The sequence below is a fragment of the Gorilla gorilla genome, chromosome 4 (genome assembly GCF_029281585.2).
Source record: "Gorilla gorilla gorilla isolate KB3781 chromosome 4, NHGRI_mGorGor1-v2.1_pri, whole genome shotgun sequence".
Lineage (NCBI taxonomy): Eukaryota > Metazoa > Chordata > Mammalia > Primates > Hominidae > Gorilla > Gorilla gorilla.
The window spans coordinates 17,097,852-17,332,038 of NC_073228.2; the positions used below are offsets into that span (position 1 = coordinate 17,097,852).

General features: G+C 52.1%; 8 protein-coding genes and 1 non-coding gene across 57 annotated transcripts in view; 5 read left to right on the plus strand and 4 right to left on the minus strand.

Annotated features, from left to right (window-relative positions):
- The window catches only part of FADS6 (fatty acid desaturase 6), a 21,890-nt gene extending 19,657 nt beyond the window's left edge, over positions 1-2,233 (plus strand). Inside the window, exon 7 of the mRNA XM_019026193.4 lies at positions 1-2,233. This exon is cut by the window's left edge and continues 1,474 nt beyond it. The gene's annotated coding sequence lies outside the window, so the exon portion shown is untranslated.
- A 1,691-nt stretch (positions 2,234-3,924) lies between these two features.
- Positions 3,925-14,502, plus strand: FDXR (ferredoxin reductase). 6 transcript variants are annotated; one of them, XM_004040944.4, is made up of 13 exons: positions 3,988-4,150; positions 4,698-4,816; positions 4,907-4,978; positions 10,126-10,218; positions 10,434-10,556; positions 10,758-10,871; positions 11,182-11,283; positions 12,068-12,175; positions 12,435-12,519; positions 12,652-12,851; positions 12,932-13,103; positions 13,753-13,923; positions 14,052-14,502. In XM_004040944.4, exons 1-13 carry the CDS (start codon positions 4,072-4,074, stop codon positions 14,180-14,182), a joined length of 1,569 nt encoding a protein of 522 aa, XP_004040992.1. In that variant the 5' UTR covers positions 3,988-4,071; the 3' UTR covers positions 14,183-14,502. The 6 variants fall into 6 exon arrangements, with proteins under 6 accessions (XP_004040989.1, XP_018883172.1, XP_055244995.1 ...); XM_004040941.4 differs by lacking the exon at positions 4,698-4,816 and having other exon boundaries at positions 3,925-4,150; positions 4,881-4,978; XM_019027627.3 differs by lacking the exon at positions 4,698-4,816 and having other exon boundaries at positions 3,975-4,150; positions 4,881-4,978; positions 10,123-10,218.
- A 118-nt stretch (positions 14,503-14,620) lies between these two features.
- Positions 14,621-34,848, plus strand: GRIN2C (glutamate ionotropic receptor NMDA type subunit 2C). 7 transcript variants are annotated; one of them, XM_055389006.2, is made up of 13 exons: positions 14,621-15,569; positions 21,867-22,280; positions 24,367-24,965; positions 25,287-25,401; positions 26,210-26,421; positions 26,606-26,771; positions 27,044-27,197; positions 29,008-29,133; positions 29,451-29,680; positions 30,067-30,227; positions 30,708-30,919; positions 32,333-32,565; positions 33,291-34,848. In XM_055389006.2, the coding sequence occupies exons 2-13, from the start codon at positions 21,882-21,884 to the stop codon at positions 34,434-34,436; spliced, it is 3,753 nt and encodes a 1,250-aa protein (XP_055244981.2). In that variant the 5' UTR covers positions 14,621-15,569; positions 21,867-21,881; the 3' UTR covers positions 34,437-34,848. The 7 variants fall into 7 exon arrangements, with proteins under 7 accessions (XP_055244981.2, XP_055244978.2, XP_055244980.2 ...); XM_055389003.2 differs by lacking the exon at positions 14,621-15,569 and having other exon boundaries at positions 18,385-22,280; XM_055389005.2 differs by lacking the exon at positions 14,621-15,569 and having other exon boundaries at positions 18,385-22,280; positions 30,732-30,919.
- A 2,272-nt stretch (positions 34,849-37,120) lies between these two features.
- Positions 37,121-100,234, minus strand: TMEM104 (transmembrane protein 104). Of its 2 annotated transcripts, none has more exons than XM_004040940.5 (10): positions 100,105-100,234; positions 99,282-99,393; positions 91,082-91,203; positions 88,132-88,213; positions 86,709-86,805; positions 85,962-86,042; positions 81,920-82,019; positions 81,399-81,507; positions 57,096-57,189; positions 37,121-40,973 (listed from the first exon to the last, which is right to left on the minus strand). In XM_004040940.5, exons 2-10 carry the CDS (start codon positions 99,324-99,326, stop codon positions 40,213-40,215), a joined length of 1,491 nt encoding a protein of 496 aa, XP_004040988.1. In that variant the 5' UTR covers positions 99,327-99,393; positions 100,105-100,234; the 3' UTR covers positions 37,121-40,212. The 2 variants fall into 2 exon arrangements, with proteins under 2 accessions (XP_004040988.1, XP_055244996.1); XM_055389021.2 differs by having other exon boundaries at positions 81,399-81,504; positions 100,105-100,195.
- A 60-nt stretch (positions 100,235-100,294) lies between these two features.
- On the plus strand, positions 100,295-106,168 carry NAT9 (N-acetyltransferase 9). 33 transcript variants are annotated; one of them, XM_004040936.4, is made up of 7 exons: positions 100,302-100,415; positions 100,975-101,060; positions 103,019-103,128; positions 103,662-103,805; positions 104,427-104,486; positions 104,651-104,745; positions 104,847-106,168. In XM_004040936.4, exons 2-7 carry the CDS (start codon positions 100,984-100,986, stop codon positions 104,979-104,981), a joined length of 621 nt encoding a protein of 206 aa, XP_004040984.1. In that variant the 5' UTR covers positions 100,302-100,415; positions 100,975-100,983; the 3' UTR covers positions 104,982-106,168. The 33 variants fall into 33 exon arrangements, with proteins under 33 accessions (XP_055245012.1, XP_004040984.1, XP_018883079.1 ...); XM_019027534.3 differs by having other exon boundaries at positions 100,309-100,411; positions 100,830-101,060; positions 103,016-103,128; positions 104,666-104,745; XM_019027538.3 differs by having other exon boundaries at positions 100,313-100,415; positions 104,654-104,745.
- A 1,174-nt stretch (positions 106,169-107,342) lies between these two features.
- On the minus strand, positions 107,343-128,289 carry NHERF1 (NHERF family PDZ scaffold protein 1). The gene is made up of 6 exons (XM_055389022.2): positions 127,444-128,289; positions 114,544-114,705; positions 113,182-113,335; positions 109,728-109,768; positions 108,460-108,549; positions 107,343-108,228 (listed from the first exon to the last, which is right to left on the minus strand). Exons 1-6 carry the CDS (start codon positions 127,882-127,884, stop codon positions 108,040-108,042), a joined length of 1,077 nt encoding a protein of 358 aa, XP_055244997.2. The 5' UTR covers positions 127,885-128,289; the 3' UTR covers positions 107,343-108,039.
- Positions 128,041-128,108, minus strand: MIR3615 (microRNA mir-3615). Its single transcript, NR_106494.1, has one exon. It is a non-coding gene; the product is annotated as a microRNA mir-3615 (primary transcript).
- A 1,111-nt stretch (positions 128,290-129,400) lies between the features above and the next one.
- On the minus strand, positions 129,401-201,268 carry RAB37 (RAB37, member RAS oncogene family). Of its 4 annotated transcripts, none has more exons than XM_055389025.2 (9): positions 200,360-201,268; positions 143,475-143,585; positions 134,457-134,498; positions 133,555-133,621; positions 133,410-133,462; positions 132,372-132,437; positions 131,803-131,859; positions 131,648-131,724; positions 129,401-131,431 (listed from the first exon to the last, which is right to left on the minus strand). In XM_055389025.2, the coding sequence occupies exons 1-9, from the start codon at positions 200,429-200,431 to the stop codon at positions 131,326-131,328; spliced, it is 651 nt and encodes a 216-aa protein (XP_055245000.1). In that variant the 5' UTR covers positions 200,432-201,268; the 3' UTR covers positions 129,401-131,325. The 4 variants fall into 4 exon arrangements, with proteins under 4 accessions (XP_055245000.1, XP_063562186.1, XP_055244999.1 ...); XM_063706116.1 differs by lacking the exons at positions 143,475-143,585; positions 200,360-201,268 and adding exons at positions 135,877-135,987; positions 139,631-139,937; XM_055389024.2 differs by lacking the exons at positions 143,475-143,585; positions 200,360-201,268 and adding exons at positions 135,877-135,987; positions 139,383-139,532.
- On the plus strand, positions 166,240-178,271 carry CD300LF (CD300 molecule like family member f). 2 transcript variants are annotated; one of them, XM_004040934.5, is made up of 6 exons: positions 166,240-167,524; positions 168,881-168,989; positions 173,506-173,618; positions 175,759-175,781; positions 176,117-176,251; positions 176,726-178,271. In XM_004040934.5, exons 1-6 carry the CDS (start codon positions 167,167-167,169, stop codon positions 176,879-176,881), a joined length of 894 nt encoding a protein of 297 aa, XP_004040982.4. In that variant the 5' UTR covers positions 166,240-167,166; the 3' UTR covers positions 176,882-178,271. The 2 variants fall into 2 exon arrangements, with proteins under 2 accessions (XP_004040982.4, XP_004040981.2); XM_004040933.5 differs by having other exon boundaries at positions 168,926-168,989.
- Positions 201,269-234,187: the final 32,919 nt, after the last annotated feature.

Here is a 234,187-nt window from a genome sequence, read left to right on the forward strand (position 1 = left end):
GAGGCCAAGGTGCTGGGGGACACCACCGAGATTCAGCCTACAGTGGGTAGTATTGAGAGAGGGCTGGGAGCTGCCCGGGCTGGGAGCTACCCCAGCTGGGGGCTGGACTGGGAGGGTGCTAGAAAGTGCCCAGCTGGAGGCTGAGGGAGAGACAGAGAAGGAGGCCAGACCCATTAGTTGAAAACAGGGTCTCTCACCTTGGCACTATTGACTTTTTTTTTTTATGGAGATGGAGTCTCGCTCTGTCGCCCAGGCTGGAGTGCAGTGGCATGATCTCAGCTCACTGCAACTTCTGCCTCCCAGGTTCAAGCGATTCTCCTGCTTCAGCCTCCCGAGTAGCTGGGACTACAGGCGCCTGCCACCATGCCTGGCTAATTTTTTGTATTTTAGTAGAGACGGAGTTTCACCATGTTGCCCAAGCTGGTCTCGAACTCCTGAGCCCAGGCAATCCACCCACCTTGGCCTCCCAAAGTGCTAGGATTACAGGTGTGAGCCACCATGCCCAGTCACTACTGACATTTTATCTGGCCAGTTCTGTGTTGGGGGCTGTCCTGTGCATTGTTGGATGTTTAGCAGCGTCACTGGCTTGTACCTACTAGATGCTGGGAGCTCAAGTTGTGACAATCAAAAATGTCTCCAGACATTGCCGAGTTGACCCAGTTGAGAACATGCAAGTCATTCTATGAGCGTGTAATTGCCTTGTTTTTCAGTGAAGGCCTTGGATAGGGTGAAAGGCCTCCTGACCCTGCTGATAGGGAGACAAACTGCCAGCAAATGGGAGCCTGGGGGATGGGCAGAGGGGTGTGGCTACAGGCACAGGCATTCCCTGAGCCTTGTTCCGTTGGAGAGCCCCTCTGTGGTGTGGCCTCAGGCAGCTGCACAGAGGCCACTGGTTCTTTTATGTGCACTCCCCATTCATCTCCACCACACCTTCCTTTACCAAAGACCGCAGTTCCTTTAGATACCCTTTTCCATAGCTACAGACTCTCGCTAGTTCTGAAACAGCTCCCTCCAGGCTTGCGGTGGTAGTGGTTTCCAGCTGTTGCTAGCCTGGGGTGCTTCTCCATTCCCTTCACCCTGCTCACACCTCTGTATACAAACTCCTTCATTAAACTGTCCTCAATCACGCCTTTTGAGTGTGCCATCTGTTTCTTGCTAGAAGGCTGATTGATAAGAGTGGAGTTTTGGATCCAGGCAGCCCTCTTGGCACGAGGCAGGCTTGGCAGCTCCCCAGCCACTGCTTTGCTATATGTTATTGCTGCTCCTTGGAAATGCATTAGCAGCTTAGAAATGGCCTTGAGGTCTAGGGGTGTAATTAATCAAACTGCTAATTCTCCATTTGAGAAATGCAGTGGCAGAAAAGGCCCCAGTTGCACAGTCCTGGCTCATGATTAAAACCATCCAAATACATAACCAATGACTCATTGTTATTAATCTGGACCTGACTGGGGTATGGGCAGCAGCTGAAGGCACTGGTGCCAGATCTGGCTGTATCATGGGTATCATGGGAACAAGTCACTCGATTGCTTTGAGGCTCCATTTTCTGTTTCACTTAGGATGTGGGCTGGGAATTTCTGAGGCCTGAGAGGTGAGGGAGATGACAGGAGTGAATGAAGTATATTCAGATCTCTGCAGAGACCTAAGATCTAATCTATAGAGACATATGGGAGGTCATAATACATATGGATGATGATAATAATAGCTAATGTTTATCTAGCATTTATGGAAGTTGTCTTGACCTCATCATCTGATTTTAATGTCTACAACAAATTGCCACTATTCATATTTCCCCCAAATGTTACAGACAGTGAAAAAAAGTCCTGGAGAGATTAAATTTCTCAATGTCATATAGCTAGTAAGTGGAGGAAGAGGGATTCAGACCCAATGTTGTCTGACTCTAGAATCCATCCTCCACCACCAGATATACTGCCTCTAGATGGGGAGCCCTACAGAGCTTTTTCGATTGTATGAACTTCCATTATGTGCTAGCCAGTGTGTGAAGCCCTGGGGATATAAGAGCTGAGACTGGGTCCCCATCCTCATGGAGCTTATAGTGTAGTGCAGGGGTGGTCAAACTCTGTAAAGGACCAGACAGTAAATATCTGGGGCTTTGCGAACCATATGATCTCTGTTACAACTACTCAATTGTGCCATCAAAGCACAAATATAGCCATAGACAATATGTAAAGAAGTAAGCATGGATGTCTTCCAATAAAGTTTTATTCAAACCGAAGTCTGAATTTCATGTAATTTTTACGTGTCACAAAATGTTATTTTTTACCATTAAAAATGTAAAAACAAGCTGGGTGCGGTGGCTCACTCCTGTAATCCTGGCACTTTGGAAGGCCGAGGTGGGAGGATCGCTTTGAGTTCAGGAGTTCGAGACCAGCCTGGGTGACATGGCAAAACCCCATCTCCACAAAAAATGCAAAAATGAACCGGGCGTGGTGGCAGGCACCTGTGGTCCCAGCTACTCCGGAGGCTGAGGCCTGAGGCTCGCTTAAGCCAAGCCAGGAAGCAGAGGTTGCAGTGAGCCGAGATGGCACCACTGCACTCCAGCCTGGGTGACAGAGCAGGACCCTGTCTCAAAACACAAAATCAAAATCAAAAACAAAAACCCCAAAACCTCCAAAAAAACAAAAACAGTAAAAGCCATTCTTGTTGGTCATCCAAAACATGCTGGTGGACAGTATTTGGCCTGCAAGCTATAGTTTGCCTACTCCTGGTCTAGTGGGACAGGCATAAAACACAGTGACCTATTAGAAAGCAGAACAGCATTTACTTACCAGTGGGAGGGAGGGGAAGTGACCAGTAAGGGCACAGAGGACTCCTGGGATACTGGCCATGTTTTATTTCTTGATCTGGGTGGTGGTTATATGGTTACACCTTGTGATATATTGTCAAGTTGTACACTCATGATTTGTGCACTTTTCTGTATGTTATTATTGAATTTAAAATCTCATTAAAAACAACAACCAGTGTAGTAAGTCATGATGGGATAAGGTCAGATGCTGTGGAATGAGAGGCCTTTAACTCCTTGGAACTTGGGAGGGGACGGGTCAGAGAAAAGTCTTCTCCAAGGAAGTAATATTTGACAAGAGGGCCCATGGGGAAAAGGAAGAGGGGTTAGGCTTATTGGGTCAGCTGTGACTACGGATCCTGTCCTTATTTTTAAAAACATTTTGATCATAGACTTTTTGCATTACTTTTGACCTTTTAAAACGTTGCAGTATTATATTTATCTTGATTACTGAGTGTTTTGGAGCCCCCTTAAATTCTGAAGCCGAGGGGAGTACCTCAACTCTGGTCCCGGCTCGGCTGCACGGGGGTCGGACGCTCTGTCCTTAGTACCATACGTAAGCCACTGCCCCGCCCCGCTTTTCTTCACCTAGGTAATGGGAAAGGACGTGAGGTGGGACGAGCTTTCCAGGGTTTAATATTCTCCCTGGCCCGGCAAAGACGGGGATTTGAGGGGTTACATCGGCACAACACCCGGGGTCGAAGAAGGAGGCTGCTGGGATCCAGGCAGGAGCTCCCTTGCCCCAGACTTCCGCACTCTTGTTATTTCCCAACGGCGGGAAGGCTCGCTTGGAGGCGGACTCGTGATTGGCTGGGACGAAGTCACGTGGGAGGATTCGCTATCAATGGCAAGGGCGTCTGCGTCATCAGCGACCGACGAGAGCCTCCGAGAGGGGCGCGGCTAAGTAAAATAAGCTCCTTTCTAAGTGGCTGTTTCCTTGGGGAGGGACTGAAACAGCGATGGGGATTCGCTCTCTTCCAACTCTATGCTTCCGGGATTTGGAGGGAAGGTGAGGCTTGGGGAGAAATGTATTAAATCGCGTATACCCCGGATGCTCCGAGGGGCGGGGCTTCGACGGTGGGGCGTAGTTAAGGGCGGGTCTCTCTTTTGGGGGCGGGATTCTCTCGGGAGTCGGGGTGGAGCCGCAAGGCTCCGTTTTCCCGGAGCGCGGGGGGCGGGGCCTCGCTTGTGGGCGGGCCCGGGCAGGAGCGGGCTTGCCCTGCGGAGCAGTAGCCAGGAACAGATCCACTTGCAGGTTGCTGTTCCTAGCCATGGCTTCGCGCTGCTGGCGCTGGTGGGGCTGGTCGGCGTGGCCTCGGACCCGGCTGCCTCCCGCCGGGAGCACCCCGAGTAGGAGCAGGGCGCCTTTGGGGCTGGATGGGAGCGCGGGGAGGCCTGCGAGCGCTGAGTAGGGGTCGGAGCAGAGCTGGGGCAGGGCTGGAGAAGGGTGAGACTGAAGGGGTGTCTTCCTGCTGGCGAGATCCCGGTGGTGTACGGGGGTGGGCGATCTGTGCGTGAGATGTGAGGCTTCTAGGGTTAGAGACGGAGGTCAACAAAGGTGAAAAGGAGAGACTTTGAGATCCACAGGTGTGAGACGGGGTGAATGGAGGATGATACGGAGGTCTGTGGGGCGAGAGGGAAGTCTGAGTCGAAACAGGGATCTGTAGGAATAAGACGGGTCTATATGGGCAATATAGCGTTTTGTGGAGAGAGAGAGGGGTTAGAGGAGGGACACCGTGGGGAGACCCACGGGGGCGAGATTGGGATGATATGGAGGCCGTTGGAAGGATGTGGGATTCTAGCCGATTGGATAGGAAATGAAGTGTTGTTGGGCAGGCCATTGGCAGTGGTGTAGTAGGTTCATGGGTGAGATGTGAGGCTCTGGATGAACCCACAGCCTTTGGGGGTTCAGATGAAGTAAGAGACCCTGCAAATGCCAAAGCCTTGAGGAACAAGAGAAGGAGGATGCAGGTGAGGGTGAAGCTTGGGAAGTTCCAGCTTCTGTTGGATATTCAGGTTGGTTTGGGACTGGGGAGAGAAGTTAATTTTGACCTTTTCCCTCTCCTCTGCCTGGCCCCAGGCTTCCGCCACCATTTCTCCACGCAGGAGAAGACCCCCCAGATCTGTGTGGTGGGCAGTGGCCCAGCTGGCTTCTACACGGCCCAACACCTGCTAAAGGTAAGCCACTTACTCATAGTCCATCATTCACCTGCTGCTCCAGTCCTAAGGGCAAGCCTCACCTGCTTTGGGTTTTAAGAGCACTCCTGGATGCCTTATGTTGGGAAGGGGCTCCCAGCCATCTGGCCTGGACACTTCCCACTTGCTTCCTCACCTACACCTGAGGCTCCCCTCCCCTCCCGTCCTCAGTGTGACAGGGTTATAAAACGCACATTGGTGGTGAGTGGTCAGTGGCAGGTGGTCAGCTTTGCCTCCCTGGCCAAGCACTCCAGGGGGCTTATGTAGACCTGCAAAATGACTTTGTCCTCCTTCATCTTCCCTCCTCTCTCCTCTATCTTCACTCTGTCCCAAACATCCTACATCTCGAGGCTACCCACCTCCTCCGCTTTCTGTAACTTTACCTGCCTTGCCATGCCCTCCTCACCCATAGCTCCAGTCCTCCGTGCCATTCTGTTCTTTCAGCCTGCCCTCTGCCCCTCCCCCTTCCCCTGTGAAGGCCAGGATATCAAGGCTTTCAGTGTCCGCCTCAGCAGGAAGGGCCCCAAAGCCAAGGCTACAGGTTATACTTGAGACTCCACATCAGACTTTGGGACAGAGTAGAGAGGGGATACCCAGGTTAACTGAGACATGAGACAGTTGCCTAGCTTTGGAGAGGCTTGGAGTGTCCGTGGAGAGACAAGAGAAAGGATGAATATCTTAATTATACACACACACACAGATGCTTGAAATGTAGGGTGACCAACTGGCGTGGACTGCCCAGGACAAGGGGCTTCAGCACTAAGCTGGAAGTTCTTGGGAAACTGGGATGAGTTGATCACTCTGCTGAAAAGTGACCCATGCATGCTTCCCAGGCAACACAGGTGAAAGAGCTAATTACAATAATGTGGGCAGCGTGAGCCGAGGCAGGTGGGGTCAATCAGAAACTGTTTCCTGGGCCGGAAGCCCAGGTGGCTCATGTCTGTAATCCCAGCACTTTGGGAGGCCAAGGCAGGTGGATCACTTGAAGTCAGGAGTTTGAGACCAGCCTGGCCAACGTGGTGAAACCCCATCTCTACTAAAAATACAAAAATTAGCCACGTGTGGTGGCACAGGTCTGTAGTCCCAGGTACTTGGGAGGCTGAGTCGGGAGGATCGCTTGAACCCAGGAGGTGGAGGTAGCACTGAGCCAAGATCAAATCACTGTACTCCAGCCTGGGCGACAGAGTGAGACCCTGTCTCAAAAAAAAAAAAAAAAAGAGAGAGAGTGCATTTGAGCTGCCTTGAAGCAGACCAAGGGCTTTGGTGAGGGCCTCCCACATGTGGGGAGTCATCGTGGAATGCAAGGCCTTGGGCACGCTGCCATGTGGGAGGGAGGACAGCCTGGGCTCTGGGATGGAGATCAGGGAGCACATGGGGGCTGGAGAGGCCCTGAAGGGCTTTGTATAAGGGAAAGTTGTTTTTTTAGCTGAGCCTGACATTTTGGAAGGGGGGAGAGTAAGCCTTCCAGGCAGTGTTCTTTTTTTTTTTTTTTTGAGATGGAGTCTGGCTCTGTCGCCCAGGCTGGAGTGCAGTGGCACAATCTCAGCTCACTTCAACCTCCATCTCCCAAGTTCAAGCGATTCTCCTGCCTCAGCCTCCTGAGTAACTGGGATTACAGGCGCACTCCACCACATGCAGCTAATTTTTGTATTTTTGGTTGAGACAGGGTTTCACCATGTTGATCAGGATGGTTTTGAACTCCTGACCTCAAGTGATCTGCCCACCTCGGCCTCCCAAAGTGCTGGGATTACAGGCGTGAGCCCCCGCGCCCAGCCAGGCAGTGTTCTTAGCACGACTGTATTCAGCTGGCAGACACGTGCACATGCTTTCCTTGTGGAATGGGATGGGGAGGGGCTCAGGCCAGGTAAAATCCTTGTTCTGATCCTTGGGCTGATCTTTGCCCACAGGGAGCTCCAAGCTGCTGGCTGTGCTCCTAAGACAGGACCACATGCAGCACGTTTGGGACAGTGGCCCTTAGCTTGAGTCAGGCACTGAGCACAGCATCTCGTAGCATCCTCATGACAACCTGCAAAGCAGGTGTCGTGCCTCTTGCTTCACAGATAAGGATGCTAGGGCTGAGTGAGGTTGTCCAAGCTTCCACCGTGGAGCAGGGATGGCACTGGGATCTGAGCGAAGGCAGCTCCATGTGAGGCCATCCATGTTAATCCATTCAGTAATCATTTACTGGACGTAACATGTTCTGGGCGCAGGCTTTACTGGGAACTTGGGGGTGAACAGGACAGACGTGGTCCCTGTGCTCGAGGACCTGACATTTGAATGTGGAGGGGACAGGTGGATAATTTACAAGGTATTTTAGGGCTCTGACGGCTATAAGCACAGAGACTGGGGTGCGGGGAGGGGGTCCATGCCCAGTCTGGAGGGAGAGGTGTCCCAATTGCAGTCTGAAGGACAGTAGATGTCAGGTTGGGGGACAATAGCAGGAGTGTCCCAGGCACAGAGAACTGCGTGAACAAAGAGGAAGAGAATGGCTCTCTGGGGAAAGGGCAAGTTCTGGAAGGTGCCTGTGTGCAGTAAGGCGTGAGGAGGTGAGAGCCGAGGCTGAGAGGTAGGTAGGACCCAGATCCTGGGGGGCTTGGAAGCCATTGACCAGGCTCTGGAGGCAGGTTTCGCTGGGAGGTGTCCACAGCTGCCTCCTCTTCCCCCATCAGAGTCTCCCGGGGCATCTTATCAAAATGCACATTCCTGGGCCTAACTTGGACCTAATCAAACTCTGTGGCTGGGCCCAAGAGTCAGCAATGTTAAACACCCCAAAGGATTCTTGTGCCCACAGCTGTAGATGGTTGGCTTCACTGGAGAGTTTTCGGGCTGCTGTTTTCCTTCAGGATGCCCCCTCTGCCTGCAGCGTAGGTCCAGGCAGGGCTGGTGGCCAGAGAGCAGTGGGGAGCTGCTGGGGTTGTAGTGAGGAAGAGGACTGGGAGGATGGGGGATTGATGGGATCAGGTGGGGGGTCAGGGAGGAGCCCCAGGTTCCAGCTTGAGCTCTGAGTGGATGGGGTCGAGGGAACAGGAGCAGAAGGGGGGAGCGGTTTGGGGCAACGGGACTTGGCTTGAAACTGGATGGATTTGAGATGTCTGGGGTGGGACATCCAGGGGTCTCAGGTTTGGAGCTTGGGGAGATGTCTGGGCAGGAGAGAGAGAGTAGAAAGTCATCAGCAAGTTCAGGGGAATTTGGGGTCGCAGGAGGGGGTGGGTTAAATCCCAAGGGAGGAGGGAGGGGGGCCAATCGGAAGAACCTCAGAGAATGTCCTTGTTAGCAGGGAGCAGCTAGAGGGACAGGAGGGAGGGAAGGAGGGAGGGAAGGAAGGAAGGAGGAAACCTGGAAGATGAGGTCAGCCACGAGAGATAAGGGGTAAGAACATCCGGCAGACTTAGCGTTCCGGAGGTGGCCCTGGAGAGGACATCGTGACCCAGAGTGAAGGATCTGTCGCAGGAAAGAATGGAAGATAAGGACAGAGAGGTCGGTTGGGTGAGGTGTTGACCTCTAGGCCGAGCAGTTTGAACTTTATGCTGTGGCACTGGGCCCCAGCGAAGATTTTTGAGCAAGGCAGTGACATACAACAACAGAATAGTAATGATAGCTCCCTCCTTGATTGAACACTCAGAGTAGGTTGCACCCCGGGCTGCCTGATTACTCATTTAACCTTGAGCAGGACACTACAGGGCTCTTCTTTAGGACAGAGAGAAACTTTCCCCAGTGCACAGAGCCAGCTACTGCTGGAGGTGGGACTGGCATCCAAGGCTACCTGTTTGACTCCAAGCCCAGAGCGCTCTGTGGGTACAACATCGTGGGGCTTGAGGGAGGTGGTTTGGGTAGCCCCCTGTGGCTGGCCTGGGATGGAGAGAGACAGGAGGTGGGGGAGGGTGGACTTGGGTGCAGGCAGGGGAGTAGAGGGGAAGGGGGGATTTGGGCAAAGGCGAAGAGGTGGGTGGGAGCCTTTGTTGGGGGTAGGGAGACTGATGGGCAGGGGCTTCTTTGCCTTGAGTCCCAGTGAAGCTGGAGGTGTCATGGCGGGGACCGAAGATAGGATGGGGGACTGGGCGTGTCAGCCGTGGGACCCCTGACTGCTTTACTGCTAACCGGCCTGTGGCCCAGAGTCTCACCATCCTGACCTGGTGCTTTCCAGCAGCCATGAGAGGGAGCTGTCATCCATCCTAGTGTGCAGAGGGGGAGACTGAGACCTCGGGAGGCCCTGGGACTTGCTGGGATCATGTGGCTGGTTGGTGGCAGAGCCATACCAGACTTGCCTGCTGGACCCCCGACCCTGTGCCTTTCACACGGCCTCTCAAGGTGCCCTGGGAAGGCGGTCATGCAGAACCACTGCCTGAGACTGTCTTTCTAAGAGTGGGAGCAGGCCCATTTCCACCTCTCTTTCCCGTGAATTCCCAGCCGTGCCCCCTCCCTGTCCTGCTGCTCCCCTTTCCCCACAGCATGGTCCTGGGCACTAGAGCTAAGGCACCTGTGAATTCAGAGGGTGGCCCTCAGGTCCTCAGACTGGCTGGGACCCTTCCCAAGTGTCGAAGGGTTGGAGGCCAGGGCTGTGGGTTGCGCTTGACCTGAGAAGATAAAGAAGCCGCCCTGATATAATTCCAGTCGGGGGAAGCCACGGCCTCGTCAGCTGGCCACATTTCTCCCCATCTCCGAGGGCCGGCCGTCTTCTTCTTCTTCTTCTTTTTTTTTTGAGACAGAGTCTTGTTCTGTCACCCAGGCTGGAGTGCAATGGCGCGATCTTGGCTCACTGCAACCTCTGCCTCCTGGGTTCAAGCGGTTCTCCTGCCTCAGCCTCCCAAGTAGCTGGGATTACAGGTGCCTACCACCACGCTCAGCTAATTTTTGTATTTTTAGTAGAGACAGGGTTTTACCATGTTGGTCAGGCTGGTCTCGAACTCCTGACCTCAGGTTATCCACCTGCCTCAGCCTCCCAAAGTGCTGGGCTGACAGGCGCGAGCCACCCAAGGAGTGAGTGCTCTTTTTCCTTGCAGAGGGTGGAAGCCTTGTGTTCTCAGCCCAGGGTCCTGAACTCTCCTGCTCTGTCTGGGGAAGGGGAGGACCTAGGGGCGTCCCAGCCTCTCTCTCTCGGCCCCACCAGCTGCCACCCTGTTCCCCAGCAGCACCCCCAGGCCCACGTGGACATCTACGAGAAACAGCCCGTGCCCTTTGGCCTGGTGCGCTTTGGCGTGGCGCCTGATCACCCCGAGGTGAAGGTGGGTGTCTCTGGGCCTGGAGGCTGGGGTTTGGAGACTTTGGTCAAGATGAGGAGGGCAGGGAGGCTCCCTGGCTGGATGACAGGACTTCATGCCGTCTGTGCCGATGCCACCCAGCTTCCCTCCTGGGGACACAGAGTGGTGAGGGTGGTGCAGACGTGGTCCCTGGAGCTGCCTTACTCTCTAACCCCTCCCATTCCCGGGGGACCTGGCAGAATGTCATCAACACATTTACCCAGACGGCCCACTCTGGCCGCTGTGCCTTCTGGGGCAACGTGGAGGTGGGCAGGGACGTGACGGTGCCGGAGCTGCGGGAGGCCTACCACGCCGTGGTGCTGGTGAGTGCAGCAAGGCCCTGGCTCGGGGAGGCAGGGGCTGCAGAAGGGGGCTGGTGGCTCGGGGTGGAAGGCAGCAGGGGTGAGGCCAGGATGCAAGCTGCTGAGAAGCTGGAAGGAGGCCGCTGGGAGCCTGGGGGGCTGCCCGGCCTATCAGTGCTGGTGCTGAAGGCTGTGGGTCTCGGGCCTGCCATCTTTCATCAGAGCTACGGGGCAGAGGACCATCGGGCCCTGGAAATTCCTGGTGAGGAGCTGCCAGGTGTGTGCTCCGCACGGGCCTTCGTGGGCTGGTACAACGGGCTTCCTGAGAACCAGGAGGTGAGTATGGGGAGCACGCCCGCTGCCTCTTCCTCCCCGCCCCTCAGCCCTTGGATGCCAGACTTGGGGGAAGAGGGAGCTGCCATCCAGTGGCGAGATGTGACATTGTGCTGACTGAGGCGGGAGGCCAGCTGTGGAGGGCCTCGGGGGAGAGCTGGGTCCAGGTGGGGGAGGAGGGACCAGAGTTGTGGACTTTCCCGGTGTGGGGAAGCCCCAGGGCACAGTGGGGACCAGGCATGAGGCACCTGCAGACTGAGATGAGCTGAGTGGAGCAAGGCCGGGGGACCCTATCAAGACCTTTCCCCTCCAGCTGGAACCAGACCTGAGCTGTGACACAGCCGTGATTCTGGGGCAGGGGAACGTGGCTCTGGACGTGGCCCGCATCCTACTGACCCCACCTGAGCACCTGGAGGTGAGTGGTAGGTCGGGGTTGGCGGGGGTGGAGGTGGGGTCACCCTGAGGAGAGAGTGCCCTTGTCTGCAGGGTTCAGGCCTTACCTCTCCAAGCTGGGCTCAGTGCCTCTGTTTCCCCGTGGTGCCCAGTCAGAGGCCCTCTGAAGGGCAGTGCCATGAGCTTCCTCTTCTACCATTTTCCCTTCACTTTCTGCACTCCAGCTAAGTGGCGTTTTTCTCTTACTCTTCAGTAAGCCACATCCCCTGCTTGGATCATCCCCACTCACCTCCCACCAGTTAACAGTTAAAGTTCATCTTTGAGATCTTGGCTCGGTTGTCCTTTCCTCCAGGACTTCCCTGAATTGGTCCACTCCCCCATCGTGCCTCCTCCCATAGACCCGTCTACTTCTGTTTCACCGCATATCATCGCCACGGCAATTTTACACACATTGATGAGTATTTGATGAGTATTTCTCTCCCCAGCAGATCACAAGCTCTGAGAGGGCCTGCTCCTTGTCTCTTTTCCTCACCATTGACCACCCCTGCCCTTCCAAGCTCTTTGCATGGGGGTGAGCACATGGTAGAGGCCCACTAAATACTTGTTGAATGAAAGTGTGGGCCTGGTGTGCTATTGGAGCCATTTGCAGAGTTGGCAGCAATGCTCCATCTGGCCACCAGGGGGGAGCAGTGGCGCAATTTTGGGCCGCCAGCCTTCTCCTGGCCCATGGTGGGGACATGACCAAATGGAGAGTCCCCTTTCCTGGGTCAGTGTCTGATGACTCCAAGGCCCTCCTTTTGTGCCAGAGAACGGACATCACAAAGGCAGCCCTGGGTGTACTGAGGCAGAGTCGAGTGAAGACAGTGTGGCTAGTGGGCCGGCGTGGACCCCTGCAAGTGGCCTTCACCATTAAGGTGCTGGGGCCAGAGTGGGAGGAGCCAGGGTTCCAGGTGGAGGGGGCCTCTCCTTAAGGGGCTGGGGTGGGGCAGAGCCCCTGGGAGTAGCTGCTGCCTGGGATGGAAGAAGGGGAGCAGTCAGGGCCCCGGGGGCCCTGTGCCTTTGGGGAGGAGGCAGGTGGTGGTCTCTCCTGCCTGGGCTGGACCCTGGGGTGGGCTCAGGTGGACTGTGTTCTGGGCCTGACCTCCTCCCCCATTCCCTGCTCCCACCTTCAAGGAGCTTCGGGAGATGATTCAGTTACCGGGAGCCCGGCCCATTTTGGATCCTGTGGATTTCTTGGGTCTCCAGGACAAGATCAAGGGTGAGGGGCCCTGGCCTGGCCCCCCAGCTACTAGGGAGAGGGTGGCCTAGGTCAGAGAGGGATTGGGGAAGGGCGTGCAGGGAGAGGGCCGGGGCCCAGGGACAGCCTGGAGACATTCTACGTTGCTGACAGAGGTCCCCCGCCCGAGGAAGCGGCTGACGGAACTGCTGCTTCGAACGGCCACAGAGAAGCCAGGGCTGGAGGAAGCTGCCCGCCAGGCATCGGCCTCCCGTGCCTGGGGCCTCCGCTTTTTCCGAAGCCCCCAGCAGGTGCTGCCCTCACCAGATGGGCGGCGGGCAGCAGGTGTCCGCCTAGCAGTCACTAGACTGGAGGTGAGTCTCATGTTTCCCAAAGACACCCCCTTCCCAGGACTCTGCCACCGGCCTGGTGTTGCCCACACTCTCCCCAACAGGGTGTCGATGAGGCCACCCGTGCAGTGCCCACGGGAGACATGGAAGACCTCCCTTGTGGGCTGGTGCTCAGCAGCATTGGGTATAAGAGCCGCCCTGTCGACCCAAGCGTGCCCTTTGACTCCAAGCTTGGGGTCATCCCCAATGTGGAGGGCCGGGTTATGGATGTGCCAGGTGAGAGGGTGTGAGGAGGCTGGATGCTGAATTATGGTGAGAGGCCGAGAAGCTGGTATCTCCTGGGGCCACGCGTTCATTCATCTAGCAACATGCACTGAGAAGCTTCTGCAGGGCAGGCCCTCTCTAGGACCCAGTGCCGCCCTCCTCTTGGCCCTGAGAGAAGTTCCAGTCTGGCTAGGACATATGGGACATATGTCAGGTCATTAAGTCATTCAACAAACGTTTACTGAGGTCTTTTCTGGGTTAGGCCCTGTGCTTAGTGCTGGGATTGGAGATTAATAAGGCAGCCTGTGTCCTCAGGGAGCTTCCAGTTTTACTAAGTGCCCACATACCTATCTAGTGATTAATTCGCTTGGTAAACATTTACCAAGGGCCTACTGAAACTGCAGGGGAGCAAGCCTCAGCTCCTAAGCTTAGGGATCCCCTCGTCTACAGGGAAACTGAGGTGTAAGGGGGTCGGCCTGGTAAAAACAGGGAGAGAAGAATCCAGGGCAGTGGACCAGCGGCCACAGCAGGCTCAGCCGACAGTCTGCCAAGAGGTGTGGGGTGTCTGTGTGCATGCACCTGGGTGTAGATTGTGGGCACAGGATGGCCAGGGTGGTATCCAGCCACCTCCCTCCCTTTCCCTTTTGTTACCCCCTCTCAGGCCTCTACTGTAGCGGCTGGGTGAAGAGAGGACCTACAGGTGTCATAGCCACAACCATGACTGACAGCTTCCTCACTGGCCAGATGCTGCTGCAGGACCTGAAGGCTGGGTTGCTCCCCTCTGGCCCCAGGCCTGGCTACGCAGCCATCCAGGCCCTGCTCAGCAGCCGAGGTCTGGGCCCCGATGCTGAGGTCCTGGGAGGTGGGGTGGGTGGTCCTTCTCTGGGCCTCACTCTTTGGGAGGGGGCTGTTCTGGGAGGGGCGAAGGAGGAGGTGTTGACAATCTCTCCTCTGCTTCAGGGGTCCGGCCAGTCTCTTTCTCAGAGTGGGAGAAGCTGGATGCCGAGGAGGTGGCCCGGGGCCAGGGCACGGGGAAGCCCAGGGAGAAGCTGGTGGATCCTCAGGAGATGCTGCGCCTCCTGGGCCACTGAGCCCAGCCCCAGCCCCGGCCCCCAGCAGGGAAGGGATGAGTGTTGGGAGGGGAAGGGCTGGGTCCGTCTGAGTGGGACTTTGCACCTCTGCTGATCCCGGCCGGCCCTGGCTTGGAGGCTTGGCTGCTCTTCCAGCGTCTCTCCTCCCTCCTGGGGAAGGTCGCCCTTGCGCGCAAGGTTTTAGCTTTCAGCAACTGAGGTAACCTTAGGGACAGGTGGAGGTGTGGGCCGATCTAACCCCTTACCCATCTCTCTACTGCTGGACTGTGGAGGGTCACCAGGTTGGGAACATGCTGGAAATAAAACAGCTGCAACCAAGAGCCATGGTTGATGGGGGACTTTTTTTTGGAAGGGTTGGGGTCGGGGGTCACCTTCTGGCCGTAGCTCCCCTACCATCACCAGGTGGCGCTGCAGAGACGGCTCCCTGCTCAGGGGCCTCATTGGGGGCTTGATGGGGCTCGGCAGCCAGGCCTGGCATAGCCACCCTTCCTTTCTCCGCTCGGCCCTGCTGTGGCTGCGGGTTGCCTGTCTTCTGTCCACACTAGGGCTGCCCGGGACCGGGACCGCCCCTCCCTGGGGAGCCCTCAGTACAATCAAAACAGAAAAGCAATGGGAGCGGGGGACTGAGAAGCAGCTTGTCCCCTGTACCTCTGGGTGCCCCAGGCGAGTCTAGCCTGGGGCCCATTCTTTGGCTCTCAAAGCCTTCCTGCTTCCGTTTCCAGTCAGACACACTGGCCTTTAAAAATAGTGCCTCAGTCTCCCTAGGGCTTTGCAGTGTCCAGAGAGTGGTCACTCCCTTTTATGGCAGCCCTCAAGATGCTGCCTCGCTGTATAAGCTGAGGGGTCCTCGAAATTGGCCCAAGGTCACACACTCGTGAGCTGCGGGCTCAAACCCAGGCTCCTGGCAGGCTGGTGTTTCCTCCGAGGCGCACTTGCCCCGAGTGTCAGGTCTGGGGACGCGGTTCCAGAGAGGGGAGAGGGGCCCCGGCCTGCGGCGGGAGGGGCCTCGAGGGGCAGCGGGCCGGGCCGAGGCGGAGGCGGCGGGCCCCGGCGGGGCGGGCCCTCGCGGGCGGCGGTGAGAGCTCCCGCACAGTCGGCTGCGAGCTCTGGGAGCAGGAGGCGCGGTGCGCAGCCCAGCCCGGGACGGAGCCGGGAGCCGGGCGCCGGGCGCCGTGCGAGCCTCGGGAGGGTCGCGGGGCGCGGGGGCGGGTCGGGGCCAGCGGACCAGGCCGCGCCACCCGCCCCCGCCCCGCCGCGCCCGGGCTCCGGCGCCCGCGGAGCTGAGACTGAGCGCGCCAGCGCTCCGGGGCCGAGGCTCTGGGACAGACAACGCGAGGGAGGCGGCCGGCGCGGGCTCTCGTCGTGGGCGCAGCGCCCCTTCTCCTCGGTAAGTGGCGAGCGGCGGGCGAGGGGCGCCAACTTCGCCGCCAACTTGGGGCTGGGTTCCCGCGGCGCGCGAGCAAGGACGGCGGAGACAGAGGCGGGACACCCGGGGGGTTGGACCCACGTAGGACTCTCGGGGCTCAAGGAGGGGGCGGCTGGAGGACCCGGACCCTCAAGAACCTGGCCTTGGGTTTTGACCCGGGCGGCCGGAGAGAAGGCGAAGAAGAGGCCGAGCAGACAGGCGCGCGGCGGACGCGAGAGAAGGACGCGGGCGAAGCGTCCAAGACGTTCGTCCCCAGGGTCGCCGAGCCCTCCTCCTCCTTCGCTTGGCGCGGCAGCATCGCGGGACCAGGGGAGTCTGGGCTGCCGCGGACCCAAACTGTTGCTGCTGGAAGCCGCCGGGGCGGAGAGCGGGGAACAGGGCCGGGAGCGGGGGCCGGGGCTGGGATCCACCAGAGCGAGGGGTTGGAAAGGAGTCGAGAAGGCGAAAGGGGGCTGTGCGGCTCCCCAGCCCAGTGCCCCGGTTTCCCCAGGTCTGCTGGGCACCTGCTGCGCACTCGCCTCGGCGCCCAGACCCCTTCCCCTGCCGCGAGTCCCGCTTCTTCCCCTTCCAGCTCTGCCCCATCTCCTCTGCCCCAGCCTAGCTCTCTCCTTCCTGCGACCTGGGAGAATCGGAGTGGGCTTCCAGAGTAGTGGCATCTTGCAGATGCTGGCCCGTGCCCGGCTCCCGGGCTTCCAGAGCGCAAAGGGAAGGGTAGGCAGAGAGGGCACTGGGCGAGCAAGACCAGGCGCTGGGCCCTGGCTGCGCACCAGCCGCCTGCGCCGGTCTCTGGGGGCTTCGCCCAGGATCCCCGACGGCGGGGAGGGGAAGCCCCGAGCCTCCTGTTTCCTGCCTACGCGGGCAGGGCGGGGACACGCGGAGCAAAGGCACCCGGCAACCTGAACCCCCAGGTGCGTCCCGCGACCCTGCAAGGAGCTGCTGGGTGAGCAAGACGGGAATTCCCGCCAGGCCCTGATGCCCACCCCATTCGTCCACTCGGTTTCCCAGCCCTGGTCGTCCAAGGGGACTTCTGGCTCGGTCCCCCAGCCCTCGGATGGTGGCGTTATCTTAGTTCAGTCCCTGACCCCGGGCCACAGGAAAATCGAGGAAAGACACTTATTTGGGGAGGGTACCATTCCGCTGGCTGTATTTCAGAGCCCGTCCAGGTCTTGGCGGTGCTAGTGACTTTGAGCCTGTTTCTAAACTCCCGAAGAATAAGAGCGTGCCAGGGGCAGGTAGGCAGGTCCGTGACACCTGGGTTCGCCCAGGGCCCCCGGGCGGGCCTGGGCTGGTACTGGGGCCGCCTGCCAGGCTGGCTTGGTCCCCCCACTGCGGGACTCGGGGTCACGACCCAGCTTGGGGGAGTGGGGGTGGGGGCCCCGGAGCCGCGGACGCCGGCGGGGGGCAGCGTGGGGCGGGGGGCGCCGGGTGCGTGGTGCTCAGCTTGGCCGCCAGGAGGCGTGGCGCGGGTCCCCGCCTGGAGCCGCCGCCGCCGCCGCCGCATCGCGAGTGTCCTTGAGCCGCGGGTGACGGTGGCTCTCGCTGCTCGCGCCCCCTCCTCCCGCGGGGGGAGCCTGATGCCACGTTCCCTATGAATTATTTATCGCCGGCCTAAAAATACCCCGAACTTCACAGCCCGAGTGTAAGAGATTCCTGCGGAGGGGAGGGGGCGGGGCGTCCCGGTGGCCAGGGGGAGTCCGGGCGGGGTCCGCGGAGACGGGGTCGTAGCCTTGGAGGAGCAAGAACTCCGTGCCCCCAGCAGTGGGGCAAGCTAGAACGGCGATCCTCTCCCCTGGCGCCTGGGTTCGGGTTTTGGCTGGGCAAAAGGGAGGGAGGGAAACCCGACGGCAAAGGAGGGGCGGCTCACCGGAAGGGCAGGGGGTCCGGGGGTTCTGCTGGTGGATGGGGAGGACTCCTGCGACCGAGTTTCCTAGCCTGGGAGAGGGAGAGCCATCGGTATCTCAGATGTGAGCGGGTGTGAGTGTGGGAGTGTGCATGTGTGTGTAGGTCCGTGCCAGGGGTTCTGGCTGAGCTGTGAGGACCCGGGAAGAAGGCCCCCAGCCTGGGAAGGTGCTCAGACCCTTCCAGATGCTGCTGTGTCCTGCAGGACTGACCACTGCCATCCTCTCTGGGGCTCTTTGGGGATCTCTGTGTTTGTCAAACATTAGTTTAAGGGCTGTTTGTGGAAGGGGTGAGACCCTGAGTGGGTGGGTGGGCAGAGGTCTCTGAGACAATGTGTCTGCCCTCAAGGAGCCCGCAGTCCAGTGTGGGGCAGGGTGTTCATGAGTGCACACACACCTGCCGCAGGGCAGAATGGAGGGGTGGAGGGGACCACTGCACGGAGCTCCCCACCCACGAGGGGAAGCCAGGGCAGGGGGAAGAAGGGCAGGTGCCCCAGCCTGGCCGCAGTCCCTGTGCCTGGAGCCTGAGGCATCAAGGCAGGTGCCTGTGGGAGAGGGATTTCAGCTGGGCCCTGAAGGAGAGTAGACTTCTTTTGGGATGAGGACATTCCAGCCTGGGGGATGCTGGAACGAGGCCTGGAGATGAGGGCAGAATGGGGCTGTTTGGCCAGCAGACTGGCAGAGCTGTGGGTTCCAGGGATGGGAGGACGGTTGGTTGCGGTCAGGGTGCAGAGGGCTCTGTCTATGGGGCTAAGCTGTCTGGACTTCATTTGTGGGCACCAGGGTGTAGCTGTCCTGTGTGAGGAGGGAGCAGTGGCTGGAGGAAGGCTTCAGCGGTGCAGTGGGGCTGGAGGGGTGGGTAGGTGGGAGGTGGGGAGGGGGAGGCAAGGGAGGAGATTGTGGCGGGGGAAAGCGGAGTTTGTCCCTCCTACCTCTGTAGGGTGGCTGGGTTAGACGGGGTGATGAGACAGACTTCGGAAGCTCCTTAAGTCTGCCCCTTGCTATTTGGAGCCCAGGGACTTACCTAGTTTTGGCCCCTGGCTCTGGAGGTATTCTGGGATCCCTCCCCCATTTTAGGCCCCTTGATTAGAGGTACAACCTGCCTCAACTCCCCCACCCCCCGACCCCCAACCCAGGAGGACACCTTCCATTTGGAGAGAGTCTCTGGTGTCCCCAGCCCATGAGGATGCCTTCCTATTGGAGAGAGTGGGAATGAGAAGACTTTCAGCTATTACCAGACCCTTATTCCTTCATGTGAATGAGCTCTAGGTCCTTGGCTAAGAAGAGGTCTTGACTGGGGAGGGTGGAAGCTTGAGGGGAGTAGGGAGTTGGAAAGAGAAATACATTTAGAAAAAGGAGGTTGGAGATGCTAATGGCAGACTGCTTATGCTGCCCCTTTGCAGTTGAGGGAGAGCCTGGGCCCTTCATCCAGGGTCACACTGTCCAAAGAAATAAAATGGGAGCCACAAGTGCAATTTAAAATTTTCTGGTAACCACATTAAAACAAATAGAAGCAGGTGATATTAATTTTAATAGTATATTTTCTTTGACTAAACATACCCCAAATGTTATTATTTCAACATGTAATCAAGATACAAATGTTTATGAGATTTTTTACATTCTTTTTCCCTGTTGTCTTCAACGTGCAGTGTGGCATGAAATTTTACACTGATAGCAAACTCCGTTTGGGTGAGAGATGTTTCTGGTACCCAGTAGTCGTGTATGACTAGCGGCTCCTATACTGGGCAGCACAGATCTAGAGCTCATTACTGGGAGGCAAGGGTGGTAGGAGGTTTGGGGCTCCCCAGAGGGCAAGGAACCTCTACGACCTGGAGGTGTGGGCAGAGGTGAGCAGACAGAGGCCGTGCAAGGGGAGCGACAAGCATATCAGTGTCCTTTGTGGTCTGACATCCCTGATTGGTGGTGGCAGCTGAGGCATGGCATGGCATGGCTAGGATCGATCCCTTGCCAGACTCAAACATGTCTCTGGGCTGTCAGTTCTGTCACTTCTGTGTCACTGTACTAGGGAACCGTACACATGGGAAGATTTCAAGGGCGCCACCATGAGAGCAATATTCCCTTCCTTGCCAAAACTCTTGTCTTCTTGGCCTGAAATTCTACCACCTGGCACTTTAGCTTAAGGCTCTGACTGTGGTTAAACTACGTCTCTCTTGGGAATGAGAACCCTTTCAGCTATGATCAGTCCCTTATACCTTCCTGTGAATGAGCTCTAGATGCTTAGCTAAGAGAAGGTCTTGAGGGGGAGGCTGGGGAGTTTGAGGGAAGTAGGGAGAGAAGGTTGGAAAGAGAAATATATTTAGAAAAAAGGAGGTTGGAGGTGCTAACAGCAGCATGCTCATTCTGCAGATTTGACTCTAAGTTCCTGGAGGGCAGGGATCATGTCTCACCCATAGGGACATTCCACCATCCAGTGCCTGCTGCAGGGAAGGGGCTCAGCACACACGGGCCAATTGATGTTTCTACACTAAAGTCAGTCTAGTGGGTTCCCTGGAGGGATCCTTTCAGTGCCACCCTGGGGAGAAGAGGAACTTTCCTGAATGTTCCTGGTAGCCTCTTGCAATTCCCCACTCTCTGGATTCCTTAGAGAGAACTAGAGATACAAGAAGGCCCATATGTCTGTAAGACATTAGGCTTTGGATTAAAAAAAAAAGAGAGAGATGGCTGGGCGTGGTGGCTCACGCCTGTAATCCCAGCACTTTGGGAGGCCGAGGTGGGCAGATCATGAGGTCAGGAGATTGAGACCATCCTGGCTAACACGGTGAAACCCTATCTGTACTAAAAAATACAAAAAATTAGCTGGGCATGGTGGTGGGCGCCTGTAGTCCCAGCTACTTGGGAGGCCGAGGCAGGAGGATGGCATGAACCCGGGAGGTGGAGCTTGCAGTGAGCCAAGATCGCACCACTGCACTCCAGTCTGGGTGACAGAGCAAGACTCTGTCTCCAAAAAAAAAAAAAAAAAAAAAAAAAGAGAAATTTGGTGGCAGGCAAAAGGAAGGCCCTGTGAGAAAGCTGGAGCCTGCCCAGCAGTTGTCTCGGGCCCCATCCCTGAAGGGCATCTGTCTTTCGGAGGCGTGGTTTCTGGCAACTGCTTGATTTTCATGAGCATTTCTGTAGCAGAGATGTGCAGATCCTGGGGGAGGCGGGAGGGCTGGAGTGGCAGGCTCACCCTGTCCACCCTTTAGCTCTTCCCTGCTCAGAAGTTTTGCTGGGGATGTGATGAAGATGGGAGAGATGGCAGTGCCGTGGCCGATGGCCAGCTGGGAGGGAGAGTGACATCCGTGGGCACCACTCCACTCAGGCTTTGTGTTACCCTCACTGCTGTGGCTCTTGGTCCCAATCCAAAATAATGACATTTAGCAAGGATATGTGTCAGGCCCCTGGGTTGGGTTCAAAAGATCCTGCATGCCAGTGATGGCCCGAGAGGCCAGCTCACCAGCTCATGTGTAACAAGACCAAACCCCAGCTCACCAGCTTGGGTTTTCGGGTACCCCTGAGCTCTGAACAAGTCAGTGCTGTTGCACCCTGCTGCGGAAGAGCTGCTACTAGCTGAGGCCACAGAAGGAAGGGCTGTAGTGACGTCCAGTGCCCAGGAGGAGGGGGCTCTGTGCCAGGCAGAGCCATGCAGAGGAGGGCCCTCGGGGCTGGCCCCATGGCAAGCAGGGCACGCTGACCAGTAGCACAGGCCCTGGTGAGAGACAGATGGAAGATCTGGTTTAGACTGTGGGGAGGACTGGCGGGTGGGAGTGGGGGTGGGGGTTGGGGGTGATGCAAGAGCTGTCTTCCTTCACCTGGCTGGGGGCCTGTCACCTGCGGGATAAGGTCACTAATCCCAGCAAATAGCCTGTTAGCTCATCTAAGTCCTCACACTGCTGTGATTATTTCAGGCAAGAAAACATGGCTCAGAGAGGCTAAGTGACTTCCCTAAGATCACACAGCCAGTTAGTGGCAGAACTGGGACATGAACTCAGATCTGTCTGACTCAAATCCATGCACTTGAACCCCAGACTAGCATTTTCAGTATGCCTTCCTAGGGCAGAACCCACTGGCTGAGTTTTGGAAGGCATCAGTAGACTGGAGGGCTGGGTCCCGGTCATGGCTCCTGTTCTTCCCTGGCCCTTGCTCTTCTGGGATGCCCTTGGGATGCTCAACTAACCTCTGTCTCTTTCTCTTTGTCCGTGTCTGTCTGTCTCCTTCTCTCTCTGCCTCTCTTCGGGGAGGGAGGTTTTCCTCTCTTCTCTTTCATCTTCTGTATGTGTGTCCCTCTGTCCCTCCTGTCTGTCCATCTGCCTCTCTCCAAACCTCTGTCTCCCTCCCTGTGCTTGTTCTGGTCTCTCCGCAGGACCCTCCGGTGGACATGGGTGGGGCCCTGGGGCCGGCCCTGTTGCTCACCTTGCTCTTCGGTGCCTGGGCAGGGCCGGGTCCAGGGCAGGGCGAGCAGGGCATGATGGTGGCCGTGGTGTTTGGCAGCTCGGGGCCGCCCCAGGCCCAGGTCCGTGCCCGCCTCACCCCCCAGAGCTTCCTGGACCTACCCCTGGAGATCCAGCCGCTCACAGTTGGGGTCAACAACACCAACCCCAGCAGCCTCCTCACCCAGATCTGCGGCCTCCTGGGTGCTGCCCGCGTCCACGGCATTGTCTTTGAGGACAACGTGGGCACTGAGGCGGTGGCCCAGATCCTTGACTTCATCTCCTCCCAGACCCATGTGCCCATCCTCAGCATCAGCGGAGGCTCTGCTGTGGTCCTCACCCCCAAGGTGCATGTCCAAACTCATGTCCCCTCGTGCCTCAGGCCTGGAGCCAGGCTGGGGTGGGGGGTGCTTTGGTTCTGGGGAGCTGGGATTAGACGGGACGGGCAGGGAGGTGGGGGCTGAGGGCGTGATGTGGGTGATGGAGGGATGGTTATGGGAATGACATCCCATGTTCTAGAGGAGAGATATTCTGGGCTGCCCTCACATTGTGTCTGGATGAGGGGTGGGCAGGGTGCAGGCCCACCTCTGGCTATGGGGCTCAGGCCCCAGCCCTCCTCCTCTCTGCTTCCCTCAGCTTCCTAGGTCAGGGTGAAGACCCAGAGGGCCAGCCGGGCATGGAGGTGGTGCCATGCCCTCTGGGCAGTGGTAGTTGACCTGTAGGGTGAGCACTCCAGGGAACCCTGGGAGCCCTGGGGGAGGCAGAAACGGCCCTGCCCTTGCAGGGCTAGGGGGAGAACGTTCCAAACACACATTCATCAGCAGTTACAGCTGGGACAAGCGTTCTGAAGGAAAGACACAGGATGCTGTGAGGGAGCTCACTCATGGCTCATGCATAGGGTGTTGGCCAGGGAAAGTCTCTGGAGAAATGATGTCTAGGCTGAGGGCCTAAGGGCGAGCCGGTGGGGAGGAGGAGAGGCCCAGGCAGAGAAGCAGGTGGGATGAAGGTCCCAAGGCGAGGAAGGAGCTCAGAGCTTTGGAGGAATAGAGGGAAAAGCCTGGAGAAGGAGGCGGGGGCCTGGCCACCTGGGAAGACATTTGGGCTTTTCCCTAAGCAAGTGAGCAGCCAGGGCAGCGCAAGCCGGCTGTGACAGTGGCCGTGGTCTGTCCCTGCCTTAGCCCTGTGAGCTTCCTGGCCCTGCCCCTGGTGATCTAGCCACTCAGGGAAGAGTGGAGGGGAGTTGAGGGAAGAGACTGATCTGATTGGCCTTTGTTTCATTAATTTTTATATGAAGAATTTTGAGTATACATTAAAAAGTACAAGGAAGACTCATATATCCCCCATTCGCCCTGGCCATCCACCCCAGCCTCACCAGCACCCCCTTCCCCTTCTTCTGTGTTAATTTGAATCAAAGCCCAGGCATCCTCTTATTCCATCCATAAATATTTCAGTATGTATCCCTGGCAGATAAGGGCTTAAGAAAGTAAAACCACCATACATTATCACGTCTAAAAAATAATAAAAACTCCTTCAAATATCCAGGCAGTGTTCAAATTTCCCCATTGTCTCATAACTGTCATAAGTGTTTATTTTGCAGCCTGTTTGCTCGAATCAAGAGCCAAATCAGGTCCACACGTGCCGGTTGGTCGGTGTGGCTTCTGAGTTTCTCTCAACCTCTGGGCCCCTCCTCTGTCTGTCTCTCTTTTTTCCTTGCAATTTGTTTATTGAAGAAACTGCGTTGCTTGGCCTCTGAATTTTCCCTTATTTGCTTTTTTGAAAGATTGGGACAGTGGCAGCAGTGAGACCAGTTACGAGGGGACTGCGCTGGCCCCGGTGCCAGCCGGCAGTGCCTTGGGTTTTTGTGGTGGCAGAGGGGTGGAGAGGAGGAGCTTTCCCACCCTCAGGGCTTCAACCAGGATGGTGTTTCCCCGTCCTCTTGGGGCCCCGGCATAAGATCTCAGGACATTGGCTCTCAACCCTCATCGTGCTCTTAGGAAATACAGACGCCTGGCTTTGCACCTCTGGAATTCAGATTCAGTTGGTCTGGGGCAGCGCTTCTCAGTCGAGCGGGCTCAAGGATCGGCTGAAGAGCTTGTGAGAATACAGATGCCAGGCGCCATACCCAGCGACTCCGATCCAGTCGGTGTGGGGTGCGACCTGAGAATCTGCATTTCTGACAAACTCCCCAGTGGTGCTGATGCTGCGGGTCTGCGGGCCAGCGTGGTGGGCTGGGGGCCGGGCATGACCATGCTAATAGGCAGCGGGGAACCACATTGGGGCGGGAGGGAGGCGCAGGCCAGAGGGCTCCCGGAATGCGGAGCATCCGCCGGCGCAAGGGCGCCTGGGAGCTGATGGAGGGGCCGAGGTCGGGGAAGGGGCGCGAGGAGGGGCTCGGCCCTCCCCGCCCCGGCTCAGGCCCCGCCCCGCCCCCAGGAGCCGGGCTCCGCCTTCCTGCAGCTGGGCGTGTCCCTGGAGCAGCAGCTGCAGGTGCTGTTCAAGGTGCTGGAAGAGTACGACTGGAGCGCCTTCGCCGTCATCACCAGCCTGCACCCGGGCCACGCGCTCTTCCTGGAGGGCGTGCGCGCCGTCGCCGACGCCAGCCACGTGAGTTGGCGGCTGCTGGACGTGGTCACGCTGGAGCTGGGCCCGGGAGGGCCGCGCGCGCGCACCCAGCGCCTGCTGCGCCAGCTCGACGCGCCCGTGTTTGTGGCCTACTGCTCGCGCGAGGAGGCCGAGGTGCTCTTCGCCGAGGCGGCGCAGGCCGGCCTGGTGGGGCCCGGCCACGTGTGGCTGGTGCCCAACCTGGCGCTGGGCAGCACCGATACGCCCCCCGCCACCTTCCCCGTGGGCCTCATCAGCGTCGTCACCGAGAGCTGGCGCCTCAGCCTGCGCCAGAAGGTCCGCGACGGCGTGGCCATTCTGGCCCTGGGCGCCCACAGCTACTGGCGCCAGCATGGAACCCTGCCAGCCCCGGCCGGGGACTGCCGTGTTCACCCTGGGCCCGTCAGCCCTGCCCGGGAGGCCTTCTACAGGTGGGCACCTGCCCGGGGCACAGGGGTAGGGAGGTGGGGAGCGCTTCGGGGGAGCTGGGTGGCAGTGAGCTTGGGCTGGCCAGCCACACCTCCCACTAGCTGCGTGCCTGGGGCCACATTACCCCACCTGTCTGGGCCTTAGTGTCCTCATCTGAACAAACAGCAGGTGTCAGGGTGTGGCAAGGATCGTGGGGCCAATATAGGGAAGCACTTTGAACAATAAACACAATCAATGCCACCTGCTGTCGGTGGCGGTGGTGAGGCAGAGGCAGGGGGTGCCTGGTCCTTGGCAGGGCTGCAGGCATCTCTCCCCTCTGGCAGGCACCTACTGAATGTCACCTGGGAGGGCCGAGACTTCTCCTTCAGCCCTGGTGGGTACCTGGTCCAGCCCACCATGGTGGTGATCGCCCTCAACCGGCACCGCCTCTGGGAGATGGTGAGAAGGGGGTGAGCCCAGGGGCCCTCAGTGTCCTCCTATTTTGTCCCCGCCTCCTCTTGTGCCCACAGCTGAGCAGAGAGTCCCTCTGTCCCTTATCCAACCCCTCATCTTCCAGGTCTCAGCTGAAACAAACATCTCCTCCACTGGGAAGCCTCCAGGTGCCCCGGGGTGGGTGAGGTGCCCTGCTCTGGGCTCCCATAACACCCCAGCTTCCCTCTACTATAGAACATTTCAAGTGCTCCTATCTCCTGGTCCTGCCCCTGCAGGAGTAACCCATGACCATGCTGGCCAGACAGGCTTGTAAACAATATGCAGAGACCAGTGCTTGAGTAGACGTGTGCAAAAGATTGTGGGATTGGAGATGAGGAACAGGAATTAGTTCTGCCTTCAAAGGAGGAAACTGGGAAAGAGGTCACAGAAGATGGGATATTTGAGCTGGGCTGTGGAGGTTTGAGTAGGAGCCCACCAGGAAGAGGTGCTAGCCTGGAAGAGACAGAGGGGCAGAAGAGTTTGGAGCATGAAGGGCCTTGAGTGCTCAGCTAAGGACGTTCTGTCAAAGTCAGGGGGACCAGTACAGTGAGCGAGACAGGGTCAGGTCTGGGCTTTAGGAAGATGCTGTGGGTCAGTGTGGAGCTGTATGAACACAGGGACCCGAGGCTGGGGGAGGCTGTCGGGAGCAGCCCTACTCTGACCTGCCCCAGCATCCCTAGGTGAGAGAGGGAGATTCTTGGCCCTGGCAGGCTCCACCTAGAGGGTGGGGGCTGTAGGGCTGGAGGCCCCAGGCTGAGGCTGTCACCCTCCACAGGTGGGGCGCTGGGAGCATAGCGTCCTATACATGAAGTACCCCGTGTGGCCTCGCTACAGTGCCTCTCTGCAGCCTGTGGTGGACAGTCGGCACCTGACGGTGGCCACGCTGGAAGAGCGGCCCTTTGTCATCGTGGAGAGCCCTGACCCTGGCACAGGAGGCTGTGTCCCCAACACCGTGCCCTGCCGCAGGCAGAGCAACCACACCTTCAGGTCTGCGGAGGGCCCTGGGAGGCTAGTGTGAGCTGGGTGCTGCCGTGTGATGGTCAGGTGTGGTGTATGTCTCATGCTTGGGTGTGGGGCAGGGGTCCACGTGCCAGGCTGGAGGAGTGGCTGGGGCGGGGCTGGGCCACGACATACTCTGACTCCCGGTGGTCTCATGGCGGCATGGCTGCAGCAGCGGGGACGTGGCCCCCTACACCAAGCTCTGCTGTAAGGGATTCTGCATCGACATCCTCAAGAAGCTGGCCAGGGTGGTCAAATTCTCCTACGACCTGTACCTGGTGACCAACGGCAAGCATGGCAAGCGGGTGCGCGGCGTATGGAACGGCATGATTGGGGAGGTAGGCCCCACCCCACTCCCTCCTCACCTGCCCTGCCTGCCCACCTGCTACCCAGGCCCTATGTGGCTCTCAGATGCCCTCTAGAGGGGGGCATGGGCTGTCACCAGTGATGACTCCTGGGGTGGTCAGTACTGAAAGCTGAGCTCTGAGGGCCCCAGAGGGAATGATTGACTTAGCTGGTGGGTGCTAGAAGGGGTGTCCGGAGGTGCCTGTGCAGCGTGTCCACCCCACGGGAGCCCCTTTTTCAAACCTCCATGGCATCCGGCCCCCAGGTGTACTACAAGCGGGCAGACATGGCCATCGGCTCCCTCACCATCAATGAGGAACGCTCCGAGATCGTAGACTTCTCTGTGCCCTTTGTGGAGACGGGCATCAGTGTGATGGTGGCTCGCAGCAATGGCACCGTTTCCCCCTCGGCCTTCTTGGGTGAGGCCCAGGGTGGGCAGAGACGGCTCCGGGGGCAGAGGGGCCCACGAGGAGGGTGTGTACAGCTTGGGTGGAGATGGGGAGTTGGGTGGGCTCTCAGAGGCCAAGCACGGCAGCCTTGGGTCTTGGAGGTTGGCTGGAGGTAAGTGGAAAGGAGACAGGAGAAGTGAAGTCAGTGTTCGGTTCTAGGTATGGCTGCCAGGTGAGGGTGGGGTTGGGGGTGTGGGATGGGTCGTGGTGCCACTGTGAGTGGCAGGAAAATCCAGCAGGCAGGCTCGCCTCAGGATGGACCATGGCCCAGGACTGTGGAACAAGTGGGGGAGGCCCGTGGGGAGTTGAGGAGCGAGTGTAGTGTGCGAAGAGGTGTGTTGCTTCCTGGGTGAGGAGTCTGGCATTGGTTGGGCAGCCAGGTCCCATGCTGGGTGCTGGGGCTACAGCGTAGTCTTTGCCTTCCCAAAGTTCCCTGTCAGAGGCCACGTGGGACATGAAGTGTGAGGTGGCAGAGAGCTGTGAGGACAGGTGAGGGGCAGGGGAAGAGCTGAGGCTGGCCAGACAGGAGTGGAAACCCCGGCTCTGCCCTGTCCTGCTGTGTGGCCTTGGGCAAGTCACAGAACCTCTCTGAGCAGGCTCCTCAGCCACGGAAGAGAGGAAAAAAAAACCACTTCATAGCATAGCAAGTGCTCATGGCAGAATTGATTTCCCTCCCTCCCTCCCTCTCTCCTTCCCACTCTTCCTTTCTTCTTTCTTTTTGTTTTTTGAGACAGGGTCTTCCTCTGTCACCCAGGCTGGACTGCAGTGGTGCCATCTTGGCTCACTACAGCCTGGAAACTCCTGGGCTCAAGTGGTCCTCCCACCTCAGCCTCCTGAGTAGCTGGGACCACAGGTGCATGCCGCCACACCTGGCTAATTTTTGTATTTTGTGTAGAGACAGGTTTTCACTATGTTGCCCAGGCTGGTCTCCAAACTCCTGGACTCAAGCAGTCCACCTGCCTCAGCCGCCCAAAATGCTGGGATTACAGGTGTGAGCTACTGCACCTGGCCAATAGTAGTGATTTCTTTTCTTTCCTTTTTTTTGAGAATGAGTCTTGCTCTGTCATCCAAGCTGGAGTGCAGTGGTGCACTCTCAGCTCACTGCAACTGCCGCCTCCTGGGTTCAAGTGATTCTCTTGCCTCAGCCTCCTGAGTAGCTGGGACTACAGGCATGTGTCACCATGCCTGGCTAATTTTTGTATTTTTAGTAGAGACAGGGTTTCGCCATGTTGGCCAGGCTGGTCTCGAACTCCTGATCTCAGGTGATCCGCCCGTCTCGTCCTCCCAAAGTGCTGGGATTACAGGCGAGAGCCACCAAGCCCAGCCAGCAGTAGTGATTTCTTACTCTAGGAGACAGAAACAGTCTTTTCTGAGGCCTGGGGTGGATGTCTCCAGTTCCCTGGGCGTGGGTTTCCATCTTGGTAGGATGAGGAGTAAGACTTGGCCTCAGGGGCTCTGATTCCAGGCGGAACCACCAGATCATCCACGTGGGGCCAGGCAGGGGTTGTGAAGTCAAAGGAACGTTTCTTGGGGTGGGTGACTTGTACCTGTCCCAGGGAAGTGGGGGGCGGGGGGAGACCAAGGATGCTGGAGAGCCTGACCTCTTTTGGGGGCCTCTCCTGGGGCTCTGCTGCTCTGAGTCAGGGGCCCCCTTGGCTGGGTCCGCAGAGCTGGTGGGCCCCTACTTTGATCACGTGGACCTACCTGTCTCCACCCAGTGCTTCTGGGCCGGGGGCAGGGAACATGCCGAGGCCTCTGAGCTGCCTCCCTCTGTCCCCAGAGCCATATAGCCCTGCGGTGTGGGTGATGATGTTTGTCATGTGCCTCACTGTGGTGGCCATCACCGTCTTCATGTTCGAGTACTTCAGCCCCGTCAGCTACAACCAGAACCTCACCAGAGGCAAGAGTAAGCCTTGCCTGGGCCCGGCAGGAGGGGTGGGCCTGGGCACCCTGAGGGCTGGGCTCAGGGGCAACGGGTCCTTCAGAGAATACCTTTGGGAGGTCCCTTGCCTTTGGATGGCACATGCTGGGGGCCAGTCAGATGACACACACACACACAAACACACACACACGTGAGCTCACTTCACCTGGCGAGGGAATGGCCAGGACACGTCCCCCCCAAGGCCAGGCTGAGACCGGAGCTGTGCAGTCGGGTGGGCTGAGCCCTGAGCCCTTTCATGGTGGGCAGGAGGAGCTCCAGCATCCCCCACCTCTTGCCCCCAGAGTCCGGGGGCCCATCTTTCACTATCGGCAAGTCCGTGTGGCTGCTCTGGGCGCTGGTCTTCAACAACTCGGTGCCCATCGAGAACCCGCGGGGCACCACCAGCAAGATCATGGTTCTGGTCTGGGCCTTCTTTGCTGTCATCTTCCTCGCCAGCTACACGGCCAACCTGGCCGCCTTCATGATCCAAGAGCAATACATCGACACTGTGTCGGGCCTCAGTGACAAGAAGGTTGTGGGGCCATGGCTGGTGGGGGTGGGGGGACACTGAGGGTGGGGACAGGCCGTGAGTGGGCAGACCCTGGACAGTCAGAGTCTGGGGAATTTGACCTGGAGGCTGGGGCAGGAAGAAGCTTCAGGGCCTGCTGAGAAGGGGTTGGGGGCTGGGGCAAGAGATGGCTCAGGGCCACCGGCTGAGAGGCCTTGGGTAAGTCTCTCCCTGTCTTGGGCCTCAGAGTCTCCATTTGGAAAACACAGGAGTGGCCTGGACAGCCTTTAAGACCTTCTGCTCTGACTATGCAAGTCCACACTGGGGCTGGGCTCCGGGGTGGGTTTGGGGCTTTGGTGCCTGGAAGGCTGGAGGAAGGGTTGTGACTGGCTGCTGCCCTCCGCCTGCAGTTTCAGCGGCCTCAAGATCAGTACCCACCTTTCCGCTTCGGCACGGTGCCCAACGGCAGCACGGAGCGGAACATCCGCAGTAACTACCGCGACATGCACACCCACATGGTCAAGTTCAACCAGCGCTCGGTGGAGGACGCGCTCACCAGCCTCAAGATGGGGTGGGTCCCCAGCCCTGCACCCGCTGTCTCCATCCGTGTGTCTCCCCAGTGACCAGCCTTAGCTCTCAGTGTGGGGACAGTGGGACTGGGCTGTCCTGCAGGACTCCTGGGGGGTGGAGGGAGGAGGTCTTGGGGCAGAGTGGAGCTTGAGGCAAAAATGGAAGGCCACCATGTGTCTCAGAACACAGCTGTGGTGCCGATCAAAGTTCAGCCTCAGCCTGAGGTGGTGGTTGGGACCTTCTCTGAGTCTTAGGAGCATGGAGAGGGTGGGCAGAAAGGGTGGTGTGTCTTCTGGGAACAGACAGTCCCCTGGCCACTCTGCGGAGGAGGGTGGGAGGGGTCCTCACCCCATCCAGGACCCAAGAGAACCAGACAAGTCTGCCCATTGGTCCCTTCCGGGGGTGCCCAGCAGGCTCATGTGGTTTAGACCCCTGTCACGCCCCAGTTTCGGTGTCCCCTCCCCTCCCATATGGTCCCTAGCTCTGAGGCTCAGCCTGTTCCCAGGAAGCTGGATGCCTTCATCTATGATGCTGCTGTCCTCAACTACATGGCAGGCAAGGACGAGGGCTGCAAGCTGGTCACCATTGGGTCTGGCAAGGTCTTTGCTACCACTGGTTACGGCATCGCCATGCAGAAGGACTCCCACTGGAAGCGGGCCATAGACCTGGCGCTCTTGCAGTTCCTGGGGGACGGTGGGTACTGCCACTGCTGGGATGCCCAGGGTGGGCTGTGGAGCCCAAGGTTGTCAGCATTTCCACCACCACTCAAGTTCCCAAGGCCTGTGAGCAGGCAGAGGTCTCTGGGGGGTGAGAGGTTGGGGCAGCTGAGGTGGGCAGGTACTAGGAGCAACTGGAGAGAGACTTGAGGAAGGGATAGGTGTGCAGGGCGGGAGCAGGAACTGGGCTAGAGAGTCCCTGAAGGGCAGGAAGACAGGAAGGGGCTCAGGCCTCATGGTGGGGGTGGGGATGGGTGGAGTGGCTGAACTCCTTTCTTCTTCCCTAAGACCCCTCCCAAGATCTCTCCCAGATGAGCACCTCCTTTGCTCAGTATAGTATCTCCATGGCCATCTTGAGATTACGGATCTGCCCAGTCCCACATGTGTGAGTGGTCCAGCCCAGCCTGCCCCCAAACCCAGAGAGAGCTTTGTGTTTAGAGGAGTTCCATTCTTGTTAGATAAGACACGGTCCAGACTGGGTGTGGTGGCTCATGGCTATAACCCCAGCACTTTGGGAGGCTGAGGCAGGAGGATCCCTTGAGTCCAGGAGTTTGAGGCTGCAGTGAGCCATGATTGTGCCACTGCACTCCAGCCTGGGCGACAGAATGAGACCCTGTCTCAAAAAAAAAAAAAAAAATCTGATTTCTCAAACCATATAATAATGAGAGGGGCCAGGTGAGGTGGCTCATGCCTGTAATCCCAGCACTTTGGGAGGCCAAGGTGTGAGGATTGCTTAAGTCTAGGAGATCGGGATCAGCTTGGACAACATGGGGACACCCTATCTCTACAAAAGATACAAAAATTAGCCAGGTGTGGTGGTGTGCCTGTAGTCCCAGCTACTCAGGGGGCTGAGGTGGAAGGATCGCTTGAACCTAGGAGATCCAGGCTGCAGTGAGCCATGATCACACCACTGCACTCCAGCCTGGGTGACAGAGCACGACTGTCTCAATATAATAATAATAACAATAATAATAATAAGAGCAATCACAATGTGTGTCTCTTAGGAGCCTAGGCCTTTTGTCTCTGTGTGCCCAGTTCCATGAGTGGCATGTAGATGGTTAATAAGTATATGAAGAGGAGTGAATGAATGAATGCTAACATTTACCCAATAACAAGCCTTTACTGGGGGTGCACAGGGGGAGGACCCAAAGGCCAGCATTGCCCACCCCAGCCTCCACCCTGCTTTCCTATTTCCTTGCTCACTGACCCTCCACTCCCCGCCCCACCATCCTGCTCCAGCCAGGCTGGATCCCCATGTGGTCTGCTTGAGGAAGAAGTGGGTGGCGCCCTGCCCCAGATCCCTTCTTACTCCAGGCTTGTGGTGAGCTTTGTGAGGGGGTTGCTTATAGGGGGGTTTCCTGAGCCAGATGTGTACACCCCCCAACTCCAGGAGAGACACAGAAACTGGAGACAGTGTGGCTCTCAGGGATCTGCCAGAATGACAAGAACGAGGTGATGAGCAGCAAGCTGGACATCGACAACATGGCAGGCGTCTTCTACATGCTGCTGGTGGCCATGGGGCTGGCCCTGCTGGTCTTCGCCTGGGAGCACCTGGTCTACTGGAAGCTGCGCCACTCGGTGCCCAACTCATCCCAGTTGGACTTCCTGCTGGCTTTCAGCAGGGTGGGTGCCCACCCCTCCCCACACAGGCCAAAGTTTTAAGGGCACCTACCCAGATAAGTCCGGGCTGGCCATGGCCCATTTCCAGAGGTAAAACCAAGGTTCTGGCCCGGCTCATGGCTCACACCTGTAATCTCAACACTTTGAGAGGCTTAGGCCAGTGGATCCCTGGAGTCCAGAAGTTCGAGACCAGCCTGGGCAACATGGCGAAACCCCATCTCTATAAAAGAATTAGCTGGGCGTGGTGGTGCGCGCCTGCAGTCCCAGCTACTCAGGAGGCTGAATTGGGAGGACCGCTTGAGCCAAGAAGGCAGAGGTTGCAGTGAGCTGAGATGGAACCACTGCACTCCAGCCTGGGCGGCAGAGTGAGATCCTGTTTCTAAAAAAAAAAAAAAAAAAAAAAAAGCCAACGTCCTGAGAAGTGGCATGGGTCACCAGGGTGGCAGGGTTGAAGAGGGTCAGAGCCCTCCCCCAACAGGTGTGCCCAGGTTGGAACCTTCATGTGCCAGGTGCTAGCTAGAGTGATTAGGAGAATGAGTCAACCTGGGCACTCAGACCACTCATTCATCTGCAAAGCACAGTGCCTGGCACATGGGAGATGCTTCACAGTTAGCTACTTCCTGAGACTTAGAGAAGACTGATGATGCCTTGGGACCAGGCAGGGACAATCGTGGCGGGTCCCTGAGCGGAGGGCGCTGCTTACGGCCTGTCGTCTCCCTACTGCCCAGGGCATCTACAGCTGCTTCAGCGGGGTGCAGAGCCTCGCCAGCCCACCGCGGCAGGCCAGCCCGGACCTCACGGCCAGCTCGGCCCAGGCCAGCGTGCTCAAGATGCTGCAGGCAGCCCGCGACATGGTGACCACGGCGGGCGTGAGCAGCTCCCTGGACCGCGCCACTCGCACCATCGAGAATTGGGGTGGCGGCCGCCGTGCGCCCCCACCGCCCCCCTGCCCGACCCCGCGGTCTGGCCCCAGCCCATGCCTGCCCACCCCCGACCCGCCCCCAGAGCCGAGCCCCACGGGCTGGGGACCGCCAGACGGGGGTCGCGCGGCGCTTGTGCGCAGGGCTCCGCAGCCCCCGGGCCGCCCCCCGACGCCGGGGCCGCCCCTGTCCGACGTCTCCCGAGTGTCGCGCCGCCCAGCCTGGGAGGCGCGGTGGCCGGTGCGGACCGGGCACTGCGGGAGGCACCTTTCGGTCTCCGAGCGGCGCGCACTCCCAGAGCGGCCCCTGTCGCCCGCGCGCTGTCACTACAGCTCCTTTCCTCGAGCCGACCGATCCGGCCGCCCCTTCCTCCCGCTCTTCCCGGAGCCCCCGGAGCTGGAGGACCTGCCGCTGCTCGGTCCGGAGCAGCTGGCCCGGCGGGAGGCCCTGCTGCACGCGGCCTGGGCCCGGGGCTCGCGCCCGCGTCACGCTTCCCTGCCCAGCTCGGTGGCCGAGGCCTTCGCTCGGCCCAGCTCGCTGCCCGCTGGGTGCACCGGCCCCGCCTGTGCCCGCCCCGACGGCCACTCGGCCTGCAGGCGCTTGGCGCAGGCGCAGTCGATGTGCTTGCCGATCTACCGGGAGGCCTGCCAGGAAGGCGAGCAGGCAGGGGCCCCCGCCTGGCAGCACAAACAGCACGTCTGCCTGCACGCCCACGCCCACCTGCCATTTTGCTGGGGGGCTGTCTGTCCTCACCTTCCACCTTGTGCCAGCCACGGCTCCTGGCTCTCTGGGGCCTGGGGGCCTCTGGGGCACAGGGGCAGGACTCTGGGGCTGGGCACGGGCTACAGAGACAGTGGGGGACTGGACGAGATCAGCAGGGTAGCCTGTGGGACGCAAGGCTTCCCGGGACCCTGCACCTGGAGACGGATCTCCAGTCTGGAGTCAGAAGTGTGAGTTATCAGCCACTCAGGCTCCGAGCCAGCTGGATTCTCTGCCTGCCACTGTCAGGGTTAAGTGGCAGGCAGGATTGGGCTTTTCTGGCTTCTACCATGAAATCCTGGCCATGGGACCCCAGTGACAGATGATGTCTTCCATGGTCATCAGTGACCTCAGTAGCATCAAATCATGGTGAGGGCTGGGCTTTTGCTGTCCTCTTATCACGCAGAGTTCTGCCAGGAGGGTGTGCTGTGGGGGTCAGACTCCTGAGGCTCTCCCTGCCCTGGGGCTAGCCAGTTACTGGTCATGGCTGCTGTGGGCATGGAGGCTGGAACTTGTGGTTGAGGCAGGGCCATCCCGATCCTTGCTCTACCTGGCTAGAGTTTCTTCTCATCAGAGCACTGGGACATTAAACCAACCTTTTACAACACACTGGTCCTGGCTGCTTCATTCTGCATTCTGGAAGGGGCACAGCACAGGCCATAGACAACAGGGCATCATGAGAGTATCCCAGGTGGGGTGTTTGCCTAAAGCAGGTAGGCAGGTCCCTCTCGGGGAGGCGGAGCCTTGGGAGTGTCTGGGAGGGATGTGGGAAGGAGGTGAGGCTGAGAGGGGGCTCTGGGCAGCAGAAGCCACTTGGTATTCAGGGCCAGCTCCCACCCATCCTGGCACTGGATGTAACACGTGTGCTCAGCACGGGGGCTCTGGTGATGATGGATGGCGTTCATCCCTCAGTCTCCTTGAAAAGGGAGGCTTGTGCCAGGGGTAGTGGCTGTCCTGTCCTGCCCTGCCAGGGACGCCCTGGGGAGCCTGACAGTGCCATGGTGGCAGAGGCAGAGAAAGGTGTGGAGCTTGTAGGCTTGCTAAACCCTGGCTGGCCGCGTTCTCTCCGTGGCTGACACACAAGGCTCGGAACTGACTGGGCTCTGGAATCCTGGGGCAGGTGGCTGCCAGGGTCAGGCACAGCTTGGCCTCGCTGGTGCCAGGACTCCTGTGGTGGGAGAATCTGCCTGCGGTCTCATCCTCTCCTCCCTCTGGGGCTTCTAGCCCACTTCCTTTTTCTATCACACATCTTTGCCTCTGGCCCATCTGAAAAGATGGCTTTTGCTTACCATTTTCAATGTTTTCACATCTGCAATTACACTTATCCCCCCTACAACGACTGTGGAGCAAGCAGGCATTCCTTCTTCTATCCGTTCCACAAACAGTGAGCACTATTGATTCTGTCAGACCCTTTTCTAATGGCTGAAGATGTAAAGGCCAAGCCCTGGCTGTCCTGACAAGTTGGGTGGAGGCAGGCCAGAGGCTAATTCCACGTGACAGAGAGGAAGCTGCGAGGGGTGGTGCTGGCTGTCTCTGCCAGTGCCCTCCCCCATAGCTCCTTGCTGGTTCCCAGGAAGCCAGGCTGCCTCTTTAGTCTCTGAAGACCCCACTGTTTGGGTTGGGGCCATGAGAACTGGACTTTTTTTGGGTTAGTTTTAGGGGTGAAGGCAGCTGAAAAGGTAGGGGGAGATACACCTCCATTCTTGGTAGGAGAGTACCCCAAGAGTGGGTGGCCCTGTCCATACAATTTCACGCTCTCTACCCTATGGGTTTTTATGGGCTGGATCCAGGTTCAGGACAGCAGGCTGGGAGTGTGTCTAGGTGAGTGCTGGAGGCCAGCACTCTGGAAGGGAGCTTGACCTTGGTTGCAGCCACTAGTAGTGAGAGAGTTAACTGTTGGCCACCAGCCCCTGGAACCGAGCCCCTCCTCCTCCCAGAGTCAGGGTCTGCCTTTGGCCCTGGGAGGAAGGCTGTGGCAGGTGAGGCATTCTGGAGGAGCTGTGAGGACAGGGCTGCTCTGCTCTCTGCCCAAGATCATTAATAACCAAGAACTGGAAAGATCATTAAGAGCTGAGCCTCCAATGTAAAGCCGAGCCTGCTGCTGGCTCTGAGGAGGGCCACTCCTGCTCCTGGGCTGGACACTGGCTGCCTTGTTCCTTCTCTAGGCATATATTTGTGTGTGTGTGTGTGTGTGGGGGGGGGGGGGGGCAGGAGGATATGAGTCCTGGGGGACAGGTAGCAGGAAGGCTGCATCCTGAGTTCAGAACTAGCTTGGCCTGGCTTCCTGCACCACCAAGGGAAGGGAAGAAAGCGTGGCAGGGGAGAGGAGAGAGAAGTAAGGCTATAGATGTGAAAGCATCATAAACAAGGGCCTGGCGACCCACATGCTCAAATACCGTTGTTTTTCTTTGGGTGAGGTACAGAAAGAGGGAGGCCCTTGTGGCTGGCCTCAGAGCAGGAAAATCTTACTAACTGGGGTCCCTTCTGTTGCTGCTGTAGCTGTTTTTCCTTGTGTCTAGCTGAGCGGCTTGTGGTCCAAGCCAGCTTTCTGCAGGGAGCCAGGTGTGTGGGGGAGGAGGGCAGAGCTTGCAAAAGGGCAGGCTGATGTCTTCAGCCAGGACCCTCCAGCCTAGCCTGTCCTGCTCTTTGAAAGGGGAGGACTGTCCTCAAGTTTCCTAAGGGACTGGGGAAACAGAGACCACCCCTATCCCCAAAGCCCTCTAGACTCCAGAGAATTCAGACCAATTTTCTGTTTCTGAATTGCAACCCGGCGACAACTCATTAGGAGGCTATGAAACCAGGTAGGTGTCTGGAGTCCTAATGAGTCAGGGGTCCCTGGCTACAAGTAGTTATGGCTGGTGAGTGATGTGGAAAACAGGTGTCACTGAATAGCTTTATTGAGCATTTTGGGCTGGGCCCTAAGCTCAGCACTTTAATCCCCACAACTGGCCAGTGACATAGCTACTGTTACCCCACTTTACAAATGAGGAAGGACAGGTCACGGAGGCTCGCTGCCTCAAATGGCAGGCCCGGCTGCCTGGTCCCAATGCAGAAAGTACCCAATGCCATGCCTGGCACATAATGACCCTCAGCGGAGGTTACCCCTCCAGCCTGCAATCAACACCATTGGCCCCAGGTGGAAGGGATCCCAAGCTCTCTCCAGCTTTCCAGTGGCCCTTAACCATGGGTCACCCTTGTTTGGGAATCTGCCCCCAGACAGGATGCTTCCACTTCCCCCAGGCCTGGCACTGCCAGCCACTGCCCCTCTGCAGTGGCTTTCCAGGAGCGGGGCAGCAGCCCCTGTCCTCCCCACCACTCTGACTCTGGCCTTTGCCTGTTGCCGAGGCTGCTCCCTGCCCCGTAGTGAGGACAGCTATGTGGCTAGGGGCCCGTCATGGTGCCACTGCCCACCTCCACCACCCAGCAGTGCTTCCCAGTCTATCACCTGCCATCCACCCCATCTATAAGCTGGCAGCTGCTGCTCTAGCCTCAGGTGAGGAACAGCCAGGAGCTGCTGGCATGAGGCTCTGGGGCTCAGGTGGGTCTGGTGCTTCTGTGGGGAGGGAGGCAAAGAAAGTTTACTCCCACCTTGACCTGGCCTGCACCGGGGGCATCTGGGGCCATGCAGGTGGCAGATGTTGGGTAGAGGCTGTTGAGTTTAAGCTTTCCTCCACAACGACACCTGCTCCTGGGCCAGGCTGGGCTGGCATCCTCTTCTGCTCTTCCCACCACTGACCCCGGGGGCCCATCTGCAAAATGGAAACCACAAGCTGAACTTGCCTACTTTGCCAAGTTGATGATGGCTGCAGTGAAACATGCCTGATGCACGTGGAGAGCCAGCATCACCTGGGGCTCTCTTGCTGTTGGGGTTCTCTGCCCCTGGCCCCAAGCCCACTGGCCATCAGCGGCAGAAGCCTGGCATCGATGGAGAGGAAGGTGACCTCATCTGACTTACAGCAGGACACTGAGGAGCAAAGCAGCTAGACAACGGCAGTGGTGAGGGTCCCCACTTGGCATCAGCGATGTGGTCACTGCTGGCCAGTTCCCTCCAGGGCTGGGGCTGCCCCAGCTCAGAGGTGGCAGGGAACACGGCCACCGACTCCATGGCTGGGCGGTTCCAGACTGTCACATAAATCAACCTGGGCTTTATGAAGCTAATGAATTTGTGTCCAAGATTTGGTGTGGAGCCTCGGGTGGCAGGATGATTTAATCAGCTTTGTCTTTAAGCAAGAGGGAATGTAATTGGAGAAGGGTAGTTCCAGATGTTTTGAGTTTTCAGCCACAGTGGGGCAGCCAGGTCTTCCTTGCTCTTGGCCTGACCACTGCAGGCCCCTGCTCTACCCAACCTGAGAGGCCTCCTGGGAGGAAGTCGCAATGATAGATGGAGAAGGGGCATTTGTTTTTCCCGTGGATGGAAAGTGACACGTGGGGACAAGCTATGAGAAACACTGAGGTGCGACGGCAGAGAGAAAGCGGGCTGAGGCCAATTACATCACACAGGGACTCTCCCAGGCTTCAGCTGCCAGGGCAGAGGTGGCGCAGCCTGTGGGCTCCCCGAGTTCCCTGCAAATCCCACCCCTGACCCTGAGACCACCTTGGGCCCCGGGAGACCCTACATCGTCGCTCTGTCAGAGGTCTGAAGACGCTGAGATACAGGGGAGGGGCTGAGCAAGGCACTGAACTCAAAAGAGGGAGGGGTGGGGCCTGAGACCCACCCCAGAGAGGCAGCTCCAGGCCAGGGGCTCTGGGCTCCAGGACAGGTGGGGCCAGGCCCAGGGCTGGGGGCAAGCCAGTGAGGGTCAGGGGGACCCCCAGGTCCTGAAGCAGTAGAAGGCACGTTGAAAATGCAGAGTTCATTCGAGTCACCTGTGTTTCCCAGGAGGCCAGCCCAGCAAGTGCGTGCATGGCTGTGTGGGAGGTGGCTGGGGACCTGGCCTCCTTCCATGGGAATGGAAGTGGGGGCCCCATCCAACCCCACATTGCCCAAGGGATATAGCGTGAACACTGAGCACCCACGCTCAGCCCCTAAGGGAGCCGCTTTTAGTGTTGGAGTGGGAGCACGGGCAGCCTGACCATTGTCAGGGTGGGAACCTCAGAGCCCTCCCACTGCCATGTCACTGCCAAGCCGCTGAGGTGCCAGGTGGGGATGGCTTCCCTCTAGTAGGACCACCTGCACTGCAGGAGGCCCTGAGGGCTCCAGTGGGGCAGCGAGGGCAGCAGACGGTCCCTTTCAGGGACAAGCTCCAGACTTTAGGCCCAGCTGGCAGGCGGCTGTGTCCCTGTAGAAGGGATGCTCCATCCAGCCTGCTACTCCGGAGCTCGCGCCCACAGCGAGGGCCCTCGCAGCTCTATCTGGGGACTCTGGTACCAGTTAGCACTTCTTGTTCTTGTCATGGGGCCAGCCAGGCCCTCTCTGAGGTGGCACCTACCGCCTCCCAGGCCTGGTGGGAGGGTGGGCCCTGCCGTCACAGGCAGACCTGGCTAGGATGCTTCCAGCCTGGGATTCGCCTCTGAAGAGGCAGCAGCTGCTAGTGGAGGTTTCTTAGACAAGGACGCAGGATGGGGCAGGAGAGGGGAGGGGCATGGGTCTGGGACAAATGATGGCAGTGCCAGCACTGCATCTCCCACTGTGCAGGGAGTAGCCCGCCCTGGAAGTGGGGTGGGGGGTGAAGCGTGTTGGAAGATGTGGGAGAGGTGTGATTCCAGTAATGAGTCTTAGAACTTGGGAGCAGCCACGTGTCACCCAGGCAGAAGGACCTGGTGGGAGAGCTGCCCGGGGGAGTGAGGACAGGTGCAGACTGGGTGGAAGGCGGGGTGGGGAGAACACCCCCAGCTGGACAGGGGGTTTCCCCTGGAGCCACAGTCCTACCTGCCCCGTGAAGACCTGGGAGCAACTAAATCTGGGCTCTGCGGGCGAGGGGCGGGGCTAGGGCCCCTATGCCTCCCGTCACTAGACCTGCCTGTCCTGCCATCAGAGCTTGGTCTCGCTGAGGACGATATTGGCCGTGACGAAAATGAAGCAGGAGAAAGCCCAGAGCAGCACGAAGCCCACCCAGAAGGTGTGGCGGAAAGGGGACCTGTGCTTGTTGCTGACCCCACAGCCAAAGGCCAGCTGGGTGTCCCTGCGGCAGTGGTACACCAGGAAGGCGGGGATGACGTACTGGATGCCGGTGCCCGCGTAGGCCCCTGTGATGCCCACCAGGGACTCCAGGTCGTGGGTGCAGAAGGCCACCAGCACAGGCGGCACCAGGGTGATGGTGGGAAACACGACGCGGTCCACCACCCACGGGTACGTGCCGCCCTCGCGGTGGAAGAGTGTCTTCCAGTTGTTGCGCAGGGTCACGGCAATGATGGGGAAGTTGGTGCTGATGGTGAAGACGGGGAAGAGGCCCAGGAAAAAGCGCACAGCGGCCAGGCCCACGACGTCACAGCGCGCGAAGTTGAGGGTGTACATGTCCATGAGGCTGTCGCCGCGGAAGCAGAAGATGGCGGTGAAGGAGAGGAGGCCGTAGAAGGCCAGGATCAGCACGTAGTCCAGGAACACCAGCCTTGTGAGGTGGCGCTTGGAGGAGACGGGGGTAATGAGGGATGGCAGAGAGTGCTGGCACATGAAGGAGTAGACGCACACCCCAAACAGGTTCCGGACCCCCGAGAAGTCAGCCAGGGGCGGGTGCCCCTCCCCTTGTCCGTGCCCGATGCGGACCAGGGCCAGCACAATCATGACGGCGAAAGCTGGGAAACGAGAGAGAGGAGTCACCCGGTGGGGACAGGCACGGCCCTACCTTGAGTTTCTGGTCTGGGGGGCGCCTTTGCGGGGACTAGAGCCCCGTGAGAAAGAGCCATGAAATGCACGTTCACACAGCCCTGTTCTTGGGTGGCTCAACAGTGGCTGCTCATCAGAGGAAGGTCCCGCATCCCTCTCTGTCCTGTTCTCTCCTCTCCCTGCTGAGCAGGGGGCCTGAGTATGTGGGGACAGGGCTGCAGTGGGGCCAGTGGCAGGGTGGTCCAGCTTTGCAGAGGTAGCAACTCTGTCTTCTTAGAGGAGGGCCAGTCCTGGGCAGGCACTGCCTGGCTCCCTCATCAGACCCCCAGGGCTCTCAGGGGCTCTGCCAGCTTCCTGGCAGGGAGCAGGCTGGGTCAGGACACAGGGTCACCCTCTCTCCCTTGGTTTAAGGAATGTGAGGCTGGAGAGCTGGGGGGTAGACGAAGAAGGGCATGGAGTGTTTGGGAGGAGGTGTCCTCCTGGGCCGAGGGCAACTGCTAGACACAGCTGAGGCCGACAGGCAGGAGTGCTGGGAGCCCTGGGCAGACAGGTGAGTGCCTAGGGGCCGAGGGCAGGCAGGAAGTTGCCAGTGGTCATGCCAGGGCAGAAATAGCATCAAGGACCAAGGCTGCGGACTGCCGAGTCCTGAGCTGCTGACACCGAGGCTGGAGGTAGGTGGCATGTGGCTCTGTTTTCCTGGGCCTGGCAGCACAGCTAGGGGACAGGGGACCCTCTGTGGAAGTGGAAGGGGGCCTGTGGCCCCATCTGTTCAGAGCAAACAGCTTGCATTGCTGATGGAGACCAGGCTGGCTTCACTTCACAGCCCTTTACGGTGACCCTGCTTCTGGGCTGCCACTGGAGACAGGCTCACAGCACGCCCTCCAGGCTGAGTTCCCCAGAGGCAGCCTGCGCACCGCAGGGACAAGGGGCTGTGTTCCCAGTGCTCTGAGGAGATGGCACTCTTAGATCTTTCTGTGTCTCCCGCTTCTGCTCTCCGGGCTACCCAGAACCGCGGTTAGCTACTCACACACGGAGACCACTGGTGTCCGTGTCTGTTCTGAAGCTGACCAAGCCCTGCTCTCTCTGTTCAGAACATATCTGACAGCCTCTCTAGCCTGTGCCCTCACCCCTCAGGTGAAGCCCACGGGGACACGTGACATTTCTTGGTGAGCAGCACAGGCAAGTGTGAAGGGGCAGTGGCCAAAGAGGCCAGCTCACAGCTCGGTGGCTCCTGTCTGGGGCCCCCCGCAGAGCCCCAGGGCTCTTTTGCAGGTGGGAGGCTGGGTATCCTATGGTCCCCTTTGGGCCAGGCCCACTCCCTGACTCCTGGAAGGAAGAGGTGGTTCTGATGGGACCCACAGGAAACCAGGCAATGTCTTCCCACAATGACACTGGGAGTGAGATGGAATCTTCATCTATTACTTTTAATCAGAACTGCCTGACACTGTCGGGGACAGGAGGGGAGGAGGGGAGCGTGGAAACTGGCCTGAGAAAATTGCCAGTAAAGAAGATGATTTGTTTCTGCCTCTCACCGCCCGCTCCAGTCCCCGCCACTCCTGACTCTGAGGGCCTGGGGACTCCTCCTCCCCCGACATCACAAATCGTCCCAACCCTGGTCAGTCAAGCAGAAGCGGCGGCCTAGTTCCTCCTTCCAGTCTCAGCCCAGGGAGCTGCCTCCAGCTTCACCCACTGGGGGTGGATGGCACAGGACACCTGTGGGACAGCCCAGGACCCTGAGCAATCTGCTCGCCCCAGAGATTTCTGCGGGTGGGTAGAGGGGGGTGTGCACAGCAGTGCCTACGTGAGAGATCCACCCCACAGGACTTGTGTCAGGGCAGGATGTGCAGGAGGGGTACCGGGGAGAGAGCAGACAGGCTGGAGGCAGAGTCCCTGTGAGCCAGAAAGGGCTACAGAGCAGAGCTGAGCAGGATGGGGTGGGGGTACAGAGGCCAGACTGGGCCCGGGGCACCTGGTGATTTGTTATTCAGGAGGTTGCTGCAGACTGTTCTGCCACCATAAGTGGGGCACAAGGGTCAGGGCAATGGGGGCAGCTGCTGTAGGGCAAGATTCAAATCCTGCACTGCCACTGCCATCTCGAGGTACCACCTTGAGACCTGGCACTTGGCCCTGCCCAAGGCTGGCACGAACTTAGAAAAAGGCAAGTGGAGAATTCCTCTAGCTGTCTGTCACTCGGCCCTGGGCCCTGGGCCCTGTGTCTGGTGAGCAAGCAGGCAAGAAGGCAGGAAGAGGTCAGCTGTCTGGACATGAGCATCCCTGCCACTGCTCTCTCCTGCCCTGGACACAGCTCGTGCTTCTCTGCTCCTCTAACTCCCCAGCCTCACATCTCCAAAGAAAGGCAGCTAGCTCTCCTTACAGCCCTGACTGTGGGATTTCCTCATGGTAAATAAACCAATTTATAAAGTAGGTTTCCAAAGAAATGAGACGGCTGTACACACACACACATATACCCCTGAAACATACACCTTCTAACTGGCGTCCTCCAGAGCAGCTGTCTTGGGAAGAGGCACCTTTGACACCAACAATGATGTGGAACAACTTCTAGAACCTTCAGCTAGAACAAAGCCATGGCGGCTGGGCACAGTGGCTCACGCCTGTAATCCCAGCACCTTGGGAGGCCGAGGCAGGTAGATCACCTGAGGTCAGGAGTTTGAGACCAGCCTGGCCAACATGGTGAAACCCTGTCTCTACTAAAAATTAGCTGAGCTTGGTGGCGCGCACCTGCAATCCCAGCTACTCGGGAGGCTGAGGCAGGAGAATCACTTGAACCTGGGAGGCAGAGGTTGCAGTGAGCTGAGATTGTGCCACTGCACTCCAGCCTGGGCAACAGGACAAGACTCCACCATCAAAACAAACAAACAAACAAGCCACAGATATGGGTGATTAAAAAAGGATTTCATGATCTTCTAGCCATAATTAGTTTCACCTCATAATGCCACTACCTAGATTACCTAGATTAGTCACCCATTTCATTCTTTTGATTGTCTTAAACAAGTCTATTTGCAAAAACCAAGTCTACCTTCGTGGGCTGGATGTTTGCTGCTGCCTAGGAGTCAGAAGCAGATGCTAGAAGCTCTTGGGAGGTGATTCCAGAGTGTTAGAAAGTGGGATAAACACCTGATGGGGCAGGCGCAGCTGCAGGGCCGTGTGGGCTTTCGTGAACTCCCCTTGGTCACACCCTGCACTGCTGTCAAAAGCTCACCCAGCTGTGTGGCAGCTCGGCTGCATGGAGATGCCACCAGCTCTGGGGCTGAGCAGACCGAGTGTGCACCCAGCAGAGGTGGGTCATTCACCCATGAATCCTGACCTGCACTCAGGGCGCTCACACACCAGGAGGGGGAGAGGCCGCCATGGTGAGGAGCATATCCGGGAAGGGCAGGTGGTTCTAGAAGAGCCACGCCCCCAAAACAGGGGTGAGGACCAGCTTCCCAGTGGAAATGGCCCCAGTCGAGGCAGAAGGTGAACCCAGCTACCTGGGGAGGGGGCAGGGCCCTCCGGTTCGGCACCACCGTGAGGATATGAAGGCAGGTGCTGGGATCTGTCCCCTGGGAGTGGAGAGTGAAGGGAACTGTTCCAGCCTGGTCTCCAAACCAGCAAATTCAAAAGAAACTAGCACCATCTAGAAGCTCGTTTCCCTGGGAGATGGAGGAAAGGGAGGGAAGGGAGAAAAGGAAGGAAAGGAGGAAGGAAGGGAGGAAGGGAGGGACAGAGGGGAGGTCAGGGCCCTGACCTTGCAGAGTCCTGGGACCATGGCCCGAGGCTTAACCCCCACTGCCCACCTGGCGAGGCTCCTGTGGCCCCACCCCTTTGTCTGGCCCCTCCCTGCCTCCCCTGGCTGCGGGAGGAACAGAGTTCAACAGCCATCTCCTAGATTGATCGCCACATCCCTGGGAGACAGCTGCTCCAAAAACTCATTAGGTCTGATCATAAATCAAGATGAAACGAGGATGACAGGTTATGGAGACCCTGCCAGGATGCGTGATAGGGAGCAGGGCTCCAAGAGCCACACCAACGCCCGGGGCTCAGCCACAGCTGCCAAGACAGCCTGCGCCCACCTCGTGGAGGCTGCGTGGGAGGCCAGACGGGTGTGGAGGCAGGACAGAGCAGAAAGTGCTCCCCAGACATGCCAAGGACCAGACACCCAGGACTTCACAGTCAGATGTGCAGGGGGGTCGGCCCCCACCAGGGCCTGCAGTTCCCCAAGAGCCTATCACAGGCAGTGCCCAGAACATCCGCATCCACATCCACCCACAATTCCACACTGGGAGTCCTGCTCTGAGTGGTGGAGAGCAGCAGTGAGAAGCTGGGAGGAGGTAGAGGGGAGGACAGAGGAGGAGGCTGACACAGGTCACACGAGCGGCTGCTGGGCCTCGGAAGGCTCAGCTACAAAATGACAAGGGGAGGCAGAAGACTTCTCTCTTAATATTTGAGTAAAAGCCAATGCAAAAGCCACCGCATTTGTCTTGTGTCACCCATGGGCCCAACTGGACTGTTCATTCCTTCATTCAACAACAATGGACTGAGTTTCCCCTGGGTGCTGGGCACTATGCTGGCCATCTGGGGACAGCACACTGAGACAGGGGTCCTGTCCTTCTGGAGCCCAGAGTCCAGGGTACCAGAGTCCAGGTGGAAGGTACAGGGGACAAATTATAACTAAAGAACGGGCTGGTTATCAGGCACACTTGCTGTGGGGTACATGATGAGATCCCCGTCACGGGAGGCGGCCAAGCCTGAGGGTAGGAGGCCACGTGCTGGGGGTCCCAGAGGGGAAGCAGGTGTCAGACGGGATGTGGAGGACCTTTCGGAGCCGTTCCGACCCTATAGGTCTGTGGCTGCTGTGACTCCTCACGGTTTAGGAGGAGCAGCTCAATGCGGGGTAGAGACGAGGAGGGGGCCCCCGAGGACACCCATAGGCAGAGCCTCATTGAGGCCCCGCGAGGTCGCCTGCCAAGGCTGCTGGCTGCTCACAGGCTCATCCTGATAGTGGATCTCAGCTACACACGCAGGCCTCGCCACACTGATTCACCTGGGCCACAGCCACTCCCCTCCCTCGCACACTGACACCTGGGGAGGGAGTGAGGAAGACAGAGCGAAGGCACAGGAAGTCATTGTCTTGGAGCTGAGATAAAACAGGCACGAGTCCTGAGCTGCCAGAGGCCAGTCAGAGAAGGCGCCTGCCTTCCCTTTCTGAGGAGGCTAGAAGTAAAATTTACACAAGGACTGAGCTGCCAGGAGGCACATCCAGTGTACGGGCATCTGGACAAGCCAAGGTTCTTGTTAATATCGGCTTTGCCGCAACCTCAAGCGTGGCGGTCAGGGAGCAATTTCACATCAAGATACGTTATTATAACATCCGAGTCCTCAGGCTCCTAAAGCAGTCAGAAGAGAAGTGAAGAGAAGCAGCCTTTCCCCAGACAGCCTCAGCCTGGCAAGAGCCAGATAAGAAGTCCCTGCAGGCACTGCCTCCACATCTGTCCTCACGGCCTCTCTCCTTGGCAGGGAGGAGGACAGGTGAGCCCACCCACTCTGAACACCTGCCAAACGGCAAAGGTGGCGCTGGTTTATAAGGGGATGAAAGTCAACATCTCTCCCTCCCTTCCAGAATATCCCTGCCCTCCTGGAACCTCACTCGGGGGCCTGGGGAAAGAAGGGGGCCTTATTGGAGGGATGAAGCCGTGACTGGGCCAAGCCCTTGTAGCAGCTGAAGGTGACTTGTTCTTGGGGCCAGATGGGGATGAGTAGGTGTCTGGAGTTGGGGCCTAGGGCCCTGATGCTCATGTTCGGGGAGTCCTACCAGCACCCCCAGCTCACCTCTCTTGGGTCTCTCTGGGCAGGGACAGAAAGATCAGAGTGGTCAGTAGCCAGCCCCTTCCTTCCAGTGCTGAACACACACCTCTGGGCATCAACATAAGGGCTGGCTGAGCTGCAGGTACGGAGAGGGACGAGCTCCTTCCAGGTCCTCCCAGGTCCTCCCAGGCAGCGCTGCCTTGGTCTCTGAGCCATGTGAGGCCTGGGCAGGACTCCGCCTTCCTTACAGAATGCTGGGGTCTGTGTGGGGCTGGAGAGAGTTGGGTGACCTTCCCAGGCACCACTGGAGTTGGGGCACAGGGGCCAGAGCTCTCCAGGCCTGGGCGGGGAGGGGTGGAGCAGAAAGAGCCATCCCAGGAGCCCCCACCTCCGCTCTGGGGGCACACATGAAGCTTTCCCCATGAGCATGCGATGCTGAGGCACTGAGTCCGTCTTGGTGGCTTTCCTGTTTTCCTTATCCCCATGACTGGCTCTGGAATTAAGCAACGGCTACTTCTGGGCAGCCTGAATGCCGCCCACGCTCTCCCTGAAGGTGGCAACAAACCCACTGGGCTCTGACGGAGAAGCACCGAGAAGCATCTAGAGCCATGCTGACCACCAGGGCCACACGAGGCCGAGGCTCCTGAGCACTGGAACATGGCTGGCTCAAACTGAAGTGTGCTCAGGTGTAAAACACACTGGATTTCAAAGACTTGGTGTGTGGCCCAGCACTGAGGTGGGCGGATTACTTGAGCCCAGGAGTTTGAGAAAAGCCTGGCCAAAATGGCAAAACCCCGTCCTTACTAAAAATACATAAATTAGCTGGACATGGTGGCGGGCGCCTGTAGTCCCAGCTACTAGGGAGGCTGAGGCAGGAGAATTGCTTGAACCCAGGAGGCAGAAGTTGCAGTGAGCTGAGATCGCGCCACTGCACTCCAGCCTGGGTGACAGAGCGAGACTCTGTCTCAAAAAAGAAAAAAAAGACTTAGCGTGGAAAAGGAACGTAAAGTATCCCACTTGTCATTTTTTTTCATGATTACATGTTGAAAGATATTTTTGATATGTTAAGTATTTTATCAAAATGAACTGAATTTCAAGATGTCGCTACTAAAAATTAAAAACTTCCCCAGGTGGCTGGCATTGTATTTCTATGGGTGTCTCAGTGGGGTTTCCTGTGCTGGGGGTCTATGGGCTGTGTGGATGTGTGCATACCTGGGAAGCACCTGAGATGCTAAGGATTTGAAAGATTTCCCCCTCCTGCCACCAACCTCGGTCCAGGACTCCTCTCTCTAACCCTGTCATCTGCCCTGATTTGCATGGGGACGCTGAAGACCTAGGGTGGAGCTGGTGAGACGCTGCACCAATCCTTCTCGAAAAGCCCAAGGACAAATGGGCTCTGAGTACCCCCGGGCTGTGACCCCCAGGGCAGCCTGATCTGGTGAGGGAGGCACTGGCTGGGTCTGGGGTGCTATGGAACTGGCCTGTGGTCCTGGGCCACCATCAGAGGGACATCTCCATAAGGATGTGAGCTGGAACAGAGGCTCTCGGGAGCCATAGAGGGCCCTGCCCAATGGTCCCTGCCCAGAAGCCCCCTCCCCCAGCCCGCTCATCCCCTTCTACAGGGCCTGGAAGGGATGAGGAGTATGAGGACACGCATCCACTAGGGCCAGACCGCACGCGGCACACTCCTCCTCCCTAATCCCTTTGGGTGTCCGAGTTGTGCACACACACTCAGAGCCATGACCGTGAGGGCCAAGGGTGAAGGGTCTTCCTCCAGGCATGGGCCCCCAGGCCTTTTCCACACGCCAGTGCTGAGCTGTGCCTTGGCAGGGCTGCTTCCTGGAGAGCTGCTCCCACAACTCTCTGACCTCTGAACCTGGCTCCAGATGTCCCTGAGGTCAGGGCGCCCCAAGCCCCATGCCATTCCCTGCTCCCCATGTGTGGCTCTGGCTCTGACACTGTGAGGTGGAGGCCATCCGTCACGGTGGCTGTCTGGGAGCGGCACTCTCTTTTCCCAGCAGAGAAGCAACATGCCAGGGCTAATGATAACAAATGGCCGGCAGTGTGCCCATCACCAGCTCAGGCACCGGCACTCCGGGCGGGGAACAGGACTAGGGGAGGACTTGGCGCCAGCTCCCTCCTTCACCACCACTTAGCCCTCGGAAGGTGCCGGGCTGCAGGGCTCTCTTGGCTTTAGCTGGGCCATCAGAAGGGGTGGGTGGGTAACACCAGCCTGAGCAGAGAACCACTGGAGACCAGCCTCTTGGCCCTAAAACAGGGGGAGGTGATTGGGCATTTGTTCCTTAAATAATGGGACTGACCTCGGCAGAAGGAGACCCACATTTGCAGGCTGGAGGTGGAAGAGCCCAAGGATCCTGCAGCCTAGAGGTGTGAGCGACACTAGGACACAGTCCTGGCTTGGAAACGGCCAAGTTACACTGGGCACAGCTCCTGAATCTGCCACTTAACTGTGTAATCTTGGGGCAAACTGTTTCATCACCTTTAAAAACGCAGATGTGGCCGGGCACGGTGGTTCATGCCTGTAATCCCACCACTTTGGGAGGCCGAGGCGGGTGGATCACTTGAGGTCAGGAGTTCGAGACCAGCCTGGCCAACATGGAGAAAACCCATCTCTACTAAAAATACAAAAATTAGCTGGGCGTGGTGGCCCATGCTTGTAATCCCAGCTACTCAGAAAGCTGAGGCAGGAGAATCACTTGAGCCTAGGAGGTGGAGGTTGGAGTGAGCCGAGATTGTGCTGCTGCACTCCAGTGTGGGCGACAGAGTGAGACTCTGTCTAAAAAAAAAAAAAAAAAAAAGGAGATGACTGTAGGGACGCTGAAGGGTTGGAGTGAGACAGGGCAGTGCCGTGCTCGTAAAACCTGGCTCACAGCAATCGCTCAGGAAGCTGCACATGCCTTCTATCATTGCAGAAACCCATTGCCCCTGCTGAAAGCCCAGTTCCCAGGCAAGCAGGAAAAACTGTGTCAGTGCTGAGTTCTCATCTAGCTCCCCTTGTGCTCCAAAGAGGGGGACTGGATGATACTAGTGACCCCGCCTTCCTGGCCAGGTCAAGCTGCTGTCAGAACAGTTCCCAGGAACACCTTATCACTGGCCTCAGCTAACCTTTGGGGCTCTGGGGGTCAGGGATAGGGAGGAGGGCAAGGAGGACCCCAACAGGCTGCTCACCCCTGCTCTGCCAACCAGAGCGACCCTCAGTTCCTCCTCTTACGCCCCTGCCTACCCCCACCACCGCCAGCATCTTTTAAGGCCCCTCAAGGCCAGGCAATCCCCACTACCCCACCTCTGGGGCCTCCAGGTGTATGCCCTCTCTGGGAGGGGCTAAAGGAGACAGGGTCTTTGGAGCCTGAGCTGGCCCATCCTTCCTGGGGTGGCACCTGCCTGCACTTGGGCTGTGGTGTGGGTGAGGGCTCTGCCTGGGAGGAGCTCCCTTTGGGCACTACAGGAGGCCCCCACAGGGATGTGCCAGGCACCAAAAGCATCTTGGCCCTGGGTCTGGTTTTCCTTTCAGACCTGTAGGGCATCCAGCATATGCCAGCTTTGCCTAGCAACTCACCCACCATGCACTTGGGTTTCTGCTGAAAGGAGGGAATCTAAAGCCAACTGATCTTCCCATGTGGGCCAGCTCCTGTGCTTTCTGGAGGATTCTAGCTTCGTTCACTCCTCACCCCGGGAGAAGAGGAGAACGCTGAAACAACCAGCTTTATAGGATGAGGTTCTATCCTGTGGCTAAATTATTTAGCCCAAAGGACTGAGAGCAGAGTCCCCCTCTCCCCAGGGTGGCAGGAGGCGGCAGCAGCCTGGTGAAGGGCAAGTGTCTGAGCCTCTGGAGCAATCAAGCCTTCCGTCAGAAATCACAGGCTCTGGCCTTTCATCCTTCCACTTCCCCACACCCTCGGAGCCTGGCAGGTGGCGCCTGGGAGGGCAGGGTCTCAATTTTTCATTCTTAAGTTGTCAGAGCAAGCTCAGTGTGCAATCATTGGGAAGGCAGGGCCTCTGGCTGCTGGCTGACTAATCTCCTTCCTGGAGATTGGAAACATAAAATTTCAGGCGCTGTCACCTTTCCTGCAGGCTGCTCAGCCCTTTCCTCTCCAGCAGCCAGCTAGATGCAGAGAGAGACGGGAAGGAGAGAGTGAGGAAGATGAAAGGTGGTACCGAGCAAGGATGGGTGGCCCCTCCTGGGTCTGAACGTAACTCTGGAGCTCCAGGGTTGCTGTGGGCCATGGCAGCCCTGCAGATGTATATGATGGCCTGACTTGCTGCAAGGTTAAGACTCACCCTCCCACGTGAAGCCCAGTTCTGCACAGAGGCCATGACCATCACCATCGTCGGGCCAGACTCGACCCACGACCACGAGTGATCTGGGACTTAGTTTCCTTGCCTTGTCAGTGCCCAGACAGCTGGGCCACCGACCTCCTGGGCACTGCAGGAGTCTTTGTCTGGTAGCTGGAGCTGCCCATCTCGGCCGTACACAGATCAGAGCTGATAACAAAGGCTGCTAGAGGAGAGGTACGGCCGCAAGGGCAACACCCTTTGCTCGGGCCAAGTGAACTCTCAGGTCAGTCCTGACTGATGCTAAGGAAGGGAGTCATTTGGCGGCACATGGCTGGCTGTTCGCCAGCAAGCGTTCATTACCTGTCCACTTTACCTTAAAACAGAAACACTGGGTTCCTCTCCTATAAATGGGCCTCTGTGCATTTGCAAAAAGAACTTCTAGAAAACCAAGAATAAAATTAAGACCAAAATGAAACATATACAAAAGGTTTTTCAAGATTCCCTCCACTGGGAGTGTAACCAGTCATGACTGGACGCGGAACAGCCCAGGAGAGCCCTGGACAGTGGCCTAGTCGGAGGGTGGGCAGGGCTGCCGCAGAGACCTGGGCCGTGCAGGGCTGCTGACAGCAGGGTGGCGTGGTGCTGGCACATGAGGCTGTCTGGATGGACGCACAGGGGGCATTTTGGGGGGTCCTTCTGGGACCTCTGAGAGGCACTAGTTGAGTGGTTGTGGAGGAATTCCAGCACCAGGCTGGCAGCAGTGGGCACCAGATGGCCCAGACACGAGACCCCTGGCTGCCGGTGGTGACGGATCAGCGCAGTCCCACTGGGAGGCTGTCTGCAGGGATCAGTCATGGGTTTGGAGACAGGTAAACACCAGAAAGCCTCATGTCCCCAGGTGATGGCTTCCTCTTAGGGGTCTCACCTGCCACCACCACCACGTCCCACCTCTCCCTGTCGGCTTGGAAAACAAATCTGGGGCAGTTGCTGAGGGAGGTGGAGAGAGTGGGGCCGAGAACTTCATGAGGCAGGTTCAAGTTCATCCACAAACGCCTGAAGAGGACGGTGTCTGACCCACTTTGAGGCGAACACAGATGCAAAAAGAGCGTGTGCAGCGTCTGCTCCGCATACACAATCAGAGGGAAGGGAACCCTGTGGTCCTCGGCAGCCCAGGCCCGAGGAGGGCTGTGGCACTCCAGAGCAGCCTTTGTTAAAAAGAATCCGGATTTTAATAACCCCAAATGGGGCACCCCGCACCGAGCCAGCTGTTCATGGGAGGCGTCTGCAGGCATCTGTCGGTGAAAGTTGGTAATGGGACTGAAGTAATGAAGCTGCCATTACTTCAGCCCGAGAGCTCCCTGCGGCGGGGCGGGGGCAGCCTCCTGCCATCGGCTTAGGTGCTCAGATTTGGGATCTGAAGTCCCTGCGCTGGGCCCGTGAGCACAAAGAACATCCTCTGTGCTGCGTCTCCCCTCAGCATCCCTGGTCTACCCGTGGCTGGCAGAGGCTAGAGCCCCTGCCCCTCTGTGAGATGAGCCAGCCTTTCATTCTCCCAGCTCAGAGCTTCCTCAAAGTGGGTAGGAGTAGATGCTGGGGGCGGCGGAGCAGAGAGGGCTCCTCTCCAGGCACCACAGCTGGGATGTGGCAACAGAGAGGCTGCCCAGAGCAAACCTGGGTGCTCCTAGATCTCACCGTGACACCAGTGTGGACACCCAGGGCCTGCTCTCTTGAGGTAGCTGAGGTCATGTCCCCAGTCTCATGGCCAGCCCCCAGAGAGGCTCATCTTGAGGCCACTCTTGGGATGTGGCAGCTGACCAAGATGATGCTGAAGACAGTCATGCTCACTGTGGCTCCCCTCTGCACACTGCGCAGGTGCTGTGCTAACAACACGGTCCCATTCAAGGCCTCGCTGCCACTGCACAGACAAGGAACTTGGCGGAGAAGCCTCGATCCATCTGTGCACCTTGGGAGTAAACGCCGCCTGTCCCACACGGGGGGAACAAGGCAAGGAGGTCCGGCGTGACCTCCAGTAGGTGCGCCACCTGGCACAGAGCAGCCACCGGAGACCTGATTGCTCAGGAATCTGCGGTGGCCACCTGGGGGTGAGCCAGCCATGTCTGCCAGGGCCTGAACAACAGCCTCACTGCTGGGGACAGCACACCAAGACCTTCCTTCCCCATGTGGATTCAGAGGTATCTGCCACCCAGGCATCCCACACTGACCAGCCCAGTCTCCCCAGAACTTATTTGGGGAGCACAAGAAATGAACAGACACTGTCACATGTCATCCATGCTTTGAGTTTTCCTGGACAAGTGGCTATTTACAAAGGCCATTTAACCCTTTCAGTGCCATTCTGGCAGAACGATGGGGCTTCCGAGGCTACTAAAGGGAAGGAGGGCAGAGCAGAGGCCCTCGGAGGAGCTGGCCCGAAGGCTCCTCAGCACAGCTCCAGGGCCTGCAGTCTCCTCCAGCCTCATTTCAACAGATGGCAGAACTAATTCCTAATTAAGCCCAAGAAAGTTTCCGGCTCAGCACATTTATTTATGATTTTCCGGTCCCTTTGGTGCTTATTCTTCCCCTTTGTCTTCCTGGAACCCAAGCCAGCTTATTTCCAACCCCGAGCTCCCCACTTGGTTATTGGGAAAGCATGGCCTCATCTGGGGAGAGGGGAGAGGAAGGGGTGCGGTGGGAGTGTGGGAAGGAGGGTGGGGTGTGTGGGACTCGGTCACACAGCTGCTTTTAAGACAGAATGAAAAGGGAGTTTGTGGCGAACTGACAACTTGGCACAGACTTGAGAGGACAAATAGGCTTTTGAGGTCACTGCCTTTAGGGTGGTTCTCGAAAAACTGCCTGGGGTGAGCTTGGCCCAGAGGCGAGAAACCCTCGTGGGGTCCCTCCCCCAAAAGGGGCTGCCAGTTTTGTTTTGTTTGGTGGCTCCAGGGGGACCTCCATCCCCTTCGTCCCCTCCTGAGCCACGCTGCTGCCCGGGGCTGGGAGGGGGACACACCTTCCGCCAGCACTGGGAAGAAAAATACCCCGCTGGTTCCAGTGCTGGCTGCTGGGGAATGGAACCCTAGACCCAGCTGCGCTTCAGAGTTTACTTAACTGGGTAATTTTTCTTCTGGCGAGAGGGCTGTGCCACAGAAAGGTTGGCTTTTTAATCCCAGAGGTCTGAGTCTCTCATGGAGAAAAAATCACTGCCTTTGCTGTCGCCCCCAGCAGCACTCTGGAGAAAAGGTTCGCCTGAGAGGCTCCCGACATTTGATTATCTCTTGGATCAAAAGGAAAAGAGGCAGATGACTTGCTAAGACAACAACGTCACCACCAAAAAAACAAGTGCTGTCGACCTTCCCAAGCTGGTCTCCACCTCCGGCTCCTGATGCTGCCAAAAGCCTCTCTCGAGGCCACTGTCACCTGCTCCGCAGCACTGCAGGGCCCCGGGAGCCTCAGGGTGGGAGACCTGGGGGTGGGAAGGGGGTGGGAAGGGGCTGGGGGAAACAGGAGTTGATTTTCTAAAGCCAAGTCTATGGTGAGCCTGACTCTGGGGAAGTAGGGTCTCCAACAGCAGAATGGCAAGGGGCCCGGGCTGTCCCCAGACGCCTTCCAGGACCCCGGGGCCCTGCTGGCCACAGAATTTGGCTTCTCCTCCGACTGATGCAGGGATACAGCTGGTCTCCTGCTCTGAGACAATCGCTCTTTATTTGCCCTCAGCCTCCTCTTCTCCTTTTTACAATCTTCTCCCTTTCAACAAATGTATTGCTCCCCAGACACGGGGAGGAATCTGTCACCCTAAACAAGTGCAGGGGTCTTCGGAAGCCATTAACTGTCACTATCCTGGGTGTCATCCCCATGCCGGCTAAAGCAGGAACGTCCCCTCCACCTCTCCCCAGCCTGTTCCTGTCCTCCTGGATGAGGGGAAGGGACGGGAATCAGCTCAGCTTTCTCCATGCCAGCGCCCACGGGGCCCTTTCCCCCTCCCCAGTGCTGAGGGGCGGGTCAAGTGCAGCCAGTCCCACACAGGGTAGGGGCCAGACTCTGGGGCTACAGATGTGGCTGCAGGGAGCCACAGGAGCTGGAGCACCAGACTTAGGCCAGGAAGGCAAGGAGGGAGAACGGTTCTCTCCAAATCCTGCTTCACTGAGAAAACTCCTTCTTCTGAGATCACCAGGTCTTACCCACTCGGCCTTACCCAGAGCTCTCAAATACTTCATATAAGCAGAGGAATAGGAAGGGTGGACGGCTGAGCCCTGGTGTTTCTGATCCCTGCTGACTCCGACTTCTGGACACAATCCCTCCTGGCACCCAGGGAGGCTCCATTCTAAATCCATCCCTTGGAGCTGGTGGGATCCCCAGGTTCTAAGTAACAATTCCCATCTTCCCCCAGGTAGTCATGTTAATTTAACCTGGGGCTTTGGAACTTGTGAGTGCAATTTGGGAACGGCACTCACTGGTGAGTACGTGACCACACAGACTGAATGGGGCAGATGCAGACTTCCGCCCTGTCCAGGGATGGACAGGTGTCCTCCCGCTCCCTCGTGTCAGCTTGATGCCCAAGGACGGGCTCGGCCCAGATGATGTGCCCCTGTGGGGACCTCACAACTCATCTCCATCCTGCTCTCATCTCCTTGCAAGGACAAACCAAGAGGGCAAAGAAGTTACAGGCTGGTGAGCATGGCTCAAGGCAAGGAAAAACTTTCCAGAACTGACATACAACCCCTCAGAGTGGAGTGGGAGCCTCATCCAGTCGTGAGCTCTGGGCCCCGGAGGCCACCCTGTCCCCTGTGCTGTACAGCCTGCTCCCAGAGGGGCGAGGTGGGGCTACCTGACTGCTGTGGCCCCTTCCAACTAAAGATGCCAAGAATGCCGTGTACGGAGGCTCCTTAGACTGACATCTCATAATCCCCCGAGTCTGGGGAACCAGGGGAATTGCAGATGTCAAGCTGCTGGAAGTCATTTAGATCAGAAAGTGTCCTCGGCGACCATGACCCGCTGCTGAGTCCTGGCATGGAATCAGGATCAGCGTGCACCCCCAGAGTCTGGATGAGGGTAGAATGGGCGAGCACAGGGGGAAAGAGGGCTGGGGAAGGTGGTCAGGAAGGAGGAGCCCCAGCCTTGGCTCCTCTAGAGCCAAGTGCCTCTGTGCTGAGGCAGGCAAGCTCCTGGAGCCTGGACACACCCACTCTGTCCAGGCCCCTCTCTCAGAACAGCAACAGCCTTCTTAGTTTTTAGATTGAGCAGAAGAGGGGTCCAACGGACGCCCAAAGCCGTGCTGGCCACAGAGGGCCCCACCTGCTCCTGTCCTCCGTCCAGGTGGATCGGCAGCTGGCCCTTTCCCTGAGTTGGCTGGCAGGATGGTGTGGCGGAAGTAGACCAGCCCCCAACCACCAACCTGTTTGGGGGAACAGACCCCCAGACCGCAGCTGAGGACAATGGCACTCATGCTCAGCACAGTGTCCGTTGGTTAGAAGATGCTGTGGAGGGAGTGTCTTTTCATGCCCTGGTGGCCAGAGACCCAGAGGCAGAGAGTGGCTGCTGCCATGGCCCACTGGCTTTTATGGTTATGCCACATAGCACACTCATGAGAACGCAGAGCCGCGCCGCTCTCGTGCCCTGCAGGGCACAGCCCAACCCAGGCCTTTGGGAGCCCCCCTGCCAGCCTCTAGGTCAGTGGGCACCCAGGATGGTTGTATGAGAAAGAAGCTGGTCCTAGAATGAACAATCCTGGGCTCTAGCCCCAGCTCCATCCACACTGTGTGACCTCGAAACAATCGTCTTGTTTTGGTGTTAAATTTCCCCAGCAGTAACAGGCAAACTGAGCATCTGCCCCCTCCTTATCCTTTGGAAAGGTGGGAGGACCAGACAGGCCTGAGTCAATGGAAACCACCACCACACTCCAGCTACGGCTGGGGCCCCTGCATGGCCTCTCACGAAAGGAGAGGGACGGGACGAGAGGAGAAAGCGCAGAGACTCGAGCTGTTTCTCAGACTCACCGATCCATCTCATCAGAGAGGTCAGGATCTGCAGGTACTTGGTCTTCTGGACGTCAAAGAAGGTGAACGGTCCGAGGAGGAGAGTGAAGATCGCCTGGGGGATGGAAACAAGAGTGAGGAGGGTGCAGGCCGCACCAGCAGACCGTCTGCACACGGAAGACGCTGCTGCTCACATGGCCTCCGCCCATAGCTAAGGCCGGGCCTGACTTGGGCACACCTGGACCGGCAGAGGCTCCCTGGGGTCACCTTGGGTAAGTGCCAGTGCCAGGGGTGGAACAAGAGCTCCAGAGCCATGCTTCCCTGCTGCTGCTCACATGTACTGTTCCGACAATGCTGAGCCTCCTAGGCAAGGCCCAGGTGTCGTTCCAGGGACCCTATGCATCCTGCTCTCTTCAGCAAACACAGATTGAAGATCCATGATGTGCCCACCCTCGAACTGCCCATGAGCATGGGCTAGAGACGTAATGGCAAAAAGGATCCAAAAGAAGCACCAGCCATGTCTCTGACTCTTAGTTTACTGCGAAGAAAGGACACAGTGCGGAGGGGCCCCAGGAGCCCTGACGAAGCCTCGCAGGAGAGGACACCTCTTCTGACGGGCTTGGAGAGGAGTGATCGGGATGTGCATGGGCCACGTTTTTGGCTTCGAGAGGAGAAGTCTGGAGAACGAGAGCCCCTGGCTTCCAGGGCAGGCCCCTCGGAAGTACCCGGGATGACCAAGGAAAGGAGCTGCATCTAGGAAAACCAGGGCAAAGAAGTTCTGGGCTGAGGATGGGACCCAGGCAGAGAAGCGGGTGCTGGTCAGCATGGGTCCTCTCATTTCTCTTTGGAGAACAGGGGAAAGTGTTGACTCAAAAAACAAAAGTCAAACTCTGTCTCAGAAAACTGGTCTGTGGGAAATGGGAACCTTCTTTGCAAAGGAAAATGGGGGTAAATGTGACAGAGCAGAGACTGGAGTGTGGGGAAGGTTAGGATTTCCATGCCAAATTGGTTGCTCAGGGAGTAGAGGAATTAAGAGCTGCTCATTGCAGTTAAGATGATGGTACCATTTCCAATCTGCCACTCGGAAGCAGTGTGAGGCATCAGACCTTATTAACATTTACACAGTGCCATTTTATCACGTTAATGCTAATGACACTCACCAGAGATGCGGCAGGCGGCTTGGAAGCCTGAACGAATGTGGGGAGCGGGCCCACTTGGGGAGTCAGGCTCTGGCCTCTCATCTGGGTGAATCCATCACAGCTGCTCAGCCCTCGGCCAGCCCCTGTGACTGACAGGTAGGAGCCCCGCAGAAGGAGGGGCTGAGCCTGTCCCGCCCCCCGCCCCCCACCTCTGGCCATAAGGAGGGCAGGATTTGGGAGAAGCTGTGACCTCTTATCCAAGTCCATTATCACTGTAAGGATGAGTGACGCGGAGGACTGAAGTGCCGCTTAAGGAAAGGCTCTAATTAGCTGGGCTAGAGAAGGCGACCTGGCAGCCACCAGGCATGGAGGGCTTTGGAAAGAGAAGCTTTCTGCTGGGGGCCTCAGAACTGGCCCTGCTTCTACTCAGGAGAGGGGAAAGAAGTCTTTCTTTCTATCAGGCTTGGGGGATGGGGCAGGGCAGGGGAAGGCAGACGAAAGGGCTCTCCTCACAAAAGCAGTGGACAGCCTCCGCCGTCCCCTCAGCCCAGGGAGAGGAGCTGGGGACACGGTAGCGCATGCAGAACGTTGACTCTGGCGGAGCAGGTCTGTACGCAGCACCATCAGTAAGTCATTTAGGAAAATTACCACTTCAGGGAAACTTTCCACTGATGAATTTCTCTTTTGAAGGATGAAGAGGGAGATGTCAGGTAGAAGAATGCATGAACACAGAGCCACCTGCCACAAATGTTTCCAAGTAACTGTGGTCTGCTGGAAACTGGACTCCTGGTGTGCCCGGGTGTTTGGGTAGTTCGCCTCTGACTTCCCACTGAAATTATGGTCCTCCAGCTGTGGGGGCTGGAGATCTTGGGGGTGGCTTATGTGGGAGGTCAGGTCTCATCTCAGAAACCTAAAGACTGGTTTTTAGAAGGTTTTACACCATAAAAATAGACGGACAGCAGAACCACCCCCAAGGGCAGGCAGGGAATGCTCCTGCAGGCTGCCTGGGTCCTGTCCTCCAGGGGCCCTGTCCATCTCTGTTCCTGTCCTCGGCAGATGCTTGTCAAGATCCTAGGACACAGAAGGCTCCATTCTGTAAAACCCTGTATGGATGAATCCCAGCCCGCTGACAGCATCCCTCTATTTAATCAGATGTACCTCTGAAAGGTATTGTAAGTGGTATGTGTGAGGTGCCACTTGAGTGACCAGGAATATGAATCTAGAGGAGTCGAAACGAGGGTTCATATCCGCTTAGTGTTCTCAGACCCAGTTCTGGGGACAGCAGGTCTGTCCTCAGCATGGGAACTGGCAATGAAGGACTCTTCTGGAAGATCTGGCCAATGGCTGCAACGTCCATAGATGGATGATGGTTGGAATGTGGCTTCTTTTTCATTTCATGCTCAGGAGTACAGACCGACCATAACGCTTGGGAAGGCTCAGGGCCCACTTAGTCACAGCAAACACGCACAGACTGCCAAACAGCAGCCCTTCCATAGGACTGCGAGCTCACGCATCAGAGAGCGCCCAGATGAAGACACAGACTGCGAGCTGGGGCTAATTAAGGAACAGGTGTCTTCTGCAAATTAGTTAGAGCCAGAACTCAGCAACTGCAGGAGCAGGCATCCGGAGTGACAAAGGATGAGGACAGAGGCAGTGGCATGCGCTGCCACGCCACGGTGTGGCCGCTGAGGTCTTGGGGAGGGAGGGGGGTGGGAGAAGGAACAGCCCCTGTCTCCAGATGGTCTAGCAAGGGCAGTGTCCATCTCTGAATGCTCAACAGCCAAGCATGGCACTTTGTGTTTTCTTTCCTTTTTAAAAAAAGGAGAGATAAAAAGCCAAAAGAGACAGCCTACTCTCTTGGGTCTTCCAGTCTAGCCCATATGACATTATAAATTAGCTGGCTCCTGAGCAATTTTCCAACCCCCAAATGCCATTGATCAGTTCAAACTCAGTCTCTGCTCAAGGACTCTTGTAGCTCAACTCATTACAGGAGGCAGAGACACGAGTCGCTGCAGCCAAGCACATTTCTAAAAAAAAGAAAAAAGAAAAAAGAAAACTCTGATTTCTAATAAAATCTTCAAACTGTTCATGGGGAATAAAGTCCGGGACGGACCCAGGAGGGTACGAATGGGTCTGTTCAGATCCTCTTTCTTTTTGGGTCAGTGAGTTTAGATGACACCAGGGGCCCCACAGCAGCCTTGCTGAAGTCTTGATGGAGACAAGGAGGCTAACATTCCCAGGGCACTGCAGGCAATGCTCAGCCACAGCTCTTTTAGAACGTTCTGCAGTCTACGGCTCAACAGGGCTGCCTGTCCTCCTGTGTCCCTTACATGCACTGCCCACCTCCAGTTGCCCAGGCTCCAGACTTCCAGCAATCTCTGACTCCTTCCTTGCTCTCTACATTAGGTTCCTGGGGCTGCTATCACAGATGACCACAAACTGGGGGGCTTCAAACCACAGATGTGTGTTCTCTCCCAGGCCAGAAGTGCCCTCTTGCAAAGCAAGGCTCCCAATAGCACCCCCAACAGGACAGAGCCCAGTCCTACACATGCATTAAGGATGGGGCTGACAGGGAGGAGCCGTTTCTCTAGATGCCACCAGAAATGAGATTTAAGCACAGTAGGGAGTAAAGAGAGTGCCTAATCTCAAGCCCAGCCTTCTGTCCTCTGGACAGGAAGGAAATCTACTCTTCAGAATCAGTGACTCAAAGATGTGGGGAAGGGACCCTGCAGCCTCACGGGGGCCTGTTGTGGGCTGTGCCTGGAGATTTCCTGGACAGGACGTGGCTTTGCTGAGGACCCGGAAGTACTGACACTTGTGCCTGTTAGAGCAGCCTGGCATCTGGGTACCAAAGGCTCAGTCACTAACTGGAGCCTCCACTTTCCTCTTGGAGTGGTTTGGAACAGACTGAAGAGTCAGCTGCCCAGCCATGGAATGGGAGAAACAAATGCTGTGCTACTTCCGAGAATGGATCTTTAAACCAAGAACGCTCAACTCACGCCTGCCGAGGCTGAGCCGTGTCCACCACCTGCCTCCCCGCTCTCCAGTTCTAACCCTACAGCACATGGCACTTACAGAAGAAAGGCTCCGACTCAGCGTGCTTCTGTGTCATATGCAAAAGGAGCCCAGGACTGGCAATGTGTTATGTCCTTTAACCACACCACGGAGCGTGTGAGTGAGGGCGTCAACATCAGAGCACAAAAGTAAAGCGGGTAGATACTTATCTCCCCATCCCCAAATTTCTCTGCACATTTAGCTGGTCAGAGAAACAAAATGAAATTTTAAACTTGGTGCCAATTTCAAATTAAATACCCTGTTTAACACCTTGTACAGTCTCCGGGTCTCACCCTCTGCCTGCAGATCTGGCATAGCCAATCCCAAGGCCGCATCGTCCCAGCCACTGGTCCTTTGATCCGCCCTGCCCTGTGCTATCAAAACTGCCCTGTGATAACATCACTGCCCAAGCTGCAGCCCCTCCACACTCTGCCACGCGCTAACACACACGGTTTCATTTCATGCTCATGGCCCGCTGCAAGGTCACTGGTGCAGGTGACGATGCCCTCATCTTACTGATGAGGAAACTGGGGGGCTGGAGAGGTTCAGTGACACAGCCAGAAAGCAGCAGAGGGAGAAGGTCCCCCTCTCTGACACCCCGTCCCCAAATTTTCAACCTCATGCCTTCACCCTCCTGCTGGCAAAGAATCTTCCCCTGTGACCTTCTGAGCCCTGCTCAAGTGCCAATCTCCTCTGCAAGTTATTTTAATCCTCCCTGGGGACTCTTGACTGAATTACCAACACACAGTTGATACCACCTGACTTCATTCCAGTAGGCTCTGAACCGCTGCTTTCTCTTGGGTTGATTTTGTGTCCCCGGCAGAGTGTAACCCCCTTGAGGGCAAGGACTGCATCCTTGTTTGTCGCAGCACCTAGGAAGGCTCTCAAACGTGGGATGCTCACAAAAGCTTTGTAGGATGCACTGCATTTGGTGGGGGGAGTGCCTGCTAGAGTGGGTGAAGGGGCAGCCCCAGTCTTGCCAACCTGCCTTGTACACGTTTTCCATGCCTCCTGTGGGGGGCAGTGTCTGACTTGGCAAAGCCAGCAGCATGTGGGCAAGAGTCACCTGCTCTGCCTGAAAACAGCACATAGTCAGGGGATAACTCTTCCCAACGCAGCTGAGGAATTGACATGTTATGATTTTAGGAAACACACATCAAATCAAAACAGCATGGCTCTGAGTTTACCCACTGGCTTCAGGGAGAATGATATTCATCCCTCCATGAAGAAGAGAGTGCACCCGGGAAGAGCCTGGGGTGCCCGACTCCCCACTATCACCAGCATCTCCAAGATCCCCACAGGAAGGGGGCCTGGGGTGCCCGGCTCCCCACCATCACCAGCATCTCCAAGATCCCCACAGGAAGGGGGCCTGGGGTGCCCGGCTCCCCACCATCACCAGCATCTCCAAGATCCCCACAGGAAGGGGGCCTGGGGTGCCTGGCTCCCCAGCATCTCCAAGATCCCCACAGGAAGGGGGCCTGGGATGCCCGGCTTCCCGCCATCACCAGCATCTCCAAGGTCCCCACAAAGAAGGGGATCAGACCCTGGTGAACTGTGACCACTCTCAGTCTGCTTGGCTCCCAGAGGGGTGGTGTCTTAGAAGACATCTTCACCTAAAGTGAAGAAGCTCAAGGTCTTGAAAGGAGTGATCCTTTTCATCCCTACTTTCTGGAGACAGTGGAGTCAGTGTCCCTAATAGTCACCCACCGCCACCCACCAAAATGCTTACAAGACAAAACTAAAAACCCAAGTGCTGCTGGTCGTCATCCTTCCTCTGGCTGGAAGGAGATGGAGCGGACTGCAGCTTCCAACTGGAACTAAGACTTTGATGAAATTCAACAACACTCATAGTTCCATCTCAGTTCCCTCAAAAAAGGGGAAGGAAGACAGAGGGGCTACTTCCCTGGTAGAAAGGGGAGACAGGAGGCCGGGCATGGTGGCTCACACCTGTAATCCCAGCACTTTGGGAGGCCAAGGCGGGCAGATCACCTGAGGTCAGGAGTTCAAGACTAGCCTGGCCAACATGGCAAAACCCCGTCTCTACTAAAAATACAAAAATTAGCCAGGCGTGGTGGCAGGTGCCTGTAATCCCAGCTACTCAGGAGGCCGAGGCAGGAGAATGGCTTGAACGGGGGAGGCAGAGGTTGTAGTGAGGTTGTGGTAAGCTGAGATCGCGCCATTGCATTCCAGCCTGGGTGACAGAGCGAGACCCTGTCTCAAAAAAACAAAACAAAACAAAACAAAAAACCCACAAGAAAGGGAAGACAGGAGAATAAGGAGCTGAAGTGAGGGCTGCAACAAAGGACAAGTCCTAAGAACTTTCTGTGCAACTCCACGCCAAAACTAACCCATGGGACAAAGAGTGACACACAATTACCCTTTGCACCAAGTGACAGAGAAAACACCTGGAAGGGCAGCTGTCAGCTGACTGGTGATGCCCAGGGGAGGGTCCCTCCCAGCCCTGCCTCCTGACTGAGACTTGAAAAGCGGGCAGTGTCCCATGGAGACAAATGCCAGTGGCCGAAGCGGCCAGCAGTGACCAGGGAAGCACACAGGCGACGCTTTTGTTCTCATCCTGGAGTGGCAAGAAGGCTTGGAACTGAAGTGGGGCGGGGCAGGGGAGTGACACTGTGACCCGCTGGCTCCCATGAACACTACTGAGGCAGTGGACTGGTTGGTTACTATGCGGGCAGTTCTCTAAGTGTGTGCTTATTTCTTTCCCTCTAAAAATATGAAGCTTTTTTGGTTTTGGCTTCCACGCTGTAGTGAGATGGAGTTTCTAGAGCCAAGAATTCAGGCACCAGCAGCCTTCTCTTCACTCCAGCTGTCAGCTCCCAGAGTTTCAGCACGGGAGGCCAGCAGGTCCACCCGGAGCCTTCTCACTCCAGGGCTGGGGGCTGATGGGGATTTCTCTGTTAAGGTAGCAGGGGTGACAGAGGCACTTCTCGTACAGCAGCAAGCCTTGAAAGGTTGAATAGGGCTACCTTAAACGCACAGAGACCTGTGGGAGCTGACCACGGAGCACTCGGGCTTGGAGTGAGGAGGGTGCAGTGGGGCTCATCTGGGCGGAGGCGGAGAGCACAAATCGCACAGCTGAGCTCCCTGATCCTGGAGGTTATTTCAAGCGATAAAAGAAAGGATCCCCCAGACTCCAGGGCTGCTCTTGGTGGGCACAAGGGGTTAAGAGTTAATTGGGGTTAATGGCAACTCAGCATGAACCCGTACCTAAATGCGAAGTGAACTTTCAACACGTCCTTGAAGTGTAGTGAAGAAACGTTCAAGGATTCTATTTTTATTTCTCAAGTGGCTGTGAACGTTTTGGTTTGGAAGTTTTTATTTTCTCAACTTGAATTACAGTATCTGGGGATTCACCCACACGAAGGTGAGTTCTGAGGCAGTGTGGGTCAGCTGAAGGACCACAGGCTTCAGGGTCACGTGGCTAGGGCAGGATTTGCATCCTGATGTCCCTTCTAACTGCGAGAGCTTTCAAGTTCCTGAACCCCTCAAAGCATGCTGCGTGTGCACAGAAGACACTCAACAGACATGAGCGTGGCTTCCTGACCCCCTGTGTCAGCACACACAAAGTCATCACTCCTGTCTGAACATCTCGGTGGGGGAATGCAGCACTCCTGAAGCCAAGCAAGGAGCTCCATCCAAAGAATGTTAAGTCAATGCTATTTTTTTTTTTTTGAGGCACTGACACCCAGGCTGGAGTGCAGTGGTGCGATCATAGCTCACTGCAGCCCCGAACTCCTAGGCTCAAGCGATCTGCCCGCCTAAGCCTCCTGAGTAGCTAGGACTACAGATGCATGCCATCACATTCTGCTAATTATTATTATTATTATTTTTTTGCAGAGATGGGGGTCTCACTATATTGTCCAGGCTGGTCTCAAACTCCTGGCCTCAAGTGATCCTCCTGCCTTGGCCTCCCAAAGTGCTAGGATTACAGGCGTGAGCCACCATGCCTAGCCCCAATACTATTCTTTTCTTTTTTCTTTTTTTGAGATAGTCTCACTCTGCTGCCTAGGCTAAAGTGCAGTGGTGTGATCTTGGCTCGCGGCAACCTCCACCTCCCAGGCTCAAGTGATTGTCCTGCCTCAGCCTCCCAGGTAGCTGGGGCTACAGGCATATGCCACCATGCTTTGCTAATTTTTGTATTTTTAGTAGAGATGAGATTTCACCATGTTGGCCAGGCTGGTCATGAACTCCTGACCTCAAGTGATCCGCCTGCCTTGGCCTCCCAAAATGCTGGAATTACAGGCCTGAGCCACCATGCCTGGCCCCCAATACTATTCTACTATTCTTATTTGACTTCCATGAGGTCCACCCAAGTTCAACTATGGTCCAAATGCATTTTTTTGTTTGTTTTTTTTGGTTTCCTCAGACAAGGTCTTGCTCTGTTGCCCAGGCTGGAGTGCAGTAGTGTGATCATGACTCACTGCAGCCTTGACCTCCTAGGCTCAAGCAATCCTCCCACCTCAGTCTCTTGAATAGCTGAGACTACAGGCGTGTGCCACCATGCCTGGCTAATTTTTGTATTTTTTGTAGAGACAGGGTCTTACCATATTGCCCAGGCTGGTTTCAAACTCCTGAGCTCAAGCAATCTGCCTTCCTTGGCCTCCTAAAGTTCCAGGATTCCAGGCGTAAGCCACGGTGCCCAGCCCCAGTACTATTCTTATTTGACTTCCATGACCTCCACTCAAGTTCAGCTACAGTACAAATGCTCTTTAAGACAGTCCAAGTTCTTCCCGACCAAACACAAAGGATCATTCACCATGCGGAAGACGTCTGCCAGAGAAAGAGAGCAGGAGCCGTGTCAGAAACCATGTCGGCAGCCTGTGTGCACCAAATCCCATGAACTACTGTCACAGCTTATTTGCCAAAACTCTGTGATGAGAGGCACCATGCCATCTAGAGGAGGTCGTCTGAATTCTGCGGATGATTGCACTTTCACAAGGAACTATATAAGGATGAGCTTCCTAAAATGTTCTCGACAGGGCAGAGGGTGAGCAGCGCCCCTCCTGAAGACCAGCCCAGGAATGGGCTGACCCAGAGACTGGGAGGGGATGGGATTTGTGCCAGGACAGGCTGTCGGGTTCTAGACACCAACGCAAGCATGACAGACAGTGCCGATCTTGCCCCCACCAATTCTCAAATACTGTGTACCTGGTGCAGAGTGAGTGATGAGGACAGGCGGAGGCTGGCTGCCTCCCTCAGTGCACGTCCCTCTCTGCAGCAGTGATTAGTGTTAGCCGAACACCTGCCATAACACACTTTTTGAAGAAGTTACCATGGCCCATTGTCCTTGGCTCCCCCGATCTTCCCAAACCCCTCAACTAGAAGGTCCTTGGGAGATGCCTACTGAATAGACTCCAAGTTTGAAAGATTCAGGTGATGACCGAAGACAGAACTGATGGTTGATGCCTAGATGACTCTAAAGAAGTGGGTGCCCCTTGTGCATTAGAGGCCAGCTCTATGCACCTTGTCACTAGGTCACCATGATCTTCAGTAAAAAACCATGGCTGCTCACGCCAAGCTGGCAGCCTCGTTCTGAATGCGTGAGTGGAGAGACGGAAGATCTACAGCTCTTCTCAAAGACGGGAGGACACTGAGCCTCCAGGCAGAGGCAATCATGAGCCAAAAGTGAAGGTCCCAGCAGCGTGTTCCAAAGCGGCCACCAAGCTAGAAAGCAGAGGAAAGAAACCAAATCCTCGCAGCAGGAGCTCAGCAACCAGGGGCTGGTCAGGAGGAAAGACCCGTCCCTCCGCCCAGCTAGCAGAGATAAAGATGAACTCTGGGCACATTCTCGGTACAGGTACAGACTGGCCAACAGTGGGGCACCTGCGCTACCTCTGCTCAGATACTTGTGAAAATGTTATTTGACTCTGATGCTGGGGAACCTGGAAGAATGATTTCAGGGAGAAAGAAACCAGGGGAAAGGTGGATGGATCCTCTCTTTTATGCAACGTTGCCCCCTTGGACCTGGGGGGCCAGGGCTCTCAAGCAGCCCTGGTCCACCGCCTGCCTGAGCTATTGCAGGTCCAGAACACCACCTCCCAGGATGCAATGTTAGCCTGTGGCTGGGAAAGAGGTGGCATGAAGGGGCTGCGTGAGAGCTTCCCGCACAGAACCGAAGCAGCACCCGCTCCAGGAGTCTGGCCATCCCATGGCAGCTGTGACGCAGGCTGCATGGGACGAGAGCTGCCTGGACTCCCCTGTGTGGGCTCCGAGAAAGACTGGGAGAGCTGGACAGCACGGGAGGGACAGTCCAGAGCCACTGTGGCACCGCTCACGACTCCTGAGGAGCCTGGGGGAGGCTGCTCTGAGGCTCAGCCCTGTCAGTGAGGAGACAACCAGAGGCGTCTGGAAGGCAGTTCTTGGGTTTGCTGTTACTCCCCAAACACTGGCTGAAGGGCTGTCTTTGAATGTTTGACAGCCGAAAACCTCCCCAGGTCCCTTCCTCAAACCTCTGCTCCCCCCTTTTCAAGGCAAGTGGAAACAGAGCCAAGAAAAACCCACATAACTTCCTTTTCTGAACCACCTCCTCTGAACACCCCGTACCCCTACGTAAATGACATGCTCAATTTCTTAGTTAGGGACCTGAGGTTTGTAACCTATCTTTACCGGAGCTCTGGGAGGCAACAAAATGAGCATCTTCTCCCTAACCCCTTGATGGTGAAAAAGGAACATCAGAAACTTCCTATCAGGCAGAGTGCGGCTCATAGGAGCCCGTGCATGGGAGGCACTGGGGGAAGGTGCCACCTGGGAGGGAGCCTAGTGCCATGACCCACTGGGGGCTCCTGCAGCACCGGATGGGCAGCCTGGCTCTGACCTGCCAGAAAACTGTCCATGCACTGTGGCCGCTGCAGGAGGGAGCCTGTGTTTGCCCAGAACACATGCTGTGGCCCCCAGGCAGCGAACTCCACCCACCTTTGGAACCAGGATGAGTCCACACACCTGGTAATACCCCGCCTGTTGTCTCCAAGCTTCTAGCTGGGAGCTGGTATTAAGCTCACACTGAGGGGATGCTGGTGGCAAGAGCTCAGCCCCTGAACATGACACCCTTCTCTACCTGGAGCCCTTCCCAAGCTCTCCAAGCTTCCTGAGACACCTGAGACTGATGTCTGTCATTCCAGAGAAGGCTCTGCCCTGGGGCAGGGAAGGCGAGGCTCAGAACCAGCAAGTGGACTGGCACTGCCAGGCATGACCAGAGTGCCCAGGCAGGATGGCATCTTCCGAGGAGAGCTCCTCCCTGTAGACACCTGCACCTTGGTGACTGTCTCCACTTGGTAGAAAACAGGGTGAGAGGGATTCATTTGTCCCAAACCTCACACTGCTTAGATGTGGCAGGGATTCGAAACAGGTCATCTTCAGTCAAAGCCCAGTCCCTCTTTAGAGCACTCCACTGTCTCCTTTGCTTACACCCTGATGGAAAGGCTGTCTCCTCTGCCATCCACTCTGTGGCCCCCTCAAGGCTGGCGCCTTCAGAGCAGGACTGGGCTGGCCCAGTGGCCTTGGCCTGGCCTCTCATTGGAGGACAAGCTGCCTGCCTGTGTGGGCTCTTTCTCGGCTGAAAAGCCAGATGGTACCCGATGGTGGGCAGAGTTCCAAGTATTTGATGCCAGAGCTGCAACCCTTGTGGTTTAGGGGGAAGGGGAAGATAAATACTGTGGAAAACCCACACAGTCATTTGCCTAATGATTATGAGCCATCAGGGTTTATAGAGGACAGCCCGGCTCTTCACAAGCCTGACGGGGGACCACGGAATCTAGCACCTGCACATCCAGGTGAAAAGACCATGGGTTCTGACCTTGACCTAGGAGAGCTTTACGGATGTTACGTGAGGAGCTGGGGTGGGGCAGAGGGCATGTGTGCGCAAAGTTGTGGGACGTGAGGAACAGACCTGTCTGTGGAGCTGGCGCCTACTCTAATCCGTCACTGTCCGAATTTCAGATGCAAATTGGTGGTGCTGGAGAAAGAGACGGGTGACGAGCTGTCTGTGACTTCACGGCAGTGGACGGATTCCAGCTGCTCCCTTCTACTTCTGCCCCCCAAAGACAGAAGTGCTCTGGCACTTGCGGAGGGGAAGCTTGTCCTGGCAGCGAGGACCAGAGGATGACCCGCCCACTGGGAAAGGAGGGGCTGGCTGTGCATGGAGTCTGTCTCGAAGAAGCAGCAGCCACTAGCTGTGGTGGGCTCTGGCCATCAGCAGGCTAAGGCCCAGGGTTGTGTGCCAAAGCCCCGCCACAGGCCCAGCAGTGGCGTCCCCCTGTAAGCAGTTTCCCTCATTGCAACCTTCAGGGAGCAACCATGCTGCGATGGGCCATGCTGGCTCTAGACGGAAAGGTGAACGAGACGCAGCCCGTGCCCTGGAGGAGCTCACAATGAGGTCAAGGAACGGAATAATCATAAAAGCCCAATTAATGCCATGGCAGGGGGTGGGGGAAGAGGGGTCCTGAGCTCAGTGTGGACTAGGGGAACGCTCCTCTGACTCCAAAGCAAGGCACAGGCACGTGGTGGGCCAGGCTGTGACAGCACTCGACGTCTGGGGATGACACTGGCAGGGGGGGTGGGGGGGTGTCTGGGGGAGAGAGAAGGCTCCAGGAGACTGGGGCAGACCATGCCACGTGAGGGAGTTTAGACTTTGCTTTCTGGAGAGGAGCTTCTGTGGGGTTTTAAGCAGGGAGATGGCAATCAGACTGCCCTAAAATCAGGGTTGACACAGAAAACCTTCATGACCCTGGGGTAGTTCTGCTGTGAGGCGCTGGGTCTGCACACCAGGGAGGGGGCTGTGACAGGCTGTCCCTCGTCATGGAGCCCTGGGGCGGGACACTCCTAACATGATGAGGTTTTTAAAAGGGACTTTGATCCTTTGAACTAGGAGTATAGACAGGGGTAGGGGGAGATCAGGGAATTTCATTCCCATCCTATCGGGACAGAGGAGGGAAAAGGCCATCCTAGGCCCTCCCAGGGAACCTGATGGGAGACAGAGCGAGGGATGCCCACTTTCTAGGGCAGGCTCTAGAGAAGCCTTTCTTCCCCACGACAGGAAGAAAATGGGGACTGTGAGGAAAGGCAGGGCTCTTCTAGAGGGTTTGGCAGCTCTGAAGAGCATGATAACCTCTCTTCCCGGCTCTCCTCGGCCGAGTTAACAGACGCAAGGACCAAAACTCCTCTGGGCACTACAGGCGTGGCTTACTGGCTCTCATGTTTTAGTTTTTGAGATCTCTCTACAAAAACAGCTCTTTTAGTATTTATGCTGGATGTCAAGGAGGAGGGAGGGGATGGGTGCACGGCATTATTCTCCCCGATGGCTGTGCCTGGAGAGGCTGGGTCTGGGTTAGCCTGGGTCACAGTATACCACTATCTTATACCAGTGAAAAGGCTGGGGCATGTCTTGCTTGGCCACATAACTGCTGGGGGCTGGGCTACCACTGTTGGGGCCAGGCTAGGGGTCAACTTGATCCTCACAGGTCCTAAGAACAAGAGAGCGTGAGAGGAACAGGTGGGCTGTGCCGCAAGTGACAGAGGATGGGGGACCCTCTGAGCCATCAATCTACCCCCTCAGCTCCCTTGGGAAAAAACACCCACACCTCCAACCACCTGATTCTGCCAGGAATTGAACTGCTCGGAACATTCACTGGTGGCGATGTGTGTGCCCATGGGCCTCGGAACCCATAAGGCCGCTTGCGTCTCCAGTAACCAGCTGGCATCTGATGGCTTTTGGTGCCCAGAGTCTTGCTGTCAATCCCCCGCCCTGCCCTGGGAACAGGAGGAGGCAGTGCCGTTGCCCTCTGTTGCCCGGAGCTTGTGCGTCACTCAAGGAGAGGTGCCAGGTGATCACTTGAGATGCTCTCGGCATCTTCCCTTCCTCGGTCCATGCTCTCGGCGCAGGAAGAGCAATGGCAGTGGGAACGCTCCAGCAGGAGCTGGAGGAAGCAAGGGAGGGAAGGAAGTCAGGTGCCCAGAACACGGGTGCCCTGCAGAGAGGGCTGCACAGGCCCAGCTGGCTCCACCCCTTTTCTGCTGACGTCTGGCCTTGAAATAGACCGGGAACTGAGTAACCTTGGAGGCGGGACGGAGGGGAGATGGCATATCAAGCTGGCTGATTAATGAGCTCTGTTGAAGCAGGTTTGAGAAGTGACATCAGCAAACCCCCAGCTTCCTCCCTAGTCGGGGGTCAGAGTGAGATGTCCTCTCCGGGGAGCTGGCACGCTGTGGGGTCTAGAGCCCCCAACCAGCAGCTTCAGAGGAAGCTACAGGGGAAGCCTAGAGCACCACCCGCTAGGGACATGGGAGGTACCTGTCAGCCGCAAGTGACAAAGCAGCCTCCAGCCAGTGGGCACGCACAGCCCCTCTTCTCTCTGGCAGTGCCTTAGGTGTGGACTCCGGGATGTGGCAGCACCTGTGGGTGGCCCAGCCCCTCTCCTTTCCCTGCAAGAGGCAGGCACGGGAAGCCCTTGACAGCTGCCTCCACCATGGTGCTGTGGGAAGCAGTTCCTGAAGGAAGACCAGAGTGGGCCTCTCCCCGGGAGACCTTTTACTACCTCGAGAGGTCTGCGCCAGCAGGATTTCTCAAAGGGAAAAGCACACAGAATTCTCCTCAGAACTGGTTGAAAATGCAGATTTCTGGGCCCTGTGGCCTTCGAATATACTGCATCAGGCCTGGTACAGGACCCAAGCATCTACATTTTTATTAAGAGCCCGAAGGCATTCTTGTGCCAGTGGTCAGGCAACCAGATCTTGAGAAACACTTTCCTGATCCAGGGGAAGGGGACCAGCTGAGAAGTGTTCCCAGAGACTGTTCACCTGCCTCTCAGGTGAAGCACAGCCTCCCTGCAGTAGTGTGGGAGCAGGCGCCAGAACTGCTTGGACATCACAGACCGCAGGGGCCTCCCGGCCTCAGCCAGTGCCCAACACCCAATACCAGTCCCTGCATTCTCTTCCCATCAAGGTGTTCAGAAAATGTCTCAATCCATGGTTGAAGGAAGTTCTTGCCATTGCCAAACTACGCATGCCCTGCGGTGGCTCAAGACCCTTCTAGAGTCACACTCACATGGGGTATCTGCTGCCACACCCCCAGCGCCTCCTTTTGTGCCTGAGGCTTATGAAAATGTTCCTTGGTCCACTGTCAGCGAATCCACAAGACATCCGGGCTTATGCTAATTCATCCGATATCATCATTAATGTGCACCCTAATCGTTCAGCTCTGTGTAAGGGCCGTCATAGCCGAGTCCCTCGCACCTCTGCTGGCTGTAAACCCTCTGGGGTTCTGTGGCTCCTCTCCTCAGGGCCAGGGTGCACTGCACAGCGCACACTCAGCTATTTCTTCTCTGCACACAGGTGCTGCTTTTGAGCCAGTGTGCAGGGCCAGCACCGCTGGCTGGGACACTGGCCACACGGAGGATCACGGCTATTACTTTTGAGTGAGTGCTTTATTTAATTAAACAATTACTGCTAGGGCCCTGGTGCGCTATTTAGAAAGACATCAGGCTCTGCTTATGATACACACCCTGTAACAGAGCAAGCATCATTCAGGGAATAGCACAGCCTCACAAAACTTGGCAGGGCCACCACAAATATCTACAGGATAAAAGGAGCAGCCAGACACGGAGCAGAAGACAAACAGTTTGGCATGTACAGTTTTCATTTTAGTTAGCACAAAATATTGAAGAACATTCCATGTTACTCTCAAACTACTGGGAGGTTGCTAGATTCCACAGACTATGGAGTTTTTTGACACGTTTATTTTGTGAAATGAAGAAAAAAATACAAAATAAAAAACGTGGCAGGGAGAGATCTGAAATCAACAACTGGGATGTACTCTTAACAGATATAATAAAAACTATTTTTAGTTCTTTGCCCAAAAATGGGAGTTCTGGAAGCAGCCGGGTGCACAGTGTGGGATGGACTGGGCTGTTGAGCTTTGGGAGTCTGCCCGGGGCTCAGCTTCTTGAGGGGAATGACTGGAAATGCATGTGCACGCACAGGTCAGTGGCCAGGATCAGCCCAGGTGGCTTGGGAAGTGAGGCACACCGGGTTTTTATCCCTGACTGCACCACTCACAAACAAGGAGGGCTTAAGCCTCGGGCTCAGGGTCTGACTGGGATCAGGATGAGACCTGCAAAGAAACAGTCCTGAAAAAGCTCAGCGCAGAAGGTCCCCAGCAGGGATGGATACTCCCCCACTGAGCCCTACCTGGAAGCTTCCCAACCAAATTGGCCTGTGCACAGGTGTGGGGCTCGGGTATATACTTATCAAGCTCCGGAGCTCTCCCAGCTCAGGGATGTGGATGGGGAGAGGGGAAGGGGAATCGCTGGTTACTGCTTTCAGGTGGGCTGCCTATGATGTCCACCCCAAGCCCTGTCTGCCTGTTTCTCCAGCAACATCAACCGGGCTTTGGGGTTCTGCACCTTTGCATATGAATACACGGATATCTCCCTTTACAAAGAGAAGGGCTCCCGAAGTTCTTTTATAAATGCTTAATTTTCACAGAAAACATTTTAAATACACTAGGGAAACTGAGTACTTAAGAGAAATCTGAAGCAAATCCTTCTGTAAAGTAAGCAATCACTTTGTAACAAGTGACTACCCTCCCAATTTATTTCATACCTTGGGATTTTCATATAATGGGGTTCCTAGGAGTTAAGAATGCTGGGTGCGTGTGGGTCAGGGTCATGGCAACAGATCATTTCCAATCTCCATTCACTTCCTGGGTGAATTGGTGAATGGGGGTGGGGTGAGGGATGAGCAACCAGGTAAGTTACACTGCCGTTTTCCTCACGTGCCCAGAAGTAAACCTGGCTTGCTGCGGGTAGGTAGTCTTTGCAAGGCTATACTCATTATTTTACAGACAATGGAGATGGGGTAAAGAAATATGGTTTAGGCTAAGCACCCCAAATCCAAAAATCCAACATCGGAAATGCTCCAAAATCTGAAACTTTTTGAGCACTGACACGATCCTCAAAGGAAATGCTCATTGGAATATTTCGGATTTTTGAATTTAAGATGCTCTACTGTGAGTATAATGCAGATATTCTAAAAATCTGAAGAAAATCTGAAATCAGAAACGCTTCTGGTCCCAAATATTTTGGGGAAGGGATACCCAACCTGCACATTCTACCAGGGCCAGAGACACCCAACTGTCATGCTGTGAAGGGGGCTATGTCGGTCACCAGCTCAGAAGCAAGAACATAAGACCCTGTCACCCCTCAGGACCTCGACAGAGGCCCATGAGCAGCTTCCGAGCTGGGTAAGGGAGTGGTAGGGAGAAGAAGCCACTGCCTGCTGCTTTGTGACCCTGAGTCCCCCAGTCTGGCACCTGTACTGAGACCATGGAGGTGGTGGCACGGGGGACTAGGCATCATCCTCTCAACTGGCGCATAGGTATTGGCCAAGGTGGGGACAGGTCGTAGGTCGTGGGGCGTGATGGATGGTGGGCATAATGCCAGTCAACCGAACCCACATCCCTGAGAGTGACATTAAAAACAAAAACAGCAAGCCTCTCCCTGAGCAGGAGGAGAAAGCATGGGCACTGGGGATGAGGGTGCAGGAGGCAGTCACAGGGTGACTCAGGGAGGCGTCACCCAGGTGTCCTCAGCAAGGTGAAGGGACAGGCTGGAGCAACTCGGGGAAGAAAGGAGGGACAGGGGCCACGCTCAGACAGGAGCAGAAGTGGTGGAGGAATGGGTAGGGTGGTGCGGGTTCACGCTGTCCCTGGCTAGGAGCTAGAGAGACAAGCTGCAGTGTGGGAGTGAGTGACAGGCAACCTGAATTTCATTTAGGGAGGGCTGGGGTAGGGGGATGGAAAGCACATGGAAGGACAAGAAGCCATTCCTGGTCTAAGATATATAGACAGCTCCTCAGGAAAAAACGCAAGCAAGCAAGAACAACACAGGCCTGTCCCTGTATTATTGATTTCCTTGAAAAAGAAAGAGACAAGCTAATCCTTTGAGGTCACCATTTCAGCCTGAGCACGGTCGCTGCCTGAAGTTAGAGTTCACCCAGGTTAGACTCCCAGCTCTGCTTGGGTGGCGGGTACGGGCACGCACATTTTTGGGGTGCGGGGAAGAAACACATTCTTCCTTGACACCCAGTCTCACGGGATGACTGCAGAAGGCTCAGCATGTGTGGGACAAACAGGACCTGGCACACGCATCTCAGGGGCTCACAACCCCACACCAAAGCTGGCTGAAGACACCTCAAAGGCTCAGCATATGTGGGACAAACAGGACCTGGCACACGCATCTCAGGGGCTCACAACCCCACACCAAAGCTGGCTGAAGACACCTCAAAGGCTCAGCATACGTGGGACAAACAGGACCCGGGACATGCATCTCAGGGGCTCGCAACCCCACACCAAAGCTGGCTGAAGACACCTCGAAGCCTCACCGAGTCCAGCTCCTGGTGGTGGTGGGCATGGGTTAGAACGACCGCACGCAGCGCACCTGCGGTGCCACCAGGTGTGAGGGGCATCTCTCCATAGGCGAGAGGGGAGGAAAAGGTGACAGGCAAAACAAACCCGACCTTTCTAGAGTCTCTAGAACTGAATGAGGAGGAACTGACAAGAGGTGCGTTGGGAGGGAGAAGAAAAGGAAAGAAGATGGGCTTCCCGGGTCACCCCAGTGAGCTCCTACATGGTCGCCATCCTATAAAGGAGGCACTTGGATGTCCCCGACCCTGGAAGCAACACCCTTCCCCCTCCAGGCGTCCTGGAGTCTCCTCCTGACTCGTCTTGGTTTGGTGTGAGGCTGAGTCCTAACTCACGTGAACCACATGAGAGGGTGGATGTTGCCCAGGAAGGGACACTCTTGACAGGCTGTCTGCTTTCTGGGCTGAGGGTCCTGCATTCCGTTTCTAGATGGGCCAACCCACTAGACTCCTCCACAGAGACAGCTCGCTTATCCTGTCCACTTTCTTGCCAGGCCCTCCCCGGGCCACCTTTCCTGTTTGACTGCGCTTCACTCCAATCCCGGGCTTGACGCTGCACAAACTCGGGGGCAGTGTTCACTGTGTTCTACTGGAGTTGTGCCCTGGGGGCACCACTGATGTTGAAAGCAACAGGAGTGGTGCCTGGGAGGCAGGCGGCACAGTGTCCCCAGAGTCTCCAAGTCCAGTGAAGTCACCGCTGCTCCTCAAACTTGTTGCTTCACTAATTTTCCTTCCTCACTGGTCCTGAAGGCCTCTAAGCCACCTCCTGCCCCAGCACTGGCAAGAATAAATATTCAAGTGAAGGCAGCGTTGACCCACTTATTAACAGATGCCACAGCCCCAGGGTACAGTGGCTGACGCTAGAAGAACAGAGACCATGGCAGGGGAAGGAAGTGTCCTTGGGAAGAGGCACTTAATTCTAACACTACTTGAGTGCCCAGGAAAAGCTGGCCTTGCTATCTAGGAGTGAGGGGCACCAGGGCAGACAGGGCATCAATCAAGTCGGTGACAATGATGGGCAGACGTGCAAAGGCGCTCACTCACCAGGGAACATGCTCAGCTGGGTCACCCCACCCGCCTGAAAATGTCAGGCTTCCAGGGCTGAGAAGAGGTGCTCCATGCCCCGGCCTGCACATGGCAGTGGGGGCCACCCCCAAGGCAGGGCCTATGGAACTGAGTCTTGGGCAAGTGGAGCAAGCCTGTGTCACCAGGGCAGGACAGAGCTGAGAGGCCAAAGAGCTGAGCTGTTGTCTGTCTGCTTCAGCTCCGGGATCCCAGGAAGCCCCTGTCTCTCAGTCAGTTTTCCCTGCTGTGAAATGGGATGACGCTGTGTACTTTACTGTGTGGCTGGGAGTCAAAAGTCACTGGTATGTGCTACACCGATGCAAGGTAAACCGTGGGAGGGCGGGGCACTCACGGCACGCGTGGCACTGCCAGGTGGGCACATCACTCCCTCTGCACCCTCACGAAAAGGATATTTTCTCCTTGAGTGGTACTATTTTAGGAGGAAAGCATTTGGTTTTGAAATGGGGACTGCACACCATTTTAAGTGTTGCAAATGGACAAAGGCCAGTGTTGCCATGTGAGAGGGAGGCCAAGATGGAATCCTGGCAGAGCGAGAAAAAACAGGGCTGTCGCAAACAGGGCTGGAAGGACCCTTGACCCTTCCGGTGTCAACCTGAGCCTGAATCTGAGACTGACCCAGCTCTCTAGGAAGAGAGGCCAGCAGACAGAAATCCCCCTGGCCCTCCACTTCTTCAAGGGGGTGTCCGGAGGGAGCTTGGGAAGACTCTCTCTGTCACAAGGGGTGGCAGGGCACTGGCCAGGCACTTGCAGGCTGTATCCCTCTCCTGAGTCACCTGTGCCCCTGAGATGGATCTCACAGCTCCTGTGTTCAAGGCAGGAGACCAGGCCAGGGTGACCTTGTCCTGTCCCAGGGCAGCCCACGAAGGGCCCCCTGCTCAACAGGGCAGTTTGCGGCCGGGTCTCCAGCCAGGATAAGCTCCACTCTGCCATCTGCGTTCCCGGCTCTGTTCGGCCAGGGCCTACCGGGCCACCTGCGACCCAGCAGCATCTGTCCACCTGTGAGCGGTGGATGCCGCTTGCTTTTCCTAGTGGTGAGAGGCTTTCAGAGGCTTTCAGCACTTGGGAGTCCCCACTGTCCGCTCTGACACTGCTTCCCTCTGACTCTCTCTAGGAGGAGGGATGGGTCCAGACAGGGGACAGGAATATTGGCTGGGAGGTGATGCAGGAATAAGGAAGTGCAACAAAGGCGCTGGGCAGTGCCCTTGATCCCAGGGGAGAGTGACACACGCCTGCATCCCAGACACTTGGGACAGTCTGAGTCCCAAACAGAACTGGTTCATACGCAATCCTATCACCTCACCAGGGGTCCCTGGCTCCTTCATGCTGTAGAGGAAGGAATGAAATGCCAACTTCTGACTGTGTTGCCCACCAAAGCCGGAGAAACTGCAGAAAGAATCCTGAGATGTTCCCTAGCCTGGAGGCAAGGTTACCCGTTTGAAAGAGCTGGAGCATCTCACACATTCCCATTTGATTTTTCAAAAGAGCAGGAGGGATGGGTGGGTGGGGGGCCTGAGAATCCAAGGTCAGCTGATAGCAGATCCTGATGATAATCTCCACGGGCCCTAATAACAGGGCTGAGGTCACCGCTGGCTCCAGCTGCAGTGGCCTGCTGGGACACCCCAGAGAGCCCACTGAAGCAGCAAGTGACTCAGGGGACCTCCGCCCCCCAGCACCCTGCTCTGTGGCTCCTCCAGGGAAGGAGAGGGGGAAAGTGACTCATATCAGCCACGCCGGGAAGCATAGGATATGGACAAGGGTCGTCAGGCACAAGGAGTGGGGTTGGAATTTTCCACTGGTGAAGGTCAAGGGCTTTGGGAGGCCACTGGGAGCTGCTGGTAGAAGCATCTCCCTTTTTGTAAGTAATCATGATGCTACACACAGGCCAGCCCTGGAGACAGTTACTGTAGCAAGGATTCTCACTGTGTGTGTATGTCTCAGGAGCATTCCTGGGAAGACACAGAAGAAATCGCTTCCAGATGACTTTCTGAAAGTTAGACCACAATATAAAAGTCTGTATCTCTGTCCCCCAGAACTACTGTTGCAGAATGGCAATGAAGAAGAGATTATTAGCAGGCCCTTTTAAAAATGCAGCCTGGGTAGGGGCACCATCTACCTGAGACAAACAAGATCTGTGTGCAGGGTAGGGAGGTGCTTTCAATTCTCCTCCGACCTGCTCGCTGCCTTGCTGAACACTTTGAGTGAAATCTGGCTGGCAGCAAAATCAGAAACAGCTGGTGGTGAGAGGCAGCGTGGCATCCCTAGAAGGGATGGACAATCTTCTGAAACAGAATGACCAGGGGGCAGCGGGGAAGGACAGCCCTCCTCCTCTGGGGCCCAAGGGGCCACTTGATGGAATCTAGCTCTCCTGACCTTTACAAAGACGCACAGGGATAAGACCTGCAGGCCAGACTTGGGAGGGGAAGATGCCATCATCACTTGCAGAAGAGCTCAGGACTGAGGGAGGAAACCCACATCTTTGCCAACCCCCCTTCCTCCAGTCACTCTGCCCCTTCCAACTCACCGAGGGAGGGGAAGGGGCTGCAGAGCAATGAAAGCACCAGGGTCTGGGGTCAAGGGAACAGCAGGCTACTGTTCTGCAGAACCTCACACCCTGGGAGCCACATGCAAAACTGTGAAGTGACTTCTGAGACAACGCCAAGGCCCATCTGCCTTGATTTCTCCAAACTGGGTAGAAGAGCCCATGCAAACCAAAAGCCTCTGAGCAAACAGAAGCCCCCAGCAGGGGACTGGGCTATGGGGGAAGGATACTGTCACTGGCCCAGAAAGAAAAGGCTCTCGTGGGCAGCCAGGGTCTCCACTCCTGTTCTGCAGCCTCTGCTTCCTGTTTTCGTGTCTTTTGCAGGCTCTGATGACAATTAGCTCTATGAGTTATAAGTGCAATATCTGGGAGATGAAGGCAGTAATTAATGCCCGTCTGCTTTCCTGAAGGGTTCCTTCTGTTCGGTCAGAGAGTTATTGAGATCCAGGGAGGGAGGCTTCCATCATGTGGAAGGTTTATAGGAATAAGTGAGGGAACCATTTAACAAGGCAAGAATAACGCTTCTAAATATTTTATCAGGCAAATGGCAGCAGCCAATATTCCCAGCGCTCGGTATCCGTTTTGCTGGTGGGTGGGGAGTGTGCCTGGCAGGGTCTTTAGATTCCAGCAGCCTCCCCAGCAAAGACCCACCAGACTGGCTCTGCTGTGGCTGCTCTGCCCTGAACATGCCACCATGTCTGTACGAGCCGCTCAAATCCTGTCCTCCATCCCCTCCTTCTGCCCATCTACCCTGCTAGAGATCCAGATGGGCCCTTTCCCTTACTAATACCTCTGCTAATTTTGTCCATCATGGTTTGTTGAGTGCTAAGAGGCTAACGAGCCTCAGCTGTGCTGCTAGTGCCTGGGCTCACCCCTCCGGCTGCCATGCTGGTACCTTTTCCCGCCCCAAGGCTGGGGGAGGTGGAGAAGGGTGCCAGACAATTAACCCGCTACCAAATTCCCACCAGACCTGCAACAGAGGAATCAGGGATGCAGCCTACTAAACTGCTAGCCACAGATGAACGTGCAGGAGAAGACACACCGACCATCAGCTGACTGCTCCAGAGAGGCAGAGAGGAAAACCAACCTCTCCACGGCCCAGGCCACAGGGCTCCTACAGCACGGCTGCAGAGTGGGACTAGGAGGGCAAGAAAAGCCATTCAGTGGCCCCTTGGGGTTAAGAAATCCAGCCCCAAATAGCCTGCAGGGCCTGTGGAAACCTTTCCTCAGATAGGGATAATGAAGCCGGGAGGCCAGCTCCCTGAAAAGCCTGGCTCTCTCTTGGTCCCTGCCTCCCTGCTCCAAATCAGCCAAGTGGCCACGTGTCAAACTGTGTGTCACCTAGCACACCTAAATTTATGTCAGGGCTGAGGAGGACCAAGAGGGAGCAGAGAATATTAACAGATACTGCAACAGTTAAAGAAAAACATTTCTGAGTCCTGCCCCCAAAATAGGCAAAGATAAATAACTGTCTCTGATTTTGTATCTTATTATCCAGGACCTGTCTGGCGTATTATTCAGCTCCCTGCCCCCCACCAACGGCACAAAGCAATCAAAAACGAGCCTGGAGATTCATCATCTTCTCTTGTCCACTGGGAGGATGAGAGGAGGGAAGATAGGAAGAGAGCTGGGCTGACCCTTCCCTATCTGGAGAGGATGCTTATGGCCAGACCCAGCATCGAACCATATGCTCTTGGGCTGGCCAGGAGTAAGGTCAAAATATGGAAAGTTTCGGAAAAAATGAGACGTGGCACTCTTGGAGAACTCTGCTGAGGTTGGCCCTAGAATCTGAGCTAAGTTTACAACAGTCACGGTCCTGAATCTGGCTATGACCTGAGTGCCTACTCCAAACCACGCTTGACTTTGAGGCCTGCTGCCAGGAACCTTGGGGGCTAGACTCTTAGTGACACGATCCATTTCTGCCTGGGGCCAAGGCCCCAGTGCTTAGCCAGAGTGTGGAGAAGCGTAGACCCTCCTCTCTGGGGAAAGGATTCTACCTGGAAGTAAAGGCATTTCAAATGCCCTCAGCTGCGCAGGCTGGGCTGGCGCAGGCAGCACAGAGGCACAGACACTCACCAAGTAGATGCGGTAGGCGTCCACTCGGCGCAGGGGCCCCCAGCACCGGTCAGTGTCATTGTATTTGGTGTCTGCTTCCACACCGCAGGAGTCATTGCCAGTGGCGCTGCTGATAAAGAGAATGACAGCAGGCCCAGGCTCAGCGAGGCCGCCTGGCTGGGCTGGGGGAGACAGAAGCCACTCCCTGCACAGCTGCCTGAGCGCCAACAATCAGACTTTTCACAAACCACTTTGTGGGATGCATCTCTGAGGATGCACCCTCCTTGTTCCTGCAGCACCAATTCCTAATGACTCAGGAGCCCTTGGTGGGAACCTAGTGGGGCAGGGAAGGGGACAGTGACATGAGCTAAGGACAGACAGCATGGCTGGCTGTGGTCTGTGCAGAAAAGGGCCTGGGCATCTGCATTCCCTAGATGCAATGAACTCACTTGGCATGGTGCTTCTCCCCTGGACACTCTGCCCTGACTTGCTGAGGAAGCCCCTTTGGCTACTGCCAACCTGGGGGTCAGGAGGGTACTCACCAGGTCACCTGCATGAGGGAGAAGGGCACGGCAGCAGCATAGATAGCGAGGTCTCCATACAGGTAAACGATGATGCAGAAATAGAACAAGTTGACCCCCACTGAAAGGAACACAGCCATCAGTCAGGGAGCCACAAAGAGATGTCTGCATGTTTTTTTTTTCTTCTTCTTTTTGACTAAATCTCTACCTCTCCCATAGCTTTCAGTTCTCTGAGCTGTTTACTTTCTACAAAAAGTGGGAAAATGACCCCAAAGTCCTATTTCTTTTTCTGGCTGGCTACACTGTGATGCTGACAAGAGACAGATCGGCTCATGACTTTCACCTGAGAGGACTCAACGAGGCTGGGAGGATCAGAGAGATTTTGAAGCCAGACAGGTGCACGGTGAGTGTGAGGCTTGGCATGGCTGGGGAGGGAGGAGGGAGGAGAGATGCCCCGAGTCAGGAGCCTGAACCCCAGGTGCGTCTGGGCTGGGGCCCCCTCTGGTGTCAGGCAACACCAGGCTCTAAGACAAGAGATTGCTACTAAAGAGTTGAAGCAAAGAGAAGTTGACGGAAAATAGCCCAGCTCTCTGAAGCTGGGATCCAAAGGGTAAAAAGCCCTGGATTTCCAAAGGCCAACTGTCTCATTCTGAATCTTACTGATCCCAAGCACACGGTGGCCTGGTATGCTGGGGAGATGGTGCTCAAGACAGGCCCCCTTTCCTTCTTACGGGAAGCACTCCCAAGGGACAATGCTGACTCTGGATGGTGTGTGATACTGACACTCCCGCTGCAGAGGCGACATTTGTCCCCTCTCACTCCAGCAGGAGGCTGAACGAGAAGTTGGGAACACAGGGCTCTAGTCCTAATTCCATCAGACTTGTTTCAGGACCCCGGTAAGTCCATGAACGTCTCCAAACCCATGAGGGTGAGAAGAATTCCACCTGGGCCATCTTCCATAAATGATTCCAGCTAGAAAGGCCAGGTGCAAGGGCTCTGAAAAGAGTGGCAGGGCCCTATGACCTAAGGGTTACTGCTCAGACAACCAGTCTCCACCCTTGCTCAGACTGAGGCTCACGTTTTTGATGTCACTGGTCTCAAGCTGCTGGCTTCTCTGAGAACATAAAGAAAAATGAAGTGACAGTTCCCTTTTAATCCTGGTGGCTCAGAAGAGCCTGCAGGGTACCCAACGGAAAGCCTAGGACATGTTACTCCTGGGCCATGTGAGGTCAGCTTTGTTCCTAGGAGCCTGGTGGGAAAAGACTAAGAAAACGTGATCCTCAAGGGGACCCAAGAGGCCTCGGCACCCACTTTTTGAATATGGCATGTCCTTCCCTAACATGTCAGAGATAGCCTGACGTCCAAGCTTAGTGGCCTCTGGGGTTGGCCTGTCACTCAGGCCCAGGCTCCAGGTACAGCCTGCATTCCAGCTTGTTTTCTGCTCTGAGGGGACGCATTGTCCCCCGCCCCACTCCCAGCCTTTCCTCCACCTGCCAATGGACTCTGGCATCAGCTCTGTTTATAAACTGCCATTGGCCCTCCCTGGTCAATAAACTTCATTACTAGACACAAAATAAGGGATCAATGAACTTCCTGAGAAGACATCAATGGCTAGGCCCGCATTTCTGATTATAAGAAATGAGCTGGGACCCTAAGGGAGCCTCCTATAGAGGAGGCAGCCCCACCAAGGGTGAAGATGACAATCTGGCAGTCTGTGAATCAGGAATGGAGCACAGCGGAGGTTTTCAGCTGGGGTGATTTTGCCTCCCAGACCCTGCTGGGAACATGTGACAATGTCTGAGGACAGTTTTGACTGTCATAAGTAGGAGGTGCTACTGGCAACTAGCAGGCAGAGGCTAGGGATGCTGCTCAGCACCCTACCACGCACGGAACAGGCCCACAAGGAGGAATTCCCCAGCCCAAACATCAACAGGACTGAGCTTGAGAAACTCCGGGGTAGAGGAGACTCCCTTTAAGTGTGAGGCTGGTCTCAGACAATGTCTTTATTTTCCATTAGATTTGGGCAAATTAAGAGTCTAGTCTGTAGTGGGGGGCAATTAAAGGCAATTTAAGAATTCTGCTGTTTGCTAGAATTCTTAAATCAGGGCAGACTGCACAACATGAAAATGAGAAAGGAGGTTTAAAAGCATGCGTCTTCCTTCCAATGTGCACTTTATTTTAAAGCTTGCATTTGGAAGGGGACTTTGCGTTGCTGCCAGGAGGAAACGCTTATGCTTGCTCAGGCTGGTGAGATGGGAGGGATGGAAATGGAACAAAGGAGAAGCACAGATGCGGGCTGAACCTGACCAGTTGGTTTTGCTGAATTCTGAAATCCCTCTGTGAGGCCGGTCCAGCAGGGAGGGTGAACCAGGCCCTAGGGTGGCCTTTGGCTGATAATCACATCACCCTGCCTAAATGCTTAACGTCCTAAAAAGCAGTCAAAGAGATTCTAGTTCCTACAGTCCCCCCGGCTCTAAGTTAAGTGCAGCCACATTTAAGACTAGAAAGAACTGGTAGGGCAGCCCACTCGAGAAATGGGGCTTGGACAAAGGGGCAGAAAATCTTCGAAGACAGTTGCAAGGGGAAGGAGGAACTGAGAATGTGACTGACTCTCAGTGAAATGGAAATAAACAGGTCTGGGCATTAAAAACTAAACTCTTTTTTCTGGTTTTCTTTTTTTTTGAGACAAGGTCCTACTCTGCAGCCCAGACTGGAGTGCAGTGGTGTGATCTCGGCTCACTGCAACCTCCGCCTCCCGGGTTCAAGTGATTCTTGTGCTTCAGCCTCTGGAGTAGCTGGGACCACAGATGTGCACCACCACGCCCAGCTAATTTTCATATTTTTACTTGAGATGGGGTTTCACCATGTTGGCCAGGCTGGTCTCCAACTCCTGGTCTCAAGTGATCCGCCTGCCTCGGCCTCCCAAAGTGCTGGGATTATAGGCATAAGCCACCATGCCTGGCCACTAAATTCTTTTTTTTTTTTTGAGACGGAGTCTCGCTCTGTAGCCCAGGCTGGAGTGCAGTGGCGCGATCTTGGCTCACTGCAAGCTCCGCCTCCAGGATTCATGCCATTCTCCTGCCTCAGCCTCCCGAGTAGCTGAGACTACAGGCGCCCGCCACCACGCCCGGCTAATTTTTTGTATTTTTAGTAGAGACGGGGTTTCACCGTGTTAGCCAGGATGGTCTCGATCTCCTCACCTCGTGAGCCGCCCGCCTGGGCCTCCCAGAGTGCTGGGATTACAGGAGTTAGTCACCGTGCCCGGCCCACTAAACTCTTAAATAGCTCATCTTCCAAAAGAACCAGATTTGCCATGGAGATATAAGATGTCGCTGGAACACCCAACAACTCAACCCCAGAGTTGGGTGGCTCCCTTATGGTTGCAGCCAGATCCCAGGAAGAAGCAGGTTCACCAGCACACTTCAGGGCTCCGGTCTCACTCAGCAAGCCTGGGTGTGGGCTCCTAGCGCCCTCTGCCGGCCACTGGGAAGCCACGCCCAGGCGTGCGCGTAGCAGATTCTATCGCTGTCAGAAGGTGTTATTCTAGACAGAATCGGCCAGAAGAGGGCAAGGTCAGAGGCAATCAAGCAGGAGGTGCAAAACCATCAACCGGCCTCCATCAACTTCCTTTGCAGGAAAAGGAAAAAGCTTATTTTGTAGCTGCCTCAGGTTCCTGACCTCCACTGGAGTAGCTGCCTGGGGTTCCTGACCTCCGCTGGAGTAGTTGCCTGGGGTTTCTGACCCTCACTGGAGTAGCTGCCTGGGGTTCCTGACCTCCGCTGGAGTAGCTGCCTGGGGTTCCTGACCCTTGCTGGAGTAGCTGCCTGGGGTTCCTGACTTCCGCTAGAGAAGCGGCCTCTTTGTTTTTAATGCCCGCAGACAGGGAGGAATCCAAGAAAACAGGTCAGCAAGGTGGCTTCTCAGGTGCTGAGGGAGCAGCTCTACCACCTGCTCTGCCCCATGGTCTGGCTGTCAGGGTGGAGCCCTCATTACAAGGGTGCAGGCCTGCAGGGAAGCACCAGCTCCCCGTTTCCCCACACCCCACCCCCAAAAGAACTTCTACCTTTATTGAAGAACATGGAGGCCATTTGTCCCATTTCCACCCGGTCTGTGATTTCAAACGGGTTGGGAGATCCACGTCTCTCTGCAGAGCCAAAAGAACAAGGAAGAGGAAGTGGTTCTTCACGTGGAGAGTTTCAGAGGGTGGTGAGGACCTCACTGAATTATCTAAACCATGAAATCCCCAAGTGTCCAAACTCGAGAAAACTTTTCCTAATGTTTCCTGCTTGACATGGTTTAACACAGTCTTTTTTTTTTTTTTTTTTTTTTTTTAAAGGGAATTCAGAGATGCTACTGCTGAGGTGAAAGGGAGAGCAGGCGTCAGAGCCTAACCCAGCCGACCAGGGAGGAGACAGCAAGGCAGGGGCATGTATGAACATGAGGGCACAAGGCAGGAGGAAGAAGAGACGCCACAGAACGACATTTACTCGAGCTTCCAGGGTGCACCAGGCAAGGAACCAGGCATTTAATCATCTCAGTTAACAGGAAGGGGTATGGGGGGAAACTGAGGTGCAGAGGTCAAGGAACTTACCAAGCTGCAAATCTGAGTAGTGGCCAAGCCAGCAGGGGCCAGGCCTGTGACCAGGACTGAAACCCTGTGCTCTTTTGAGTCTACCACAGGGCCTGCCTCAGAACCCAGGGGCAGGAAATGCCAGAATCTGCGGGGAGCCTCTCCAGGGCCCTCTCCATGAAGAAAGGGAACCCTGTGGCCCGGAGGGAAGTGCGGGCCTGCGAGAACCCCAAGACTTACGCACAGACAGGATGGGCCGCTTCTCTGCCCGCTCGTAGTTGTCCCGGATGAGAACATCGCTGTCTGAGGCTGTGGAGGAGTCGTCATCTTCCTCCTCCTGGGAGCCAGTAGGATGGACGAGGAGGAGGGAGGAAAACAAGGGAAAACAAAGGAGCACATCAAAAAAGTACAGAATGTTAGCCAGGTGTGGTATCATGTGCCTGTAGTCCCAGCTACCTGGGAGGCTGAGATGGGAGGATCACCTGAGCCCAAGATATCAAGGCTGCAGTGAGCCGTGATTGCAACACTGCACTCCAGCCTGGGTGACAGAGCGAAGACCCTGTCTCAAAAAACAAAAAAAAAAAAAAAAAAAAAAAGAAAGAGAGAAAGGAAAAAAAACAGCATGGAACTCTACAGAAAAGCCCTGGGACAATGGCGAACCTGCTTCCTTTTTTTTTTTTTTTTTTTTTTTTGAGACGAAGTTTTGCTCTTGTTGCCTGGGCTGGAGTGCAATGGTGTGATCTCAACTCACTGCAACCTCTGCCTCCCAGGTTCAAGTGATTCTCCTGCCTCAGCCTCCCGAGTAGCTGAGATTACAGGCACTTGCCACCACGGCCGGCTAATTTTGTATTTTTAGTAGAGATGGGGTTTCACCATGTTAGTCAGGCTGGTCTTGAACTCCTGACCTCAGGTGATCCACCCACCTCGGCCTCCCAAAGTGCTGGGATTGCAGGCATGAGCCACTGTGCCCGGCCTCTTTTTTTTTTTTTTGAGATGCTTGCCACTTCATGTTGTCTCAGTCTATTGCCCAGGCTGGAGTGCAGTGGCACAATCTCAGCTCACTGCAACCTTCACCTCCCCGATTCATGCAATTCTTGTGCCTCAGCCTCCTGAGTAGCTGGGATTACAGGCACACATCATCATGCCTGGCTAATTTTTGTATTTTTAGTAGAGATGAGGTTTCACCATGTTGGCCAGGCTGATCTTGAACTCCTGACTTCAAGTGATCTGTCCGCCTTGGCCTCCCAAAGTGCTGGGATTACAGGCGTGAGCCCCCCCACCGGCCCCTGTGTTCTTTCTTTCTGCAGGGTATCTGTATCTTTAGGAAGCTCTCAGCACAGCTATGCTGCCCCATTAGAGGTGGCAGAGACACACTCGGGAAGAACTGACAGCACAGTTCCTGGGTACAAAGATTTCAAACAGCTGAGCTGGGTGCGGGTGTGGGTAGGAGGGCCTGAGGCTGAGACGGGAAAGCGGCAGAGGCTCCATTTGTGCTTTAAGCTTTAGGTGGCTATTAAGCTTCAGCTCTGGGACTGGGGTCCAGGAGCAGTGCCGTGGACAGAGCCCGCCATGCACTGAGAGGAAAAGAATGGGCTGCTGAAACCGCCTGTTGAGTACCTGACGGAACAGAGGCATGGCCCGGAGACGAGGGCAACACACACACCTTGAGGTTCTCCATCCTCTTCCAGCGGAGCTGCGCGTTGGCTGCAGCCATGGCCTCTATCACAAAGGTGGTGGTCACGAAGCTGAGGGGGCCGAGTGCCCAGCGCCAAAGGCGGACAGGAGGTTGGAGGAGACAGAGAGAGAAGGAAAACACCATTGTAAGAACCGACCAGACCCACCAGCCCAGACCATTCTCTTTTCTGAGAGCTGTTCCCTAGAGATGGGCTTTACTTGGTAAAAAGGTGTGCATGCTTTGATGTTGCTGTCTATAGTGAGAACATATTTCCGGTGCACGAGAGAGAGAGGCGTGAACTAAGTGATGGGAGGGAAAATAACCAAAGGAGAGAGGGAGCTGGGGGCAGACGTGATACTGGGACAAGCCGTGCTCACACCCAGGAGGGGCTGTTGGGGGCAGACATCAGAGGACGCTCTCAGTGAGGGGAGGCTGGTTCACAAAGGGCCCCCCAGCCTCTGGAAGGACAGCAGGCAGCTTTCACGTCAACCTTGCAAGGACACAGGCGAGTGGTCACCTCCCAATTACATACACTCACGAAAGGAGCGCAGGCATGGATAATTGGAAATGGGTACTTGGCTCCGGAATCCATCCCTTTTTTCTTTGGCAGTACTTTTTACTTTCCAAATAATCTGGCTAATATTAAAATAAGTTTGCACTTCTACGGACCAATTCAAAAGGGAGATTGGGAGGTGGCATTAGACGCTTGCCAAGAAGTCAGACTAGATTGGAAAAATCATCTTTTCTTTTCCTCTTAAAGAAACTTGAGGCCAGGCACGGTGGCTCATGCCTGTAAACCCAGCACTTTGGGAGGTTGAGGTGGGTGGATCACAAGGTCAGGAGTTCAAGACCAGCCTGGCCAATATGGTAAAACTTCGTCTGTACTAAAAATACAAAAAAATTAGCTGGGCATGGTGGCACATGCCTGTAATCCCAGCTACTTGGGAGGCTGAGGCAGGAGAATTGCTTGAATCTGGGAGGCAGAAGTTGCAGTGAGCCGAGATTGTGCCACTGCACTCCAGCCTGGGTGACAGAGCGAGATTCTGTCTCAAAAAAAAAAAAGGATACTTGAGAGACCTAGATGACAGCTGGAATGCATGAATGCTTTTGTTAACGGAGGATACAGAAGTGGGCTGCCTTCCTGCTAATAAAACCTGAGGTATGAATCCATCTCTGTCGTGGCACAGCATGGGACGAACATTCATCTCCTGCTTTCTTGAGGCCAGGACAACTCTGCCACCAGACTCACCCCTGCCTCTCCCTGAGTGTTGACAAGGGCTGGGGGGCTGACTGCTCGCCCTGACGTTGGGTGGCAGGAGGCAGAGGGGTCACTTGGCCCCACACCAGTTAAACCCACACTCACTCCCACTCTGGAGGAGCAGCCAGCTCTGAAACCCCCATTCCAATCGCCTCAGCACCTCCTAGAAAGGTTTCTCATTATCTTGCCTAAGTGACCATTTTAAGGGCTTTGGATTTACCCTTCTTTTTGGACGTGAAATTAAAATCAATCTTAATTAAGGCATAAAGAGACTTTTCATGGTTGCGCAAGGCCAACTCATTGATCACGTTCAAACACAAATGGGTTGAGCAGGAAGCGGGGTGTGGTACCCCCTGCCTGGGAGCCCAGAATGATCACTTCCCATTAGATGGCTGCCTGTGCTGAAGGTCCTTTAAAGGGGACAGCAGAGTCATGTAAGGACAAGGACTTCTAGAGCTCTTGGCTGCCAGGGCTCACAGTAGATAATGAACCAACAGTGCCCCAAGATTCACCCTCAAAACTCCCCAAAAGAAATGCATGAAGAAACTGAAAACCATGGGCGTTTTCCTATCCCATTCAGCTTCCTGTACGTCTTAGTTTGCTCCAACTACTAAGCTCTGTCTCATCCTTCCACCCACACCCACTCCCTCCCCCTTCAGATCCTCGCTTAGATGCAGCCCTCCCTAACCCTGCTTCACCCGGCATCCTAGTCCCCTCGCCCTGTTATGCCTTCCTCTTTCCACAGCACTCACTGCCTTCCAGCTCACTCTTCAATTTACCCATTTATTATCTTCACTGCTCGCTGTCTTTCTCCCCACAACATAAAGTCAAGTCTGCACAGGCAGGGATCTTTGTGGTGAGGCCCCCTCAGTACCCAGAAGGGTGCTTGGTGCACAGATGGGGCAGGGTCACCTCTCAGGGGAGGTGTTTCCAGGTGCCCCTTCCCATCTCTTTTTTGCAGCTTGTGGATTCCTACCTGGTTGAGAGAATGGAAATGCCTAGTCCTAAACCCCTTCCTGGCCTGGGGCACTTGCTGACAACTTCAGACTAGTCCCTACGTGTGTGGGAATCCCTGAGAAGAGCCTCAGGTGGAACCCACCCTCCCTGAAGCACCGGCTGGTGAGGCCCACACACCTGGCTCAAGGAGTAGGCATCCCTGAAGACCTGGGGAGGTACACAGCAGGCAAATGCCACACTTGATCGTGCACCCAGGTGTGTGTTTATCACCTACTTCGTGAATTATCTTAAGTAAATTCTAAATTCCAAACTGATTTTCCATGTCACCTTAAATGTTTGTTAGATCTTTTTTCTATGGCTGGGTGGTATTTTCTCAGACAGCAAAACTTGATGGTAATGTTAATAAAGCATACATTTAATAGCAGGGAGGTAAACCTGCCAGGGAAGAAATAGGCCAGCATCACGTGAAACATTCCAAAGCCTAGTGGATGTCCAGGCTTTTATCTGATCAGGGCTGTGCAACCGCTCCACAAAGACAAGCCACCAGGAGGCCTCTGTGACCACTATCCCCTCTCTGACTACCCTGGCAAGGACTCACTGAGCTCGATACGGGGTAGACAGGTGTCTTCCCACCCCCTCAGTGCCCTCATGTTCGGGCTTCCTGGGCTGATTCCCTCCTGCTCCACTCCTGGCCCCTGTGGGGAAGTCCCCGCTGCCTCTCACCTCATGAAGCCCAGGAACACCAGCAGGACGAGGCTGACAAGCCACCCGGCAGTGGCGAAGGCCTTGGGCATGGTGAGTGCACCCGTACCCACGATGAGGTTAAACATGTACACCAGCCCAACCTGGAACCGACAGAGGCAACATTCAAGCCCGGAACTTAATCAACTTCTCCCCTTAACAGCTCCCAAGGAACGACCCTGGTGATGGCACCACTGTGGAGGCCAGAAGGCCACACTGTAGACAGGGAAGGAGGCAGGACAGGAGAATTACACCTGGGGCCTAGGGAGCCAGGATTGCAACCACAGAGCCTGTTAACCAAACATGAACACATGGATGACTCAAGCCCTGGGGTTCAGTTTCAGTCTCTGCTCCTGCTGTCATCACTGCCGTCCCCTCCTAAAGCTGCATCACAGACGCTAGCGCTCTACTCAACCGGGCTGTAGGCTTCCCGGGGACAGGGCATCATAGGCGGGGTACCTGGCACAAAGGTGAGCGCATAATGCTGACTTCAAAGAAACACCCCCTTTTCCAAGACCACTGAGCATGTGACTCAAGGTCCTCGCCATTGTCCTTTGGGACATGGATATTCATGCTTCCCTTTCTCCACCCCTCTCCCCATACCAACTTCAGGTTTTTTTTTAAAAAAAGTTGAGGCATAATTCACATACCATAAAATCCACCCATTTAAAGTACACACATCAGTGGGTTTTAGTAATATTCACAAGGTTGTGTGACCAGTGCCATCAGCTAATTCCATTTTATCACCCCCCAAAAAGCCCATTTCCATTAGCGGCCACTCCCCATTCTTCCCTCCCCGCTTGCCCACCCAACTTCAGGGTGATTTCTCAGGTCACTGACTTCAGGTTTTAAACAACCCACAGTTTACAATGATTCCCTTTCTAAGATCTCAACCGTGAATTTCCTGTCTGACCTGAGCTCCTCCCCTTCTGTGATGCTCTCCAGTCCCCCAGCCTCCTCCCCTGCCAATCCTCCCTGCCAGAAGCCCACCCCTATTTTGGCATCATCTGCTTCCTTTCTTGGTGCAATCGGCAGGCTCCACCAAGCACACGCCTCCTTTCCTGGTGTATTTCTCTTAGTATCAACCTTTCTGCAGACCTCAAGTCCAGCTGCCTGCTAGTCACCTATACCTAGACATCCCATCAGTGGCCCCATCCTCCTTCCTTCCCCTCCAGATCACAGTTCTAGTGATTTTATTTCTGGAACTTCTTTTGTGGCTAACTCTGGCTCCTATCCTTATTTACAATTCAAATGAGTCTTTCCGGCCTGGACTGGTGCAGTAGACTCCTAACTGGTCTTCCTGTGCTCTGCTAAATTGGGTGACATACCGTATGCTTTACCACCTGTTTCTGATCATTAAAAAAGACAAACACCTCATCTCTGGAAATGCTTACCCATTTCTCATTTTCACTCCTGTTCTTAGAAAGATGCACTTTTCTCTATTTTAAAGCTTTTCTGAGATAGCCACATGCTGAATTTGTGATAGAAACACACAAATTGGTGCCCATTCTCCCAGACTCGTCAATTTTTTTTTTTTTTTTAAAGCATGAAGAGGACGGATGCAGTGGCTCATGCCTGTAATCCTGGCACTTTGGGAGGCTGAGGTGGGTGGAACATGAGGTCAGGAGTTTTAGACCAGCCTGTCCAACATGGTGAAACCCTGTCTCTACTAAAAATGCAAAAATTAGCTGGGGGGTGGTGTGTGCCTGTAATCCCAGCTACTCAGGAGGCTGAGGCAGGGGGATCGCTTGAACCCGGGAGGTGGAGGTTGCAGTGAGCCAAGATTGCGCCACTGCACTCCAGGCTGGGCAACAGAGCGAGACTCCGTTTCAAAAAAAAAAAAAAGCATGAAGAAATAGAGATTGCCAACTCCCGCCTTGGAGCTATTGGCTGGGAGAAGGAGGGGCTGGGCAGTGGTTAGAGAAGACAGGCTTCCCAGCAGGTGCTAACTGGATATTTGAGAGCAGGACAAAAGGGAGGCCACCCTGTGGAGAGGAAAGCGCTCTGCCTGCAGTACCTGAATACCTGACACAGGACCAAAGCCCTCTTGTGCCACCTCCCCAGCCCCTCCAACTCCTACCCAGCCTTCAGGGCCCATTCCAATGCAACTTCTACCACAAAGTCCTTCCCAGGCTCCCAAAGTTGTCCTGCCTCCCGCGTTTGAATCCTTGTGGCAACAACACTTCTTATGCCCTCTCTTGGGTTTTAGATATTGGCATATTTCTCTTTTCCCTGTTACTAAATATGAAGCTCACTGTGGCCGTGGGCTGCGTCTCACTTCTCTCTGCATTTCTCAGGGTGTCTGGCACACAGGCTGGAGATGGGAACACCCAGCTGATTGCACTGGACCCTGCTTGAGTTATCTCTCACGTGAGTCTAAGAGTCTTCACCATCCAGTTTTGGATGTCACAATCTCAATTTTTATTTTTATTTTTTGAGACGGAGTCTCGCTCTGTTGCCCAAGTTGGAGTGCAGTGGCGTGCTCTTGGCTCACTGCAACCTTGCCTCCTGGATTCAAGCGATTCTCCTGCCTCAGCCTCTGGAGTAGCTGGGATTACAGGCACCCACCATCATGCCTGGCTAAATTTTGTAGTTTTAGTAGAGACAGCGTTTCACCATGTTGGTCAGGCTGGTCTCGAACCCCTGACCTCAGATGATCCACCCTCCTCGACCTTTCGAAGTGCTGGGATTACAGGAGTGAGCCAACACGCCCAGCCCGCAATCTCAATTTGATCCCACAGACAAATCCCAGAAGGATGAAAACAAGTTTGAATCATCTTCCTATGCTTTGGTTGGATCACATCATCATCATGATATGATTCCCCTTTGGGAGTCCTGGCTCAGAGTGGTGCTGCTAGAATAATTTTGAGGGCAGCAGTTGGGTGAGACAGGGGACACACAGCCCATTGCTGGTCTTCTGAATGGGAAGTTCTGGCTTTTCACAGTGACTGTGAATGTCTATAACTAACTCATGTTTACTTTTGCTGAGGTTAGTTTCAATCACTGGTACTTTCATGCTCATGTGTACAAGGGTGGGAAGGGGTCATCTAGCTAGCTCAGTTCTGCTCATTTATTCAAAAACCAACAAGAGCCTTCTACAGACCGGGCCCTGTGCTTGGAGCTGAGGATACAATGATAAACCAGACAGATACGGCCCTTGAACTCACGGGGCTACGTTCTAAGGAGGAGGAAACAGACAACAAGAAAACAACTACAGGCCGGGTGTGGTGGCTCATACCTGTAATCCTAGCACTTTGAGAGGCTGAGGTGGGTGTATTGCCTGAGCTGAGGAGTTCGAGACTAGCCTGGGCAACATAGTAAAACTCCATCTCTACTAAAATACAAAAAATTAGCCGAGCATGATGGTGCACGCCTGTAATCCCAGCTACTCGGGAGGCTGAGGCATGAGAATCACTTGAACCCGGGAGGCAGAGGTTGCAGTGAGCCGAGATCATGCCACTGCGCTCCAGCCTGGGAAGAAAACAACTACGGTTACAGCTTGAGAGAGGCGTTATGAAGCAAACAATCAGGGCACTGTGAGAAGACACAATGGGAAAGCATTGGAAACAGTGGATACCCCAGGAAGGGAGCTGGAGGATGAGAAGGTGCTACCCAGGCAATAGACGAGGGAGAGACTTCCCGGTCCAGAGGCCTATAGTGGGAAAGAGGCAGGTAGGCTCGAGGAGCTTTCAGAAGGCCTGTGTGGCTGAAGCACAGCAAGCCGGGCAGGGGTGGGGCTGGAAGAGGCTGCAGTCAGACTGTGAAGAGCCCTTTTGGATGGCACAGGGGGTTGGATGTTTTGGAGCATTTTAAGCAGGGCACTAACAGAACAGACCCCAGCGGAAAACCTAACATCTGCCCTCCCTGCAGCTCTGTTCTCTGCTTATCGCTTCTGTAAGCAGTAATACTTACGAAGGGAAAAAAACCTTATTTCTTTATGGAGAATGATGTTCCCATAATGGAAGTAAAGAGAAAGCAAAGAGGCATAAGAAAGTGATAGTTCTAGGCTAGGTATGGTGGCTCATGCCTGTGATCCCAGCACTCCTGAGGTGGGAGGATGGCTTGAGTCCAGCAGTTTGAGACTAGCCTAGGCAATGTAGCAAGACTCTATCTCTACAAAAAAATAAAAATATTAGCCGGGGACGGTGGCAAGTGCCTGTAGTCCCAGCTACTTGGAAGACTGAGATGGGAAAATCGCCTGAGCCCAGGAAGTCAAGGCTGCAGTGAGCTGTAATTGCTCACTGGGTGACACAGTGAGACCTTGTCTTAAGAAAAAAAAAAAGAAAGTAATGGTTCTTAGGCAAAAGTTTTATGGGGAAACTAAACAGTATAAGAGGCATTTGTAAATTCAGGGATGCTTGAAGGTCTTGGGATGTAAAAGTCAAAGGTCTCTTGTGGATCAGGGTTTCTCAGCTTGGGCACTATGGAAATTTGGGGGCCAGGTCTTTTTTCATGATGGGGACCTGTCCTGTGCATTGTAGGATGTTTAGTGGCATCCCCGGCCTTTGCCCACTAGGTGCCAGTAACAACCTCTCTCCAACCAGTACTGTCCTGACAATCAAAAATGTCTCTAGACACTGCCTACTGTCCTCTGGGGGGCAGGATCACCGCTAGTTGACAACCACTGCTGTAGAGAGAGGTATAATGAAATAAGCATGCTCCCAAAAGAAACTTAGGAACCTTTAAGGACTTTACAAAGAAATGAATGAAGAGAGAAACTATTCGCAGTTGGGAGCAGAAATGGGTAATTGCAGTTGTCTTGCTTTGTTGCAATTTTTTCAGTTCCAAAGCAAGCCCTGTGTGTTTAGTGGGGGCTCAGGGAATCCTGCAGGGTAATGTAGGACTTCTCTGCCTTCTCAGGACTGTGGCACTCCTGGCGAGCATTCAGTCCTCTTCACCTTCTGTAAAGGTAATCAGTGATGGCCAATCACAATGAACAGACAGAGACAGGAAGCAAATCTGGGCTGAGCCACAGGTTGGGTCAGGAGGGGTTGTGGGGAAGGAAGAGAAAGGAGACGTTCTCTTCTGCTGGTCGTGGGACAGTTCTGTGGGCCAGACTCCTAGGAAGCAGTGACAGAAAGCTGAGGAATAGGCTCTACTGCAGTCTTGATAATGAAGACCAATGCATGCATTCTAAACTGAGTTATCTCCAGTTCTCACCTCTTCCTCTGTGGCTGCACTGGAGGAGGCACAGGCACTGCTCCCTGGGATGGCTGGCCTGCTCTCCTATGCCCTAGAGAGCTCAGTGCAGCATCCCACATGCCTCATCTCCACCCAGCAGCCTCACTCATGACCTGCATGGGGCAGACGTCACCAGTATCTTTCAACAGCTTCCCCTCTGACAATTGTCAAAGGAAACAGAAGGCAGCAAAGATGCGGAAGCAATGACTAGGATTTCAGGGTGTGAAACAAGCCTCTCTCCTTCGAAAGCAACCACAACAATCTTCAGCAGGAACCAGCAGGCAGAGGCACCCTCAGCGGCTGACCCTTCTGTCAGGCGTGACCTACAGCATCCTGTATTTTGATCACACAACAACCACTTCAGTTCTGTGTCACTCCCGGTCCTCATAAATGGGGAAACAGACATGCCTATCCTGAGATCCCTTAAGGGGACATGTACCTCTCTGAACCACGTTCCCGTGTTCAGCACTACCCTTGAGAGGGTGTGACATCTGAGCCACCTAGGAGGCTTGTCTGCTTGTTACAAATATTTTAGGCAGAATAATTCAAGCTAAAGCGAACATCCTTGGAACTCCCGAAGGGGAAAAGAACTCAAAATGAATGGGGCAATAGAGAGCTAAGGAGAGGCTTTGTCTTGTAAATGAGCATGGGCTGAAGCACACGTATGAATTACCTGCCCCGTGTCTTGGTTTCCCAAGGCAGCCAGGGCAGAGTTCTGCCCACGTTGTCCTGAGCTGGGGCCTGCAGGGGAACTCAGAGCAGCCAGCGTCAGCAGCGAGTTAGTTCCACAGCTTATCTGGGTTCAGAGACAACAAACTCTTCTGGTCTTACAGAGGACCAAGAATTGTTCCAGGACGGGGGAGTTAAGGAACCCTTAGGAAGAAGGTGTCCTCTCCCCTCAGAACACTGACCACTACACCTCCTGTTTGATGTCACATCATCCCCTCCCCACCCCACCCCATCTCCTCCCTACGTCTCTCTTCACCAGTAGGATAAAACAACACAAGCACTTGTTTATGGCCAATGCCCAGAGCTGGCCCTCTGGGCAACAAAGACCCTGAACGAAATAAAACACACAGGAGATGGAGAACAAAAACAGGCAGAGCACACTGAAGCTTGCAGGCCTAACTGCCTCATTTCCTGTGGGCACATGCTGACATGTAAGAGGACCCCTTAAACAACTGGAGATACAAGAAATGGGGACATATCAAAGTGTTTTCCTTACAAAACTTAGTTACAGGGATGACTCATCTCCTTATCTCTAAATTTACAGATGTTGTAAGAAAAAGCAGGAGCCGTGGTGACTTTTATATTAATAGACAGCATGGAGATTTCATCGCTGACAGCAGGAGGCTAGGAGCTGTTACATAATTCCACAAATGAGAGGGACACTATTTATTCCATTCCAGGGTTCATGAAAGACTTCCCCTGAGAGGCCGGGTGCAGTGGCTCACGGCTGTAATCCCAGCACTTTGGGAGGCTGAGGCGGGTAGATCACCTGAGGTCAGGAGTTCAAGACCAGCATGACCAACATGGTGAAACCCTGTCTCTACTAAATACAAAAAATTAGCTGGGTGGGGTGGTGCATGCCTGTAGTCCCAGCTACTTGGGAGGGTGGGGCAGGAGAATTGCTTGAACCTGGGAGGCAGAGGTTGCAGTGAGCTGAGATTGCACCATTGCACTCCAGCCTGGGCAACAAGAGTGAAACTCTGTCTCAAAAAAAAAAAAAAAAAAAAAGACTTCCCCTGAGAAATTACACAGGTGATGGGTGAAGAAGCCTCCTTTATTGCCACACATGAATGGCACAGGCCCAATAGGAAGACTCTGGAATCAGGAAGGCTTTCTTCCAGCTGTGAAGGAAATGTCTTGGAGACACTTCCTTGTCCATCACACCACAATGCTAGTCTGTGAAACTAGCAGAAACAGACCAGGGATCCCCAGGCTAGGAAGCTATGTACAAGGCAGGGCAGCTGTTGAAGGCAGGTCAAGTTCTAGAAAACTCTTGCTACTTAGGGCAGTGCTGCTTTTGCCTGGGAGGGTTGGTAGCAACCTGAGTCAACCATCTGATTATTCCAACCCTCTGGCTACTTACCCAGGCAAGAGGGCCCTGTGATGTAACAACTATGACCAATCATACATTACATAGAGAAGATAAATTGAGTGTGTGTTGGGGGCAGCCAGAGGTAACACAGACCTAAGACAGTGAGAATCAATCATTCTAATTGTTCTAATTGCAGAGTCCACCAAACTGTAATTAGAAGTCTCTGTATGCTTTCGCTGCTTCTTACGCCATCCAAGACTATAAAAGTTGTGCAATTTAAAATTCAGTAAAGACCAAAGCGGTTTCCAACTGCTGAGATGAGCAAAACCCAGAGTCAACAGCTGTCAATCACTGTTCATCTGAAGGGCAGCACTGCAGGCAAGTGTGGTAGCCTGGAGATGAACATTATTTCTTTATTTTTGAGACAGAGTTTCGCTCTTTTTGCCCAGGCTGGAGTGCAATGGCTTGATCTCAGCTCACTGCAACGTCCGCCTCCCGGGTTCAAGCGATTCTCCTGCCTCAGCCTCCCGAGTAGCTGGGATTACAGTGCCACTATGCCCGGCTAATTTTGTATTTTTAGTAGAGACAGGGTTTTACCATGTTGGCCAGGCTGGTCTTGAACTCCTGACCTCAGGTGATCTGCCCGCCTCGGCCTCCTAAAGTGCTGTGATTACAGGCGTGAGCCACCGTGCCCAGCCCGGGATTAACATTATAAACAGCATGGCGATTTTGTTTGGCTTGACCACTCTGACAAACACCTTAAAAAGAGAATAAATCTGACTTACATTCTGAGCCACCACAGCAGCACTGCAGCCGCTGCCCCATGGAACTCCCCCATCCTGCTTCCACTATGGTCTGCTCGAGCAGCAGCACTCACTAGTCCCATCTCCAGGAAGCAATGTGCTTTTCTAGAAGCCAGGAACACTTAAGTGAGCAAAAGGTTCTATAAGTCACACTCACGTAGGAAGAGTAGAGTTCCCCGGTCTCTGTAATTTCACCCGCCATTTCCAAAAGTGAGGAAGGGCTGGCAGCAGAGGTTCCTTAGGTGCAAGGGCGGCGGCTGCCGCAGCTCCTTAAAACAAAAGAGCAGGCTTCACCTATCTGATGGACTGAGACAGGGGTGGGAGAAGGCTTGCAGACTTCCCCTGCCACCTCTGGTTCTTTTATCACAGACACTTAGGGCCTCAGTATCTGTCACAAGACTCACCCCCGAGGGAGGGGTCACACTGGATGACAGAAATCTGGACAGTTTCTTCTAACTTTTCCCTTGCTGTGCAGGGCACTGCTCTGTGCCCAGCATGGATGTTTTCAATGCTGCTCGGGGTGCAAGTGATTTAAGGGGCCTCTAAAACCACTAAGTCTCACCCACCACAAGAGCCCCCTTTCCACGCTCTGGGGTGGTTATCCTCGTTTAGTTCCAGGAACCAGGAGCTCACTACCACACATGGGAGCCCAAGGAACTGTCTGCCGCCTCTGCCTAGGGCAGGGAGCTGGGGGCTTTCCTACATTGCCCTTCCAACCCCACTCCTGGCCCTAAGGCCTCCTTTTTTTAATGGGGCCTCCGCTCCCTGGCCCCACCTACTCTCTTAGGGTTCCCCACCCTCAAAGCTCCCTCTTTTCTCAAGAGCCCCACTCCCAGCCTCTCCCTCTCTCTCCCTCCTGGAGGAGTCCCGAGTCTAGTGCCGCCCCGCCCCGCCCCAACCTATCCCGACCCGTCCCGTCCTCTCCCGCCCGTCCCGACCCGACCCGACCCGACCCGACCCGACCAGACCCGACCCAACACCTGCAGCACAACCAGCTCCCAAGCCGCCGTCTCCCGCCGGTCCGCTGTTGCCGGCGCCAGCTGTCCAGCACCAGCGTCCGCAGCGCGCATGCGCCGGCCCCACAGCCCACCTTCTTCGCGCGTGCTGATTGGGCGCCTCGCGGGCGCGGGACCGGGATTGGGGCCTGGCGGCTGCCGTCAGCATGGCGGAAGTGGGCGGGGCGCGTTCTCACGCGCATGCGGAAGGGGCGGTAGCCGGCCGGGTCTGGGAACGTGGCTGGTTGGAGGAGGTGGATCACCCTTTCTGCGGTGGACGATTTTGTCGGTGGTAGGTGGGTGTGAGCTTGGCAGTACCCGGGTCCGCGTGGTTGGAGGGTCGAAGAGAGTGGTCTAGAACGCCACTCAAAGGGGAGGGCCTAAGACTAAGCCCGCCTTGCCCTGAAGTGGTCGGGGGCGGGGAGGGAGTGGCTAGAGCCCCGTGGGGTGGTCGCCGGGGTAAGAGGTTGGAAGCAGGTTTAAGGCAGGGCTGAAAGTTGATTCTGGGTTGGAGTCCCTGGACTGGGGCAAGTAATGGGAGCTCTGGGGATACTTTGGTACTTGGTACTTGGTGTTTGGGTTTGAGGAATCGAAGTTCTGGGGAGTGGACGGAAGGAACCGGCAGAAACGGAGCCCAGGCTTGGCCTCTTGGAGTGGGAGTCAAGGATTGTTTAATTATCCTTAACCAGTCTGGTTCTCTTTCTTCCAAGAATTTTGGAGTCTGTATTCTCTGAAGTGTCTAGACGGAACGAATGACGGAAGTCAACTTAGCCCCAGCAGGAAAGCTGGAGCTCCCACCCAAAGTTGGAGGAAATTCAGGGTCCTGAAGTCTTTGCTCTCCCCATCTGCATGCAGGCTGCTACCATGAGGTTGAATCAGAACACCTTGCTGCTGGGGAAGAAGGTGGTCCTTGTACCCTACACCTCGGAGCATGTGCCCAGGTATCTTTCCCGCTTGACATGGGGTGCGTATCAGCACCCAGAGCTGTGTAAGGTAGAGCCCCAGTCTCAGGGCTATTTCTCCTAAGAAGAAACATTGGTTGTGAGAAATAATTATATATTGGGGGGGGGGGGGGGGAAAGGCTGGGTGCCGTGGCTCACGCCTGTAATTCCAGGACTTTGGGAGGCTGTGGCAGGAGGATTGCTTGAGCCCAGGAGTTCGAGACCAGCTTGGGTAACATAGCGAGACCTTGTCTCTACAAAAAAATACAAAAATTAGCCAGGCATGGTGGTGCACAGCTGCAGTCCCAGCTACTAGGGAGGCTGAGGTGGGAGGATTGCCTGAGCCCAGGAGATGAAGAGTGCTGTGAGCTGTGATTGTACCACTGTACTCCAGCCTGGGTGACAGAGCAAGAACCTGTCTCAAAAAAAAAAAAAAAAAACAAAAACAAAAACAAAAAAACGGCCGGGTGCGGTGGCTCACGCCTATAATCCCAGCACTTTGGGAGGCTGAGGCAGGTGGATCATGAGGTCAGGAGTTCAAGACCAGCCTGGCCAACATGATGAAACGCCATCTCTACTAAAAACACAAAAAATTAGCTGGGCTTGGTGCCAGGCACCTGTAATTCCAGCTACTTGGGAGGCTGAGGCAGGAGAATCACTTGAACCAGGGAGGTGGAGGTTGTGGTAAGCCGAGATCACACCACTGTACTCCAGCCTGGGCAACAGAGCGAGACTTTGTCTCAAAAATAAAATAAGATAAAATAAAGGCTGGGCGCAGTGGCTCACGCCTGTAATCCCAGCACTTTGGGAGGCCGAGGCAGGCGGATCACAAGGTCAGGAGATCGAGACCATCCTGGCTAACATGGTGAAACCCCGTCTCTACTAAAAATACAAAAAAATTAGCCGGATGTGGTGGCGGGCGCCTGTAGTCCCAGCTACTCGGGAGGCTGAGGCAGGAAAATGGCGTGAACCTGGGAGGCGGAGCTTACAGTGAGCCGAGATCGCGCCACTGCACTCCAGCCTGGGTGACAGATCGAGACTCCGTCTCAAAAAAAAAAAAAAAAAAAAGAGAGACCAGCCTGACCAACATGGAGAAACCCCGTCTCTAATAAAAATACAAAAAAATTAGCTGGGCATGGTGGCACATGCCTGTAATTCCAGCCTGGGCAACAAGAGTAAAACTCTGTCTCAAAAAAAAAAAAAAGAAAGAAAAAGAAAAAAAATAGTAGAACCTGGGGACTGTGACTTCCTTGGGAGGAGCTGCCCATCCTCTTCCCTTTCATTCTCTCAGCTTTCTTTTTGGCCTTTCAGCAAGGAATTGCTTTATGTAAACTAAATGTGGAAGAAAAAGAAATTGTCTTCTCACCTAATTGTAAATTAGTGATGTTTCCCTGGTGCCAGTGAGTATGTTCAGTTCTTGGAGACTTAATGTTAGCTTGTCCTTGAACTCTGAGCTGATGAGTTGTGATATCTACCATTCGAAAGGCCAGGACTGAGTCATGATGGGATTCCTGTGGGGGCAGTTGGCACATGTGTGGTAGACTGGGATAGTGGTGCTGTAGATGGGTACTCTCTACTTGTAGTTTTCCGTTTGAGGGTTCCTGGTGCCCTAACTTCGTGGGATCTGTCCAGCCGCCTTTGTTGAGGTTGGCTTGCCATATACATCCCCTTCTGGAATTTGAAGAATGTTTGGTTTCAGACTGCTCGTCCGCACTGACCCGAGACAGGATAGGAAGTTGGACAGATAGAACTGACTCGTCCTGCTGTTCTTGTGTAAGACTAGCTTGCTTCTGGGTCTTGTGTCTGTGGCCCCTGCCTTAGGAGCAATCATAACCCTTTGGGTCTTCTTTGAGCCCTATGTTAGCCCTGTCGGGTTCTGGACCCTCACATTATAAGGTGTCAGACGTATGCCTCTGAATGAGTCCTCCATGTCTAAGGCCACCCCTCTGTCCCAGCAGGTACCACGAGTGGATGAAATCAGAGGAGCTGCAGCGTTTGACAGCCTCGGAGCCGCTGACCCTGGAGCAGGAGTATGCCATGCAGCGCAGCTGGCGGGAAGATGCAGACAGTGAGGAGTGCCCCCCACTCCCCCTAGCCCTGGTACTGGGAGGGCTGACTCCACAGTCAGTCTCCAGGTTCCTTCCCTTTCCCAGCCCCGGCCATAGAAGCTTTGTGAAAAGCCTGGAAGGTGCTGGAACTCCTGTATTCTCATGGCCCTGAAGCCAGTCCCTGTGGCTGACCCTTCTGTCCTCTTCCCCACCCACTGCATCGGGCTTGGAAGGATTTGGAGAAAGTAGAGCATTTGGGGCTCTGGCTGTAAATTGAGGCCCCGCCCCTCACGTCCCTCACCACAGCCTAGTGTGGTGACTGTCCTCCTCTGTGTTCCCTGCTCTCTGAGAATTTGGTTGCTGGTTGGAGAGGCTTTTTTTGTATGAGGCAGATTTGGAGTTTTGTAATGAGCTGAAGGAAGCTCTGGGACCCCCTCTTCTCCTGGCAGACTCAGATGCTGGTGTTCTGCAGTGCTCTGGCTTGGGTAGGAGTACCATCCTCTCTTTTCTCCTCTGGGGAGTGTGTGTGATAGCCCTGTCACCTCCTCCTCAGAGTGTACCTTCATTGTGCTGGATGCCGAGAAGTGGCAGACCCAGTCAGGCGCCACCGAAGAGAGCTGCATGGTGGGAGATGTGAACCTCTTCCTCACAGATCTAGAAGACCCCACCGTGGGGGAGATCGAGGTCATGATTGCAGGTTTGTTTCACCTAGCCCTGCCTTCCCCTGACTCCCGGCTCTCAGATCTGCTGACTGAGCCTGCCGAGGCTGCAAAGGGTGGGCACTCACAGGGTTCACTGGGAGGCTCCATGTGGTGAGTTCAGGGCCTGGCTGGGCAGCCTGCCCACCTAGCCCCCTCAGCCTGGTGGTACACCCCCAGGCTCATCACTTTAGTCCTTATGCTTAGGCGTGAACTTAACCCTTGGTTTGGTGTAGATTCAAGTATGGTTAGTCCCATACTTGGGGTGGGCTGGGGACCCTCAGAAAAAGGTCTTCTCTGGAGCATGTTGTCATATTACAGGAGGAGGCCCTCCTGTTTCTGCTCCTTCATGGTCCTCAGTTTCCCCCAAGTGGCTACTGACTATCCCCATGAGGCAGCATACTGACTCCATGAGGTAAAGAGGTCAGCTTTGAAGTCAGGTTGCTGGGTTGCAAGCTGTGAGGCCTTTCACACTTCTTTGTGCCTGTTTCCTCGTCTGCAGAATGGTAATGATAGTAGCAACTTCAGAGTTGTTGAGAATTAAATGAGATGGTGTCTGTCAAGTGCCCGCACTGGAGCCTGGCACATGGCATCAGCGCCGCTCCTGTTGTCTCTCCTAGAGCCCAGCTGCAGGGGTAAGGGCCTTGGCACTGAGGCCGTTCTCGCGATGCTGTCTTACGGTAAGAAAGTGTGAGCGGGCAATGCGGGAAGTGGCCAGGCCCCAGGTGAACTTTGTTCAGGTCTGAGGGTTGGGGGCAGGTGAAGGTTCCTCCTCTGCAGCTTGGGGCAGGAGGGGTGGGGGCAGGCGCCTCCTTACTTGCCCCTGTCTCATCTCCTCTGCGAGGAGTGACCACACTAGGTCTGACCAAGTTTGAGGCTAAAATTGGGCAAGGAAATGAACCAAGCATCCGGATGTTCCAGAAACTTCACTTTGAGCAGGTAAGGATGTCCTTGGGCAGAGTGGGGCTTAGACCTGGGTGGTGGGCCTGGTGGTGGTAATACTGTAACTTAGCAGGCTTTGTTCTCTCTGGCTCACGTAGGTGGCTACGAGCAGTGTTTTTCAGGAGGTGACCCTCAGACTGACAGTGAGTGAGTCCGAGCATCAGTGGCTTCTGGAGCAGACCAGCCACGTGGAAGAGAAGCCTTACAGAGACGGGTCGGCAGAGCCCTGCTGATGGCTGGGCCTTGTGGGCAGCCACTCTGTGTGAGCAGGGTGTTGGGCCCACACACTCCAAAGACCAGAGCTCTGCACTGGGAGAGTCCTCCTGGCCCAGGCTGGGAATCACCTTTCGAGGCCCTTCAGACTCTGGCGGGGCTTGCTGTGGCCTCCCTCCAGCTAGTGGTGTGGCTGAGCAGACTCCAGGGCCAGGGCCAGTTCCCTTCTCCCCTCCCGGCCAAACCCAGACCCAGACTCTAGGAAGCTGGAATGGAGGGCAGGGATCCATGGGAGATGTCGGGATGAAGGTGGGAGCCGGAGGTGCAGAGGGAGCTGGAACATGGATGGGAGTGGACAGGCCTTTCTCCTTAGAGGCCAGAGGTGCTGCCCTGGCTGGGAGTGAAGCTCCAGGCACTACCAGCTTTCCTGGTTTTCCCGTTTGGTCTGTGTGAAGAGCTACCAGGAGCCCCAGCCTCACAGTGTCCACTCAAGGGCAGCTTGGTCCTCTTGTCCTGCAGAAGCAGGCTGGTGTGACCCTGGGAACTTGACCTGGGAACAACAGGTGGTCCAGAGTGAGTGTGGCCTGGCCCCTCAACCTAGTGTCCGTCCTCCTCTCTCCTGGAGCCAGTCTTGAGTTTAAAGGCATTAGTGTTAGATATAGCTCCTTGTGGCTGGAGAACACCCCTCTGCTGATGAAGCTCAGGGGGCACTGAGGAAGCAGAGGCCCCTTGGGGGTGCCCTCCTGAAGAGAGTGTCAGGCCATCAGCTCTGTCCCTCTGGTGCTCCCACGTCTGTTCCTCACCCTCCATCTCTGGGAGCAGCTGCACCTGACTGGCCACGCGGGGGCAGTGGAGGCACAGGCTCAGGGTGGCTGGGCTACCTGGCACCCTATGGCTTACAAAGTAGAGCTGGCCCAGTTTCCCTCCACCTGAGGGGAGCACTCTGACTCCTAACAGTCTTCCTTGCCCTGCCATCATCTGGGGTGGCTGGCTGTCAAGAAAGGCTGGGCATGCTTTCTAAACACAGCCACAGGAGGCTTGTAGGGCATTTTCCAGGTGGGGAAACAGATAAGTAAGGTGACTTGCCTAAGGCCTCCCAGCCCGCTTGATCTTGGAGTCTCACAGCAGATTGCATGTGAACAACTGGAACCGAAAACATGCCTCAGTGTAAAACGAACATTATAAAACGAACGCGTTGCTTGCCGTGGCTCCCTTCGTACCACGTGTACCTCAGTAATGGGAGTTCCCTCGGGGCCACCCATTCCTTCCACCAGTCTTCAGGTTAATGAAGAGTCAAAGGTCCCCCAGGGCTTCCCCACCCAGCAGGTGAGATAGGGAGGGGCCCCTCCACAACCCCTGTCAAGGGGAATCTGTCAGGGGCCAAAGGGTAGAAGCAAGGGTGGGGTGGGGGCAGGTCAGCTGAGCAGGGCACTGCTGTGGTAAGGGTTTTGGATGGTTCCTCTGACAAAGAGCAGGAGATGGCCAGATAGTGACTGGCCTGGGGGACACTGTCCACTCCCTGATTCCAGATCTACCTGCTTTACTCATTCCCCTCAGCCCAGGAGCCTATTTTCTGAGAGGTGTCCCTTTGGGTTGGGTGGAGACTAGCCTGGGGGCACCTTCCGTCTGAGCACCTGCCCGGAACCTCCCGGCTCTGCATCCTAGCTCTTGCAGGCCACCTTCCTGGACCTCCAGATCAGGCTTCAGGTGCCAAAGGTATCAGGGACCTGGGTCTTTTGTTGGGGGCAGGGCACCTCGCCCTTGAAAAGTCCCTTCCACCCCACCTAGCCACACAGCATGTCCCCGGGCTCAGTGGACCGGCTTGTTTTCCCTTGGCACTGGACACTTGCCCTCCAATCAGGTCACAATGGCCAGATAAGATAGAGGATCTGGCACCAGCCCAGCCTGCCCCTGGGAATTCTGCACCCCACTGGCTATAGGCAGAGTAAAGCCAAGTCCTCACATTCCAAACCCAGCTCCATCCTGGGACACACTTTCCATGCTTCTGGAATTAAAGGAACCTCCCAGAGTCCTCTGAGAACGTTGGTCTGAGCTCCCACTTCCCCTTGTAAATATCCCCATTAGCCAAGGGGTCCCCAGCCCACAATCGCTGCTTGCAGCCCGGCACACAGGCACACTGACCACACCAAGCTGAATACCTGGCTGGGTGCATGCATCTTCCTTCCTACAGGACTGCAGGTAGGCCCTCTAGCTAAAGCTACCCAGGCTTGGGGTCACAGGGAGCCCTTGATGGCCCTCCCTCCAGTGTATCCCACCCTCCCAGCCAAAGACCACCTTGGCTTACCATTTCTCACTTTCTACCTATAAGGGGTCCAAGGCCAGAGAACAAAACTTCCAAGGAACACACGGAGGCTGAAGGGTTTGGAGGAACCAGCTGAATTTCTGAAAGTGTTTCCTTACAATGGTGGTACCTGGCTCAGGGATGGGCAGGGGTAGCCAAACCCTCCCTGTGCTGCCTAGTTCGCTGAGGGTGGGAGTAGGAACAAAAGTTTAAGGCTGAGGCCACTGCCATGCCCTGGATGTAACAACCAGGAAAATCATGTTAATCAAGGAAACAAAAATTCCTCTAGACTCTGCAATACTGCACTCTTAACAACAAAAATCAAATGAAAACAAGACGTGTCTGCCACAGGTCTCAGGATAATGGATGCCCTGTCCACTGAGAGCAGCAGTTCTGCAGTCAGAGTTCTTTGATCAGCCCTGGACCCATTTATCACATGGGGGAGGAAGGGAGGGTGCCCTCTCGCCTGGTCCCACGATCCTGGCATGGTACAGGTTCCAGCGATGTCCCAAGCAGGGTGGCAAAGGGACACCTGGTAGGATGAGGCACTCAGTGAGGAGGAGGGAGGCAGAGTCTCCTTTCTGATTGTGGGAGGACGGGAACACATTCACCTTCCCTAAGGTAAGGGAAGAAAGTTCTCTAGAAAAATCATTTGTCAAGAAAGGGGATGTGGGTGCTGATTTGTACATTGATTCAGGGGAGTAATTGGGGAGAAGGAAAAAGGTGGGGTGGAATGCTGGTTCGGCCCTGCCAGTCACTGGGTGGCAGCAGGGTGCTCAGAGGTTGCTGAAGAGTTCGTTTTTCTTGCTCCAGTCCATCTGGGGGGCCCGTTTGCTGCTGCGTTTCTGGTGGGCCCTCTCTTTGGCCATGGCCAGGGAGATGTTGAAGTCCAGGATGGGGTCGGAGGAGGAGGTAGACGAGGGCGCTGTGGAGTCCTGTTTTTGGGGGCTGTCTTGGGAATTCAGCTGTAAAGAGAAGTGGGGGCAGGAAGTTGGGAGTCAGTCCCTCATTAGGCTCCCTGGTCCTCAGCCTCAGTGAGGTGGCTCCCTTGGGGCCGTGCCCAGGGAAGCCAGGTCACAAGAACAGAATGCGGCTCAGCATGTGACCTCAAAGGCGGGCTGGTGTGCCAGGAACAAGTGGGGCCTGGGAATCGGCTTCCTGTAACCCAGCTGCCACCCCCCGCATGGCTGGCCTACCTCCTCGCTGGTGTCACTGGAGGCGGATCTCACCAGGGCTGGCCTGGGGCTCTCCAAGGCTGCCTCTGCCAGGGCTTCACGACTGTTCTCCTGGCAGAGAGGAGAGGGTTGTGGGTTGTCAGAGGATGGGGTGAGGGGGACCTGAGGAGGGAGGGAGCTCCTGGGGAAGTAGGGGCCTCAGACTGAGAAGAGGTAGCACTGATGCCCTGGCCACCCACCCCTGGTTCCCACCTCCTGAGCCTGCTGGGGCTCCTTTTTACATTCCTTTGGGGATCAGAGGGCAGGCTGGTTCTACTGCTCAGGCTGGAGGGATGGGATGGGAACAGACCATCATGGGATTAGCTGAACCGCTCCCTCTCCCTGGGCCACTCCAATGTGGCTTTTAGGTACTGGCTTGCCTTTTGGGCCAGTGACCAGGGAGGGGCTTCTTGGAATGTGGGGACACTGGAGGCCTCTCTGCTTGGCACGGGGAACCCATGTGGTGCTCCCTGAATCTCCTGTGGTCCACCTGACTGTTTGCCAGGATTTGACCCCAGGAATCCTGAAACCCTAACCCTGAAGCAGCAAAGGAGGGCCTTGAAGGAAGAAGGTGGATGGAAAGTTCTAGATCCAAAGATGAGGTGAAAGAAGGTTGAGGCCTGGGTCCAAGGGCCCTCCCCCTTGCCAAGTACCCTGGCAGGAGCTCCTAGGGAAGGGGAACCTTTGAGCAGACCCTGCAGAGTTCCTGCTCTGTGGCCTGACTGAGTCGGCCTGTCCCAGAGTGAAGGCTTTGGCTGGGGCATCAGCTTGGCACCCATCCCCTTCCTGGGTTCCTCCATGGCTTCAGCTGGCGCCCAGCCCCACCATCTCTTCCCCAGCCTCACCCCCTTTCCCTTCTGCCCAGGGAAGGGGGGAGGAGAGGCTTTGTTCTTCCAACCCAGACTGGAAGTAGCAGGGGCCCGGCTGCCCGTGGCCAGACACTGAAGCTCTGTTCTTGGGGGGAAGAATGGCCCCTTCTGTATGGTGGGGAGTTGGAGGCGGGGGCTTGTCACCCAGGATGGCGGGCTGCAGAGGGGCCCAGCCAGCCCGCTCCCTCCTGACAGCTTTGGCCCCAGGCAGAGGCCAAGAGGGTTCTGGCAGTTCTATAGCTTGGAGCTGAAGGAGCTGGAACTGGGGACCCTGGGGTTTTGGCCTTAGTCAGATGGCTATCCTACCAACCACAGCACCTTCTGATCTGTCTCATGCACCCCAAGGATTGAAATCCAGAGAGACAGGGGACCCGCCCTTACCTTCTGTATCTCCCCATTGGTGAAGGGCACAGGCAGGGGACCTAGGCAAAGGACAGAGCAGAGGTGAGTCCAGAACGGGGATGGAATAGAGCGTGGAGAGGAGGTAGGAGTTGGGTTTGGGCAGCTTATTAGATCTTGTTCCCTGGGTCAACATCTCAAACTTTTTTGACTACCGCCCACCATGAATACATTTGCCTTTTTATTAAAAAAAAAATTTTTTTTTATAGAGATGGGGCCTTGCCATGCCATGCAGGATGGTCTCAAACTCCTAGCCACAAGCAATCCTTCCACCTTGGCCTCCCAAAGTGTTGGGATTACAGGTGTGAGCAAATATCTGGCCTAAGTTTGCCATTTTGATGACTCAGCACGCACAAAGATTTTGTGTGATAAAAGTTTCACAAAGCAACACCCTTACTACAGTGTTCTTTGATATTTTTAATTTCATTTCATTAAAAAAAACAAAAAAATTTCTGGGCCAGGCATAGTGGCTCACACCAGTAATCCGAGCACTTTGGGAGGCTGAGGCACCTGGATCACTTGAGGTTAGGAGTTTGAGACCAGCCTGGCCAACATGGTGAAACCCTGTCTCTACTAAAAAAGACAAAAAGAAAATTAGCTGGGCATGGTGGCACACGCCTGTAATCCTAGCTACTTGGGAGGCTGAGGCGGGAAAATTGTTTGAACCCAGAAGGTGGAGGTTGCAGTGAGCCGAGATCACGCCACTACACTCCAGCCTGGGCAACACAGCAAGACTCTGGCAAAACAAAACAAAACAAAACAAAAAACAAAACCAAAAAACCTGCTGGTCTCTATCTACTAAATTGATCTTATGAGGCACTGATGGGTCACAAGGTGTTTAAAAAATGTATTGTCTCAGATGGGGATGAAATTCCAGGATGGCTGCCTAATTCCTACCTGGGAATTCCTACCTGGGAACTCCTACGTGGGAAGCTTGTTAAAGTACAGATTCCTGGACCTTGGCAGCACAGATTCTGGTTTAGTGGGCAGGCCTAGGAATCAACATTTTCCAAACGCTTCCCAGGTGATGATGATGACACCAAAATTGGAACCACACCCCAGACTACAGTTAGTACCTGCCTCAACTGAAAGAGAAAATAGTCCGGGCTCGGTGGCTCATGACTGGGACCCCAGCACTTTGGGAGACTGTGGCAGGCGGATCACCTGAGGTCAGGAGTTCAAGACCAGCCTGGCCAACATGGCGAAACCCTATCCCTACTAAAAATACAAAAATTAGCTGGGCATGGTGGCAGGCGGCTGTAATCCCAGCTACTCAGGAGGCTGAGGCAGGAGAATTGCTTGAACCCAGGAGGTGGAGGTTGCAGTGAGCCAAGATTGTGCCATTGCACTCTAACCTGGGTGACAGAGAGAGACTGTGTCCAGAAAAAAAAAAAAAAAAGGCCAGGCGCGGTGGCTCACACTTGTAATCGCAGTACTTTGGGAGGCCGAGGTGGGCGGATCACAAGGTCAAGAGATTGAGACCATCCTGGCCAACATAGTGAAACCCCATCTCTACTAAAAATACAGAAATTTGCTGGGCGTGGTGGCGCGTGCCTGTAGTCCCAGCTACTCAGGAGACTGAGGCAGAAGAATCACTTGAACCTAGGAGGCAGATGTTGCTGTGAGCCGAGATCGCACCACTGCACTCCAGCCTGGGCGACAGGGCAGGACTCCGTCTCAAAAGAAGGAAAAAAAAAAAAAAAAAGAGAAAATAATCCCAACTCCTATTTGCCAATCAGGAAATGAGGGGGGACGAGAAGGCTCAAGGGGTGTGTCCTGGGTATCCCCTCCCCCAGCCAGTGGGAAACCTGGAGGGGTCAGAGGGAGAGAAGACAGGTCTGGGGTCACCTTCACTGGGCTCACTCAGGGTAGGGGTCCCACATGGCTTCAGGGGTGGCTGTTCCATCTCCAGGGACTGGTCAGCGTAGGGCTTCTTCTGAACTCTTAGCTTAAAATTCCTGGTTATCTTTTCCCTGTCCCCAGTCCAGGACACAGCCAGAGATACCTGACTCTCATCTTCTCCTCCCTTTTGACACCCACAGCCTTCCCCGGGGCAAGGACAGGCTGCTGGGACACAGGGTCACTCACTGTCCCCTCCCCATCAGCTCACAGTGGTCAGGGTGAAACCCTGGCAGCCGGAGAGGGGGGCATTCCTCCCTATGGAAAGGGTGAGGATGCCATCCTGGAGGGAGTGCGGGGAGGGGACTGTCCCCAGGCCTCTCCCTCTTCAGGTCCTTTGGCCAGAGGCTGCAGCCCCTCTAGCCCGAGAGACAGGCAGAAGAGGGAGGACCGTCTGAGGGGGCCAATTACCTGCAGGGTGAAGGGGTGGGGGAAGCAGGGGACAGTATCCCAGGAGCTGAGTGGAATCCAGATTCCAGCTGTGTCTTCCTCGTATCAGATCCCTAGGAGGAAGGCTAGGGCTTCTCTGGGCCTTAGTTTCCCCCTCAGTGGAGAAGGGGATTATCTGAGTTACCTGGTTTCCATGAACTTGGGAGATAAGGGTAAGGCGGTACCCCACCTCCCATGCCCAGAGCCAGCTAGGGACTTCCAGGGGCCATCCCCTCTTCTAGGAGCCTCAGGCCTTGGATTGCGCCAGAAGGGGACAGGGCCTCCCCAGTGGGCCCTTGCAGCTGGCGATGGGAGTCGCAGGACCTTTGTGTGAATCTCCTTTTACACATACAACCTTGAGTCTCCAGGAGGCCCCGCCCACTGCAAAGTCCCAAGAGGTTCCACCCTCAGTATGGCCCAGTGAGCACCCCTGCCCGCTCCAGGGAGCCATCTTCCCAGGGAGAAAGTCCAGACCAAGGAGCAGAGCATGCTTAACCCCTCCCTGCCCCAGTGCAGCAGCCCTGCCCTGTTTGGCTCGGGCCTGGGCAGGGGGAGGCGCCAGGCTTGGCAGGGTGATGGTGGGGGATGGGGAGGGCAGGGGCCCAGGGGTTGAAGGGGGACCCACTACTCTCTAGAGCCAGCAAGGCTGAGTTTCCAAGACAACCTGAGAGGAGGGAGGGGGAGGCACCGGCCCCTGTCACTGGACTCTGATCTGACCAAGCAAAGGCTGGAGGCCTCCCCGGAGTTAACCCTTTCCTCACATTGACACTGCCCTGAAAGTCTGCTGGTGGGGACAGGACTGGGGGCTTGGGCCTCCTTTGGGGCTGCAGCTTTGGCCAGGAATCAGAAGATCTGTCCATCTCTCTCACCGACCTCATGCCAGCTGACCCCATCACAAGCCATCCTCAGAAACCCACTGCCACTCCCTACACTAGGCCCTCGCTCCCCCAGCCCACACCTCTGGGCCTCCCATGAAGGAGAAGGAGGGAGCACCCACGCCGGGAAGCTGCCCACCCCTCGCCTGGGACCCAGCAGTCTTAGCCCTGGCTCACATCCCTGACTTGGGGGGCTCCAGCCCCAGGACGGCCAGTGGCCCCACCTGGCTTACCATTCAGGTGCTCCTGAGATGGGGTCACTCTGCATTTCTTGAAGAACTCGTCGGTTTCCCTGTCCACCACCAGCAGCTTGGTCTCGTCCCCGCCAGCCCTGATGGCGGACACCACGTCCCCATGCTGCTTCCCCTCCATGCAGACCCCGTTCACCTGCAGGGCGGGGTCGGGGAGGCGTTACGGGCACAGGCCTTGGTTCTGGGGCAGGTAAGTGGAGGGGGGCTGGGGGCAGGGGTGGCCACCTTGGTTCTCAGCCAGTTTGCAGTTCACAACTTGGGGATACTGACCCCCGCCATTTCTGCAGAGTCCTGAACTAGGCTGGGGGTCCTCCCATTGACAGTCAGCTGGGGAGGCAGGATACATGGGAAGGGCCAACGAAAATATCCAGATGAGACTAAACAAACACAGCTGGGAGAGATGGGATGGGAGCGAGCTGGGAGGCTGGGGTGGGGCCCAGCCTGGGTAAGGACTTGCTGTCCGACTTCCTTCTCTGGGCCTTGGTTTTCTCACGTGTAAAATGAGAAGTCTTGGGAGAGCTGATCTCTAGCTCTAAGGTTCTAAGACTGTGATTCTGGGACCTGCCTGAGCATTTGGTTCACATTTCCTCTCCCAGGAGCACAGCACCAGAGCCCTGAATGCGCGAGTCTAAAAGCCTAACTCGGGGCCAGGTGAGGTGGCTCACGCCTGGAATCCCAGCACTTTGGGAGGCCAAGGCGGGCAGATCACTTGAGGTCAGGAGTTTGAGACCAGCCTGGCCAACATGGTGAAATCCTGTCTCTACTAAAAATGCAAACATTAGCCAGGCGTGGTGGTGGGCACCTGTAATCCCAGCTACTCAGGAGGCTGAGGCAGGAGAATCGCTTGAACCCAGGAGGTGGAGGTTGCAGTGAGCTGGGATTGTGCCACTGCACTCCCCCAGCCTGGGCAACAAAGCGAGACTCCATTTCAAATAATAATAATAATAATAATAATAACTAAATAAATAAAGGCCTAACTCAGGAGAGGGGTTTTGTTACTGCCACCCCACTCTGTGTGCCTGGCAGCAGGGAAGCTCTGGAGATGGCCCCAGACATCTCCCTGATCGATGGGTGAATCACAGGCTGCCCAGTGTATCTGCTTGGCAAGGAGGAGTCCAGGGGAGTGGAGGTAAGAGAGGAGTCCATCAGTCAGTCCATCTGTCCTTCCGTCTATCCATCCACCACCCTTCCCTCCCTCCCTCCCATCCACCCATCCATCCAGCAGCTCCAGGTTGGCTATGCCCGTGGGCTAATCAAGCCCATGATGGTATGATGGCTGCCCCAGGTGCTACTGATCTGCAGGGGGTGGGGGCAGTCAGATAGGAAGAGAGCGAGAAGCATCACCTCCACAATGCGATCCTGGGCCCGGAGTCCTGAAGCCTCAGCCGGGGAGTCTGGGTCCACCGACCGGATGAACTGGCCTGGCTTGGACTTGTCGCTGTGCAGGTTGAAGCCATAGCCACTGGGGCCCTTCTTCATGGTACAGAGCCGAGGCCGAAGCTCGCGCTGCAGGGACAGGGGAGGGTCCATGGCTATTCCACAGTGCCCCAGGTTCTGCCTTCCCTGTCCTCTGCCTGTCCCCATCTCCCCAACCAAGGAAGGTTTGGGAGGATGCAAATTTGCTTAGATCCCTACACAGCAATTTGAGAGGGTTCTGGCCCAGGACTCAAAAGATTTGTGTGGATACCCAGCACCGCAGCAAACAGCTTAGGTGACATGGGTAAAACACTGCTCTGTCCAAGCCTCAGTTTCCTCTTCTGGCAAATGAGGGGTAGGACCAGGTTAGCTCTCACATGCCTGTCCCTTCTGACAGTCTAAGGTGAATCACATGCTGTGTTGATCGGGCCTCTATCCCTCCCCATTGGTGGCTCAGTCTGGCCCTCCTGGAGAGGGGGCAGAGTGTGGCACCTGTCAGCCTGGCTGGGGACCTGGGGCATATGACTGAGGACCCCCAGCCCCTTTGTACCCCGTTCTCTGCAGCAGGGGAGGAAGAGGCAGGTGTTTACTGAAAGCTGGTCAGTGTGTTTACAGTAAAGCCTTCCTCCATATACGCGAACTCTCTCTCACCCCCACCAAGCCGAATGGCCCAGCCAAAAGGGAGCCAGAAGGAGCAGATAACCAAAAACCTATCGTGCAGCACAGCAAGGGGACCTGGACAAGACGGGGCCATCCTCAGGCGTTCCAGGACCTCCTCCCCCGACACCGCTGCCCAAGGGCAGAGATGGCAACGGAAGCACAGAGACCCCAGAAACAGAGGAGCCTGAATGGGGAGGGGACTGGGAAAAGCAGGGCTGGGCTAAAGGGAGCCCAGTGTGGCTGTGGCCTGGAGGGTGTGACCTACTAAAAGGGCACATGCAGATTTCGAGTGCTTGGACTCAGCTGAAAACAGTTTCCAACATGCTTGGTCCAAAGTAAGCAGCTCAGCTTGGAAGCTGCAGGCCTGGACACACAGTATGATGGAGGGAATATGGGTGTAGGCGGCCGAAGCCTGTGCCCAAGGACTACGCCTGAGTCCCTGTCCCTCTCCCCCTCCTCCAGGCCTGGTGCAGGGCCACTGGCTGCTGTCCAGCCTGCTGGCCCTGTGTTATCACTCAGCACATCAGACAATGAGCAGTGGATAGTCAAGGCTCCGAGCCAGGTTCCAGCTCGCCTGTTTAGGAGCTGTGTGACCTGGGGCAGGTCATTTATGGATCATTCTGACTGCCATCTGCCTCCCAGGGTTGCTGAGGCCCAGTGAGGTCATTGACTTAAACACTTTCTAACTGTAAAAAATCCCTGTGCACACCCAGACTTTCCCATTGTTGTGAATACTAATGAATAGTCATAGGAAGCTGGGAGTGAGATTCTGGTGGGGTGGGGGTGTGTGTGCCAGGCTGCTCTGAAACCCAGATCCCCAGCTGGGAGTGGAGAGGGCCGAGAGGGGTGGGAAGGCGCGCCCAGGAGGGCTTATGGGCCTCTGTCCCAACTTGCCAGCCCCAGGAGGCCGCCACCATCTGCAGGAGACTCAATCCCCAGCCTTTCGATCTCTGGGGGTGGCTAGAGGATGACTTTGCATTCCTTTAAAGGCTTGGGCAGGTCTTTCTTGCCTGGGTTTCATACCCAAATCCAGGCTGGAGGGCCCCTCACCCCAACAAAGACGGTTAGGTGAGTGGTAAAAACGTGAGTGGCTCACAAAGGCTCAGGAGCCCTGAATGAAGCTCCTCTTGCCTTGTTCTCCCTGGCCCACCCCCTGCCTCACTGCAGGGCCCACCCCCTGCCTCACTGCAGGGCCCACTCCCAGCTAATTTGGCTGTCACCTGCCCCAGGCTCACCCCTGGCACTCCCACAGCCCTACGGGATCTTGTTCTGGGAGTAAGTGAGGCTCTTCTCCCCTAGAGCTAATCCCTCCACGAAGCTCCCAGCCAGGCCCTCCCCCGGGCCGCCTAGGTGAGCAGAAACAAGTCTGACCAGTTGCCGTCACCAGGACAGGCGCAGCTTTCTGCTTCAGCCAGACACCCTGAGAAAGTGGGGAGGGTGAAATCTCAGGACAGGCAGGGGGCAGCTCTAGTGACCTCCTCCAACCTCCCCCCACCGCCCCTGCGCTCCCAAAAACCTTCCCATAACAACCTGGCTGGGGCTTGTCAGCTGTTTTTGAGATGGGGAAACTGAGGCTCAGAGATGTGGAGCCCACTGCCTGACATCACACAGCCAGAACTCCAACCCTGGTCTCTGACTTGGAACCTGTCCTCCTTCCACCACACTGCAGGGTGCTCCTTAAGGATCCAAGTCCAGAATGGGGCAACCCATTGGGAGGTGAGGTCCCAACAGGAGTCAGGCAGCGGAGGGCAGACAGGGGCTCTCTCCAGGGCATCGGCTGCAGCCTCTGCTGGAGGTGGGCTGGGAGCTGAAGAAACCACAACCTACCACAGCCTTCCTTCCGGGCGCTCAGGGCCTCTCGCAGCTGGAGCTGCAGTCTGAGCTGGGGGATGAAGCCTGGTGTGGGTGACAGGGCAGGGGCATGGCTGGACTGGGGGCAGGTGGCTCTGGGCGCCCCCCCCTCCCCCCGGCTGGCAGGGCAGGGCTGTGCTAGCTGACTTTGGGATGCCCATCCTCTGGCCCTGGTCTCTGTGCTGTGGGCTTCCCTTACTGATCTTCAGCCCAGTGCCCCTCGCCTAGTGACATATGGTGCCAAAGCTCCAGGGCCTGCTTTGAGCCTTGCTCCGCTCTGCCAGCACCAAGTCGTGCAGTTCAAGGGGAAACGGGGTACCCAGCCTGAGGGGCTCAGGTGCCCTCTGTTTCCTTCCCCTGCACTGGGACCTGCTCCACTGTTCTGTCTAGATGTGGCTCTGTGGCGGCTCCAGGACCTGAGGGGGTGGCTGGACAAGGAGATGGGAAGCCCCCCGTAGACCCCACCAGCATTTAGACAGCTCCGATGCACCTGCAGAGCCTCCTTCCCACGTCCCTAGAGACTTCCTTCCCTCACATGGGAAGGGGGGTTCCCACTCTTCAAGGGAGACCAGTCTTGTTCCTCCTCACCCCTCCCAAGCAGGAGCCTCCCAGCTGTCTCCAGGAGGTGTCAGTGCCAGTTGCTGAGTCAGCCCATCAAGCCAGCCCATCCCAGCCTGGGTGGAGGCTGGGGCTGGCAGGGGAGTCCCTTGGGGCAGCTCCCCTGGGGATCTGTGGGGCCTGGCCTGTGGTCTCCAGGCCCAGCACTGAGAGGAGAAGATGGGGAGGTGTGGGGTACCTGGCCGAGCTCAGCCACCATTGCTCTTGGACCCTCACCGCCAAGCTGGGGCAGGGCTGGGTTCTGCCTCTGGGGAAAGGGGATAAATGGGAGTGACGTCCAGGCATGGTGGGCTTGGGTGTGGCCCCCAGGAGCTTAGGAGGAGCCAGCTACAGAGGGGTCCGAAGCATGGTGGGAGGAGGAGACTCAAAAGGAACATAGCCCCAGTGAGTTCCAGAGGGCAAAGTGGGACCTCCAGTGACGATGACAGCCTGGGAGACCCAAGTTCAAGACAAAATCAGGATCTGCTCAGAGAGGAGACTGGCAGAGAGCCAGAATCGACAGGAGGGAACATGAGGCCACGCAGCCGATGGGCAGTGCAGCTGGGCTGGGGTGACCCAGGGCTGGACAGGCTGGAGACTCTCATTTTCACAAAATGCTGGCTGGCTTTCCAGAAAAGACCCTGCCCGGAGAGCTGGGCAGCTCTCCCTTCTCCCGGGGCCTCCTCCATCCTCAGGCTGCCTCCCTTCATCTGTCCTTTCCCCCAGGGAGCTTCACCCCGCCCTAAGTGGCCGCCCCATCACCTCCACCCACACAGTCCAGGGAGCGGATGGCGGGCACGGAATTCAATAGGCGCCACCAGCAGTCACCTGGAAAGCTGGGGAAAGTCGATACCCTAATCCCAGTGACCGTCTCTGGGGAACAGGCCCAGGGCCGCTCCCTGCTCCTCCTTCCTCCCTTCAGGGAAGGCTGTGGGAGCCTGGGGGCCAACGCCCCATTGGGCCCAGCCCCTCCCTGGCTGATGCCATGGTGATGGGCCCTACAGAAACAGCCCAGCCCGCTTCCTTCGAGCCAGCTAGCTCAGGACCCCAGAGGAAAGGGGCTGGAGGAGTAGGAAGACCACTTGGGTGTCCAGGGGAACAACAGAGGTAACCCCACCTCTCAAGACTGCCCCTCCCCCAGCCCAGGGCTCTTGTTTAGGCAAAGAAGACCAGTGCCCCATGCCCAATACAGGAAAATCAGCCCCAACAAGAGGATGGAAGGGGGCAGGACGGCGGGGGCAGGAAGGAACCCTGGCTGTTCTCAGGGGTTGGGGTGTGTGTGTCAGGAGTATGTTGGGTGTAAGAGCCATATTTGCTCTGGGAGACAGCTCAGTTTGTTCCCCAGATTCTGGAGACAGGGCTGGGCGTGGTGCCGGCTCTTCAAGGAAGCCAGGATGGAGACAGCTGGCCCTGCCTGGAGTGCTGTGTGACGGGCAGCCTGGGGGCACTGGGAAGTGACCAGGGGCTCCAGGCACTCAGCCAGTGTCCACACCTCTAAGCAGAAGGTGTCTTCTCCTTACCCTAGGTGAGGTACAGGGGGCTTGGCTGTCACTGGCCCCCTGTGTAGTGGCCCTGATGTCACCTCATTTTACTCTATGGGACCCCCTTCCACCCTCCACATCCCTCCAGGTCTGTGCGGGCGGCAGGGGAATGTTGGATGTGTCCATTTAAAAAAAAGTCACTCACTGCTCCTAGCCCTTGATCTCCTCCTTCCTATTTCTCAGTGGGAAGAGCTTTCCCTGGAGTCTGGTAGGGTGGGAGACATAAACTAAAGTGAGGGCTGCTGGTCTGACAGCCACCCCCAGGACTCAGAGGTCTGAAACAGGTTCTCCTTCTGGCTAGTAACCTCTTCTCCCTGTGCCAGCCATGGAGACCCACGGGGGCAGGAGGGGGCAGAGTCTGGCTCAGGTCTCCGCAGGGCTGGGCAAGCCTGGGATGGAGCAGGCTGGTACCTGGGCTGCAGCCCGGCTGGACACCATCCAGGGCTGGCCGCCCCATGCCTTCCCTGCTGCATCCCTCCTCATCCCTCACCCTCCTCCCAGAAGTCTCTAGATTTAACCCCCAGGGGTTGTCCCAAGGGGCTATTAAGAACCTTCAAGGAGCTTGTGAAATTGGGGCTCAACACTGAAGTAACAAATAGCAGCTGCTATTTACTGAACACCTACTATGTGTTAGGCACCGAGCTCTTTACATGTGTTTTCTTCTTAGGAGCCAATTATAGTCCTACAAGGAAGGTATAATTGCCAGCATTTCACAGAAAAGGAAACCCAGCTTCAAAAAGCTGGAGTCAGTTGCTCAAGTACATATGGCTGACAGGCGAAGGCAGGATTTGAGCTCAGATCCAGAGCAGCACTGTCCAGTAGATATATAATGCCAGCCATGTGTGGAATGTAAGATTTTCTAGTCATCACATTTGAAAAAGGGAAAATAGGCCGGGCGCAGTGGCTTACACCTGTAATCCCAGCACTTTGGGAGGCCAAGGCAGGCGGATCACCTGAGGTTGGGAGTTCAAGACCAGCATGGCCAACACGGTGAAACCCTGTCTCAACTAAAAATATGAAAATTAGACATATGTGGTGGTGCACACCTGTGGTCCCAGCTACTCCAGAGGCTGAGGCACGAGAACCGCTTGAACCTAGGAGGCGGAGGTTGCAGTGAGCCGAGATCACGCCACTGCACTTCAGCCTGGGTGACAGAGCAAGGCTCCGTCTCAAAAAAAAAAAAAAAAAGAAAGAAAAGAAAAATAGGCCAGGTGTGGTGGCTCATGCCTGTAATCCCAGCATTTTGGGAGGACGAGGCAAGTGGATCACTTGAGCACGGGAGTTTGAGACCAGCCTGGTCAACATGGTGAATCTCTATCTCTACTAAAAAAGAAAAATACAAAAATCAGCTGGGCGTGGTGGTGCACAGCTACTTGGGAGGCTGAGGCAGGAGAATCGCTTGAACCTGGGAGGTGGAGCTTGCAGTGAGCCGAGATTGCACCACTGCACTCCAGCCTGGGCAACAGAGCGAGACTCTGCCTCCAAAAAAAAAAGAACCAGGAAAATAATAGAATTGAATATTTTATTTAACATAATGTACCCAAAATATTATCATTTTAACGTGTAATCCATTTTTAACAATTGAGCTATTGTACATCCTTTTATTTGTACAATGGCTTCAAAATCTGGTGTGCATTTTGCACGCACAGCACATCTGCATGTGGACCAGCACATCTCGAGTGCCTGGGAGCCTCGCGAAGCTAGTGGCTGCTGCCCGGACAGCACAGACCTGTGCTGCCTGAGACTGCCCCAAACACACTCCTCTAAATACCCCCGGCCATTGCTGTTCCCCTGACCTTAGCACAGGGAGAGGCTGCAGCCTGTCTCGGAGAATTCAGAGCTCTCAGCACCCAGCAGTGAGTGGGACTTGAACCTGGCCAGCATTATCTGTATGTTCCCACACCACCCCGAGGTGACCTGGACCTCAGGGAATCTGTAACTCTTGTCCTTTTCTAGGGCCTAGGGACCTAAACATTGCCTAGGAGTCTGGGGACACGGTGAGTTGTCCTACCATGAGGGGAAGGCTTCGGTCAACAGTGAAGACCACCCTTGAGGGGGGCTCTCTGTGCAGGTTCTGGGGAGTGAGGGCGGGGGTAGATACTTGGTTACCAGATTCCAGATCGACCTATCACATCACGTGAGAAGGGATGGGGACAGGAGCCTGCCCCTTATGGGCTGAGGCACTGCAAGGATGCCCTGCTAGGGACAGGAGCACCTGGAAGCCCTGGATCCTTACAGGAAGCCAGTTCAAGCGGCCTGAATTTATACCACTGTGATGGTCCAGCTGTGGCTCAGAATATGATGGGCAGAAACACCTGGCAGAGTCAGGCATCAAGCACAGCCTACTCATGTGGCCAAATGGCTGTGCAGGCACTAGAGTCAGAGGGTTGGGTTCCAAGACACACTCCTGCGCTGTGTGGGAGGAGTCGCTAGCTCAGAGTCCTGGGACCCGCCATGGCCACCTTAACTGATCAAGCCTCGGCCTCCACAGGCAGAGAATGGGGCCAATATCTGCCTCACTGGTGGTCATGTGGATTAAATGAGACAGGCAAGGTTAGTACTTAGCACAGTGCTAGACACAAACAGTAGCTATCATGTATTGAACACTTACTGTCAACCTACAAAATAGAGAAAACAATAGCTAATTTGTCTGGGGGACAATGAAATGCATATTGGCTGGGTGCGGTGGCTCATGCCTATAATCCCAGCACTTTGGGAGACTGAGGCAGGTGGATTACCTGAGGTCAGGAGTTTGAAACCAGCCTGGCCAACGTGGTGAAACCCCATCTCTACTAAAAATACAAAAATTAGCAGGGTGTGGTGGCAGGTGCCACCCAGCCTGGCCACCGTGGTGAAAACCAGCCTGGCCAACGTGGTGAAACTCCGTCTCTACTAAAAATACAAAAATTAGCAGGGTGTGGTGGCAGGTGTTTGTAATCCCAGCTACATGGAAGGCTGAGGCAGGACAATTGCTTGAACTTGAGAGATGGAGGTTGCAGTGAGCCGAGATCACACCACTGCACTCCAGCCTGGGCGACAGAGCAAGACTGTCTCAGGAAAAAAAAAAAAAAAAAAAAAGAAAGAAAGAAAGAAAGAAAGAAAGAAATGCATGTCAACATCTTTATGTCATAGGTAGAGTGCCTAAAGGCACTGTACAAACCTGTTTCCTTCCAGGTAGGGCCACTCTATCTTAGAGCAACGAAAACAGAGGAACATTTGTTATTGGGGTCTAGAGCTCTGGTTTCTCCCTGTAAAGAGTCCTGCAGCACCAACAAGACCTCGGCTGAGCTTCTTCTTTCTTTTTTTTATTTTGGAGATGAGTCTCACTCTGCTGCTCAGGCTGGAGTGCAGTGGTGCGATCTCGGCTCACTGAAACCTCCACCTCCCAGGTTCAAGCCATTCTCCTGCCTCAGTCTCCCGAGTAGCTGGGATTACAGGCACCTGCCACCACGCCTGGCTAATTTTTGTATTTTTAGTAGAGATGGGGTTTTACCATGTTGGCCAGACTGGTCTTGAACTCCTGACCTCAACTCCTGACCTCAACTGATCCGCCCGCCTCGGTCTCCCAAAGTGCTGGGATTACAGGCGTGAGCCACCGTGCCTGGCCTGAGTTTCTTATTAATTCCCCACCCCACTTTCCCAGGGACCACTGAGATGGGACATCTGGGAAAGGGGAGAAGGACCCCATCTAGACATATGGAGTTCCTTGAGAAGGAAGCCCCCATTCACCCCCTCCCCCCATTTTTTTTGGTAGAGACGAGGTCTCACCATGTTGCCCAGGCTGGTCTCAAACTCCTGGGCTCAAGCGATCCTCCCGCCTCAGCCTCCCAAAGTGATGGGATTACAGGCACAAGTCACTGCGCCCGGCCAGGAAGCCCCCCTCTATCTCCAAGAGAATCATCTCCAGAATTACTGAGTTAACAGGAGCCTGAAGGTAAGAACCAGGGGCTACACTGTTTTGCCAGCAAAGAAAGAGATCCCAACACACAATCACATACCCTGTCCATTTCAAATCCAAACACCCAGCAGCTCAAGCTCTGTTCTGCCCTACCAGAGCTCCAACTTGGTTGGTGTAAAACGGCCCGCCCGCCCTGGGAAAGAGGTTGATGGCCCTCCAGCTAACTGTGCCCCACCACCCACCTTGCTCCCTGGGGTGCCTGCACTCTCTGACTCTGGGATCAGGGTCAGGGTTGGCAGGAAACACCCCAAGCTAGCACTTTCATTTACAAACCTGTCATGCCACCAAATCTTCCCAATAACCCTGCAGGCAGTGCCTTTCACAGAGGTGGAGGCTGAGGGTTGCAAGGAAAAATGAACTCCCAGGATCCCAGAACCAGCACACGGCAGAGCTGGGATTCAAACACTGATCTGGCTGACCCCAAAGCCTGGACTTTTGGCTTTCTAGTTTTCAAATAGAAGCTGCTAGCAGGCAAGAAAGAAGAGTGGGTAGGTTCTATCTGGAATTCCAATCTCTGGGCGGGGCGGGATGAACTGAATGAGGACAAAGGTCCCTGACTGTTGTTATATATTCATTCATTAATTCAAAAACTGTTTTTGAGAGCCTCCCTACTGCCAAGGACAGCGCTGGGGATAGAAACACAAATAGGCCACAGTTGATGCCCTTGGGCTTACCATGTAGTGGAGAAAAAGGTCACAAACAGATGATTAAAATATTGTGTGTTTAGAGCGATAAAAGATGTGAGGACAAAGAGGAGGCGGAGGCCGAGGCTGGCAGATCACCTCAGCCCAGGAGTTCAAGACCAGCCTGGGCAACACGGTGAAACGCCATCTCTACAAAGAATTTAAAAATTAGCTGGGAATAGTGGTGCATGCCTGTAGTCCCAGCTACTAGGGAGAATGAGGTGGGAGGATCGATTGAGCCCTGGAGGTCGAGGCTGCAGCGAGGCGAGGTTGCGACACCACTCCAGCCTGGGTGGAATCTCTCAAAAAAAACAAAAACAAAAACAAAAACAAAAACAAAAAAAATGAAGGAAAGGAAATGCTAACTCTGCCTACTGGATTAAGGACAGGCTCCCTGGGAGGGGACAGAAGTGTCACGGTGTGAAGGCTTAGAGGCTAGAGGGGAATTCGGACCCTGGGTGTGGTTTTGGGGGTAGGGAGGCAGTGGTGAGAACAGGCTGCCAGATGGAGAAGGGCCATGGAACAGCATATAACTCTTAAAAAAAAAAAAGAAAAAATTTAATAGAGACAGGGTCTTGTCATGTTGCCCAGGCTGGTCTCAAACTCCTGGGCTCAGGCGATCCTCCCCCTTTGGCCTCCCAAAGTGCTGGGATTACAGGTGTGAGCCACCACACCTGGCCACAACGTATCATTCTTAACCCAGTGACCATCGATCAGGCACTGACTGTGTGCCAGGCTTGGCCACAGTGGCATTTGCCCAACTAGGCAGGCTGACCCAGCGCTAGCTGCCCCATGATAGGTGTGCAATGATCACTATGAAATATGTATTCATTCCAGTACCAACTGCAAAGGCTGGCTGAGCCTGGACTCAGTGCCAGGCACTGAGCTACGTGCTTTACACACAGCCTCATGCAATTCCGAGGTAGCTGCCATCACCCCCAGCTTACACAAGAGGAAATGGAGGCTTACAGAGGTGAGGTAACTTGGCTTCGCACAGCCTGGCTAGTACAGCTGAGCTGGCTCGGCTCTGCCCGGCTGGCACTCTGAACCCAGACTCAAGGGTTTAGGCCTCATCCTGTGACTGGTGGTGAATGGGGGGAGGAGGGCTTTAAGCAGGGGAACAGCAGGACGGGTGTTGCTGCTCCTCTCTCCCCACGGGGCAGGTGGGGAAGGCCATCCACAAAGCAAAGCCGGTGGGCAGAGCTGGAGAGCCACTTCCACCTCCTTAGGCCTAGACTCCCCAGCGGGGATGGCCAGTGTTACAGGCACCCCTCAGCCTCTGCCCTGAGTGGTTCTGGACACAGCTGGTCTTCCCAGCCAGAGGCCACCCAACCAACCACTCTCTGCGCCACACTTTTCCACTGATATCGTCACTTAGTAAGTGGAGGGCTAATGAAGATAAGGGAACAGCCCCACCTTGCACACAAATTCAGACTAAAACAAATTGGCAAACCTCCATTTGATGCTTTATGTAGGAAACGGGTGTGTTTTAGAAAAACGAACTCTTACAATGTCTGTTAACATTTTTTGCAATAACCACATGGGTGTCTGTATGCTCAACACACAGGATTGAGAGGAGAGGATTTTCTGCTAGAGGGACTCAATGGTGTTGACTAGGAGTCAGTTTAAAGGAGCTGGGATTCAAACGCCAGGCATGAAGGAGTGCAGTTCAGCATTTAGTAAGGGGCTCAAGTGCTTCACGTCATTTCTACAATTCTAGAGAAGGCAGGCATCACATCGCCCAATGCCTCCATCTCACAGATGGGAGAACCAGAACTCAGAAGTCCTGGGACTTCGCTGGTGATGGTGTCCCCAGGATTTGCTGGTGGCTCTCCTCTCATCTCCTGGCCTAACAAAGTACACACAAATGTAGGTGTCCCTCCAAAACATGCAGGAATCTGAGTCTGTGCTCACCCAGGAAGCTCAAAGCTGCTGCCTTTGCGCACGTGTGCTATGCCAGGCCTCCACGTTCGCCTCCCAGGCCCTCTGGCACCCAGCAGCATAACCAAAAGGGCAAAGGGAGGAGCTGAACGAGACTGCAACTTGTGGGGGGTGGGGGTGGGTGGGTATTTGTGTGGGTGCCAAAGTCCAAAAAAAAAAAAAAAAGAATGTCAAATCGATCGATGGACTCAGCACAAAGTTCACACTGGATTTCTGCCTGGGACTGGAGATCATCGGCCCCAACTCCCTGGCATCAACCCCCTTGCTCCGGGTGCTCAGATCCCTTCCCCCTCCCCTTGCCAATGCCAGCTTGGCAGGGGCAGGAAGTGGGAGCCTGGTGGCCCTGGCATTCCCAGCACCCAGCTCTGGCTGGACAGGGCTTCTGGTGACCTCACTTCCACCAAACCAGTTGATCCTCTAGGGCTTTGCCTTATACCTTAATGCCGAACTGTGCCCTTTCTCTGTCCAGGAGGCTCCTCGTAGCCCCACGGACACTCCCATCAGACACTGCCACCAGGGAGAGCTGGTGCAAGCTGAAGGGGTCCTGGGAGGCTCACGCCCTGCCCTATACAATGCACCACTCCACTCTCTGGGGACAGGAGGCTCAGCACAACTCCTGTTTTGCCAGCTGCCCCTCTTGCAGCTGATCCAAACTGGGATCCTATGGGCAAACACCAAACATGGGCAAAAAGCAACCGGCCTGCTGGCTGTGTGGGCACCAGAGTGACCATGGCAAGGCCAGGGCAAGACCACCGGCTCACCGTGAGCTCCGCTGGCGCACACAGGGCCGTGAGCCCCAGGAGCTCTCTCCCCTCCCCATGGCCATCTTTTTCTTCTTCCAAGGTCTTTCCCCTTCCCTCCCAGATACAGTTCTAGGCGCTTACTCTTCACATTCCTGAGAATCGTAAATCCTCTGAGGTGGCAGAATCACCACTCCGAGATGCCTTGGCTCCTCCTCCCTGCCAGGCAACCCCCACACCGCCCTGAGATGGTGGGGCTTCCTCTCCCTTAGAAGTCACACAGGACTCCGGGAGGATGAAGGCCAGCAGGACTGAAGTTCAGGACACACACCGGCGGGCTGCGGAGAGGGCCTCCTCGCGCCGGGGCTCCACACAGGAGGAGTAATGCTATTCCTCTAGCTTTTGAAGTAGGAGTGGCGGGCGAAGCTGGCACCTCTGGGGCGGAGAGCCCTTTCTCCCCGGCCCATCTGCGGACTAGGGTGAACGAGGAGAGGGCACCAGGGGAGGAGCAGGATTGGGGGATTCCGAGGAACGGGAGCAGACACCCACAGACCCGAGGGAAGGGGGCTGGGTTCCCCTGCGCCGCCCTCCCAAAGGCCAGGGAACAAGAGGTGCAGGCGGCAAAGGCGCTCAAGTTCCCAGCACAGCCTGGGAAGGAGAGGAGGTCTCGGGACGCAGCCCCAGGCCTGCCTAGGATGTGTCAGGGCGCCTGGTCGGCGGGCGGAAGCGGTCTCCCCCTCGCAGCTCGAGTTTCAGAAAAACGACGGCGGGCGCGGGGCTGGACGGCCGGGGCACCTGGGTCTCTCCGGATCCTCCTCCCACTCCATTCCAGCCTGCGCGGCTCGGGCCCCGCTTACCTGCTCCGGGTGGCTCTTGTCGGCCTCGCGAGGCTCATTTTCGTTGCCAGCCCCCTGCGCCTCGGCGGCGGCCAGCGGCTTGGCCTGCCCCGGCGCTTCCTGGGCGCGCAGCAGCTCCTCTCGGACCTGGACGCCAAGCTTCTGCAGCTGCTCGTCCGTCTCGGGGTCGACCACCAGCAGGCGCACGGCGTTGAGTGAGGCGCGGATGCGGCTCACCACCTGCTGGTGGGTCTCCTTCTCCACGTTTTCGCCGTTCACCTCCACCAGCCGGTCCCCCGCCAGCAGCCCCGCCTTCTCGGCCGGCGAGCCGGGCTCCACCAGCCGGATGTACTGGCCCAACTTGCCCTTCTCCCCGTGCAGGTGGAAGCCGTAGCCGTTCGGACCCTTCTCCAGGCAGCAGAGCCGGGGCAGGGGCGCCCCGGCCGCTGCGTCCGCGCTCATCTCGCCCTGCGACGGGTCAGCGGCGCGACTTGGGGTTCCGATGGGGACGGGACGGGACGGCCCAGCCCTTCTTCCCGTCCAGCGAACCGGGAGCGCAGCAGAGAAGCCCTGAGCCGCCGGACGGGCCAAGCAAGCAGGTGTCCCAGGAACCGTCGGCCGCCGCGAGCCGCGAGGAGCGGAGAGAAGAGCACAGACCAATCCCCGCCCCGCGCGGCGTCTGAGCGTCCCAGAGTCCGCCCCGGCTCCTTACCCCGGGGGCGGGGCCGCGCTGAGGGTGGGGACCTCCGCGGGCCAATAGGGGGCTGCAGGCCTGGGCGCTCCGGCCGGGTGAACGGCGCCGGCCATTGGGAACGCGCGGGGCGGGGCCTGCGCTCGGCTCGGCACCCCGCGGCGGGCGAAGACGAGCGCTCAGGAAGTGGAAGTGTTTGTTACCGAGCGGCCGGCGCTGGGGTGGCAGGGGCGGGGCTCGCCGAGTTCCCGGTTCTGGGCGGGTGGGCCCGCCGGCTCCGGCCTGGTTTCCCCTACCTGTGGCGGAGAGTGAGGAAAGCCGGCCCTCGGGTAAAGGACCCTAACTTTTTTTTTTTTTGAGACGGAGTCTCGCTCTGTCGCCCAGGCTGGAGTGCCGTGGCGCGATCTCGGATCACTGCAACCTCCGCCTCCCGGGTTCAAGCGATTCCCCTGCCTCAGCCTCCCGAGCAGCTGGGGTTACAGGCGCGCACCACCACGCCCCGCTAATTTTTGTATTTTTAGTAGAGACGAAATTTCGCCATGTTGGCCGGGATGGTTTCACACTCCTGACCTCAGGTGATCCGCCCTGGGATTACAGACGTGAGCCACCGCACCTGGCCAACGTTTTAACAGCCTTTAGCCAAAGCCTGGGTGCAGCTCCAGTTGAGAGGGAGCGGCTGTTGCCGGGGCAACTGCTCCCGCTCGGGGCAGCAAGGGCCGGTCAGTCTCGAGAATTAAGACGGAGGGCCTCCTCGGACCCTACAGAGTTGTTTGAATAACATTTTTCCGTTTGTGGGAACCCTAACCCTAATCCACTTTGTGTTGTCCCAGGACTCGCATAGAGGAGTGCAGGTTCTGATCCCTGCTGGGAAGGTGAGGGCTCCGCGGAGAGCCTGGGACCTCGAGGGGCAGCCCACTGAAGACAGGCCACCTAGGGCAATGGCATGGGCTTTGGCAGCAGCGTTTGGCTAGGGAGGTGGGGTGGGGAGAGGCAGGACAGACTCAGGTAATCAACCTCTGGGTACACGCCACAGGGAAAGGAGCCTTGGTTTTTTTTTTTTTTTTTTTTTTTCCCAACAGAAAAATGATTAGGACTGTAAAGCCTTCTAGCTCCCTCTTGCCAAAGACAGGCTGGTCACAGAGGCGGGAGACAGTCTGTTAAGCGGGGAGCTGACCATCTGAGGACAGACACTGAGGAAGGAGGATGGAATGATTTTGGCAGTGAATGACAATTCCTTCAACAAGACCCCCCTCCCACACTCACTTCAAAGAAACAGTGGACAGGATGTGCTTTCCAAAATACTGCAGTTTAATTCTGAAAAACTCAAATGCAAAAGGCCCAGAGCTGTCTACGGGATTGGATCTCCTGCAACCTGCCTTGGGCCCCAGAAGAGACTGGCAATGTCAGCCTCCTCCCTGCTCTGCCTGAGAGAGGCCACGGAGAACTTCCTTATCGGGCCCAAACTGGAGCCGCTGACTGCTCAGAGCAAGATTTCTGCCTTGAAAGCAAATGCAGTAGCCTCAGAAATGTGCAGCGCATACTTCTTCCTCCCCCTCTCCCCCTCCAGTCCGGCAGAGCTGCAGTAAAGATGCCTGCAGGTCATGACCTCATGTTTCCTGTCCACTTCCCATGGCAGGGATCAGAGCTTTGGGAGATATGTGACCAAGGAGGACACATGAACTTTCTACCCCTCTCTCTACCCCAGACATACCCACATGACCTTGTTTTACTCATATTGCATTGGTTTAACTCGGAAATGGGTGACCTCCCACCACCTAACCTGACTCAGTAGGAGGGGAGGTAAAGCAGTTTAGGCCCTGGTATCTGTTTGAGAAGTTAAAGGAAAGGGCATGGGTGGTCAGGGAGGAGGCAGAGCTTGGGGTCAAAGGGATACATGTCAGGGGATGTTTGCTTAATCTTGTCTCCCACCAGCTCCAGGAGCCAGGGATTTCTCTTTTTTTTTTCACAACACATTCCAAACCTAGGAAAGGGATTTCTCGTTATCTGGCTCTTAACCCAGGAGAGCTAAACACTTCAGCTGCTTGAAGAAATCGCCTGTGGAGCTGCATGCCTGCCAAAGGATTGGGATAAGACACATCTAGCCTGGGCATGGTGCCTTCTGCCTGTAATCCCAGTACTTTGGGAGGCCGAGGCCGGCAGGTTGCTTGAGCTCAGGAATTCAAGACCAGCCTGGGCAACATGGCGAAACCCTGTGTCTACAAAAAATACAAAAATTAGCCAGGTGTGATGGTACACACCTATAGTCCCAGCTACTTGGGGGGCTGAGGTGGGAGGATCGCTTGAGCCCCAGGGAGTGGAGGTTGTAGTGAGCGGAGATTGCACTACTGCACCCCAGCCTGGGCGACAGAATGAGACTCCATCTCAAAAAAATAAAAACAAAACTCTCTTCCTAGTTCTGACCTGAGGTTTTTAGGTGCACAGGCAGGAAGGTAGCTAAGCCAGGGATTCAGTGGGGGAGGGGCTCCCCCAGGATCTGAAGTCCAGAGAACAGGAGCCTGGAACCAATATTTCCAGGTGCCCCAACGTGCTTGTGTGCTGGAGAAAAGGGGCATGCCTCCAGGGGGGTGTTAGTAAGGCCAGAGATAGCCAGCTAGACCCTACTCTCTGCCCCTTGTCCTCCCCCTCCCATCTCCGTATCTCTTATCTTCCCTGAGGCTTTGGTCTTCCTCACAGCACAAGGGCCCACTTATTTGGGAGATGGGGCGAAGATAAGCTCCTGGAGAGCGGGAGACAGTGAAGGCTAGGGTCACCTGAGCCTCTGTCCAGCTGAACTGAGGGTGCGATGGAGTCATTACCTGCCCTCACCCCCAAAGTGCATCTGTGTTCCCTGGGGCTGAGCTGGAGCAACACCACCTTTGTTATGCTTAGGAGGGAGGGCCAGCCCCCCAAGTCCTAGAAAGCAAAAGGGCCACTAGCTCCCAGCCTCGGTTTTTTGGGGATCCAGGTGCCTTTTTTGGTATTAAATTATGTACTATTAAAATAAAAGCTAAGTGTTTTACCCTCCCTGTGGATGCGGGGAGACCGCAGGAACTCAAGTAGGAGTTGGAGTATAGCTCCCTGCTAGGAAGGGGCTGTGCAGTGAGTCCTCCATCTTTCTCCCCATTGGCTCAGCCGCTTGGAATAAGACAGGCCTGGGAGGGGGAAGGCTGCATCCTGTGTGCCTCCAGAGCCTCCTTTCTGCCCCCTGGGATTCACATGAAGGAGCAGCAGCTGGAGCGCTTCTTCTGGGACTCTACATAGTCTCGGATCTGGAAGCTGGGCTCATCCGCCTGATGCCCGGCCCGGTATTTCAGTTCCCTTGAAGAAGAGACAATGGACTGGGCTGGGCTGGGCTGGGGTGAGGAGCTGAGCCGCCCCCTCGTCTCTCCCAGTGGCCCAGTGCTCCCAGAGCAAATGGACCTCAGCCTGCAGAATGCAGGTGTGTCCAGGGGCTGGGCCAGGGGCCGGGCCCTACTGGATTCCTGCAGTGTGCCGCCCTGCCCCGCACACTTCCCTTCCCTGCCCAGCTCTCACTTGGCGATGGCCAGAAAGGCTAACTCCACATTCATGCCAGTCTTGGCGCTGGTCTCCAGGAAGGGAACACCGTACTCCTGCCCGGGAGAGAGTGTCCTCAGGGCCAGCCTCGGGTTGCCCCCACCCTTCACCCTGTCCCACAGACAGTCACTTACCCTGGCCAAGGTCTCTCCGTCTTCGGAACGGATCACTCTTTCGCTGCTCATATCCGCCTGTCAAGCCCAAATGGGTCACTCTGGGGAAGGAGGCCTCCGCCCCAGTGGGCCCATATTTTGCCCCAGAAGCAGGCGTTGCCTGCCCTCTGCTGGTGGCCCAAGGAACTGCAGGCAGGTGTGATTGGCCTGGGGCCGGGGTTTCTGCCCAGTGTAGCTCCCAGCTCTGGGATCTCACCTTTGGTAAAGGGTGTGGTGACCCAGTCTTGGAATAGGACAGCAGTTGGGGCTAACCCTTTGCACTCTTAGCCCCTGACCTGTGACCCTGTTCACTCTGCTCTAACGGGGGCTGAGAACTGGGCACCCCTTGATTTCTCAGGCAACAACTTGGACTTTCCCTGGAAGGGGCAGATGGGATGGGCAGAAGCCTCCAGATATGTCTGACCCCTGAGCTGGAGGCTGCAGAGTCCTTTTCAGGAAGGATGCCTAGATAACTGTTCTTGGGTGGTTATGGGGCTGGCTAGGGCTGAGGAAGTGCAGGGCTGGGCTGACCCTGCCCCGGAGCCACTCACCTTGTTGCCTAGCAGCATGATCACCACGTCCCTCTGGGCATACTCATGAATCTCAGTGAGCCAGGCCTGTGGGAGAGGGCGTGCTGAGACTGGCATTCTCTTCCTCCTGCTGCCCCTTTCTTCTTCTGCTCCGTTTGACTATCCTCAGCTACTCACTACCTTGAACACGATACCCTGTGCGTTCTCTCATCTGTACCTTTGTTCTGGCCCATCCAGGCCTGGATGGCCTTCCTTGGTGGCTCAACCCACAATGGCCCCACCCTCGCCATTTTATGCTGTGCAACTATCAGTTCTATGGAAGATCCAGATGCATGGAGGCCTTATCTCACAAATCAGTTGGCTGTCACCAGTGATTTCTTGGAGTGTCCTGTTAAAGATTCTAAGACCACATAAGGGTTTCAGTGATCAAAAGTACTGTGATTGATTAGTGATGTCTGCCATGAGCATGGGGTTGGAGGTAGGAGTATGAGTGCCATGGATTTTCCTTCCTTTTTCTATATAAACGTTTTATTCTCCTAGTTTGCTTATCAGCAAACTGTCCTTGAGGTCAGGGGATTCATGAAACCTATACAATGTCGTGAACAAAATTGGTGCTTGAATTTATCAAATTTTTGTCTCTATAATAGTTTGGTTGTGAGGATACAGCCACTCACTCTGTCTGACTGAGTCACTTTCTTGCAACTTGCCCTGGATGTATGTGTGGACTTTTCTGGTTGTGTTTTTCCCTTGGTCTCTGTGGATAATTATCCAGGGTGGAGCGGGGGCTGTTCTGAACACTTTGTCACGAAACACACTCGTGAATCACAGTGAGGGCTATGCAGGTGGCACAGGGTCACAACAGCCTGCTTGGCCTTCATGCCCACATGGCCACCAAATACAAAGCAGCAGATATGACTTCTGAGTCACAAGTAGGTGTTTTTCAGAAGGCAGGAGGACTCCACGCTCCACCCCCTTTCCACAGGGCAGGAAGCAACCCCAGCCTGCATAGACCTTGCCTTGGCTGCTTATGGGTGGGAGTCAGGGGAAGGGAGGACCTACCCTGATGTTGTCGAAAGAAGATTTGTTGGTGATGTCATACAGCAGAAGCAAGGCTGGAGGGGAGAGGATCACAGAGGGGACTTAGGCAGCAGCACGGATGCTACCAAGGGGCTGGGGTAGGGGTTGGAGGGTGCGAGGGACTTACCCTGAGCATCTCTGTAATAAGCATGGGTGACACTTCGGAACCGTTCCTGCCCAGCGGTGTCCCAGATCTGGGAAGGGATGGGATGGAGAAATGGTCAGAAGGAGGCAGGTGCAAGGAATGTGCTGGGTGGAGCAGGCCTGCTTTGTGGTATGAGATATCTGTGGGAAGGTGGGGCTGTTTTCTTCTTTAGGTTCTCATGAGCCCCTGAGCATCCAATGATCTGGACAGTAGCAGTTACTGATTTCTCAAGCTCGTTCAAAATCATCTCCTCAGCCGAGCGCGGTGGCTCACACCTGTAATCCCAGCACTTTGGGAGGCCGAGGCGGGCGGATCACGAGGTCAGGAGATCCAGACCATCCTGGCTAACACAGTGAAACCCCGTCTCTACTAAAAATACAAAAAATTAGCCAGGTGTGGTGGCATGCACCTGTAGTCCCAGCTACTCAGGAGGCTGAGGCAGGAGAATCTCTTAAACCTGGGAGGCGGAGCTTGCAGTGAGCCGAGATTGTGCCACTGCACTCCAGCCTGGGTGACAGAGCGAGACTCCATCTCAAAAAAAAAAAAAAAAAGAAAAGAAAAAAAAAAGAATCTTCTCCTCTCCCCTAGCTCAGGGGTTGGGGATGTCCAATCTCCTAAGAGCAGATAAAGCCCAGGCAACTGGGGAGGAGATGGATGGAGGCTAAGCTTGTCTGAAGGCATTTGGAGCTACTGTTCATAGATGAGAGGGTGTCTGGGAACTGCTTTTTCTGCAGACGTCAAATAAACAAAAGCCATTTCCTCCCGTGGGCCCCACAGGAAATTGCCCCAGGCAGAGGGCAGGGCTGCAGGCCTCCTGTGGTTCAGGGTGAGAAGGAAGGGCAGGTCCTCCATCCTCCCTCCCCAACTCCAGCCTCTGGTCTCACCTGCAGCTTCACTCTCACGCCATCCACAGTCACCACCTTGTTCTGAAAGAGAAAAAGGCAGAGGATGGGAGGGCAGGAGTCATGTGGCTCCTCAGCTCTGCAGACGTCCTGTCTTGTTCCCTCTCCAGGCCTAGAGTGGGTGCAGTGAGCCCCAGAACCGTCTCCAGCCAGATCATACCATCAGGGCAGCAGGAACCCCATCCCCAGACACCTCCACTGTGGAGTCGTCTCTTCTGAGGACTGTAACTGCCTTCTCACAACAGCAGGGCAAGAGGAGCCTGAGAAACATCCTGGCTCTCTCCAGGGATCAGGCAGCCCAGGGCTGGAGGGCTGGTTGCTGCTGGAGGCCCTGCCCTTTCCCCACTTCGGTCTCCCTCTCCTGGAGCCTGGCCTTGGGACTGTGACCGAGCCCCTGGAGATGCGGTGTTTGCCTGCATCCTGGGGACCTGAGGCTACATCTGCAGCAGTACCTTTTCTTTAGCTGCCCACTAATTCTCTAGTGAAGGAAGTGTTCGCTTTCTGCCTGCTTGAAGCTGTAGAGCCCCACCTGCCAGGGTGAGACCTTTTCTCTATTGAACACTTCAGGTGTGCAGCGTCTAGCATCCCTGACGCAGATTTGTAAGATGGAGTCGTCAAGGTGAGAGGGAGGGTCCCTGGTGAGCTGCTGTCTCCCAACATGGCCAGCCCAGCTCTTTTTTTTTTTTTTTTTTTTGAGACGGAGTCTCACTTTGTCGCCCAGGCTGGAGTGCAGTGGCGCGATCTCAGCTCACTGCAACCTCCACCACCCGGATTCGAGCGATTCTCCTGCCTCAGCCTCCCGAGTAGCTGGGACTGCAGGAGCATGCCACTACACCTGGCTAATTTTTGTATTTTTAGTAGAGACGGGGTTTCACCATGTTGGCCAGGCTGGTCTCGAACTCCTGACCTTGTGATCTGCCCGCTTCTGCCTCCTAAAGTGCTGGGAATACAGGCAAGAGCCACCATGCCCGGCCCAAGCCCAGCTCTTAAACCCAGTGCAGGGCTGTGCTTTCTGGGAACTCCAGAAAGACTGATTGACCTTTGAGGCCTTTCCAAAGGGGCCCAGGTAGGAGGGCAATGAGCAGGGGCTCTGTGGGCCAAGATATTCAGCTTATGCTGTGCCTGCGGCTGCTCTGCTTGGGAGAAGTCCCCCAGGAATGGAGCTGGAATCGAAGACTCAGTCTCATTTTTTTGCATCCTATAGTTGGGCAAGGAGCCAACCTTGCCCAGTCTCCTTTGACCCGGCCACCTCTGTGGTCTTGGGGGAGCGGGTTGTGTGCCCTCCAGGCATGAGCCTCGGGAGTCCCTGGGAGCCAGGGTGAGCAAGGCGGGGGCAACACCCCCTATGCCTGAGCCACAGCCCTGGCTCTCTGTTGGAAGCAAGTGCCTGCAGCCACCTCACCCTGAAGTCTATGCCGACGGTGGCTATGAAGGTTCCGGACAGGAAGGCCCCGTCTTTGAATTGGATCAGGAAACACGTTTTGCCGACGCCCGTGTCTCCCAGAAGCATCACCTAGGGGGTAGGGGCAGAGGCAGTTAATGGGGAGTCAGGGGCAGCTTCTGGGATTCCAGGAGAGAGACACATGGAGAGGATCAGAGAAGAGGGGGCTGGCACGAATGCTGACCGCACCAAGGGCCACCTGCTTCCAGGAAGCCTGCTGCCACCTTCACCCTGTCTCTCCTCTCCACGCTCCTTGGCTCAGCCTCCTAGGCTCTCCCTCTGACCCTCCTGTCCCCATTCAAGTTCCTAGAGGCTGGAGTTGAGACCTCACCATGAACAGTTCCCCAAGTGTGCTCCGTGGCCCCAGAGAACCACCACATTTGCACAATCTAGACAGTGGCCACATTTGCCCATAGCCACACCATGCAGAGATTCCGTCCCTCTGTGTACTTGTGTCATCCATCGTCCGCTCGTGAGTACACGCATGGGCTGGGCTATACTGACAGGAAAGGGAAGTGTCAATATATTGGACAAGGATTCCCACCCAAGGGAGTCTATCAGAATCTGCTGGGGGTGGGGCATGGTCATTTGCATACTCTATAATGAATATTGTTTGGGTTTTTTTTTGGGGTCACAACATTTATTTGAAAGTTTCTTTCTTTCTTTCTTTCTTTTTTTTGAGACGGAGTTTTGCTCTTGTTGCCCAGGCTGGAGTGCAATGGCGAGATCTTGGCTCACCACAACCTCCACCTCCCAGGTTTAAATGATTCTCCTGCCTCAGCCTCCTGAGTAGCTGGGATTGCAGGCGTGCGCCACCTCGCCTGGCTAATTTTGTATTTTTAGTAGAGACGGGGTTTCTCCATGTTGGCCAGGCTGGTCTTGAACTCCCGACCTCAGGTGATCCGCCCGCCTCAGCCTCCCAAAGTGCTGGGATTACGGGCGTGAGCCACCGCGCCTGACTGGAAGTTTCTAATGACATTTTATGTTTATTAAAAGGTTGCATGAGGCCGGGTGCAGTGGCTCATGTGTGTAATCCTAGCATTTTGGGTGCCCAAGGTGGACGGATCACCTGAGGTTGGGAGTTTGAGACCAGCCTGACCAACATAGTGAAACCCCATCTCTACTAAAAATACAAAAAACTAGCCAGGAGTGGTGGCACACACCTGTAGTCCCGGTTACTTGGGAGGCTGAGACAGGAGAATAGCTTGAACCCAGGAGGTAGAGGTTGCAGTGAGCTGAGATTGCATCACTGAACTCCAGCCTCGGTGACAGAGCGACACTCTGTCTCAAAAAAAAAAAAAAAAAAAGGTTGCATGAATTAGGGAAGGTTGAAATTTATACTAAAGTGGGGAGATGTGTAGTTGGGAGTTCTTTCAGCAGAAACCTCCCACATGGGACATGTGGCTGCAGATCGGCATCCCGGGGTTGCTGTGGGTAGTGCGGGCAGGAGTACCAAGGAGGTAACCTATGGAGGGGGCGTGGCCCTCTCCTTTACTGTCTGGCTCTGCTCTGCTCATCTTCCCCAGGGACACGCAGGAATGGTGGAGAGGAGCACTTTGTCCCACTGTTCTCCAATCTTGGATAACAGGGGTCTAGATCCAATGCTGGAATTTCCCAGCTGCTGGTTAGGTGGCTTAATGGGTTAAGCAGGGACTAGGTTTGAATTATTTTTGAGGCTCTGAAATTGACAGTGGAGCCCAAAGGCATTCCTGTTGTGGGCATGGGGTACTGGGATTAGTTAACTCTGGTGGAGAGGCAGGGGTGGCTGAGCAGAAGGGGTATGAAGGATGGGTCTTGATTTGTAAATGGCCTACTGTGTGACTTTAGGAAGATTCCTTAACCTTTCTGTGGCATGGTTTCCATAGTGGGTAGAAGGAGGAGGGATAATTTCTTTGAGGTATTTCTAGAGTCTGTTAATGGCTAGGGCCCATCATCGTGGTGAATCACCTAAGACCCAGGGAAGAGTGGCCCAGGGTGGGAACTGTCTGCCTGTGGGCCACATCACCCCTAGTCTGGTCCAAGGAGCTCCTGCCAGGCTTTCTCAGAGGGTCCTGGACTCACTCCCCTGGGGCAGGCCCGGGGAGGCTGGGGACCAACTCTCCTGCCAATGCCGCTTGGCCAGGGAACAGATGAAGGGGTGGGGGATAGGAGCTCTCTGGAGCCTGCACTCCTCCCTGGCTCCTGGGTCCCAGCCCCAGAGCAGGAAAGAGGGAGGGAGGGCCAGTCTTTGTGTACTTTACAGATCACAGCTGCCTTGAGCAAACGATGCCAGCTACCCACCCAGCTCGGTGATTCCACCAAACACAAACAGCTGCCTAGCCTGGCCACCTCCTAGGCAAACAACCCAGCTGGTTTGCAGGGCAACAAGGTCAGGCAGTCCCCCTCAGCCTGGGGCCTGGCCAACGGCAGCTCCTCCTCTCCGAGGGTGCAGGGGCCCATTTCCTGCCACAAGCCCACACAGGACGCCTATCTCAACGGCTCTGGGCGGATGACTTGCAGGGTGGCTTCCCCCGAAACACTGGGGTGGAGACTGAGGCTCCCAGCAAGGGTGAGCCCTGGTGTCGGGGAGGAAACCGAGGCCCAGAGAGAGGCAGGTCTCCTTCAAGGCCATGCAGCGGAATCCAGGACAGCCCTCACTCCATCCCCAACCCTGCAGAGGAAGAGTGGAAGCTCTAGGCTTCCTCAGCAGTTCTTTCAGTTTCTGGTACCCGCTCACTCCAAGGACACAGATGGAAGGCGACAGACCAGTCCACTGCTGTCCCTACCTGTTTCCATACAGGACACCCCTGTAGAGGGAGCAAGCCCCAGAGAGCAGCCCTGGAGCTCTCTCAAGTGCGGGATGCCAAAGACCAACCACTGAAATCTTTCTCAGGTTCGAAAAATTCCCAAGTGACCTGCAGGCCGGCTGGCAACATCCTTCTGGGAGGAGCGGCTTCCGACTGCAGGGAGGAAGGTGGGAGGCAGTGCCTCCAGCGGGTGGAATGGGAGGGGAGCAGCTGGGGGACATCAGGCCTTAAACCTGGATGTCAGATCTCAACTGAGAGCTTAGCTCGGAAAATGGCATTAACGCCAGTTCCTCTGCCAGCAGGGGACGTCCTCTCCGAGTCTCCGTTCGGTCCCCATCTCCCAGCCCTTCCCAGCCTGAGCCCCGAGAGTTGCGCGCTTAACCCTCACCAAGAAGCATGGGCTCCCGGGGGCTCATATTTGCCAGAGTGTGGCAGAAGAGAACTGAGTTGGGGCCGGCGGGGGGATCGCTCAGTTTTTGCGATCTTCCGCGACCCGCCCCCACCGAGCCAGCAGAGACACCTAGAGCTTGGGACGGCCCCAGGGGCTGTGTCCTGACCCTCTCTCCCTCCCTCCTCTGGGAGACCCAGCTGCCTGGGGGAAGGGCTGAGTCCAACCCAGACGCAGCCAGGAAGGGGCTAGCGCCGAGGAGGGCGGGGGTCTCACGGAAGAGGCCCACCCACCTTGCCCGTGAGGTCGTAGCTCGGACTGCAGGGCGGGGAGCGCTCGGGGGCCTCGCCATCCCGGGTGGCAGCGGCGCCTGGCGTGCCCGTCATGTCCCTGGACGAGAGGTGAGCAGTGCCGGCCCGCAGGCGAAGGAGAGCGCAGGAACGGCCCCGCCCCAGCCCCGCCCACTCCTCCCCTCCCTCGACCCGGACCCCTCAGGCTCCTCCCTCCGTCCCGTCGCCCCCTCGACGACACCGGCTCAGACCTTGCTGTTCCCTGAGGGCATGCAGAGCCGCAGGGTCTGCGTGAAGGGGCGGGCAGCCTCCCTGAGCAACACCGGCTCGGCTCCGTGCGCCCCGGGACCGGTCCCCTGTGGTAGCTTGCTTGCCCCTGGGGGAGCGGGCCGCGGGGACCCCGTCTGCTGCGGAAGAGTTCCCGTAGTCGCTGCGCACCGCGACAGCAGGCGGCGCCCGAGCCCCGGGCCGTGGGCTGTCCCCAGGTGGCGAGGCGGGGAGCTGGGGACCCCTGGGCTGCGCCTCCGCCGATGGCCCCGAGACACTTCCTCATCTGTTAAGTCACCCGGCCCGAGCTCATCTGAATATAGTTTTGTTTACCAACCCGTACTCGCCTTGCAGCACATGTACGCTGCGGTGTTTTGGGGCCTCTGCCTGGTGCGGGGACTTTGACCCTTTAGTATGGATCACCTCTCATTTCCCCCCGGCCTGTTGGTTGTGCCCAGAATGTCCCACCAGGGGAGAGCTTTCGCAAGAGGGCTGCGCAGCACACGTCTCCCAGTGGACCGCTCCTGAAGGCGGGGCCGGCCTTATTAACCCATGACACTCACCCTGGCCCCGAGGAGGAGCCAAATAAATTCATGAAGTCGTGGATCATTTTGAGCAGAGCTGCCAGGATATCCCAGGCACCGGCAGCTCCTGGTGACAGAGAGTGGGGAATGCAGCTGGGGTTGCCGGTAGCAGAGCTCAGGGGCTCTGTGGCCTGGGCCGACCTTTCAATTACCCCCATCTCCACATTCTATAAGCAGCTTCAAGTTACCAAGGAACAGGGCGGGTGCATTACAGCGGGACTGTTTGAGGGATGTGTAGGGAGGGGAGAGCTGGAGAGGGGTACCTGCACTTTTTTTTTTTTTTTTTTTCAGACAGAGTCTCACTCTGTCGCCCAGCCTGGAGTGCAGTGGTGCGATCTCGCCTCACTGCAACCTTTGCTTCCCGGGTTCAAGCTATACTCCCGCCTCAGTCTCCCGGAGTAGCTGGGATTACAGGTGCGCGACATCAGGCCCGGCTATTTTTTCTTTTTGTATTTTTAGTAGAGACGGGGTTTTGCCATGTTGGCCAAGCTGGTCTCAAATTCCTGACCTCAGGCCATCCGCCCACCTCAGCCTCCCAAAGTGCTGGGATTACAGGCGTGAGCCACTGCGCCCGGCCTGCAATTCTTAACTTAGGTGTGGAGGTGAGGAGCAGGGGTAGACGTGGCTTATGGGCCACCATAGGCCTGTGGGGACTGACTTTGTACGCCAGCCTCCAGCCCTGTATTTTCTGACATCAGCTGGAGGTATTTTCTGTCAGCTGGGAGAAGCGCCCAGAGTGGGGACAGAGGTGATCTCCAGTAGAGTAAAGAGCTTGGGTTACCTCTTCTGGAGGTGAGCGTGCTATAACCTCAGCTGGGCATAGGGCGGGACTCAAACAGGGAGCCTCAGACTGGAGAGTGGAGGCTGCGCAGCACACTACAGAGGCGTGGTGTTGGTTGCTATTTGGATGCCAGAGGCTCTTGCTGCAAATAATGCCGAGGTTTGCTCAATGCCGTGGGCTCCCGGAGACCGAGTCTCACTCTGTCGCCCAGGCTGGAGTGCAGTGGCAGGATCTCGGCTCATTGCAGCCTCTGCCTCCCAGGTTCAAGCAATTCTCCTGCCTCAGCCTCTGGAGCAGCTGGGACTACAGGTGCACGCCACCACCCCTGGCTAATTTTTGTATTCTTAGTAGAGAACTTCACCATGTTGGACAGGCTGGTTTGGAACTGCTGACCTCAGGCGATACGCCCACCTTGGCCTTCCAAATTGCTGGGATTGCAAGCGTGAGCCACCGCACCTGGCCTGGGATGCGGTCTTCTCTCTTCCCATCCTCCTCCTCCTTCATACCCCTTCTGCTCAGCCACCCCTGCCTTCCCATCATGCAGGAGTTGCAGGCTACAGCCTGGCCAGCGGCAGGGCCCTTATCCATGCCATACCTCAAATCTCCGTGAGAAGGACAGATGGGTAAACAAGTGTCTGGTAGCCTGGCTCTCCGGGGACCCCCAGACCGCTGATATCTGGAGGAGACCCCGATGTCCACCAGTTCTTTGCTCAGGTGTCCCCAGGCTGAGTTTCTGGCCAGGGGCTCAGGCCCTCACTCAGCGTAAGCAGGCAACAGGTTTGTCCTGAGATGCGCCAGAACATCGGGTGCTGGCCGGTACCAAGCAGGCAGCCCAGGCTCTAGGAGGCCCACCCTGAGGTCAGTGGGAAAGCCCAGCGTGTCTCATCTCAGGCTAGACAAACAGTTTGACCACACACTTTCTTTTTCCTTCACAGGAAATCGGCCTCAATTTTCTTGCCAAGCTAGCGGCAAAATTTGGAGATCTCACCTCTGTGGTCTGTGGAATGTTGAGTCAGACTTTGCATGTCCACAGCCACATCCACCCCACTCTCTTCCTTCCTCACCAGACAGGCAGAAGGCTGGGTGAGGAAATGCGGGTGTGACCCTGAGGGCAGGGTGTGCCCTGGCTGCTGACAGCAGACTGGGCCTGGGCTGGGGTGGGTGACGCCTGGCACCAGGTCATCCTGGTTTGCTTCATGGCAGCCTGGTCCCAGACCTCAGGGATTGCCAAGTAGCCTTGGCCTCCTGGGTCTCAGCCCTGCCCTATTCAGCACTACCAGAGCCCAGCCAGTCCCAGTCTGGGGAGAGCCCTGGGCACTGGTGTTTCAGGGCCGATTCTAGGCCCCAGAACACACCCGAACCAGGCACTCACTTCCGCGTTGCCTCCTGGAAGGTCACCCAGAAGCCATGTTCATTCTGAACCCCTGCCTTCCTGGCTGTGACCCAGTGGGCAAGCCCATTTTTCTGGATTTTCCTCTCTCTCTTCCCATCAGTGTGGCACTGCTGCGTCCTGATCCTGAGTGTGATCTCACAGGCCCTGTGCTGTGGTCTCAGAGGTTCCCAAACATCCGCGTTGTCCAAGAAGAGATGTTTGCTCTTCCCCATCTTGAGATGCTAGGATTCTGGAGTCCCAAGGGAAGGCCCTGCTCTTCCTGCCACTGTCCGAGAGAAGAGTGGAACCCTCTCCCAAGGTCTTCCCAGGAATTCAAGGGCAGCTGCAGCCGCAGGCACGGGACAATGTGGGGAGATGGGATGTGTGGTAAAGGAGGGATCCCTTGTCTCGCAGAGGGGCTGCGGGCAAAAAAAGCCGAGGGCACTGGGCTTCCTTAACCCGAGCCGCCCTTTTACCATTTTACCGAGGACTAAACACGGAACTGTAACCTGGGCCTGCCAGCTCCCTGAGACCCGTGTGACTGCTAAGTTTGGACTGTGCTGAAAACTTTGTCGTCCCTTTGTCCCTCCAGATCTTCTTGCCTTGGAGGGCTGACCTGAGCTATCCCATATTAAAATATTTTTTGCTTTCTAGCTTCCACTTGCGTTCATCCAATGTGGAGCCCCAGAAGGAGATGGGGAGCAGGAGGAGAGCAAGGTGGGACAGGGGATTGTTCTCCTGGCTGCCTCCCTGGGGGGCTCCCATGGGCTGCTGTGTCCCTCCACTGAAGGTCCCACGCAGCTCCTGCCAGGCAGCTCACCCAGCAGCCCGCTTTGTCCCTGGGTTCTGGTGAGGGTGCCTTCCCTTCCTGCTTGAGGCTAGAGGTGGGCGGAGTTCCTGGACTACCCAGGGGCAGTGCACCCTCCCTCCTGGTCACCCAACACCCTCCTACACCTTGGGGAACAGTCTTCTCCTTAATCCTCCTTGAATGATCCAATGCAAGTGTCCACCTGTTTCCTGCTGGCACTCAACAGAAACACGCTGGGGTCCTGAGCCCAGGCCCAGAGCTGGCAGTGCCGGCCAGTGCTTACCGTGAATCCGATGCCCACAGTGGCCGAGAAGGAGCCGGGGATGAACTTGCCCTGATCGAACTGAACCAACAGAGACGTCTTTCCCACACCACTGTCGCCCACCAGGATGGTCTGGAAGGGAACAATAGAGAGAGAGGTGAGGGCCTGTGATGTGAGTTGGCCTCAGAGGTGTCCTTGTGGCTGCGGGAGTGGATTCTTTCTAAGCACGCATGTGCACAACATGCACCACACACAGAAACACACACGCACAACACATTGACACACACATACAGACACAGAAAAACATGCACACACATACACAGAACACATATGCACACACAAACATATATGCACACACAGAACACACACATACACACAGAAACATACACACAGAAGCACACACATGCACGTACACACATGTACAACACATACACACAGAACACACATGACACAGAAACATACATGCACAAGACACATACAGACACAGAAAAACACATGTACACATATATGCACAGAACACACATGCACACACATATGCACAGAACACACGTGCAAACACAAACATATGCATACACACAGCACACATATACATACAGAAACAGATGCATACAGAGGCACACACACATAAACATACACACATACAACACATATGCACAGAACACACATGATGCAGAAACATAGGAACACACACAAACACATGCACACACAGAGAAACACACATGCACACACAGACACAAAAACATGTGTACACACAGAAACACACACACGTACACAGACACAGACACACTTGTACAACACATACACACAGAACATACATGCACACATAGAAAGAACACACACATGCACACAGATACACATACACATACACACAAAAACATATCTACACACAGAAACACACAAATACACATAGTACACATAAAACACACATGTACACACAAACACACACATACACACAGAACACACACATGCACGCAGACACATGTGGAAACACATGTACACCAACATGTATCCTCATATACAGACACAAGCACACATGCAAACACACAGAAACACAGAAACACACATTCGCACAGACATGCATATACACAGACATAGACACATGTGCACACAAACACATGCACACAGAAACATATACAAAGACATGCACGCAGACACACATGCACACACACAGAAACTCAGAAACACACAGACATGCATACACAGACATGCACACACAGAGACATGTATAACACAAACACATATATATATACACATACATATGCACATTCACACAGACACACAGACACATATACACAGGCACCGACACACAGACACACACATTCACAGACATGCAGCATACACGCAAACATGCACACATGCACGAATATACACACAAACATAAACACAAACACAGACACAGACACACACATACATAAAAACACATACACATGCACACAGATACCCACACATACACCCAGACACACAAACACACTAAAGTCTCGATTTTCTATTGAAGTCACTGAAAGGGGCGTGAAGGCACAGAGGAGATCTCCCTCCAAGTTAATGAGCATCTGAAGTGACCATGAGAATGTGTCTCTCAGACTTCCATCCACAGGGGCATCCATGACCGATGGTCCCCACTGCCGTGCTCTGAAAGCCATCATTGTCATGTTTGCACCAAGGTCATGCTTCCTACAGGCAATTACCAGCCAAAGGCGGAGCACAGCAGGGACACTGAGGCAGGCCTGTTCCTGGGAGACACAGGACCCCTCTAATGGTTGAGTTAGCTCAAGGGCTCCCTCATGGCCTTGCGCAACCCTCCAGATACTGCGAGGTGGTCTGGGATGCTTCCACGCAACCTTTCTGCCCTCTTTCCTTCACGGGGATCCAACCTGCATCATGGTCTGAAGGCTCCCCTGGCCTCCCTGGCACCTACTCTATTTCTCTCACAGGGATTTCCCTCAGTAAAACCCTTGCACATTTAATTCCCTCTTCACATCTCCTCTTCAGAAGACCGGGACTAACACGATGTCCATAGGTCTCCTGTGTGGGAGAGCCCCAAAAATCCAGTCTATAGAATAAAACAAAATCAGATGGCTGGTATGTGCCTTGCACACTTGGACTTAGAACAAGGAGAAGACAAGATTTCAAAGAGAAGCAGATTCTGGGAAAAGAGGGGGAAGGCCGCCTTCCTCTGGGAGGTCTGAACTGGGAGGGAGAAGGGGCGATAATTAGCTTGGAAGTTCAGATGAAATGTTTGAAAGAAAATCATAAACAACAGAGAAGAACTCTACATGCACCCAGAGGCTGGTACCCTCAATGAATGGATGAATGAATGGGTGAGTGGATAAATGCCTTAGTGTAAAGTGGACAGTGGCCTCTTTCCAAAGACAAGAATTCAAGACTGTTTGAAAGGACTAGGAGGTGCAAACTTTAGCTGGACTTGTAAAAACATAAAGACATAAAAACAACAAAACCGTAAAAGCATAGAGATTGGCTGGGCCTCTCTGGGTTGGGCCCAGCCACTGTTCAACTCTGGCAGTGGCATGGAAAGGAATGCATATCAGCGTCTGCTTACCATGAGGTTGTCCATGGCATTGACTTTGGATGTCCCCTGACTGTACCCCCACCCACCTCCTGAACCTCTCCAGCTTTTATTTCCTCCTGGGTTAGAGAACTCATTTGTTTGTTATATGCAGTGGTTTTAATAATTTACATCTAGAATCTAACTTCCTCAGGCTTTAAGAAGTGCTTCCTAGAGAGAATATTCCAGAATGTGAGGGGTAGTCCATTCACGTTCCCCTCATTCGTGTCTTAAAGAACGTGACAGATTCTAATTCTTTTCACTTTTATCCTTTTCCTTTCCAGGGTGAGGAGTTTCCATCAATTTTCATCATAGGAAACAGTCCTGTCTTCTCGGGACATTTTCCAGCTCACCGAGGTCCGGGGGTGCACACAGGGTTCAGCATTTCAGATTCAGCTGAACCTTGGCTCGGGGTGGGGCAGGATGATCCTCTCATATTGGTCATGGTCTTTTTTTTTTTTTTTTTTTTTTTTTTTGAGGCAGAGTCTCCTCTGTCGCCCAGGCTGGAATGCGGTGTCACAATCTTGGCTCACAACAACCTCTGCCTCCCGAGTTCAAGCTATTCTTCTGCCTCAGCCTCCCAAGTAGCTGGGACTACAGGCGCCCGCCACCACACCTGGCTAATTTTTGTATTTTTAGTAGAGACAGGGCTTCACTGTGTTAGCCAGGGTGGTCTCGATCTCCTGACCTCGTGATCCACCTGCCTCGGCCTCCCAAAGTGCTGGGATTACAGGTGTGAGCCACAATGCCCTGCCAGGTCTTTTTTATCAGCATTAGAAATCTATTGACAATGGCCAGGCGCAGTGGCTCAAGCCTGTAATCCCAGCACTTTGGGAGGCCAAGATGGGCAGATCACCTGAAGTCAGGAGTTTGAAGTCAGCCTGGCCAACATGCTGTCTCTACTAAAAATACAAAAATTAGCCAGGCGTGATGGCAGGCACCTGTAATCCCAGCTACTTGGGAGGCTGAGGCAGGAGAATCCCTTGAACCCGGGTGGTGGAGGTTGCGGTGAGCCAAGATCATGCCACTGCACTCTAGCCTGGGTGACAGAGCAAAACTCCGTCTCAAAAAAAAAAAAAAATCTACTGGTAATGACTCTAAGAGCTTTTTACCTAGGCCATCATGGAGAGCTCAGCGCTGGTCTATTTACAAGCATTGTTGAATGATCTCTTCCTAAACCTAGGACCTCCCTTAGGCCTGCTCCTTCTCTGTGCTCCTTCCCATGAAGCGAGGTGTCCACATGGCCAAAGGCTCCTATTCCTCCTGTAGACTGACTGCACTTTTCCCCAAGGTTGCTTTTATGGTGGCATCCCTAGGTCTGTGGTGTGGCCAAGGGGTGACGATTTGCAGGGGCTGTGGACAGAGCTTGGATGTGGAGCCTCATGCATTCTTCTGACCAAACCAAAAGCACTTGTTACATGTCTTCTCTCGCCACTCAACAGCTGCTGAAAATTCCTTTGGGGTTGGGGTGCCCAAGGGTGGGAGGAGAAGGAGAGGAGCTTGTGGGTGGGGGGCTGGGGACAGGAGGTTGTTTGTCCCTAGGCTGCCACATTTTAGTGTGGAACTTCTGAGAATCCTACATGCTAACCTGGCTTCCAGGTTGGTAAGAAGGTATTTTGTTCAGGAGGGAAGATTAGACACACTTGATTTTGTAGCTTTTTGAGCTTGCTTTAGAATGTTAAGATACTGAGACACATGGTATGTGGGCCTCCATTTGTATTCTAGCCCTGGCCCCCAAATGTTAGGGATGGAGCTGCCTAAATCCATTACCTTAGATATTGTCAGGCCTTTGAGCCCAAGCTAAGCCATCATATCCCCTGTGACCTGCATGTATACATCCAGATGGCCTGAAGCAACTGAAGAGCCACAAAATATGTGAAAATAGCCTTAACTGATCACATTCCACCATTGTGATTTGTTTCTGCCCCACCCTAACTGGTCAATGTACTTTGTCATCTCCCCTACCCTTAAGAAGGTTCTTTTCTATTCTCCTCACCCTTGAGAATGTACTTTGTGAGATCCACCCCCTGCCCGCAAATCATTGCTCCTAACTCCACTGCCTATCCCCAAACCTGTAAGAACTAATGATAATCCCACTGCTCTTTGCTGACTCTCTTTTCGGATTCAGCCTGCCTGCACCCAGGTAAAATAAACAGCCATGTTGTTCACACAAAGCCTGTTTGGTGGTCTCTTCACACGGACACATGAGACAGATATGTGAAAGGAAAATATCTTAGGCCCCCAAAATCACTAAGGAAAGCTCAAGCTGCAAACTGCTTAGGGCAAACCTACCTCCCATCTATTCATCTAAGTCACCCATCTGCTCACTGAGATAGATGCATATCTGATTGCCTCCTTTGGAAAGGCTCATTGGAAACTCAAAAGAATGCAACTATCTGTGATCTGGAAGCTCCCTCCATGTTTCCAGTCTTCTGCCTTTGCTTCTGAGTTGTCCCGCCTTTCCAGACCAAACCAATGCACTTCTTAACATATCTTGATTGATGTCTCATGTCTCCCTAAAATGTGTAAAGCCTAGCTGTGCCCTGACCACCTTGGCCACATGTCGTCAGGACTTCCTTAGGCTGTGTCATGGGCACGTCCTCAACCTTGGCAAAATAAACTTTCTAAATTAACTGAGACTTGTCTCAGATTTTCTGGTCTCACAGATAACCCAGCAGAGCTTCTCTCGCCACCCAACAGCTGCTGAAAATTCCTTAAATTTCTCCAAGTTGGTTCCCAGTTTCACTGCTTGGAGAAGCTGAATGTCAACTTTGGGTCCAGATTTTTCACCATGCCTTCCCTCTTTGTGTTTCTCTTAGCATTTATGAAAATGTTATGGCCGGGTGCGGTGGCTCATGCCTGTAATCCCAGCATTTTGGGAGGCCAAGGCAAGTGGATCACGAGGTCAGGAGTTTGAGACCAGCCTGCCAACACAGTGAAACCCCGTCTCTACTAAAAATATAAAAATTAGCCAGGCATTGTGGTGCGCGCCTGTAGTCCCAGCTACTCAGGAGGCTGAGGCACGAGAATCACTTGAATCCAGGAGGCGGAGGTTGTGGTGAGCCAAGACCACGCCACTGCACTCCAGCCTGGGTGACAGAGTGAGACTCCCTCTCAAAAAAAAAAAAAAATGTTAGTTAATTGTGGTTCAGACAGAAACCTCTGGGTCAACTTTGCCACCATTCAGACAAGCGTCTTTGTTCTTTCTTGAGTCATTTTGTTTATATCTGTATTTGTGCCTCATTCACTTCCAATGGGGATAGGTGGTTTCAAACAAACCCACAAGTACAAGGCAGTTCAAGAAATTGCCTGAAAAAATATACAAAGAATAGGGGTGTGTGTGTAGGGGTGGGGTGGGTTGGGGCAAATCTTCCACCCCAGAGTGAGGTTAGGTTGTTACTGCGTTTGAGCGTTGTGTTTGGTTATAGGTTTCCTGACAATCAAGGCAAAGTGGAAAACCAGGTGGGGTGTATGGTACTTGTCTGACATTGTATGCCTGAGTCCTTTCCATCGAGTATTTTCTACTGGTATACACTGCTATAAGGAATCTGTTAAGTGGATCCTTCTGCAAGGGGCCTTGAATAACAAAATGGGCAATTGCAATTTTGTGGAAGATGCAAAGCTTTTTCTAAAGCTGTTGTATCGACCCTTGATAAATGCAGGGCATAACATTAAATCATACTTTATCCAGGCCTCTCAATGGGAGCCAGGCTAATGCTGTCTAAGTACACTATTGCTGCTTTTCTGTGACTTTATTATTCAGGGACAGCTTTTAGAAAACCTGATAAATGGGGTGGTTACCATGGCTCCTAAAGTGGCTCTGAGTGACCTTCTTAACAAGACAGGAAATTCAGATGCCATAAAGAAAAGATCGATAGATTTGCTGCAATAAAAATGTTTTGGTTGACAGAAGATTCCACAAACAAAGTCGAATGAGAAATGGTACAGGGAAGATATTTTCGAGACATATGACATATGGGTAATATCCCTCATATAAGGAGAGCTCTCAGAAGAAAACTTCAATAGAAAAGTGAACAAAGGATGTGAATAGGTTGATATATTTTTGTGTACATGTGGTTAGTTTTATGTGTCAGCCTGGCTGGACTATAGTCCTACTTATTCAATTAAACACTAATCTAGATGTTGCTGTGAAGGTGCTTTGTTGATGTGGTTAACATCTCCAAGCAGTTGACTTTAAGTCTTCAGTAATCTGGGTGAGTGTCCTCTGATTAATTGAAAGAGTTTAAGAGCAAAACTGAGGTTTCCCTGAGGAAGCAGAAATTCTGCCTCGTGTTTGTAGCATCAACTCTTGCCTGAAAATTTACAGCCTTTGGGCTGGCCCTACAGAGTTTGGACTTGCTAGCCCCCAGTCATGTAAGCCAATTTCTCGGACAAATCTCTCTTTCTTTTTTTTTTTTTTTTTGAGACGGAGTCTCGCTCTGTCGCCCAGGCTTGGGTGCAGGGGCACGATCTTGACTCGCTGCAAGCTCCGCCTCCCGGGTTCATGCCATTCTCCTGCCTCAGCCTCCCAAGTATCTGGGACTACAGGCGCCCACCACCACGCCCGGCTAATTTTTTGTATTTTTGGTAGAGATGGGGTTTCACTGTGGTCTCAATCTCCTGACCTCGTGATCCACCGTCCTCAGCCTCCCAAAGTGCTGGAATTACAGGCATGAGCCACTGCGCCTGGCCGACAAATCTCTCTCTCTTTCCATATATATAGCTTACTGTTTCTGTTTCTCTGGAGAACCCTAACCGATACAATGACAATATAATGTATAGCGGCTTGATAAAAGTTTGGTACTGGCTTAGATTTGGGGAAACAGGCACTCATACATACACTATTAGTGGGAGTATACATTGTGCAACCATTTTGGATAGCAACTGACAATATCTATCAAGGTTTCAAGTGCAAATTCCTTTGACTCAGCAACTCTATGGCTTTCCTTGCAAAAATAAACCAAGAGGACCAGGCGTGGTGGCTCATGCTTGTAATCCCAGCCTTTGGGAGGCCGAGGCGGATCACCTGAGGTTGGGAGTTTGCGACCAGCCTGGCCAACATAGGGAAACCCTGTCTCTACTGAAAATACAAAAATTAGCAGGGCATGGTGACGTGCACCTGTAATGCCAGCTACTCGGGAAGCTGAGGCAGGAGAATCACTTGAACCCGGGAGGTGGAGGTTACAGTGAGCCATTACACCATTACACTACAGCCTGGGTGACAGAACAAGACTCCATCTCAAAAAAAAAAAAAAAAAGTAAACCAAGATATGTGTATAAGGATGCTCATTGTAGTGTTTGTAAGAACAAATAATTCAGCAGTAGAGACTAGTGAAGTAAACTCTAGAATATACATACAATGCAGTACTGTGAAAACAGTAAAAGGATGAGGAAGATCTGTATGTACTGTATGTCCCTGTTGCAGCAGGGAAATACTGGGTAAAAGAGGGCGAGGTCCTGACGATGGCGCCACCCTCAAGCCTGGACCTGCGGCCCTAAATGAGAACATGCATTCCTGTTTTCCTGCCTGAATGTTGCCTTTTCCAAAACCACCCTGGCCCACCGTGTCCCCAGCCCTGTACCCATAAAAAGCTCTTGGCAGACGAGCAGAGTGGTGTAGCTGAGAAGGAGAGAAGAGACAAGCAGCTGAACGTCAAGAGTAGAAGCAACTGAGCATCGGAGCATATGGATAGACACAGCTTAACTTCAGATGGCACGGCTTCAGAGAGGAGCCCGGTTATCTCCAGCCAGGCTTCAGGGAAAGATCACCTTCTTCCCACACCATCCCCTTTCCAGCTCCCCTTCCACTGAGAGCCACTTCCACCGCTTAATAAAATCTCCACATTCATCATCCTTCAAGTCTATGTGACCTGATTCTTCCTGGACACCTGACAAGAACCCGGGTACCAAGAGAGCAGGGTGTAAAAGGCTGTCACCCTGGCTCTCCACTGAGCTGGTTAACACTTAACTCTGTACCAAGAGGGCAGGGTGTAAAAAGGCTGTCACCTTGACTCTCCGCTGAGCTGGTTAACACTTAGCCATCTGTGGATGGCAACTGCTAAAAGAGCATTAATTGTGTTTTTCTTTTCTTTTATTTTTTTGAGACAGAGGCTCACTCTGTCACACAGGCTGGAGTGTAATGGTGGGATCCTGGCTCACTGCAACCTCCACCTCCTGGGTTCAAGCAATTCTCCTGCCTCAGCCTCCCAAGTAGCTGGGATTATGGGCACCCGCCACCACACCCTGCCAAATTTTGGGTTTTTTTTTCAGTAGAGATGGGGTTTCGCCATGTTGGCCAGGTTGGTCTTGAACTCCTGGCCTCAGGTGATCCACCCACCTCGGCCTCCCAAAGTGCTGGGATTACAGGCGTGAGCCACCATGCCTGGCCTAAAAGAACCTTAATTGTAATACACCCCTTCATGCTGCTGTGGGGCCAGAGCCCAAAAGTACTTGTCCCAGCCCTAGCACCCACTTGCCTGTGTGCTCCCTCTCACGAGGGGCTGAACCCAGTGGGTTCGAGCAAGTAAAGTTCGTCCCTGCTGGTGCCTAAGTGGCCGACTGGACCCAGAGCTGGTGCCCTCCAGTTCCTACCCGCAAAAGGGTCAAAGGAACTCTCCTGTCTCACTGTTTGGGAGAAAGTTCATTATTAAGCAAAAGAAGCAGGGGGCAGAGTGATGTATATAGTATGATGAATGTGTATATGTTACTTAGGTTTATCTGCTGGAGTATGATTAACTTTTCTCAGGGAGGCAATAGAGGCCAACAGGATTGCCTTTGAGGTTCTGGGGCTGGTAGGTGGGAAATGGAGATAAGACTTTTACTTTTCATATAATCTTTTTCTATGTTTTAAAAAATTTATTTAAATAATTTGCTTGGCCAGGTACAGTGGCTCACACTTGTAATTCCAGTGCTTGGGGAGGCCAAAGGCAGGAGGATCACTTGAGCCCAGGAGTTCGAGACCAGCCTGAAAACATAGGAAGACCCTATTCTACAATAAATAAAACAATAAGCTGGGCTTGGTGGTGCATGCCTGTATTCCCAGCTATTGGGGAGGCTGAGGCAGGAGGATTGCTTGAGTCCAGGAGATTTTCCAGAATTACAGCTGCAATGAGCTATAATTGCACCACTGCACTCTAGCCTTGGTGACACAGTGAGAACCCATCTCAAAAGAAAAAAAAGGAAAAGAAAAAGAAAGGTAATAGTGAGCAAATTATTTTATTTTATTTATTTATTTTTTTGAGATGAGTTCTTGCTGTGTTGCCCAGGCTGGAGTGCTGTGGCTCATGATGACAAGTCACTGCAGCCTCGACTTCTCTGGGCTCGGGTGATCCTCTCACTTCAGCCTCCCAAGTAACTGGGACTACAGGCACATGCCACTGTGCCCAGCTAATTTTTTTGTATTTTTTGTAGAGATGGGGTTTCACCATGTTTCCCAGGCTGGTCTTGAACTCCTGGGCTCAAGTAATCCACCCATCTTGGCCTCCCAAAGTGCTGAGATTACAGGTGTGAGCCACCAAACTTGGCCTGCATTTTACCTTTTTAAAGAAAGTATTAACTGGAGGTATTTCAGAGCTGGTATTATCGGCCATGTCTCTCTTTTTTATAAAATAGGATTTAATTTTTAGAGAATTTCTAGGTTCACATTAACACTGGGCAGAAGGTACAGGGATTTTTCCACAGACTCTTTTCCCCCACAGATGTATAACCTTCCCCATTATCAACACCCTCCACTGCCATACTTTTTATATTTTTCCTGTATTAAAATGCCCTAATAAAGGTAGTAGTCCAGTTGGTAAAGTAAACTCATACATGAGTGATCCTTCATTTAACCTGAAATAAATTGCTTTTCTACAGAAGAACAAAAGATTGGTAATGGATACACACACACATATTTAACAGCAGTTATTTTCGTGTGGCAGGATTCGGAATGACTTAAGATGCATTCTTTGTGTTCATCTGTATTTCGCTGTTTTTCTCTAACAAACACACATTACTTTTGTAGTGGGAAAAAGTCTGTGTGTGTGTTGAGGAGGTGCGTTGCACCGGGGAATCTGATGAAAGCTAAGGGGATGCCCAAGTTTAGCCTACCTGTTGCTGAACAAACGCTTGTTTTTCTTCCAAATACATCTAGCCAATTAATAGGTGCTTAAAAAAAAGATCAAATTTTCTAGGCAGGGGGAGCCTCAATTGCAGCTCTTCCACTTTGTCAAGGAGCAGGTAGCAAAGATGACAGGCGCTCTATTCTGAAAATCAAAGAGCCCTTTTGTCTTCTCTAACCCACTATCTTAGTCCCGGCTGCTATAACAAAATACCATAGACTGGGTGGATATGATATGATATGATATGATATGATATGATGTATGATATGATATGATGTTTTGGAGACAGTGTCTCACTCTGTCACCTAGGCTGGAGTGCAATGGCACAATCTTGGCTCACTGCAACCTCCGCCTCCTGGGCTCAGGTGATTCCCCTGCCTCAGCCTCCGAAGTAGCTGGGACTACAGGGTCGTGCCACCATGCCCAGCTAATTGTTGTATTTTTGGTAGAGACGGAGTTTCACCATGTTGGCCAGGCTGGTCTGGAGCTCCTGATCTTAAGGGATCTGCCTGCCTCGGCTTCCCAAAGTGCTGGGATTACAGGTGTGGGCCACTATGCCCTGCTGATTGTGTGGTTTATAAACAGAAATGTATTTCTCACAGTTTTGGAGCCTGGAAAGTCCAAGGTCAAGGCACTGGTAGGCTCAGGGTCTGGTGAGGACCCACTCCTCAGGGAGGACTCCTTGCTGAGTCCTCACATGGTAGAAGGGCCAAGGCAGCTCTCTGGGGCCGTTCTTTTTCTTTTTCTTTTCTGTTTTTTTTTTTTTTAGATGGAGTTTCGCTCTTGCTGCCCAGGCTGGAGTGCAACGGTATGATCTTGGATCACCACAACCTCTGCCTCCCAGGTTCAAGCAATTCTTCTGCCTCAGCCTCCTGAGTAGCTGGGATTACAGGCATGCACCACACCTGGCTAATTTTGTATTTTCAGTAGAGACGGGGTTTCTCTATGTTGGTTAGGCTGGTCTTGAACTCCCGACCTCAGGTGATCCGCCTGCCTCGGCCTCCCTAAGTGCTGGGGTTACAGGCATGAGCCACCGCGCCCAGCCCTCTGGGGCCTTTCTTATAAGGGCACTAATCCCATTCAGGAGACCTAGTTACTCTCCTGAGCTAGTTACTCTCCAAAGGCTCAACCTCATAATGCCATCACGTTGAGGGTTAAGTTTCAACGTATGAAATTTGAGAGACACAAACTTTCAGACTCACTCTTTGGAGATGCCTATTTTTCTCAGAAATAAGCTTTGCCTGTGCCTGAATTCCTGGAGAAGAACTTGGGTAAGGCCCAGATTCCCATTCCATACACTGCAGAAGAGGGGCATGAGATCTGGAAAATGTTCAAGGCTGGTGGTATCAGTTACCTGCTTAATAAGTCAGTTTTCAGTGCATGATAAAACATTCTTTCATTCTGAAATTTGTTTTATTTCATTTTATTTTAGAGACAGAGTTTCGCTCTTGTTGCCCAGGCTGGAATGCAATGGTGCGATCTCAGCTCACTGCAACCTCTGCCTCCCAGGTTCAAGTGATTCTCCTGCCTCAGCCTCCTGAGCAGCTGGGACTACAGGTACATATCACCATGCCGAGCTAATTTTTTGTATTTTTAGTAGAGACAGGGTTTCACCATGTTGGTCAGGCTGGTCTTGAACTCCTGACCTCAGGTGATCCGCCTGCCTTGCCCTCCCAAAGTGCTGGGATTACAGGCGTGAGCCACTGCACCCGGCCAGGAAATTTGTTTAAAAAACAACCTTGGAGTGGACGCCCTGGTGACAACCAGCTCCGGGATTCTCTGCTTTATCAATTCTTCATTGTCAGCACTGAACAGGATCTAAGGGCTGTTTTCTCTCTCTCTCTCTCTCTCTCTCTCTCTCTCTCTCTCTCTCTCTCTCTCTCTCTCTCTCTCTCTCTGCCCCCTCCCTGACCCTGACACAAGGCAGCATGGCTTATATGAACCAGGCCTGCGTTTGAATCTTGGCTCTGCCACTTACTAGCTATGTGACCTTGGACATGTCACTTGCTCTCTGAGTCTCAATTTCTTTGAAAAATGAGAACCGCATCACCTTTCCTCTAGATTTATAGTGAGGATTCAATGTAATAATGATGGAAAATATGAAACATAGCACAAGTGGTTGGGAAAGATAAAGTGCAATTGGAAGTGAGGGGAACTAAAAGGGCTCAGGAATGGTTTCTGAGAAGAGTTATGAGTCAGAGGGTCTGGCCACAGGCAGTTCTAACAGACAGTGCTGTTCCCTCCTTGTTGCTCATGCCCAAGAGAGGAAAGCTTACCCCATGACCCTCGATGCATCTGCCCCTTGTTTTTCAGGGCAGCCCCCATTCCTGGTCCTTTTTCCTGGAAGCCAATGGCTTCCCTACTGCAGAGGGCTGATTGCTCTCTGTGTATATGCATGGTGCCCTGGGCAGAGGACCTATTGACATGCAGCAGGGACCAAAGGGCTGGCCAAGCCCTCACCCCGGATTCTTGACCTACTTTATGGTCTGCAGATATGTAAAGCGAGACGCCATCTCTGGCCACGTCCTGGAAAAGCCATGGCTTATCAGCTGCTGTGGTTTTCTGTGCAAATAACCCTCTGCACACCCACTCATTCCTGATTAGGGTGTGAGGGGTTTGCGTCCCTCTTTGAGACTCACTCCCTTGTCAAGATGTCACAGGGTGTACGTGACACATGGCAAAAGTGGCTCCAGGTGCAGAAGGTGAGAAAGGTCTAATCCTTTTATTTATTTTTATTTATTTATTTATTTTGAGATGGAGTTTTACTCTTGTTGCCCAGGCCGTAGTGCAATGGCGCGATCTCAGCTCACTGCAATCTCCACCTCCTGTGTTCAAGTGATTCTCCTGCTTCAGCCTCCTGAGTAGCTGGGATTATAAGTACCCACCACCACACCCAGCTAAGTTTTGTATTTTTAGTAGAGACGGGGTTTTGCCATGTTGGCCAGGCTGATCTCGAACTCCTGACCTCAGGTGATCCACCTGCCTTGGCCTCCCAAAGTGCTGGGATTACAAGTGTGAGCCATTGAGTCTGGCCCTTCCTAATCCTTTTATATCCCCAGTCCCGACCCTAGGGACTTGCTAGGGTCTTGATGGGAAAGGAGAGATGGGGGATGGACATGATTGTCAGAAGGAGAGTGAGGGGCAAAACTGGTCCTTCCTTTCTTCCTTCCTTCGTTCAACAAATAGTTATAAGGTGACGGGTGGAGCGAGGGGGTAATAGTTCTGAGCAATGAACTGGTTTCCTCAGGTAGACCCCCTGGTACAATGGACAGGTTTCTGGAAGATTCCAGATGTAGGCATCCGTGGGATCTCACCTGGTAGGCTGGGGTACAGCAGTAGGAGCTTCCTTCGTGTTCTCAGGACAAAGCGCCTCTTGTCACTGGGCCAGTAGTTCCCTGCTTGCATCTCCCGTCTCTCTGAACCTCTCTGTGCGTGCGTGTGTGTGTGTGTGTGTGTGTGTGTGTGTGTGTGTGTGTTTAAAGAGACAGCGTCTGCTCTGTTGCCCAGGCTGGAGTACAGTGAACAGTGGCTCAATCATAGCTCACTGCAGTTTCGACCTCTTGGGCTCAAGTAATCCTCAGGCCTTAGCTTCCCAGATTGCTTGGACTACAGGCGTGCATGACTCTGCAGAACTAATTATTATTATTATTATTATTATTATTTTTGAGACAGAGTCTTGCTCTGTTGCCTAGGTTGGAGTTCAGTGGTGTGATCTGGGTTCACTGCAACCTCTGCCTCCTGGGTTCAAGTGATTCTCCTACCTCGGCCTCCCGAGTCACTGGGATTACAGGTGCATGCTACCACGCCCAGCTAATTTTTGTATTTTTTAGTAGAGATGGGGTTTCGCCATTTTGGCCAGGCCGGTCTCTAGCTCCTGACCTGGAGTGATCTGCCTACCTTGGCCTCCCAAAGTGTTGGGATTACAGGCATGAGCCACCATGCCTGATTTTTTTTTTTTTTTGTGGAGATGAAGCCTTGCCATGTTGCCCAGGCTGGTCTTGAACTCCTGGCCTCAAGTGATCTTCCCGCCTCAGCCTCCTAAAGTGCTGAGATTACAGGTGTGAGCCACCGTACCTGGCCTTGTAGTCTGGGGTTGGATACCCAATCTCCTCATAGCTGCCTTCCAACCTTTGGTCTGGAATCTCTCCTCTGGCTTTCTGACTTTGGTCCCCAAGTGCCCCTCAATCTTCTTGAACTTCTGGCCTTCTGGGCTCCCAAGCATCTGGCTACACCTGAAGCTCCAGGTTTAGGACATCGTGTCTATCAGCCGTGGCTCTCCAGGACCCCTCTGGTGGAGCCGCGTGCCCCTGCCCCCAGCCAACCCACCAGGTTTGGAGGATTGGATAAGGGCTGGCCAGACCCAGTGGGTCTGTCTGCAGGTTTCCACATGACAGAGGAGCCACGAAGTTCTCTTTTTAGAGAACCCACGGTGGCTGTGTACAGAGAGGTACTTCTCAGAAGCTTATGATTCCTGTGACCCCTTGCATTGTCAACTGCCTCGAAATTTCACCCTTTCCACCTCCTTCCTCTTTTTTTTTTTTTTTTTGTTTTTTTTTTTTTGTTCGAGACAGAGTCTTGTTCTGTCACCCAGGCTGGAGTGCAAGTGGTGCGATCTCGGCTCACTGCAACCTCCGCCTCCTAGGTTCAAGCGATTCTTCTGTCTCAGCCTCCTGAGTAGCTGGGACTACAGGTGTGCGCCACCACGCCTGACTAATTTTTGTATTTCTAGTAGAGACGGGGTTTCACTATGTTGGCCAGGCTGATCTTGAACTCCTGATCTCGTGATCCGCCCGCCTTGGCCTCCCAAAGTGCTGGGATTACAGGTCTGAGCCACCGTGCCCGACCAACCACCTCCTTCCTCTTTCAGTCTCTTTCACCCATGGGAAGTGACTGAAGGAGGAAGTTCAAGGGCGAGAGTGAGTGCCAGCAGAAGCCTGGGAGATGGAGCGCAGTCTGTAGTTTGTTCCTGCTGTCAGGCTCCACTGAGGGGAACGGGGACCTGTCTGAAGAGAAGATGCCCCTGCTGACACTCTACCTGCTCCTCTTCTGGCTCTCAGGTGAGCGGGCCTGGGTCTGTCTTCTTGGGGAAGCTTAGCAAGCAGGAGGAGGTGGCTGAGAGAGGGAAGAAGGGACCTGGCCAGAAGGTGTCCTTAATGGCATGAGCCTTGTGCGTTTCATCCACATACCCACCATTCACCTAGCATTTCCGTTGCCAAGGCAGGAATACAGGGCATGGCCTTCATAATGAAGCCAGTGCAAGGCAGAATTCCTGACCCCCAGGGGCTGATCATGTGAAATGGACAGACTGTAGGCCCCGCCGGCCAGGGAAAAGCAGAGGAGGAACACGGGCTGCTCAGGAGAGCAGGCGACTGTCTGATCCTGGACTGGGTGATCTGTCACCTGCGTGGAGGTGTTCTGAGCAAGGGCAGGTGTCAGGGAAGAGGTGAGGCTGGAGGGCTCTGAAAGGAGGGAAGAGGGAGTTTGCTGGGCAGAGAGAGAGTGGTGGTTCTAGGCATTTGGGGCAGAAGGAAATAGTAGAAGTTGCTGAGGGACCGGAAAGGTCAAGAGGAGATAAGACTGGCAGGGACGTAGAGGAAAGGAGGGACTGAGATGTGGGCAGAGCCAGAGGGCAGGAGACACCTTAAGTTGGTGCATACAATTTTGATTAAAAATGAAGGGAGGCCAGGGAAGGAGGCTCATTCCTGTAATCCCAGCACTTTGGGAGGTTGATTGCTTGAACTCAGGGATTCGAGACCAGCTTGGGTAACATGTGGAAACCCTGTCTCTACAAAAAGTACAAAAATTAGCCAGGTATGGTGGCATGTGCCTATGGTCCCAGCTACTTGGGAGGCTGGAGGCTGAGGCATGAGGATCACTTGAGCCCAGGAGTTGGAGGCTGCAGTGACCTGTAATCACACTACTGCCTTCCAGCGTGGGTGACAGAGCAAGACTCTGTTTCAAAAAAAAAAGAAAAAAAAAAAAAGAAAGAAAACAAAAAAATAATTTCAAGAAGTGAGAAGTGATAAGTACTGTGAGGAAAACAGAACAAGATGATATGTTACAGTGGGACCCAGGTAGGGGGATGCTGTAAGTCAGGTGGGCTGAAACAACCCCCCTGAAGAGGGTCCCAGATGCCTGTCCGAGCCGAGACCTAGGAAAAGGATCAGACGCAGGATCGGGACCAGCTTTCCAGGCACAGGGAACAGTAGATATGAGGGCTCTTGTGTAGGAATGAGCTTGGACTGGGCACGTCTGAGGAAGAGGGAGGTCAGCACGGCTGTGCCTCATGCTTCAGAAGATCCTGGTGGGACAGATTGGAGAAAAGGTCTTGGGGAAGAAAGTGACTTGTCCAGGACTGCTAGGCTGGTACAGGAAGAGCAGGGAGTGGCTCATGGACACTTGGCCCCAAGTTTCAGCATGTAAGTGGAGAAGGCAGACTTTGGGTGAGATGTTATGAAATGCATTGGCACAGTGAGACCAGGACAGGTATGGCTGCTTTTTTTCTGACATCTGGAAATGAGAGAATTTGGTAGTGAGCAGATGTGAGAGTCGTGTTGGGAGTGGGAGTGGTTTGGGACCTCTGTCTGAAGTGGGCAGAAAAGCCAGCAGGCACAGCTATGGGCGCCAACATGGAGCCCGGATACCACTGTGAACCTTCATGCATCAGCTCTTGCCAGCCTCTCCTGCAGAACTTCCACCCACAAGCAGCAGGTGTGCTTACCCTGTTTCCCTCTTCTAAATAATTTATTGTTTTAAAACACCCAAGAAAAAAAATACCCATCCGGAAGTTCGTTTTCTGTGAGAAAGGAAGGTTTTTTATTTTTTTTGAGTTGGGGTCTCAGTCTGTTGCCTAGGCTGGAGTGTGGTGGCATGATCATAGCTCACTGCAGCCTCAACTCCTGGGCTCAAGTGATCCTCCTGCCTTGGCCTTCTGAGTTGCTGGGATTAAAGGCATGAGCCACCGTGCCTGGCAAGGAACTTTTTTTTTTTTTTTTTTTTGAGACAGAGTCTCGCTCTGTCACCCAGGCTGGAGTGCAGTGGCGCGATCTTGGCTCACTGCAACCTCCGCCTCCCAGATTCAAGTGATTCTTCTGCCTCAGCCTCCCAAGTAGCTGGGATTACAGGTGTGCCACCATGCCTGGCTATTTTTTTTTTTTTGTATTTTTAGTAGAGATGGGGTTTTACCATGTTGGTCAGGCTGGTCTCGAACTCCTGACCTCAAGTGATCTACCCGCCTTGGCCTCCCAAAGTGTTGGGATTACAGGCGTGAGCCACTGCGCCCAGCCTCACTGTGCTTTTTTTCCATAAGTCTTTATTGTTTCTGTTAAAGTTATTCCTAGGAATTTAATACACTTTTATTGCTAATGTAAATGAGCACTTTTCTACTTTACTTTCCAACTATTTATTAGCAGTTTATAGGAAAGCCATTGATTTTTACATGTTTATTATTTAGCCACTCTATTAAATTCAATTATGAATTAAAATACTTTTTCATTTAAAATTAAAAAATTTTCTCTAACTTATTTCCCTTTTGATAATTATACATTTTATGTTTTTCCTTATCTTCCTATATGGATTAAAATTTCCAGGCTGGGCACAGTGGCTAACGCCTGTAATCCCAGCACTTTGGGAGGCCAAGGCAGGCGGATCACAAGGTCAGGAGATCCAGACCATCCTGGCTACGGTGAAACCCCATCTCTACCAAAAGTACAAAAAATTAGCCGGGCGTGGTGGTGGGCGCCTGTAGTCCCAGCTACTCAGGAGGCTGAGGCAGGAGAATGGCGTGAACCCGGGAGGCGGAACTTGCAGTGAGCCGAGATTGAGCCACTGCACTCCAGCCTGGGCGACAGAGCCTGACTCCATCTCAAACAAACAAACAAACAAAAAAGAACTTCCAGAATCATGTTATTATACATATTGGGAATTCATGTTTTGTTTATGATTTCAATAGGAATGCCTATAGTATTTCACTGTTAAGAATAATTTGGCTGGTGGTGCATGATGGCTCAAGCCTGTAATCCCAGCACTTTGTGAGGCTAAGGCAGGCAGATCGGTTGAGTCCAGGAGTTTGAGACCAGCTTGGGCAACAAAGTGAGACCTTGTCTCTCCAAAAAAAAAAAAAAAAAAATTAGCCTGGTATGGTGGTGCATGCCTGTGGTCCTGTCGTCCCAGCTGCATAGGAGGTTACAGCAAAAGGATCACTTGAGCCCAGGACATGAGGCTGCAGTGACCCATGTTCGTACCAGTGCACTCCGGCCTGGGTGACAGGTGACCAAGCAAGACTCCATCTCAAAAAAAAAGAATAATTTGGCTCTTGGTTTATGGTGTCCTAAAAGTCTTTTTAATTGTGGAAAATAAAATGTACAAAAAAGTGCATAAAACTTCAACGTCCATGTTAACAAATTATTATAAAGTACATATGAATGTCTCGCACTAAGTGTGGTGCTTGCTGAGGTTTTTGATAGACAATCTTTATCAGATAAAGGCAGTTCTCTAAGTTTGCTAAGAGTTTTAAAAAAATCATGAATGATTGTTGATTCCTATCAGGTACTTCTCTCCGCACCTAAGATGATCACAAGATTTTTCTCCTTGACTCTGTTAATATGGCATATTACCCTTATTGATTTTCTTTTCTTCTTCTTTTTTTTTTTTTTGAGTCAGTCTTGCTCTGTCTCCAGGCTGGAGTGCAGTGGTGTGATCTTGGCTCACTGCAACCTCCGCCTCCTGGGTTTAAGCGATTCTCCTGCCTCAGCCTCCCGAGCAGCTGGGACTACAGGCGCCCGCCACCAGGCCCAGCTAATTTTTTGAATTTTTAGTAGAGACGGGGTTTCACCATGTTGGCCAGGATTGTCTCGATCTCTTGGCCTCGTGATCCGCCTGCCTCGGACTCCCAAAGTGCTGGGATTGCAGGTGTAAACCACCGTGCCTGGCCTCCTTATTGATTTTCCTTTTGTTTTTTTGAGACGGAGTCTTGCTCTGTCGCCCAGGCTGGAGTGCAGTGGCGCGATCTCGGCTCACTGCAAGCTCCGCCTCCCAGGTTCACGCCATTCTCCTGCCTCAGCCTCTGAGTAGCTGGGACTACAGGCGCCCGCCACCACGCCTGGCTAATTTTTTGTATTTTTAGTAGAGACAGGGTTTCACCGTGTTAGCCAGGATGGTCTCGATCTCCTCACCTCCTGATCCGCCCGCCTTGGCCTCCCAAAATGCTGGGATTACCGGTGTAAGCCACCGCGTCCAGCCTCCTTATTGATTTTTTAATGTTAAAAACCATTTTGGGTGTTTGGCATAAACCCAACTTGGTGATAATGTTTTATCCTGTTTATGTATCACCAGATTCCGTATGCTGATCTTTTGTTTCAGGTTTTTGCATTTATGTTAATGAGTGATATTTGCCTACAATACTTTCTTGCTTTGCCCTTGTCAGGTTTTGGCATCAAGATTATGTTAATCTCGTGAAATGGATTTGGGATTTCATCTTCTTTTTCTATGCTCTGAAAATTATCTATAAAATAGACATTATTTCTTCTTTACGTGTTTGGTAAATATTTCCATTGAAGCTGTATAGGTCTGGAGTTTTATTTGGTGGAAGTTTTAAACAAGGGATTTGATTTATTTAAATATAATAGCTGTGGAATGATTCAGGTTTTCTATTTATTTTGTGCTGATTTTAGCATATTGTATTTTTTTCTTTTCTTTCTTTTTCTTTTTTTTTTTTTTTTTGAGATGGAGTCTTGATCTGTTGTTCAGGCTGGAGTGCAGTGGTGTGATCTCGGCTCACTGAAACTTCCACCTCCTGGGTTCAAGCGATTCTCCTGTCTCAGTCTCCCAAGTGGCTGGGGCTACAGGTGTGTGCCACCACGCCAGGCTAATTTTTGTATTTTTAGTAGAGATGGGGTTTCACCATGTTGGCCAGGCTGGTCTCGAACTCCTGACTTCAGGTGATCCACCTGCCTCGGCCTCTCACAGTGCCTGGCCTGCATAATTTTTTCTAGGAATTTGTTTATTCCATCTCAAATTGTAAATTCATCGGCATAACATTGTTTAAATATCCTTTTATTATTATATCCTTTTATCTTATTCATGGTTTATTAACTTTTTAATATGTGCAGGATATACAGTCATATACCACTTTTAATTTTTTTTTTTTTTTTCTGAGATGGAGTCTCACTCTGTTGCCCGGGCTGGAATGCAGTGGCACGATCTTGGCTCACTGCAACCTCCGCCTCCCAGGTTCAGACGATTCTCCCACCTCAGCCTCCCAAGTAGCTGGGATTACAGGTGCCCTCCACCACACCTGGTTAATTTTTGTATTTTTAGTAGAGACAAGATTTCACCATGTTGCCTAGGCTGGTCTCAAACTCCTGACTTCAGATGATCCACCCACTGTGGCCTCCCAAAGTGCTGGAATTACAGGTGTGAATACTGTGCCTGACCCTCTTTTGGTTTTAATTTGCATTTTTCTGGTGATCAGAGATGTTGAGTATTTAAAAATAGATCTGTTGCCCATTTATAGCTCCTCTTTTGAGAAATATCTGGTCAGATTCCTTGCCCAGTTTTTAATTAGATTATTTGTTTTCTTGTTACTGATTTGTTTGAGTTCCTTATGTATTTTGGATATCAGCTCTTTGTCAGATGTATGGTTTGCAAATATTTTCTCTCACTCTGTAGGTTGTCGCTTCATTCTCTTGGTTGTTTCCTTTGCTGTGCAGAAGCTCTTTGGTTTTGTGAATCCCATTTGTCTAGTTTTGCTTTTGTTGCCCGTGCTTTTGGCGTCCTCTCCAAGACATCATCGCCAAGACCAATGTTGTGGAGCTTTTCCATTAGGTTTTCTTCTGAGAGATTTAAGTTTCAGGTCTTACATTTACATCTTCTCTATTGTGAGTTGATTTTTGTATATGTTGTGAGATAAAGGTCCGGCTTTGTTCTTCTGGACGTGGATGTCGAGTTTTCCCAGCACTGTTTATTGAAGAGACTGTCCTTTCCCCATTGTGTGTTCTTGTCACAGGGCCTGCTTCTTTCCCCAGGACCCGGGCTGGAGTGGAAGGAGGGCTGTGCCTTCGCATGGACCCCCTGCTCTCCAATCCAGGCTGCCGTGGTCCTCACCCCTTCCCAGGGTCTCTCTGACACTGAGGGCCTCTGTCCACGCCGTTTGTTGTTGTGCTTGAACCGCTGGTTTTTGTTTTGTTTTGTTTTGTTTTGTTTTTGAGATGGAGTTTTGCTCTTGTTGCCCAGGCTGGAGTGCTATGGCACCATCTTGGCTCATTGCAACCTCTGCCTCCCGGGTTCAAGCGATTCTCTTGCCTCAGCCTCCCAAGTAGCTGGGATTACAGGCATGTGCCATCACGCCAGGCTAATTTTTCTGTGTTTAGTAGAGACGGCTTTTCACCATGTTGGTCAGGCTGATCTCGAACTCCCAACGTCAGGTTGGGAATTTATATATATATGTTCTTTTTGTTCTTTCTCTCATATTCTCATCTTTGAAAGATTCCGGATACAGGGAAATATTTCTTTACTTAAAAAAAAAAAAAGGCCGGGCGCAGTGGCTCACACCTTTAATCCCAGCACTTTGGGATATATATATATATATATATATATTTTTTTTTTTTCTTTCCTTTAAATTTTTTTTTTATTTTTAGAGTCAGTGGGTACCTGTGCAGGTTTGTTACATGGATATATTGCATGATGCTGAGGTTTGAGCCTCAATCAAACCTGTCACCCAGATAGTGAACATAGTACCCAACTGGTAGTTTTTTCAGTGCTTGCTCCCTTCCCTCCTCTGTTTTGTTCTTGCCCCTTTCCCTCCTCTGCCTGTTGTTCCCATCTTTATGTCCGTGTGTAACCAATGTTTAGCTCCCACTTATAAGTGAGAACATGCGGTATTTGGTTTTCTGTTTCTGCGTTAATTCACTTAGGATAACGGCCTCCAGTCACATCCATGTTGCTGCAAAGGACATGATTTTGAAGGAAAACATGTATTTTAAGAAAATACAGGCCAGGTGTTGTGGGGCCCGCCTGTAATCCCAACACTTTGTGAGGCTGAGGTGGGTGGATCGCTTGAGCCCAGGAGTTTGAGACCAGCTTGGACAACATGGCAAAATCCTGTTTCTACTAAAACTACAAAAATTAGCCAGGCGTGGAGGCATGTGCCTGTAGTCCCAGCTACTCGGGACGCTGAAGTGGGAGGATCAATTAAGCCTGGGAGGTGAAGGCTTCAGTGAGCCATGATTGAGCCATGATTGTGCCACTGTGTTCCAGCCTGGGTGACAGAGTGAGAGCCTGTCTCAAAAGAAAAAAAAGAGAAAAAGAAAAAAAAAAAGTAAATACTGCCTTACTGTCTATAATACCTGCTTTTCTACAAGGTGATAGTAATCAGGAGAATGTAGGATTGGCAGAAAGGTGGACATATAGATCAATGGAACAGAATGGGAAATCCATAAATTTGCAATTTGACAAAGGGGTCAAAGCAATTCATTAAAGAAAATGGGATCTGTGTTGTATGGATCCTATAGCACATGGAGACCAGTTGCCATTGCTGTTTTGATCAACTTCAAAGGCATTCATCCAGGGTGGTTTATTCCAGAACCACTAGAAATCATTAGGACCACCAGGACAGCCTCTCCACAGCCATCTGATGTGGCTGCCTCAGCTCGACCTCATGAGGGTCATCAGTGCTAAGAGTCAAGGTAAGACCCTGTGGAAATGGGTCTCCCGGTATTTCCTCCCCACCACACTGGACTAACACAAAGATGGCTGCAAAAGGACATTCCTTGAAATATACAGATTACCTTGGCCGTAGGGTGGAGAGAGGGATGAACTGCAGGAAGTTATTATTGCTTATGCCAATATTTTTATTTTTGGGGGGATCCGTTGTTGTGCTCTTCAGTGATTTTCCTGGTGGCTTTGACCCAGTGGAAAGCTGAAGGACAAAAGTTTTGTATGCGGAAGGTGTATTTCTTCCTTGACTGTTATTTAACCTGTGAAACTTGGATTTGGGAGCTATTCCCTAAACAGAAAGCTGTGGCCCTGCCCTTGGGGTGGGAGGTGACAGCACATGAATTTGTGTTTTCCAGGCTACTCCATTGCCACTGAAATCACTGGTCCAACAACAGTGAATGGCTTGGAGCGGGGCTCCTTGACCGTGCAGTGTGTTTACAGATCAGGCTGGGAGACCTACTTGAAGTGGTGGTGTCGAGGAGCTATTTGGCATGACTGCAAGATCCTTGTTAAAACCACTGGATCAGAGCAGGAGGTGAAGAGGGACCGGGTGTCCATCAAGGACAATCAGAAAAACCGCACGTTCACTGTGACCATGGAGGATCTCATGAAAACTGATGCTGACACTTACTGGTGTGGAATTGAGAAAACTGGAAATGACCTTGGGGTCACAGTTCAAGTGACCATTGACCCAGGTAAGAGGGAGTGTATATATGTGTGTGTCTCTCAGGGCCTGCTCTGTCCTGGTCTCTGAGGTCCTACTCAAGTGATTTAATTGTCACTGAGTGATCTATCACTTGAGTCCCGAGTCTCATAGAACGCTGACTGACCACCTGGGACTGGGGGAGCAGGGCCTCTCTTCAATGCCCCCATGGCTCCCAGGGCTCCCTCCATGACGGGATTAAGCCTTTCTAGGCACATTTTTTACCTCTGCACAGCTCAGTGCCTGAGGACAAGGTGATGGTCCCAGTTTCAGCCCATGGGCCAAAGGGATGCCTTCCCATGGTACCCAGAGACCCCAGTCCTTGCCATTGCTTTTTGGAGACCTCTGGTGCCCAGGTGTGTCCTGCTTTTGGTGGAGTTCTGGGCTGGGGCTTCATAGCTGCTGTTCCCACCTCCCATTCCATATCTAACCTGGGGGAAAAAAAGGCTCAGCATAGTCGGGGTGCTGGGGTCTAATTCCCAAATCCAGAAAGGTCTTCACAGTCAAACGGCTGCATTCCTGGTCCCTGACATCCCACCATGAGCCATTTATGTGTGTGGATTTAATGATATTTCTTTCTATGTCCTTCTAGAATGCAGACACTCCTGGGAGCGTTAGCTCAGGGGTCCCAGCGCTTTGGTTTGCACGGGTTTATTTGTCGGGCTTGTTCTGCTGTCCCTCAGAAGATGAGCAGGACGGCTCAAGGGCCCTTGTGGCATGGAAGGAGCACCACAGTCCTTGGGGCCCCAGGTTGCACCTGGAGCCTCTGGGGCATGTTCTAGTTTGCAAAGTGCTGAACGTGCATTGTCTCAATGGGTCCTCACAATACCCCTGAGAAGGGGGCATCCCCATCATTGAAGTTTTGTAACTTGCCCAAAGTCAAAGTTCTTCCTGAATATGATGATTTCATTCAGGGCTGGTCCTGACCTTTGATGTCACAGATCTAGGGTCACTGTGCAAGTTCCCACTCTGCTCCTGTTGTTGCTGGATAAATAGGGCTGGGGGTGGAGATTGACCAAGGCACTGTCATAAGCAGCGGGTTGCTCAAGTTCAGCTGGTCTCCAGCTGCCCTTAGGCTCTTCCCAGCCCCCTCTAACCCTCCCAGGACCAGCTCAGCATCCTCCCAGGGCCAGCTCAGCACCCTCCCTGGACCCTGCCCAGCCCCACCTGCCTATGAGGCTCTGGAGTCTCCTAGAGACCAGGGAGACATGAGTGGTCCAGGCTGCAGCCCCTTCCCATAGTAGCAGTCCAGACCCCTGCCCAGGCTCAGAGCTGTGTGCAGGGCTGCGGGTGGGCTCATGGGCAGGGGTGTCTGCGATCTGGTTTATACACCAAGCATCAACTACAGCTCCGACTCCTGCCCCCACCACGCCTACCTCCACTACGTTTACAGCACCAGTCACCCAAGAAGAAACTAGCAGCTCCCCAACTCTGACCGGCCACCACTTGGACAACAGGTAAGCCAGCTCTGGTTCCACTGTGGCCTACTTGGCCCAAACTCCTCCAATGGAGAACTCTTTGAAGTCCCAGTTTCCAGCCTGAGCTTTGTCTGGGACCTGCACGCTCCTTGGTGAGGATGAGGAAGCTGGGAGCCCTTCCCACTTGCTGTCAGGCCACACGGTGTCCTTTCAGTCTCCACAGATCCTTCCTTCTGCAGCTCAGTGCTGTTTGTAGGTTCATTCATTCATTCGCCCCACTTTTACTGTGTTATAATAACTTCTACATGGCTGCACCATGCTGAGCTCTGGGGATACAGACATGGACTGTCCCCGCGGAGCTCAGTGTGGGAGACCGATGAGTTGGCAGTCAGTGAGGACGGTGTGGCTCATGTGAGTGTGGGTGTGGGGTCATGGAGCCGCAGGGATGACTCTTGGTCCAACTTCTGGGAGGACAAGGAAAGGAGGGTTTGGGGAACTCCTGTTTCCCTTAATTTTCCTCTGATTACTATTATGGCAAGAACAGTGATGCCGATAGTTTCTCACATCTCTAGAGCACCTGACAGCTCACAAAAGGCTTTCCTGTGCATTATTTTGTTTTCTTTGACCTTTCCTACAACCACCCCATGTGGAAGAATGGGCAGATACAAATGTGCCCATTTTACAGAAGAAGAAACTGAGCCTCAGTCCCTTCCTCAGTGAAGGGTGGTGCTGGAGCTTGCATGGAAGTCTCTGGGCTCTACACCATAGCTTGGGTCATGCCTCTTAGTGCCCTGCCCAACCATCTGCAGTCAGCTGGGCTTTCTAGAAGAGGAACGTCCCCTTTAATTTCCTCCTTTCACTCTCCTTGGCCCTCTTGACTTTGTTTTTAGGTATGTCAAGTGCCAAGTTCTCCTTTTGCTGGGACCTTGCCACAAAAGCCCTATGGGAGGTCCCCGGTATTCTAACCACCTGAGACCCTTCTACTCCCCCTCTCCCATTTGCCTTCTGTTTTTTTTTTTAAAATTAAACTTTTTAAAGTTTTATTTTTTTTTAATTTTTAGAGAGAGTCTTGCTCTGTAGCTCAGACTTGAGTGCATGGTGCCATCTTGGCTCACTGCAACCTCTGCCTCTCATGTTCAAGCAATTCTCATGCCTCAGTCTCCTGAGTAGCTGGGGGAACTACAGTCGCCCACCACCACGCCCAGCTAATTGTTTTTTTTTTTTTTTTTTGACGGATTCTCACTCTGTTGCCCAGGTTGGAGTGCATTAGTATGATCTCAGCTCACTGCAACTTCCACCTCCCGGGTTCATGTGATTCTCATACCTCAGCTTCTTGAGTAGCTGCGACTACAGGCGTAAGCCACCATGCCCGGCCAATTTTTAGTACCGATGGGGTTTTGTTATGTTGGCCAAGCTGGTCTCCAACTCCTGTCCTCAAGTGATTTGCCCACCTCAGCCTCCCAAAGTGCTGAGATTAAAAGCATAAGCCACCTTGCTTTGTCCCCATTTTTCTTTTTCCTAAGCAAATCAGTACAGGATACCCTCTGATTTGAAAGTTTATTTTCTACCAAACTGCTTTGAATAAGTAATAGTTAAGGTTATTTATTTATTTATTATTTTATGAATCGAAGCCTTATGTAAGTGCCCAATTAGGGCCTTTGATTAGCATGAGATGGTTTGTTCACTCATTTATTTAACACATAACTCTTGAGCACTCACTCTAGCCTGTCACTGTTTAGGGGAATTAAAAAGGGTGCAAGAATGGACCAAATAATCAAAATGCCTGCCCTCGAGATACTTACAATCTAGAGCTAATTAGTGTAACCAAATAGGGTTGATGCAATTAATTGACTGATGAATTTCTTTCTCAAATTTCTGCACATCCAGTGATGAAGGAGATAATCCTTATATTAGTTTGCTTGGGTTGCCCCTAACAAAATACCTCAGAATGGGGGCTTAAATCCAAAAATTTATTTTCTCACAATTCTGGAGGCTAAAAGTCTGAGATCAAGGGGTCCACAAGGTTGGTTTCTTCTGAGTCCTCTCAGCTTGTAGATGGCTATCTTTTTCCTATGTGTTCATGTGGTCGTCCCTCTGCGTGTGTCTGTGTCCTGATGTCTTCTAATGACACCAGTCATAATGGATTAGGGCCTGCCCCAGTGACCTCACTTAACCTCAGTCACCTCTTTAAAGATCCTATCTTCAAATACAATCACATTCTGAGATACCAGAGGGTGGGACTTCAACATATGGATTGGGGTGGGGGGTGGTGGTGTACAATCCAGCCCAGCCCACAACAGTTTTTTTTGCTGTTTGTTTGTTTTGAGACGGAGTGTTGCTCTGTCACCCATGCTGGAGTGCAGTGGCAGGATCTCGGCTTACTGCAACGTACGCCTCCCGGGTTCAAGCGATTCTCCTGCCTCAGCCTCCCAAGCAGCTGGGAGTAGCCAGGATTACAGGAATGCACCACCACACCTGGCTAATATTTTGTATTTTTGGTAGAGATGGGGTTTTGCCATGTTGGCCAGGCTGGTCTCGAACTCCCGACCTCATGTGATCAGCCTGCCTCGGCCTCCCAAAGTGCTGGGATTACAGGTGTGAGCCACCGCGCCCGGTCGAGTGATTCTTGAGCAAAGACTGGAAGAGGTGAGAAAGTGAGCCACACAGAGCTCTGGAGGCAGCATGTTCCTGGAGAAAAATGCAACTGGAATAAGGTCCATAATGTGGGGATGTGCCTGGAATATTTGAGGAGCAGCAGGAAGTGAGGCTGGAGTGAAGCAGGCAGGGGTGAGTCGTAGGCAGGAGTGGAGGCCATTGTCAGCCCTGGCCATTTTCATGGGCTGAAATGGGGCTGTTACGGGATTTATTTATTTATTTATTTTATTTTGTTTGTTTGTTTATTTATTTATTTATTGAGACAGGGTCTTGCTCTGTCGACCAGGCTGGAGTGCAGTGGCGCGATCTCAGCTCACTGCAACCTCTGCCTCCTGGGTTCAAGCAATTCTCCCACCTCAGCTTCCCAAGTAGCTGGGACTACAGACACACGCCACCCCACCCGGCTAATTTTTGTATTTTTTGGTAGAGACGGAGTTTCACCATGTTGGTCAGGCTGGTCTTGAACTCCTGACCTCAAGTGACCTGCCTACTTCAGCCTCCCAAGTTGCTGGGATTACAGGTATGAGCCACTGTGCCTGGCCTGTTGCAGAATTTTGAGAAAGAGAGGGGTGTGCTTTGACATTTGGTTCACAGGCCCCCCAGCTGCTGTGGCAATGATCCACTACAGTAGGGCCTGTCAGTGTCCTGTGGCCGCCATTACGAGTGGCTCAAAGCAAAAGAAATACGTTCTCTCACAGCTAAGGAGGCCAGGAATTGGAAATCAAGGTGTCACCAGGGCTGTTTCCACCCTGGGGGCTCAAAGGGAGAGTCTGTCTCATGCCTCTGTTCCAGCTGCTGGTGGGCGCCTGCGATCCTTTGTGTTCCCAGTCTTGTGGTGGCATCACTCTGATCCCTGTCTCTGTCATCTCATGGTCTTCTTCCTGTGTGTGTTTGTGTGTCCAAATTTCCCTCTTGTAAGGACACCAGTCGCTGCAGGGCCCATGCTAATCAACTATGACCTCATCTTAACTTGATTACATCCACAAATAGGTCACATTCACGGGTCTGAGTGGATGTGAATTCGAGGGGAAGAGGACGCTATTCAACCCAGTAGAGAGGGCAGGTGTAGGGGCAGGAGGTGTTTTAGGAGTTCTGTTAGGCTTCTAGACACATTAAAACCACCTCATGGAACCCTTTTCTCCTTTTAAAAACTATGTTTTGTTAAGGCCGGGCGATGTGGCTCACACCTGTAATCCCAGCACTTTGGGAGGCTGAGGTGGGCCGATCATGAGGTTAGGAGTTCGAGACCAGCCTGGCTTACATGGCAAAATCCTGTCTCTACTAAAAATACAAAAATTAGCTAGGTGTGGTGGTGGGTGCCTGTAATCCCCGCTACTTGGGAGGCTGAGGCAGGAGAATCTCTTGAACCTGGGAGGTGGAGGTTGCAGTGAGCCGAGATCGTGCCACTGTACTCCAGCCTGGGTGACAGAGCAAGACTCTGTGTCAAAAAAATGAAAAACAAAGAAAACCAAAAACAACTATCTTTTGTTAAAATTCTTAAATTTTAAAAACTTTTATTTTAGCTTCAGGGGTACATGTACAGGTTTGTTATATCGGTAAATTGCACGTCACCGGGGTTTTGTGTACAGATTATTTTGTCACCCAGGTAATAGGTATACTACCCAGTAGGTAGTTTGTAGTTTTTTGATTCTTTGCTTCCTCCCACCCTCCATCCTCAAGTAGGCCCTGGTGTCTCTTGTTCCGTTCCCTTCTTTGTGTCTATGTGTACTCATTGTAAACCCATCTTTGAGGATCCCCAGGAGTGAGGGTTCCCAGGCTGCAAACTACAGACCTGCAGCTCATCAGGTGTGTGGCCCTCCCCTGCTGCTGGGTGGGTGGGATTGGGCTGAGAGGCAGGTGGTGAGCCTGGGATGCAGGGGACGCTTGCCATTGTTTCTAGGCACAAGCTCCTGAAGCTCAGTGTCCTCCTGCCCCTCATCTTCACCATATTGCTGCTGCTTTCGGTGGCTGCCTCACTCTTGGCTTGGAGGATGATGAAGCGCCAGCAGAAAGGTGAGAGGACCTGGGTGAGGCTGGGCTGAGACTGGGCCAGGTGGCTGGGGATGTGGCATCTGGGAGCTACCTGGTCCAAGGGATTACCTGCACAATCTGGAAATGGCACAGTCCCAAAGGCGCTCGGCAGCTGGCAGTGCCAGGGGACCGGGGGGCACCCTGGAGCTTGCAGGGGAGCCCCAGGAGGTTTTGGCATTCGCCGGCTGCCCTGCACCTCCGTCCTTCCCCTTCTCTTCTCTCTGATCCACCTCCCTTTCTCTTTCCTGGATTGACTCTTGGTGGCATAGGTGGCAATGGTCTTAGGTGGGTGGTCCAGTCTGAGGTGTCTAGACTAGACGCTAGAGTTGGGTCTATGTGGTTGTCAAGGACGTACTGAGCTGACATGGAATGGGGAGGGAGAAACAGACACAAACACACCAGTGGACGCACACACACACGCGCGATCACGGGCACACACACTGCATGGATCCCACAGTGCATGTGCACTCATCACATTACACAAGCATGCACACACACACACACACAGCCCTCCAAGTCTGATCAGGAAATTGGAATGGCCTTTCCTTCTGTCCCTCCCCTGCCCACTGGACTTTCCCAGGCTGACCTACTTGCCCTTTGTGAACTAGCTCTTCAGGGAGGAGCCTCTTGGCGCAGGAGGCTACACTCACACATCATGAGGCCTGGCCTCAACAAAACCCCAGTTGTGTGAGAATGTGGCTTCACTTCCACATTCTCACACAATTGTACCTCTTTCTCTTCTAGAACAGCTGGGTCCTAGCTCTCACAGGGTTCCCTCCAACACTTCTCCCTCCCCACAGCCTGGGAAATCTTTCGCCTGGGAAGAGGGGAGCCTGACTCTCTGTTAGTTTGTTTTCTGTGATGCTTTTTCAAAATTAGAGCCTGACTCTTATTCACCGCTTTTTCTCCCAAATGTATTGCCCACGGCCTAAGGTCTAAGTGCTTTCTGTGTTCTCCAGCATCTAGACTTTTGAAACCAGGGGAAAACCCCCCATTTCTTTGTTGTCCCTACAGCAGGGATGTGGGGCTGGTGGCTGGGGAGGGGAGAAAGAAGACAGGGACCAGCAACCACCTGAAAATCGGTCCCAGTGGAAAAACAATCCAATCCAGTCGCTGGGTGCCATGGCTCATGCCTATAATCTCAGCACTTAGGGAGGTTGAGGCGGGAGGATCACTTGAGGTCAGGAGTTCGAGACCTGCCTGGCCAACATGGTGAAACCCCTTCTCTACTAAAAATGCAAAAAAATTAGCTGGATGTGGTGGCACACATCTGTAGTTCCAGCTACTCAGGAGGCTGAGGCAGGAGAATCGCTTGAACCCAGGAGGTGGAGGTTGCAGTGAGCCAAGATCGTGCCATTGCCCTCCGGCATGGGCGACAAGAGAGAAACTCCATCTCAAAACCAAACCAAACCAAACCAAACCAAACCAAACCAAACAAAATCAGTCCCTACTGTGCCGACCCAGCTTGCACATTCTACTCGGGGTTGGGGGGCAGCTTGGTGCATTCCTGTCTCTGCAGACAACTTTTACTGATGGAGCACCACCTGCCCAGCGCAGCCAAGCACCCAGGTTGTAAGGAAGGGACAGGCCCAGCCACCCTGCAGCTTACAGCCCACCTGAGGACTAACTAGAATTCAGTAGGACAAAGATGATGAGACAGACATAAAGCAAGTGCCCCCCGGGGGCCCGGGAGGGGGATTAGACAGCCTGGGTAGCTGCAGAAGACAGGCATGACTTTGAATTGACCCCTGAAGGATGAATCAGGTAGACAGACATGGTGGAATTCCAGGCCGAGTTGGGATTCTGCAGAAGCAAACTTACTCCCAGGGGAGCCGATGGCTGGCAGGGCCACCCGATCAGCTGAGTGCACAGTTCTATGATGTGGGGAGCAGGGGGCTGGGGTGTCCCTCTTTTTCAGGTGGAGAAGTGAAAGGTCAGAGAGGTGACATGACCAATGTCACAGACTGTGTCATCTGAGGAATCAGAATTAGAACCAGGTCCCTGTCTCTCAGCCTGGACCCAATTCACCTCTTTTCTTCCATATTTCTCTTCCCTAGACCTGGGGGTTCTTGTGAGTCTGGGGAATGGGCTTTCTAATTCTGAATTTTTGTTTGTCTTTTAGCAGCCGGGATGTCCCCAGAGCAGGTAAGATAGCCCCCAAGGTCGGACCAGAGAGACCAGGCAGCTTCTTTCCCCTTCCTCATTTTCCATCTCTTAGAAGGTCCAAAATATCAGAGAAGTCGTGTGCCAAAGTATCCTGCCCTCATGGCCCCTTGCAGGGCCTGGGGGCTGAGGGCCTGGAAACAGCCAGGGGGACAAGGGCTGAGGGGTACAGGAGCCTGAGAAGTGGAGGACACAGAGGGAAATGGGAGAGGGGCACCTGGGGAAGTGGAGAGGCTCTCGTCCCGTCCCACCATGGAAAAGGAACCTGTGTCCACAGACAGATCTTGTGACTCCCCAGCCTGTGTTCCCTGTCCCAGGTACTGCAGCCCCTGGAGGGTGACCTCTGCTATGCAGACCTGACCCTGCAGCTGGCCGGAATCTCCCCGCAAAAGGCTACCACGAAGCTTTCCTCTGCCCAGGCTGACCAGGTGGAAGTGGAATATGTCACCATGGTGCGTCCTCCATGGGGGCTGCTGTGAGGCTGGGGCAGGGGGACACAGGCCTGCCGTTGCACCCCGTTGGAGGGTGGGCTTTCTCCTGCTCATGTGGGCATAGAGGAGGCAGGTGTGGGGCAAAGCCATAGTCACTGCAGGACTCACCTAGGAGCTCCCCCAGGCAAGTCTCAGCCCTGGGGACACAGGGACTGGCAAACACAGTCCCCACACTGGGCAGCAGAGTCCCAGACAGGCTCAGTGACTTGGGATTCCACAGGAAATGTGCTGCCCTGGTGCAGGGTTGGGGGAGAATCTGTTCTGTTGTGGTTGAAGCTCAGGGTGCTTGGCAGAGTGAGGGGGGAAGCTGGAGGGCTTGAGTGGGATTAGAAGCCCTGAATGGTCCACCCCCACTATCCTCCTCCGAGGGCTCCTCTGCCCCGTGACCGTCACTTCCTGCCGTCCTCTCTGACCTGGAGCCTGCCTTTGCTGCAGGCTCCCTTGCCGAAGGAGGACATTTCCTATGCGTCTCTGACCTTGGGTGCTGAGGATCAGGAACCGACCTACTGCAACATGGGCCACCTCAGTAGCCACCTCCCCGGCAGGGGCCCTGAGGAGCCCAAGGAATACAGCACCATCAGCAGGCCTTAGCCTGCACGCCAGGCTCCTTCTTGGACCCCAGGCTGTGAGCACACTCCTGCCTCATCGACCGTCTGTCCCCTGCTCCCCTCATCAGGACCAACCCGGGGACTGGTGCCCCTGCCTGATCAGCCAGCATTGCCCCTAGCTCTGGGTTGGGCTTGGGGCCAAGTCTCAGGGGGCTTCTAGGAGTTGGGGTTTTCTAAACATCCCCTCCTCTCCTACATAGTTGAGGAGGGGGCTAGGGATATGCTCTGGGGCGTTCATGGGAATGATGAAGATGATAATGAGAAAAATGTTATCATTATTATCATGAAGTGCCATTATCATAATACAATGAACCTTTATTTATTGCCTACCACATGTTATGGGCTGAATAATGGCCCCCAAAGATATCTGTGTCCTAATCCTCAGAACCTGTGACTGTTACCTTCTGTGGCAGAAAGGGACAGTGCAGATGTATGTAAGTTAAGGACTTTGAGATAGAGAGGTTATTCTTGCTGATTCAGGTGGGCCCAAAATATCACCACAAGGGTCCTCATAAGAAAGAGGCCAGAAGGTCAGAGAGGTAGAGACAAAGTGATGATGGAAGTGGACGTGGGTGTGATGTGAGCAGGGGCCATGAATGCCGCAGCCTTCAGATGCCAGAAAGGGAAAGGAATGGATTACCCTGCCTGGAGCCGCCAAAAGAAACCAGCCCTGCCCACGCCTTGACTTGAGCCCATTGAAACTGATCTTGAGCTCCTGGCCTCTAGAATTGCGGGAGAATAAATTTGTGTTGTTTTTAATAAGCCACGAAATTGGTGCTAATTTGTTACAGCAGCAACAGGAAACTCATACGGTATGTGGCAGTTGCCCTTCCCTAGATGCTTCCCATGTAGTAACTAATTTAATCCTCATGACAAACATGAGGCACTTCTATTACTGTCCCCTTTTTACAGATGGGGAACCCTAGGGATGGAGAGGTTCAGTGACTTGAACCAAGTTTAATGGCAAGTAAGCAGATGAGTTGGAATTTGAACACATTTGACTCCAGAGCCTGGAGTCTGCACTGTTTGTATAAGGAGGATAGTGTGTATGTGCATGTGTCTGCATGTGTGTGTGTGTGTGTATACACATACACTGCTGCTCACACAGGGATCATGCTCATTTACAGATGCTGGACTATCTTTTTTTTTTTTGGAGACAGAGTCTCACTCTGTTCCCCAGGCTGGAGTGCAGTGGTGAGATCTCGGCTCACTGCAACCTCTGCTTCCCAGGTTCAAGCAATTCTCTTGCCTCAGTCTCCCAAGTAGCTGAAACTACAGGTGCCTGCCACTGTGCCTGGCTAATTTTCATGTTTTTAGTAGAGATGGGATTTTACCTTGTTGGCCAGGCTGGTCTCGAACTCCTGGCCTCAAGTGATCTGCCTATCTCGACCTCCCAAAGTGCTGGGATTATAGGTGTGAGCCACCACACCCAGCCAGACTTATTATCTTTATTTTAGCAATCTGACAGCCTTCCTTCCAGAAAGTACCCTGAACCCCACCACGTCTCATCATCTCTGTGGTTACCAAGCCCACAATGGTTGCTAGTCCAAGCAACCATTCCCTGCCTGGTCTTCCTCTTTCATTCTCTGCCATGGAGTCCATTCTCCTCCCAGCAACCAGAGTGATCTTTTCCAAGCACAGACCTGATTACTCCCTACTTATAGCCTTCTGATGGTTTCTCTCCCAGCCTGCAAGTTCTCAGGGGATCCATGGGCTGCTGGCTGCCCCTTCACCCCCATCTCCATCCACCCTCCCTCTCACAGGCTCTGCTCCATGCACACCAGCTTTTCTTCTGTCCTTCTAACAAGACTTGCTCCCTTCTTAGGGCCTTGGCATTTGCTATTCCTCCTTTCCAGAATGCTCTTCCCACAGACTGGTGAATAGTTAGCTCCTTTTTATCACCACATTTCAGCTTAAATGTTACCTCTTAGAAGAGGCCTTCCTTGGCCACTTAGGGGGCAGTGGCCCCTGCAGCCCATCTCCAATTTCTCTCTGTCTTGTTGCTCCGCTTTATTTCCTTTGGTGAAATGACTTACGTAGTGGGGTCTGTGTTTGTCATTTTCCCCATCTCCACTAGGCTGTGTGGTGCCTTAAGTGGGGACTTTGTCTCATTCACTCCCATATCCCCCGTTGCCTAGTTACTGTCTGGCAAATGGTGGGTTCTCAAATGTTTATTGGTTGACTCAATGAATAAGCAGTGTATTTGGAGTAGAAGGCAAGCTTGCAGAGCACAGGCAGCGGTGTTCACTATTCTGGCAGGGCAGTCCTGGGCCAAACAACCTAAGGAATTTCAGGATTGACTGCCCAGAAGCATGAAGTGGACAGACTCCTTTTTCCTCTCCTGAACATTGAGGAGAGATGAGGGGCTACGATGTCCTCTGGCTGGAGGACAAAGGTCTATCACTTCATCTAGGTTGATTTTTGTTGGACAGGGGGATTGTAGGGAGGGGCTGGGGATAAAGTGTCAGGGAAAGGCATCATGGCTTGGGAAGAGATGACGAGCTATCCCTGAGCACCACAGGCTGGTGACCCAGCAGGTAGGAGGCTGTAGGCATGTTTAGCAGTCCATATCAATGTGTCCTGGGGTTTGCCTGACTTCTCACAGCTATGGACACCCCAAGGGCATCTGGCATTGGTGACCTTGGTGGAGAGATCCTGCTCCCATGACCTCAAAGATCATTCCCTAGAATTTCAAGGGCTTTTCCGCTCTGGGGGACTTCACGGAGCCCAAGCAAGCTTGACTATTCTTGAGCTAGTCATCTAAGCTGGTCAGGTCAGAGTGAGACTGTTTTTGACACAGACTGTTTTAAATTTGCAGAGCAAGAAGCGCCCACAGAGAGATCTTAAAATGGAAAAGTTCAAAGCAGAGCCAAATTAGAGTGAGTCAAGGTATAAGAATAAAAGTCATAACATGGCCGGGCGCGGTGGCTCATGCCTGTAATCCCAGCACTTTGGGAGGCCGAGGTGGGTGGATCACAAGGTCAGGAGATCGAGACCATCCTGGCTAACACGGTGAAACCCCGTCTCTACTAAAAATACAAAAAAATTAACTGGGTGTGGTGGCGGGTGCCTGTAGTCCTAGCTACTTGGGAGGCTGAGGCAGGAGAATGGCATGAACCCAGAAGGCAGAGCTTGCAGTGAGCTGAGATCGCGCCACTGCACTCCAGCCTGGGTGACAGAGCAAGACTCCGTCTCAAAAAAAAAAGAAAAAAAAATGGCATAACATAAGGACTTAGATCAGAGCATAACTGTGCCATTTCAACTATTGTGCATAAAGTGGATTTATTTCAGAGTTTATTTCAAGTAGCCAGCACTTATGTTGGATAGAAACGGATCCATCTTTTCTGGTAATATACAATCATAGATCCCAGTGAAGATTATTGCCATGAAACTTCTGACATCAAGCTAGACGCACAGGGAAGACTAGAATTTAGCTCAGTTTGGCTTGGCTGGAGGAATTGGGCTGCTTCTACCTTCATCTGGGTGGTGGAAATGGGCTGCTGGAGAGCAGTGAAACAGCATGGGAAGACCGATCCATTCTGATCCCTTTTGGTTGCCTTAGTCAAACTTTGAAAAAAGGTGTCTACAGGCCGGGCATGGTGGCTCACGTTTGTAATCCCAGTGCTTTGGAAGGCTTAGCCAGGAGGATCACTTGAGTCCAGGTGTTTGAGACAAGCCTGGGCAACATGATAAACCCATCTAAGGTTACTGGGGTTTCCCTCCCTTGGTTTTTGAATTATTAATTCTTAAAGATTCCGGGCCAGGCATGGTGGCTTACAACTCTAATCCCATCACTTTGGGAGGCCAAGGCAGGTGATTGATTGAGCCCAGGAGTTCGAGAGCAGCCTGGGCAACACAGGGAGACCTACGATAATTAATTAATTAGCTGGGTGTGGTGGCGCATGCCTGAAGTCCCAGCTACTCCAGAGGCTGAGGTAGGAGGATTGCTTGAGGATTGCTATCTCTACAAAAAAATTAAAAAAATTAGCCAGGCGCCTGTGGTCCCAGCTACTTGGGAGGCTGAGGCAGGAGGATCAGTTCAGTTGAGCCCAGGAGTTCTAGGCAGCAGTGAGCTGTGATCATGCCACTGCACTCCAGCTTCGGTGACAGAACGAGACCCTGTCTCAAAAAAATGAGGAAGTGTCTACAAGAGAGAATAGATTACTGGATATACTGTTTTTATCTAAAATTCTAGCCCTCTGAATTGGTGGCAGTCTGAAAGGGACCTTTTTATGTTCTCAGAAATAGGTTGACAGTCATGAGCCAGTCCAGTCAATTCCAGAGCTGGACAGAGCAGATCTCTGCCTTGTGGTCCTGATAGGAAGTGTCTGGGTTCTCTCTGTGCAGTGCTATGACTGTATGAGTCAGCTGCTAATCCAGCCCAGTTTGCTCAAGCCTGAGCTAGAGTTTAGAGTGCTAGAGAAGTAGCTGGGGCGAGAGGAGGGAGGCAGATATACGCAAGAGGCAGGAAAGGAAATTGTTTCATAATGTCTACAGATTTGTATCTGGGTGTCGTCTCAGCCGTATCCCCGCACCCCATCATGACTTTGCTAAGGCAGAATTTGGGTGGCTGGCCAGCACGTTTATTGCAAGAGGAACCATCTTAAATATGGTTCCTCAGGTCTGAGTGAGGGTAGCATTTACTATCTTGTTATATGATTTCCAGGAAAGCACATTGTGTTAAAACAAACTCCAAGATTTCTAAGCACTCAATCCTGATTGAGTGCCTAATTATTTATAGCCATCTAAAGTTGCTGGGGCTTCCCTTCTTGGTTTTTGAATTATTAATATTTAAAGATGCCAGGCCAGGCATCATGGCTCATGCCTCTAATCTCAGCACTTTGGGAGGCCAAGGTGGGTGATCGATTGAGCCCAGGAGTTCGAGACCAGCCTGAGCAACATAGGGAGGCCTACAAAAAGGATATCTCCACCAAAAATAAAAAATCAGCTGGGTGTGGTTGTGCACGACTGTAGACCCAGCTGCTCCAGAGGCTGAGGGGGTAGGATCGCTTGAACATAGGAAGTTGAGGCTGCAGTGAGCCGAGATCGTATCACTGCACACCAGCCTCAGGGACAGAGTGAGGCCTCATGTCAAAAAAGATTCCACTTGACAAGCATGTAAGGTTTGGACAGCCTCCTTTTGAGAACTATGTGCATATCATTGGCTTTCAGAAGATAGTACTGTTTGAGAGTAGTTGAGGGAGAAAAAGAAACTACTGAGTTGGCAACCTCCAAAATCCATGAGTAAGATAAATCTGCGTTGAAGTGAGGTGAAACGCTACCTTTGCTTGACATCTTGAAAAATAGAGCTCAAAGCTGCTTAGCCTTGGAAAGGGGAGACTGCTGGAATCGGTTGGTTTCATGTACCGATAAATTTTTAGATTGGCAAGGACAGATACAGTGATCAGCCTTTTATTCTACCAAGTAGGCACATTTTTTTTAGCTTTTTAGTTTTCTTTGCCAAAGTCAAATATGTTTGAACCAAGTAGGTAAATTCTTATTCAATTTCACAGGAATTGGTAATTGGTCAGTTCATTGAAAAAGTTTGTTAAACCAGGAACTCATAAAAGAGATATACTGTATTTTTTCTTTTCTTTCTTTCTTTTTCTTTTCTTTTTTTTTTTTTTTCAGACAGAGTCTTGCTCTGTCACCCGGGCTGGAGTGCAGTGGCGCAATCTTGGCTCACCACAACCTCTGCCTCCCGGCTTCAAGCGATTCTCTTGCCTCGGCCTCCCAAGTAGCTGGGATTACAGGCATGTGCCACCACGCCTGGCTAATTTTTGTATTTTTAGTAGAAACGGGGTTTCACCATGTTGGTCAGGCTGGTCTTGAACTTCTGACCTCAGGTGATCTGCCCACCTCGACCTCCCAAAGTGCTGGGATTACAGGTGTCAGCCACCACACTCGCCCACACCTGGTTAATTTTGTATTTTTAGTAGAGACAGGGTTTCACCATGTTGGCCAGGCTGGTCTTGAACTGACTTCAAGTAATCCATCTGCCTCAGCCTTCCAAAGTGCTGAGATTACAGGTGTGAGCCACTGCGCCAAGGCTATTTTTCCTCTACATGTTTTATTTTGACTTAAAATATCTAAATGTGTAGTTATTAGCAAGTATTTTGATGTAGACCTAAAGCCTTTGCTTTGCTTACAAGTCTGCTGAAAAGTGGAGCCCATTGTCTTTCCTGAAGCACAAACCACACACACATGATCCTGGGGTTTCAGTTCCAGTTTCTTTAACATGAAGCAAGAAATTCTAGAAACTTATGAAGCCACCTGATTGCAAAATCTTTCTTCATTTTTATGCATTTCTTTCCAATATTTTACAGTTCTCTCATTCATTCCTAATTTGATAGCATTTTAAAAAGTGACAGGCTTTTATAGTGTCTTTCCAAAGCACTCAGTTTAGTTTTTGTAGAGATAACTGTTCTCTCTTTTTTTTACACTCTTATTTTATTGGTCAATAGTCTTTCTGTTTAAATTCCTTTGTATTTTCTTTTTCTTTTCCTTTTTTTTTTTTTTTTTTTTTGAGGTGCAGTCTTGCTCTGTCACCCAGGCTGGAGTGCCGTGGCGTGATCTCAGCTCACTGCAACCTCAGCCTCCCAGGTTCAAGCAATTCTCCTGCCTTAGCCTCCCAAGTAGCTGGGATTGCAGGCACCTGCCACCATGCCTGGCTAATTTTTTCGTATTTTTTAGTAGAGACAGGGTTTCACCATGTTGGCCAGGCTGGTCTCGAACTCCTGACCTCAGGTAATCCCCCTGCCTTGGCCTCCCAAAGTGCTGGGATTACAGACGTGAGCCACCATGCCCGGCCAATTCCTTTGTTTACGGGTGAATTGATTCAAGTACATCATTCTAGTTAACACGTATGACCAGCATAAGCAAGTATGGGCCCAAATGCATTCTTGTTAACCAGGTACCACAACTGTGAGAGCAGAGAAGAGCCTGCCAGCTGTGAGCACTCTGTGCCTCAGGCTTAGTCAGTGTGCTCCAGTAAGAGACTGAAGGGTATTGGTTGACTTAATAAGTTGGTTAAGTGAGGGGTTGCTTAACAAAGTTTCTATTCAACAATCCATTGTCACCATAATTTCATAAAAGAAAGGAGCTTTGAGCACCCCAAGTCTCGGGATAATAGACAGTATTTCCTAAGAAAGGACAGTTGGTAACTTTATGCCAACATCTACTGATGTGTGTGTATCGTTTCCTACACATCAGTTGGTACTTGTCAGGGGCTGGTACTTAGGTATGGACTGAGAATTGGCAGCCATGGATCTGGTTCACACTGTTCTCCAGGCATGGACCTGCTCCATCACATCTCCGCTGGTGTAGTGAGGCTTACCCTGAGGGCCTCTAGTGACGCTCTTTGTTTGGAGGCTGATGAAGGTTGTCACTAATGAGAGCTGTGGAGCTCTCCAGTAGTTGTGAAAGGGCCCCTTGAAGCAATCAGATTCTCCCTGCCCCAGCACAAGCCCCTTCCCCAAAGTAGTCCACTGTGACCATATCCTCACATGGTCCTGTCCTGAGGGTCTGCAACTCTTGCATCAAGAAAGGGTGACTTGGCTGGGTGTGGTGGCTCACGCCTGTAATCCCAGCACTTTGGGAGGCCGAGGCAGGTGGATCACCTGAGGTCAGGAGTTTGAGACCAGCTTGGCCAACATGGTGAAACCCCATCTCTATTAAAAATACAAAAATTAGCCAGGTGTGGTGGCGGGCCCCTGTAATCCCAGCTACTTGGGAGGCCGAGAAAGGAGAATTGCTTGAACCTGGGAGATGGAGGTTGCAGTGAGCCAAGATCGTGCCATTGCACTCCAGCCTCGGAGATAGAGCAAGACTCCATCTCAAATAAATAAATAAATAAACAAAAAAAAAATAAACTGAATAAATAAAAAGAAAAGGTGACTGATTCATTTGTTTTTCTGAAGGTACCTCTGAGGAGGGGCTCAGAATTAAGGGAGGGGAAAGACTGTCCCCCAAGGTCAGAAATACAGGAGGGACATTCTGCACCCTTGTGTAGTAGAAATCTGCTATGAGCAGAGCAGAGCACTGGCACTTGTTGGCATTTACATGCAGAATGCTGCCCTCTATCAACGACGCAGAGGGTTTCCACGACAAAGAAGCAACAGGTCACAGACCGTGATCTCAGCTATACTGCCCGGTGCCTTCCCTCAGTTCAGTGGAAAGAGTTGTGAAATTCAGACGGTGCACTTATTTCAAACTTCACACAGCCTCTGCAAAATTAATAATAAGCAAAGAAGGACTGCGCCCCAGAGACCTTGCATCCTTGCACTGTAACATCCAGCTGTCTGGCAGGTGGCAAGGGAAAGAACCAGTGGAGATATAGGTACAGTATGTCAGCTTAAAATACTAGAAGAGGCTGGTTGTGTGGCTCATGCCTGTAATCCCAGCACTTTGGGAGGGCTAGATGGGTGGATCATTTGAGGTCAGGAGTTAGAGACCAGCCTGGCTAACATGGCAAAACCTCGTCTCTACTAAAAAAAATACAAAAATTAGCCAGGTGTAGTGGTGCACACCTGTAATCCCAGCTACTTGGGAGGCTGAGGCAGGAGAATCACTCGAACCCGGGAGGTGGAGGTTGCAGTGAGCTGAGATGGTGCCACTGTACTCCAGCCTGGGCAACAGAGCGAGACTCCGTCTCAAAAATAATAATAATAGGCCGGGCTTGGTGGCTCACGTCTGTAATCCCAGCACTTTAGGAGGCTGAGGCGTGTGGGTTGCCTGAGCTCAGGAGTTTGAGACCAGCCTGGCCAACATGGTGAAACCCCGTCTGTACTAAAAATACAAAAAATTAGCCAGGCGTGGTGGCGTGTGCCTGTAACCCCAGCAACCTGGGATGCTGAGGTAGGAGAATTGCTTGAACCTGGAAGCAGAGGTTACGGTGAGCCGAAATGGCACTACTGCACTCCAGCCTGGGTGACAGAGTGAGACTCTGTCTCAAGAAAAAAATATATATATAACAAGATATGAGGGCAAATGGGAGAGAACATGGAGATAGAGTGAAGGAGAGTCTGCCCAGGGGCAGTGCTGGTGCTTGCAAAGCTTGGCTTGCTTTCCTGGGCTTCTTACCCTGCACTTGGGTTGATGGAGGCAAATCCCCAGGGGATGCTGTTGTTTGCTCCTCCACTCCTGAGACCCAATTAATGGTGACTAACTGCATTTGGGCCTGCTTCATCTGAGCAGCTCTGCACGCAGGGTCTTGAATCCGCTTTGTGAATGAATATCTCCCACTGGCATTGATTTTGCTTTGGTGTTTATCCTGGGCCAGGCTGAGATTGTCACCTGGGCTTCACTAGCGTTTCTGGAGGTCAGTGATAAAGGGGTTTGGGGGAGCTTCCAGTCCAAGCCTTCCCTTTCCTAAGGACCCTGGGAATCTAGGGAGGGATAAGCAGAAGAGTTAGGGTCTGGAGTTGAAGCTTGGATTGGGGTTTCTCTTTTATTCCCTGCTGAGTGCCCTTGAACAACCACTGAATGTCTCTCAGATCTCTTTTCTCTTCTACGAAATGGAGTATAACTAAAAGTGCCGCAGACCCATCAGGCTGTGATTTCAAAGTAACCAAACTAGGGCTGGGAGCAGTGGTTCACGCCTGTAATCTCAGAACTTTGGGAGGCCAAGGCAGGCAGATCGCTTGAGGTCATGAGATCGAGACCAGCCTGGTCAACATGGTGAAACCCTGTCTCTACTAAAAACACACAAAAAATTAGCTGGGTGTGATGGTGCACACTTGTAATCCCAGCTACTTGGGAGGCTGAGGTGGGAGAATCGCTTGAACCCAGGAGGCAGAGGTTGCAGTGAGCCGAGATCGTGCCACTGCACTCTAGCCTGGGTGACAGAGCAAGACTCCATATCAAAACAAAAACAAAGTAACCCAATTAACCTTCTGTCCCATGGCTATCTTGCAAAGTGGATCCCAGCTACCTATAGAGCCTTCTTTTTTTTTTTTAAGGCAAAATGTTAGCATTTAGTAAATATAGATGGTAGGTACATGTATCATTTTCTTTTTGTTCTTCTAGTTTTTGTACCTTCCTATGAGTTTCAAAATTTCAGAATAAACCATGAATTTTCATTTATCTATACAATGGAATTCTATGTAGTGATTAAAAAGAATGAAGGTAAAAATGTGTATAACAAAATTCCTATGATGGATCTATCTATCTATCTATCTATCTATCTATCTATCTATCTATCTATCTATCTCACACATATGTATAAATAAACACATGCATGTATTTTTACATGGCAATTTCATTTTCTTTTTTTCTAAGGCAGAACCTTGCTCTGTCACCCAGGCTCGAGTGCAGTGGCACAATCTTGGCTCACTGCAACCCCTGCCTCCCAGGTTCAAGTGATTCTCCTGCCTCAGCCTCCTGAGTAGTTGGGGTTATAGGGACCCGCCACCATGCCCGACAACTTTTTTGTATTTTTAGTAGAGATGGGGTTTCGTCATGTTGGTCAGGCTGTTCTCAAACTCCTGACCTCAAGTGATCCAGCTACCTCGGCCTCCGAAAGTGCTGGGATTATAGGCGTGAACCACCGTGCCCAGCCCATTTTTATTTTTAAGATATGTATTTTGAAACACTGGCATCACAGGAAATTTTTTCTTTGTTTTTCATTTTTCAAATTTTGCAATTAAATGTATTAATAATAATGGCTCTCTTGGCTGGGTGTGGTGGCTCACGCCTATAATCCCAGCACTTTGGGAGACTGAGGCAGGTGGATCACTTGAGGTCTGGAGTTCATGACCAGCCTGGCCAATACCATCTCTACTAAAAAAAAAAAAAAAAAAAAAAAAAAAAAAAAAGAAATTAACAGGGCTTCATGGCACACATCTGTAATCCTAGCTACTCAGGAGGCTGAAGTAGGAGGATCACTTGAACCTGGGAGGCAGAGGTTGCAGTGAGGAGGCAGAGGAGGCAGAGTGCATGCCACTGCAGTCCAGGGTGACAGAGAGAGACTCGTCTCAATAAATAAATAAATAAATAAAATAATGACTCTCATTATTCACTAATAGCCACCAATACAAACTTATTGTTTTTTCAGCACAATGCTCAGATCACAAACGTGACCCCTGTCTACTTCTTCCCCTGCCTCTATCACAGCCACTTACCCCTGAGGACTTGCCCACCCACCCACCTTCGGACTGTCTGATCTGCCTTCCAGGCCACACTTCCTGCTGCCCGTGACCCTCGCAGATGCTGTCCTGGGGACGCAACCACCCCTCGACAGTGAATGCCACTGTGGTGCTGCCCACTCCTTTGCCATCTGGCCCAAAGCATAAGATGACTCTTCCCTGGTTACTCGAGGCACATCCAAAACCAGGCGTGGTGTGAGGCCATCAGAAGGCAGAGGTGCCCCAGCGAATAGCTCAAAACTACCCCACAGAGCCAGGCTCAGACCTTGCAGGGGTTTTTATCTGACAGCAAGAATGGCTATATAAAATAAAAATACAGGGGTCCTTGTACAAACATTATTAAGACTTTAAAGATGGCGAATGCAAAGTGTTAAACCAAATGCAGGGCCCTTCTAAGTGCAGGGCGTTATGTGACTTTGTAGGTGGCATACTCATAAAGCTGGCCTTGTTTGGTGCTTTTCTGCCTCACTTCTCATCAGTGTTCATGTAGCCCTGGGCTGACACGCCCTACCCAGCAATGGAAAAATTCAGGCGTCTCCATAGCAGCTAACCATGGTCCTTAAGAGAGGCGGAAGAGCTTCCCCTCATTCCTGTCTGAGCTCCGTCAGCTTCCTGAACCCTCATTCCCTGCTCCAATCAACCTCTTCCCTGGATGGTCCACAGTTGGATCATCTATTTCTTTCAGAGGAAATTCTACTCCCACCCATAGAGGGAGGTCTGGCTCTGCAGCCCCAATAAGCCTATCGCTTCATAGGGTGACAGCAGTTTATTTCCCAAGTCCAGTCATTAATAATCCAAATCCAGTTATTTAGTCTTAAATGAAACTTTGTGTGAGGCACCAAGAGGCCAGTTCAGGTGGGACTGTGACAAGTTCTCTTCATTTCTTTTCAGGCACTTCTCATTAAAGATTTAAAAATGCTGGGACTCAGCCTTGCCCGGGATTACCATGGGACATCTGTTGTTTTTGCATGGCTAGCCTCCAGATAACACCATCCCATTTTCCCTGGAAACCATTGTCTTCCACTCTTTTTTTTTGAGACGGAGTTTCGCTCTTATTGCCCAGGCTGGAGTGCAATGGTGCGATCTCGGCTCACCGCAACCTCCGCCTCCCGGGTTCAAGTGATTCTCCTGCCTCAGCTTCCTGAGTAGCTGGGATTACAGGCATGCACCACCACAACCGGCTAATTTTGTATTTTTAGTAGAGAAGGGGTTTCCCCATGTTGGTCAGACTGGTCTTGAACTCCCGACCTCGGGTGATCCACCTGCCTTGACCTCCCAAAGTGCTGGGATTACAAGCATGATCCACCATGCCCGGCCCATTTTCTTCCACTCTTGATCTACAGGGCTTGGGTGGGATTGACTCCACCTTCGGGGTGGACATGTGACCCGAGCTTAAGCTGTCCATCATGTTCTACCCTCTGGCTATAGTATTGGTTCAGGGGTGGGCATGTGGCAATTTCAGTCTCCAGTGAGTATTGGGTCTAGGACTTTGGTTGGAATTGGGAGCTGTGAGGATGTGATCCTGGGGCTGCTGTCAATAATGGGGCCCCATGGGGAGAAGCCTGCCTGTGAATGGAGCCAAGCCAGAGAGAAAAATGAGAGAGAGAGAGACAGAGAGTGAGGCCGAAGTCACTGAGAGTCCCTGGGTCCAGCTGAGCTCGATGTCAGCTGCACTCCCTAGGCTTCTCTGGTACAGGAACCAGTGAATTCTCTTTTCGGCTTAAGCCAATTTGAGTTGGGTTTTGTCACTGGAAATCAAGAGTCCTGATCACAAGATTTCCCCTTTTGCAGTCAAGAATAATGCCTGTTCTCTTTACACACAGTGCTGGGGAATTCAACCGAAATGATTTATATGCAAGTTTTCTGCAAGTTGGAAAGTGCTGTTGGAATGGAATGACCTAGGATGTACAGCTGGCTAACAGCAGAGACAGGGATAAAGCTTGGTTCTTTGGTACTCAAAGCCCAGTTCTCTTTCTCTGCTAATGAGCTGCCTCCTACTCTAAGAAAATCAGTGAGCAGGGCAGAAGGTGATCAGGACAGGTGGTGGACAGGGCAGGTAGTGAACAGGATGAGGGTGAAGAGGGAAGGCAGTAGACAAGACAGATGGTGGACAGAACAAGTGATGGATGGGGCAGGTGGTGGATGGAACCAGTGGTGAACAGGACAGGTGGTAGACAGCACAGGTGGTGGTCAGGACAGGTGATGGTCAGGGCCTATGCTATGCTGGTTCTCATGTGTCTGCTGTCTGGAGGAGACCTGGTTTCAGGGAGAGGAGAGTGAGGGTCCTGGAGGACATGCCTGCAGAGCTCACCTGGCATGCCCCTCTGTCTTTCCCAAGCCTCTCTGTGTGCCACACTGTCATCCCAAGGGCTGGGATCCTGGTGTTTTGGGTTTGGTTGAGTGTTTTTCAGCCCATGTCTTTGGAGATGGTCATGGAAGGGATCCAGCTTAGTTTCTATGTGTTGGACTCTGCCACGATTGGACAGGGGTCTTTGCACTGGACACTTCTCAGAAGTGCAACAGGAGTCTCTTCCTTTCTTGGACATGGGCTTGAAGGGATCCCTGTGTTGAGGGGCTCAGAGCCCTCTGACCTTCAGAGGTGGGGCCCCATCCTGGGACTTTGGGCTTTATAACCCCTCAGATCAGTCAATCAGCCAGGAGCCAGAAGTTGGCAGCCTTGAGAGCTGCAAGCATTTGACCTGGTCCCCAAGGGCTCAGCTTCCCACTATATGGGACTAGAGGTCTTTGACCTTCATGGGCACCAAGGTCCACGTGGCACACTGAGCTGCAGTCAGATGTGGCCTGAGCCATCTCTGCCTGTGCCATCCCTCTGATCCACCCAGCCTGCTGGACGCAGCTCCTTGGGGAATGAAGAGTGGGTTTTGTTCCTGGGGACTGGAATGTGGTGCCCAGTAAATGTTTGCTGAATTGATTCTCAGGATTCTCAGGCAGAAATATCAGATTTCAAGGGGAGCATGTGGACAGGGGTGGTGGTGGGATATAAGGAAATGTCCCCAGTCACCTTTCTACTCTTCCATGATTCTTGCCCCTGAAACCCAAGTCCCTAAGGCTCTGACACAGGCCTTGAGTGAGATGGAGGAAGAAGTATGAAATGACAACTCTGGTGATGATGAACGGAACATCCCTTCCCTTTCCCTCCCCGTAACCAGGTCAAGTCCAGGGAATTCTCAAGCTCAAAGGCAAGGAGTTCTTAAAGGATTGCAGGAAATACAGACCTGGAGAGAATAGAATGACTGCCCAGCCCAAGGCAGTTAAATATATACAGCTGAGGGAGGCAGAGGTGGGGCAAGGGGTAGGGGAGGGGACCTAAGGGTAGAAGGGGCCAGTGGGGTCGTAGATTGAGGCTGTCCCTATAGTGTAGCCAGCTACCAACTCATGTCAGCCTGATAGCATTAAACATTTGAATCCTCCAAGTTCCATTTTTTCCCCTGGATTTCATGCTTAGTGAACAATCTCCTGATTATAATGTGGCTTGGCATCTAGGGCAATACATGTCTTGTGAGTCTGATTAACATCAGCCTGACTGCAGAGATGGAGCCACTCTTGAGTGAGTGAGCAAAACCAGCTCTACAGAGCTGAAGGCCACACAATGGACTGCTGTCGATGCCCTAAAGTAGTGACCATCTGTGACCCTCTTGGTGAAGCCCCTTGTCCTCTCCTGACTCTATCCCTCTGCCTGTCTGCCTTGCTTGGATTTGACTATAGGCAAATTTCTTAATGTCTCCATGCCTCAGTTTACTCATCTGTAAAATGAGATTAAAATAGGGTTGTTGTAGGATTAAGTGAGTTAAGAGATGCTAAGTGCTTAGAATATTACATGGCGTGCAAGTGCTATCGAAGGGTCTGCTGTAATGATTCAGGCTTCCACAATGCTGGCTATGACCTTGAGCAAGTCAGTTTTTTCTTTCTTTCTTTTTTTTTTTTTTTTGAGACAGAGCCTTGCTGTGTCACCCAGGCTGGAGTGCAGTGTCGCAATCTCAGCTCACTGCAACCTCCGCCTCCCGGGTTCAAGCAATTGTCCTGCCTCAGCCTCCTGAGTAGCTGGGATTACAGGTGCCCGCCACCACACCCAGCTAATTTTTGTGTTTTTAGTAGAGACAGGGTTTCACCATGTTGGCCAGGCTGGTCTCAAACTACTGACCTCATGATCTGCCCATCTCAGCCTCTCAAAGTGCTGGGATTACAGGCATGAACCACCACGCCCGGCCATCTGGCCTTTGTTTCCCTGTCCTATTAATATGGACATTAATTAGTTTAATAGTAACATCTTCTGGAAAAAGCATATGTTAAGTATAAAATGTCTTGGCATATAGTAAAGTGTTTCGTAAACTGTAAAGTGCTGCAGAAATAAACCATATGCTTATTTGGATAATGTATTGGGAATAATTATTAGTCTTACTGGGTCCCTTTGGATTATAGTGCAGAGATGATTTTTAATATTTCTTACCTGATAACCAAATGAAACCTGAGGTGGGACCCAGAGAAGGAGGAAGGATCTGGGTAAGGGCATGGGGGAAGCAAGGAGGGAGACTCCAGGGGCTGAAAGGGGGTGTCTGCCTCATCTGGACTGTGTACCAGACTTTATTCCCTTCCAAAGCTTACACTGCTTCTCACTGTGAGCTTGGGGAAGGTGTTACCAGTTCCCGACTCTCCCCTAGGGGTACTGCTCTAATAAATGACAGTTCCGATTTTTAATAAACAGAGTTGCTGGGAGAGGGTATGAATGCAAAATTCAAACAGGGGAGGGAGGAAGAAGAGGAGGAGAAATGTTTACTTTGCCTTTTTTTTTTTTTTGAGACAGAGTCTTGCTTTGTTGCCCAGGCTGGAGTGCAGTGGTGCGATCTCGGCTCACTGCAACCTCAGCCTTCCGGGTTCAAGTGATTCTTCTGCCTCAGCCTCCCAAGTAGCTGGGGTTACGGGCGCCTGCCACCACGCCCAGCTAATTTTTGTATTTTTACTAGAGACAGAGTTTCCTCATGCTGGCCAGGCTGATCTTGAACTCCTGACCTCAGGTGATCTGCCTGCCTTGGACTCTCAAAGTGCTGGGATTACAGGACTAAGCCACTGCGCCCAGCCTGCTTTGCTTTTAAAAGGCTCATAACAAAAGGTAAGGGGAGACAGAGAACAAAAACGGATGATCACTGGCCCTGCCCACAGCTCATGAGAGGAAGGGTGCGTATGTGTGCATGTGCAGGCGTGTGTGTGTGTGTGTGTGTGTATGTGTGTGTGTGTCTGTGTGTCTGGTGGCCAGGGGCAGAAGGCTAGCAAGTAATAGAAAATTTGAACTTAAGCACAGCTTGGTTTAAGATACCTAAAAGTACATGTGCATTTGCAAAAGCACAAATGATTAAATAACATCCTCATGTTGATGGGTAGAAACTGTCTGCTAATAAGCAAATGAGAAGGTGCTAATAAGCAAATGAGAAGGTGCTAATAAGCAAATGAGAAGGTGCTAATAAGCAAATGAAAAGGCGCTGATAAGCAAATGAGAAGGGAGGGAGCTGACTTAGAAATCAAGGTCAGGAACCATGTGCTGGGGGAATTCTTGAGCCCTGCACGTCTCAAGTTATTTTCACTGCACCACTCAAGGCCTTGCTCCCTTTAGGAGCAGGGTGAGGCCTGGTGTCATCAGTTAGGGGTTAATATTTTCCAGATCTGTTTGCTTGGAGCTGTGTCTCTTGGCCCCAGAAAACCTCCTCTGGTTAAGAGATGGGAGGATGTCCAGGGCCACTCCCAGCTGGGAACTGCATTGCCTGAGTGAGTTAACAAGGAGCTGTGATCTCCATTCGCGCTTGCAGTCTCTACGGACTGTTTCTCTTGCCTGAGAAGAGGAGGAAGGAAGCAAGAAGGGTATTGGGATAAATTTAGAGCCACTTCAAATGCCCACTTCAACAATTCTCCAGCCTAGTGCTCACCTCTGGCTGTTTACTTCCACCCAGTAAGGCGGAGTTTCCTGCCCTGAAACTGAAGGACGTCCCTCCCTAGAACAGCTTATAAGAGGAAACATTAGGGCAGCAACACAAGTGAGTCTCAGACATTTTCTCACAAAAGGCCCCAGGGACCACAAATTAAAGGAAAGGATGCTTAGGAGAGGAAAGCCTGGAGAGTTTGGAAAACGACTTTGAGGCGCTGGACTGAGTCACCATCATTTCCTGCTGAGGTTATCCTAAGAGAACTAGCAGGCACCACCACTCCCCACACCAGCTGCCTGCTCTGGAATCTGGGCAGGACCGATCTATTAGCCAAAGGAGTCCCAGACGGCACCAGATTGCCAGTGATGTAATATACACTTCATTTGTTTATCTGTAAGCCTTCAGAGCAAGCAAGAGAGGAAAACAAGCCAGTGGAAATATTATACAGGGAGCAGCTAGCTTTTCTTGGCTTTCTTGTTTGTTCCTGAGCTGACAATAGAAATCTTTGAGAATTGGAACTAGTGCACTTTGAAAACAAAAATCTCTTCACTTACAGGGCATGGATTTTTCTGCGAATTTGGATTCTTTTGAGGACAAATTTGCATACTATTATCATTGTTTCATCGAAAAAAAAATAAAAGAAGCACCTGTGGGATAGAGAATGAGAGAGGAACACAGAATGGCGAGTATGGTCTTTTGCTGTTTTATTTGTCTTTCTCTTGTACAATTTTCTGGCAGGGAAGGACAACACTGTTGTATCCAGACCTTTCCCTAGGATTAATAGGTGACAGTCCCATGGGGAGGGAGCTAGCTGATGTGTGGAACTCTGTCTCTCCTGGATGTTAACTTTATTTTTTATTTTTTAATTTTAATTTTTTTTGTGGGGGGACAGAGTCTCACTCTGTCGCCCAGGCTGAGTGCAATGGTGTGATCTCAGCTCACTGCAACTTCTGCTTCCTGGGTTCAAGCGATTCTCCTACCTCTGCCTCCTGAGTAGCTGGGATTTCAGGCGTGCACCACCACGGCTGACTAATTTTTGTATTTTTAGTAGAGATGAGTTTCACCATGTTGGCCAAGCTGGTCTCGAATTCCTGACCTCATGATCCACCTGTCTCAGCCTCCCAAAGTGCTGGGATTACAGGTGTGAGCCACCGTGCCAAGCCTGGATGTTAACTTTAATCAGAAGCCATAAGTGAGAGAGGACATTTCAACTTGAGTCAGACATGACCTTTTCTTCCTGGGTCATTCCCCTGCAGCTACCCGTATCTTTCTTAGGACACTTCTGGAATTATATAAAAGTATAGCCATTTGTGTGCATGCCTTCTAGGCCACAGGCTTAGTGAAGATGGGAATCATTTGCGTTTATATTCTCGACAATGACCAGCCTAGTTCTTTATGCTTTGGAAATGTCCAGTGCATGTTTGCTGAATGAATCGGTGAGGCATGCGGACTTTTGAGGGACACCGAAATTACAAGATGGGTAGTAGAAGAAGGAAGTGAAGAGTAAGTGCAGGAGATGGGAGAGAGTGGCAGATATTACCTGCTTGCCTTTTCCTTTCACCCAGAAGAGGTGTTAGAGCAGTTGGAGGAAATGGACATACTTTGGAAGACAGAGACCTGGTAATCCCTTTTCACCCAAGAAGAACCAAGCCCTGGATGAATGGATGAGCAGCTCATGTTTTTCTGCCCCCCACCCCCAGTCTTTCTGAGACTGACTTTGTCCTAGGAATTGTTCGTCCCTCTGGAAGCTAGTCTGGTATGTGGATATTCCTTAGAGCCCTGGTGATGGGGAATTAGGAAGTAAGTGCTTGAACTGAAGCCCTTTTGTCCTAATTCACTGGTATCTGGGGCAAAAGCTTGCCCTCTCTGTGAAAATGAAATGAAAATCTTTTCATTTTCTGGGAGCTCAAGGTCAGACCCTGGCACAGTAGGGACCCAATCCGTGGGCTGTTCCTGAACCCATACCCCATACCATTGCCCTGGATGGCTCTTGAAGCTGGTAGCAAGAGAGAACTGAGAGTTCTCTAAGGAAAAGAGCAGCCAGGTTGCTCCTTTGTTTTAAATTATTTAGCTGCATCAAATTTTCAGATTTGTGGCAACAACAACTCTATTTAAAAACTCCAGGCACATGATGGATGAGCTCAACGTTTTCAGTCAGTTCCCAGCTTCCAGCCCACCCTACGGGAATCTTCTAAGAGTTACTTGGGCTTGCCTGGGTCAGCCTCCAACTATTGGGACCAGCTAAAGTGCAAGAGCTACACCATGCCTATCATGATATTTGGCGTATATTTTTCATATAAATGAATTTCATCAAGTCCCATACATCACCTCCAAGAGAAAAAAGATATTCAACTTAGGAAGTCAGAACTGGGATGTTTGCATAGAAGTCATGCTTTTTGTATAGATGGGTTGTGTGAGTTTATTTCCATGGACTTCTGCCTGTGAAATATGTAGTGTGTGTGTTTCTGAGGTTCTCTGTGTATGAAGCTGCTGCTCTTCTCACAAAGCTCATCATTGTAGGTGAGACTGAATGTGACACCCATTGAAGCCGCTTCGGAGCCCAAGATGCATGCCCTAATACAACCACTTTTTTTTTTTTTTTTTTTTTCGGATGGAGTCTCACTCTGTCACCAGGCTGAAGTGCAGTGGTGTGATCTTGGTTCACTGCAACCTCTGCCTCCCAGGTTAAAGAGATTCTCCTGCCTCAGCCTCCTGAGTAGCTGGGACTACAGGTGCATGCCACCACCCCCGGCTAATTTTTGTATTTTTAGTAGAAATGGGGTTTCACCATGGTGGCCAGGATGGTCTTGATCTCCTGACCTCATGATTCGTCCTCCTTGGCCTCCCAAAGTGCTGGGAGCCACTGCGCCCAGCCAATACAACCACTTTTATTGAATGCTTCCTATATTCCAGAGATTTTATATATATGCGTTACATTATATTCGCTAACATCCTTGCTCAAAAATAATAAGGCAGGTATTATCATTCCTATTTTATAGCTAAGAAAATTAAGACTCACAGATGTTGCTCAAAGTCACATCAAGGTTTGGCTTATTCCAAGCCTGGAGTTTCGTTTCATCATACGACAATATCTCTTCTCTGGCAAGTTTCTAGGACTACCCTACATAACATCTGCTGTGCTGTCAAAACACGAGATGATGCTTCTTCCTCTATAATGACAATCTCTGGGGGAGGGTGTTTGGCAAGTGGAATGTGGGAGGGGGCCTCTTGGGAAGCTGACAAGGTTCTATTTCTTTCTCTTGATAGTGATTGCACAGGTACATTCACTTTGTGATAATTCACCAAGGTAGACACATAAGATTCAGGATTTTTTGGTGTTTGTCATATTTCTTTTTGTTTTTTTGAGATGGAGTCTTGCTCTGTTGCTGAAGCTGGAGTGCAGTGGTGTGATCTTGGCTCACTGCAGTCTCCACCTCCTCAGTTCAAGTGATTCTCCTGTCTCAGCCTCCCTAGTAGCTGAGATTATAGGAATGTGTTACCACGCCTAGCTGATTTTTGTATTATTAGTAGAGACAAAGTTTCACCACGTTGGCCAGGCTGGTCTTGAACTCCTGACTTCAAGAGATCTGCCCGCCTCAGCTTCCCAAAGTGGTGTTTGTTATGTGTCAATAACAAGTCTATTTAAAAAATCATTTCTCCACGCTGGGCATGGTGGCTCATACGTATAATGCCAGCACTTTGGGAGGCCGAGCGGGTGGATCTCTTGAGGCCAGGAGTTCAAGACCAGCCTGGCCAACATGGTGAAACTCTGTCTCTACAAAACAACAACCGCCAAAAAATTAGCCAGGCATGGTGGCACATGCCTGCAGTTCCAGTTACTGGGGAGGCTGAGGTGGGAGAATCACTTGAGCCTGGGAGGCAGAGGTTGCAGTGAGCTGAGATCACACCACTGCATTCCAGCCTGGGCGACAGACTGCGACCCTACTTCAAAAAAAGAATTTATCCTAGCAATTAATGTTGGAGGGGAGCCCTGCTTCTCATGGACAATAGACACTAATTAATCAATGGGAACTCCTTGGACTCTACTACATAGTAATTTTTAATATAATACAAATAAGTTGATGCCCTACCCCTTTACAAAAAGAGTTTTAAGTGGATCACAATAAAACATCATGCACAATCATAAAGTAGTATTAGGAGGAGGTTGTCAGCACTATATAAGAAGGAAAACTTTCCTTACATACATATGTCACTCTGCTGGGCACCAGAGAAGGTTTAAGGCTGGCTCCTGCTCTCAGGGTGCTCACACAGCCAAGCTGATGACATTGAGCCTTTACTAGTAGTAAATAGATACTTGCCTTTAAATATGTTGGAACTTGTTGGAATGGGTTCCCACTCTCAATTTGGTGATCAATAAACTCAAAGGAAGTAAAAGTCTTCATGGACTACATCCTACATCTCGTGTGTGGGTAATTGAAATGGAAAATACCACATCTGATCAATATTTTGAACAATCTGAGCTCCCAATCTTAAAGCTTTCAAAATGAGTATTTATACCTTTATAGGATGGTATAAACTTGGAGAGACCCACATATCTAGTTGCCAGGAAAATTTTGTAATTGATTTGTAATTATGTTCCTCTGCTTGCATAAACTTTTTTTTCCTTTTTTTTTTGAGACAAGGTCTTGCTTTGTTGCCCAGGCTAGAGTGGAGTGCAGTGGTGTGATTTCGGTTCACTGCAGTCTCTGCCTCCCAGGCTCAAGCAATTCTCCTGCCTCAGCCTCCTGAGTAGCTGGGATCACAGGCGCACACCACCATGCCCAGCGAATTTTTGTATTTTTAGTAGAGACAGATTTTACCATGTTGGCCAGGCTGGTCTTGAACCCTTGACCTCAAGCGATCCACTGCCTCGGCCTCCCAAAGTGCTGAGATTACAGGTGTGAACCACCATGCCTGGCCTTGCATGCACTTTTTACTGGGCTAAATTTACAACATCAAATAGCACAGAACTTCTTCTAGTTTACTTCAAACTGTGATGGCTCTAAAATTTCTAGACTGGGGTAGTTGTTATACATTTTTTCTCCTTCTCTATATCCTAGGAATTCAGAGACCTGGAGGGAGAAGACACATGGACTGTCAGATCTAGAGACCTGCTTCCTTCAATAGCCGATTTTCTTTCATTTGTGTCAGAAACAGGCAGCATGGCACAGAGCCATGCACCTAAAACTTTATTGTGCATATTTATTCCTAGAGATCTTGTTAAAATGCAGATTCAGATTCAGCCAATCTAGGGTCAGGGCTTTCTATTGTAATAAGTTCCAAGGTAATGCCAATGCTGCTGGTCCATGGACTGCACACTTTGATGAGAAGTTTAGTAAGGATATAGAGGAAAGAATACTACATGTGTAGTAGTAATTTCTGGCTTTTAGTATCAGCTCTGCCATTTACCAGCTTGCTTTCTTGGACAAGTCATTTTTCCTCTCTGGATTTTAGTTTCCTCAAATATAAGCTGTGTGATAGAGGAGGAGGTTGGGTTAGGTTATTTCAAAACTTGCATTCATAGACTCTTCAAAGTGATGTTTTGATTAAAAAACTCCACCTATAGGATCACGTACAGCTTTTCAAAGGACTAGCAGGTGAACTGGCATTATCAAAGCAGAAAATATAAGGGCTGGAGCAGGAAGGCATGGCAAAGTCAGAGAAAGGGAAGGTGAGCCATAATAACTTCTTATGCCAAATATAACGCTTTGATTATTTCAGAGTGATGGATTTTGAATTAAAACTGTTATCCTGAGAGAGGCTACTATTTTTCCCAACAACTGTCTTAGGGGGAGATCTGCATTACTGAAAACTGAGTTGCATAAGAAACTTGAGTGAAGGAAGCAATGTATATGTCAGTGCTTTGAAATAAGCAAATGCTTACAGGGGCTGTGAGGGAGTCATGGCTGGAGGGAAGCTTTCTGGAGCCATGAGGGAGTCTGATTCGAAAACAGCAGTTCATCTCTGCTGCAGACCATTTATCTAATTTCAGACAAATTGGCCAGAAATTCAGGTATTTGGCCACTGCTAGCAGACGTAACAGGGAGAAATGCAGTCTCCTACAAGGGTTAGGAGAGCAAGGTGCCAGGGGTCACCCAGGGGCATAAATAGGCAAGGAGAAGGAGGGAGTGAAAAAGGAACACAGATGATTTAAGTGAATGAATGAAGCTTCTGACCATCTGAGCCTCTGGCAGCAGCCGTTCCCCAAGAGCTCACACATCTCTATTTTGAGCAGGAAACAGGATCAGACAGAAAGGGCTCCCCAGGCTTACAGATACAAGCTAGTTTCTCATTAAGTCCCAAAGCAAAGTCAGGGGAGTGGAGAAAACTCCTGGTGCTGGCGCCTCTTCCAACGTTAGGTTGAGGAATACAGGAGATGTTTACCTTATGCAGGACGTGCTCGTTGAAGTCAGGGCCAGCTCCTCCCTGGTAGGAATCGGGTCTCTGCAGGTCCATGCCAGGCTTGGAGCTCGCCGCTCCGGCTCTCCCTGCGCTCTGCGTCAGCGCTTCCAGGAGCTCGGTTCGAGCTCCGCTGGGTGCGGCAGGCTCGGGTCTGAGCCCTGCGGGCCGGGCCGCATCCGTTTTCAGCACTGGACAGTTCCCCGCAGCGGCCGCGGCGCGGTACCAGGTGGGCAGGCGGCCACGTTCTTCCAGGACTGAGCGTTTCAGCACCAGGAACAGCGACTCCGCCGTTGTGCGCCCGGGACCAGAGTTCTGAGATCCTGTCCGCTCCAATCCCTGCCTCTTAGGACTCCAGGATGCTGGCAGGGACGCAAGATTTGGGTCCGGCTGGTGATCCCTGCGTATTTCATTCAGCTACTGGACTCCGGAGGCTCAGCACCCGGCTGCGTTCTCAGGGCATTGCGGTCCCGGGAGCTCACCGTTCCTGATCCCGAGCGAACGGGCATCTCCGTCACCACGCAGCTCAGCGCAGCGCAGCTCTCCTCACACGTTTGCAGAGGCGAAGTCCTGCGGCGCTGGCGGCGCTTCTGTTTTTGTCCCTGGACAATTCTCTCCAGGATGTATGAGATAAATAGAGCTTCTAAGTCTGAGGTCGACAGTAGATGGGTCTTAGGTGTCCCCAAAGTCCCTGAAATATGCAAAATTCTGTTTACCTGCATTTTCCTAGGGAGAAGGTCCAGGGCTTTGATCACATTCTCTCCAGCACACATGACCGCAAGAGGTTAAGGACAATGGGCTCAGGAGAGGCAAATGGTGGTTTGGTTAGGAGCACAGGCTCCAGGATTCAAATCTCGATTCTGAAAATTATTAGTCGTGCAAACTCGGGCAAATTAATCTCTCCTAAGTGTCCACAAAATGGAGATAATATTATAATAGTACCTGCCTCATGGTTTTGTTCTGAGTATTTAATGAGTTAATTCATGTAAAAAGCCTAGAACAGTGCCCAGCGTGTACTAAGAACTCAATAAATGTGAGCTACTATGCTCTTCTGGCAGGGGATGAAGAGCTCTGGCTACTTCTCCTATACATCAGGGGAGTCCTGCCGCTGCGACCTTTGATTGGCAAAACTGCATCATCACATGGAATATGAGAGCGTGAGGCTGACCACCGTGGGAACTGGAGGCTGAGACTGTGGCCCCTGGGATTATTATCAGATTACTAAGGACAAGTCCTAGTACCAGCCACGGGCCGTTGGAGTCAATATCAACATGGAAGGAAAGAGCCAGGCTTAGGGTTAAAAGACAGTGTTTTACTCCTGGGTTTCACTCCTTTTTGGCTGAGTTGTGTGAGCCAGATCACTCGTGTTCCCTGGGATTACTTATGTTTTCTCATCTGCAAAATAGGTAGAGTAATCTATGCCCACTTTATTGGGTTTGGGGGAAGAGTGAGACAATGTATATGAAAAGTCTTTATTTTCTTTTAAATTGTAAAGCAAATTTCATTTATAAGGTGTTATTATTGCTGGAATCACTATACTGTAGATACTCAATGAACATTGATTAAATGAACAAAGCTAGGGAACCGATGTGTTTGTTTTATGAGATTCTCACTGGGCTGATTTTTTTTTGTTTTTGTTTTTGTTTGTTTGTTTGTTTTCAGCCTGTGACAAATACATAACATCCAATGGTTGGAGTTCTTAATGTGAGGTGGATAAATGGATGTTAGAGGAACTTTGCAACATTGATAACTTTACACAAAATTTTGCTTCTGTGACTTTTTCTGGGGGAGAGGCAATCTCCAGAAGAAATGAATTCCACAGATTTTATTAGGTTCTCAAAGTTGTCTATACTCAAAAAAAGTACAGAACGGATAGCTTAGACTCACTCATCTTAACTTTCTCCTGAGCTTCCTCACCAACCCTGACTATTATAGATAAGAAGATTCTAGAGGCTTTGCCTGGAACCTCACATTCCTTGGAAGGGTCACTCCTCAGGGTCTTGTTTGGAGTTCTGAAGCTTCAGAAACATGATTCTGTTTGTTCAGGTTTATAGAGCAAATAGCGGAGGATCTGAACCAATCCAGAATTGATGATGGAAGACTTTCATGAGAAATGATGTTTAAGCTGAGATCTGAAGGAAAAGTGGGCATTAGTCGAACAGGGTGGTGGTGGTGGAGTGATTCCAGGCAAAGCGATCGATATATGCAGAGGCTTTAAGGTGTGAAGAGCTGAGAAAAGACCAGTGTGGCTAGAGTCCTGAGAAAGATGGGAGAAGGGTAATTGGAGACCAATCTAGAGATAGATAAGGACCAGATCATGTGGATCATGTCAAGGGTTTTGAACTTCATTCTAAGGGCAATGTGAAGCCATTGAAGGACTTCAAGCAGGGAAATGTCATGGCTAGATCTGGGTTTTAAAGATACTACTTTGGCTACTGTATAGAGAATGAGTTAAGTCAAGAATGAATGTGCTCTTTTATTGATTTATAAAATCGATTTTTATATTATGGGCATTAATCCTTTATGTCATAAATATTGCATTATTTTCCATAGATTTCTTTTCTTTTCTTTGTTGTTTTTTTGAGACATGGTCTCACTCTGTCACCTGAGCTAGAGTGCAGTGGCTCAATTAAAGCTCACTGCAGTCTCGACCTCCCAGGCTCAAGTGATCCTCCTGCCTGAACCCTCTGACTACCCGGGACAACATGTGTGTGCCACCATGCCTGGCTAATTTTTGTATCTTTTTTAGAGACAGGTTTTCCACATTGGCCAGGCTTGAACTCCTGGGCTTAAACAATCTGCCTGCCTCAGCCTCCCAAATTGCTGGGATTACAGGCGTGAGCCACTGCACCTGGCTGTGGATTACTTTTCAATGATTAACTTTGTTTATGCTTTTATTATACTGTATTAAAGTTTTTAATCTTTAAGTTTGGGCTGACCATGAGCAGGCATTAGCTAGGCAGAAGAGATCATCAGAAGGTGTATTGTTGAGTGTGAACCCCAAATATCTGAGACAGCTCTCAGTCAATTTAGGAAGTTTATTTTGCCAAAGTTAGGGACACACACCATGACACAGCCTCAGGAGGTCCTGATAGCATGCTCAAAGTGGTCGGGGGGCAGCTTGGTTTATGTATTTTAGGGAGATATGAGACATTAATCAATATATGTAAGATATACACTGCTTTGGTCCAGAAAGGCAGGACAACTCCAAGCTGGGGGGGGGGGGGGGGGAGCTTCTTGGTCAAAGGTAGATAAGAGAAAAATGTTTGCATTCTTTTGAGTTTCTGATTAGTCTTTCCAAAGGAAGCAATCAGATATGTATCTATCTCAGTGAGCAGAGGGATGACTTTGAATAGAATGGGAGGCAAGTTTGCCCTAAGCAGTTCCCAGCCTGACTTTCCCCTTTAGCTTAGTGATTTTGGGGTCCCAAGATTCATTTTTCCTTTCACATGAGCAAATAATAAAAGTAAAGGAAAGTAGGTATTCTTTAGAGAATGTGCCCGTTATATAACAATACTATTAATTTAGAATTACATATGTTGTGTCTTCCTATTCTTTTAAATTTGTTAAGATGTGTTTTGAGGTCTTATCTTGGTGAGCATTCTAGGTGAGGTTGAGAAGAATATGTGTTTTGTTATTGGTGGATAGAGTATTCTATAAATGCCAATCAGATCGAATTGATTGATAGTGTTCTTCAAGTCAACTATATCCTTTATGTATTGTATTCCTGCTAGATCTATCAGTTACTGACAGAGGGTTTTGAATTCTCCATCTCTACAGTGGGTTTGTCTTTTTCTCTTTGCATTTCTATTTGTTTTTTGCCTCGTGTATTTTGACACTCTGTAATCAGGTGCATGCACGTTTCTTGGAGAACTAATTCGCTTTGTCATTAGGTAGGTTTCCCGTTTACTCCTAACAATTTACCCTGTTCTAAGTCTTCTTTGTCTGGAATTAACATCGCTACTCCAGTTTTCTTTCGATCAGTGTGTCGTATAACTTCTTCCATCCCTTTATTTTTAAACTTTGGAGTCTTTATATTTAAAGTATATTTCTGGTAGGCAGCATAAAATTGGATCTTCCTCTTTTATGATAACCCTCTGACAATCTCTGTCCTTTAATTAGTGTATTAAGCCATTCATATTTAAAGTGATTGTTACTATATTTGGATTAATATTGACCATGTTTGTAACGGCTTTTTATTCATCTACAGATGCTACTGCTTCTGCGCTCTCTGAGAAATTTATATGATTTTTAAAAATTTTATCTTCTCTCAGAATATCAGTAAAAAAATTCTTCTTAAAAAATTTAGGCTAGGTGCAGCAGCTCACACCTGTAATCCCAGCACTTTGGGAGGCCGAGGTGGGTAGATCACCTGAGGTCAGGAGTTTGAGACCAGCCTGGCCAACATAGTGAAACCCTGTCTCTACTAAAAAAAAAAAAAAAAAAAAAAAAAAAAAAAAAAAAAAAAAAATTAGCCAGGTGTGGTGGTGCATGCCTGTAATCCCAGCTACTCAGGAGGCTGAGGCAGGAGAATCACTTGAACCTGGGAGGCAGAGTTTGCAGTGAGCCAAGATCACTTCATTGCACTCCAGCCTGGGCAACAAGAGTGAAACTCCATCTGAAAAAAACATTTAAGCAGTTCTCTTTAGAGTTTACAGTATATTCTTAAAACTAAACTAAATCTACCTTCAAACAGCACTATTTCTGCTTCATGTGTAGTGCAGGTGCCTTAAAAACAGTATTCTTGAGTCCTCCCTTCCAGCCTTCTGACATTGTTATCATTTATGTCATTTATCCACATGCTATAATCATTAAATACTGATTACTATTGTTACTTTAAACAGTTATCTTTTAGATCAATTAAGGAAAATGTAGATCAATTAGGAAAAATAGGATTTTTATTTGAACTTCATTTACACCTTCTGTGACACCCTTCTTTGCTTCATATAGATCCAAGTTTCTGATCTGTGTCACTGCCTGCTTGAAAAAAAATTTTTTTAACGTTTCTTGCAAGGGAAGTCAGCTGATGACAAATTCCTCAGTTGTTTGTCTGATAGTATCTATTTCTTCCTCATTTTTTTAAAGAAATGGGATCTTGCTATGTTGTGCAGGCTGGAGTGAAGTGGCTATTCACAAGTAGGATTATAGTACACTGCAGCCCCAAATTCCTGGGCTCAAGCGATCCTTCTGCCTCAGCTTCCCAAGTAGCTGGAACTACCAGTGCGTAGTACCATGCCCAGATAATCTTTTAAATTTTTTGTAGAGATGAGGTCTTGCTATGTTGCCTAGACTGGTCTCGAGCTTCTGGCCTCAAAGGATCCTCATACCTCAGCTTCCCAAAGGGCTAACACTACAGGCACACACCACCATGCCTGGTGCTTCTTCAGTTTTGAAGGATAATTTCCCTGGGTATAGAATCCTAGGTTGGAGATTTTCCCCTCTAACACTTTAAATATTTTATACTACTGTCTTTTTGCTTGCATACTTTCTTTTTTAAATTATTTTTTTCTAATTTTTAATTTTTGTGAATACATACTAGTTGTACGTATTCATGGGGTACATGTTATATTTTTATGTAAGTGTACAATGTGAATGAGCAAATCAGGGTAGTTGGGATATCCATCACCTTAAACATTTATGATTTCTTTGTGTTAGGAACATTCCAAATTCACTTCTGTAGTTATCTTGAAATATACATTCAATTATTGTTAACTATAGTCATCCTGTTTTCCTACCAATGCTTGCATACTTTCTGAGGAGAAGTTTACTAAAATTTTTTTTAATTTTTTTTTTTTATTTGAGACAGAGTTTCGTTCTTGTTGCCCAGGCTGGAGTGCAAGGCACAATCTTGGCTCACTGGAACCTCTGCCTCCCAGGTTCAAGCGATTTTCCTCCTCAGCCTCCCGAGTAGCTGAGATTACAGGCATGCACCACCATGCCTGGCTAATTTTGTATTTTTAGTAGAGACGGGGTTTCCCCATGTTGGTCAGGCTGGTCTCAAACTCCCGACCTCAGGTGATCTGCCCACCTCGGCCTCTCAAAGTCCTGGGATTACAGGTGTGAGCCACCATGCCTGGAAATTTACTATAATTTTTATTCTAGCTCCTCTGCAGGAAGCCTACTTTTTCCTCCTTAGGGTTCTTTCAAGATTTTTCTCTTTGTCTTTGGTTTTCCCAGTCATCACCATGAGATCCTGGTGGGGTTCCCGGAGATAAAGTCCATGAAAATGTGGGTGCCCACCTAAGACTGACCCCCAGGAGCTTCTCACTTTCAAATTAGTCCACACTCAGCCTCCAATGGTTCCTCAAAATTACTGTGTAAGTGTTCCTACCGGCTCATGGTTCCGGTGGCTTCTGCTCCAGGTAAGCAGATCTCAGCTGTGACTTTCTGGATGCACTTGTCTCTCCAGATTTCAGAGGAGCAGGTTTCCCTGCAAACTCAGTTCTCTGATGGTCCAAGAAAAGTCATTGATTTTGAGCTTGTTCAGCTTTTTCCTGTTGTAAGGGTGGGGATGATGGCCTCTAGCTCTTCACCTGTCAAAGCTAAAACTAAAAGTCCATTTAGATTAGAGTACTATCTTTCCTGGGGAAAATAGCAAAAAATTTTCAAGCTCTAATCATTTTTTTTTTTTAGCTTCATGCCCTTTGGACCTTTTTTTGTGACATTCTAAATTAACACAATAATTTAAAAAGTCAAGTTATTCTCATAGTAATTACACTTTGGATTGATATCTTTCTGAGATTTGGGGCCATTCAAGTGTCATTGGTAAGTACATTTGCAGACCATCTCTCAGGATGGGTGGCTCATTCTGCAGTGCTTCTGATTTAAAAGTTTTAGAAGAGACATTTTCTACTCCTGTCTCCATGTGCTAGGGAGGTCATGTGCATGGAAAAGGACTGTCTCATGCATGTTTCCCCAAACAGGGAGGAGCAGCTTTCTTGCCAGCTGTTAACTCCCCTCTCCCGTAGCTGCCTGTTGCCTCAGCTACTTCTGCCTGGGAAATGTTTCTGGCATATGGAGTCTTAAGGTGTGTCTCTAAGTTTCCTCTTCTAGTCCTAGTTATCAGGGTGTGAATATTGACTTTTCTGTGTTCAATTCCTCTTCTTTGTTTGTTTTTTGAGACAGTCTCGCACTGTCGCCTGGGCTGGAGTGCAGTGGCATGATCTTGGCTCACTGCAACCTCCGCCTCCCGGATTCAAGTGATTTCTCCTGCCTCAGTCCCTCGGGTAGCTGGGATTACAGGTGCCCACCACCACGCCCAGCTAATTTTTTGTATTTTTAGTAGAGGCGGGGTTTCATCATGTTGGCTAGGCTGGTCTCAAACTCCTGACCTCGTGATTCGCCTGCCTCGGCCTCCCAAAGTGCTGGGATTACAGGCGTGAGCCACCGCGCCTGCCAAGAGTGCTCCTTTACATGTTAATACAGAAGCTTTCAGCCCTTTGTTTGAGAATTATAATCACTATGATGGATTCTGTTTCTGTATCTGTCATGATGTGAACTGGATAGGTACAATTTTTTGTTTGTTTCATTTTGAAAATTTTAATCAAAGTAACAAACGCATATGCAAAAATTTAAATGGTATGGAAGGGCTTAGACGTCTCTCTTATCCTTACCCAGAGTCCTTCTCCTCCAGGGTAACTTCCCCCTGCCCCCGCTCCTTTTTTTTTTTTTTTTTTTTTTTAGCTCTGTCTGTTTTTAGTTCCTTTAATGCCTTTTTTTTTTGTCTAACAGTTACAAACGTCTGTTGACTAGTACCCTTATATTTCCTCTGCACAGTCTTTTCAATATAGTTATGCCCCCATTTTCTGTTTTTCTACCAGTCAACTCTGCAATTTCACACAGCAGACTCCAACCTCCATTCCTTGCTTTGTGAACCGTAGATTGTATTTTTGGAGTTGCCAAGGTCTAAGATGAATCATTAGCATTCCTATCCTTCTTTTCCCTTCTTTCCCCTGTCATTTCCCAGCCTCTTTCAGATATACTTTTTTAAAAACCAAGTTTTGTTTTATTTTGTTTATTTATTTATTTATTTTTGAGACAATGTCTCACTCTCGTCGCCCAGGCTGGAGTACAGTGGCGCAATCTCAGCTCACTACCACCTCCACCTCCCGGGTTCAAACGATTCTCCTGCCTCAGCCTCCCGAGTAGCTGGGATTACAGGCACCCACCACCACACCCGGCTAATTTTTGTAGTTTTAGTAGAGACAGAGTTTCACCATGTTGGCCAGGCTGGTCTTAAACTCCTGAACTCGGGTGATCTGCCTATCTCGGCCTCCCAAAGTGCTGGGATTACAGGCATGAGCCACCGTGCCCGGCTTTTTAATTTTTTTTTTAATTTTAGAATTATTTTGTTTGCAGAAGAGTTGCAAAGTTAGTACAGAGAGCTCCTGTGTATCCCACACCCAGTTTCCCCTGCTAGGAACATCTTACATTATTATGGTGTCTTTGTCACAGCTATGAACCAATACTGATACACTATTATGGAAGGCCATTTTTCACTTGCATTTCCTAAGTTTTTACCCAATTTCCTAATTCTGATCCAGGATCTAATTTAAGGTATGACATTATGCTCACTCTTTTTAATAATACACCCATTGCTCAAAATCATGGCACAGTTTTAATCTGTGCTTTGTCTTTTTATATACTTATTGTTTTCTCTTAAGTTTATGATTGCCTCTATTTTTGCTCGTTGAGAAAGAAAATGCACGTCTTCTTCATTATGTTCCTCATATCTTCCAGCTTTCCACTCTTTGGTATGCATTCCATTGTCTTCTTGAATCTCAGTGACTTCCTGTTCTGATATGGACTGGCTTCTTTGTATTAGATAATGACTTTGTTTTACTTCTTCCCCCTGAGTTTCTAATTTACTTTTTAAATTTTTATTTTTTGAGACAAGGTCTCACCTTGTCATCAAGGCTGGAGTACAATGGCGTGAACGTGGCTCACTGCACCCTTGACTTCCCAGGCTCAACTGATCCTCCCACCTCAGCCTCCTGACTATCTGGGACCACAGGCATGAGCCACCATGCCCGGCTAATTTTTTGTAGAAATGGAGTTTCACCATGTTCCCCAGGCTGGTCTTGAACTCTTGAGCTCAAGCAATCCTCTTGCTTTGGCCTCCCAAAGTGCTGAGATTACAGGCATGAGCCACTGTTCCTGGCTCTAATTTGTTTTTAAACATTGAATTCAGGGCCTTCAACAGATGCTCAAGGCTCATTTTCTAAGCTCTCGTCTACGTCATCTCACAAACCTCTCTGACACAGTGTTCTAGCTGTTTATTCCAAGAACTGGTTGTCTTCTGGGCCTGCTGCGTAGCTATAGCTCTGACATTTTCCTTTAGTTCTATTCTTACACGGATTCAGTATTTCTGTGGCTCATTTATTCTGCTTTCTTGGTCTACTCTCTCATGAACTTGGTTTACTTTTCTTGCTTTATTCCTCATGAATAAGTATTCAAAGAAGTGACTTAAGAATTTACTTAAATAATTGCTTAAGAAAGAGAGCATGGGAGGTGAACTTCCTGAGTCTTTACATATCTGAAAATGTATTTGTTCTGCTCCTACTCAATTTGGGCTGGATTTGGAATCCAGGTTGAAGGCTCTTTCTCGGGGATTTGAAGACATCATTGCATTGTCTTCCTGGATACTCTTAGGAGTTAATATTGCTAATTGAAGTGCTGCTCGTAGAAAGTCTTTTGCCAGACTAATTCCTCTGCCTTTGGGGATGGCCTGTTTCAGTATTTAGTATTTATTTTTTTGCTTTGGAAGCCTTTCTTTTCTATTCTTCTCTCTCTCTCTTTCTTTCTTTCTTCTTTCTTTCTCTCTTTCTCTTTCCTTTCCTTCCTTCCTTCCCTCCCTCCCTCCTTCCTTCTTTCCTTCCTTCCTTCCTTCCTTCCTTCCTTCCTTCCTTCCTTCCTTCCTTCCTTCCCTCCCTCCTCCCTTCCTTCCTCCCTCCCTCCCTCCCTCTCTCTTTCTCTCTTTCTTTCTTCTCTGTCTTTGCCGGAGTGCAGTGGTGTGACCTCGGCTCACTGCAGCCTCTGCCTCCCAGGTTCAAGCGATTCTCCTGCCTCAGCCTCCCAAGTACCTGGGATTACAGACACATGCCACTGCGCCCGGCTAATTTTTGTATTTTTAGTAGAGACGGGGTTTCATCATGTTAGCCAGGATGGTCTGTCTTGAACTCCTGACCTCAGGTGATCCATCTGCCTCAGCCTCCCAAAGTCCTGGGATTACAGGCATGAGCCACTGTGCCCGGCCTCTAAAATCTTTTCTTAATCTATGGGTTTCTGATATTCTGCATGAATTTATATAACCATATGCCTATTTATATCTATTGTGCTGGGTACTCAGTCTACCCTTTCAATTTGAAGATGTGTGTCTCCTTTCCTCCCTGGGAAATTCTCTTGATTTAATTTTTTTCTCCCCTTAATTGTTACTGTATTTTCTGAAGTTCCCAAGTAGTCAGATATTATCATTTTCCATCTCTTTGTCTTTTTTGCTCTATGAACTAGGATATTTCCTTACTGTCATCTTTAAAATCCTTACAATGCATTACTTTTTAGCAAAATTCTTTTCAGTTTCCAAGAATTATATTTTTGTTGCCCAGGTGTGGTGGCTCATGCCTAATCCCAGCACTTTGGGAGGCTGAGGTGGGCGGATCCCTTGAGGTCAGGAGTTCGAGACCAGCCTGGCCAACATGGTGAAACCCTGTCCCTACTAAAAATACAAAAATTAACCGAGTGTGGTGGCATGTGCCTGTAATTGCAACTACTTGGGAGGCTGGGGCAGGAGAATTGCTTGAACCTGGGAGGTGGAGGTTGCAGCGAGCCGAGGTCGTGCCACTGCACTCTAGCCTGGGAGACAGAGTGAGACTCTGTCTCAAAACAACAACAACAACAACAACATATATATATATATTTATAAATAAATATATATATAAATATATATAAATATATATATATAAATATATATATATATAAATATATATATATAAATATATATATAAATATATATATAAATATATATATAAATATATATATAAATATATATATAAATATATATATAAATATATATATAAATATATATATAAATATATATATATAAATATATATATAAATATATATATATATAAATATATATAAATATATATATATAAATATATATATATATAAATATATATATAAATATATATATATAAATATATATATAAATATATATATAAATATATATATAAATATATATATAAATATATATATATAAATATATATATAAATATATATATATAAATATATATATAAATATATATATATAAATATATATATATAAATATATATATAAATATATATATATAAATATATATATAAATATATATATATAAATATATATATAAATATATATATAAATATATATATAAATATATATATAAATATGTATATATAAATATATATATAAATATGTATATATAAATATATATATAAATATGTATATATAAATATATATATAAATATGTATATATAAATATATATATAAATATGTATATATAAATATATATATAAATATGTATATATAAATATATATATAAATATGTATATATAAATATATATATAAATATATATATATAAATATATATATAAATATATATATAAATATATATATAAATATATATATATAAATATATATATAAATATATATATATAAATATATATATAAATATATATATATAAATATATATATAAATATATATATATAAATATATATATAAATATATATATATAAATATATATATAAATATATATATATAAATATATATATAAATATATATATATAAATATATATATAAATATATATATATAAATATATATATAAATATATATATATAAATATATATATAAATATATATATATAAATATATATATATATATATATAAATATATATATATATATATAAATATATATATAAATATATATATAAATATATATATATAAATATATATATAAATATATATATAAATATATATATAAATATATATATATAAATATATATTTGTTCTCTTTTAAATTTTTTAAAATTGTGGTAAAATATACGTAATAAAAAATATACCATTTTAACCATTTTTAAGTGTACATTTCAGTAGTGTTAAGTGCATTTACATTGTTTTACAACTCATCTCCAGAACTCTTTTTGCTTTGTGAAACTAATGCTCTATACCCATGAAACAACAACTCCTCATTCCCCTTCCACCCAGCCTCTGGCAACCACTTTTCTACTCTCCGTGTCTATATGCATTTGGCTAATATAGGTATCTCATAGGAGTGGAATCACACAGAATTTTTCTTCTCGTGACTAGCTAATTTCACTTAGCTTAATGTTCTCAAGGTTCATCCATGTTGTAGCATGTGTCAGAATTTCATTTCTTTCTAAGGCTGAACAATATTGTATTTGAGAATAAGATATTATATATTAATATATAATATTATATAGGATGGCTTCTTTGTATTTAGATAACTTTCTTTTTCTTACAGTATATAATATTTATTCTTAGATACAATATATTAAATACAATATATTACATTGTAATCTTAGAAAGAATACAATATAATACAATAATATTGTCGTCTTTCTTTTTTCTTTTTTTGAGACAGAGTCTTGCTTGGTTGCCCATGCAGTGGTGCAATCTCGGCTCACTGCAACGTTTCTCCCATGACTAAGCTCTGGGCTGTTGGAATGGGTGAGGGGTGCACTGCAGGGAAGGGGCAGCCTCCGTATGCAGCCACCTATCCCCTCCCTCTCTGGCATGCTTGGATGGGAATGGAGGTTTTGAGTTGTATTGACCTAGGAGGAAAAATGGTGCTGTCTCCTTCCTTGGGGCTTTGGAGAAGATCTGTTCATTTATTCTTCCTTCCTTTCATTCATTCTTAGCCAGGTACTGTGCTAGGCACTCAGGATAAATAGACAAAAGAGCTACAGTTCCTGACTCTAAATAGCCGACAGTCTACCGCTTGTGACTAACAGGTGCAGAAAGATCATATCATGGGATAAGGGTCATGATGGTGCATAAGGGAGGCATTGTAGTGCAGTGGCTGAAAGCTCAAGCTTGGACCCAGCAGACCCGGGTCTGCATCCTGACTCCACTGTGTGTTATCTGTGCAGCTTTGTCTATTATTTCATGTTGCTAATCTTCACTTTCCTCTTTCAAAGTGTCATTATGAGGATTAAATGAAAGAATGCGGCCGGGCCTGGTGGCTCAAGCCTGTAATCCCAGCACCTTGGGAGGCCAAGGCAGGTGGATCACTTGAGGTCCAGGGTTCGAGACCAGCCTGGCCAACATGGTGAAATCTCGTCTCTCCTAAAAATACAAAAATGAGCCGGCTGTGGTGGTGAGCATTTGTCATCCCAGCTACTTGGGTGGCTAAGGAATGAGAATCGCCTCAGGTGGGAGGCAGGGGCTTTAGTGAACCGAGATTGCTCTATTGCACTCCAGCCTGGGCGACAGAACAAGACCCTGTCTCAAAAAAAAAAAAAAAAAATAGAAAAAAGAAAACAAAAAAGAAAGAAAGAATGCATGGTAAGTGCTAAGCCCAGTGCCTGGTATATACTGAGTGCTCAATATGGGAGCTGTCATTGTGAATAACATGAGCGTGCCAGAAGTCTGGAGGAGAGGATGACCGCTTGCTCTGCCTGGAGGTGAGGAGGAAGGTGGGACTCGGGGAGGGCTTCACCCAGGAAGTGGCCACTAGGCACAAACGTTTCCTTCCCTAGAAAAGTCCCCCAGTGATAACTTCTCCTGTCCCAGCATCCCAAGGAGCCACCTTTTTGACCATTGAGAAGCAGCCTCTAATAAGACAGAGCCTCTGTAAGGCCGCCCAGGCCCTGCCCATGATGCCAGACTTCTGCTGCCATGTCGTTTGCCTTCTCCATTGGGTGCTTTCTGGGAGATACAAGGATGCATGATGAACAAGTGAACCTTTATCGTGACACCAATGTGTTGCATGATGTCATCGACTCTTTTGCATGTATTATCTACTTAATCTTATCCAATACTCCCCTGGACGAGGCTATAATTCTTCCCATTTTATAGATGATGAAAGTGAGAGTCTGGGACATTAGGTTAATCACCAGGATCCTGCAGATGGCAGACAGAGCCAAGATTCAGTCTCTAGTGGTCTGGCCTCACGTTGATACGCTTTCCGCCATCCTGCAGCTGCCTTCTGCTTATAGAATCATCAGCCGAGAACTGTGGCTCAGAAAGGGACTGTGGAGGTTTGTTTGGTGCTTTTAGCTCCATAGTTGGAAAAACTCTCTGGCACACTGAACTTTCTTGACGCTAAGTTCCAACCTATCCTGCCACTCAGTCAGGATCAGGAGGAGGAGACGCCAAGGGGGTCTGCCTCTCCAGAAGTGTACAGAAAGTGCTCAGTGACATCGCCATATCTGCCCCAACACCCTCATTCCTGGGACATACAATAGCCACTCTTACCTGGAACCTGTGGCATTAAGACCACCCCCGTGGAGCCGGTGGCAGTGACTCATGCCTGTAATCCCAGCACTTTGGGAGGCTGAGGTGGGAAGATTACCTGAGGTCAGGAGTTCAAGACCAGCCTGGCCATCATGGTGAAACCCCGTCTCTACTAAAAATACAAAAAATTAGCGAGGCATAGTGGTGGGCACCTGTAATTCCAGCTACTCGGGAGGCTGAGGCAGGAGAATTGCTTGAGCCTGGGAGGTGGAGGTTGCAGTGACCTGAGATCGTGCCATTGCACTCCAGCCTGGGTGACAGAGCGAGACTCGATCTCAAAAAAAAAAAAAAAAAAAAAAAAAAAGGAAAAAGAAAAAAGACAGAGAGAAAGAGAAAGAGACTATCCGACTATCCCCATGGGCTAGGACTCCAGGAGCTTGTGGTTCTTCTTGGTTTTTGTTTTTGTTTTTTTGAGATTGAGTCTCTGTTGCTCAGGCTGGTGTGCAGTGGAGTGATCACAGCTCACTGCAGCCTCGACATTTAGGCTCAAGTGATCCTCCCACCGCAGCCTCCCAAGTAGCTGGGACTTCAGCGTGTGGTCCTTCTAATGGTCATCAGCGTGGTAGTGCTCTCCTGTAGCACAGAGAACAGCAGCTGCAGGCTGTGGGAGAAGCTGCGTCTAGGCAGGCTCCTTCACTGAGTGCCAGGCTCTTTGCAGCTCGCTGCCTCCTCCTTGTGGACATTTGTCTCCAGCAGGGTCTCAGAACTTGGTGACTGTGTCATCAGAGAATTGACAAGCTCAGCAGCCCCAGGGAGGAGGAACTTCTATTGCCCAGTCTTCAGGGAGGGCCAGTCGAATTATAAAAGGCCAGCAAAATTTACCTGGACTTCTCTCAGCCACTCTTTCTGCTCTATTTCCTCTCTCTCATGTGGCATAGCCCTTTTTCATGTGAGAAATATACTTTTAGGAGAGAAAATATGTCATTTGCATCATACTGTGATTTTAAATGCACATGTCACCTTTGGGGAAGCATTTGCTCTTCAGGTTTTCTCCCGGACTGTGGGTGTTACAGGTGGTTTTTTTCCATAGCAGCAGCTGGTGTGTGCGCATGCACACGTGTGCTCTCTGTGTGGGAGGCATCATAGTTCTGAGAGCCTTTGCTGAAGTCACACTTCACTTGGCCATGGAATCCCCTCTTAAACAACCTGCCCTGCCCGCAGTGATGAGTGGGTTCAAGTTCATGTATTCTCTCTGGGCTCCTTTGTGCTGTCGTTCGTGATTGTTTTCCTCAAGGCACATAGCTGAGGATCAAAACTAGGAAGAGAATTCAATCCCTCCTTCCAAGAGCTGATAATGCATCATGCCAAATCATTTCTTCATCGGTTAACCTAGCTTTTCTTTAAATTGGACCTCAGGGTGCTCAGAATTGGGTCAATCATCATAATGGAATTCTGAGACACTCATCATTCACCCATGGACAGTCCACTTTCATTCATTGGTTTATTCCAATGTAATAAGGCTCTGTAAACCCAAAGCAAAAGCTAGGGCCTTGGCAATAACCTACATTTAACCATATACTCATCCCACTTCTCTCCCCAAATTGAGAATCATCCTGATTCCTCTGTCCATCAATCCTTTGCTTTCATTTTTAGGTAGTTTTATTGCATCTATATGCATTCTTAAAGATGCATTTAAAAAATGTTAGTTTTTTTTTTTTTCTTTTTGAGATGGAGTCTCACTTTGCTGCCCAGGCTGGAGTGTGGTGGTACAATCTCAGCTCACTGCAACCTCTGCCACCCAGGTTCAAATGATGCTCCTGCCTCAGCCTCCTGAGAAGCTGGAACTACAGGCATGTGCCACCATGCCTGGCTAATTTTTATGTTTTTAGTAGAGATGAGGTTTCACCATATTGGCCAGGCTTGTCTTGAACTCCTGACCTCAGGTGATCCACCTGCCTTGGCCTCCCAAAGTGCTAGGGTTACAGGCATGAGCCACTACACCAGGCCTTTTCTTTCTTTTTGTAGAGATGGGGTCTTGCTATGTTGTCCAGGATGGTCTCAAACCTCTGGGCTCAAGCAATCCTCCTGCCTCTGCCTCCCTAAATGCTGGGATTACAGGTGTGAGCCAATGTGCCTGGCTGGTTGCTTTTTTGATTTAAGATTACATTGCTTAGATTCTTCTGTATTGTGGCATGTCTGTTGTTTTGGCTGCTGCATAACGTTCTGCTGAGTGAATAGCCCACATTTCTTTCATCTGTTCTTCCACTGAAGGGCATGTGTGCTGTGCCTGGTTTTTATCTGCTGTGACCAGCACTGCAGGGAACTTTCACATACATGTCTCCTGTTGTCTGTGTGCAAGAGTTTCTCTTCATCTTCCCATGTGAGAAGTGGTAGTTAATTTATTTATTTAGAGACAGAGTCTCGCTCCGTCGCCCAGGCTGGAGTGCAGTGGCGTGATCTCAGCTCATTGCAACAACCACCACCTCCTGGGTTCAAACAATCCTCCCACCTCAGCCTCCCAACTAGCTGGGACTACAGGTGTGCACCACCACACCCAGCCAATTTTTTTTTTTTTTGTATTTTTAGTAGAGTCGGGGTTTTGCCACGTTGCCCAGGCTGGTCTCAAACTCCTGAGCTCAGGCAATTCGCTCGCCTCTGCCTCCCATAGTGCTAGGATTACAGGTGTGAGCCACCACATCCGGCCAGAAGCATTTATTTAAGGTCAGCTGCATGTGTTGCCTATGCTGAGGTCACATATGGTTGGGTCATGGGGCTGCGGGGCTCTGCAGGAAAGCCGTGTGACTTATGGAGAGGAAACTGGGATTTTGGCTCAGACAAATGTGATTCAAGGTCTACCTGAGCCACTTGTAAGTTATTTGACTTGGACCAATTTCTTGACTTCTTTGAGTTGCAGTTTTCGTATTTTAAAAATGGAGGCCGGGTGCGGTGGCTCACGCCTGTAATCCCAACACTTTGGGAGGCCGAGACAGGCAGATCACTTGAGGCCAGGAGTTCGAGACCAGCCTGGCCACCATGGTGAAACCCTGTCTCTACTAAAAATACAAAAATTAGCCAGGCATGGTGGCAGGCACCTGTAGTCCCAGCTACTCAGGAGGCTGAGGTAGGAGAATCGCTTGAGCCCGGGAGGTGAAGGTTGTAGTGAGCTGAGATTGCACCACTGCACCCCAGCCTGGTAGACAGAGTGAGACTTTGTCGAAAAAAAAAAAAAAGGAATAATATATAAGAAATGAGGAGAGGTCAAAGCACGGCTGGGAGGAGGCACTGCAGCCCAGGAGCAGGACTGCACGGCAGGTGAGCATGCTCATTAAAGTCAGCACACCAGGCCCACCTGCACCAGAGCACTTCACTTACTAGCTTATGACCTGAGGCACACACTTAATGTTTGGAGTCTGTTTCCCTGTGGTTGGGGGTAATTGCACTGAGCCCTGAGGGCTTTTGGGTGGATTTGATGAGATCATCCATCCATCCTTGTCCCGGTGCCTGGGATACTCAGTCAATGTGAGCTGCTGTTGCAGACCTGGGACTAGCGTGAGCTCCGTACACAGGCTGAGTGTCACTAGGTTGGGACACTGCAGAGGAGATTCAATATCAGATTCAGCATATTAATATTAATTGAACATAATAATGAATATACTACTATTTTCCTTTACAGACTTCAAATATCAGGGATCAAAAATACAGATTTCCCCAAACTTTCTTTTTTTCTTTGAGACAGAGTCTCGCTCTGTCGCCCAGGCTGGAGTGCAGTGGCATGATCTTGGCTCACTGCAACCTCCACCTCCCAGGTTCAAGTCATCCTCCTGCCTCAGCCTCCCGAGTAGTTGGGACTATAGGTGCCTGCCACCACACCCAGCTAAGTTTTTGTATTTTTAGTAGAGATGGGGTTTCACCATGTTGGCCAGGATGGTCTCCATCTCTTGACCTCGTGATCCACCCACCTCAGCCTCCCAAAGTGCTGGGATTACAGGTGTGAGCCACTGAGCCCAGCCCAGACTTTCTTATTCAGAGTATCCTGGGGTGAGGCTTGGGGGTTTGCATTATTATAAGGTTCTAAGGGTGACTCTGACATGAAGGCAAGTTCAGGAACTCCTGAACTGATGGCATCAATCAACGTGCCCTGGAAAACCATTCAGAAAGGGCTTTAGTTTCCCAGAAGAGATGAAGAAGAACTTTAGTTGAGCAGGAGGAGAGCACTGGACAGAATTAAGAAGAGAATCTAGACTTATTAGGGGAGGAGGAAGGACATGACCTAGAACGCCACATTGCACGTTCATGTAGAAGATGGTGTTAATGACCCCAGTGTCACCTCCAGAGCACAGCATGGTGCCATCTGCCATGGGGTCTCCTAAAACTGTGCAACATATTCCAGTGTTACCACCAGGAATAACATCTATTTATATTGTTTACAGTGTTTCCTTCTAGAGCCAGACTACTTAGGTTTGAATCTAGATTCATCCCTTACTGGCTCTGTCACTGCAACTTCTCTTTGTGTCAATTACCTCATCCGTAAAATAGAGATAATAATAATGTGTATCTCAGGTTGTTGTAAGGGTAAAGTGGGTTAATATGGAGGGCTTCATAAAAAGGCTTAGAATAGCATCCACACTTAGACAGTGATATGTAGGTGTCGACTATTGCCTTCATCTTTGTCTTTGTCTTCGTCATCATCATCATCAACATCGTCACTATTCTGCCATAAATTCCACTTATTATACAAGTGCATGTAAATGCACTTCATCTAAAATGCAAGCAGCACTGTTAAGAAAAAGAATAGGAGAGGGATAGCTATTGTTTTCCTCTCCCTAATATTTCGAGTAAGAAAAGATGCAATTTCTCAGTACGATAAAACATAGAAAATATTTCTAGTTATCCTCCAACTCTCCCCTTTTCAGTAACAGAATTTTTGGCTGGGCACAAAATTTAAAAACATTTCTCAGCCTCCTTTGCAGGGAGGTGTGGTGACATAACTGAATTCTGGCCAACAGGATGTGAGAGCAAAAGTCAAGCCCAGAGAGAGATTGGAGCAAACCCTCCTCTTCCTCTCTTCCCTTCCTCTGGGTGGGATGTAGGGGTGGTGGTGGGTGCTGGAGCAGCCATCCGACGCTGAGATGGAAGCCCGGTGCTGGATGGTAAAGCCATGGGCTGGAAGAACCCTGAGGCTGTGGAACTGCCATATCAGCCTTGAACTGCTTACCCCTGAATGTTGGAGGAAAAATAAATAGATTTCTATCTTGTGTATGCCCTACATAAGTTGGCTTTCAATACAGTAGCTGAATGAGTATTCTAGATAATATAGTTGTTACATGTATAAGGAGTAAACATTCTACCAGGTGGCCAAAAGAGCAAAGGAATAGGGAGAGATGGAATACAAATCCTTATTTGAATGATGTAAAGTAAGAGACATAGGGAAGGGAAAGGGCTGGATCTAGGTCGAGGTGACAAATGTGTCTACGGACAGTCACTCTCAGGGTCATGCCTGCACCTCGGGAAGCCTCCTTAGATTTTGTGCCCTACGTGACTTTTTTGCCTTGCTGTGGTCTGGACCATGGAAAGGAGAGAAGATGGGTAATAGAGGGATAGGAACTGAAGAAGAGGGATGGGGGTAATGTGGAGAGAGAGGAGAGGCTGGGGATGGATTTCAGTAAAAAGGAATCAAAGGAGAAGAAAAGAAGGGGGGAAAGGGGAAAGAAAAAAGTAAAGAGTAACTTTCAAGTTAGTGGTTCAACGTGGAAAGTTTTTAATTCAGAGAGAATATTTCTTTACACCTAATATTTTAGAAGTGGGAACAGATGGAAGGTCTTATTTTCATCTTCCTGCCCTAAAAATTAGGCCATAGGCAGGAAGAAAAATATTGCACCAGCAGGAAGAATATGACAAAGGACAGCGACTTATGATAGTCAGGTGTGTGTCAGCAGCCCCAGTGCAGCACAGCCAGGTTTGAAGTGAGGTCACCAGCAGTGGATGTGGCTGAACCAGAGGGGAACCTACTTTTAAGACAAGTTATGAGAATGGGCTTTTGGTCCCATTTCCAGAAGGCCACATTGCGGGTGTCCTAGCTGCCTTGTGCTGTTCTATCAGCTATGGCATCAGGATCTGCCTGGCAATTAGTGGCTGTGGGACACACTAAATAAAGCCAGCCTTGAATAGTCTCCTGGAGTCTAGCACTGTCTGCCTTTTATACGCCCAGGCATTTCATAACCTCATTGTCAGTTCTGCAGTTTCCTACAGCATGAAGCAGAGAAGGGGAGATTTGGACTCCAGAGAGGGGCCATTGGGTAGGGGGCAGACACCCTGAACATTGCAATTATCTAGAATTGCTGTTTTGTCTAAAACTAATGGTTGTGCCTCCACACATAACTCAGATAGGGCTTTATTTCCTTCAGAGAGCTGGGAGAGAGTGTTGGTAGAATGGAGGTAGATGTTTGGTAGAAATAGAAGGAGAGAGCACTCATTTTTCTTAGGGGAAGGCTGTAAGTCTGGGAGGAGCTGGCCTCTGTTGCTCTATCATCTCCCTCTAGATAAATTACCCCATTACTGGCCAGGCGCAGTGGCTCATCCTTGTAATCCCAGTCCTTTGGGAAGCCGAGGTGGGCAGATCACAAGGTCGGGAGTTCGAGACCAGCCTGGCAAAGAGACAAGCCTGACCAATACAGTGAAACCCCATCTCGACTAAAAATACCAAAGGTAGCTGGGCATGGTGGCAGGTGCCTGTAATCCTAGCTACTTGGGAGGGTGAGACAGGAGAATTGCTTGAACTCGGGAGGCGGAGGTTGCAGTGAGCTGAAGATCGTGCCATTGCACTCTAGCCTGGGCAACAGAGCGAGACTCCAACTCAAAAAAGAAAAAAAATATACTCCTTTACTTTAGTGGACCTGTGGGGAAGGAGCAGAAAGAATAGGTGAGAATGTGAGCTTGAGTCAGGCCTGTGTGATTTATTATAAGTATTAGCTATTATTATTAGAAATACTTTCTTATAGTGTATAGCATGGACATTTAATGTGACACTGGATTGGATAACAGGGGATTGCATGCAAAAGGTTTGGTGTCAAGGGAGGTCTGATCTATAAACCCATGTGGTTAAGGTGGAAGGGACTGTCTCCTCCGCCTCTCCCACTTCCTCTTCCACCTTTCCCACCCTCCCTAACTATTTTCCTCAAGAACTACCCTCGGGTTGCATTTGCTGGTCTTCACCTGGCTTCCACTCCTACCCTCCACGGAAATGGCATTTGCAGAGATCACCAGTGCCCCTCCTGCTTCCAGACCCCAGGGCCGTTCTCCTTTGCATGTTTTCCTGGACTTCCATGCTGGTGGGTACTCCGTCCTCCTCCAAACTCCAGCCTTCTTGGCTCCTGTGGCTCTGTGCTCTCTGGATTTTCCACCTATTTGCTTTTTTTTTTTTTTTTTTTTAGACATTTTCACTTTTCTTCCTGGATTCCTTGTCTTCTTTTCATTCTTTAAATTGTGTTTACGCCCAGCGTTCTGCCCTGCTTTCTTCTTTTCCTTCTATACACTCACTGGGTGATTTGCAGCCACTTTCGTGATTTCAACTCCTGCTTAGGATCAGCGACTGCTCTTAGGCTCAGATATCCCCTAACTGCATGGCTGCAATTCGGTGGGGTGTGCTGCCACTTTCAGTGACCCTGGACACAATGGAATGGTCCAGGATTGGGCACTTGATGAAAGTCAGGCCAATCTCAGTTCTTCCCAGGAAGGGTTTCTTTTTACTTTTAACTGAGGCTAAGGAAGGAAGTAAGCCTTTCTCTGGGAATAAAACTCCTAAGATGGAAAACGTGAGAGGTGTCAGTGGCCATATTTCCCTCCTCCTGGAGAAAGCTGTCTCTAGGGTGAGAGAATAGAGCCCAGAGAGGACAAGGAAGAGAGAACCCAGGGGCTGTTTGATTGCCTGGTTTCAGTTGACCCCGACACCCAACAGGATCCTTGCCTTTCCCATGGATTTTCTTCGAATGATGGGTGATAGCCTCGTATTCCTCTAATGTATGTCCCCTTTTGCCTGAGTGTGTTCTAGGTAGGTTTATAGAACCGTGCCTTATCCTCTGGATAAATGATGACTGAACAGGCACAACGATGAGATACAGGCACTCAGTGTGTACTGAGAATCTATCACAGGCCCCGGTGCTTGGCTTGGAGCTGCAGAGAAGCCTTCTAAGGCATTTTTTTTAATCCTGAAAGCACTGGCTTTCATTTTCCTTCTTATCTCCAGAGATGCCTCATGCTTTCAGCCTCATGAGACACAAACATCAGTCAACATTAATCCTGAGATACCGCCCTGGGTGAGACATGACAGGATGCACTTTATCAACCTCTTAATGTAGTGTATGTTTCAGGTAGAAGCCAGACAGGACAGATTTTCCCCAATCTATCAATTCCTACTACTGCTTCTTTTTGGAAAATCAACTCTGAATCCCACCCCCACAAAAAATCCGGGGGTTTTTAACTTGAAATCTTGGAGGTGAAAGGGTGCCAAGAAATTAGCTGATCCAAGGAAGATGGCCATGATGGAAAAAAGGGGACAATTTGCACCATACGATCTCAATTTCAGAAAAAAGATACACACCCAGGATAAACAGGAAAGTATTGTCACCAGAATGTTTGCAAAAAGATAATGAAGTTGTGGCGATACTTGTTTTCTCTCTTCCGGATCTTGCAAAATTTCTGTAGTCAATATATGTTACATTTAAATCAGGAAACAAAAAATAAGTAAAAAAATTAAAGTTATTCTCTTTCTTAAGCTGGGTGGGGACACATAGGTGTGCATTTTATTATTCTTTATAACTTACAGGTCGTATATACTCTTTGTAGAAAATATTTAATACTCTAATTTTTTTGGTTGCAGAACCTCTTGTTGAAATAAAATGTAATCTGGAGGCCGGGCACAGTGGCTCATGCCTGTAATCCCAGCACTTTGGGAGGCTAAGGTGTGTGTTTCACTTGAGGCCATGAGTTCAAAACTAGCCTGGCCAACATGGTGAAGCCCCATCTCTACTAAAAATAAAATGTAATCTGGAAGCTGCATTAAGTGATGCAGGGGTGGTTCTGGGGGCCGGCCCCCTGGTTCTCCCCTCCAATGCCCGGAGACAACCCTATGCACAACCAGGACCTCAGGTGAGAACAGTGACGTCTGGCGCCCCAGGTGAGTGGTGAGCTGGGACTAGAATCCGGTCCTTCTAACATCTTGCCCAGCTTTTCCCCCATTCGTTGCCTCTCTTCACTCAAGTTTCCTTCTTGATTTTTCCTTCTTTAAACTCATCAATGCTCAAGGCCTAAGGGATAAAACTAATGCTACATTCCTCTTCCCTGATGTGCTGTATTCACTCATTTTCTAGGATTTGTCCTTAAAATTTGAGTTTTTATTTTGGTAGATGGCGAATGGCAGGAAAGGAGGAGGAAGGGGGTGGTGGAGAGGTGAGGAGAGAGGGCTGGGGGCTGCCTGCAACTTCAGCCTGGTGGCTTGGTTGCCTGGTGGCCCCAATGGTGGGTTCTTGGATCAAGTATGGTGATGTTTTCTGCCTGCTGCTGGGTCAGATGGGAGCCGACTGTTCCCAGAGGCTAAAACCACAAACAGGACAGTCCATGGAGGCTCCGTGCCCCTTAGGGACCTAGAATCCTGATGGGTCTAGCTGAGGGCTCTTGGCATGGCTGGCCAGGAAGAGGGAACTTGCTTCTGATTCTCAGCAGGCAGAGTCCTGTGGATGAAGTTATTCTGTCTCTATCGATATGAGCTCTGGTGCAGCTCAGCTCTGGAGCGGTGAAAGCCTGGCACACACACACCCGCCCTCGCTTCCCTCTCTCATCAGCCATCACTCTTCACTCAGTACTCAGTGGCTGCGATAGCCCAGGAGGCCCAAGCTCAGCCCCATCCTTCTCAACTCACTTTTCCAGGCACACCTCCAACTGATTGGAGGGGACAAAAGTATATTTTTCCATCCCTGGGAAATGCAACGTGCCAGGCATTATCACCCACTGGATGCTAGGTTTCAGCTTCAGGCGAGGCAGTGAGAACCCTCCTCAGCTGCTACCCTCCCCTGCCGTCCCCTCTCCCTCCTTCCCCATGGGATCTGTAGGGCCCACAGCTCTGCATTAGCTTTGCTCAGACACACCAGCCTCAGGGTGCAGCTGCTGTGCGCTGGGGGACTGCACTGCCTCTCCTGTCACTGTGAGTCCTGGCATCTTAGTTCTGAAACATGCAGTTGAGTCAAGAAGAATGATGGCCATTCCTTCATCTCCTGACTTTTAGGATCTGGGCTAAGCTAGGACACAAACCAGGCTCAGAAATGAGGCTTTGGCTCCTGGCACCCACAGCTCTGGATTTGCAGGACAGATAAGACACGGCGCCTGCCCCGGAGCTCTTTCAGCCAGCTTCCCCACAGACAGCAGTTTGAGCTGCTGGGCCAGGCTTTGCTGCGTCCATTTAGCTTGGGGCATCTGAGAGGGGACGGTGGTGTCCTTTATCTCCAGGACCCCCACAGAGCCAGTGGACTCTGCAGCTGGGCTCTGGGTGCCTTGTGGCCGTCCTTGGGAGGTTGCCACTTGACCAAGGGAAGGAGATGGAGAGACAGCCTGAGATTTGGGGTGTGTAGAAGCTTCTCCCTCTGATTGCCCTGAATTTAGGTGAGATTTCAGTGGCATTGGAAATCTAAACTTAGGTTTGAAAAGGAGTTTCAGGCCAGGTGTGGTGCCTCATGCCTGTAATCCCAGCACTTTGGGAAGCCAAGGCAGGCTGATCACCTGAGGTCAGGAATTCGAGACCAGCTTGGCCAACATGGCAAAACTCCATCTCTACTAAAACACACACACACACACACACACACATATCAACTGGACATGGTTGTGGGCACCTGTAATCCCAGCTACTTGGGAGGCTGAGGCAGGAGAATCTCTTGAACCTGGGAGGTGAAGATCGCAGTGAGCTGAGATTGCACCACTACACTCCAGCCTGGGCGACAGAGTGAGACTCCGTCTCTGAAAAATAGAAAAGAAAGGAGTTTCAGAGTGTGGTGGCCCTCCTGGGAGGACCCAGGGATGTGTGATTGTGCCATACAGTTTATGCATCAGGATAATAATAATAATACCTACTTTATTTGACTTGCACGGGATTTAAGCAAAGTAATAACAGAAAGCATCTAAAGTGGTCTCTGAAACAAAGTAAACTCAGTAATTCTTAGCAATTATTATGTCTCTGGCCATGGCTGGCAGACCCTAGACCTGAACCTGGGCAGCAAATGTCACACTGCCCTGCTCTTGTTCTTTTTCTTTTTCTTTTGTGACAGAGTCTCTCTCTGTTGCTCAGGCTGGAGTGCAGTGGTGTGATCTTGGCTCACTGCAACTGCCACCTCACAGGTTCACGCGATTCTCCTGCCTCAGTCTCCTGAGTAGCTGGGACTACAGGTGCCTGCCACCATGCCCAGCTAATTTTTGTATTTTTAGTAGAGACAGGGTTTCACATATTGGCCAGGCTGCTCTCAAACTCCTGACCTTGTGATCCACCCACCTCGGCCTCCCAAAGTGCTGGGATTACGGGTGTGAGCCACCGCGTCTGGCCCCTGCACTTCTTTAATATCGTGCCTGGAAGGTGCTGGGCATGGAGTGGATGTTGCGTGACTGCTTCTTGCAGAGCCTCAAGACAGCAGGGAAGGCTGGGCTTCCCAAGCAGACTTAACGGATTGTGTGTGTTTGTGCTTTTGTTTTTGGGGTATTTGTTCGTTCGTTCATTCATTCATTCATTCATTCATTCATTCATTCATTCAAGAAAACTATATAGAGCATATATTGTGGGCAATGGATGTTGGAAATGCAATGGTGAGCAAAGAAGACCCATTTCTTGCCTTCTTGAGGCTTATAGCCCAGTAGGGGGAGACAGACATTAATCAAATGTGCAACAATAAATGTCCCATTACAACCACCATAGAAGAAGGAGGTGCTCTGGGAACTTCCATTAGGGGCATTGACTCATCTGGGCTCCAGCGATGTCTCACACCATCCACTTCCCCCACATGGCCTAGCCCACTGTCGTCTCACACCTGGAAGGCTGCAATTGCTTCTTCATAGTCTCCCAGTTTCCTGCCTTACCTCTGTCAATTGTTTTTTCCTCGCAGCAGCCAGTGTGATCCTTTTAAAGTAAGCCAGGTCACATAATTCTCCAATGGCTCTCTGCATCATTGACAGTCAAATCCAACTCCCTATTAAGGCCTATGGGCCCTTAAATGATGACTCTGTTTCCTTTCTGATCTCGTCTCATTCCACTCTTGCCCTCATTCCCTCTCCCTGAGCCATGGTGGCCTCTGCTCCCACCCCAGGACTTTTGCACAGCAGCCCCCTCTACCTTGCACTCTTTTTTTTTTTTTTTTGAGATGGTGTCTCCTGTCACCCAGGCTGGAGTGCAGTGGCGCGATCTCGGCTCACTGCAGGCTCCGGCCCCTGGGGTTCATGCCATTCTCTTGCCTTAGCCTCCCGAGTAGGTGGGACTACAGGCACCTGCCACCTTGCCCAGCTAATTTTTTGTATTCTTAGTAGAGATGGGGTTTTACCGTGTTAGCCAGGATGGTCTCAATCTCCTGACCTCGTGATTCGCCCGCCTCGGCCTCCCAAAATGCTGGGATTACAGGCGTGAGCCACCGTACCCGGCCTACCTTGCACTCTTCACCCGCAGGTGTCAGTGTGGCTCCCACCCTTCTTTCAGGTCTCTGTTAAAATAAGATAACACTTTATCACAGATAACTTCTCTAAAGATATTAATACAATAGCATTTGCCTCCCCTCACTGCCTCTACCCTTTTTGTCTTCAGGGCACTTATGACCACCTGGTACATTTTATATGTGTTTATCTTCTCCTCTCCCCCTCCCCCTAGGAGAATGTAAGCTTCTTGAGGACAGAAGCTTGATTTATTTGTTGCTGCATTCCAGCACCTAGCACAGTATTTGGCATGTAGTAGGTGTCCAGTAAATATTTGTTGAGTTGAATGAGTGATAATTTATTTGAGATTTGGAGGAAGAGTATGAGTTAACCAAGCAAAGAGAGGAAAGGAGCATTTTAGGCCCAGGAAACAGTATGTGAACAGTCACTGTAATCAAGGGAATGTGTTCTGTCTGAGGAACCAAAATCTTTGTGGTTGCCCCTTGGGGATTGAGTGGGAGGTTATTATGGCCTGAGGCTTGGGAGGTCAGCAGGGGCCAAACTGATGTCCAGTAGAGGAGTTGTAAGAGCCCTGAGAGGCTGTTGATGTTTCTTACAGGGGGAGTGGCAAGATCTGATTTGTTTGCAAAAAGACCATTCTGGCTGCATGGTGGCGAAAAACTAAGAGTGAACATGGGCAGACCAGCTGGGAGGCTATTGACAGACGATGGTAGCTTGGGCTAGGTTGGCAGAGAAGGAGATAGAGAGATGGACAAATCTGAGAGCTTTAACAGGAGGCAACATTGAATGGGCTCCAGGCAGGACAGAGTGTGGGGATGAAGACACAGAGGGGTCAGGGATGAAAACTAGGAAACAGTGTAAGGTGATGGGACTCCTTTCTGGAGGGCATAATTGTGAGTTTACTTTGGACTTGTTGAGTTGGATGCATCTTTGAGACGGCTCAAGTGCAGATATCAAGGAGAGGGATAGCAAGGAGGTCTTAGGTTAGAAGAATGTTTGGACTGAAGATGGAGTTTTCCAGGAATCTGCTCAAAATGGTTTTTAGACCCAGGCTCTGACTGACTTTGAGGATAGTTATCTTTGGGATCTGTAGGTTTATGTCTTGCTGAAACTGGGAAAATTTTAGCCATTATGTTTTCAAATACCTTTTTGCAACTCTGCTTTCTTTCTTTTCTTCTTCTGGAACTTCAACGACATGAATGTTTGCTCTTTTATTACAGTCCCACAGCTACCTAAGGCTCTGTTCATCTTTTAAAGTCTATTTTCTCTCTTTTGCTCAGATCAGACAATTTCTATTGTTCTGTGTTCAAGTTCACTGATTCTTTCCTCTGTCCTCTCCCTCCTGATGTTGAGCCCATCAGCTGAATTTAAAAAATTTAGTTATCATATTTTTAATTTGTAAAATGTCCACTTGCTACTTCTTTGTGTCTATTTCCTTGCTGAGATTTTCTATCTTTTCATATATTTCAAGCATGTTGAGGAGATTGCCATAGCATTGTGTTCGAACACTTGCTTGTCAAGTAGTTGCTGCTTATCATCTCGGTTTCTTCCTTAAAAGAAAAAAAAAGAAGTAGAATAAACAGTGATTGCAGGTGTGAATGGAGACCACCATAAGAAGAGGTAGGGAGGCACCAAAGCAGAAGGCAGAGCATGCAGCCCTTGCTCTCTGTAGCATGGTCAGCCCAGAGTCTAGGAGGACTGGGCTGTATAGAGGAGAGAGCAGAGCTCAGTAGGCAGAACCATGAAGCTGCTTTTCACCACCTTCCTTCTCTCTCTTCTAGTTGCCTGGGGCAGAAGTGTTGATGGAGAAGTGGGTTAACATAGTAAGTATGTGGGGGACAGTTGAAATGGCAAAGACTTTCTGCTTATTTCTGGAGCCACGTATATGTGCTTAGTACAGGAATTGAGAAAATCATGTGTGTTATTCCAGAGATTAATTCCAACCCTTCTTACCTGCATATAGCATCAAAACCTCCTTTTTTATTTTGAAATAATTTTTGATAATTTAGTATCTTATAGTTTGTAAGAAACTTTCTTTCTTTCTTTCTTTCTTTCTTTCTTTCTTTCTTTCTTTCTTTCTTTCTTTCTTTTTCTTTCTTTTTCTTTTTTTTGGAGACAGAGTCTTGCTCTGTCACCCAGGTTGGAGTGCAGTGGCGCAATCTTGGCTCACTGCAACCTCCATCTCCTGGGTTCAAGCCTCCTGAGTAGCTGGGATTACAGGCATGCACCACCACACCTGGCTAATTTTTGGATTTTTAGTAGAGACAGGGTTTCACCATATTGGCCAGGCTGGTCTCAAACTCCTGGTCTCAAGTGATCCACTTGCTTTGGCCTCCCAAAATGTTAGGATTACAGACATGAGCCACCACACCTGGCTGCAAGGTGCTGAGTGGATAGACATTCACTCATTCATCTCTTCACACAGCACGCATTTACTGAGCACCCGCGGTGAGCTGGTCACTGTACTTACTGCTGGGATATGAAGATGAGTCAGACACCGCACCTGCTCTGGAGTGGGGGTTTCTATTCTTATTGGGGAGGGGAACATAGATAACCTCACTCTGGCTTCTGGTTGGGCTCAGGTTGTCAATGGAGGAAAATGACTGAGGCAAGTCTCAATCATTTTAGGAGGTTTATTTGCCAAAGTTAAGGAAACGCGCCTGGGAGACAGGTCTATACCTTTCTCTGAAGATGATTTTGGGGGCTTCAATATTTAAAAGGGAAAGCGTGGGATATTGAGAAATACACAATTTTCTTGTGAGAGGGGAGTTGGGGAAAATAGCCATTCAGGCCTTTGTCTGGCTCAGTGAATCTGCATTTTTACCTAAGATAACGTAAACAACAGGGCAGAGGAAACAGTCAGATATGCGTTTGTCTCAGGTGGGCAGAGGGATGACTTTGAGTTCTGTCCTGTGTCTCGCACCTATGAAGATAAGCTATCAGTTTACATTGGCATGGGGAAATTTAACAGAAACGCTTTAAAGACCACAATGTGAGGGAGGTTGGTAGCCTGTCATCCTTGTCACCATCTCATTTAGGAACCAACATGGGAGGTAGGTTTGCATGACCCAGTTCCCTGCTTGACTTTTTCCTTTGGCTTAGTGAGTTTGGGGTCCCAAGATTTATTTTCTTTTCAAGGAATGGCAATGGGTGGTGCCAGCAGGAGAAAGGAAGGTGAGAGTTTCTCCTGCCCAGGTGCCACCCTGCTGGGCTGGAGTGTCCGTTTTCCTACTTTGAGGTCATAGCCCCTGTGGCATGGTCCTGTCCTACAGTTCCTGTGGGTTCTGGTTATTCCTGACACCTCTCCCTGTGTTAGAGGTGTCGTGGCCCCACTGCTGTTGCTAGTCCTGTTTTTTCTCCATCTCTTGGTGATTTCACTTAACTCTTTCCTTCTCTTTGTAAATTTCCCCTGCATTAGATTATTCTGTTATACCAACTGAGCCTGCCATTGGCCCACTCCCAGGATCCTGACAGAATCATGATCTCTCCTTCTTCTTTGTATACACAGCACCTTTACTTAGTAGACACTCATTAAGTGACTGTCCAATTAATAATAATGTAACATGTTAGGGGCTGTGTCAGCAATTTTTGGGTAAGATTTGCCCTCTGAACATCCAACTTCCTGTTTTGATGTCAGATAAATCTGCTGGATTAGTATATTTGAAGACACAATGATACATAAAAATGTGACTTAACTTGTCTGTTTTTGGAAGTTGTAGGCTCTTGAGAAACTGGGTGGGTGCCCTGTGATGCTAATTATTATGAGAAAGCCACAAAGTTTCTGTTGTGATTAGTAGTTTTCCTGTCTCCAGCTTCTGCTTTTTCTGAACAGCTCTACGTATAAACATTGATGCAATGGGAAAACAACAAAACTGAGGTGTAGAAAAGAGAGACGCAAGGGAGTAGTAAGAAACATGAAAGCCAGTTTCAGTCCAGCTGACAGAAGCTCCCCAAATGTTGGCAGATGAGGCAGAGAGAGCAAAGAGACACAGTGACACTTCTGCCCCTCCTGGACATCCTGGGTCCGGGGAGTGGGGTGGGGGAGGCTGGTGGGAGCATGAGGAGCAGCAGGCCTGGTGGCTGGGGAAGAGGAGATGGGTGGGGCTGGGGTGCACTGGGGAGAGGATGAGGGAATCAGAGGGATGACTAGAGTTTCAGGCTCCAGCCTCAGATGGGTGGTCTCTGCTGATAACAACCAGAGGCCCAAGGAAAGCGACCAAGCCAGGCCTGGTAGTCCAGAGGGCACAGAGGCAACCCAGGGTGTAGTGGGGAGCCCCTCCAGGGCCAGGCGAAGTCTTGCTCAGCATGAGGTCTGCAGCTGCAAACACAAAGTAGGACTCACACTTAGCAGGGCCTCTGTATGCGGCAGCAGAATGCACAAATGGATTCGAGTTGTTCTGAACATTAGAGAAGCCCAGTGGGGAAAGGAATGCAGGGTCTGGGTCAGGTGCGGTGGCTCACGCCTGTAATCCCAGAGCTTTGGGAGGCTGAGGTGGGTGGACCACCTGAGGTCAGGAGAGGAGCGCCGTGTACCATCAAGACAGCCCTGGCAAATGCTTTTTCACAGTGGTCACAAAGAACCCCAGCAAGGAAGATGTGGCTGTGTGCTGGTGTGCAAAGAGAGATGTTTTTATGCACCCAGGGGACATGGGATGATTGCTGTTTTGTCACATGGGAGTGTCCTGTAACCCCCACCCTCCTTCCCAAAGAGCACAGACTGTGTCTGAGAGCTGGTATGTGTGTGCACGTGCGCACATGTGGGCTTGCGCACCTTCTGCAGGCTCCTCCTCTGTTCTAGCATCAGAGTCATATCTCTCTCATCTGTTTCTTTTTTCTTTTTCTTTTTTTTGAGGTGGAGTTTCGCTCTTGTCACCCAGGCTGGAGTGCAATGGCGCGATCTTGGCTCACTGCAACTTCCTCCTCCCGGGTTCAAGGGATTCTCCTGCCTCAGCCTCCCGAGTAGCTGGGATTACAGGCACCCACCACCATGCCCAGCTAACTTTTGTATTTTTAGTAGAGACAGGGTTTCACCATGTTGACCAGGCTGGTCTCCAACTCTTGGCCTCATGTGATCCACCCACCTCGGCCTCCCAAAGTGCTGGGATTACAGGTGTGAGCCACCGTGCCCTGCCAGGGTGGGGGTTCCTAAGTAGGAATACATAGAAGGACTCTGGAGGTTCTTTTAATAGGATATGTGAAACTCAGTGTATGTGTGTGTTTTCCTAGGGCATGGGTCTATAGCTTTTGTTACAATCTCAAGGGTATCTGTGAGCTCAGCTCCCCGAAGTTAAGAACGCAGGGGACTCTCTCTCGCCTTGAATCCTCCAGAATTCGCTCACCAGCCCTGTCTGGTGTGGACATGAAGGTGAAGGAGAGGCCTCGGAGGCTTGGGGCGGGACCCATGGGCTCCTAACAGTGGCATTGCTCATCTCTAATGTTCCAGATCTTTTCTGGAGAGCCCTCTCTCCTATTCTAGGCTCTGCTTAGCACCATCAACGTTGCATCCCTTAGTAGCCTGAAATAAAGGGGAGAGAAGCAAATGAAAAAGGAGACCCATGGGGAAGTTATTTGCACAGACGAAGGCAAGTGAGTCAGCTGTGCAGGGTGGGTCTCGGAGGAAGATGCAGGAGTCATGGGCGTGGTGAGGTGGGGGGCACTGGGGCTGGAAGCCCAGCAGTCGCTCACTTTGGGGCTTTTGTTCCTCTGCATAGGTGCTTCTAACGCTGCCAGCTCCTGATGCCAGCACTCCTTTCTCAGCCTGCTCTCTGCTCAAATTGAGTGTTAAAAAAAGAAATAAAAGCCACAAATGGGCTGATGTGAGCAGATGGTTTCGGTCATAACCACAAAAACCTTCTTGTTTCCCGTTCCTGATCGACACTGCTCTTGCATAACGCCAAGTCCATTACACTGATGAAGAAAATGCTGGCATTATCTGCCTGTTCCAGGGGTGATGGACTGAAAGTTTGTGTCTCCCTTCTTCCCCGACCAAAGATTCATATGTTGAAATCCTGACCATGAAGCTGATGGTATTGGGGGTTTGGGAAGCGATTAGGTCTTGAAACTGGAGCCCTCATAAATGGGATGAGTGCCCTTATAAAAGAGACCCCAGAGAGATTTGTAGACCTCCCTCTCTGCCATGTGAAGATGGAAAGAAAAGGCAGTCGTCTGCAACCCAGAAGAGGCCTTCGCCGGAGCCTGACCAGGCTGACACCCTGATCTTGGATGTCCAGCATCTATAACTGTAAGAAATAAATGACTGCTTAAGCTGCCCAGTTTGTAGTATTTCAGTTACAGCAGGCTGAATGGACCAAGACATAGGGTGGGCCACTGCAGGGCCCCCTCTTTTTTTCTGGACCAGAACGTTCTCGACGGAGATTCTGGGCACCAAGAGACAGAGGGCGGTGGGAGAGTTCCCTTGTTCTTTATTCCCGACTGAAGTAAAATGCTCACACATAATTGATGTCATGAATTTTTTTTTTAAGTCGGTGTCTCAGTCTGTCACCCAGACTGGAGTATGGTAGCATGTTCTCGGCTCACTGCAACCTCCACCTCCCGGGTTTAAGGACCCTTATGCCTCAGCCTTCCGAGTAGCTGGGATTACAGGCACGTGCTACCACACCCTGCTAATTTTGTATTTTTAGTAGAGATGGGGTTTCACCATGTTGGCCAGGCTGGTCTCAAACTCCT

Coding starts and splice junctions, on each gene's coding strand:
- FDXR (XM_004040944.4), top strand. CDS start 4,072: ATGGCTTCGCGCTGCTGGCGCTGGTGGGGCTGGTCGGCGTGGCCTCGG. Junction 4,979..10,125: donor CGGCCCAACACCTGCTAAAG/GTAAGCCACTTA, acceptor GTTCCCCAGCAG/CACCCCCAGGCCCACGTGGA. Junction 11,284..12,067: donor CCCCACCTGAGCACCTGGAG/GTGAGTGGTAGG, acceptor CTTTTGTGCCAG/AGAACGGACATCACAAAGGC.
- GRIN2C (XM_055389003.2), top strand. CDS start 21,657: ATGCCCTTGGGATGCTCAACTAACCTCTGTCTCTTTCTCTTTGTCCGT. Junction 29,681..30,066: donor CGGGCCTCAGTGACAAGAAG/GTTGTGGGGCCA, acceptor CTCCGCCTGCAG/TTTCAGCGGCCTCAAGATCA. Junction 30,228..30,707: donor CTCACCAGCCTCAAGATGGG/GTGGGTCCCCAG, acceptor TATGGTCCCTAG/CTCTGAGGCTCAGCCTGTTC.
- TMEM104 (XM_004040940.5), bottom strand. CDS start 99,326: ATGGCGGGTGAAATTACAGAGACCGGGGAACTCTACTCTTCCTAC. Junction 86,806..88,131: donor AGAGGATGGAGAACCTCAAG/GTGTGTGTGTTG, acceptor ACTGGCTCCCAG/GAGGAGGAAGATGACGACTC. Junction 86,043..86,708: donor GCGGCCCATCCTGTCTGTGC/GTAAGTCTTGGG, acceptor TTGGCTCTGCAG/AGAGACGTGGATCTCCCAAC.
- NAT9 (XM_019027527.4), top strand. CDS start 100,969: ATGCAGGCTGCTACCATGAGGTTGAATCAGAACACCTTGCTGCTGGGG. Junction 103,129..103,661: donor CTGGCGGGAAGATGCAGACA/GTGAGGAGTGCC, acceptor CCTCCTCCTCAG/AGTGTACCTTCATTGTGCTG. Junction 104,487..104,650: donor TCTCGCGATGCTGTCTTACG/GTAAGAAAGTGT, acceptor CTCCTCTGCGAG/GAGTGACCACACTAGGTCTG.
- NHERF1 (XM_055389022.2), bottom strand. CDS start 127,884: ATGAGCGCGGACGCAGCGGCCGGGGCGCCCCTGCCCCGGCTCTGCTGC. Junction 114,706..127,443: donor ACAAGAGCCACCCGGAGCAG/GTAAGCGGGGCC, acceptor CTGTCCCTGCAG/CGCGAGCTTCGGCCTCGGCT. Junction 108,550..109,727: donor CCAATGGGGAGATACAGAAG/GTAAGGGCGGGT, acceptor CCTCTCTGCCAG/GAGAACAGTCGTGAAGCCCT.
- RAB37 (XM_055389024.2), bottom strand. CDS start 139,475: ATGACGGGCACGCCAGGCGCCGCTGCCACCCGGGATGGCGAGGCCCCC. Junction 134,499..135,876: donor CCGTCGGCATAGACTTCAGG/GTGAGGTGGCTG, acceptor TTTCTCTTTCAG/AACAAGGTGGTGACTGTGGA. Junction 131,860..132,371: donor TCATGCTGCTAGGCAACAAG/GTGAGTGGCTCC, acceptor TGGGCTTGACAG/GCGGATATGAGCAGCGAAAG.
- CD300LF (XM_004040934.5), top strand. CDS start 167,167: ATGAATTTGTGTTTTCCAGGCTACTCCATTGCCACTGAAATCACTGGT. Junction 168,990..173,505: donor GGCCACCACTTGGACAACAG/GTAAGCCAGCTC, acceptor CATTGTTTCTAG/GCACAAGCTCCTGAAGCTCA. Junction 173,619..175,758: donor GATGAAGCGCCAGCAGAAAG/GTGAGAGGACCT, acceptor TTTGTCTTTTAG/CAGCCGGGATGTCCCCAGAG.